A 288,358-nucleotide genomic window follows, 5' to 3' on the forward strand; every position below is an offset into this window, starting at 1 on the left:
AAACAAGATAGAAATAAATGAAGGTAAATACCATCTGAAATTATTTCAAATGAAATAGCAATACTTAGGGCCCGGTTACATGAGAGAAATCCAACCCAAATCGACGCTGAAAAACCTGCGCCGTTCGCAGGAGCTGCTTGAAATAACAAGTTCTATTCGTGCTGGCTTTACTCCTCGGACTAAAGATTGTAATTTGACTAGTGCTTTGGCCTGTATAGGACTTTCAACCTGGGTTAAAAAAAATTTTGTAATCAAATTAATGCAGTGAGTACACTAGAACACAGCATGCTTAGTGAAAGGGAGAGCAAAAATAAAGAGTGCCTCGAAGCACTCATTATTTTTGCTTTATTTAAAGCATGTTAAAAGCAAGTAAACATAATTTGAAAGACATTTTAATAAAGCAAAATGTGTTCACATGCACGCTTTAAATCGTGCTTTAAATTTATAGCTTGCTTTTAAAATTCTAGTGTGACCCCTCCCCATCTTTAAAATGTTATTGAAAAAAATTCGAAAGATTTAAGCACATTTTTATATTTTTTGACAGAAATTAAAAAAATTATTAATATTATTACTATTTACCCAGGGTAGCTTCTTCAGTTTTTATATGAACTGTTATCAACGAGGGTCCTGAGAAGGGGTCCTAGTGCATTTAAAGCTCCTATTTGAGCTACAGAAGTCGTGCAATCTGGAGAGACTTTAAAGGTAATGCCATAAGTAAAGAACAAATTATTGCTGTGCCTATTTCTATGCATTTTAGCAAAATTAAAGATACAGCGTTGTAAAATTAAAATTAAAATTTGGGAAAAGAAGAGGGGCCTTTTTAAAATTGAGAAGGTGAGAAGATTTAAGGAGAAATTTGTCAAAAATATACTTTTATAGGAGATTTAAGGAGTTTTGAGTAGACTTTTTTAACATGATAGAACTATTACCTTAAAACCAATTGCCAGAGTTGAATTGAACGCGAATAATTTCGAAACGGTTGGACTTAGGTCTGTTATGGCACAAGCCGGGATGTCAGCTACTAGGCTTTGACATAAAAGATGCTGCGTCATCAAACTAGGTTGTGCTGAACGACATACCTGAAATTTCGAAACATTGTTTAAATATTTACATAATACACAACGAACATAAAACTTTCTTAACTAAGTTAGTTTACACACCAGTTTTAAAACATGCGGTTAACAGCTGTTTTTCGATATCACGAGCTCTCACGGAACCTTAAAAAGCTCGACCTATATGAAGAGTTCAACTATTCGACGTTTGGTTAAACATTATTAAATGACACAGGTGGTTTTGTGAATCTTCTTTCTAAAAAGTTGGATGTAATACTTTCTCTGCCAATGTTACCATTTTCAGTGCAAAAATAAATTTGTTTTAAGGTGTTTTGTTTGTTTTCAAAGATCACAAGCAGGATTCAAGAAGTTTAAAGTCCAAAATCTCTTAAAACTCTGGGGAAGATTAAAGTATACAATCTTGAAAAAACGTTAACACACCAGAAGCAAGTCCAAGGAACCATTTCTTTCCAAATGCTTCGTTATGATGTTTATACCAAATAAAAAGTAATTTCCAGCACAGTCGATCTTTGTTTCGTCTCTTAAAGATGATACCAAACTGTCGATTTCAACTTCTTCACGATCCCACTTTTTCGCAATGTCTTTTAACATTCTATCAATTTCAGCTGGAGTTGCACTGGAATATTTCTTTTCAAGCTTTCTCTTTTTTGCAAGCAACTTTTGGTCACACAGTTTTTTACCTAAAACACTAAAATCATTTTTATTATAAAAATATGGAACAGGGGAAAATTCAGATTTCCTTTAACACACAATTGGTTCACATCCAACAAAATAATGGTAGAAGGATGTGGTCATAAAATTAAATCAGAAAAAAAATAATTTTGTTAATGAAAGATGAATTACAAACCTTTGAATCTCTTCAAGGATTAAATCATTGTGAAATTTCTGAATGGGAGGCCTGATTGAGACAAATAAGCAACAATAAAACATACGACAATATAAAACAAGAAAGTAAGAATCTGCCATGATGCATTAAAGTATAGGTGTGGCGCCACTCTTACCATTCTTGGTTGTAAGGTAGGAGAAAGGAAGGACCAAGCTGTGACTGCTGTTTCTGTTTCTTATTTTGTTGTTGTTGTTGTTGATGTTGCTTTATATTTTGTTGTTGTTGTTGTTTATTTTGTTGTTGTTGTTGTTGTTTATTTTGTTGTTGTTGTTTATTTTTCTTCCCACTATTTTGCAATTTCTTTTCTGCACGAATTCCACCAGAAGCGTGAAGAGCTCTGCTGTTCTTATACATCTGTACGTAAAAACATTCCTTATAATCACGAAACAATTAAGAAAAAACACTTCAACAAATAACACATGAAAAAAAAAACACAGACTTCAGTTGAAACCTACGCAAATACCTAATGGCTGTTTTAGAGTTGTTTTTCAAGGTATTATGGCTACCAAACACATTATAAAAACTGCATGTATGAGTGCTACTGAACAATATAATCTATTATCGCAATTGGAATTTTTTACTTCAGAAATTTCGCAGAATGTTAAAAAAACGCACTGTTTATTTTCAGGAAAGTTCACCTGTTATACCAATTAAAACTATGTTATACAAATTGAAATTATATATATAAATAATAAATATATTCATAAAGAGTCATCAATACATTTCACTAAAATGATCACAAATAGATAGGTACAAAAATCAGTCAGAATGTTTGCAAAACATGATAACATTTTTCTAGCAAAATTAATAAAGCTATTCGGTACTCCACATAATTTTAACGCTATTATTACAGTTGATGAAGAATGCGGTTGTGTTTTTCCAAAGAAAAAATCTGCAATTAAAACTTGCAATTCCACTGCCACAAATGCTGTCAGGAATAATTTTGGTAAAACAGATTTGGGTAATTGCTGACCTATTATGTACGCTAGAACAAAATCGAAATCCTTGACCACAACAAGATAAACAACCCATGCCAATAACGCGAATAAAATCTGACGATATTTCCTCATAAACCAACTTGGCTTTTGAGCTTCTAAGTCAACTTCATTATTTGGCTCAGCACCTATAACATTGGGTTTTTCCTGCGTAGTTGCATCCTTGGTGTCAACATCTAAGTATTCCTTAAATTTAGCATTGTCACTGTCTTCCTCAACAGTGTTTTCCTCCAATTTTTTAGTATCATCCTTTATAACACCATCATCATTAACATCAACTTCTTTCTCATCCACTTTACAAATTTCTACATCAATTGATGTTGTACTATCATCTTTTTCTTCTTCCTTACTTTTTCTTTTTAAACTTTCCAGCTTTTCTAACCTCTTTTGTGCATTTTGCAAAATTTTACGTTTTCTCGCTTCGCTACGTGCATCTGTCATATTTTAATAAACTAAAAATGGACATGAAAACCATGAAGAAAAAAATTTTAAACTGCACACATTTTTTTAAACTGAAAAAAATATACATTTATATATATCAACCTATATAAAATGACATGGCAGTCTAAAAAATGTTTTTTACATTCTTCACCAAGCCAAAGAACACAAAACAAGTTAAAGGTGGCAATAACCCTTTTAAAAATCGGAAATTTGTTTTTTTACATAATTAGTTACGAAAGGTTATTTTCAGACTATATATGGATATTTTTTCTGTAATAACACTTGCCACGATTTTATAGCTACAATACTATTATCTTTCACCAAAAATATTCAGCCTCAACAATTCCTCTTTAAACTAAAATTCATACATAGTTCTGCCGAATATAGTTTATGTCTATGCGCTTGCGAAACTGTGCAGAAAGAAATGACGTAATCATTAAAGAAAAACGTTAATGACAACAAAGATGGCACATTATGTAGAAATTTAATACGATCTTCATTATCTACGCGGCACAAGCTTTAACTTTCGATAGCATTTTCAATTTACTTTAAAATTTTGTGAGATTGTAAGAAGTTGGAGCTCATGGAAGCCGATTTTGCTGACTAAGCAATTTTGATGTTAAGTTAAAAATCAACTTATATGTATTAAGGCCTATATTTTAAGGAAATTAAAAAAATGGTATAAATAAAACACTGAGTAAATAATTCAGCTATTTGGACAGCTAAAAAAGGGTTACTGCCACCTTAATTAATACTTGTCTTAGCCAGGAGACTCAGCATAATTTTTCTTACTACCAGGAAATTGGTAGCTAAGGCGGGAAAAATTACACTGGGTCTCAAATGTTTTTACTGCACTCAGAATACTGGCCACGCTTTTTGATTGGTTATTTCTATTGTTCTTGGCTCACGTGGTCAATTTGGGAATCCTATGATTTGAATTTTAGGAATTTTCTATGATTTTTTTTGCATTTAAAATTTCGTTCGAGAGAAACTGAAGGTAATACTCTTAGGTAATACTTACATAGGTGAATATTTATCATAACACATCCGTATTTCATTCTCAACAGAGAATGCTTCACCCCGATCAGACCTCTGATCATGACGGGCCAGTTTAATGCATGTAAGTCATATTGAAGAAGAACTACTTTGTTCATCCCTAACATACTGCCAAGCAGTGAGCGGGATTCTATCCGCGGTCCCCAGAACTGGGAGCCACAGACGAACCCACTACACTACGTGCGGCAATATGTTAGTGATGAACTCGGATAGTTTATCCGGATATTGTGTATACATATAGGTGAATATTTATCATAGCACATCAGTATTTCATTCTCAACAGAAAATGATTCACCCGATTAGACCTCTGATCATGACGGGAAAGATAGAAAAGATAGAAAAACGGGAAAGAGAAGGGTTTGCTGAAATGTTTAACTACGTTAATTTTACCGACATGAGTTCTGAAACTCCAGCAATGTTTTAATAAGTCCACAAATTATGAAGGCAATTATTTGCTAATGTTTACAATGCTGAATTACAAGGACTGCCTTGAAGTAATGTCTTTTTTTATGAAATTTTACATGATGGAGTTTAGACTCCACAAATTTAGGCTATGACTAGTAAAGATTTAAATATTTAACATGTCAGAAATTAATAACTTTTATTACCTTTAAAAAAACATTAAAATTATTTTGCCATGGACAGAAAAAAAAAGACAATAAAAGGTTTTAATGGCATAGGTATGGTGATACCATCCCTTAATTAAGGATAGAAATAAAATTGGATCCGAATTTCCCCTTATTAACAAATCTTTGCTGTTTTTAAAATCACCAACTCAGGCCAACATTATCGCACACCACCAAGGTACAAAAAATTTTGCACCACCATTAATGGATTTTGTTTCACCAGTGACTTCTAGACTTTGTTACTAGATCATTTTTCATTGAATAATATAGATATTGTATGTCATGAACAAGAGAGTTTATTCTAGGCTACAATTTGACAGTTATACTGCTGTCATCGACGGACAAGGATCGTATATTATCTTTGGCTATTTATTAATTGAGAACATAATATAGAGGATCAATTCAAACTTTTATATGCATTGGTAAATATACATGCAGGCGACAGACGGTATAGCTTCTTTAATGTAAAGAGAGGTCTATTCTTGTGACAATGATGACGTGACAATGATCTTGAGGCCGATAAAACACTCACCTGAATTTTTATGTGGCTTGTAAAGAATAATGCTTCAAGAACATTTGACCAGTGTTTGTTTGACCCAAAATAATCCTATTGGTCAAAAACCAAGCCAAATGACCTTTTTTGTGCCAAAAGAATGATAATGGCCCAAAATGTATAGCTATCAAAGAAATATGAAAAACAATCAAAGCAAACTCGTTCCAAATGCTTCTCACACACAAAAAAAGCTAATTATATATATATATACACATATATTTGCTAAACGTTGAAACTTGATAGATAGCCCCTATGGTTTATTCTCCTCTAATATAAAAACACTTCCCTTCTATGACTCAAATTGTTCTCTTCTGTATTTTGACACTTCTCTTCAGCATTTTGACACTTCTCCTTCTGCATGTGACCTAAAACTTTTTACAAATAAATTAAAAAATCTGGTCCGTTATTTGGCACCCATGGTGTGTATTTTTATTTTTTTACTTTTCGGAAGAAAACTAACACCACGTATCTTATTTTACCATTGCTTTCTCAGGCCTATATCAATGAGAAAATAACACCCAAGCAATGAATCGCTCTTCCAAGGTTACAATAATTTAAACTGAGCGAGCAATCTGAATAAATAGAATAAGTTTATAAGCGTATGTTTTATCACAGTCTCTTTTATCTATTTCATTTTACCTTTTTTTATATATATTTTGGTTCTTTTTTACTGTAAGTAATAAGAAAGAACATTGATTTCCATGCAAGATGAATTGATATTGCTCAGCCAGAAAAACTTTTTTTGGAATTGGGGGAGCAATTAATGGCTCAGCTAGTTTCCTATATTTCTGAGAATTGGGCGAGCCTTTGCATAACCAAGAGCAACTGCTCTCCCCTTATTGATAGACTTGCTTTCTATATTGTAGCAGGTCCCAGCTATGAGGCATGAATTACACAATATGACAAATCAATTTAGCTCAGTACCACACAATAAATGGCAAAATGGCCATATGTATCATATATGCTAAATCCATATGCTAAAATAAGTTAAAAATTGTTCATTGTTATCCTATATACTAAATTGCTAGCAGTTTAAGATGCATGCGTTTTATGTGCCAATCATTAATGTTATGTATACTAAGTCATTAATTTCATCAGTTTATTTTTCCATTATATCATTGGTGAATAATTTCCATGTAATTAAAAAGGCGACATTCTGTGCTATATCGTTTCTTGCTACATATGTACTGCCGAGGTTTGTGACAATGTATTTTATTACCACTTAAGTACTTTTAGTGCAGTGTTTTGTTGAAACAAAACGAAATTAGGGGAACTAAGTTTGTTTTTCCGTTTATCAATTTCATATAAAAATTACTTTTCAGAGTATTTCTTTCTACATACGAAACAAAACCAATTCTATGCCTTTGGTAATTTTTTCAAAGTTTGGGAGCAGCATACAAAAATAATGAAAAATTGAATAATTTTAAAATATTTATATATATTATAAACACAAACTTTTACAAGAAATGTTGGCTTTTACAGCCTCAATTTTCTTCGCAAACCAGTCAATCAACTTCTGTTGTCCATAAAACTTATATAAAACTGGTATATTTCCAGACCATATCCACCTCCACGATTAATCCCCTTTCCACAAACCTCAGCTGTAATAGAAGTGTTCGGGACTCTCCAGAACATAAAAAATATTCCGAATCTGAAGAGTATATATATTGATTTTGATGTTGAATCGTGTTTTAATTAAATTCGTATGAGTTTTAAATTAAATTCGTATGAGTTTAAAAAAATTTGTATGAGATAAGTTCGTATGAGTTTTAAATTAAATTCGTATGAGTTTAAAAAAAAATTAAATTTGTATGAGTTTTAAATTAAATTCGTATGAGTTAAATTCGTACGAGTTTAACAAAAAATTCGTATGAGATTTTAATTAGCTGCGTATGGTTTTTAAAAAAAGAAAATCGTTTGACATTGTATTAAATTCGTATATGAGCTTTAAAAAAAAATTCGTTTGAGTTTTTATAATTAGATGCGCATGATTTTTTTATAGGCGGTAGTTGTTTGTCTTTTGTTCTTATTAATTATCTTGCGAGTCTTGTAAGTCATTAACTTGCGCGTAATAAACAAAAGATTATTGAAGAAAAAATAGCTTATTATAACTGCGCGTAACTATTGTTAAATAGTCATCATCATCATCATCATTCTCGGCTTAACGTCCGTTTTCCATGCTAGCATGGGTTGGATGGTGTATATTAATGACCCTCTTCCAATCTGATCTAGACTGTGTTAGATCTAAACTCAACTTCCTCTCTATCAAGTCTGTCCTTATAACCTCCTGCCAAGTCTTTCTTGGTCTGCCTCTGGGCTTTGCCCCAGGAACTATCAAGCCTCTACACTTTCTTACCCAATTATCCTCCTCCATTCTTTCCAAGTGCCAAAGCCAATTCAATCTTCTTATCTGGATAACATCTTTAATTCTATGGAGACTTAGCCTGCTTCTTAGCTCATCTGAACTCTTTCTGTCTCTCAGAATGGCATTACACATCCACCTAACCATTCTCATATCATTCCTTTCTAAACGGTCAAGATCTTCCTGCTTCACTGCTTAAATAGTGTTAACATAACTATTCCCAATAGCATTATTGCAAATGTTATCAACTCTATCAATGTGACACGAACAGCCATTGTTTGATAGTTTTATAAAATAAAAGTTTTGCGTGGAAACTAAATAAACTAGCGAGAAGGCATTGTTGGTTGCGCGGGTTAAGCGATAGAAATTATTATATTTTAACAAAGATTGAAACTTTAATTTTGATAGAAAAGCTTTTTTAGATCGCGTTTTAAAAGTTTAAAAACGAAAAACGGCGATAGAAAAGCTTTTTTAGATCGCTTTTTAAAAGTTTAAAAGCGAAAAACAGTGATAGAAAAGCTTTTTTAGATCGCGTTTTAGAAGTTTAAGAACGAAAAATGGTGATAGGAATGTTTTTTATATCGCATTTTAAAAGTTTTAAAAACGAAAAACCGCTATAGAAAAGCTTTTTTAGATCGCTTTTTAAAAGTTTAAAAACGAAAAACGGCTAAAGAAATGTTTTTTTTAGATCGCATTTTAAAAGTTTTAAAATGAAAAACGGCGATATAAATGTTATTTAGATCGCATTTTAAAAGTTTAAAAACGAAAAAACGCTATAGAAAAGCTTTTTTAGGTCGCATTTTAAAAGTTTAAAAACGAAAAACGGCGATAGAAAAGATTTTTTAGATTGCATTTTAAAAGTTTAAAAACAAAAAACGGCGATAAGAAAAGCTTTTTTAGATCGCTTTTTAAAAGTTTAAAAACGAAAAACGGCGATAGAAAAGCTTTTTTAGATCGCTTTTTAAAAGTTTAAAAACGAAAAATGGCGATAGAAAAGCTTTTTTAGATCGCATTTTAAAGGTTTAAAAACGAAAAACGGCGATAGAAAAGCTTTTTTAGATCGCTTTTGAAAAGTTTAAAAACGAAAAACGGCGATAGAAAAGCTTTTTTAGATCGCATTTTAAAAGTTTAAAAACGAAAAACCGCGATAGAAATGTTTTTTTAGATCGCATTTTAAAAGTTTAAAAACGAAATATAATTCGTATGAAAATTCGTATAAATAAAAGAGTATAATTCGTATGAAAATTTGTATAAAAGATAATATAATTTGTATGACAATTCGTATGAAAATCGTATAAAAGAGAATATAATTTGTATGACAATTCGTATGAAAATCGTATAAAATTCGTACTAGATTTTTTTAAAATTGTATAACTATTTAACACTATACGAATTGTATACGATTTTTATACGAATTAAGAGCAATTAAATTCGTATATATTCGTATAAAATATCATACGAAATTTGTAGACGACCCCTTAAAGAGATCACGACGCATGAAGCGCTGACTATGATTGTTAGATTCTTAAAAAAATTTTTATTACGTTCAATTTAGTTGTTTTCTTTTTTTTCGTGCCTAAGTCCAACACGGTACCGGCTTATTTTTTTAAGTTACACATTTCGTACACAAATTTGCATTTTCTTCAAATTTTGAGCTTACATTGCAAAACTTTCCAAAAGGCGGCCTTTATATAATTATCGGACACTTTGTTCATGCACCAAACAGTGTCTGCTAATTAGAGAGAATACTGTATATGGAATATCAGTCACCGGCATAAGAAAAATCAGAAATGCCAGTCATTTAATGTTGGGAAAATCGATGGTCGGCACAACATAGTACAGATTAATACTGCAGACACGGCTTATTGTTTTTTAGGAAAACAAAATAATAATGAATGACCAGCCTGGTTGAAATTTTATATTCCTTTAAGAAAGTGTATTGAAAAAAAATAAGAGTGTTAACTAATATATAGCTAGCTAGCCAGCAACACATAAATATTTTGGTGGGTTTGGAGAAGTATTTTTCCTTCCTTTCTTTCCTTCTCTTCCAAACACTTTGGAAGAAAAGTGTTTGAAACAGAAGGAAAGATTTCCAAGGAGAGCAAAGAAGTGTTTTTATAGGAAGAGAAATGAGCGATAGGGGGCCATCATAACTTTGACACCAACTATAGTTGAAATTTAATAATCATAACATAAATATACGAACGAAGACATCTACCCCAACCATTCTTCTTCCATGCCCTTTCGATTGGTAAAAACAGTGTTTTATTTATCTTAGGCGAGGCAAATGACTTTAAAGACATTTGCTTGCTTCTGTAGACTAATCCCTGCACTGCAATTACTTTCGCAACTTGGATACCATTATTTCTTAAGGCTCACTATTCATTATACAAATTCAGGGCTAAAAAAAAGATTCACTTGCCATTAATTTTTAAGTTGTTACTGTGAAAACACAGCCTTATCCAAGTACACGGACCAAATTCGGCTAAGCAGTGGTTTAAGGTCTCACAACAAAAGTTGACAACAAAATGGCTGTGCTTATAAACAAAGTGAGCAATCACAGTCAGTCTCCAAATCACAAAAAGCCCTAAAGCACTCAGTCACAGGACAAAGATCACTTCATTTAACAATGCATTATCAATTTATTTTATTTTGATAGAAAAATAGTAATAAAATAACAGTAGAATTGGAAAGAAATTTTCCTAAAATAACTTTCTTTTTCATAGCTAGCAGCTAGCCAGCTAGCTATAGTTAGCTAACTATAGCTAATATAAAATATATGTAGCTAGGTAGCTGGCTCACTAGTATTTATTTAGACTTTATAGTAAAATATCAATCAATCCGTTGCTGGAATACAATTAATAACCAACACAGTGATAAAAAGCTGTCATCACTATCCAAAAACCAGTGCAAAAAAATAATTACAAATCAATTGTTAAGTAAATACTTATAAGGAATATATATAAACTAATAATTCATTTGCTACACTTAAATTTAAATTTAAGTTTAATTAGTTATTCATTTTTTGTATATATATATAGCTATATTTTTTTATTTAATTTTGTTTAATTTTTGTTTATCTTATTTCATTTATTGATTTTTTGTTTGTTTTTCTTGTGTTTTTTTTGTTTGTTTTGTCTTTGTCTTCTAATTTATTTCTACCACGTATATATATATATGTCTATCTTATTTTTTTGTTGACAGGGGGGCTAGTTCTTGATTAGATTTATCTATATGACTAGCTCTCCTGTTAGGTTAGATTATTGCATTATTTATACTCTAGACAATTTATTTCTTTTTAAAAAAGTTTATTTTTTGTAATCTAACTTAACAAATAAATGTATTTACTTACTTACTTACTACTTAAAGGAATGCAATATTTTTAGAAAGCAAGCTATAGCTAGCAATATTAATAAACATAAACAATATGAAAATATGCTTTTTGTAACCTTTAATGTTTCGATTCTTCATTGGCAACAATATGAGCATGCAAAGTCAAGGAAACAGACTACAAAAGTCAAGAAAAAATGAAGTATTTGCTGCAAATTAGTGACACTTTTTAAAAGAAGAAATTTCAGCGCCTTTATTCTTCTAAAAAATCTATATGTAAATCTATATCTATATTTAATTAGTTATTTTACCCCATCATGTAGAGAATGTTTAAAATGTACAACAATCTGCAAAACATTGGCAAGTTTGGGAAACATAACAAAAACCTTTTAACTGTGGCATTAAGGTCAAGGTATAGGTGCTGATTCTCACATGACATTTTTTCATAAGTATTTCATTCTTTTCGTTTTTCTCTATTATATCTTTCATCATCTGCTTTAACTTTCGACGAAGTATATTCTCTGCTACACCAATCATCACAAACTCATATTCTGCAAGCCAATATTGTGAACAGGTTTGGCTGCTTATTTTAATAACTCTACAGTTTTGTCAATAAAAAAAAGGCTAGATTACTGTTTGTCAATGAAGAAAAGGCTAGATGTGTGATAATTCGTACACCTAAAATAGCTTTTATGGTGTTTAGGTGTGTGAAACTCTAAAATTAGTCTGTGTACAAAGAATAAAATTTTGCTCATGTGATAATATCGGTTTTACGCATGCAATAAGACCTAAAAACAGCACACCAAAATTTGTTTTAATGTGTGTGATGATAATTTTCAAGCAACCTACTGCACCTATTACCCTTTTACAGTACCGTTTTAACGGTGTAACCTTTCACAATACCTTTTTGACAGTTTTCAGGTTAATCCATTAATTTTCTAGAGTAACGTTTAAATAGTTTTTAAACTAACTACTGTGCCATCATAGCATTCTACAGCACGGAAAGAGAAATTGCTCTTCAAAACTTCTAGAAACACTTGATGAAGTGCATGCTTTAGCTACTGTTGTTATCTATGCCAAATAATCTTCCAACGACTAATTGTCATTGATGAGTTATATGGGACTCCATATCATACCTGTACAAACGTCACTTATTGTGCTTGATGCACTGTTTCTTTTACAACAACATTGATGAAAGCATTTGCTTAAGACTTCGTGAAGAAGAAATAACATGTGAAACATCAAGATGAATGTTTCCTGTTAAAACTGTTAGTTTTAGAGGACAAAAATGCGAAATACAATGCCTAAAGAACTAAAAAAGATTGACAGCTATCCTGAATTGCATAGTAGCAAAATCAGCACCTATTTTTCCCAATATATATATATAACTTATAATTGATATTTTTTATATTTCTGAACTTTTTTACTTCAGGCCTAACAAAAAGGGGAGAGAGATCGCTCGTGCTCACGCAAAGACTTGCCTAACTCTAATAATAATAATAATAATAATAATAATAATAAATATTTAAAGTGGCTAGCCCAGAAAATCACAATAACCTATAGTTAGTGGATTGTTTCCACTGGGGGCCACTAGAACAAAAAAGAAACAAAAAATGATAAACCTTAAACCTTAGACTGCCTCAAGAAGTGAGAAACTAGCTGAGTCATAAATTGCTCCCCTAATTTCACAAAATTTTGTCTGGCTGTGCTGTATCATTTTATCTCACATGGAAATCAATGTTTGTTATCTTTTATCATCATTTGCATTTAAAAAAAACTTGGATATATAAAAAAGACAAGATAAAATAGACAAAAAAGATTTTGTAATAAAATAAGCGTTTATAAACTTATTCTATTTAATCAGATTGCTTGCCCAGTCTAACTTATTGTAACCTTGGAGAAGCGATCTATTGCTCGGGTGTTATTTTCTCATTCATAGGCTTGTTACTTGTATATTTTTATTGTTTCTTTTATTTTACCTTCATAGCTTATATTTTTATATTCATATATTCCATCATTTGCTTTTTATTATTATTCTGTAACTAGTCCAGAGCTATACATTTTTTAGTTAATTTTTATTATTTTGTTGTGGGTCCACATCAGTTTTAAGATGCTAATTTAAATTTTAACCTGCATTACTGAATAAATGAGGAGTAAAGTATCTATATGCGTTTAACCTTCAAAAGTTATGAAGGGAACACAGCTTTAATTTTGAAGCATTTCAAGGTCTTTTCAACTGCATTTTTAAAATATTTCGAGGCTATATGTCACTTGCTGGTTTTTGCCAACACCATAACACAGTCGTTACTCTGCCTGCTCTGCCCTAAAATTCTGAACTTTTTTTCAACCTTGCGATAGCATAGGTCATTGTACCACACTGTTTTTACAATCTACAGAAATGTTAAAGAACAAAGAAATGATAAACTCTAGATTGACTTTATAGTATATATAATATTGACTAATTATATACAAAGAAATTATACAAAAATTTACAAATCTCAACTTTAATGACATCATTAGCATAAATCAGCCCCTGCCATCAGGGGTTTTTGATAGCATAATATGTGTGTACATCTTTTTCACCTTCTATAGGTATAGGTTGGTTGCCTATAGGTTGTTTTAAAAAACAAATATATTATAGTGGAAAAATGTAATTGTGCAATTAAATTTAAAAAAAAATTCATGTAAAAATACCCTAAACACTCCAAAATTTATAATTCGCGAATTTGGGTGCCAAAAAACTATGTTTATATTTTTTGTTTCAGCATTTAACAACTTCATAATTATACATGACTTACAAACAAAAACATGTCCATCGACAAGGTTTATTGCTATGTAATTTGATATGGAATCTGATGAAAGACTGAGGTGGATAGAGACACACGTGATATCTTCATTAAAACCAACTGCTGAAGAATTAAAGCAACTGTTTGGACATGAACATTCAAGGTATATACACAATGCTTATATCTGGATTGTTGTTAAAAACATGAGTTGTTTCTACCAAATGCTCTATCTCTATGTGTACAAACAAAAAAGAGAATGTGTTGATAATTCTAGACATAACAGCCTGTTTATCATAAAGGATGTGTGCCTTTCTAACTGTTTTTTATCAATTTTAAACAACTTTTACATTGTACTTTGTTTCATTGTTCATTTTGTTTCTTTATTTTTACGAAATTCTACCTGTCTTAACACTGTTAGCATTTGTGCCAGAAATTTATGAGTGCCAACGTGAAAGCCTGCTAGAATAACGTCTTAAATTTTTTTTTAAAAATAATTAGTTTGTTTACAAAATGTCTTATTTAGTTGACACCACATTAAACTATCTGATGTTGGAAAACGACCAAAATACTATTGTATACAGATTCACCATCACAATTTGCTAAAAGAATATTAAAACTTGAATGTATCGTTTTTGCAAAAAAGTTGTGCACTGTTTAAATTGTAAAAGAAAATGCATTAAGCAGAAAAAAATTAAAGAAATATCTGTTAGCTTTCAAGTAAAACTGGGGTAAAAGCACAATTGAATATCACCAGTTCAGGCCTGGTCGTGAAAATTTACCCCAGTGAGCGCTAAATCGCTCACGTAAATTAATCTCTGTGAGCCATCCACGTGCGATCACAAAAGCCTGTGCAAATTAGTTTGCGTGAGTGGTCAATGAAACAAAAAGTTACGACATGCACATGCTTGATCTGTAAAATAAAACTAAAAATAATCCAGTTGTCGCTGATCAAAAATATCAACAAAAATACTCGATCGAGAGCCCCTAAAATTAGAATTTTTTTACGTTGGCAATAAAACGATTTGAGATTCATTTCAACTCATTTGCATCGGTATTGTGTCGGCAATATTTTTTTGTAGTGAAATTGTTCAGCTGGCAATATCTTTCGTCATTCACCTTTTATTAGGGCTAGACCTCTCATAAATTCGATGCACTGATCTCCTAAGACGATGACAAATGAAAATGGAGTGCAAGTCTTATTGACATACCTTCTGGATGGTGAACTTCGTTAGGTTAATAGTTCACTGCCAACTGTCTTTTTATGTTTCTAGATGAACTTATTAGGTTAGGGCATCATTAGGTTGTATATCGCATAAGTCGCCAGTGACATGCTTCGAAAATGCTTGTCACCATCACACTTTAACATGAAGCAAAACTGTACAGGAGACTCAATTGTTAGAGTCTTCGCAGAACATCTCTTCTCACAAAACCGAGGACAGGGCTGCCTTATTGCCTGCTGTTTCGTGTGGAAAGAACTTCTTGACTTCTTTTTAATACAATATACAATTTTTTCGATTATTATTACGAATCGAAATATTTGTGTTTGCCGTTTCAGAGTGAAGGGTCTCCTTAAGAGACAAGAGAGGAGTTGAACGTCCTCCACCATACCTTAGTTTAAAGGGGCCATTGTGGAAGTTCCATGAAATGCCACATAGTGATGGTGTCACTTTAAAAAACACCTAGTTCGGTCTGTGAACGGTTGGCGCTAGGAAGGGCATCCAGCTGTAAAACAATGCCAAAACTCTCTATTAATGGCTGTAAGAATAGTTGATCAGACAAACTGCGTAAAAGGGGCTGGAACTCTAAGGAGTGAATTTGTCGCGCAGAAGGACAGATGTCAGGTGTGAGCATCGTCAGACCGTTACCCAGCTATCACATCACAAGGTAGATAACACTAGGTTGAGGATGGCTAGTGTAAATGTTGGTACTCTGAGAGGTAGAGCAGGTGAAGTAGTTGAAATGTTAGAACGTAGATCTGTTGATATGTGTTGTGTTCAGGAGGTTAGGTGGAGAGGAGCTTCAGTGAGATTTGTGGAAGGTAGGAGGGCAAGGTATAAGCTCTTTTGGATTGGTAATAGTGATGGATATGGAGGAGTTAGCATATTTGTTGCAGAGAAGTGGGTAGAAAAAGTAATAGATGTTATGCGTGTTAATAGTCGTATTATAGTGATAAAGTTTTTGATAGGTAATAGGATTGTCACTTTTCTGTTGGTGTATGCTCCACAGTGTGGACTCAGTGAGGAAGATAAAGATAAGTTTTATGATGAGTTAATAGCAGTCACATCAAAGTTTGGAGACACTGAACTTGTCATGGTGGGCGGCAACTTTAATGGTCATGTTGGGAAGTCATCTGAAGGTTATAGAGGTGTGCATGGAGGCTATGGGAGCAGAAATAAGGAAGGGGAGAGATTGCTTGAGTTTGGAATGGCAACGGACATGGTGGTTTGCAACACATCATTCAGTAAGAGACAGAGTAGGCTGATAACATATGAGTCAGGTGGTTGTAAGACACAGACGTGAAAGTTATATCGGGGGAAGAGTGTGTTTCCCAGCATAGGTTGCTGGTTTGTGATATTATCTTGAAGAGTGTCAAAGAAGCCAAGGGAAAGTACAGGCCCCGTCGAAAAGTCTGGAAGCTGAAGGAAGAGATTGTAGCAAGACAATTTAGTGCAAAAGTTCAGCAGTTAGCCCACAATGGTCAATGTGATAGTGGCAATGTTGAGAGTACTTGGACTACTTTGAAGAATTGTCTTCTAGAAGCTTCTGATGATACCTGTGGGTGGAAGAAAGGACCAGCTAGACATTGACAGACCTGGTGGTGGAATAATGAGGTTGACCAGTGTATAAAGGAAAAGAGGAAACTTTGGAAAGAGTGGAAGTCAGGTGGTAGTAAAAATATTTACTTAGAAGCTAAGCATTGCGCTCGTACAGCAGTGTATAAGGCAAAATCAGAAGCAGAGAGAAACAGATTTGCAGATGTGTTAAGAAGGGAAGACCAGCGCAATGAGGTATTCAAGATAGCAAAGCAAATGAAGAAGACTAATCAAGATGTTGTAGGTGAGAAGTGTATATGTAATGATGAAAGTGTTTTGGCTAGCACAGAGGAAGAGAAAAGGGTAGCTTGGAAGAATCATTATCAGAGGTTGCTTAACACTGAGTTTGATTGGGACGAGGATAATTTGTCTGATGATGATGTTGTAGAAGGGCCAGCTATGCAGATCAAGACAGAGTGGGTAGTGGAGGCTATTAGGAAATTGAAGATTAGCAAGGCTGCAGGAGTATCAGGTATTGTTGCAGAGATGGTAAAAGCATCTGGGTATATTGGAGTTGAGCTTATTACAAGTCTTGCTAATCAGATTATAAAGGATGGTGCTATTCCGAGTGAGTAGCAGTCGAGTGTAATAGTGAATTGTTTCAAGGGCAAGGGTGATGCATTAGAAAGAGGTCACTATAGAGGTTTGAAGTTGGTTGATCAAGTAATGAAAGTTATTGAAAGAGTGATTGATAAGTTACTTAGAGAATGCAATTTGGTTTTGTTCCAGGGCGTGGCACTACATATGCAATATTTTTACTCAGACAGCTTCAGGAAAAGTATTTAGGAAAGATAAAGAATCTCTATTTTGCCTTTGTAGATTTAGAGAAAGCTTTCGATAGAGTGCCACGTAAAGTTATTTGGTGGGCTATGAAAAAATTAGGTGTGGATTAGTGGCTAGTTACGATGGTACAGTCTATGTACAGAAATGCTAGAAGTCGTGTCAGGATTAATGATTCACTTAGTGATGAATTTAGTGTAAATGTTGGTGTACATCAGGGTTCTGTACTTTGTCCTTTGTTGTTTATTCTACTCTTAGAAGCGCTGTCGATGGAGTTCAGAACAGGTTGTCCATGGGAGTTATTGTATGCAGATGATTTGGTTCTCATAGCAGAGTCGATGGAAGAATTAGTTAAAAAGTTTGAGAAGTGGAAGAAAGGACTAGAAGAGAAAGGGCTAAAGGTAAACACAGCAAAGTCTAAAGTCATGATTAGTAGCATTGCAGCCAAGTGTGACCTTGTAGTTGGAAAGTGGCCTTGTGGAGTTTGCAGGAAAGGGGTTGGTAGTAACTCAATTTTTTGTCAGACTTGCAAGCATTGGGTACATAAGAAGTGCAGTAGTATTAGTGGAAGGTTAAGAGCTGACATACAGTTTGTATGCAAGCGTTGCAAAGGTGAGATTATAGAGAATGAAGTATTTCCAGCTTTAATGATGTACAACAGTGGCTTGTTAGAGATAGTTGAGAACTTCTGTTACTTAGGTGATATGTTGGGCAGTGAAGGGGGTGTTGGAAGAAGTGTTACTTGCAGGATAGGTTCTGCTTGGAAAAAGTTCAGAGAGTTACTTCCTTTGTTGACTAGCAGAGTCCTGTCAATTGAGGTAAAAGGTAGGTTGTATGAGGCCTGTGTAAGAAGTGTTATGTTGTACGGTAGTGAGACATGGGCAGTGAAGCAGGAAGATCTTGACCGTTTAGAAAGGAGTGATATGAGAATGGTTAGGTGGATGTGTAACGCCAGTCTGAGAGACAGAAAGAGTTCAGATGAGCTAAGAAGCAGGCTAAGTCTCCTTAGAATTAAAGATGTTATCCAGATAAGAAGATTGAATTGGCTGGGGCACGTGGAAAGAATGGAGGAGGATAATTGGGTAAGAAAGTGTAGAGACTTGATAGTTCCTGGGGCAAAGCCCAGAGGCAGACCGAGAAAGACTTGGCAGGAGGTTATAAGAACAGACTTGATACAGAGGAAGTTGAGTTTAGATCTAACACAGTCTAGATCAGATTGGAAGAGGGTCATTAATATACCCTGTCCAACCCATGCTAGCATGGAAAACGGACGTTAAGCCGAGAATGATGATGATGTCGCCTGACCGGGTCAGTAACATAGCGAGGGTTGAATTTTTTTTTTCGGTCACCGTTACAAAAAAAAATTTCGTTCTGCAGATGCAGGAATGCCAGGCTTAAAACGAAACCCAATAAAAATGAATTTTGTAAAACGTATTAACCACAAGTGCAAAGTTGAACGCGATGATGTGTTGCCAGATTTGCTATATTTTTAAAACTTTATTCAACATGTTTTTTCTTTGGTATACATCACAAGAACATTCGTCCGAAAGCTGTATTAAGGTACAGGGCACCTAACCTCTCCCATGTTCTGGTTATATTTAACTTGCATGGGTGCGCACTCTTCTCACAGTATTCTCTGTGACGATGAAAGTTGTACTGACTTGTCGCATGGTTCCAAATGGTCTTCTGTCTTTCGTTTGAGTCTCAGTGTAATGCACCAGCCAAGCATAAGAGTGTCAGCTTGAAGGAAAGGAGCCAACCTTAATATTCTCTTTACCTCATGTTCTTCATAATAACACAATCGTTCTTCATAAGCTTTGTGTTTTTGGTGGCGCTTATTTAGTAGATTCTCTTAAAATGTAAAAAAAAAGATCGTAGGATCTCTAGAAAATTTTGGTAAATAGTCTCCTACGTGAGCGATAAATCGCTCACGTAAACCTCTTTGCGCGTGTGTGGGCGTGTGCGTGTGCGATCGCACGCGTCTCCTGACCAGGCCTGCAGTTACACAGTTTGTAAAACATAATTTTTAAAAAACAAAACCTGCCTGTGTAACCTGTCTATATGTGTCAAAATCTGTCACAGTTTTGCAGCCCAACTGCTTTTTAAACTAAATAACTATAATTGTAGATGGCAGAATTATTTCAGTTTTTTTGTCTATTCCTATACTAACCTTGCATTTCTATTGAAACAAATTAACAAATCTATGAAAATGCTTCATAAGAAACTTTTGTTTTATTTTTTAAGATTTTACTTTCTATATTATTCTATATTATATTCGGAAATACTGATGTCAACCTCTTTCGCAGGCGACAATACCCAATAAGGTTTATTTCTATTTTTATAAAATTTAACTTATAGACTTATAAACTTATAGAATATAAATATTCTTAAGTTTTATGGAGATAGTGTAATTTCACTATATGATGTCATGTAACAACCTTATGGCTAAATAAAGAACCTTATTTTGTTTGCACACTAATTTAATCGTATTCTATTGTTATTATTGTGTGTGATAATAATAAAATATGATGAAGTCTTTTGTTTTTACATGTAATGTATAAAAAAGCTGTTGTTTAAAAGTGCTAATTGCCATTAAGGGTATTAAAATTATTCATTTTAATGATACATTTATACAACATCCTTCGCATTGGAATGCAATTGTAGTTTGGGACCTGGATCGTGATGCCAGGCAGTAAGATTAAACAATAACAGGCGGGACAGATACATGTGCAGATACAAAAATAGTAATAACCCCAGCGTGTGCACTTAAATGGTATGAGGCACTCACAATGACATGTACATCGGGCTGCACTCTGTTGTGAGTGTCTCCCACAGCATATCTCGTTATTCTCTTCATCATAATGCACTTGAATGGTTATGACACACTCACAATGACATATATATCTTGGCCGCACTGCAATTGTGAGTGTCTTCCACAGCATTACATCCTCATATCTCATTATTCTCTTATAAATTAATAATATCTGTCCAAATTTTTGGCTGACTTAGGAAGCATATCCCCAAATTGTCCCAAATTAGCACAAGCATAACACAGGAAAATCTAGGTGAGAAAAATGTTTCCATAGAATACACAACGATCTATATACAAAGAGAGCAGCTCAACTACAAAATGTTAAGAAAAACTATACGAAACGTATATCCCACAACTTATGGAAATTATTTAGGTTAGCCATGTTAGGACACCAATGCTTATGCACTCCATCTGAAAGATGTATATATCGCTGGTAACAATCACGGGACTGGAAAGGGTCAGTCTTGGAACTTTTAATTGTCATGTTAAGGGTACCATTACATGAAGAGAAGCAAAAATCAGATGGAGATGGGCTGTTTTAATTGGACAAACATACTCTGATACTCGTAAAAGGCCAAAATATGCAAACAGCATTAGAAATTTCCTCATAGGTTTCAGAAGGTACAGCTGTTAAAATTGCAATAAGCACTTTGTGGATTAATTTGAATGAGGAAAATGTTAATGTTAAATATATCAAATTACACCAAACATACTAGAGAAGCTCTCACATTCCATAGCCTTGTGATCTTATTAAAATTGGCAATATTGGTACACCAGTTTTCTAAAACCTTGTGACTAATAAGTGAATATATCTGCTAATAACAGTCACTAGACCAACCTTATCACTGCATTTTAGGAATACATTAAGTGTGGCACTGACATATTTCTGAGTCACAAATTCACCACTTTGCAGAACAAACCAGAGAACAAGGAACCAAACCTCAAAATGAAAAGTAATGAGCAAATGCATTTATGGGACAAATGCGTCCACAAATCTTTGCTAACGGATCTGATGGCCAGCTCAAAGTGGATCGGTTTTTAAACTTTTGTTGTTTATGCAAGGAATGTTATTGTCCTTTAAAGGGAACCCAAGATATAAAATAATGTTGGCTTATATTATAGAGCTTAAAAAGTTAGCTAACAAGTCTTTTAAATTTTTTTAGAAGCTCTTCTCGCTCTCAAGATATTCACATTTAAAGATTTTCAGATTTAATTATGCTGCATGAATTATGATGTCACATTTCAGTAATAGCAAATTTGACATTTTCTTTCATCAGTAAATTTAGACCTGTTAGGTGTGTGCATTCAAACTTTATCAATGCATAGATATTATAAAGGTTAATTGATTAACATAATTTTTTTTACTAAAATAAGACTTGTTTGCTATTATGGGCTATTATGTGGCGCAGGTTATGTGATAAGTTTTACATTTTCTGTCATTTGTTTTGAAATTTAAAGTTTATACATTTAATGAAGAAAATAGTATATACCAACAGGATAAAATGCGTACATTAATATAACTGCATAACCGATCCTATATCTACGTAATCTTACTTCAACTACATGATTAATTTTTTTCACATAGTGAAATTGCTGTAACTTTCTTTTGCTTGCCAATGCTAATATTACGAGCTCTCTCTGAAACACAATTCTGGAAATCATTATTCTTTTGTGTTGAATGTAATTCTAATCTATTTATATCTTTGCAATCACATTGTGCACATTGAAATAAAATGGTAATAGAGCAATATAGCAGGTATCATTTTTAGGTTTAATTGACATGTATTTCACAACCTAGTGCCCAGGACATAATTATTAATTCTTGCTAAAAATATTGAAAAATGTTAAAGTTGAAGTATAGATGATAATATATTTTTTTATCTTTGCTACCTTCAAGCAACAGGTGGCCACTGAAAATATGAAAAAAAAATATAAAATACAATAAATGAGACACTTGCAACTATCTCCTCCTCGTTGCCGCCATTCATTTTATCATCCACGCTGTGATTCCTGGAAATAATGGATCACAAAATTATATAAACATTAGAAAAGAACGTTCCGTACATCGCTGTTACAGACAATACGTGATAATTATTATGTTGTTTATTTTTATGCCAAAAAACTGAAATATACATAAAAAACAGAGATTTTACTTTAGGTTTATAACCTGATAGCGTGTTTTTTTTATTTGTTTGTTTAATCACAGGAAGAAAGAGTTATTATTGGCTGAAACTAATGTCTACAAATAAAAAGAAAATAGCATTGTCTGATTCAGTACTGTCGACATTAGCAGAAGATCGACTTGTTCAAATTAATTTTAAATTCATTATTATTTTGGCAATCGGAGAAAAGGAAGTTTTGACTGAGAGAGTTGCTAGTTCAGACATTCGGTTCTCGTGTTTGGGGTTCACAAGTTTAAACGTCCCCCACTTGTTTCCAGCATGAAAAAAAAATGACACAGAATACACGCACATGTTTATAAAATGATTAGCGTAAATAAAAATACGCTGAAATTTTTTCTAACACAATGCGGGTTATGCAAAGGTGCGGGTAAGTAAAACACATTTAATGAAATTTTATGCGGGTTATAGGAATGTGCCGGCTATCTGATAGCATCTAGTTTATAACTCCCTAAAAAAGCTGAACTGCGGGTTATACGATGTGCGGGTTCCGGAAAATACGGTAGCCTTATCGTAGTTAGGAAATTGACTATCCCCCTAAAACGAAAAAATCCCTGTTAGATGAGCTGGAGTAATTGGTAAGCGAAGTACAGGTATGTGGTGGAAACTTCCTTTATATTTTACTGTTGTTTACAAAGCAAAACTTGAAATGGACAATGTACAAGTATGTATATAGGCTTGTCCTAATAAGCAGGGAATCTTAGAGGTTTAATACCTAATGATCAAACAGGCAGGTAGGCGAGGCAAGCCTCCCTTCCTGTATTGGTCAATATTATTTCAAGTAAAGTTCCCTTATATGCCATCCTAAGAACATTAGTAAGTACGAGGCAACAGAGACATTACTGCAGTCACCACAATTCACATGAGCTTATTGTTCATTTAACTCCATTTAAAAATAGTCATTTTGATTGCTCTTTTATAACAAAATGAAGCAATTTTTTTAAGCATTGTATGGTCATTTTCTCATCATTTTAGAATGAAATACGGCAATTTTTTAAGCTTTCCAGGATAAGCGAAGAAGTTATACATTTTTAATGCTTCAATTAGCTATCTGAACACATGTTTGTGAAGTATATATCAATAATGTTTGTAGAAGTCATTTTTCACTATTACTAGAAGCAAGAGGAAAAAACCATTTGACCTGTATTCTGCAGCCAGTAGGATGCAAAGATTTTACTTTGATGGACATGTAAGTCGAGTAACCCGCATAGAAAATCCCTTTGGTGCACTTTACACAAAGTCCACATTATGGAACAATCTGATCCACTACCCACTCACATCGAAGAATTAGCGCAGTTTCAGATTTTGGATGTAGCCAAATAAGATTTGATAGCCTAAGTATGCTGTGAACAATGACAAGTAACTCCAACAAGTTCGGAGTGTGTGTTACTTGAATAGAAATTGTTATCACATATATAGATCCGGATGCGCATGATAAAGGGACTGAATGTTAAAAGTAAATTAATTATTTCTTCAACAAGTATTTAATTTTTGGCTTTGTTGGCAAAATAAAACTTTGAAATATTCTGTATTATTATTTTATGATTTTTTAAAAATATAGATCCAACCCATGGAATAAATTATTAGGTTGTCTTTGCCTTACGAACTGGAAACTGTCTGTTCATTAACAACTATTTATACTGAGAATTTTGGTTAAGCCCTGATATATTTTTATATGTGTTTAAAGTATAACAATTTATACCTTATATTCTTTGTGTGTTCATATAGTATTGATAAATACAACAGGATATATAAATATCTCACATATACATATTTTATATGCCTCTGTTGTTATATAATACTCTTTCTATTGTGTACAGGTCTACCTTTCTGCAGTTTTTTTTGAATGAAGAAAAGTCAGCTGTGTTTGTTTTTAAATCAAATGAAGATGATCAAACATTGTATGCAAGTTTTGATGCACCCGAGGTTGTTGGTACAAAATTTATTGTATTCTTGCGCGTATGTGGAAGTGGGAAGATAACCCGTGATAATTATGCTCGCAGTTTGTTCTACATGGATTGGAGCACTAATTCTGTTGAGCAGTTTGAAGTGTTAACACGATGTATCTTTCTACCAATGATATGTATAGAAGAAAAAGGCGTTGTAAGCTGTGACAAAATTTTGGATTTGCTGCATCGGTTAATGGCTTCCACGCAAGTAATGGTAGGAAAAGATAAGGTAAGTCATGGGTAGGAGGTGTAAGAGCTGAAACTTTGATTTGTTTTTTATTTCGCATGATTAGGAACCAGTTGAATTTTAATACCTTTTCAGGAGATTTTATTTTCAATAAGTTTTAACAACGAAATTCACACTATGAGATAGTCATTACTGTATCGTTTTACTGTGAAGCCTAATGATGAGTACGCAGTTTATGGTGTACCTTTATTGATCTACGTACATGATAAGGTAAAAGAAAATGATTGCATACCTTAAAATGAGGAGCCTGCATATCATTGACACCTATCTTTTTTAATAACACAATGCTTAAATAGCCAATCAACAACTGAAGACTTTTTTTAAAGATCTTACATTCTTTAAGGGGAAGAAAAACCTATTTACGATACAAATAATTTTGGCTTGGTCCTGATGTTTAATCACAGACTAATTTTTCTTGTCTATGATGGATGTTTTATATTTTTACTCTGGAATTATATTATAGAGCTTACAAAGTCTTTTTAATTTATTTAAAAAAGAGCTCGATACATTCACATTTAAAGAATTTCAGATTTAATTATGCTACATAAATTATAATGTCATAATTAAGGGATAGCAAATTTTAACATTTTCTGTCATCAGTAATTTTAGACCTGTTTAGGGATGTATATTTAAACTTCGTCAATGATATTATAAAGGTGAATTGATTAACATAATTTTTCTTGCCAAAAAATGACACATGTTTTTTAGTCCCAGGTCCTCTTTTTTTCCAGTGCCCCAATAACTTGGAATCTGCCACTTGGTTCACAATAAAATTTTCTGAGTAAGCTTGCATAGGCCCTATATGTTTACTCATGAAATTGGAAATAAATGTACTGAGTAATCTGGTCATTATAATTATGATGAAATTATATATATCACCTATTCCATATCTACTCTTAGGGTGTTGTTACATTAGCTTTACCATCAATGGATGTACTAAGTGAAGTAGCTTGTTACGGCCATCGCCGTTTAACTGTGGTTCATATCCTTGAAACTGTATTGATTGGTTGGATAAAGCAAATTAAAGTATAGTATCTTTGTTTAATATATGCATTTGGAAGCAGCATGGTATATTGCAGTTATCACATCTTTAATTAAGACTTTTGATTAAATTGTGACTTCCCTTTCCTGCTGATTTTTTTTTATATATTGAACATATTGATTTCCTATTTTTTAAACATTTTTGGAAGAAAGTGAAAATCTTTGCCATAAATTTTTAGTGTTGATTCTTGAAGGTCAGGAAATCTGGTATAGTAACTTTTATTATTTTTGAAGTGAACTTTCTAGGCTTACATGCATTTGTATTCATCTTGCAATAAGGTAGGCCAAGTGTGTCATCTGTGTCATTTTAAAAAAAAGATGATGGCCAAAAAAAAATTAGGAAAAGAAACAAAAATGATTGACAATCATTCTAATTATTTTTGATCAATCTGATCGATTTTTCTCCACTGTGGTCATTTTTTCATCAATCTAGTCAATTTTTATCAATTTTTATCAATCTAATCATTATTTCATCCATCTGATCATTTTTTTTTTCAACCTGTTATTATGGTCGAACGTGGAATAAGCATGCTGTACTAAGGTTATGCAGTCATAATGTATTTGGCTGGAATGTTAATAAACATTGAAATTTACAACCAAGGCTACACTGGATAGGCTTTTGTCAAATTTTTTGTTGTAAGATAATACTTATGGACATTCTGCAAAATTTATCCAACAGTTTACCTATTTCTTAGTGCAAAGCGTTTTTTTGATCAGAAACCAAGCAAATGGCCTAGTAGCCTACGTTTCTGTCTGGAAAAACAGTTGCCATGGAAACATTTTTTTTCAGAAAATTAAAGTGAAATAAGAGTTATGATAAGTTACAATATATAAAGGTTTAACAAGGTTTAACTATAAGTTATGGAAAACAGCACAATTAGGGTTAATAAAAAAGGGATTTATATTTTTTAAAAATTTAGGATCACCTTTTTTTAGTTGAGATTTGCTTGTATCTAAGAAACAAGTAATAAACAGTTACAATTTACAATAAAAGTTAACATTTGTTTTTCAAAAACATATAAGAAAAAGCATGACATTAAAGCTGCACATAATTTCAAGTTCTAAAAAAAGTTTATTAATTTTTATCGGTAAACAAGCTGCGTGGTGCTAGGTGTCTTAAAATTTCCCAGTTCTTAACGCTTGGTGTCTTATACAGTGCTTTCTTCAGTTCTCCACAAAATATTTCTGTAAACAACCCAAAGATAAATATTATGAAGTATTTTAATGGTAACAGTAGGACTAAATTAAATTTAGCTATGCAAATATAAGTTTTAATTATTGTCTCGTGAATATAGAAACTTGTGTAGAAATCAGTTGCATAAATTTCAGAAAATTTCTTATGCTCTTGCTTTAAACCTGCATTTTGTTTATCTTTTATTATTCTTCCACAACTTAAAGATACAAAGGATTAAATATTAGGCAGATGAAAACAGTGCTATCCGTGCATTGGTAAAATACTGCCAGATTGGGAGCACTACTTGATTTACAGTTATCATAACTGTGAACTGCGAACGAATCCACTTTACTACATATTGTTACATAATTTGCAAAAACATTTGGGCAGACTTAAACTTTTGTTTATTATTCTTGTACATTATAGACTGCATTGAAAGTTGATATACAGCACTACCTGAAAAAGATTCATGGTAACCTTCCAGAACCCTTAGCTGAAATTGAGGTAACAGACACAACAAAGTCAATAAAAGTGTATTGTATCTGCTATTTTGTGTGTACATTTTAACACTTTTATTAAATTGTGCGGAGATAGACAAAATGCATTAATAAACTTTGTACCCATGTAAAAAAGCATATTTAATGAGCTACGTGTGTGGATTTTGGAATTAAGCTACCATTTTGAACAGACAGGTAATAGCTATTATAAAGATTACCAATAGAAAAGTTCATTGGGTCATGTTCACACATCCTTTAAATTCCATGGTGATGCACCTGTCCGAACAAAGTTGATGAATATATCACATTTGCTATTCTGTGTGACTGTGGCACAAATCTTTTCTTGCGTACTGACTATTTTTTCTGTCTATGAGAAATCAGAACGTTCAGCCATCCCATACATACCTTAAGGAAATTAATTCTTGCAAATTTTTCAATTTTGTGAAAATTAGTTTCCCGCAAAAATGATTTATAGAAACTTGCTATCCACAAATTTGCAAAAATTAATGCCCACAAAATTTGTTTTTTTTCCCCGTTTAAAAAACCATACTTAGAACTACATAAAATATATGTAATGTGAATGCCAATTTCAGTTGTGTTTTTTTCTATACCCTCTAAATAAAAGCCCTTAAAAAATGGGTGTAAATTAAGAAACAAAATGTCATCAAATTATTTTTTCGTAAAATGTGCCAAATTTAATTATCGCAAAATATTAAGACTTGTGAACTGTGAAAATTATATGTTCCTGTTAAAATTAATTATTGCAAACATTACTCTGAGGTACATCAGACATAAAAATTTTACCTGTTGTACGTATTCTGGACATTACTTTTTTGTGCATCTTCAGCATGAATCCACCTGTGTGACAGCGAACAAAAAATCATGTATCTTTGAGTAATGATTAACTGTGTTTTTTATTAGTTTTGGAGAGGCAGAGCTTCAATGATTGAAAATATTAATGCACAGTTATCCTCATCTCAGATAGTTGATGTTTTAACTGCACTTGAAGATGCTGGAAGCAGTTATGCTAGATCGTTCCATGCTATTAAAAAAGAAATTTATAAGGCAAGATTATTTTATCATCTACAATGATACCTTCAAAATTTTTGATACAATTTTTTAAGCTATATTTGGTTCGAACTATTTTGTATTTCAATTCATGACTTTGACTTTGCTGCGACTAAAAAGCAATTCTAAATTGGAAATTTGGGTCCTTTTAATAAAATAAAGTAGTCGTCAAGCGTAAAATATGAGCCCTAGCTACAACATTGGCTGATAGTGATAGACGACCTATTCACAGAACAGTTAGCAAAGTCAATCTGGCAAAATATAGCTAGCCCAATTTTAAAAGTTAGGTGGGCTTAACACTTTGATTAAACTTCGAAATTGTTATATTTTTAGGCAGAGGAAGAAGTACTGCATAATCTTATTTACCTTGGTACATTGGAAAAATATTTCGAAACTATGACAGTGTCATGTGACTCTGACGAACTGACATTGTGTTTCAAACCAATGATGCATACATTGCTTCTTATATGGACATATTCTAGGTAAGAGTATTTTGATGTTGGAGTAGGAAATTCACATCCACATAATTTTATCAAGGATTTATTTTTGTATTTTTATTCTTAGATTTTACCATGCTCCTGTCAATATTAAGCGTATGCTAACTATGATATCAAACCAAGTTGTTGCAAAAGCGAAGTTCATTATGGGTGATATTTTCATTGAGGATATTGAGGTATTTTTTTGTTTTTGGATAATACGACTGTACTAACTTATTTGTACTAATTTTAATAAAACAAAAGAAAGATCTGTTTCATGCGTATTAATTTTTGACGTATTTACAACAAAAACATGTTTCACATGTATTAATTTTTGTGCAAGACTATACTCCCTCACAAACAACAAATAGCTATGTCCTTCTTGACCAGAGTTGAGAGGAAGTGAGATAATGGTTTCATTAACCTTGCATTTCTAAACAATGTGCAGTGACTTTACATTTTTATTTTTTTTATTCAATGACAATCATACCAACCAATGTTAAACTGAATAACATTTTAGAGTAACAAGTATCTAAAAGAATCATTAAGGATTTGTGCAGCATTTCGTGGAACATATCTTGACACAAAAGATCAAGCTGATGCAATTAACAGATTAAAAGTTGAAGAGCAAGCTGAATTCAGGTAATTTAAAACACTTCACTATGGCCAAGAGCAAAGAAACTGCTTATAACCTATAAAGTTTAATTTTAATTTTTTATCAAATGCCTTATTCTTCACAAAAATGACATTAAAATTCTTTTAGTGATGACCAAGTTGGTGTTGTTTGGCACAGCTCAGTGTATCGCAATGCTCGGACACAAAGAGGTGTTGGCCTTTTCACCAAGCCTAAACATACTGGTATGGTAGAATTGGAAGGACGATGGGAGAACTCCCCATGGCCTGTTCGAACAAGCAAAGTGTTCGCCATTTTAAATTCATTTATGGAAAGATGCAATGATGTAATAGAGTTGGTTGCAGCTACACAACAGTTTGACAAAATTAAAATGGCGACCGATAATAAAGGTGCTGGTGATGTTAACACAAATGAACAAATTATTGAAACCTGCGACATGTTTAGCCAAGCCTTAAATGTTTTTAACAAAAATGTCAAGGTAAAGAAAGTGTCTTGGGAAATTTGTAAGCTCATCAAAGTACCTTCATTTTTATTGTTTTGTCCCTATGGTAAAACCATCATTATTGTTATAGGATGTCTTTGAGTTTGGAAAGCATCAGCAGTTTGAGTGCTCATTTTTTCATTTTCGATCTGTTGTTCAGGTAAGCTTTATACTCAGTTCTATTTAATTATTGAGCTCTTCCCTGTGGACATAATGGGATAACTTTCTGGCTACTAATGTTTTTTTTACAGAATTTGGAAATCCAGCTTGGTTCTATATTGTCAGAAAGCTTGAAGTATGGTTGGGATACTTTGTCAAAACTTCGATTGCTTGATGTGTTTGAAGATATTACTAAAAGAGAACTTATTCAGGTTTTTGTGATCTTTTTTTTTTGCATTTGTTTCATTCTAAATTTATGTTTAATTTGTGGCACAGCACGTAAACAAAAAATTGGCCACTTGAGTTTTTAGTGTTGCTTTCTGTTACCTGCAACACTTTCTTTGCCACTCAAGATTTGTTTCGTTACAAGTAACAATAAATTAAATCAAGTGGGTTTTTACATTTTGTTACAGGTAATAAACAGAAATTTAACAACAAAATGTTGTTTTGTGTTTTGTGTTAAATTATCTTCTTGTTGCCACTTGTGGTAAAAAGTTTGATGCAAACACTTTGCATGTGCAAAATATGCAAAGCAGTATGATAAACTAGTTAATAAGGCCTATGGAAAAATGCACTTACACAAGAAATAAATAAAAAAGATTTGTCAATTTAATTTTGATGATGTGAGCAATGACACGTCCATACACGAAGAAATTTTTCTCAGAATTTCTTATTAGTCTCTACCTGTATTATGTACAGCTTGAAAAGCTGATCAAAAAAATGTATAGGATTACCCGGTTTTGATTACTGGTTAAGCAGTCTTTGTTGACTTCAGCAAAGTCTGGTCAAAGTCCAATAAAAAATATTTTTTTAAGCTGCCTCTATTGTATAGATCTTGAAATGCTGATCAAGAAAATGTATTAAATCAGGTACTTTTGACCGATGCTTAAAGAGATATTGGAGTTAAATGGTTTTTTAATGCCATCATCAACCTAACTGTTTCGAAATGGATGGGTTGATGCAGCTTTTGGTCCCAGGCAGTTCCAAGTTACGCACACAGGAGACAATATCAGTTATTTTCTCCTGTTTCCAAGTTGTTTGGCCCTTAAGTAATAAGTGCATTGTAATGGCTTTTTTAATTCAAATTAAGCATTGATGTTAAATTGATGTTATTGACATCATGACGTTTAATTTGTTAATCACCATTAAAATATGTATTTTTCGGCAACTTCAAAAAAAGCTAAGCACATCCACTATGTCTGTCACAGACTTAGCATATTATTATATAAGGTATATACCATGTTGTAATAAAAATTAGCTATTGAACCAATGTGGCAGCATTAAAATTATCAATAATTAACAAAAATAAATGTGTTACTATTGCCTGAAAAATTGATCTAATTGTGTATTATCACAAACCAGATAAGAACTGATGTTCTTATCTGGTCAAACTGACTCTGATTTTTTAAATTAGAGAGTTCTATTTAGTCTCTTTTATGTTACTTGATCTTAAGTTATATGTTTCTTTGTACTCTACAACATTAATAACAACTTCTCCATCTCTCACTATAAGCTAGTAGTAATGCATAAAGTTTACACGTGAGACAGAATTACTTCAGATAGCAAAGAACCAACTACCATACAATACAATGCCAAATGTTGTTTTGTTTTTGAATAAATAAATAAATCTTAACCCTAATTAAACAGCGTCAAGAAGTATTTAGAGATATTTCATCAAAAGGAATTGTGCTATAATACTATAATATGTAATTATTATGTTATTTCTTGTTCACAACTTTCTTTATTAAACGACCTAAGACAACCTACCTAAGACAACAACAATTCCCCTCAAAAAATGGCAGACACAGGTGAAAAAACCACAACACAGGCTCTATTTACAAAGAAAATAAAATAAAATAAAAACTGTTTTATTGTAGAAGAACTACTTTGCTCATCACTAACATACTGCCTGGCAGTGAGCAGAAATCGATCTGCGGTCCCCAGAATATTTATCATAGCACATCCGTATTTCATTCTCAACAGAGAATACTTCACCGCGATCAGACCTCTATCATGACGGGCGAGTATAATGCGTAGAAGAACTACTTTGTTCATCACTAACTTACTGCCTTGCAGTGAGTGGGATTCGACCAGGGGTCCCCAGAACTGGGAGCCGCAGATGAACCCACTACACTCTGTGCGGAAATATGTTAGTGATGAACTCAGATAGTCTATCCGGATGGTGTGTATACATAGGTGAATATTTATCATAGCACATCCATATTTCATTCTCAACAGCTGGGGCTCAGCAAAAAGTGTAGTTTCAGCTTATTGAACAAAAATATCACAAAATGCTCTAATGTTTACTGTTTAGAAAGTCTTACAAAGCACTTTGTCACAATTTGTTGTTGATGTAATGCAACAAGTAAAGGCAACAGAAGAACTGTTTTTAAAAGGAGTTACCATCACATCCAGTCATTTGCATCTACCACCTCTTACCAATAAGCTATTATGGCTGCGCTCTCTGAACAAACGGATAGAGGTTTGTAGTGTTTGACTAATGTTTGTTTAAGAAAGCTTTGTTGAAAAGAAAAAAAGGTGTAAGCTAATAATTTCGTATAGGACACTGTAATGTTTTGCTCATTCTTTTTCAAGGCCATTGCCACTAATGTCTCTCCACATTCCCTATCATAAATGAGTGTTTTCTAATTAAGATAAAGCAACACCAACATATGCTACCATTATTTTTAGAAAATATTTTTAATCCTTTTGTGTAATGTTGATTTGTGTGTAATCATCATTCATCATTCTCGGCTTAACGTCTGTTTTCCAAGCTAGCATGGGTTGGACGGGGTATATTAATGACCCTCTTCCAATCTGATCTAGACTGTGTTAGATCTAAACTCAACTTCCTCTGCATCAAGTCTGTCCTTATAACCTCCTGCCAAATCTTTCTCGGTCTGCCTCTGGGCTTTGCCCCAGGAACTATCAAGTCTCTAAATTTGGATAAATTCAAATTGAGCTGCTTAATGGTCACTGAGAATGCTAATTATATCCTTTTATATTGGCACACGTTACCATCAGTGAAATCAAAAAATATGCATGTGTTTGAAAAGCATATTTAGAATAAAATTGACCCCCAAATCACTAAAGATCTGATTAGTATTGGCAAGCATCAAAATGACCCAGATTTTTCTATGTGTCAATCTGTCTTACTGGTATACCAAAAAGAGTTTATAAAAGTAGCGTTCTGATACATCATGAATAGGCTGAGTTTAGGATAATAGATTTGTATGGTACAGTTAGGGGTGAAATTGTTTAATGTGAGAAGTTAATAGGTATACATAATAAATAATTTTCATAATTTTCATTTATAGCAATTGGTGAAACTACTGAATTTAGTTGCTCCCATGTGCTTCAAGGGTGAGCTTGGTTGGAAGTTAAAAGATTCTTTTCATGTACTTTCTAAGGATCTGAAAAGGTAACTCTCCACCATCAGTATTTTAAAAACACTAAAAGATTTATTTAGACGATTACTACGGACCAATGTTGGTGAGCGTTATGACAGTGATGTATTGTTTATAGGGATGAACGTGATGCTATTGTTGCTTGGCTAAAGGAATTTCACATTGGTATCTTGGATAAGCTAAATGAACCTATACTTGTAAGAATGCATACTTCGACATTAGTCACGTTTTAGTCACGTTTTAGTCACGTTTGCATTATTCTGCATACTAATTTATCACCCAGTTTGGCAATCAAGGTGCAAAGATTTCAGGATCTGTTGGAGAGTTTTATGACCAACAGAGAAACATATTTTTATAAAAAAACAAATTTTTTTGCATTGCAAGATGTCATAATCCTGAACCTAATGATCCCTTCGTGAAACTTTATATATCAGAATATGTTTATGTTTAAACATATTATTGCATTATAACCGCGTTCATAGCTTAAGGTATAGTATAAGACCAAATATTCATGTGACATTTAATCTGTTTTTAGGTTTATGGTTTAAGTAACATTGAAGTAAACTTAGATGACAAACTTTTAAAGCAACTAAAGGAAATACATTACTTGATTTCTCCACCACTTAATGTTGACATTTCAGACGAAATCATGCAGAAAGTGAAATATGTTGATGTAACAGCTATCCGCTCTCATTCCATGAGATTGAGTACTGCATTGTGTCAGTATATTACTGTCCTGAATAAGTTGAAAGACATTGAGAGACCCCTTGTTAATGATAAATTGATCAGAGCTGAGGAGGTTAGTTTATGAAGCTGGTTAATCTATCATTTCTGTAAATATATCTGATGTGGATAACGAATTGATGATTATCAATTTCTTTGTAATTTAGTATCTCTAAAAAAAGCTAAAACTTTTAACTAAAATATATCTTTCTTATCACATCACCAGAATGTTTAGGGAAATGCTGTACTTATAATAGCAGAAATGTTATTTGTAATATAGTTTATGATTTTCTGATGGGAAAATATGCCAAACAAGTTTCAAATAATAGACCCCTTTATTGTAATGTTTATCAGCCTTGAAGTATTTCACGCTAATACATGGCTTCACTAATGCCAAGAAAATTTGATTTTCTGATTTACGTGATAACCGTGAAAACATAATGCGGAGCGCATTTTTCGAACATTTTTAATCCAAGTATTATCACTTCTTTTCAACTAACTATTGTTTATCACAACACCTACATCATTTTATCAAACTCTTTGATAGTAATTACACTAAAATAATTAGTTGTAATTGCCAATAAAAATCCTCCTATGTTGAAAAAATTAATTTTAATTATTTTGAAGGCGTCAGTTTATTCCTAAATTTATTTGACATTTTTGGTAAAAGTTATAACCACGTAGTCTAATTTTTTAAACAATGAGTAAACGTTTTTTCTGAAGTGGAAGGTAACATTCTTTGGTTTAGAAGAAATAATTCAAAATTTTGTCATTATGCTTGTACTCTTATACTGTGTTTGAGTCCAAAGTTTTCTTTGCGTTTTTCCATTTTTAAGTTTTTTTTTATCCGTGTTTATTTTATTTCTTTGCAGCTACTGAAAGAAGGGTTAAACAAGTTAACCTGGAAAGATATTAGAGTTTGTGATTACGTGGAAAATGTTGTTCATTTACTGTGTTATGATCTTTACCAAACTGTGCAATGTGTCCAAGAAAATTTTCACAGCATTTCAGTGATTGTAAATACCTGGACAGCAAGAGTGCTGGAATTGCAATATGCCGAGCAGCTAGTATTTCCACACAAAGTTGAGGAATTGAACAAACTAAAAGTGTAAGTTTATTTTTAAAATCATATCTAGCTTGTGTTTTTTTATAACCCTAGTTCATTGAGTCCTGGAGAAATCCTACAAAAATAAAATTTTGATGAATCAGCAATTTTTGAATCAGCTATTTTTATTTAAAAATTGTGAGCTTGTGATCAAAATAGTGATGATTATGTGGTTTTGATCAGTGGTTATGAATATTTGCTTTTTGTAAAAATTGTTTATTGTGTAGACCTTGAATAAGGGTCATGTGTTTTGATGAACTGCTCGGAAGATGTTAGGGTTTAAAGACATCATTAACCTGAATTGGTTTAGGGAACTAATGTAGTCTCAGTGGCCTCTAGCTGCCAACATGGTGTTATGGTGACTGACCTCACAACCCTAAAATATTGACATTGAACAACTTTATTGATGCAATTACGTAATTTTAAAAATGGTTAATTTGTCATTCAGTAGCAAATGAGACGTATGTAACTATTACACAGCAATGTCCAGGATGTCTCTTATACGATTCGATATAATCGCTTAATGTTTACTATAGAAGAAAATTACTCATTTTTTCTTATTGTTAAGGACTTGTTAACCCATTGGGCTGCTTAGCTCATTGCACCTATTTTTTACTGTCATAGTACTGGCATTGTAAGCATACCATGAAGTTTAATGTCTGTGTAATTTTTATGTAAAATGCATAAACTTTTTACTTTATTTAATTTTTGTTGAGTAGAAGTAAACTTAACAATCATTTTGTTCCCAAGACACGCTATAGTGCTCTTTAAACACTGCTAATAAAATTTTTTTGTCACAATCAAATTGGGAAGAGTTACAAGAAAGAAATTTCGACCAAATTTTCGATCTTAGATCAGTACAAAATTTATACTTATTTTTTATTTAAGGTATGAAGCAGATGATATCAACGTAAAAATAGTATCTGGTCACAAAAAAATACATACGCTACTTTCTCAAACCTTTGAGGCTTTGCATATCAGTAGATCTTCTCCACAATGGCTTGCATATCTTCAACATGTTAATAGTATTGTTCTAAATGGTGTGCAAGAATCAGTCATAACGTCATTGCAAAATTTGTTCAACAATATGGTAGTAAAAAGCCTGAAGGTAAAATGTTACATAATCTAGTCGCTTAATTTAAAGGAATAAAAACATCCTAAGTGCTTTAGGCTATGGTGCAATGCTCCTGTAAAAAGGAAATATAAATACTGCTTTCATGACCTGTTTGTTTTAGCTTCTTTTTTGATAACGCATATCCAATATTATTTTTGTTACTTATATGATGTTTATTTCAATTTCACAAGTAAGGTGCAAAGAGTTTAGGATTTGGCGGAGAGTTTTATGAACAACAGTAAATCATTGAAGTCTTTTGAGGGTCCTGTAAAATAACAATCAAACAAATAAACAAACAAACAAAAAACTAAAAAGCAAGAACAAAAAAAATAGTTTTTGGTAACAGTTGGTATAAATTCTAAGAATAATCTTTGCTAATTAATTATCGATATAAGTTAATGTTAAGTTCTTAAAATATTTTAAAAATACTGAGAAAATTTTTCTCTTGTCTCGATTTACTAGAACGACGGAGATGTTTTACCTTTGGTTCAGTTGGATGTTCACCTAATTGGATCAATCATATATTTTTCACCACCTGTTGACCGTGCTTTTGCTACGCTCTCTTTGGCAGAATATGTTGAACAGTGGTTGGATGGTATATTGGCAAGGCTAAAATTGATAAAGTTTAATGATCAGGTACTAACAGTGTTTGTATTTTTTGAAACATTTTGAAAACTGGTAATCAATTATCAATAACAATTATTAGAATTCTGATTATAAAGGATACCACATTTGAAAAAAAATCTATTAATCATTGTTGACATGAAGTAAATGAATAAGAAAGGCTGCACTTTCTCAATACGCCATTCATATGTGTAAAAGAAAAATTAATAATTTGTTGTGCGCTGCAAAAATATGTTATGCCAGCCTACAGTACCCCTTAAATGTATCTTGGTATCCAATAGCTTCCTTACGAGGCTTAAACATAGATTATGGGGTACCATTACATTTGTAGCACTGCAGCGTAATGATAGAACACTAAGCTGGCCTGACATCATAGGTGTAATCAAACATTCTGTGTGTTGTACATAAGCTATGCAATGTTGTATTTTTTTCTGAGGATGTAGCTAATATGCTTTTTTCATTATTTCATTAGGAGAATCTAAAAGATTTGCACAGTAGGGAAATCGACGTTATGTTACATCATATAAAAGAACTTGTTAATGAAGCTACTGCTGAATGCAAGGTTAGTAACAAATTTATGCTAAAGGGTATTAAAAAACATTTAAGGAAATTGTATTTACTTTCAATATTATTTTTGTTATAAAAAAATGGACCAATAAAGCCTTATGATCTTGACTTGTTTATTTTCCTGAGCCCATGTAAAAGATGAAAGATTAATGTAATGGCTTTAAGGTATAATATGGAGGATATAAAAAATAGACACAAAGCTGTCAATCAATGAGAATGTATAATTCTCTTAATTGATTTATGATTTCAAATTGTCACAGAAAACGTTGGATTAAACATTAACATTTCTCCACATAATGCAGTCAAACATTTTCCCAGTTCATTTTTAAATTATGAATTGTGTCCTGAGAAAGTTTTATCCCCTTACTAAGAACTTTTAGAGCTTCAGGCTGAAGTGTGCAGATTATCTTTTACTTTCACTGCACAGAATAAATATTCCTGACATTTTATGTTGTGAGCTATTGCAATTAACCACTGAATAAATTTAACATTGGTTTGAGTAACAAGATTTTGCCTGTAAAAAATCAACCACTAGCATTTTGGCTCCTAGACAAGGCTAAGTATTGTAATATAGCTGATAAACTTCATTTGTAACAACTAAAAAGCTGTCCTTTGTAAAACTTTGTCTTTGTTTTATGATAGTTTCTTTAGTTAATACTCAACACAAATGACATTGCAAGTACAAAGTGGTGTTGTTTTTTAATTGTTAGAATTTATAAATTAAAAAAGAAAAAACAATTTAAGACCTGAAACACTACAATGCACTTGTTCTTCAATTAACTTGAAGTTATCATTAAACTTAATAGTGATAACACCCATTTGTTTACACTCAAGTGAGTTCATTAAAACTAAAAGTGAAAGCATGACCTCATGCAGTGTTGTTGGGTGTGATAGAGTGTAATGTTTTCTTTGTAAACCTTTTTTTTAGAATTTAACCAACATTTTTAAAGATTACGCCTTTCTGTGGACGCAAGATGTTAATCATACATTCAGAGAATTTCTTAAAGGTAACATCTCTAACCGACCTTACTACCAGTCAAATGCAGAAGATACAAGGTCACAAGCATCTGCAATGTCAGCATCAAGATCACGGCTTGATTTCAAAGATAATTGGTAAATCATTTAGCTATTATGATTTGCACACTTTCACACTATTTGGCCCACAATAGGCTATTGTGGGCCAAAACTTTTGCAAAGAATGAAAAGAAAAGTGCTGAGGAAAATAAATATGTGCTTTTAATTCTTTGTGATACACAATGATCATTTGCAACTGAACTTATCAAAAAAATAGCAGAATTGTTTCGAGCGATGACATTGTGGTTACCACAAACGTTTTTGATATTTATGTTTTCATTTTTTTAATTGTTTGTACTACCTATTTCTATATAATGGTTGTTGCAACAGAATAACTATTACCAAGGAATTAATGACAAGTGGCCCACAGTACTCCCAGTCTACAGCTGCAGATGTTTTTTTTGCCAAATACAACTTTTTTTGTGAACTGACTTCATATTTTCAATTCAATTCCTACCATGTAAAACAACTATTCTAAAAAAAATATGTCAGTATAAACAAATTTAGGATGTTTTAGAAGTAACAAATATATTCAGGTTCTAATTTTAAGTGTGTTCAGGATATTTTAGGTATAGCTACCCTGCCGTGTTACTATAGAAGAGCACGGATGATTAATCAAGGATTATTTGTATGTAGTTCAGGTACCTCATCAGTTGCTACCATGGGTGTAATGGGCTTTGGTGAAACGAAGTTTTTGAAAACGCCCAATGCAGAAGACGGTTGCCCAAATTTGGATGATTTTGATAAGGAAATAGAAGTGTTTCAAGTAAACAATTTATTCATGTTTCTTTTTTTATGTCTTGTCTAATTGTTTAACTCAAGTGTTAATTTTCTTTAAGAAGATATAATGAAATGCTAGCTTCTAATGGATAGTTATTTTTACACCACAGACATATAATTTTGAAGTAATTGGGATCATCTCAGGAATTGGGTTATTGTCTTGCACAAAATATATTTGCTAGGCCAAAACATTTAAAAAGAAATCAATCTTCGAGAATCATGGACGAGATATTTGTTGACAGAGATTGTTGACAAATTTTAACAAGTGATACTTGTGAAATATCAACCCATCGAATGTCATAACAGATGTAGGACTTTGAAGCATAGCATATTTGGTTATATTTGAAGTCTTTAATAAAGTTGATTGTTGCTGATGTCAGCATGGCCCTTTTCTCTAAATCCCAAGGCCTTTCCCAAGCCTTAATGTGGGTTGTTCCATGAACCTATATCTTTAACTACAGGGATTTAGGTGCGTGTATCTATCCTACATGCCTGAAAAAGAGTTTCTTCTGAAGCTACGAAGTTTTACCCAATTTATGCTTACATTTGTTTTAAAGAATAGCCAAGACTGTAAACTGTCTGATTGTTGATACAGTTATGATACAGTATTTTTGTCTGCATAGTTCAAACTTTGGTATTTTACATTATAGAGAGCCAAACATGAACTGTCATCAGCCAAATTGACACACGATTTGCGATGGATACGTATAAATTTTCAACCAATTATTGAAACAATTCAAACATACGCCTCAAAGTGGATGTATACTTACACCAAATATCTTGCAGACCAGGTGATTAGTATTGACACAATTCTTTTGTTTGGGGTTTGCTAATTTCTAGACTGCATTTTAATTTGCTCGTTAATTTCACTCAATAGGTTCAAGAAACACTTAACTCATTGGATGTATTTCTCAAAAGAATCGGGCCTGATGTTGAAGCAATAACTGGCAAAGAACAAGACATACATTCTTTTATGAAGCTAATGAGGATATTTAATGAGGTTGTTGTTTAAAGTGTTTCCCTAAAACTTTTTTTCAGGTTTCTTTACTTTTGTTATGCAGTCAATTTCATCAATTTTGTCAATTTACAGTTTCGTCAATTTGCAACAGATTTCGTCATTTACAGTCAATTTCGTCATTTGCTATCAATTTGACCAGTTACAGTCAATTTACAATCAAGTACATTTTTACTTTTAGGTGAGCAAACAACAGGTGGAAATTGACAACAAATTTATTGCCATGAAACGTACCATCAATTTACTTGAGAAATATGGACAAACTCTGCCAGAAAAAACTCAACACTTTTATAACGCTGCACCTGGCAGGTATCTTTATTTTTTATTTCATAATTTTACATATAAATCTTCTTTGAAACGGTAAATTAGAAAATGAGAAATTTGTATTATGTTCTAGATGGGACAATCTTAAGATGAAAGTAAATCAGGCTAAGCAAGTGTTGGGGCCAAAAATACAAGCTGAAGAAAGCAGTGTTATAAAGGTTTTTTTACTGTTAATACTTTTTATTGTCTTATAATTAAGAACTTCCCAACAAATATTTCAATCATATTTGGAATCTTGGAAATCTTCTATTCCATATCCTTTTTTAGTTTTGTTGACAAATCTTTTCTTATTTTCTAAGTATTCCTTTTTTCATTAAGTAAACTACCAGAGTAATAATTAGAGTACACAATATCCAAAGTTCGGTTAAAAACTGATTGTTTAAAGTAGTTAAATGCTGTGCAGTAAAATAATGAAAATGACACAGCCGGAGCAATTCTCTAAAATAATGAAAAATTTAGCAATTAAATGAAGGTTTTGCATAATACTACACATAAAATCATGTTTTAAAGAGTCCAAATTAGAATAATTCCATGGAAAAATTATGGCCTGAAAAAAAGATTTTAGATTAAAAACATATAGTATTAGTTGCATACTTGAGCCAATTTTTCAGTAGCTATATCATTTTCCAAACATTTATTCACATTAAGTTGTCGAAATCAAGCAAATAGAGAAAAAAAGAGATGTGTATTTCTGATAACCACGATAAAATATAATTGGCTCAGCAGAGCATGATATACATCATATTCGAAGTGCCATATTCAATTTTCAGAGTGCGAAATATTAAAAAGCTTTTCATATTGGCTAGATTACTATATAAAAACCAACAAAGTCTTGTGTTATTTCATTCATTTATGTAAAAGATTAGTGTATGGAATAGCTTAAAATGATGATAACACTACGTGACAATCAGGTAAACACAGAAGCATGAAACACTCATTAAGTTCAAAACAACTTCTCAAAGCAAAACTATTTTGTAACACTCAACATATCATCAAACTCCAAACTTAAGGGATCAACCAAAGAAAATAAATATAACTTGCTTTAGAAATTGTCAGTTGTTAGTTTATAGTTCCAAATTGTCACAAGAAATGTTAAATTTAATTATAAAACGCTCCTTGAATAGTGCTGCATGTCTACATATCGTTTTAGTTTTAAAAAATTAAATGTACTTTTTTTTTGAGTTTCTGAACAATGCTCGTGGATGTTATATGTTTCAAAAAACATTTTATGCGAATAATATTTTTGCTAGCAATAAATTAGTTATCGCACATACCTTGTCCAATATGTTGTATCTTTCTCGTTCTTCAACTTTTGCAGGTGTTTCGCTCCCCTAAAGGCATGTGAATTAATTCTTCTGCAAAAGTAGAAGAACTCAAAATTAGATGCCATATTGGACATGGCACCATGGCATGATTCGTACATATAGTTTAATTTTCTGTTTCCTTGTGTTTTAGGTATTGACAGACTTTAAAGAACAGTGTGCTAACATTCAGTCCGAAATGGAAGATTCTCAAGTGTATAACCGCTCTATTGTAGTATCTGCCGCTTACACACTTATTCATCAATTTCAGAGTGAAATTCATCTTCTTGAGTCTGAAGCCCAGGTGGACATTGTTTCTTTTTGACACATGCATTGATTTAAAAAACTTATTTTTTTATAAGAAGAATAAAGTTTTATCAGGTCTTGTTATAAAATTGCGAAGTTTTTCCACAGGATTCCCTTCCCCTATTCATTGTAAAGTGGTGCTGTTTTAAAGACATAATTTGTGACTGAAAGGCGTGGAAAAACATAATGAGCTGGAATTTTTGGACAGGATTGTTATTTTGTTTTAACACAACTTTTATTTTTGCTTATGTCAGGATTTGATTGAATTGCAAGAGTTGTTGGAAAAGAACATTGTGGATTTCAATATCATCAACAGGTTAAAATGTTTACATAATTCACTTAGTAATAGAGATCTATTATATTAATATACAATTCTCCGTCTGCCTGCCTACCTGCCTGTCGGCTTCTCTGTCTGTGACAGGTAAAACGGATATGTGTTTTTTTTTGAAATTGCTGAAAATTTCAATTTAGGGTCATTGATAATGCTGTTTGAGTATCAACGCGTATTTCACATATTCACAAAGAAATTCAAGCATTCACAAAATTTCACATTTTAAAATAAAATAAAAAAAATTCTCACAAAATATACCAAAGTCAGCTATTTGCACAAACTTATCTGAGATCGGAAGATCTTTATCCCTCCTTGTATGAGAGTACTTCTACAATAGCGATGATGTTTAATATTGCAGCTATTTTTGCACCTTTTTCCAATACAAATTCTTAAATTATTAAGAAAAGATCAAACGTAGTGCTAAAGTATGTCTTTAATGATTACTTCTTTACTTTCAATTCCCAAATCTTATTTCACTTATACTTTTGTGTAAAAAAAATTACAAAAATAAATCTGTTAGTGTGATAAAATGAGGAAGGTAATATTTTTCCGAAGTTAAATAAAAAAAATGTATGATAATATTATTTGTAGCATTATTTCTTTTGTTTTTAGTATGTTTGATGAATTATTATGTCTACGTCAAGTTTGGGATGCTTGCAGGTAAGTCCCTGTTGCATTAACGGTAATGTCGTTCGATAATGTTGTTTAAAAATAGCTCTCTATTCTATTAAAAATGGTAAATGAGAAACTGTATGAACATTTTTTTGCCTTTAACATTTTTTTTTCATTTAGATTAATTAGAGACCAACAGATGGAATGGAAACGCCATCGTTGGCATAAGATTAAGACAAAGTTATTAAAACGTGGTTTAGATGCTCAATATGATATCATAAGGAGACTTCCTGATAAAGCACATGGTTGGGATGTCACATTAAGTTTAATCGAAATGATAAATGAGTTATATGTAAGTGCTAGTATAGATTTTTGTTTAAAGGATAACATAATGCAATACTTAGAAGAAATTATGTTTTCAGATATTTAAAAAAAAAGATGAATTTAAAAATGCATGTCTTAAACACGTCATCTGTATAAGCTATCTGCATATGTCCCTAGCATGTGGGTTTTTTTCGCAGCTCCCAGTTCTAAAATCAAATTTGTTTGGTACAAGGCAGTATGCTAGGGATACGCAATGTAGATCCTTTTTGTAATTATTGTGTGTCATTTTACAACGTTAAATTGTAAAAAATTTTTGCAGTAAATTACATGCATAATTGAATTACTTGAAACTGTGAAAAAGCTGGTAGGATCTTCTACATGTTAATTCTCATTTATTTCAGTCCTGTATTTCAATAATGGAAGATTTCAGTAAAGTATCACTTCGGCCTTGTTATTGGAAGCAGTTCATTCGGTTAATGGCAGGTGCAATTAATATCACCCATGATAATTTGATAAAAATGAACTTAAAGAATCTAGCAGAACTAGGATTGCATCATAATGCGGAAGAAGTTCACACAGTCATAAAGAAATCTTTGGAAGATGTTAGCATTGAAAATAAGTTGAAGTTGTATGAGGAGATCTGGTTAAGCAAGGTGTTTGAAATTAAAAAACACACCCGCTTGGTTTCTGACTCAGTGAAAAAGAATTCGTTAACTGTAAGTGCGATGCATTTGTAGGTGAACATTTATGATAAAATCATTGACAGTTGACTGCATGTAATTCCTCACCAATTTTTAGGGTAGTGAATTTGGTGGTGTAACAGAGCCTGAGCTTGGGTTTTCGGTGCAGGGGTACACACCTACAGCAAAGAATACCAGACAGTCTCGATTGTATTCAAGGGCAAGTGTGACACAAACACCGGATGTTGATGGAGTGAGAAGATTTAATTTTCTTATTGTTCAACAAGCTGCCTATACTGTTTAATTTAGTCACAAGCTTATGTCTTCTACTGCAGTATTTTTGATTGTTTCTCTGTATATTTTCTATTTTTCCATGTTGTTATTAACGTGTTTCAGGATCCTACAAAGTTTTTGATATCAAATGTTGAACTAATCTTGGAAGAGTTGCATTCACATCAAGTAAGTTGCTTTTATACCAGTCTCGTACCATACAGGATTAGCCTTTAAGCCAAGCACTTGTAGGACAAATTCTAAAACCTGCACAAAATAAACTCTAACTTTTCCCATATCCTTTTACTTTTAAAAATGGTTTGATATTCAGTTTTGCAATAATTTGAAGAAAGGATACTTAGTATTGACATATATGGATGCAGGTTGTTAGGTAAACTTCAGATGCAAGATTTTAACTTGGTGACTAATTGTTTTAAGCTGTAGCTACCCTTCTTAATAGATTCTGGCGGAAAATATAATAATTAAAAAAAGAAGCTTTTATTTCATGGGTTACATAAAGTTCTAGAATAAACCGTTGAAAAAGGAGGAAGTAACAACCAAAGAGTGTAGTCTCAGATTTGTTGGAATAATTTCGCGTGCTACATGTAAACATACAATGTAAAAATAGCCACTGCAGCTGAATCAAGTCTGTACTACAAACAGGCCAGGGTCATGCTGATGATCCTACTAAAAGACTGACAGAACTATTTTAAAATGGGAAATTACCTTATTACACGAAAAAAATTATTACAGGAACAAATAAATTAGTTATGAGAAACTAATCAATTTATTTCGTTGTCCATATGTACAAGCTGAAAATTTGCCCTTAGATGCACTGCCGCATTGCTCAGTCCTGCACATTATAAGACTAATTTGTTATTGCTGTTGTTATTGTTATTTTTGTTGTTGAAAATCGTTTTTGTTAACACTTGCTGATCCTTGTTGTTTATTTGTGTTGTATTTTTTTAGATGTCATTGGAAAGCATGCTAAAAACATCTTCTGCCACTTCTTTTATGGATGACATTATCAAATGGCAAAAGACCTTGCAGCAAGTTGAAGTGTTTATTAATATGTTGATTGAAATACAAGAAAAATGGGTTGATCTTGATGACGTAAGTCGATATGTTTCAATATGCTATTATGGCATGACGTTCAGTGCCATACTTGGTTGTGTTTCGTAATCCATGACGGTATAGATGCCTAAATTAATTTTTTATTATTTGTTTGAACTCAAAATTTTAGTAATATAAACAGCAATAAAAATTTGTTCTATAAATTTTAGATCTTAATTTCGAGGTCAACAATATTTTTTACATTTTCACATTTGGGCAACACAACGTTGTTAAAGAGGGAATTAGCCCAAAAATCATTTTTTGATATTTGATCCAACTATAATCATCAAATTATTTTATTTTGTTTCTGAACGTTGTATTTTCTAGCTTTTTTTTTGCCTCAGAAATGCTCTTTCTTATACGAACCATATTTTGTATCGATAGTGTGGGGACCAAACAACAATAATGACGTAACTGTATTAAAAACAAAAAATATGAGGCTTGCATTGTAACTAGCATACTGGAATAATCTTTTTCTGTCATATTTTTTTAACTAAGGGAATTAACTAATTTTCAGAAAAAAAAATTTTGAAAGTAAAATTGAATTTTCACCAGGATAAATTTCTTAAGAAAAGAATTCAATGATCAGTTTTTTCTCAATTTAATTATTAAATAAAAAGGGTTAGGGAAAAAAATCCCTTTTATCAAGCAAATAAATTTTTTAATGTTTCAACACTGTACCTTCCTCCATGTATATGTACATTGTGTGGAATCACAACTTTAAGATAAAGCATGTTACTGTGATGTGTTATAGATATACAATTCTGCAGAGATGAGAATATCTTGTCCTCGTGAGAGTGCAATATTCGCATTATCGAGTCGTGATTTTGATGTTGTTATAAAATCAGTAGAGAAAAACCCTAATATACTTCAAGTTGTTTCTACTTCTAGTAAGTGACTTACAGGATTAATACTATCAAGCATTGTATTATTGTGTTGAAAAATAATATAACCAAAAACAATAAAGTTCCTACCTCTCTGCTCAAAATAAGTGTAATTTTTCAAAATATTTTTTCTTTATTGATCGTATAGGATGGTTTTAATAAGCTTCTTATTATGGCACCATCTGGATCTTTAAAATTTTGACTTTTTTTATTTCTTTAGACATATTCCAAAATCTTGAAAGAATCACTATGATGTTAAGTCAATGTCAGTTAACGACTGCTCGTTATCTGGAGAAAAGGCGTTTTAAAAATCCAAAGCTTCTTTTACTGTCCACACAAGAAGCATACTCCATTATTTGCAAGGGTTTGTTATTTATGTTTTACCTAAATCTTGTCAAAGTTTAATAAGCCGGGTACATAGTACAATTTCGGCAAATCGTGTTATGTAAAATTAATTGTGGCATGCAAGAAGACAGGAAACAAAAGCCGTTTCCAGTTTAATCAGTATAATACTTTCAATAAAAAGGAGACAATGTTGAAACTAAAAGTTTTATTTAGACTTTCAAAAAGATGAAGGTCTTAAGGGATGTTATAGGCCTAAGTATAAAAATATTACTTCTAGTTCGACATCTTAATAGGCACTGTCCATTCCCCCCTTTTCTTGCGTTTTTTCATTTTTTTTCTACTTTTTATTGCTGTAGCTGTTACAAAAAGCGCTAATATATCCTCATCATCTGACATTTTTTATCGAAAACAGAAAGAAAGTACACAACTAGTCCTATCATGTATACAAAAAACATACTATTAAAAAACGAGTACGTCATTTCATATTCGACAAACCCCACTGTGTATCTATTCCTTTAACCTTACGCATCCACTGCTTTTACGGTACAGGGAAGATAATGGAGTTTCTTAATTTTATTTTGACAATGGGATGATGCTTTCAAAATGTTGTTGTAATCATGTACGGATGTTTTATTAGCAGTGTCAGACATAATTACATAGTATTTTTACTATGAAAATAGTGGTAATGTACTAATACTTCGGACTCTGTCATAATTCTTGTATGTTCAATATTAGTTTATTGTTGTTTAAGACTGGTTATATTATTTGAAAAAGTCAATCTATTAGGGAATGTAACATTAAGTAAGATATTATGACTTTTTTAAGAAGCCATATGAATGAAAACATTTTTTGGAACTGTTGTTTGACTGTTAGCTCTATTATGTTGACATTAAATCGCTGATTGAAACTATTGTATAGGATTTCGTTTCTTTCTATCATAGACCACATATAAGAATTCTTTTTTGAATCTTATTGTCCTTTTTCCTGTTTTTGAGTTTACCTTCAAATATCAAAGTAATGTATAGGGTAAACCTGTTTTTTTATGACATCGGTAATATATTGGTTTCAAAATGAGTGGATTATCCACACTTTAAACTGGCCAATTTTAGTCAAAAGTGGACGTCAATTATTCCTCCCCCTGTCAAGTAATTTGATGTTAAAGTTATAAGTACAGTGCAGAAGATATACTATATTGTTTTCGTCATAAATCAGATATATTGTCGTAAGGAAATGGTATTATAATACCAAGAGACAAAATCTATAATTTTAAAAATTTTTGTTGTGAAGTTAACTAAACTTGGCAAAAACTATATTTACTGAGTCAAAATAGTATTTGTCTATGATCATCATAAATATTCAGTCGCGTAGTTGTGATAAATAAATATTTTATTGAAAACCATCAAAATTGTGGAGATTGAATAGTGCATTACTTAACCCCTGGGTGGCCCACAAGAAGCCTGTTCAAAACCAACCTGGCAATCCTAGCTAATTCACCTACACCTGCCTGTATAAGAACTACATAGACATGGATCTCAGTTCCCTCGTCCTTCGTTGTTAGTAGCAAGGACTCACAAAGTCAAACGAGCTATTTAGTATTTAGCTAACTTAGAAGTGAATGCTGACAGCGCCAGGATGACAAAAGTGTGTTTACAGATGGAACTGACATTATAATTTGATTTTAATATAAAGTTTTTGTTACTGTCAATATTATAATGCTCACAGTTACTAACTAGGAAGTAAACAAAAGAAATGCAATATTTTAAGTGTTGTGGGTTAGGATTGTACAAACCAGTTGTTTTTTTAAAGTGCAGCAATGTAAATATGGATTGGGGAAATCCCAATGAACCATAATAAAAAAGACTGGGACATGATTCACACTAGATACAACAGAATAGAAAAAAGTCTTTGTGAGCAAATTGTGACGTTACTGGTCATTAAAGATCTTTTTTTCTTACTATTTTAATGTAATTATATGAAAAGTTTCTTTGTTATCTTACTTATATAGTATTTATTATTGTATTTTCATTTTTCTTTTCGAATTTATCTTGCAGGTTATGATCCAAATCTGTTGTCACAACACCTGCATAAACTTTTTAACAACATCAATTCACTAAAGACTGACATTTCTGAAGATGGTTTGTTGTATCACATCACTGGTTTTTACAGCAGTTTTGGAGAATTTATTCCCCTGCAAAAGGTTTGCTCTATATACTTTTTTGTAACTCTGGGGCTTTAAAACAGAATTACTATTGTAGGCTTTCATTCGATTAAGAAAAAAACGTAAAGAAATCTAAGTTAAAAAATACAAGTTCTTTCCTATGAAGAGATGTGGAAAGGTATAAAGATTTTTTTGCTTTGGTTATAGTTACCAAATTTAATATTTAATAAAATATGAATTAATGCTGTTAAATTTGTCCTGTAAAAAAGTTGGATCAAAGTAAATTATAGAATTATAATGAGTGCAATTAGTCAGAATGGAAAAAAGCGTTTTTGTGGGTTTTGGGTTGGGGTCCAGGGAAATGTAGAAAAAGGTTGTTTTGGTGTTCTAATGTATAACTCAGTAAAAAAGAAAACACTCAGAGGAACTTTTGTGAAACTTTTCAATGTAAAATGCGTATTATATTTAAGAAAGTAATTTTCAGTATGAAGAAATATTCACATTTAATGTTACAGCTTTTTTCTTCATTCTGTGAGCAAGAAGTTTCTCAAATCAAGTCCTAGCCAAATATTGACAGAAAAATTATTATATTCAACAATTTCAGAGTCTTTTAAGAATATACGGTTTTGTAAATAGCTGGTTTTGGTATATCTCGCTTGAAAGATTTTATTCCCTTAAAATTTTTTCTGGAAAGGTAGTTTGTCTAATATCCCTTCAATAAATGCATTTGATTCATGTTCTTCCTGTTATCTTTTTTAAGATGAGAGAGAAACAGACAAATTCTTTAAGCCTGACTACTTAAAAAACGAATATGCAAGTTGTAGTGATTAAGCATGCACAAAAATGCATAGTTTAGCAAGTGTCACTCATGGAATTTATCCCACAAATGTTTTGACCTTCAAAGATTGCACATGTAATATCTTTTTACCTTTATTTCAGCCAATTGTATGTGAGAATGGTATTGAAAACTGGCTATCGGAGTTGGACACTGGCATCAAATTATGTAACCAGTTAAATCTATCAACATTGTTAAACGCAACATTAACTGATCATCTGGAGTCACTGCATAGAAACAAGATCAACCAAGATACTGTTTTCTCCAGTTCAACTGAAAAGAATCAAAGACGTGCATCTAAAGAACACGAGCAATCTGTTGATCCTGATGTATCCAGCCCAATTCAAAAGAAAGATCCAGCTGCATCTAAATCTGACGTGTTTACATATATGCTAGGCACATTACTTCCTCTTCCTGATAACTGGAATTTTAATGAATCTAGCGATGCTATTATGCTTAGTATGAAAGTCACTATATCCAGCCTTCTTAATAATTACTTCCAATCATACATTAATGGAAACGAGTCATCATTAAGCTCATGCTGTGAGAAACTTAATGCAATTATTGTATCTCTAAGCGACTTCTTACTTGCTCAAACCACTATTAAACTACAGAAGAAGAATGCTGAAATGAAAAACTGTGCAGATGATATTCCATTAAATCTCGAAAGTTTGGATATTTCCTTATCTCCAGTTGAAAGTGAATATAAAGAAACGGATAGTACACTGGAGAGAACCGAAACAGAAAACGTAAACTTAGACGTTTATCAAATTCACATTATAAAAAGTCTCATTCAATATTTTTCTAATGAGCGTAACTTTATTAAGAACTTGATCCATGTGGTCTTCCTTGATTTGGAAGGGGACATGAGAATCCCTTTCGAATGGTCCATACACCCATTTTATAAATTCAATAACACTTCATGCATGCTTGACGTGGAGTTAGGTGATACGTCTTGGAATTATGAATTTGAATTTCAAAGTGTCTCTCATTGCCACACAGAGTTGGAGAATGAAAAGAGCTTGTATTGGCTAGCAAGCGGGGTAAAGCATTACGAAGGAGGCTTTTTAGTGTCAAAACAGGTATGATAATGTTGACTTTTGTTACGTATGATTTAAGCATATGTTTCTATGAATACCTTAAGTACAAGAGTATATCACTGAGTCGAATCAAGAAAACATATAAATCAGCAAAATATAGGATGCATATTTTCTGAGTTATTGTTGCTGTTTTGCTCATATGTACTTTTTGATATCATGACTAATAATTTGATATCATGACTAATAATAATAATTAATTATGTAAAATCCAGTAACTATAAGTGGAAGGGCATTTAGTTTTGTTTGACTAATTCAATGCCTGGCATGCCAGCTACTTTCAATGGTAGAAACCAATTCTTAATATTGCTTAAGTGATTTTTTGTGATGTGTAATGATACATGAATTGGTCAAAACAAACGTTTTATTACTACTAAGCTCCATATCTTTATTCTATTTTATCTTTATTTTTTATAATAGAGATCTGAAGGTGAGGAGTTGTTAAAAACTCTAGCAAGCATCACTGGACGAACCCTATTCAGTTGTTTTTGCACATCAGATCTGACCAGTGATGTTATCTGTGATACCTTCAAAGGAATTGCCAGCTCAGGTATAATGGTAAAAGAAAAGTCTATTTAAAAAAATGGCTTTGCAATATATTTATTTACATCCAAGTGCAAAGTGTGTTAGGACTGGATTCTCAAGTGTTTTTAACATTTTAAAGGAATCCTGAGATAAAAATCAATGTTCGGCTTATATTATAGAACTCTGAAAGTGTTTTTTATCATGACTTTTTAAACTTTATTAGAAGCCTTAATTGTTACAAAAATTTTCACTTATAAAAAATTTCAGGCTTAATCTGGCAGCTTAAATTGTGATGTTATGTTTAAGGAATAGAAAATTTTGAGATCTTTTGTTATCTGTAATTTTGAAATTGCTTAGAGATATGCATTCAATTTTTTCGATGTATAGATAGTATAAAAGTGAAGTGATGAGCATAACAAATGTGCCAAAATTCCACTTAATTTCTTGCCAAAGAACAAAAAAATTGGGATCTGCACATCAGTTTGCAATAGAATTTTTGTGTGTAAGCTTTTGAGGCCGCTATATGCATATAAATAAAATTAGGTTGCATTAGATTTGCAAGCAAAAATTTAGAAGGTCTGAAATAGGGAAAAAATTGAATAACTTTTTTAAATAATTACTCGGCATCTGTAGTACTTATAATAGCAATTTCAACATTTGCTATTCTTTCGCGTGACGCAGCCTAATTAGATTTAACGTTTAAATAAAAATTGGAAAGAAAAGAGCTTCCTAAAAAACAAAAGACATGTTAAACATCTAGTGAGCTACAAGTAGTACAACATCATTGTTTTTACCTCAGAACCTTAACTTAGAATGTAGCGCAATGTAGATACAGTAAACTGCTTTTGTTGTCAACATTTTTTTTTTGCCACAGTAGAGACGATGTGATAATTTTCATTTAGGTTGTTGGTTTTGCTTTAAAAACATAGAGAACCTTGCACCATTAGCTTTATCTACATTATCAGTGTGTATTAAGACTATCCACCATGCACTCACTAATAAACAAACATCCATCACCATCAAGCAAGATGAAATTACTATGAATCCAGAAGCTATGGTTTTTGGCTTTTCTAGTTATGAAACGTACTCGGATATTCCTAAATGTATAAGTGAGCACTTTCGAATTGTGACATACGTATCGCCTAATCCCAAACATATTATTGAAGTTGGATTGTATAATTCTGGTATGGTGCTTTCAAGGTTGCTAGCTGAAAATATTGCCATGTTTTTGTCTACCATCTCCCAGATTTTCCCCTGTTTTTCAATGGGATTTGGTGTTGCAAGGTTGAATTCATTAATCGCATTAATTTACAAGTTTTACATCAAATCTCTGGCGAACAAGGATGGACAAAAAATTGCCAAAGAGTTGTCAACAGTGATAGAAGTTGGTGATGATAAAAGCAATGGTTTGCCCATTTTTAGCGTGGATTGTGAAAGTGAGAATAATCGCATGAGTCCAGAAGGAATAAAAAGTAAAATATTCTATTTCTGTTTATATTGCATTGTGTTTCACATGGACATAATTATTGTTGTTACCTCCTCTCTACATCTGACCGTCCTTTGTTTTTATTCTACAATTTTGCACAATTAGCTCGCTTTGCTCTCTGTAAACGAAAGGCTATTTAAAATAATTTCTAAAAGTAACTTACCCATTTAAATGTTCTAGCAATTTTTCGCTTGGTTTCAACATTTTTAATTCACAATTAATTTTTAGGTGATGGAAAGAAACAAGCAGAACAAGACACTGCTTCTGAAGATAAAGAAGGGATTGAAAGAAATATACAATTAAAATCCATTATACTTGGTCTCCATCAAAGTTTTGCTCCAACATTAAATGAAAATGATGTTGGCATAATTGAAAATCTTTTAGCCGATGCATTTCCTCAGACTGACGTACAAGAGATGCTAGAAAATAATATAAAATGCAAACAATCTTGCATAGTACAAGTAGATGTTGACAGTGAGAATTTTGATGAAAAAGAGGGAAAAGGTTAAGTCATGTTTTTTTTGTCTCATTACCCAAAAATCATCGCTAATAAGCAGCCAAATCAATTAGCAAAAAATATACTGGTAACTTTCTTTTGATTTTTGCTTCATTCAAATCTACATTTGTGGGAGCATGGTGACAACAAAGATATGGTGTCATGTAACTTTCTTGCATGCTACAGGCAACATAGATCACGATATGTTAATGGCATAGCAAGATGTTACCTTTAATTGGCAAGGTTGAAATTGTAGCCCAAGTATTTCTATAACATACTTAATACTATTGTTTTACTGGCAGTTAAAATACTACAGGATCAAGTAACTTGTATTTTTTATTGTTTATTTAGCAATTGGCACAATCAACAAGGCTATTGAATTGCTAGCTCGAATTGAAAATTGGAGTGAGTTACGTGCTAGCATTGTGGAGGACATGGTGGAAATGATATCTTCTGACAAAGTGGTGTGTAAATTGTGATAAATGTATCCTATCTAGCTATATACCACCCCGTCTAATTTTGTTTTCTAAATTTCAAATTGCAGGTTACGATTTCCAGTATGATTGACTACTGGGCTTGGGAATGCATATCGTCCTGTTTGGAAGCTTTTAAGAAGTTAAACAATCAGACTAAAGTTCATATTATTTGTCCTCCCGCTATGAAACATGGGCAATTATTTGGTCAGTTTGATGCCTCAGGGTTAGTCGACAATTTTTCTTTCCTATTTTGGAATTTAAATCAGTGTGATAGTGGTTTCAGTCTGTATTTCAGGTGGAAAGGATGGCTAATTAGGAAGATTTTCCCCTGTTTAGAATAAGGGGGAAACTATCCCCCTGCATTGTGAGGGTGTGGCCTATATAAGGTTGCATCCTGGTATCAGTGATCTTTAAGGGATGATTAAAAAAAGAATGTCAAAATTCTGCCTGTTCTTATTTTTAAATCTTTTATCTAGTAAATGGAGTGATGGTGTTCTCACAACTTCAATTTTATCTGCAAAGAAAGAACTTTCACATCCACACTTTTTTGTCATAGATGGAAAGGTATCGTCTTTCACTGCTTGAGTTAAAAATTATTTTTCATAAAAATAAAGAGACATAACATGTTACCTCGTTCAAGGAAGCTGTGATAATTTGTGTTGAATTGTTTAGCTTTCCAATGAAGAAAGTGTTATATTTGAAGGATTGATATCTCAAGAAGGTACTTTGTTGTTGTTGTTGTTGTTGTTGTTGTTGTTGTTGTTGTTGTTATTGTTTTAGAGACTTTCCACAGAACAGAACAAGAAATTCAGTGATATTAAGGAAAGTCAGCAAAATTTCTTCTCTTACCAGAGGCCTAGCATTTTGTGTTCACAATTAAAAAAAGTCAAAAAATATAAAAAGAATTCTTTCTAGAAACCTGTTCATAGTTTATTCCTTTACGTGCAAACACTACATTTTCGACAGGTCCATTTTATTTTCAGGTTGCTTTTCTTTGCAAAATGGAAGCTGTATAAAGATTCCTGAAAAAATGAAATTTATTTGGAAGGTGAAGCTAGCTGTATTTTCATTTAAATTTGCAGTGCGACAACTATTATTATTTGAGTAAAATAAATCGCTCGTCAATATTTTTTATAAAACATGTTATGTGACAGTGGTATTATTGATTTAAAAACATTGAACGTTAACTGTGTATTTCATCTACTCAAAACCTAAAACTTTTTTAAACCTTTCACTTCATGTTTTTACTTCCCAGTACTGTACCTTCAAAAACATTTTTTGTAGGTTGGATCTCTTTCTAAGAGTAAATTTTTTTTCAAAACATCGGTAGTAATGTTAGACAGACAACAATGTTTATGGCAACAGCTTCTAAAATCGTGGTTCCAAAAGAAAAATGCAGATGTACGAAATCATTTGTATGAATGGTTCACACAGTATGCAACCAAAAGTTTGGAATATTTAAACTCAAACACTGCAACAAGATCTGACAGTGAAAATGTTGAGTATCAGATAGTTGAAACGATGTTGAAAATATTTGACGTATGTTTAATTTGATGGGTTTTTTTCGAAAAAAATGAGGAAACTAGTTTTCCTTTCTGCTACTTTGAGAATGCATTAGAAACAAAATAAATTTACTGTTTTAGAGTATCACAGGTCATGTTCAAATTACTTCTGATTATGATAATTATGCCAATTATGCAGCTTTTTGGGCTTTTAATAATGCAATGCGACCTGCTAACAGAGAAGAGTTTTCAAAATGGTGGCGAGAGAGTTGGGAAGCTGATATATGTTTTCCTGATTCAAGCGAGGTAATTTTGTATGTTTTTGTGTGTTTGTTTATTTTCCATGGAAATAAACAATGTTTCTACTCTTGTTTTCACATTGTAGTAATAGATGCCAATTTCACCTTTTAAAACGTGATAATATCTCCCTTAGGTCAGCAATTTTGTTGTACACCCAAATACTCATTTATTTGTCAACCTAAATGGTGGTCAATATTCTTGTGTAAATCCGACTTCAAATTTGTATTTTACGAATAAGAGCAAGGTATGTTTTGTTGCATTACTTTCATAATCGTAATTTAAGTCGGTGAATGATATAATTCTGTTGGTTTGAAAATAACTTGTTTTTTTTAAAAAAATCGTCTTAAAATCTCTACAGTTGAATGCAAGCATATATTAATAACGTATAATAACAAATATTTTTTGTGTGATAGTTAAAGCGTTACTAATAGCATAGTAAGAACAGTATGCGTAGCTCTCTGTTTACATTGGAGACATTTTTTTAACAATTCCGTTTTACATCAAACAAATCTAGAATGTCTTGTTTTACTTAAGACAAAGTGTTTCTACTAAAATACTGTCTTGAATCATTTTCTATACAACACAGGAAAACGTTTACTAAAAACTGCAACATAATAAAAAAACATAAAATTAGACAAGTACTGTATCTCCTTTACTTTAGTCAATCTTATACCTTGCCAATGCAATGATTCGTTCTTCAATATCCTTCACACTTAATGGAATAGAAGGTTGTGGAAAGTCTACTTTGCTACGTGAAGGATTATTGAACCAAGACACTAATGACTTTGATGTGGTTACTATCACTGCAAATGAATTTCTTACAAGCTCTGCTTTGTGGGAGAGGTTAAACGAGGAGTTCAAATGGAAGCATTCTTGTTATTACCAGCCTATTGAAAAGAAAAAACTTATTTGCTTGATTGAAGATATTCAACAATGTCAGGTAACTTAACGTAACCTTAGCTTTGTTTACCTGTTTTACTTTGTTTGATTAATTTTTCTATTTTTTTATCTTATCTTTTTGCTGTTTTTTATCACCTAGCGTTATGATTGTGTTACATGTGACTTAACTTGTAATGTTTCCTTTTTTATGAAAAAACACCCTGCGTTTCCCCTTTTTTAACCATTAGTAATGCTGACATCTGGGGAAAGAATTTTGATGAATGTATTGTTTTTTATTTTGTTACTGTAACAACGTTACAATGTTACCATTCACCTTATAGGAAGACATTGCCAGTAATATTCCAGCATGTGAGTTAATTTATCAGTTAATCAGACACAGTGGTGCGTACAACCCTTCTAAGAAACAATGGCAACAGCTAGATGGTATTAGCTTCATAATAACATACAACCATCAAAGAGGAGGTTACTATCCCTCTGTTACAAGATTGATAACTAACATTCCCAGTATATGGATGCCATATCCCAGGTATGGTTTGATATGTAGTTTTGTTTTCATTGTATGCATTTTCTTCTACCTGAACATTTTGATTTGAGCATTCGTTGCAGTTTGTAATGAGCTAATATTACAAACTGCGGTAAGTGTGACATCAGTAAGTAGAGCGTTGTCAATTTTCAAGAGTTTTCGTCTTTTTTTTGTACAAAAATCCATTTTGTTGTTGTTATATAGCACGAAATGCAGCTAAATATTTTACTTTTTTTAAATGTATATAGTTCTGAAGAGAGAGAAAAGATGTTCGTCTCTTTGTTGTCCTTGCATTTCATTGGTACTGACGATCAACAGTTACTCATCTCCAGAGACGAATCATTAAAGAGTGATATGAGGAAGCAAAAGGAACGTGCAACGATTTTACAGGAGTTGTTGACAAACATAGTTCGATGTACTGTTGAGTTGCAAGACAAAATGAAAGAAATGTTCTTACCTGTTCCAGAACGCTTCCATTATGTTTTTAACATAAAGGCGCTGACAAAAATTTTCAAGTAAGTTGTGGATTGAACCCTTAAAGCAAATCTTTGAAGTTTTAAAATACCGTAATACATTGTTTCAATATATTTTGTAGAACGTAACCTAACTTTACTTAGGTGTTTAAAACTGCTACTTAATAAGAAATACAAATGTTTTTAGAACATTTAAAGTTATATTTTTTCTCCTTAGGTCTGTGTGTGTTTGTGTTCCAGCTGACTCTAGCAGTGACATCATTCTAAAGGGGTGGTATCATGAGTTATATTGGACATACTTTCAATCTTCTAATGCTGATGTGGACCGTGAAAGGTGGTCAAAGAATTTTAGGATTGTTTTGCAAAAAAAAATGAATCAGCAACAGGTATGATTTCTGTCACATCTACAACATTTCAAAATGTTTTTATAAATTAGCTAAGTTAACACGCAGCTGTTGAATTTATAAAAAAAGGAATGCATAATTGTTTTTTAGAATTTCCACCTAAGATATTTCTACAGAGCTTCACAATATTTCAAAAATATTGGATTGCTGCAACCGATTTACTATTTTTTTAATTTTTTTGGGACACGCCTCATAGTGTTACTTTACAAAAGTTTTTAACTTGTATTTATACTATACTGGGGAGTAATTCACCAGGGCGGGAGGCTTTTCGTCAGGGGCAATTTGCGTGAAAGCGTTTGGTTTTTATTTTATTCTAAAGTAAAAGTTCAAATTATTTTTATTGTCTCCTAACAGAAATTAAACCCAACCAAAAGAATTACATTATCTAACTAATACCAAATGATTTGTTAGCAGAAATTTAGGTTTACTGCAAGAAAATGTAGAATGTAAAACGCCTTAATTTACTTTCAATTTTTTATATTTATTATTTACAGATGGATGTCATCGGAAGTGTTATTCCAATATTCACCAACCTGAGTATTGCTGAAAATGCTGACAGACAATCTACTAACATATCACGAGGGCAGTGGCATTGTCATTATCATATACCAAAGGTAGTTAAATGACTGTTACTGTATTTATAACATTCATAGGCTATTTATGTAAACCTCACTTTTTCATATATTTCACTTGTTGTTGTTGTAGAAAATTACTAATGGAAGTGTCCTGCATGCTCTTGAGAAACACCGTGTCATAAATTACATTGTAACATTGTATTGTCAACTCTTCATAGAGATTTCACACAGTGCCTTATAAGTTGTGAAGGGTGTCTTCTAAAAAAATGTCCTTGAATAAAGTGTCTTGCAGATTTCTTATGAAAATAAAAGAAAGGTGTTATCAGGGCTCAAAGATCCTTAATAGTATTGAGTTCGTGCTTTCAGTAAACTTTATATGTTCACTTTGTCAAAACTTTGTTTTTAATGCAGTATTTGAAATGTATTAGTTTGTTTTTGATTTATTTTGTTTTTTCTTGGTAAAAAAAAAAAAATGATATTAAATGACAAAAAACAGAAATTTGGGCTGTCACTATCATGTCATGCTTTTTGGGCCAATTTAAACTATGCACAAATTGGTGACATTGATACAAATGATATAGATGTCAGAAAGTCAAATTGTAATGTCAATATTATATGTTTGTTCATCTCATATTTTTTGTGTAAAACAATGTAGTATTTATTGTTGCGCAGGTCTTGTCTGAACTTTTTTAAATAAAATAAGTCGCATATGCTTGTCTCACATGCTTGGCAATGAACTGCGATTGAACTACAAGGAAATTTAGCATCTGAATTATTTTTTTACACATAGCTTCAACAATTTCTAAACACCAACATCATGGAATTCAACAAAGATAATGAAAAGATCAAACTCCATTATTATGAGGTATGCATGTTCTAACCAAAATAAGCTGGATTATCTCAATCGTGTTGTTTTCATGAGTTTCTTAAGGAAAGAAATACATGCGAAAGAAAGACATTTTAAATAAGAAATGCAGAATAAAAATTTTCCTCGAACTGCCATTGCAGACACTCTCAACCATATTTTTGGTTTGATTTACACTCTGTAACTGTAAGTCTGTATTGTTAAAATTACGTAAGACAACAGCTATTGAGAAGAACCAATTCACCTCTCTTTTATCCCACACTGCTTAAAAATTTTTCGCATTATTTGAGTTCCGCTTCGAATACTTTTATTTAATTAAATACTACCCTTCATAATATTATTTCTTACTTCAGTGCTAATATTCCTGTGCAGAACTGTAAAAATTGAAAAGATAGCAGGACTAATGGAGATTCAATTAATTTTTTTATAATACTGATAAATCTAAATGCCTGGAAAAATTCCATAGCAGCAATGGAATTTTTCCAGTGATAAGTTGTACCCATTTTACTTCCTGCATCTACTGCAACTGACTTTTCACTGTTTTAGGAAACTACCAGATTGATATTTCGATTACTTCAACTCATCCAGTCACCATTTTCTGTCGGTCACGCCCTGATTGTCAGCGAAGGATTTTCTGGTCTCGTACCTGTTGTTATGAAACAAGTATGTCAGTTGGGAGTGAATGAACTTGTCACTATTAATGCATCAGATATTGTGTATGATGAGAAGTATTCACTGGATCGATTTAAAGACGACATGGCTCGAGTGTTCATTAACTGTGGTGTTAAAGTAAGTGTTGTTTAGCCTTGTACCGTGTTTTCATGTGCATTTTGCTTCATCTGTAAAATACCGACTTGTGATGTTTCGTGGTATACTGTTTATAGCTAGCTGGTACAATTTTGTTAAGGAAGGTATGCTTAGAATAACAATTTTGAGTTTAAAATCAACCTTATTTTTTTTTAATCTCGTCAAAGGAATTTTTCAGATAACATTATTTGACTTGCTTTATTTTATTCTTTTGTAAGCGTTCATAGTAAATATATAGTTCTATATAATTACTAGAAAAAAAAACTACTTCAATGACATACGCTGATAATAGTATGTTAGAAATCCTCTTCAAAATTGACATGAGCAAGGGAAAAGTTTTTCTTACACAACAGTACTCTCGTTGGCCGTCCGCACAAGGATAAAAGTTAAAGGGTCATATTTTGGTTAGTTAGAAGGACCCATCATTGTGGCGTCACACTCTCCTGAACAAATTTTTGAAAGATCACTTTTTTAGCAAGCCAAAATTGAACTTTCCCTCCACGTTTCACGTAACTTTTAAAGCTACCTAAATTGTTTGTTTTTAAGCATTTGAGTTATTACTTTAATTTTCAATAAAAATTTGAAAAAGTATTTCTTTTTGACAAATTTTATGACAATATTGATGATAATCTAATTTGACTTTTGAATTTTAAAAGTCTTTAAAATTCGCCAACAATATGTTTCTGTTTTAAATGCAATGTTAATTATATATTATGTTAATTATTTCTTAATATTTAAATTCATTCCGTTTCTTATTTTCTAGAACAGCAAGATAACTCTTCTTATCACTGAACTGGACATGTTCGAAGATGCTGTGATCGCTATAGTGGAAGAATTTCTTCAGTTGGGAACATTGTTCCATATCTTCAAAGATGACGAGAAGAGGATTATAGTTAATGCTGTTCGAACGTCAGGAGAGGAAAAGAAAGCCAAGTTAAATACAACTGAAGTATGGGATGTGTTTATGCAGTAAGTCTATGTTTGTACGAGGAGGTCTTTTTGGTTTTAGTAAGATTTTGATTATGCAATAATAATTTCGTACTTTTAGCCAAATTCTGAGTATATTCCAAACACATGCTTTAATGCAAAAGCATTTTTTCTAAAGATTAATTGCGTGTGAGAGAATCCTACAGGGCGCTTTCAAAGTCCATAGGGCGTGCTAGTAACCTGTAGGGTGTTCTGAAAACCAAGAGGGTTTTAAGCTTTACATCTACGAAACACTTACTAAAAATGACTTGATTTGTAGAAATGTGCGAAGAAACCTGCATGTTGTGCTTTCCCTGTCATCAATGGGTGAAAAATTTCAAAAAATGGCATATCAACACCCCACCTTGGTGTCATGTATGTCGGTAATCTGTGTGAAGCATTGGTCCAAGCAAGAACTTGTTTGCTGTGCACGTTTTCTTATGAAAGGTATGTGATGCGACGCCTTGTTGTTATTTTGGTCCATGAGGTTGCTGTGTCCACCCATTTGTGTAATGAAAATAAAGGGGCAATAGATAACCCAAAGTTCCCAAGCTAGTTAAACCCGTGAATCCTTTGCAACAGAGGTTTCAAATAAATGTTTTATTTTGACTTCTTTTGTAAGAAAAACTCCCACACAAATTATTGCGTCTACTAAATACTGTTGTGGAGTTAAAAGACTGACATAAATATTTTGTGACGTGTTTTTATGTGTTGATAGTTCGATTTAAGTGACTTAGATTTAGACCAGAGAAAGATTTGGATTCTGTATGCTATGAGAAAAGGAAACCACGTTGGAAATTTAACAGTAATTCTTTTGTGGAAACTTGGTCCTTCCAAATTGCTTCCACTTTTTCTTGTTCATTAATAAATCAGAATGGGTAAAAATTGATGATATTACACCAATCACACAATCCTGACTATTTAATAAAAGTTGAACAACTGATCAAAAAATCTACCATCTTTCTTTCAGATTTCTCAGCCTTAAGTGAAGCTGAGCAAGACAACTTATCGCATTTATTTGCATCATTGCACACAGCTTTACAACATGCCGATTCTGATGTCAGATTGTCTGGAACGTATGGAAATATCACCAACAAGAACTTTGAACTTATGATAGAAAGGTGATTTTTGTTGCTTCTTTTCACTGCTGTGGTCACATGACTATTGTTGTTTATTTAGTTTTCATATTGGTGTGTGCATATTTTTTGTGTTCTCAAACACGAATAGGTTACATACTCGTACTTTGCACGTATATTTTATTAACTTGCTAGGAAACCGTGGCTTTCAAATTTTAGTCTTAACCTTCTTTATTTTGGTTTCTGAGTAAAGTAAGATTCTACACACAAATTTTATTGGCTTTTATCATAAGGGATTTAAAGGTTTTCGAAAATAACCTGCGAGGACTGCGCTCAATTGGTACTGATTTGTAATTGCAATTTTGAACTGTCCTGCAAACACCTTGAAAAATAGATTTCTTATTTTAAAGCACTAAAGTGTCCAGTTTAAAAATTATTGAGTTCTCCTGGTCTTTGTATCAATTACTGCATATAACAGAAAGCGTGCTAAGAGGCTTACAAAACTGTTTTTCTGTGACCATTTTACATGGCATTCCTCTTATTAGGTTTTGTTTACACTATGGCAAAAGAAAGAAAGAGTTAGAAGAAAAGAAAGCTGATCTAAAGCAAGTATTGAACACTTCCCAATCATCCATGAATAGCATTGCTCAACTAAAAAAGAAGCTTGAACACGAAAAACATGTTTTTGAACAAAAGCAGAAGGTAGCCAATTTTGCTGACATTTCTTTATGTTTTTCACTTGTTTTTTAGTTTTGTTTTTATTATCATACAGTGATATGTTTAATGATTTACGACGTTCACTCAGCGTTAGCTTCTCTATGTTTGATTGTATTTTAGGGGAACAATACCTTGCTTACCCAGATTGGTCAGGTAAGATTTCACTTGTATTATAACTCTTTGCAACATTCTCATGGCTTTCGACACAGCAAGACAAGAAGGAGGGGCTTATTTTTGTGACGCAAAAGGCCTACTCTGCACTTCAAATTTTAAAATCCACGTTCTAAAATAAACTCGTGTTAAGTAAGTCGTGTTAAGTAACTTTGACGTGTTTATATTACAATTTCTCCAGTCTTGTCACTTTAATAGTTTTAATAGTCAAAAAAGTGAAAAAAATGTACTTCCTTTTCTTTTTCTTTTTCACAAGTTTTGACAGCAGTATAAATGAAAATATTGACAATAACACACATCATAGCATACATAATTTATTCCTTTTAACCATTGAGAGTTGAGTATATAATGATACCTAATTATTTAAAAAAGTGGAGGGTCATGACCCCGTCCCTCATCCTCAGTGCAAACAGCTCTGATGTCCTATGGTTGGTTTTTCCCTTTGTTTCTAACTACTATTGAATTACTTTACCTTAGGATCGAGCAATAACTGAAGAGCAGGTTCGTTTGGTGGAGAAGACAAAACAAAAAATTAGAAAATTGGAAAATGTAATAACTCCAATGTCTTGTTTGTTCTTACCACGCTAAATCACCCAGAGAAGTTTATTACTCAGAACATGTTTTCTACTCGTTAACATTGGACGTTGCTATTTTTTAGCTTGTGCCAACATATGAAGAATCCCACAAACGTGCAGTGTTTAAAGCTGCTGCAGTTGTGAAGGAGACCAAGAATGTTCTCGCTCAACTCGATGACAAGGGGTTGTCGGATCTGCGGTCGTTGCAAACACCCGATAGCGAGTTAGAAGACTTGCTTGCTGCCGTCATTATCATCGGTGAGAGGAATAAGAATTTCTTACGGTTGCCAAATACTACTCGTATTTGGTTTCGTAAGAGCTAGGGAAATACTGAACGTTTTCGTGGAACAGAAAAAGTTAAAAAGAAGGTCTCATTTTGTAGTACTTAAAACACAGTAATGTAAGAGAGTAAAATCAACATCAAATATCACTTCTGGAGTTTCGTATTTCAAACTTTTTACAATGGCCGTTAAAGTGAAGATAAGTGAATTATGTCTAATGTAATTTGTGATCTATGTTTTATTGACAAAAAAAGTCAAGCTAAGTCAAACAAAGGAAATTATGTGCGCCGGAAATCAGTGGAATTGTAGAGTTTTAAATGTGATTTTTTTGCAGAAAACTGGATAGCGCACTCCTTTTTTTCTTATTTTTATTCTTCCCTCCAAACTAAACTCACAACTTTTACAATCTTGATGAAGTCACGCTAATGTTTTTATTTTACTCTTCTTCAGTAAAATCACCAACAAGCGACTTAACATGGAATCGTGGTGCAAAGAGGATCATGGCGAACTTGGAACGGTTAGTGTGTATTTATTGTTGTTGTTGTGGTGATCATTGGTGTTGCTTTTTGTTAGTGGTGTGGTGGTGTTAGTTTTCGTCGTGGTTGTCGTCTTCGTCGTGGTTGTCGTCTTCTTCCTGGTTGTCGTCTTTGTCGTGGTTGTCGTTGCTTTTTGTTATTGTCGTCGGCATTTTTGTCGTTGTTTTTTGTCGTCTTCAGTGTTGTCCTTGTTTTAAAGGTTGTAGCAACAGAATCTAGGGCCCATTATTTCTTTGCTAGATGATGAGTTTTTTTAATGCTTTTCTTTAAATTTTTCGAAGTTAAAAAGAAGCCCTTTTATGAGACAAAGAGCGTCTTATAAAAGTGAGCATATTTCTATCTAAAACATGGCGAACAACATTTTTTTACCTCGTAGTGTATCAACCTCGGCGTAGTAGTCGATAAATCTGAGAAATTTTTTTTAGTCTTAGAATTATTTCACGCCAAAAATCCACGTTCATCAAATATAAAAGTAATAAAAATAAAATTATTTTTATTAAGGGCTCTTGTTAGTAATGCGGGCAGGGTTTAAAAGAGTGGACCTTTAATCAAATGATTATAAAATGGATTTTTATATTTCACCCTTCTATCTAAATGTAGCTTTAAAGAAGAAATCTCTGTGTTTGATGAAAGCGAGCTTCCTGAATCGACGTTAGAAGTACTACGAACATATATCAACAGACCTCACTTTGCTTCTGGTTATTTGGAAAATAAAACACACAATTCAGTCGTTGGTTCGCTTGTGTCTTACGTACATGGTGTCGTGAGGTAAATTTAATATAAAACTTTGAAATGTGTGAACTATTTGCTTTAAATGTGACGAGGAAAGGGTATTTTTAATTTCTGAACAACAGCAAGAACTATGCGAGAACTATGGAACTATCACAATACTAGGTCTATGTCTGGCCCTTTTGTAATAACTGGCTGGTAATGGCGTAATCTGTTTATTATTGCAAGGTCTCCGGTTTCATCCTAATCCGGCGCACTTTGTATTGTTTATGTTCAGTCTCTAATTGTTCCGGTCGTGTAGCTATTAAACAAGTTGCATTGACATATTGCGACAGGGAAGGACAATTATAAACCTTTAAAAAATTGAGAAGTAAAAAGAGAGGGCGGTGTCATAAATGAATATTTTGAGACCTACCGGGTGTCTTTCTTTTAGCTGTACTTTTTTTTTAGGTTTCAGTTTTAAACTTTATTTTAGGTATAATTACATCATGCAGTCGCGCGTCAAACCTCTTCATGCGAAAGTCATCGAAACTGCAGAACGATTAGCGGAAGTAAAGATGAAAATATCAACTATGGAAGAAAAACGAAAAGTAAGATATGTCTCTTAATTTAGTTCAAAACATTTTGGTCTTTGTTTCGCACGGATGTATGTATGTTTACCTATGTCGATTTGACCGTATATTTCTTTTAAAATGACGTCACAGGGATAGTACTGACTTAGGCCGGCTTTTAATAAGTACAGTACAAAGGCAGGTGAAATTTTTTTACCCCCCTTAATGTGTGTTTATACACCTCAGGAATATTAGGGCGTGTGCATGTGGGAGCACACATATTTTTGTTTGGTAGCTTATTCGAGCAAAAATCAGCAAGTGGTGAAGTCCTGAACGCGACAAATAAACAGTGAAATATTCCACCGCTATGAACTGCTTTTACTTTCCTGCCAATCGAATCTTTCGAAGTAAAATCTGAACATACAAATCCCTTATGCTTTTGGATCCGTATCTAAAAAAAAAACAAAAAAAACTTGACCACGATGGGACTCGAACCCACAATCTTCCGATTCGAAGTCGGACGCCTTATCCGTTGGGCCACGCGGCCGTAAAATGAACTGTGTAATTATTGGTAAACATAATTACGTATCATTATTTCGTAATAAATATAAGCTAGTTTCCACAGCTACAATATTGTACATTTTACAAGAAGGATATAAATTGTTCGCACGTTAGTTTTTATAGTGCTTATAACTTCACAGAAAAAAAGACGTACCCGTGTTCTTTTTAAAGAAACCATTGAATTCTCTAGCACTGGTAGTTTCTTTCTAATTTTTTGGCAATTTTAGTACTGAAAGTTTCATCTTTACATATATCGAATGAGATTGGCATCGATTTCCCTCTACGTTATTTAATCACTAATTAATTTAATATTTCATGGAAATTGCTTTTATTAGTTTCGTAATTAATTGAAGCCTAAGAAATCCAGGAATAAAAGTTTCTTATTTTATTCTAGTTCCTAATAAACAAGTTTTTTTTTAAAAAAGTACGTGAACACGCTTTTTTAAGAGAATATCAAAATTCTGACCAATAAACAATAGACGGATATTCTTATAAAGTATGTTCTTATAAAAGAAAAGGCGTGCATTGAATGCTGTAAAATGGATTTAATAAGAATCTGCCACCAGTTTCTTCAAATCAAATTAATTTGATTAAATAATGTGCTTTGAAGTCACAATAATATTGTACGTCGTGGTTACATCTGTACAATATCTTGAACAAATGTTGTACAATTGTGTGAAATATATATAAAAGTGGAAAGTACCCATAACGTGATGAAAATATTACCAAACGAAAATTATTTTTATAACATCAGCTCCAAAAATCACGCCTTGTACGATCTTCATGCTCGCAAAATTAAAAGAGAATTGATGTGATATCGATAAAAAAAAGTTAATTACACTTTATTTTGAATCTTATTTTTGCTCTGAGCATTAAGTACCTTATATTTTTAGCCTACCATATTTCTTTAAGCCTCTTGTTTCTTAAACTCGTGTTTCTTAAAAAAGAACATGTAGTAGCAGTTTTGTGAATATATGTTTAGTTTGCCAAAAATACACAATAAATTTCAAAGATGTCATCCAATAAGAACAACCCATCCATAAGTCGCATATTAACGAACTCTCTTCTAATGTTAGGATTTAAACAAACGTTTGAAAACACTGGCTGCGAAGTACGAAGAAGCTTCAGTTGAGAAATGCAAACAACGTGACAATGTGGAGAACTTGACGGAATTGTTAGAGAAAGCAGTACAATTTCAGCTGGTTAGTCTCTTTGTTGAGATAAAGTAGTAATGATACACATGTGCATAGTCTGGAGTTTCTAAGTTGTCACTAAACCGCAGTCACGTGAATTCTCTCTTACTTATATATGTTTTTTATTTTCTCAGGTTGTTAAGGATTTGATAGCCAACTGGGAATCTCTTCTCGCCTGCATTGAAAACGAAGAAGTCTTGTTACCAAGCAACGTCGTTCTGGCTGCTGCGTTCAGTGTTTACATGCCTCCGTACAAACTCAGCTTTCGTAAACATATGCTGATGAATGTATGGCCTAAATGTTTGGCTGAGCAAGGCATGAATGCTTTTAGGGGCTCTAAAAGCGACATATCTTTTTTACTGGTTGTGTCTTCGTTTGGAAGTAATACAGAAAAGGAAGAAAGTAGCGACTCTTCTGCGCATGACTCGTATCAAAATCACTTGTTCGTATTGGTCAGATATTTGATTGGAGAAGAACTCTCTCGTCATTGGTTAACAATGAACTTGAACGTGGATGACATTGAGAATTTGGCTATGATAAAGTCTCCAATTCAACAGGCGTTGCTTGTCACCGACCCCTTAAATCGTTTTAGTGGATTGATTTCACATATTAAACATGAGACACAAGATGTTGTGGAATTGGATATGCAGCAAAGGTATTTTTTTCGCTTAGAGAATAAAGATATATTTTCAGGTCATGAAATTAGTTTTTGAGGCGATGGTCAACGGTTATTACAATTCCAGTGTGACCCTTTTATAAATCTTGATATCCGTTCTAAAGATTTTATGTGGTTGCTTAAGAATGAAGAGGTATTTTATCATAATTAAGTATTAATAAGTGTCACCGTTTTTAAATTGAAATTTGTGCGTATCCTATTATTTACTGGTCAACTACATCTACAGAAGAGATTTTAATTAACGTTATCTGTAAACTCGTGTAAGATTTCTTATTTTTTGAGTATAAGCTGCCCTTGTTTCTAGAAGTTTTAAAGATTTAGTTTTAGTACTCGGTTCCTTATAAACGGGTTTAATGCAAAAAAAGTCAATGGAACTGAAGTAAAAACATCATTTTGAAAAATAGCTGGTAACTTTACACTAAATTCTTTCTTCTAAATTTGCAGTATCTAGAAAATTTAACCATTGAATTTCACCACATCGGCTTAAAACGTTTGTTTAAAGTATCAACTCTATGCGGTTAACAGGTAAAAAAACCTCTCAAATCTCCTTAACAGCCGCATAGAAAATTAATAGTTATTAATTTTTTTAACTTAAATACAGCATGGCGACCTTTACCGCGTTTTTATCACCCTTACTACATTAAAGCTGACTGTCTAATTTACGTTGCATTAGAGAACACATGACGAAATTATGTTTTTTTTAGAGACAACACGTTTATTCAAAGCATTGAGAAAGCTGTACACTCAGGCTCGTTGCTGGTGATCAGAAATCTAGATGACAGAATAGATCATTTGTTTCACTCTTTGATATACTCACTTTGTGAGATTCAGAACGGTAAGGTTCTCTACTGTGAGTGGGTTGCTCTTTTGTTTATTGTGAAAGTTTGCAAAATAAAACCATGTTCACATGTGCAAGAATAAAAACATTAGTTTCCACAACTTAGGTTGCGTTAAACCTTCTATCTTCCAAGTTTGAACACAGTGCTATATTTAAAACAGACCTCCCTGGACTGTAATTACCAATTAGCTAACGAAATCCGACTAGCTAAAACTAGCATAGTTATCTGAATCAAATTTAACAACAAATAAATAATTGTGAAAGTATCATGATATGAGTCTGTTTTGTTGTTGATTTTTGTTTGTTTATGTCTGTTGAAGTGAAAAATGATTGCCACTTCTCTTGCTGTCTTTATCGGCCAAATCTAAGAACAATGAAAGATAAGTTTCAGTTTACTTACAAAGATAATTTACTTTTACGTTAGTCTTTTAATTTTTATTTTATTTTTTTCTTCTGTTTTTATTATTTTGGACAATGAAATAACCTATGTCCGTGCGACCGTCCAACCGTTACCAGTTTTTATCAGAATTGAATCATTAGTTTTTTCTGACACCAAGATAAAAAAATAACAATTAATTGACCTTTAAATGGAGAATTTTTTTCCGGCCCAATAATGGCAAATTGCTTGGTCAAATTGAGTCAAAACGGTTCAAGAATACGGATTCTCGAACTTTTCTGAGGATTGGATTATTTTTTTTCTGATGTTTTAAATCCAGGTAGGTCGATTAAAGTTCCGGCTTATTGTTGTTACTTTTTTTGTCTTTGAAGGTAAAAACAGTGTCAAGTTCAACGGACATCGACTTGAACAGCATCCAAACTTTAAATTAATTTTAATCTCACGTTTATCATCTCCAAATATTCCTGTTGAGTTTGCGTCATTATGTACTTGTGTTAACTTTGCACCAAATCAAGATAGTGTGCAGAACGAATTGAAATGGAGAACTTACTCCTTCTTGCGTCCAGAGTTGATTTCGTGTAAACAAGAGCTTTATTATAACGCTTGTGTATGTATGAAACGTATACATCACATTGATGAAGCAATGTTAAAAGTGATCAAAGGAGAAACAGATTTGCAACAACTGTGGACCAGCAATTCAAGTTTAGATGAGCTATCAAAACAAAGAAAAACGGTAATTTTTTCTTGCACACTCCTGCACCATTGTAGGAGTGTGTGGGGATATTATGACTATGTAAACACGTGAACATAATTCTACTGATGATTCAAAGTTAGGAGAGCAACGCTAAGATAGATTAAGCCAGCTGTTATCTTGTTTTTACAGTAGTAATTTTCCTGTTATTAATTTCAAATTTGGTTTACTAGTTCTGTCTTCTAATGTTATGTACTTTCAAAACATCTGTGTACATAACTGTTAAACCGTGGACAGATAGCCTACCTTTAACCGCTTACTGTTTTGGCGCCAAAAACTTACGTTGCAATATTCACAAATGAGCCATGCTAGTAAATTTGTCCAGTTAATTCGTCTTAAAGAGTATTCTTCAATATCTTATAGATAAGAACTTCCAAAACTTTGTGACCCATTTGTTCGCCGAATGTGTTGCCGATTATTCTAACCGACTTTGTAAACGTTTTCCTGACCGACTCTTTTACCGATTTTTTCTTAACCGACTTTTTTACTAATATTTTTCGACCGACTTCGTTACCGATTATATTTAATACTAACTGTTTCTTCCCTGCTATTTGCGATCATAATAAACTCAGAAAAAGGTCTTTTATTCAGCTTTTATTAACCGATAAAAAAGAAGTTTTGTCCCCTCTACTACTCATTTCGTCAGCGTCTAAAGCGACCAAATTTTGTGCTACTGACGAATTTTTTTATTTCTTTTAAGGTTTTTTTCTCTTGATGATAAGATCTGACATTACATTCTCTGTTTAGTATTCCGCTAAATTACAAGAGGTTGACAACCAGTTCATTCAGTTGATACAGTATTTTAAAATCAACGATCACACAACAAAACAATGCACCGTACTTTTTAAAATCATGCATAATATGAAGGCAGTACAACCCCACTATCGTTTCTCTTGCGAACACTTTTTCAAGATGTTTAATCACTTCTTTCGAAAGTATTATGAAAGAATTTCACGTGAAGAGAGAATCTATCAGCCCAATGATTCTGTTATGATTAGAATAGAAGAAATGAAAGATGGTAAGTCTACCACTCTGTATTTATTGTCAAAATCTTTCGCGCACAGTAAAGTTCGTGATTTCGCTTTTTTAATATTAAATTGCGAAATTAAATTTACACAAAATTCTAACATCGAACCATTAAGTAAAAAAAGCAGATTTTTACACATGCACAAATGTTTGAAAGCGTTTGACATTGAAGTAGCACCTCACAGGGATGGCGGCTGTGAGTGCGGGGGTCAATAATTTGGTAAAACATTATTTTTCTACATTTGTGTTTCAAAATTGCTTTAAAAAATCATTTAAGAGTTATTGCTTTGCCAATAGCAAACGTGGCATATGGTATTACTGCATACTCTAAAACAACTGATTTTTGCAGATATAACATTGTCTCATTCGCATACTCCCTCTGAATGAACATTTTAAACTCAGTTGATCTGCATGACTAACAAAGCTTGCATTATTACTTCTGTCTCTTAAACAACTTAGTTTTTACTGATATCGCCTACTTCGCGCAGTCCTCAATCTGTTAGTCTCTTTCGTATAATCGCTCTTAATAAGCTGTTTGAACGAGTTTGATCTGTGTATATTTTTTTCAGTACAACCACCTTTACATGACATCACTGAAGAAGAAGTTACCACTGCAATGAAGACCTTTTATCGTATGTTTCTCAGATTAATGAAAAGGTATACAATGTTTCTGTCTTGTGCAAAATCTCTATTTAATATGAAAGTTGATTTAATATTAAAGAAAGTATATTGGAGCAGGGATGTAATAGGTGACGCATTGTGGTGGAAGTGTTGCGCAATGTGAACAGTTTTTTCTTCATTAAGAGAGGCTGCTAAATCAAGCACGTACGTTAATGAAACGGTTGATTGTCGTACCACTCTCCTGTTTCTAGTAATATTTACATTTTTTGAATCATTGCAGGTCATTGTCACCAATTGATTATGAAGTATTTTCACTGGTGTACATGCTGTGTAATGAATTATATGACAGCGCTGAAATGGATTCTGAATTTATTCGAATTTTGTTTGAAGGTAAGTCTTTATCGTTTGTTTTGTTTTTTTGTTCGTTTGTTTTTATGTCGTGTTGTGTTATTCTTCTTTGCTTGTTCGTTTGCTCGTTCGTTCGTTCGTTCGTTCGTTCGTTCGTTCGTTCGTTCGTTCGTTCGTTCGTTCGTTCGTTCGTTCGTTTGTTTGCTTTCTCTAATTTCCTCATCAAACTTTGTCTAGGCTTTTTTATCTATTGGCAAAATTTTATCAATTCATGTTTTTCCATTATTATTATTTTTGTTAATTTTATTCATTTGGTTCTCTTTAATGGTTATTTTATCTTGCTTCCGCTGCGCAAGAAGCTGCAAATCGATCGAGTATTCTTTCCTTTTTTATTTTTTCATTAATTATCTAAATCTTGTTAGTTTTAGCAGTCATTGAAAACTGCATATTGGAGATACTGTATTTTCTCTAATAAGCGCCGGAGGCATATTTAAGAATTACAAGATTTAGACTAGTTAAAAAATTTGTATTAGAAAAAAATGGAAAGTTCTGTCTGGATTTGAAAGGGGCGTTTATTAGAAGAGGGCACTTATAGAGAAACTACGGTTTTGCTTTTTGCTGAAGATCGTCTGTACTTCTCATTGCATGTTCTTTAGATGTGAAAATTAATCGAACGAAACATAACGAAGACATTATCAAACCTGATTGGTTACCTCAGGATCGTTTCAACCATTTCTTGAACATGGTGCAAGAGTACCCAGCACTTGAGAAGGTGAAAAGCGTTCTGGAGACGCAACCAAGCCTTCTGAAGTACTGGTACGACAAACCGTTACCTGAGAAATCATTACCACCGCAACCAACTGGTGCAGCATCTTCAGATCCGCAACATCTACGCTTTTTGATTGTGAAGGCCTTACGTCCTGATCGTTTGTATTATGCCTTGAAGTCGTTTGTCTCAGAATGTTGTAGTGAAGTCTTGTCGATGCAAAATGATGACGTCAGTGAGATATTGAAGTCTTTGGAGGGTTGTAGACCTGTGTTGGTATTGCAAGACACAAATCATGCTTGTGCAGTAGATGTTATAAAAAAGTTTTCAAAAGTTAGTATTTTTTCGTACCATTCTTATTTTTACTTATAGAGGAGTTTTTTTTTACACGGAATAATATAGATGCTCCTTGAGTTTCCCTATATTAGCCTTATTTAAATGGTGCTTGAACTTCTTGCACTTGTGACAAACGTTTTTTAACCTAACTTAAGGACAAAAACTTTTGCGGGGAAAAACTATCGGGATTTGAAAGTGAACAGAAATTTGATTTTTGCGACATAAATTTTTGCGATTTTATTAACTTTTTTGGACTTTTTTTTTTCTTCAATAATTATGACCACCCCTGGATTTTTTGTATGGAATTTTTACCGTATTAATAGGTGCGGGTTTACATCGAAAAAAATGACCTTGGAAACGTTATTTTTTTTTAATAAAATGATATTGCGATTTCATGCAAAACCGCAATGATTTATGTTCGCAGTAATTTATGCTACAATAATTTATGTTTGCAGCAATTTATGCCACAATAATATATGTTTGCAGTAATTTATGTTACAATAATTTATGTTCGCAGTAATTTATGCCACAATAATATATGTTTGCAGTAATTTATGCTACAATAATTTATTTTCGCAGTAATTTATGCCACAATAATTTATGTTCGCAGTAATTTATGCCACAATAATTTATGTTCGCGCCAATTTGCAATTGATGATAACCCTAATGGTCCACCTGGAATAAATCATTTACAATACGAAATTGTCACAATTGTTTTGTTTTTAATATTTTTTTTTTTTACTATTTTGGACATCGGGCTAATGGAACTCTCAATAAATAGAAAAAAAAAAACAATTTATGCTCAAAATTATTGAGGGCACTAAAATCATGGCAATTATGCTAATTATGTACACTTAACATTAACTAGGGTCAAAGCGTCCAGGTTCATTGTGTTCGAGTGAGTTCAGAGTTCGATGAAGTAATAGATGATGTTTTAACCTCCATTGTTCAAAACGATGAACACCTCATCATCGAAAATATGCATTTAGCTACTAGAGAAGTAGTACAGAAAATCTGCAAACGTTTGATGCGGCTTCAAATGCAACAGCAATGTATGTGATTTTTTATATTTTTTTTATTAAAAGCCTTATAACTAATTCATGTGCGTACTGAAATGTACAGAGAAATACGACGACTATATAGCTATCCTTCTTTTTTCAGTTCTGAGGGGACATTAATGTCCTATTTTATAAACATGCTGAGATTCCTTAAACATTAGGCATATCAAAAACCTATTTTGAGGCTAGATAAATTAAAAATTGAATGTTTTCATAAAATAAATTAATGATATTTTTTTTGTACAGAACAAACATGAAAAGAGAAATGTTAAAAAAAATGTCTCTTTTTAAAACAAAATGGATCTGGCATATGAGAAATGTTTGCTACCTTATCATTCTTTTCAATAAACTACATTATGCAAGTTATATGTGAAAAACGAAAAAAAGAATGAATGACAAAAAAATATTTAGCAATGAAAATAGTCATAAAAATAGATAAATGCTTATAGAGTAAGTGAAAATTGTAGTAACTTCTTTTTTGCAATTTCAAAATCAAAAGATGCCGAATTTGTATGTTTTGTTCCTGTGGTAGAAAATAATTATGATGTCCTTAATACGACCCTTTTCCCATAAATCAGTGCAAGAACAATAAGGGATACTTCTTTTTTAAGGCCAGTACCTAATATCTCGATATTTCATGTTTAAGCTTCTTCTTGGCGTGTTTTCTTTGTGACTGATAATTGCGAGAATTTGGACGAGCCGAATCTGCGTTTTTGTCATGTCCTGTCATTATCCGCCATTTTGAATAAAAGCACGGACGATGATCTCACGTGGAGTTTGATCTTGCAGAATAACGTTTTTCACTCTTTACAGGTAACACAGTAACTTCCTAATGATTTACATTTTTCATTATAATCACACTTTAAAGAATTGCAATATTATCCAGGTGATAAGAAATGGTGTTTCGTCAATACTTCAAAATAAATCTCTCCAAATGAGAACTTTGATCTTCTGCATATGTGTTTTTCATGCCTACATCAAATCGTATTACGACACCTGTGCTATCATCACCTGCGATCAAGTGCTACGAGATGCAATCCAGTTCATTCTTACTGAAACAGAAACGAAGAAAATTGACAATGTTTTGGTGCATGACATTCTACGAATGATATGTGAGGTATGTTACACGTGTAAGAACCTGCCAATCAAAATGTTATAAGCTAATCAATAGCGAATTAAAAGTATCAAAAAACAAAACGTCTTCAAGGCGCAAGCCAAAGGGAAACACATCGCAAAGAGAAATTGGCAGTATCCGTTAATCTTCATTTTTATTCGTTAATCTTTATTTTTATCCGTTAATCTTCATTTTTATCCGTTAATCTTCATTTTTAATCTTCATTTTTATCCGTTAATCTTCATTTTTAATCTTCATTTTTATCTGTTAATCTTCATTTTTTTAGAATATTTATGTGGCAACAACAATTTCTTCCAACAGTTTAAAACTCGTCGCTATGGATATTGTATACAAACCAACAATCTCTCACAAATCTGTCATATGTGTCGGTGACGTGTCCATTCCTGTTCCTCCTGCTAATGTTGCGACAGAGAACTATGCACAGTGGATAAAAGATAAGTTTGATAGTATGAAAAAAAGTCGTGAATATTCTGGTACAAAGTCTGCTTATTTAAGAGGTGTAAACACAAAAAGGTTAGTCTTTCGTATTTTGCTGGTGGTGGGGGTGGTGGGCGGCAGTGGGTGGTGGCGGTGGCGGTGTTACTGCTGTTTGTTCATGTTTTTTTATGTGATTTTTTTGTTTGTAAGCCTGTTGGTATTTTCTTTATATCCAACGGTTTTTCGTCATTGATAATTTTTTTCCTCATTTTTTGATTTCGTCATGTGTTTTAGATCGGCAAACTTTCTGAGAAAAGCACAAAATGTGATGCGTGCTATTAGTAACGAAAACAAACAAAATATTGAACCATATGAACTTAACGTGACATTGTTACATGAAAACATCAGAATATGTATGGAACACATGCCGAAATTGATTGAGTTGAAGAAACCTGACCCTGAAGATGGCCAGATTAAACTTATTTCGGTGATTTTTGCCAAGGTATGTGTCGATGTCTTTCAATTTCTCAAAGGAGATTAATAATGATAGCCGTAATTAATAATAAACAATATATTTTTCTAGGAGTGTCAAATCTTTAATGAAAACCTCTTGATGATTCGCAAATGTTTGTTTTCACTGGAAAATAACATCTGCGGAGGTGTGGTTGCTATTCCCGATGTATATCGCAAAGAAGCTAAAGCATTATCGAATAAACATGTTCCTCCGCAGTGGATACGCAGTGATATTGAAAAAAATGATTACCCAATAAGTGATTGGCTACAAGGTAGGAATGAAGAGTCTCACAGATCCGTTAATCTTAAATTGCGATTATAAAGTAACTTTATTTTTACCCTGCGCTAGTGTTAGAGGACAGGGTGACGTAATACGCAAAAGACTGCTTTCAGCCTTATTTCGTGATATACCCTTCGTGCTTAAACAGACTTCAACTGCTTATACCTGTATTGTGTATGTGTTTGTTCAATAAGTAACCATTTTGTTTTTGCAGAGCTGGCTCTCACTTCATCTCATCTCTCGGAAGTTTGCAGCAATATCAAAGCTTATTTCACGACCAAGCAAAACATATACAAAATAAAACCGATAAATTTTAGCTGTCTCTCAGATGCAAATTTAATATTTACATTAATGAAGCACATAAAAGCGACCGAATTATCGTCTGCGAATGAGGTTTGGGTTTTCTCTTTTTCTTTGAGAAACCATTTGGACGAATGATTTATCGATTTTAAAAATTTTCCTGTCTAGATATTTTTGGATTGTTGTCTTGCTCATCCAAATGGTGCGCAGCCTATCAGTTTAGAATATGTTGAACCTTCCACTGTTGTTATGGCGACAGACAGCCTTTACCTGCAAGGTGCTTCGATCGTCACTCAGGACTCTGCATATATTTTGGATGAATACAGGTAAAACATAAGAATTTTTTTGTCAATTTTCAGAAGCTTGGGGAAAAATAATTTGTCAGGGAATAAAATACTTTGAAGAAATTACTCTTTGGGGGAAACTTTTGCAAAAATATAACTTTGGTCACTTTTTACCAAAACAATTTTTAGATTTTTTTCTCCAGATTTTTGTTTAGTAATAAGGTGGTTAAACTCTTTTTAAGAGAATCCATAATGTTGACAGATAATTTTTCGTACAATTTTCTTTTTTACGCTTTCTCGACATCTTTCTACGCAGAAACACCGTTGAAGATATACAGAAAATGCCGCTCGTGTACATCTGGCCTGTCAATAAACGAAGTGATAAACTAGTTTACGATTGCCCCGTTTATACTGACAAGGTAATTTTAATTGACGGAATCTATATTATCGGGAGCATTACGGCCCTTTTATCAAAGCAAAACCTTATTTACTATTATTTTTTTTAGTCGCGTAAAAAGTTCATTATTCGTCTTCCAATTGCTGTGAAGAAAATACCCAGTGAATGGTTGTATTCTAATCCATGTCTGTTGTTAAAACCATGAGTTTTTTAAATCTGTTTTAAAATTGTTCAGACATGTTTGTTAGACAAGGAACGATATACGCCTTTCCTAGTGTGGTTGATGTTCAAAACGCCCAAAAGGGCGTAACCATAGTTCTTTTACTTTTTGTTGTTTGCTTACTAGAGAACGTGATCCGCCCAGTAGAAATTATTAAGAATTGTAAACGCGGAATTATAAGGAAAGGTATATTTCTCTTTCTGTTGTGTAACCATAATTCGATATATTGTTAATAGAGTTCAAGAATGTATTTTTATATTATATATATATTTTCAGTTGAAAGATCTAATGTATTCTTATTAAATATTTCTGCTTAAACAAGTTGTAAAAAATGAAACTAATCAAGTTAAATATATATTTTTTTTATCGCAAGATTAGGTACCTTGTCAGGGAGTAAAGAGAATTGAGATATTAGTTCCTACCGAATAAATAAAAATTAATACTAACGAAAAATGCAATATGTTTAATTTTTTGCTTTCTTCAGGGCGTGTAATTTTGTCACAGTTTGAATGTTCGTAGATTTTTTTATTTATTAATTATTTCGCACGTTTAGCAAACTTAGCAAACAAATAGTTGGTCACGTTAATTTTTTTTCTTTTTGCGGTAATTTTCTAGCGCTAGAGTACACCTTTTTTAAAAAGAATATTTTGCCGGGCGCGCTATTTTCCATTTTGAAGGTTATTTATTTTTAATCTATCTTTACATAAAAGATTTAAATGATTATAGGGGTTAAAAAATGAAGTGTTTAAATTGTGACCTTGTTTTCAGGACTGTTTGTCTTTCTAAAGTGAGACGGCGATATAAACAGTCCTGGGGACGAGGTTAAAATTCTTGAAGCATGTTTATTTATTGATGACGCTGCATTGCTTCGGACTCGGATTTTCATTTTGCAGAATTACATTACAATGGCTTCGTTTTCAGTTAGCGGTTTTTGAAGTATATAATGGCTACCTCCGGATATCGTTTACCGTGTGTGTATTGTGTTGAGGGAACCTCTTTTCCAAGTAGTGAGGCCCTAAAGAAACATTTAGTGAGTTCGCACGAAAGTTTGATTAGTAGATCAAAGTCTCTTGCGTCACGCCATGGTAAGGATTCTTTTGCCTCGATTGTTATTCATCTCGGTGTAGTTAGTAACTATCAACCATACAAATTTTGTTATAGTCAAATCTTCGAGTGGTATTTCCTTACCAGATGCCAGCGTTAAACTTAAAAGTGACACCTTTTTACCTCAATCAAGTGCTGATTCAGCATTTATTGACAAAAGCTATTCGAGTGGCGTGTTTGGATCTGAACAAAAAAGCCGAGCTTCCATGGACAATACCGTCCCTGCAATCTCATCCATGAAGATGAAGCTTTTACTTGATAGAATACAGAGGAAGGACGAAACCATAGAAAATTTGCTTAACGAGAATGAACGTTTAAAAACTGAGAGTAGAACAAAAGACGAAGAGCAGAATCGAGTTCGACAGAAATGGAAAGCACAAGCCGAAGATATGTTGAGAATTCTTAAAACCGAACAACGCGAGTTGGTTGCTCAAAACCAATTGTTGGAAAGACAACTCCGTGATAGTCAGGAAGAAAAAAATAAACTTCGCGATGAAAATGATAAAATTACTAAAGAACACGCAAATTTGCAGCTTATCGTGACTAAAAACAAACGTATTAACGAACAACACGCAGACCGTGTATCAATACGAAAAGAAAGCGATTTTACCGTAAGAGAATTGTCATTCCAGGTTGAAACACTCAAATCTGAGAAAGCATCATTGCAAGCGGTGTTATCAAGCAAGGAAAACGCTATTAAGATGCTTCAGACAAAACAGGAAGAACTTGTTGCTGATTTGCGAATAGAAAGAAACAAAAACAGCGATTTGAACAGAGAGAGGGTTTCTCTTAAAGGTATAGTTATATATAAGCAAGACGTAAGCCTTTCGATGGCCCTAAATTAAAAAAACGTTCTGTACTTCATGCACCTGGATTTAAGCCGGATTTCCACTGGACGAAAAGTTAGCGCTTGTTTTTCGCCTCTTTTTTCGCGCTAAGAATCGCTTTTTAATTTCCACATATAACAAAAACGCGCGTCAAAGAGAAATGTACACAAGTAAATATGGATGGTAACATGTCAAGATGGCTAGTACAATCAAACAACAATTTGCTATAACTGCTCTTTTTAACGTTGGGTTAGGGTTAGGGTTTAACGCTGCCGAAGATTGAACATAAACAAATAGTCATTTTGGGTTCGGAAAATATATATGAATCTGTTTGAGCTCTAATACCCGAGATTGTAATCTTGTTTATTTACCGAACAAGATGTGTTTTAAGTTTTACAAATATCAATCATTTGGCGTTGTTTGTATTAAGTCAAGCGGCGATTCTAATATTTTGTTCTGTTACTTTAGGACAGCTAGCCTTGCTTGAAGCTACCTACATTCAGTCAGAATCTGACGTGGAAATGCAGAAAGAGAGTGTAACAAATCTATCATCTAAACTCAATCGCTTGGAGATAAACAAATCAGATTTAGACAAACAAGTATGGTCGTACACTCAAACGATCAAATCTCTTCAAAACGATGTCGAATGCTTGAAAACAGAAAAGCGAAAGATGATCGAGAAGCTTGAAAAGACAGACAGTGTGTTGAGCAAACTTTCCGTCCGTGTATCTTCGCCACCGCAGGGAAAACATGCACCTCGTACTATTAACGGGACAGGGTCTAGTTATAAACACGAGGAATCGAAGCAAAGTTTTGAGCAATTATTACACGCTGTAAAGCAACTCGCTTCGAAGAATGAACACTCGTCGCATGAAGAAGTAACTCGACTGACGAGTCAACTGCAGGACGTAAATATGAAGTTAGTTGACGAAAAGTCTAACGCTCTTGAACTGAAAAGAAGAGTGGTAGAACTTGAATCGTACCTGGAGCAGACCGGAGACGTCGAAGAATTAGTGAAGAAGCAGTTTACTGACTTGCAACTGCTTCGAAGTAAACACCAGATATGTCTAAGAAAAGACAAAATACGGAAACAACTTAAAGCTGATAAAAGAAGGTTGAAGCGGAAGTATGACAACGTTGTGAAAGAAGTTCAACTTTTAACCGTGCTCTATAACTCAGCCAAAGAAGAACTCTCTCACAAGGACCAGGTTCTAAATGATTTGAACGCAGAACGGAAAAATTATCAAGACTCTCATCAACACGCGCGTGAGGATCTAAACGAGTTGCAGAAGGAAATCTTGCAAAAAGAAGTAGCCGTGGAGAAGTACAAGCGGGAGAGTTGTTATTTGTTAGAGAAACTAAATACAAGTACGGAGGAGGTTAGCACGTTGAAAGATAAAAATGAGAGTTTGGAAATAAAACTGGAGGATTTTAACGATCTAAAACTTGTTAAAGATGGCATGAGAGAATTAATAGACACTTTATCGCAAATTCGTAATGAGACGAAGGGCAGCGCAGAAAACAATACAGCTGGCGTTGAATCATTGGTTAAGCGAAACATCGAATTAACCAATGAAATTGCAACTTCCCATCGTAAGATCTACAATGGAGAACGCCTGGTTGAATCGCTAAAACAGAACATTGAAGAACTTGAGAATGTTAAAGCTACTAACGAAGCTGAAATCGAACGATTACTTTGTGAGTTAGATCGATTCAAGGAAAATGCACCGCGGTCACCTACAGAATACGATTCCATCATTGAGAATTTAATACTTGAAAAAGAAATCTTATCTTCGCGTGTTCTGATATTAGAAGGGATTCGTGAAGAAATGGAATTTCTAAGAGAAGAAAAAGAAAAGTTACGTGAAGAAAACGAAGAACAAAAAAGAAAAATGGCTGAATTTTTACAAAACGCGTCCCGTTTCACAGTACCAGATATCGGAAACGAAGAAACTGTACTCATTCAAAAATATGATAGTGATGCCAGCGAAGGTGACTTTCTGGAAAGTGTTAAAACGTTAGATCACTTGGATGAAGAAGACAAAGTGCGACTGAAAGAAATTCTTTCAATGCCTGACTTCCAAGACTTCTTGTCTCGAAGTAGTATGGTCATTGATCCAAACGACTCAGATGATGCAACGGACACCCCAAAGCCCGATAATCTGAATTCGGACTGTTTTGAAGAAGTAGAACACGTAGTCAACTATATAACTGGTACCGATGCTGAACAGGACTTAGCAGAGGCGGACTCTGCGGAGCCGGACTCTGCGGAGCGTGTGCAAAAAAACTACACAAAGAGTGCCGAAGATAGAAAACGATGCGCTGCGGTCGATAATACAGTTGAGCAAAAAAGTTTGGATAAAATTTTCACAGAATCTAAAATTATCCGCGATGATGTCGCATTGCAAAACCAAACAAAGCTAAATGCTGATACCAGTAAGATATTGCAAGAATTTAACAGAGTCTTAAAAGCTTCCAGTACAGATTCCTCGCCAAGAAGTGGTCATGGTAACAGTCCTAGCAAAACAAAGCAAGTTCAGTTCTCTAATCACGTAGTAAAATTTCTGCAGCCCGAAAACAAAAGAGGTGGCAATGTTGGCCAACCTTTCGATGATACATCGTTTTATCGTAGTTACTTCCAGGAAGCGTTAGGAATAACTTATCCCATGTTGACCCGCTTAGACGATGAAGACATTGAGAGAGATCTTGACGATGCTTCGTGCAGTTCAAATGCATCTCTCGGACAAAGTCCTACTCAAGGGGAAAACTGCTCCGAGGAACAAACTAACTCTGCTAATAGCGCCATCTTTAACACATCAAGGTATTTAAATTTGTCAGTTGCTTTAATTGGACAAAATTTTGCGAATTTTGCGATTTTTAGCCGTTTTTGGTCTTTCAAATTTTTCTTTCAAATTGCAAAATTTTATTCACTAAAAGTTTTTAAAAAAAATTCTGGATTTGAGTAAATTTAAATAAAATAATAAAGCGATAAATTGAAAAGCTTATTGTAAAACACTAGTCGTGAAAATTTATCTTACGGAAACGTTCTAATTTGCGAATTCGCGACCGTTTCTCCGATTAAATAGTCATCCGTAACAGTAGAGGTGATTTATATTTGATGTGGTTAACCTCACTAATTACGACAACTTTGCCACAAAGACGGTTCTAGAATGTTTAAAGTTCCCATTTGAGCCTCAAAAACCTTTAAAATTTCTGCTTGACTAGTCAGCGGCCTTGCGTGTGGATCGTTACTACGACATCATGGACACGGGTCTATCGGCTAACGCATCTGCACCATGACCGCTTATCAGTAGCCAATAAAATTTAATTCTGGCTGGCGTACAGTACCAGTGCTCAAACTACTTAGCGAAAGACACGTTTTTTAAATTTAAAATAAAAACTTTATTCGCTAAAATGAAACGTTGAGATTAAGTGTAATTACTACCGCAAACGAAATGTTTGGATGGTTTGACTATATAATAACGCAAGCTCATAATACTTCTATAACAGAATAGTTACATCAAGCCAACGGTTACTTACATTTAATCTCCAGGAGTACCCTCAGAGGATTCCATGGATATGTTGTTATTATTTTTCCATCACTTTTAGCACGTTACTGAACAGTAAACCAACACATGATGCTTCTCAAGATATTTTTATTTCTCCAAATGCCTCAAAGACTAAAAGGAGTGGAATCTTGAGTCCTCTTCTTGGAACAAGAACCAGTATGGAATTATTCAAATCACTATCAGAACCTTCAGCGTTCACCGTTCAACAACCGCAACGCTTCTGCAGCGACAATACGTTTGATAGAAGGAATAAGAGAGTAGGAGTGCTACCGCTGATATGTGAGCTTGAGAACGAGGAAAACACAGCAATGGTGAACACGTTTACGCACAGAGAAAAGGCTGCGGATGCATTAAATATTTTAAGATCATTCATCAGTAAAGCCGATGAAGCAACTCAAGGTAACGCTGCAAGGGCTTTTGAAGCACAAGATGCAACGTGCGATGATGATGTTGCTGACCAAACTAGTGAAAGAACAATGTCCAGTGACCATCTAAAAAACAGCAGCAGCTTAGGTATTTCAGTGGATGACGACAATCTTTTTCAGGATGGAGACATCAACGTAACGGACAATGCATTTCCAATTGAAAAATCTCATCTCCAACGTGCAGAGAATGATCAATTCAAAGCCAGCACACCGAGTGTACCGATGCATAGACCGGTATCTTTTGATTTCTCTGATGGCAGCTTGAATAACCTGGATTTATTTTATCAGAAAGTAGAAGATACATGACTTCTTATTTCTTGTAGTGATATACTGTAAAAGATTTTATTGCTCCCGTTTTGTGCGTGGCGCGCTTGATTCAAATTTTACATCCATTTCGTAATTATTAAGAGCGGTTACTATAAATGACCGATTAAACGCCGAGGTCTTTATGTCGAGATTTTACCCTGAGTGTTTTTTTTTGAAGAGACGTACATTTGGCCCTTTAATGCCTGAATGTTTTCTAAATTTTGAATATTAGGGAAATTGTTAACAGCTGCCTTAAACAGAGCCATTTAACTACCTATAAAGTGGTAGTTTCGAGCAGAAAAAAAAATGTGCACAATATATTTTTCGCGAAAGATTTTTTTGTTTTTTGAGATTTCAACCTGGACATTCATTTGTGCAAACATGGGCCTGTGTATTCGGTCATTTACTGTAATCTTAGCTTTGTATTGCTTTTACGTTATATGAATACCTGGACGACTTCAAATAATATTCTTACTAATTCCTCTCACCTTATTGGTAAAAAAAAAGTTGGCAAAAAAATTAGTCGGCAAAAGTATTAGTCACTTGGACAAAATTTAGTTACTTTTGCCGACTTAATTTTTGAATTTAGTCACTTTTTGCCGACCAATTTCTAGACCAAAATGATCAACAAAGTTGAGATTTTGAAGGGTTTTTTAAACAACAACAACAGTAACAAAAATGTTTATAGGTTTTTCCTGTTTCCTTCACCGGAAATGTTGATAAAATAGTATGAAAATAAAGAGTAATTGGATAAACTGATAAAAATTAGCAACCAAGGAAGAAAAAACGGCAAAAAAAATTCGTCTGTAAAAAATCATCAAAAAGTGGTGTTTTTGCAAGGGTCGAAAAAAAAAAGTCACCAAAAACTTTTGGTGAGTAATAAAAAAGTCGGCAAGAAATATTAGTCACCTAGCCAAAATTTCACTTTTTGCCGACTTTTTTTACCGATATTTACCTTAATGCCATTAATTTTCGTGCGTCTTTTATTTTCACGCAGGAAAGGTGCGCGAAAATAAAAGGCGCGCGAAAATTAATGGCATTAAGGTATATAACTGACTTTTACCGACCAATGCTTGTTATAGTAAATAGTATGTGAAATAAATAGACTGTATTTCTTGTTCTGTTTTTCCGATTCTAGTTAAGTTGTGTGTTGTTTAGCGCAATGCCATGCTGACGTAAGCCGAAAGAGAAACAAACATTAACGTTTTTTTCTTGAATTTCAATTATCAGCACTTAAGTAAGATAATTTTTTACGGCTATATTAATATGTTTGCAACTAAATTTACAGGACCATTTCCCTTGGCAGCATGGGACAACAAATTTAGATTTGGTATACTTTTTGTAGTAGCAATGTATATATTGAGTAGTTTCTTTTCGCCATAGTAAATGCATATTAAAACGACATGTTTAATATATGTGTATGTTATTAAATTAAATTAAAACGAAGCTTTGTAAGTATACTTACATCATCAGGTATAAAACTTAAAAACATGTGCTTATATATATACAAAAATTACATAATTAAAACATCGTCTAGGGAACAACCCCGTCCCGCATCATACAAGATGCCCTTGGGACGAGTTTGGACAGGAAATTAACGAAAACGTGCACAAACTTGCCAGAAGCAAATCTTTTGGTTCCTTTCATGGTATTTTTGTAATTCCCGACCACGGCCGTGAACAGGATATTCTTCCTATGCATTTAATGCAGAGTTCGATTTTCAGTTTTTGCTCTTGGTATGTGGCCAGTTAGCTATTAAAAGTCACATTTTTATTCTGACATTTCATCCTCGTTCCCAGGGTCTCTTAACCCTTAAGGCGTTATAGTGCGCTAAAAAATTAATCAAAAAGGCAAAATACCCTGGAAATGAGTTTGCTGAAATTTAAATTATTTAAAAACTTTAATTCAAATGAGATTATCAAACGGAAGGATCTATTTGGTTTGAAATAATTTTTCTTAGGCACTTAAAACGTTTCTAGCACACAACCATTAAATATGTTTTTTATGCATGTGTGGCTTTAAAAAAAGCCGTATTGTTTTCAAAAGAATCATCTACTTGGAACTTGTGTATTTGGTCACAGCCTTTGTTCCCTCGCTCACTGCATGCTTTGCAAGTTCACCAGGAAGCAACAAACGAACTGAAGTTTGCACTTCACGGGAAGCGATGGTTTGTTTCTTGTTGTGATGAGCAAGTCTCGACGCCTCGCCAGCCAATCTTTCGAAGATATCATTGACAAAGGAATTCATGATATTCATGGCTTTACTTGAAATTCCAACATCAGGGTGGACTTGTTTCAAAACTTTGTAAATATAGATACCATAACTTTCTCTTCGGCTTCTTCGTCTCTTTGCTGCATTTTTCTTTGCACCCTTTCTCACACCTCCTTTCTTGGCTGCCATGCCTTTCCCTTTCTTTGGGCTTCCCCTTTTCGGACTAGCAGATCTGGATGTCTTCTTTGGACTCCCTTTTTCTGGACTTCCTTTTTTTGGGCTTGCCATTCTTGAACTTTAATAAATGGCTAGCTATCTCAACCTTCCAACTGATCGCAAGTTATAATAATGTTTTCGTGTGTTTAGAATTTATAGAATTTTGTGAGGATCGAAATTTACCGCCATTTCAAAATCGAATGTTGGTGTCTAATAAGAAAATTCCGAACCTACTTGCTTCCAAGTACGTCCTGGCAGCAAACTTTATCAGCAAAAAAAGTAATTAAAAAAATCGTCCTGTCCACGGAAACAATGCACGGCTTTTGTTTTCTAAATCCTGTTATTGCTTTTCACGACTCAAATATTTCCGCTTTTATCTGTTCCATCTATTTCATGAGAAACGACTCAAATATTCCCGCCTTTTTCCTGTAGTTTATTTTTATAAGCCGACTCAAATATTCCCGCCTTTTTCTGTGACATCGATTTTGAGCACGGATCGAAATTTCCCGCACTTTTTCTGTGACATTAATTTCATGAAAAAGGCTCGAGAATTCCCGCCTTTTCCTGTATGATCTTTATTTAAAAACGGCTCGAAAATTCCCGCCTTATCTTGGAAAATTTAATTTTTTCCAATGGAGTATTTTTACAATTGGAAGTTTTTGTTTACAAATTTGTTGACATGGCAAGCGATAAAACCCTAAAGAGAAAAGCTATAACGAACAAGAGGGTTCAAAAGAAGCCAAGAAAAAGAAAGGAAAGTTACAGCACTTATATTTATAAAATTTTGAAACAAGTGCATCCTGATGTTGGCATGTCAAACGAATCGATGAAAATCATGAATTCGTTTGTATTGGATGTATTTGATCGCATAGCTGGCGAAGCACATAAGTTAGCGGCTGACAACAATAGTCAAACTGTATCTGCTAAAGAAATACAAACAGCTGTCACATTATTGCTACCTGGAGAACTCGCAAGGCATGCTGTGAGTGAAGGTTCAAAGGCAGTTAGCAAATACAAAATGTCAAAGTAAATTATTTAAATGTTTAACAAAAAGGCTTTATTAAAAGCCACAAATTTTTAAAAAACTTGAAGAAGGCTTTTTTAGTCATAGTTTTGCATTAGCATACGATCAAATTTAGCGCAAGGGTTGGAAGTGCTTTTATGTCAGCCCTGTTTTCATTGCTTGTTAGCTGAATTTTTATTTTTGGGACAAACCTCGTTCCCAAGGTATTTTCTTTTTGACTAACTTAACAGCGGCGAATTGTTGGCCAAGTGGTCCTGGAAACGAAGATATCTCTGGGAACGAGCTGGAAGGTACAACTTCTCGAATTTATTTTCTTTGAGGATGGCGCTGCATTTGTTAACGATTCTACTGGATAATAAAATAGATTCAAGATATCTCTGCCACTTTTTAATCTGATAGATCTTAGAAGTATCACTGCTTATTTTAAGGGTAAACTTTTTAGCTCTTTTTGCGATTTTTTTGTTGATTTTTCTACTAGTATTTTTTCTTGTTTTTATCATTATTTGAGTTAGCAGTCTTGTGATTAATATCTTGCACATGTGATATATTTCATTATTTCCCAAAGTTGGCTTAAGATGGATTTATTTAACAAGGCGCTTTATTAATTAAAAAAATCTTTGCAACTGCCTAAAAAAATTAATTCCATAGAACGAACGGTCATGTCAGTCATAAAAAACGACTTTGTGTACCGACGACGTACTAGGAAGCACCTAGGTACGAAATTTCTCCCATTGGGATACCCACATTCGAATATAAATTGGCGGTAAATTTCGATCCATGCAACCTTCTATAAATTCAGAATACACAAAAAGATTTTCATAATTTGCGATCAGTTGAAAGATTGAATACCTATCTAATTATTAAAGTTCAAGAATGGTAAGTCCAAGAAAAGCCAGTCCAAGAAAAGGGAGTCCAAAGAAAGGAAGTCCAAAGAAGACATCCAGAGCTGCTAGTCCGAAAAGGGGAAGCCCAAAGAAAAGGAAAGGCATGGCAGCCAAGAAAGGAGGTGTGAGAAAGGGTGCGAAAAAGAATACAGCAAAGAGACGAAGAAGCCGAAGAGAAAGTTATGGTATCTATATTTACAAAGTTTTGAAACAGGTCCACCCTGATATTGGAATTTCAAGTAAAGCTATGAATATCATGAATTCCTTTGTCAATGATATCTTCGAAAGATTGGCTGGCGAGGCGTCGAGACTTGCTCATCACAACAAGAAACAAACCATCGCTTCCCGTGAAGTGCAAACTTCAGTACGTTTGTTGCTTCCTGGTGAACTTGCAAAGCATGCAGTGAGCGAGGGAACAAAGGCTGTGACCAAATACACAAGTTCCAAGTAGATGATTCTTTTGAAAACAAAACGGCTTTTTTTAAAGCCACACATTTTCTAAAAATATTATGAGGCGTTAAAGCAGTGGAAAACTATTTTTACTATCGTGACCTTCCAGGGTATTTTTTGCCTTTTCGATAGTTCTCTCAAACAGGAATACTTCGCTCCCCTTGTTTAATTGTTTGACACAAATAGAAAAAATTATCGTCTGAGTGGTTCACTCAACTAATGGACAGCTGATATTGTCAACGTGTGTTAAGAAACTTATTGTCAAAATGAACCCGTTCTTAAAATAAACATATTTTCTGATTCACCATTGTGCTCAACCTCGTCCCCAGGTCTATTTTACGTCGGTGATCTGTCACGTCAGAATAAAATAAGCGTAGAAAAACACTGGAGGGGAGGTTGGCTTGTGCCTCGTTTATTATCTGAAATAAGATAAGTCCACTTATATGAGCCCTTTTTACTATCTTTTTTGCTTATTCTGAACTCTTTACTCAAATTTGTTATCTTAAATCGAAAAAATATTTCCGTGAATTCTTTTATCCCCGCCCAAAATACTGGGGTCAATCACACCCATATGCATTTCACCGTCGGTTTCCGCACCTATTATTTCAGCCAATATAGATTGTACTTTTTGATGCTTTTACCAAGCGCCAAATAAACGCCCTTTGCGAAAGGTTTATTAAAAGGGAAGATTACAATAGCGCTTTAAAACACTCTAGGTGTTTACTTAGGAAAAAGTATTAAAAATAAGAGAAAAAAAACGCCCTATTCTTAAGGTGGGGGCAAACCAGTTCAACTTTTCATACATTTTATCATGTTGAATGAAATTTGGATAAAAAATGCATGTTGGATGAAACAAAATTTTAGGTTTATGGGACTGCTTTTGAAAACATTCGAACGATAGAGTTCATTCATTCCTGAAGAAAAAAATGGCGGACGGAAGGAATTCTGCAGAGCTGCTTATGTTGCTAATTCGATTCAGACGATGAAAAACTAACTCCCAGAAAAAAAGTGTGAATAAAGAGGGAGGGAACAAAGTGGATATTTTAGTAATATCATTAAAGAATTAAAGATCGAAGACAGATTCGGATTTAGGGAAATATTCGAATGGATGTGGGGGATCTCGATTTCCTCCTTAATGAAGTATCCCATCTGATATCACCTGGCGAGATGAGCAACTGTGTTGGCCACAGATCAATCATGGCAGAAGAAAGACTCGCCCTTACTCTTCGTTTTCTTGCGACAGGAGAATCGTTTCAATCACTTCACTTTCAGTTCAGAATTTCTTTGAATGCAGTATCCTATATAATAAAAGGCTGTTCCAAGGCTTTGGTTGATAAATTGGTCCCAAAATTTCTTCAACTACCATCCTCTGGCTTGAAATTTCCGAGAAGTTTGAGACTAGGTAGAACTATCCTCATGCTTTAGTTGCAACAGATTGATTATATGTTGGATGAAAAGTACCACCAAACCAATCCAACGTGAAAATTCACGTAACTCAGATAGAGAATTCCTTTGATCTCGCCGAAAATGTTGGATGAAATGTTTGATGACGGCGATTAAACTTTGTCCAACATCGTCCAACACGATTTCTTTCTTCTTTTCTAAAAATTTCAATTTTTTCAAAATTTTGAAGTGACTCAAACCAGTCCAACATTTCATCCAACACTTCAAAAATTGCACGTTGGATGAAATGAAATGTTGGAATGGTTTGCCTCCACCTTTATAAGCGGATTAACCACGTTGCATGGCATTGAATTGACAATTTTAGATAAGCCAAAAATTAATCCCACACGGCTGTTTCAGCTAGCGAGATTTCGGAAACTCAGACTGCGCATGTCAAAAAAAAATTTAAAATAAGGACTGGGGCGAGTTGCGCTTAAAAGTAAACAAATTTTAGGGTAGCTAGCACCAGGTTTAATAGGCATTTTAATCACATAAACCAACTTAAGGACTGGAAACTAAGTGGTTTAAATAAAATATAGTCCTATACCAATAAGATTAATTCAAATACAAAGCTATTCGCTTGTTGCCTAGCTAAAACAAAACAAAAACTTTCAACCTCCATTTTGAAGACTGTGGACACCATGCCAACTTAAAGCAAAATATTTTCAGATACGAAGTTATCCCACAGATAATTTTTATAAAAATCATTCCAAGATAGTTACGAGATACGAATAAAAAAAGAACTGTAGGTGTATCAGTACATTACGAATTGATATTGTATCAAACATTAGGTACTTTTTTTTCAAAATTTTTGTTAAAGTTCAAGATGGCTACTGGGGATTTACACCTAGCTCGGTTGAACAAGCTGTGTCGAATATGTGGAAACACTCTGCCTGGACGATCACATATTGTCCAAGAGCACATAAAGAACTTGGACAGTATTTTCAGAGCTGATTTTTATTCTGATCGGGCAGGCATTCACCCAAAAAAATTCTGTCACTCGTGCTTTGCTACAATAAGTAATGTCCTAAAACGTGACTCAGCTACCGCTATTGTGCCTGTTAAATGGTATACACATAAAGACACCGAGTGCAAAACATGCATATTAAGTGCACAAAAAAAGAGAGGTGGCAAACCTATGAAAAGAAGGGGCGGTGGTAACCCAACACACAAAGCTGTGGATTCCGCAGAAAAAACTTGGACACCCCTAGAACTTAATAAAATTTACAGAAAAACCTCTGAACTTTTTGACTATAGTGGAAACGTTCTCTCAGACATAAATATCAGTGAAGGCAACTGGGAACATCTGATTTGTGCTTTGTGTAGCAATATTTTAAAAAGGCCATTAATGATAAACCAATGTAACCACGTGTTTTGTGCCTTGTGTTTAACAAATTGGTTGGAAAATTCAAATAGATGTCCCACCTGCAGCATCCCAACAACACCCGGGGATGTCTCGCCTGGTTTGTGCATTTCCAGGATTTTAAACACACGAGTTGTCAAGGGAACATGTGGTTGTTCATTTAAACTGCTGTCTGCACAATCGCACACATGCTCTCCAGCATTGTCATTTACAACACTAGAGATGATGCAGTTGAGCCCTTCCAAGCCTGTACCGAAAAAGGTAGAAGAATGCATTGCTCATGTGGTTGGAATAAAAATGCAGCAGTCAAACTTGCCGAATAAAACTGTCCAATTGCCCAGTGGAAGTTCACAAGTAAGATTACTTATGTATGGAGTGGACTCAGTAAAAGTGATTTGACATTGACTTTTTTTAACAAGCAACTGATTTTCAAACGGCTGATAAAGCAAAAAATTTTGATCTTAGCAATTTTAAGGCTGAAATCAAAACTGAAAATAAGTTGCTTTTGTATATGTCTATATATGTGCATACCTAGGTTATCATTTTTTTACAATTCCAGTGAAATGTTTCTTATACACATTTTTTATACAAAAAACAAGCCATAATAAGAACAAGACAAATTTTAAAATGTTCAGAGTAAATAATTAAAAATAATAATAAATATAAGTAAGTGGCTAGAGGGGTCACAGAATATAGGAAGTTTTGGGGGTCAATAAAAACCATTCTATATATTAGGAGATTTACTAAAATTTTGATGTGCCCACCCTAAATGCTAAGGCGTCTACATCGTTAAGTGATCTTATATAAAAAATGTGTATAACTACTTTATACAAAAATACAAAACTATGCTATGTTATATTAAAAATAATGTACACATAATTGTCTGTAACAATATGATAATTTTAATAGTAATATTACATTTTACATAAAACAAATTAATAACATATGTTCCATATTTTAGCCATTGACAATAACACCCATTAGAATTCCTCGCAAGTCTTCTGATGAAACATGTGAAAGGAATGTGCGGAAAAGAGCAAATACAGCCAAGGAGTTAATCCATCTGATGTCTGGTGAAGAAACCCAATCTGTCACAAAACAGACCACAGCACTGCTAAAGTCTATGGAAGAAAGTGACAGAAATACTATCATTAAAAATTTGGGTACAGAAGTCATTATTCCAGCCAATCACATCACAGCAATGAAATCAAATTTAAACATGCCATGGAATCAACTACGTGAAATATCACGTTGGTTGAAAACATTCAACATAAAAATTGAATCAGAAAAAAAAGCAAGAAGTGTCGCTGCTGAATGGGTAGGCCAAGGACTGAGAGTTGAGCTGGCTCCTCTCACCAAATTATCAGTTGGAAACAGGGTATCCGTTATACCTAGGCCCTGGGGGTATCTGTATAATGTAGTTGGCCACATTCTGTATCAACTCAAAAAGCTAGAATGTCACAATTTACTTGTAAAACATAGTTTCATTCCTGACAATGAGATCCATGTTAAAATTGGTGGAGACCATGGAGGAAATAGTTTTAAAATGGCATATCAAATAGGCAATGTTCTAAACCCAAACAAGAAGGAAAACACAATAATGTTTAGCATTTTTGAAGGTAACAAACATTAATGCAATATATTACAAATATGAAAAAAAAAAAATTAAAACTGGAATTTCCAAAATTCTATGCATGTGATGTCTAATTGTGATCTAAAGTAGAAATGATCTAAGTGATCTAAAGTAGAAATCAAAACATTTTTTATATTTTTTTTTTAAATTAGGGAAAGACACAAGAACAAACTTAAGAGTCTGCCTTGAACGGTTTCGACCACAAATAAAAATGCTGCAACAAGTCAAATATAAAGAGTCGATATTCCGTGTATTTATGTATGGCGACTACGAATTTCTGTGTGCAATGTATGGTATAACTGGTGCAAATGGTAAATATTAATTACTTAAGATCTGGGGCAAGTTGCTAGTTGATAATCAAAATTAATTAATTTTTGACCACAAATAAAAATGCTGCAACAAGTCAAATATAAAGAGTCGATATTCCGTGTATTTATGTATGGCGACTACGAATTTCTGTGTGCAATGTATGGTATAACTGGTGCAAATGGTAAATATTAATTACTTAAGATCTGGGGCAAGTTGCTAGTTGATAATCAAAATTAATTAATTTTTACAGAACTTTTTTTGCAACTTCATAAAGTTCCTGTAGTTTAACAATGGGTTTTTACTACGCAGATATGGGAAATGCATAGTTAAAAATGGTTTATTTTTAAAAGTTTCTAATAAAATATGTATACTTTAACATTTGTGTTTAGGGCGTCACAGCTGTTTGTTTTGCAACATTACCTCAAAACTAATGAACATCCCAGTGTTTACTCGCAAGAAATTTAAGAAAAGGTCACTGGCGACACTTGAAGAAAATTTAGCAGATTTCCGTGAAAGTGGTGGGAGCCCTAAAAATGCGAAAGAATTTTATAATGTCATTGACAACATATTTTTTGACATACCTATTGATCAAGTATACATCATATTTTTATGCTTTTCCACTGCAAGTTGATTTAATAATCCCAAAATAAAATCTATATAAACACCTAATTTTAGGTCTGTATTCCTGGTCTTCATATTTCCTTGGGTGTATATCAAAAGATGTTTAAAATGTTTGAGTCTTCTTGCCAAGACTATGATGTAAAAATAGCTCTGCTGTTGGCAACAGAAGACAATGAACTGGATTCAGATTATGGTGACTACATCGAAGTCCTTAAAGAAACAAATGACTTGCAGCAAAAGCTGGAAGATGAAAAAGCCAAATTAGCAAACCAGCAAGATCAGTTAAACTGGCTTGTAATATCTGGTGGCTTACAACGAAATATACTGACGTACGAGAAAAGTATAATAAAAACTGAGAAGAAAATCACAGAATTAGAATTAGAAATCTCAACCTTGGGAAACAACAAAAGAATTTTAGTGGGTATGATCATTTTTATTACCTAAGTAATTTTTTGTGATATTCGCAAATGTTTTTTTGTCTGGAAATTCCAAGAAATTTAATTCCCGAAAAAAAACTTTCCAAAATTATAATTTTCATTCTGATCTTATGATGCAAGCCTTATATTCTCTCCAATCTAAAGCTATGTTTAATAGTTTGTTCATCTTATTTTAGGTGTTGGTCCTTGTGCTTCTTCAATAGATAAAACGCTGCAAAAAATGGGTGTTGAACGTCAGGCCTACCATGGCCAAAGTTTTATCGGCAACCATGTACATAAATTGCTAAAGGTTTGTTAATACTAACAATAATGTAGCAATTTAAAAATAACATATTTAAAGAAAATTAAAAAAACAATCTTGCTCTTATAGAAAGAAAACATCCAAAATTTAACATCCAGCATTAAAGAGATTGTTGCAGCACAAAAGCATGATGACCAGCTTATTCACAGTGTGAATTTAGAAATGGATAAGTACGACATGTTATTTACTTACTTTGCAGAAGTTCATAACATTTACAATTCGGCAAAATATCTGTCATGTGAGGAAATACTGGCTTTAGGTGAGAAACTTGTTCCTTTTTTTAATAATAAATAAGTTTTTTTTAAAATTTCATGTGCCAAAAACAAAACAAAAAGAAAGAATAATATACATATAGTACATAATTCTAGAAATTTCAATTAATAAATTCATGATGCATCTGCGAACTAACTGGCCAAAAGTTAATATTTCACCAAAACTGCATATGCTTGAAGATCATGTCACTGAGTTCATAGCAAAATGGAATGTTGGATTTGGGTTTTATGGCGAACAAGGTAAACAGCCACTTAAATTTGTAACCTGGTAACACCAAAATTTGTGTTTTTTACCAAAATGTGTTATTTTTCAGAAAATGTGTAGCTAGCTAGCTTAAATGTCAAATTATAACATTTTTAAGGTGGAGAAAGCTTGCATCATGAAATCAACAGGATGTCGAGCAGGTACAGCTGCATCAAAAACCCAGTCGAGCGGTTACGAAATACATTAAAGCAACATTTTGTTAATGTAAATCCTGAATCGAGCCAATTAAAACCAAAAATTAAAAAAAGAAAAATTGCACATATCTTTAACTGCATATTAGCATTACTTTGCAAGCTCCTTTAGTCTTTGCATTATTGGTGGATCAGCTGGTCTAGAAAGAAAAAGAATTGAACAGTTAATTAGCTTACTACATGCATAGTTCATTTTTATTTGACTTTTTGTCGAGCTTACGTTAGTAGTGTATGAGACGCAGAAACCTTATTTAGAGTTACAGAATTGTTTATATAGAATGTTGTTTAGTGTTGTTATTCTGTGAAATATTAGCTTAGTAAACTACAACAGTTTTAATGCCTACAATAAATCATACAGTAGATTATGTCAAAGAGGGAGTTAAAATTTTCAGGTTTTACACTAACTTTTATTGCCAGAATTCAGCGCTCTAGCATTCTTTCAGAAGTACTGATACAGTTTTTTCGTTTTTATTACCTTGTAGATGAGCCTTTCAGCTTTCCAAAAATATATAATACACCAGCCACATAACTTCGCAACGTCCACAAAACCAAAAATTAGTTGGAACAAGTTGCCATGTTAATTTTAACAAAAAAAAGTATGCCTTCAAAACTGCCACAGTATTACTCCAACAGCATGCTTGTCACAAAGGTAAAAGAAAGATTTAGCTTCCAGCGTGTTGAAATGCTTTAAAAAACTAAATTAAATCCACTGAAATAGATTCTATCATGCAAAAGCGATTTCAAAAAGTTAGTTACTTATTTATCATGATTGTTTTTATTTGCGCCCGCCATCTTGCGCCTCAACGTGGCCGTAATTATTGACGCATGCGCAGTCTTAGTTTCCGCTCTGAAACAGCCGTGCCCACGCCAATATACGGGTCTTTGCGTGGGTCAAAATTCGAGGACCGATAGGTAGTTGTGCGAAAATTTAGAGGATTTCTGTATTGAATATCGGAATAGTTTATATAGAGAAGAAAAAGCAAACTTAAATTTAACAGAATCGATAAAAAATATATAGGGCCAAAAAATGGGCTTTGCTTGTATTTAATGAAGAAGAGGCGAACAAAAGACTATTTTGTGGCAACCAGAAAATAAATTTTAAGCGAGAGAAAAATATTTATTAATTTCTAAATCCTAAAATCTTTGAAGATAGCTATTATAATAACAAATAAATAACTATATTTCAGAACTAAGTATCCATATATCTTCATGGCAACGTCTTTACAGAATTTTCATGGCTGCATGGGGTGAAAATAAGTAGGTTTTGGGTGTACTTACCAATAAAAATCAAAAATAGGATCTTTGACTTGAGATAACCAAGAATATTTTACGTACTATAGTGCTAACAGCCTTTTATAACCTTTGGGTTTAAACTTCTTTGAAGTAAAGAAATATCTGTCATGACCAACAACAATGTTTTTTTCATGTTTGAGTCCCTTTTCTGCACCATACTATCAACTTTCAACGATAAAGTTTATGATGAGATGGCGCCAAATTTGAATAAATATACAGACCGGAAACATTCAATAACAAATGAAACGAATATGGCGGCTTCATTTTTATTCCGTGAATCTTTACTTTCTTTATCTTTCCTCGCAAATCTTTTTAGCAAGTTCAGTAGTATAAAAAAATGAAAATAATGTTCTTTTCACTTGTCCAACATTTTTGCTATTTTGATCTTCAGGTTCTTCTAATCACTTTGTGTACATTGACTCGTGACCATCACAAGAAAGAAAAAAATATCCCACTGTTTTTTAATTTAGCCACCCGTTTGGCAAATGTGTAAAAACACTCAATTATAAATAATTCAGCACTCACTAAGACGTAAACAAATTTGATTTATAGTTGGACTGTTTTATGGAGCAGACGACCAAGTAAGTCAGTCTGGTCTTTAAAATCAACACTTATCATTAAATTTCATTCAACAGCCGTGCCGCAACGCAGTTCGCCTCTTCTTTAAACCCGTATAGGCGAAAACCCGTAAAGGGACAAATTCTGTTGATCGTAAAGAACGGAAATTATATAAATATCAATATTTGTCAGCTGTATGTGTTAAAACGTTACAAAAATTAACAGCGTAAAAAATATCTATATATAAAAAATTTTAGACAATCAAAAAATCTTAAAAAATAAAAAAAGTAAGGCTGCTTATTTAGCCACGTTATTAAATATGTTGTCCACTCAGATTGACAGTAATATAATAGATTAAGGCAGAAATATGAAATATCGCAAATCTGGCATTTCACTGGCTGGAATATTTCACATATAACTTCGATGCTTTAGCACGTGACTCAGACATCCCCGCAAAACAAATGACGTTGCGTCACAAGCATGTTAATCAGATTCCAATGTTTCTCAGGTATGCAAATAAAGACAAGTGACAAAATCTTGTTCGTTCATACACCCGCCCTTTTCATAAGCAACTCAAAAAATTCGGCTCAAGGTTAAGGTTTTATTTTTTACATGCTAACTGTTGCATACTTAATACTTATCGACTATCTATTTGAAAAGAAAAATTCAATTTTGTTCTTGCTCCGTAAGTTACTGCACCAATAAAAACAAACGTGGAAATGATACTTAATGACGTTTTCTGTATGAAACTTTAAAAACATTTCTGGAAAACAACTGTTTTCCTTGTAATCCCTGTTTTTAACTTTTTTTCCCACTTCAGGCTGGGTTGTTACTTACAAGTTTCTTCGTCTTTTAAAACTCATGTTGCTTATAAAAAGAAGTGTGCATGCATAATTAGACTAATGTATAAAATGAAAAGATAAATTAAAATAAGATTTCAAGGTTATCGATCATAGTTTTAGATCATAGTTCTATCTCGTCCATTTGTGAATAATAAATAATAACATTATACCAGTCCAATACTTCCAGTTCATTTTCACCGCGAAGCTTCCATACCCTTCCTTCCTCTTGTATGATCAACATACACGCATCTTCGCTGTTCACACTCACAGGCAATCCGCGCAAATAAATCGCACCGGACAACTTCCCGTCCTCTTTTTTAGAATAATGCAAGTAACCAGCCGGCGTCACTTCGAAGTGTCGTCGATCCCACTTTGGGTTACGCTTCTTGCCTCCGCTGAGTTTTTCCAAGTAGCCGCTCTTCACTGGAAACGACAATTCATCGTCGCTTTCGAACCCTGACTTTTGTCGTTCTATTACAGTCGCTTTCTTCAGCGAATATACTCTCGTAAGTGTGTCGTCTTTTAGTTTGGTTGTGTGCGTTACAACTTCTTCATACGCGTCCTTTACAGGTGAAACCATGGGTAAAGATTGCCTTTTCTTGTCTACACTTGCCTGGGTCGTTGGGTCAGAAGAAACTGGGTGATTTTCGCTCAGCTCTTTAACGACTACATTTTCTTTCGAATTCTGCTCGGCGTGTGTTTTTAACTCGTGTTCTTTTCTGTTCGACATCCTTCTCTGTTTCTGTTCCACGCTCTCTACGGCCCTTTGAAGTTGCTTCATAAAATTCGACACGTTCATCATCCAAACTTGAAAGTCCGCAGTTGGACTTTCTCCAAATTTCTTTTTCAGCAACAGCGACATCTCTTTGGTGGTATGACAACACACCTCCAGTACACCAATCCGCATTAAATAGTTTTCTGCAAATTGCACAACGTTCTCCAGGAAGTCCCGACTCAGCATGCTTGACATCTCTTTGCTGACTTTAATCAGCTTCTCCACATCCTTTTTCATGATTTCAACTTCAGCGATCAATCCCTTCAAAGAGGCGTCAATCGGCGTCAGCAATCCAGGCATAACCTTGTAACACATCAAACATGCTTTGTCTGTCTCGTATAACTCTTCAGTTAGATACTGCAATAATGTATGTTTCTTATCCGCACTTCTCACTTCAACTAACTTCACAAGAGCGCTTAGTTTAAACCCGTACGCCCGACCACGATTGGTTCCACCGTTCATATAGTTACCTAACGATAACACGTATTCTAATAGTCTTACAAAATCTTTGTTATCGATTAGTGTTTTGCAGGCTTCCATCAGTTTTTTTATCGGTTCCTCGATGCCCGCTAATTCATCAGGTAGCTCGCGAACCGTTAGTAAAATATCCAATCTCTTGCCGAGTTGTGAAATGTGACATAATTTATGCATAAACTGGTCAACACTGGGCATGTCGTTTATATTTCCTTGAAATGACTTATACATCTCAATCTCCTCCGTTGTGGGTTGAAAACGTTTCAATGACGTGATTTGCTCAGATGACAACCCAGCGTCTTCATGGAGAACACTTAATTTGTCTTCAATATCGGAACTAGATAGCTTAAACCCGCTTAAAAATATGCCAAAGTTTTGTGCTTTTCTGGGATCCAACAATGTCTTTTGTACTGGTTTAATGTTCTTTTCAGGTTTTGAAACAATTTTTTCAGCGTTTGAACTCTCTGTTCCAGTATTGAATAATTTTTCCAGCTTGCTTGTGTCCAAATGCATCATCCTATCTTGAGCCTCCTTCCATATCGATGATGTTATTAAATTATCGGGAATCTTAGTCCAAAACAGAGGCTTCATTTTTAAATTGGGTATCACATCTTCCTTCGCTGGTAGGTGCAACGACATGGCACCCGTTCCTGGCAGTGGTGGAGGTGGAGGTACGGCACCTAGGGGTGGGGCGGGCGGTATATCATCGGTTTTGATTTCAACCACAGGAACATTTGTTAAAGTATGAACAGGGCTACTTGGACTGCTCCGCACGGTCGTTTTATCATTGGTAGGTTTTTGTTCGAATGTATGGGATTGATAGACCTTGTTAATGTTCTTTTCACTTGTCCAACATTTTTGCTATTTTGATCTTCAGGTTCTTCTAATCACTTTGTGTACATTGACTCGTGACCATCACAAGAAAGAAAAAAATATCCCACTGTTTTTTAATTTAGCCACCCGTTTGGCAAATGTGTAAAAACACTCAATTATAAATAATTCAGCACTCACTAAGACGTAAACAAATTTGATTTATAGTTGGACTGTTTTATGGAGCAGACGACCAAGTAAGTCAGTCTGGTCTTTAAAATCAACACTTATCATTAAATTTCATTCAACAGCCGTGCCGCAACGCAGTTCGCCTCTTCTTTAAACCCGTATAGGCGAAAACCCGTAAAGGGACAAATTCTGTTGATCGTAAAGAACGGAAATTATATAAATATCAATATTTGTCAGCTGTATGTGTTAAAACGTTACAAAAATTAACAGCGTAAAAAATATCTATATATAAAAAATTTTAGACAATCAAAAAATCTTAAAAAATAAAAAAAGTAAGGCTGCTTATTTAGCCACGTTATTAAATATGTTGTCCACTCAGATTGACAGTAATATAATAGATTAAGGCAGAAATATGAAATATCGCAAATCTGGCATTTCACTGGCTGGAATATTTCACATATAACTTCGATGCTTTAGCACGTGACTCAGACATCCCCGCAAAACAAATGACGTTGCGTCACAAGCATGTTAATCAGATTCCAATGTTTCTCAGGTATGCAAATAAAGACAAGTGACAAAATCTTGTTCGTTCATACACCCGCCCTTTTCATAAGCAACTCAAAAAATTCGGCTCAAGGTTAAGGTTTTATTTTTTACATGCTAACTGTTGCATACTTAATACTTATCGACTATCTATTTGAAAAGAAAAATTCAATTTTGTTCTTGCTCCGTAAGTTACTGCACCAATAAAAACAAACGTGGAAATGATACTTAATGACGTTTTCTGTATGAAACTTTAAAAACATTTCTGGAAAACAACTGTTTTCCTTGTAATCCCTGTTTTTAACTTTTTTTCCCACTTCAGGCTGGGTTGTTACTTACAAGTTTCTTCGTCTTTTAAAACTCATGTTGCTTATAAAAAGAAGTGTGCATGCATAATTAGACTAATGTATAAAATGAAAAGATAAATTAAAATAAGATTTCAAGGTTATCGATCATAGTTTTAGATCATAGTTCTATCTCGTCCATTTGTGAATAATAAATAATAACATTATACCAGTCCAATACTTCCAGTTCATTTTCACCGCGAAGCTTCCATACCCTTCCTTCCTCTTGTATGATCAACATACACGCATCTTCGCTGTTCACACTCACAGGCAATCCGCGCAAATAAATCGCACCGGACAACTTCCCGTCCTCTTTTTTAGAATAATGCAAGTAACCAGCCGGCGTCACTTCGAAGTGTCGTCGATCCCACTTTGGGTTACGCTTCTTGCCTCCGCTGAGTTTTTCCAAGTAGCCGCTCTTCACTGGAAACGACAATTCATCGTCGCTTTCGAACCCTGACTTTTGTCGTTCTATTACAGTCGCTTTCTTCAGCGAATATACTCTCGTAAGTGTGTCGTCTTTTAGTTTGGTTGTGTGCGTTACAACTTCTTCATACGCGTCCTTTACAGGTGAAACCATGGGTAAAGATTGCCTTTTCTTGTCTACACTTGCCTGGGTCGTTGGGTCAGAAGAAACTGGGTGATTTTCGCTCAGCTCTTTAACGACTACATTTTCTTTCGAATTCTGCTCGGCGTGTGTTTTTAACTCGTGTTCTTTTCTGTTCGACATCCTTCTCTGTTTCTGTTCCACGCTCTCTACGGCCCTTTGAAGTTGCTTCATAAAATTCGACACGTTCATCATCCAAACTTGAAAGTCCGCAGTTGGACTTTCTCCAAATTTCTTTTTCAGCAACAGCGACATCTCTTTGGTGGTATGACAACACACCTCCAGTACACCAATCCGCATTAAATAGTTTTCTGCAAATTGCACAACGTTCTCCAGGAAGTCCCGACTCAGCATGCTTGACATCTCTTTGCTGACTTTAATCAGCTTCTCCACATCCTTTTTCATGATTTCAACTTCAGCGATCAATCCCTTCAAAGAGGCGTCAATCGGCGTCAGCAATCCAGGCATAACCTTGTAACACATCAAACATGCTTTGTCTGTCTCGTATAACTCTTCAGTTAGATACTGCAATAATGTATGTTTCTTATCCGCACTTCTCACTTCAACTAACTTCACAAGAGCGCTTAGTTTAAACCCGTACGCCCGACCACGATTGGTTCCACCGTTCATATAGTTACCTAACGATAACACGTATTCTAATAGTCTTACAAAATCTTTGTTATCGATTAGTGTTTTGCAGGCTTCCATCAGTTTTTTTATCGGTTCCTCGATGCCCGCTAATTCATCAGGTAGCTCGCGAACCGTTAGTAAAATATCCAATCTCTTGCCGAGTTGTGAAATGTGACATAATTTATGCATAAACTGGTCAACACTGGGCATGTCGTTTATATTTCCTTGAAATGACTTATACATCTCAATCTCCTCCGTTGTGGGTTGAAAACGTTTCAATGACGTGATTTGCTCAGATGACAACCCAGCGTCTTCATGGAGAACACTTAATTTGTCTTCAATATCGGAACTAGATAGCTTAAACCCGCTTAAAAATATGCCAAAGTTTTGTGCTTTTCTGGGATCCAACAATGTCTTTTGTACTGGTTTAATGTTCTTTTCAGGTTTTGAAACAATTTTTTCAGCGTTTGAACTCTCTGTTCCAGTATTGAATAATTTTTCCAGCTTGCTTGTGTCCAAATGCATCATCCTATCTTGAGCCTCCTTCCATATCGATGATGTTATTAAATTATCGGGAATCTTAGTCCAAAACAGAGGCTTCATTTTTAAATTGGGTATCACATCTTCCTTCGCTGGTAGGTGCAACGACATGGCACCCGTTCCTGGCAGTGGTGGAGGTGGAGGTACGGCACCTAGGGGTGGGGCGGGCGGTATATCATCGGTTTTGATTTCAACCACAGGAACATTTGTTAAAGTATGAACAGGGCTACTTGGACTGCTCCGCACGGTCGTTTTATCATTGGTAGGTTTTTGTTCGAATGTATGGGATTGATAGACCTTGTTTCTACTCGGTGGTTTGCCGGCGTAAAGATCTAACTCTTCGTCTGTTAACTTAGGAGGTAACGGTGGAGCTTCTCTACTTTCTTCGTGGTAAAAATTTTGTAGATTATAGTAGGACCTGTCTTCTGTGTTCTTGCGAGGTTTGGAGACCGTAGCGTACTCTACCGACGTTTCGTAAAAATTCGTGGTTTGCGGAGGAGAGTATTGTGGATAAGATACAACTCCATTTTCTGCCGGTTCGCTCTCATTGTTCTCTTGGACGTAGGACAAATTTAGCATGTTGTAACCTTTATCCGGAGCACCTACATGATGTTTTGACTGCTTAGATGAAACCTCTTCCAAGTGCGAGTAATTATTCGAATCAAACGCATTACCCATTTCGTTACCAAACCGTTTATTGTAATAAGTATGGTCTGGAAAAGAAGTTGGTAATACAGGAGCTTGATCTGGTGTCTGATTGTGCTCTGCATGGCGGATTGTCCACGATAGCAACCCGGTTTGGATTTGGTCGTTTAAAGAGTGTACTATCTCCCTCACCTTCTTCACCTGTGTTGACGCGCGTATAGGTGCGTCGATGATGTTTAGAATAACACCTAGCTGTTCCAGCTCCTGGTTGAGTGAACGAACAACGTTTTTCAAGTAAGATTCTTGATCAAATGGTGACATGCTGGACGAAGCGTTGTCAAATTCACCCTTGTACGCTATTGGTTTCGCAGCTTCTTGAATGGCTAAGATCCAATCATCTCTTTCTTTCTCGACCGACTCGCTATGTCGATTTCCAGGTATGCGAAAAGTGTATTCTTTTTTGCCAATAATTAACAAAAATCCATTATCTTCAAGTTTTCTTATAAAAGTCCCACCAGTTAAGGAAATAATACTCAACGCAGCACCATCATTCGATTCGTCGCCCAACTTAAAGTACAATATTTCTCCGTTCGTAACACGAACATGGCGTTTCGCCCACATCAGAAACGCAGCTGTGCGACCTTTCTTTTCGAGTAGGCCTTCTTTGAGCACAGTCTTGCGTCGCACTGCGAAACTTTCACTGCGAATGGGCTGTCCGCTGTTTAATTGACCAACAATGGATAAAATCAATCGAGATATGCGATTCTTTTCTTCGAATGAACCTGCATCTATCTCAATCTCGGTGGCATCGTCAAACTGTATAAACAAACTGGTCGAATCATCCGCCGACTCCGCGTTTTTAATCGACGCAAATGAGTAACTTTTTTGCCTTTGACCCCTCTGAAGGAGAGAGAGGCAGTCCTCTTGACAGTCAATCTGCAAGACGCATTTCACGGATTTGTTATTTTTGCTGTATTTATACACGCCGAAGTTAAACACCTCTCCACTTTTTTTCGCACTGCCATCTCTCTCATCCAACATTTCGTAGGGTGCAGATGCGATTCCCAAACCGTAGGCTTTCTGCACAGCATTATCAACGGATAATTTACCTAAAAAACACGAAACTTACAAATATACAGAGAGCATAAAATTAAGGTTACATATTATACAGTCTTGTCAGTTTGGGAAAGGTTTGCCGGTTATATATAAGTAGCTATTCCTGCTAAATTAAGGACAGTCACAGCTTAAGTTTGCATTCAGAAAAATTGTGACTCAAGATTAGTTTATAATTATATTTTTAGATATGTATATTTTATAGAAATTCAGAACCAATCATGCTGATTTGCATAAAAAACGAAAAGAAGTCCAGACGCAGATTAGACTGAATAACGCGACCTAGTAAATATCCCGATGATTTCGGATTATTATCCGGAATACTGATACCGAAAACAACTTTCCTTCAGTCCGCGTTATTGACTAGTATATGTAAATATTTTATAAGGCGAATTTTATTAACCTATGTTGACCTAATCTGTGACAATACCCCTATTTTTATATGTTGCTTTTAAGCTCTATGAGAGTTTACTTCCATCAAACAAAAACTTTGCACCTGATAATCACGTTAATCCAATTTTCTTAAGCGGTTATGAAAAACGCTTGTAAGGTTAAGTGAAATTTCTTACTTTCTCTTTTTTCCCCCCAAAAAACGTAGAGTAAAAGCAAAGCAAATTCAGGTTAATCATAACGAGACTAATTTTGAGGTTCTTATAAATAAAAAAAACACTGAGCAACTGCTATTGGTTTCACATTCTTTTAATAACATATGGCTACCGAGGCCTAAAACTTTAGATCGTTATAAAAACATATAAGGCTTTACTAAGAAAAGCTGAAATACTCCTTTAATAAACTTCAAAAATGGCAAAAATAGGAGGAAAATTAAAAACAATTCATATATTAAGAACATGTTTAGGCTCTCTTTAATTTGAGTGTTCTTATGAAAAAGTGTGTTAGCCTTTGTCAAAAGGTACCCCCTGAATAAATGAATTTACACGTCATAATATTTTTCAGCTCATAGACTTCCCTAACACTGTTATTCAATGACACTTAAAAACGTTTAATTCATACACAGGGGTATATACTTTTCTGAAAATAATTATTAAATGCCTAATAGCTAGTGGTAGCTTTGACGTTTACGAAAATATTCGATCACAGCAAAACTTGATTTTACTCTGACTTTAGCTTCTTTTACTGTCCACAAAGTTCGTTTTAGCAAGAACTTCTGGTGCTCTGCCCACAGAATTGTAACTGTGTATGTTCTAAGCACCACCTGATTAGTTTATAAAGCACAGAAAATGCACCGATTTGAAGATTTAGAAAAAACACAGAAGAATTGCGAGAATTAATGTATTAATGTATTAATTTAAAAACCAAGAAAAATTTAATCCTATTTAAGATTTAAAACATACTTTCAAAAGCAACATCTTCATCTTAAACCTTCTCTGTAAGTCATCAACTTCTTATTTAGATGTTCTTGGCACCTAATTGAAAGGGCTGCTCATTTCTTCCTAAAGAGGGCACTTGTCTGGGCACAATTTGTTTTTAATCATTTTTATGTAATCAAAATCCAATAAAAGTTTTTTAATTAAATGCTATGGAAGACAACAAAACAAATAATCGTATATAATGGATTACATGTCCTTATAATCGATTACATGTTTTTTTGTAAAAGCAAGTGAAAATTCGAAACCAGACTGGGATATGCATATACGAAAAACATAATTAGGCATAAAGTATGTTTATATATTCGTTATGCTTTTTGAAAAAAACAAAATAAAAAAACGTTTCCTTGATGAAATGGTTCTGTTTTTTTTATATAAAAAGTATATGTAATTACACAAGACAAGTTCAGACAATGTAGTGGTGATGAGTTGTATTGTGTGTTATATGGAATTAAAAGTCTGTGTCTAATTAAAATACCAATAACACAAGAAAGAAGTCACATCAGAAGGATTAATTAAGGCTGGGCAATATGCTAAGCATATGCTTAAAAAATCACTTACTATCTGAGGCTAATACGCGTATAAAATAAATGCTTATAAAAACAATAACAAGTACGGATGTTTTGGCTAATTTTTTTATTATTAAATATATAGTTGCAAATTTGCTAACCAATGCCGGCCTACTTTATTAAAAAACATTAAAAAGCATTAAAAACAATCATCTTATCGGCTTAACGTCTATTTTCAACATAGATAGGTAGATAGATAAATGTGTGAGGTTATATGCTGTCTATAATTTCCAGGAGGGGCGATTTAGCTTAAGGAGTCCTATAGTTTTTAATGTTCATTTACCAGACAACTCTTCACAACATTTAAAAGCCCATGTGTCATCTCCCTAATTTCCCTCTCATTGCTTGGGTTTACTTGGGGCTACAGTAACATTCACTTTCCCATATTAAATCACTATCAAGGGGAATCAAACTCTGGTCTTCTGCACAGAGTGTGACTATATTATACAGAGTTATAATGACTAACCTATGGCACCACAATATTTTTAACAACATTCAAAAACATTTATTTGTTAACTACTGTCAAAATAAGAATACATATATATATATATATAAATACATATATACCTTCTTTTACCATGTTCATCAGCATAATCCTCTTGTCATCACCACGCTTCAAAGAAGTTCCTCGACTGTGAGTTGTTACAACCTCTGATAAAGAGGGAGGCTTCTTGCGTAGTGAGAATGTTTTCCATGACATTTTGCATACACTTGTTCACTTAAATTATATATATAGCTATATTTTTTTCTGAAGGAAGGAGACACAAGATATCATTAAAAGTTTTAAATCTATAGTTAGTGTGTAAATTTAATTCATATAATATATAATAAATTTTGTGCAATTTTTGCACAGAAATCAACATGCAGAAAAATTTACTTGTATATATAGGTTCTAAAAAAGTTTTCCAGATGCAAATATATTTTGTCAAACGCCCTATTTTTTCTTGTTAAAGAAGCTAAGTGCACTAAATTAAAATAAGATAAATACGTTTATTTGGCTGTTGCATGAAAATTACCAAAATTTGATGCTATTCTAGATTAACAATAAATGTAACAAAAATTTAAAACAAAAAAAAAAAAAAACAACATAAAGATTTGCAAATATATTGTAGTAACGGTATGTTTTAATAATGCGGTTTTTCTTGGGAAATTACACCAATTATATAAGTTAGATAAAGGAACACTGGAAAAATGGTGGGATGTAGCAAGAAGTTAGCCAACTGACCATGATTTAAGCAATTTAATTTACCATAATCATATCCTGATATAATCACGTCACATATACCATACATGCAAAGTAAGCAACAAGCATTTATAAAAAAAATTATATATTACAATGCCCACGCTTCTTCAATTAAATTCTATAGATTTGAGCACAAAACAAAGGTTTATACACTGTTAGTGACTCCATATATTTGTACAATAGAATATAATTTGCTTATATAAATAAGCTAGGGCGACTTTAGAACCCTAGCTAGCTATAGCTAGTTTTTCGAAAAAACCATAGTAAAAGCGTATTTTACTGTATATAAGTTAGCTAGCTATAATATAATTAGCTATCTATATATGTTATACACGAAATCTTAAACTATAAAATTAATTACAGAAAATCAACAAAACTAATCCAGCCTGTGAACCCCCACGCATATTCCACATGATTACATTTTTGTTTTGTTTTGATGCTTGTTCCGAGAAATTGTCAAAATCAGATCAATTACGCAACAAATTAACTACTTATGCCCTTATTGGGCCGAACCCATTCAATGTAGGGAGAATTTTATTTAACACTGAAAAGATTTTTAAAAATATTTGCTTAAAATTTGTGAAACCTTTTTTTTTTGAAAGTCATCATGACCAACCTTGCCTTCTAGACTTGTTTATTTTAGTTAAATTAACCGGAAAAACAAGGTTTAGTTGAAACATAAAAGCTATTTCAAATTGTACATATATGCACGGCAATGTAAAATTCGTTTACTACGAATAAACCGTTAATAATAATAAAAAAAATTAAATAAAAAAAAATAAAAACAAAAAAAATTAAAAAAACGAATTGTTAACAGTGAATTCTATGGCGAATTAGCTTTTTGACTTCCACGAGGAAAAAACATTTGACGAATTTAAAATACTTGATGTAAATTAACATTAGACTAAAGAAGTTATTTTGAATTTATTTTGATGTAATGTGTTTACCAAGAATTAACACTTGACACTCTCTAATGGTTGAAAGCTTGCAGCGAAATATTTTGCTAACTTTTCGGTGAGGTGAATGTATCAAAGTTAAATCATAACAAACGCTTGCCCAAGACATTTCTCCCATGCATTCACCGTCGTCCAATGTGCTACGTGAAAACCCGCCAAAAAAGAGGGAGACACCGTCCGCGAAAATTTCCCTTGGTGTCCTGACTAGGCCGAAAGTGTCAAGATTTGGCCATGAAAACCGGGAACTCGCCCGTTTTTTGTGTATAACATAACCGGGACAGGGACGTTTCACGTTTTTATTTTCAAAATGGCGGGTGTTGTTTTTGAAGACATATTTGATGTAAAGGATATTGACCCTGGTGGTAAAAAGTTTGATCGAGGTAATATCTTTTTCCTCATCTACAGACGGTTTTTTAAAGAGAAAGAGAAACTCACAATTGTTAGCACACGAAACGCGACGTAACCTGGCTAAAAGAAGTGTACACAATAATGTTCTGTTAGTAGTTCTGCATTTGATGACCAACCTTGCCTAGCTAGCAGATAGATAGATGTGCATATTTTGCATGGCTAGCCTCACAAATATCAAGGGATATAACCTGTCTATTATTTCCATTAGGAGGGGCCATGGCTTAGATGGAGAGTCCTGAGTATTTAATGCTCATTTTGAGCTATGATGCAGATTCAATTAGGGCCCATGCTCTACTAGACAACACCCGGCAACATCCAACATCCCCCAATTTCCCTCACATGGCTTGGGTTAACCCGGAGCTAAGGTAACATTCACTCGCCCATGTTAAATCGCTGTCAAGAAGAGGAATCGAACCCCAGTCTCCCGCACACAGAGTACAAGAGCTATAACCACTAATTTACGGTGCCACATTCAGTCCAGGCTACTAGCTCAAAATGGAATCAACTTCCTGATTGAGCAATACTTTCCGTTTGGGAAGTTTTTAATTGTCTTATCTGGAAGTAAGTTCTCCATTTGGGAGGTTTCATTAATTTGAGAATATCAAACTTCTCACAATCTGGAATTTATGCTATTGTTGACTAAACTTCCCTATTTAGTGCTGTGTTTTTCCTGCGCGCAGACACCATAAAACATTATGTAATACTATCCCCAAAAGATGCATGCACAAGAATGGAGGTAACGAAAACATTAGTGTTGTAAAAAAAGGCTAGCACAGCGAAAAAGAGAGAGATCGACTGCTTGCTGTGCTATAGGGTGCATGAGCATCCAATACTTCTTGGAATAATGGAAAAAGACTGAATGTTCAATTCATGAGGGTTTATGTCATCATTTGTGTTTGTGTAAAGCACTGTTCACTAAGGCAAATGTTATGGTTTAAATAATAGTTAAAAGATTGCTTTCTCAGATGTCTACTTTGCGTAATCCGTTTCCGAAAATTACTTTGCTAAACAAGAATGAAAATGACAACAAATATTGAGCATAGATGCAGTGTTTGAAGTGGTACTTTGAATGTATGTTTTATTTGTGTGAATGTTAAAATAAAATTGTGTCAGTACAGCATGGTTAAAACATATATATTGTGAATATAATTCCCCCCACATTTTTATTGTGGATTTTGTTGGTTTTGAACGTTTTCCTTTGTGTCTGCTTGATTAGTTTACATTTTTACCTCAAAATACATTACCTTAAAAAAATTCAATGTGCAGGTGAAAAGCAGGACTTTTGGGTAGCATAAGATCTGAGAGAAACTATATTATTATATATACCCGTATATTATAATACCCATATACGTCTGTCCTTATGTCTATCACACAAAATTGTAGCTTAGCTGCGCAAGTAGCGAGACGCGCGCAATGCGGTATGAAAAGGACGGGCAATTCTTTTATGGATGGATTTCTTTGAATACTGTGGTCTCATCATTATTCTCATCATTCTCGGCTTAATGTCTGTTTTCCATGCTAGCATGGGTTGGACGGGGTATATTAATCTGATCTAGACTGTGTTAGATCTTAACTCAACTTCCTCTAAGTCTGTCCTTATAACCTCCTGCCAAGTCTTTCTCTGTCTGCCTCTGGGCTTTGCCCCAGGAACTATCAAGTCTCTACACTTTTTTACCCAATTATACCCCTCCATTCTTTCCAAGTGCCCCAGCCAATTCAATCTTCTTATCTGGATAACATCTTTAATTCTATGGATACTTACCCTGCTTCTTAGCTCATCTAAACTCTTTATGTCTCTCAGACTGGTGTTACACATCCACCTAACCATTCTCATATCATTCCTTTCTAAACGGTCAAGATCTTCCAGCTTCACTGCCCATATCTCACTACCGTACAACATAACACTTCTTACACAGGCCTCATACAACCTACCTTTTAACTCAATTGACAAGACTCTGCTAGTCAACAAAGGAAGAAACTCTCTGAACTTTTCCAAGCAGAACCTATCCTGCAAGTAACACTTCTTCCATCACCCCCTTCACTGCCCAACATATCACCTAAGTAACAGAAATTTTCAACTATCTCTAACGAACCACTGTTGTACATCATTGAAGCTGAAATATACTTCATTCTCTATAATCTCACCTTTGTAACGCTTCCATACAAACTGGATGTCAGCTCTTAACCTTTAACCAATACTACTGCATTTCTTATGTACCCAATGCTTGCAAGTCTGACAAAAAATTGAGTTACTACTAACCCCTTTCCTGCAAACTCCGCAAGGCCACTTTCCAACTACAAGGTCACACTTGCTGCAATACTACTAATCATGATTTTAGACTTTGCTGTGTTCACCCTTAGCTCTTTCTCTTCTAGTCCTTTCTTCCACTTCTCAAACTTTTCAACTAATTTTTCCATCAACTCTGCGAACCTAGATGTACACCAACATTTACACTAAATTCATCACTAAGTGAATTGTAATCCTGACACGCTTCTAGAATTGCTGTACATAGACTGCACCATCGTAACTAGCCACTCATCCACACCTATAGATTCTTTCTCTTTCCTAAATACTTTTCCTGAAGCTGTCTGAGTAAAAATATTGCCAAAATAATGCCACGCCCTGGAACAAAACCAAATTGCATCTTATCTATATGAATTCTTTCTCGAAGTAACAGTATCAATCACTCTTTCAATAACTTTTATTACTTGATCAACCAACTTCAAACCTTTATAGTGACCTTTCTAATGCATCACTCTTGCCCTTAAAACAATTCACTATTACACTTGACTGCCACTCACACGGAATAGCACCATCCTTTGTAATCTGATTAGCAAGACTTGTAATAAGCTCAACTCCAATATATCCAGATGTTTTTACCATCTCTGCAACAATACCTAATACTCCTGCAGCCTTGCCAATCTTCAATTTCCTAATAGCCTCCACTACCCATTCTGTCTTGATCTGCATAGCTGGCCCTTCTACAACATCATCATCAGACAAATTATCCTCATCACAATCAAACTTAGTGTTAAGCAACCTCTGATAATAATTCTTCCAAGCTACCCTTTTCTCTTCCTCTGTGCTAGCCAAAACACCTTCATCATTACGTATACACTTCTCACCTACAACATCTTGAGTAGTCTTCTTCATTTGCTTTGCTATCTTGAATACCTCATTGTGCTGGTCTTACCTCCTTAACACAGCTGCAAATCTGTTTCTCTATGCTTCTGATTTTGTCTTATACACTGCTGTATGAGCACGACGCTTAGCTTCTAAGTAAATATTTTTACTACCACCTGACTTCCACTCTTTCCAAAGTTTCCTCTTTTCCTTTATACACTGCTCAACCTCACTATTCCACCACCAGGTCTGTCTATGGCTAGCTGGTCCTTTCGTCCACCCACAGGTATCATCAGAAGCTTCTAGAAGGCAATTCGTCTGTTGTTTATATTTTTTACCTAAAAAATGCTTGTGCATGTGCAAAAAACCACAAACTTTTTAATTTTTGTAAACATTGGCAAGTCAATTTTTAACAAATAACGTAAAATTTAAACAAATATATACATTTTTATACCAATTTAGCAAACGTGATAGTTTAGCGCTTTTGCAGAATAAATTGAATAACTCACTGTTTTTGTTAAGACAACGTATAGATTGTGTGTAACTAAACTTTAAAAGTAAGACTTTCACTACCCTAGATTGTCAAATTCTAACCTCCTTGAGCCTTTTTTTACATCTAGAGAGCGTTAATAACTTCCTTATTTGTTGTTTTTCTCTAAATGTTCAGGGGAAGCAACATAATGGCTTGAAATTTCGATTGTTTTCTCATGTCTAGTGCTTCTTGTAAAAACACAAAAAGGAAGCATGGAGGAGAGGAGAATGCAAAACAATATTTACTGGTGACAAGGTACTTAAAACAACACAAAACATACACACGACTATTGGGTCTGTAAATTTACCACAAGATTAGGAACATTTCAGGATATGATACAATTCTCTCCAACTTTGAAGTGATATTGACACTGACATTTTGGAACTGTATATAAACACACTCCATCAAGCAGATGTATATATATATAATTTACCAAGCTAGATTTTGTCTGTAGAAAAAAAAGAAGCAAGATATGCCGGACAAACAATAATCTAGTTGGATACTGTTTTTTAATCTTTTTGTTACTTGCCTCATAAATTGGGTATGAAATAAATGTCCTTAGATGTGTCAAAATGAAGCCTGACCCGGTTGACAACCCTTGCAAAGAAAACTTGGTAAATCACCAGAGGTCTTTTATGTATGACTTTTAATTTGCTATCAGTCTACTACCCAGCTGAAGAAGGTTAAAAACGTATGACAGAAAAAAAGAATATTCTCTTGAATAAGTATTTTTCAAAAAAGTATGTTTGTTGGCCTGTGTAAGAAGTGTTATTTTCATAATAAACTTAACAAATAAATCTTAGAAGTCTTCAGCTGAAACTATGTTTTAGTTCATTCCCTTTACTTACTCTTAAATGCTTAGGAGTCATGCATGTCCAAGTTGGTATGATATGGCCCACATAGCGTAAGATTTAGTCACTTACGAATAATTGAGTACACACTACTGTTAGGCATTTTATCTTACATTTTTTGTGATAAACTTTTTAATGCATCATCTTCCATTATTGTTTCAATAAGCAAAGCAAATTACTATGGGCACCTAGTATTTTATGCAGACCCATAAACCAACCCTTCGTTACATATGCAAGGGGCTTAAAAATAGTATTAATTACACATTATATTTTGCCTAAACTAGTGTTATTATACCTCCACTTGCGAAATTTTACCCTTTAAATCTCACACTTAAGATTTACTCTTTTGTGCTTAGTTGTAGCGCTATTTTCTGATTTTTTTGCCCCAAAATCATGTTACAATGAACCCTCTCTGTTTGCCAAAAATCTGAAATAAAACCACCCCTCACTATATTATTAACCCCCCCCCCCCCCCCCCCACCTTGCATTCCCCTTCCTTTTAAGATTCTTTCAACCACAATTCAAGTAAATCAAAAACTACTCTTTCAAAAGTAGTGTTGGAACAAAATATGAAAAAAATGCATCATCAGCACTTACAGTACTAGAAAATATATATATATAAAGGTTAAAAACAAAATTGATTTGAGTTAAGTTAAAATAACTATGTCATTGGTTATAACGGAGTAGCAAATGCACTTGTTGGATATTTTTACTTCCTTATTTTTTCTTTCTGTTTATATTTTTTAAAGTTTATTGTGCTACGTTTCACAACTGTGGTATTATATACTTTTAGTCTCTCGATTACATTGTGAAAGTGAAAGTTTTAAAATGGATCTAATATTAGACGTCAACACGCAGTTATATCCAGTGGACCTTGGTGAGAAATTCCGTCTCGTTCTTGCGACGACGCTAAAAGAGGACGGCACACCAGACGACGGTGAATACAACCCGGTCGACACAGGCCCATCAAGAGCAGACCAATTTGAATACGTGATGCATGGTAAAGTTTACAGAATTGACGCAGAGAATGCTGGAAGTGATCACCATAGCAACAGGCTGTAAGTATATTCTTATGGAACACATATTTCATCTTTTTTTTTTTTTGTTTCATCATTTTGGGCGCGATTCTTACGTATTTCGACCACGGTGGTTTAACATGAGAGTTAAAAATGAAGCGGGAGAGGATTTTTTTTCAAATAGTTTGGTTCTTTGGCTACCTTATTCGTAATTTTAGCGATTGCAGAGAATGATTTTAAGGAATGTATTTAATTTAGTTTGACAATACAGGGAAAATTAAGTTTGGCAGAGCTGATTTTTTTTGTGAATTTTTAACCCATAAGCTGCAAATAACACCGAATTTTATTTAGCTGTATGAGATAAATACTTCTAAGACCTAATAGCAATTATATTATTTGATTCGTTAGGACAAACCTATAGCCAGAGTATCTTTGCATTAAAAAGTCTCGTGGCTAGTTCTTCAGAACTGCACTCTTCTCGTCGTTCTGATATCAAATATAAAAAAGATGATATGCGCTGGAAACGAGATTGCGGATTTCCATGATAGTATATTATTTCTGTTATTAGCATTCGGCTTGTCGTCATTAGGTTTTAGGTTCACGTCCCCACTCCAGCGCGCTCTTAATATAGTTTTGTCAGCCATTTGGTGCCATTTACTCACCGCTAACGGGCTTGTATAGCAGGCAAGAAAATTAAAGCAATGCCTTACGTATCTATGGCGGTAATGTAACATAGTCACCGTCGGAGAGGAAGAAGAGCTAACAGTTGATGGAATCCCCAACGTTTAAACTTCCCTATACTTTCTGTTATTGTTTTTAGATCTGCGTATGTTTCATATGGTGGTCTTCTTATGCGTCTACAAGGAGACGCCAACAATCTGCATGGCATGGAAATCGATCAATACGTGTACCTACTAATGAAGAAGATAGCATTTTAATTTTGGTTGTTACCATAGCAATGAGCTTGAAGTAGGTCTCGTTTTGAGATCCGATCCGATAACCATCTGCAGGCCGTAAAAAATTTCTGCGATGGTAATACTGTTGTAAAGAAAAGAGAGACAAACGACAGATTGGACATGTCTGCTATACGCTTTGTATTTAGGTTTCTTTGTAAATTCGTTATTAAAACCTATCTGCATGATTAAGGAGATACTTCACAGTTATCATGACTAAGTACTCCTTTTATAAAAAACATTAATATAAATTTCCTTTAACCATATTCAGTTTGGGGTCTGAGTGACCCGCTAAAAAGATGGGGGAAGGAGGGGTGAGAAAAAAATTTAAAATTTTGTTTTTGTTACACGTGTTACATTTACCAAAAACAACAAATATATTAGCCTATATTTTCATGTATGGTCACGAGGTTATTGCAGACGTGTGCAAATTTATTTGAAAGTTGAAAGTCGCGAGAAAGTAAATCTCACAGAAAAAAAAACTAGTCAAAATAAAGTCAAATAAGTTAATTTCAATTTTATTTAAAAACGCAAACCACAAAAATTTACTAATGCGATATTTTCCCAGATATTATTCTGGATTTTTGCCTTCTCAAATACCTAAACAGTATTACCGTAAATCGGTTTGCAAATGACAGAAACAAAAAGGTGGGCAGGTTTAACTCAAATATTTTTCAGAGACTGTATGACTGAATTAACTTACTCGTGCACCCGATTCAGCACACGCAGAGCTGCACAGTTTCGACCGTACTGGCCCTTGCAATGTTCTGTGTATTCTTGACCAACCCTTTAGGATCTTTAAAAATGCCAATATATATTATTGAAATTATTAACCCAGAATAGCCTCTTCAGTTCCTATTGGTACTGCTATCAACAAGGGTCCTAGCAATGGAGTCTTAGTGCATTTAAAGCTCCCATTTTAGCTACGAAAGTCGTGCAAGTACAGCAATCGCTCAGCTAGACAACCACCTAAGCTATCAATCCTATTTTCATGCTGAGCGCTAAGCAAAAAGGATAGATTCACACTTTTATAGTCTCTGGCATGACTTGGCCGGGGCTTGAACCCAAGACTTGCACTGGAAATGAACGCTCTACCAGAATTGGAATTTTTGAGTCTTCCCTGTCTTAGAAATTAGAAAATGAATATGTCTCCAGATGCGCCCATTTTCTCTTTCGCCACAACAACTTGTTCTGAGGACGTGGTTGGACAAGCCTGGATATATGTTTATTTTCCATTCACATATAAAATTAAGTTCGCACATACATGAAGTTTCACTGAAGTTCGGAGTTTCTCTTTATAATGTTTGCAAATTCTACACACAACGAATCGCTAATGCAGGTATTTTTTACTACAAACTAAGTATAACGATTTAATGTTTCATCACCTTCATGTCTTCTTCCTCGCCTGCATTTTTAGATTTTTAGACTTTCATTAACAAATTTAAGTAAAATCAGACAAGTCAATCGCATTTCTGTGTACTTTGGCTTTGCGGGAAACATCACGTTCAAGAGAGAGTAGAGGATGCAAAAAATTAAAGAGAGGACTCCTTATTTCAGAAGAAACAAACAGAAAAAAACAAATAGAAGAACATTCGCGACTTGAAAATTAACTGTTTATTCTCGTTCCTAGAGTTCTTTAAGATTAAAACCGAGTTTATCTTAAAGAGCTCACGGGTCGAGAATGGCGAAGTACCATAGTACCCAAACCTTGAAACGAAACGAGTAACACTGATGAAATATATATAACGTTTATACAACAACAATGTCGTCCATTGTTGAGAATTACATGCACCATTACACAATGTTGTCTAAATAATACACAGAAAACAGGAGATGCTTTACGAACGCTGTGGACGTACCAATCACAACAAGAACATTTTGGTCAGTAGGGTCTATTATAAGAAGAAACATATAAAAGCTAAACTAGTGTAAATGCTTTTATGTTCCCCACTGTTTGAAGTGCTTAGCGCTTCTATGGTCCTACCACATTTAGTTGAGGTTTAACAATTAAATAGTGAACCTATGCGGTACAGGGAGGTTACGCTGTTGAACTTAAGCCATAAAATTGGGCCATAAGTATCTATGGAGCCACATCTCGTCGGAACAAACATAATTCCCGCCGGAGCACGTGTAATTTTGCGAGAAAAAACTTTTGCAATTATTTTATTGACAATGTTTTAAAGAGTTCAAAGCTGAAGGAAGCGGAACTTTCCTTCATTAGAATATTTCATTGTCACAAAAGAGACCAATGCTTGCCTATGATGGACCACTGATATTTAAAAATTTTGCTAATACTTTTTTTGCACAAATAAGTTGTTGGAGAATAGTACACCAAGAGGATTCTTCCAACCTCGTCTTTAGAACTCTTTTTCTCTTTCTGACAATCTCAGACGGCGAGAAGAAAAAAGAGCCCTGGGAACGAGGTTGGGATTCTCCAAGAGTGAACAAATATCCTCTTTCAAAAACCGGCTATATTCCCGCAACTTAATTTGTTCCTTTTTGTTGTATGAATGAACATGGAAGAGAAAAAGATTACTCTTGTAATTATCCAAACTTGTGTTCATTTTGCCTCTTTACATCATAAGAAACCCACGCTCATTCAAACGAATAGAGCTGATGACGAAGTTGATATAAGAAGCGTTGGGATTGATTGATGTTGGCACCGTCTGGTTAGACCTAGTGATAAGATCTTTGTAAATCGGAAAAAATAACTGATTTCTAAGTTTGACGTATGTATTGTAGTTCATACAATAATTGCCACCCATTTTCTTTATCAGACGATGAAAATAAGTAAATACACAAATCACTTATTCGGTGATACTTCGTATCAATTCGGTGATTACTGGCGCGGCTTATAATTGTGCATGTCTCTTGATTTGGTTCGAAAAAAATATCAAAAAAATAGAAGGGTATGTCTGGGTGGAAAGATGGGTGTGGTGGTTCATTTTTATTCCTCAACAACCATTAAAACCATTCTACTTCCTTGCTATTTTTTGTAAGGATTCGGTTCAACAAATTTAGTACCAGACCATTCAAAATTTATAAAATTTTTGTCCGGGCAATACGATAATTTGTCATCATTCAGTTTGCCCTTCTATTTTATATATGCATAAGAAACTCAATTGTCTTCTCAACAAAGGGTAGTTTTCTACAACTGTTAGAATTTCGATATTGGCCAAAAGTGCATCACATTTCTTTAGTCATTATAAAGCTTGGCTAAATGATAGGCGTTTAGTCTCGCATATTCACGCCTTGAAGTACAGTGGAATCCCTCTAAAGCGGACACCATTGGTGCAAAAAAAAGTGTCCGCTTTAGAGGGATGTCCGCTTTATAGGAAGTTGACCAAAAAATTAGTTTTAGACCTAATGTTGACCAAAAAAGCTTTTTTTGTAGTACTGGCGGGTATCATGGGGTGACTTGCAACACTAGGGTAGACGGCAACATCAATAGATTTAGCTTATCGAGCAAAGAACCCAAGTTGGCTGTGTAAAGTAAGTTTAGCAGCTCAAATTTGTCGGTGTTGCAACCAACCTTTAAGTGTTGCTAAGGTTATAAACTAAGAAACCAAGTTATATTACGAAGATATATTTCATTTATCTTATAGGTCTTTCAATACACGTTTTTCTCCCTATTTGAAATAATCTTTGATTGAGGATTGTTTTCTATTTTGAAGCTGAAGTTCCTCAATCTTTTTCCTAATGGTTGACAACATTTCTTGGCATGTATCATCAAAAATAGTAGATCGCTTAATTGTATCAAGCATAGTGATTAGCTCGGTGAAACCAAGCATTTCTTCTTCAACCACGTCTTCACTCTCATCATCATCCTCGGAAATCTCTTCGACCTGACATGCCATCTCTGGATTTTCAATTGCGTTAATGCTAGCTTCTCGGATTTGATGTCGCCAATTTATTTCTAATTCGTTAATTCTTGGCTCCGAAGCTGGAACATCGGCGTCAAAATCGATGTATTCTGCAGCAGACATATCTTCAGTTAATTCCTTCACCAGAGCTTCAAATTCCAAGTCATCTTCTTGATCTTCCATCAATTCACTTTCTCCTTGAACTACGCCACATTTCTCGAAACAATTTTTGATGGTCAAGTTGGTTACTTCTTTCCACGCATCTTGAACCCATTGAATAGCCATAAGTATGTCTACGCTCTTGATAATTTCAGTTGCAGATTTATTCTTCTGGATCCTTGCAAGCACGTATTTGACCAGTCTTTTTCTGTACTTCACCTTGAAGTTTTGGATGATCCCCGCATCGAGTGGTTGAAGCCTTGAAGTTGTGTTCTTCGGTAAGAAAATGATTTTGATTTGTGAAAACTGGCCTATCATTGACTCCGGATGACAGGTGGCGTTGTCCAGAAAAAGAATAACTTTTCTGTCCTCAAATAAAAGTTTTCTGTTAAAACGTGCCAGTACAGTTTCCATTACTTGAGATGTCATCCAAGATTTAGGATTTGAAAAGTAGTGAACGTTAGCTGGACGCGATGGATCTTTCAATTTTTTAAAACAACGCGGGACTTTACTCTTCCAGATAACAACAGGCTGGTCGATCTTTTCCCCAGCTGCATTTACAAAAAAGCGACAGTTAATCTAAGCTTTGACTTTTTCCCACCTTTTGCTTGTTTTCCTTTTTCCACTAACCCTTTGGCCGGTAGAGCTTTAAAAAAACAGCCACACTCGTCCATGTTCCAAATATTTTCTAGTGAATAACCTTCAACCAATTCTTTGATCCTCTCCATCCAGGAAGTAACCGTTTCTGTAGAAACGTCACCAGCTTCACCAACAATACGACGTTCTTTGACGGAATATGTTGTTTTCCAACGATCCAACCAACCGTCAGAGGCGGAGAAATTATCAAAATCGCTGTTCTGAAGTTTTTCCTTAATTTCCAACGCCTCCTCTTTAAGCATTACACCATTAGGGTAGATGTTAGAAGCGCAACATCTTTTGTACCATTCGAATAAGATCTCATTTATCTTGTGATACTTGCCATGGCGGTTACGTTTTTTTGTTTTCTCACGAAAAATTTCATGTTGTTCACGAATTTTCTTTTCGTCTCTTAAAATATTTGCTGCGGCTGTCTTTCCAATCTTGTAAATGTCTGCTAGTTTTCTACATCCAAGTTCTGGATTTTTTTTGGCGAAATCCAAAAACTTGATCTTATCATCTAATGATAAAGTTTTCTTCGCTAGTTTACCAGCAAGCTGCTGCTTCGACATTGCCATGTTGAATGTGCATTAGAAATTCAAAATTCGAAATTCTTTCCAGTTTAAAATTTTACGCTGCAATGTTTTCACGATTCGAATGCTATTTTAAAGTTAAAGAAGCTGAAAAGAACACAGATATGTCGAACGTTCAACTAAATGAGATGCTTCTCAAAAACATTGACCAACAGATTGAGATTATCCTTATAAAACAGAAAGAATATCGCTTCGACTCGTTTATCCGTGGATACCATGCTTACATGGACATATGGAGCCCAAAAGTCGGAGAAGAGAATTTTTGTTTAAAAGCGGAAGAAGATAACGAACATGACAAGTTTGCTGTAGCTGTTACAGATGACGATAAAGTAGTTGGGCACGTCCCTAAAAACCTTAGCAAACTATTCAACAAATTCATGTCGCTTCCTAACTGTACCATCGGATGTAAAGTGACTGGGAAGCGAGTGAACCGTGGTGCTGGCTACGGACTAGAAATTCCTGCCCAGTACCAATTAATTGGTGTTGAAAAGGCAGTTGAGTGGGCCGAGAAAAATATAAGGAAAGTGTTGGACTCGGTAAATAACAAAACTCAAAGATGTACTAAGTAAAATGGTTTAAATTTTAAGAAAAAGTGACATTTCATCTCGTTATTTTTCCATTGTCCGCTTTATAGGGAGTGTTTATAAGGGAAACTGTCATTTGGTGCAAAGATTTTTGTCCGCTTTATAGAGTGTCCGCTTTATAATCGTCCGCTTTATAGAGATTTTTTTATGAGAGTTTGACCTAAATTCTGCCGGTGCAAAAATTTTTGTCCGCTTTAGAGGGCTGTCCGCTTTATAGGGTGTCCGCTTTAGGGGGATTCCACTGTACAATAAAAGTCAGAGGATACAGTAATGTAAACAAAGAAAACATGTTCAATTTGCGTTTCGCAGTCTAGAACAAATAAAATTAGGTGCTTGGGACGGTTAAAATTTGTTCAATGTTAACAAAATAAATGTTCTCTGCTCCTGAACTAACTCTGGACACAAAATATGGAATGGATACTGTTCTGATGTGTTGTCGAACACATCAGTCTCCATTCTTACACGCGATTAGACGCCTATTGAACACCAAGCTTAAATATACGTACTGAAAAACTGGCTGATGTCATATTTGTAAATACATCAGCTTGTTTGTGTTCTAAAATGTGTACGTTACGAAACAACCCAATTCACGATTTGGAGAAACCTCAAATGTTTGAAAAAGGGACATTGTGGTGTCAGTAACAATTGCAAATATTAGTTTAAAATGTTCACGGACGTGCATTATCTAAGATTTTGCCAGGCAATGAACAAAAGTGTAACTAGGGTGAGTTTATGCTTTGTCAACTACAAATGAATCACTCGCTGCAGTCTGTTGAAAACTGTTGCTTACATATCCACGATTGAAGGGATACATGAGAATGGAAACATTTTTAAGAAAGAAGGGATACAGAGAGGATATACATTTACCAGAGAATGGATACATATTCACCAGAGAATAGATATATATTCACCAGAAATTGGATACATATTCACCAGAGAAGGGATACATATTCAGCAGAGAAGAGATACATATTAAGCAAAGAAAGGATACATATTCACAAGGGAAGGGCTGCATACTCACGAGAGAAGGGATACATATTAAACAGAGAAGTGATACATATTACCTGAGAAGAGATACATATTCACCAAAGAATGGATACATATTAAACAGAGAAATGGTGCATATTTAGCACATAAGTGATACGTATTTACGAGAAAACGGACACATACTCCCCAGAGAAGGAATACAGTGTGTGTTAAATTTCTCCATGGATCTAAAGTTTAAAATTTTAAATCGTCAAATATATTTTTACTATTATTCACACTTTTGGCAAATACAACTCAGGAAATTCAGACAGCCTTTTCTTAGAAACATGCATAAAGTGCTGTTGAGATAACCTACAAATACCATGGGACAGAGGTTGTCTGTAGATAAAAATTATTTCTTCCACACACGACAACTAATTATGTTACTCAATAAGTAATAAGACAATAGCCGACCAACTTTATTAATTCATAAAATGTAAACATTATAATATATAAACCCCTAACCTTAATTACGTTCAGCTTGATGACAACAATTTAATAGATTCCGATATGGTTCAAAATAAATGAAAATCACGTGTTTTCTCTATAATCACTGATAACAGGGGCCTTCGATTTTCATGGAGGAGGTTGATGTAGAATCTAAGTGAAGTTGTTGCCATGCCAACAAAGCAGTTTGTTACATGACCATACAAAACAGACAGACTTGATGACAAATTAAATTACAACATGATGTTCCGTTCTCTTAATACCGTGCAAAGTTGATGTAGATTAAATTAATCTCGTTAAGATCGTGAAATAATAGTTTATTTTAAGAATTTCGAATCTGCACTTTTTCCTCTGAATTTTTTCAGCCCTCCAGCCCTCCAGCCCCCCAGCCCTCCAACCCTTCAGCTATTTGATATGTTTTATACATATTGTGTTCTTGACCTAGGAAAAACGACAGAATATAAGTAATCCAGGTTATAGACATAACATATTATTGTTTGTTGCCTGATGTCAAAGCCTCTAGCGATTATTTGACGGCTAAAGACCGCTTCGGCGTTGACATAAATGTTAAAAACGAAAGAACCCCTGGTTACGAAGTTGCGTAACAGATTAGATATTGTCAACTGGTCTCTTATAAGAACAAAATAGAAAATAAGAAGAATCTTTTTGACAAGCTCTATTTGTTAAACAATGTTTTCTTCTGTATGTAAATTAAATAATAAGAGATTGATGCAACTTTCCCCTTACTAGAATCTATTTTACTAACCGGGTTTACAGAGCTGTAAAGGCAAAACAGTCTGGGAACTAAGTTGATGTTAAAGCATTCCAGAGTGTTTTGACAGTACATAATTTTTTAATCGACTGATGAAGTATCTTCCATCGTTGACTTTACTTTCAACTAGATCTGATTATCTTGCCAAAGCAGACTAGTTATCTAGATAGAGATTACAAAATCCATCACAAGAATTTTCAACCTTGCATTAAAAGGACTACGAAACAGAAGGTTACGCACCCCTTTTATGACTTACACGAAAGTCATCGCTACGTCAATAGAAGAATTATAAAACTAACAAAAAAACCCAGCCGGGCTGTTCTTCTTTTTTTGCCATGAAATGCTTTCTATAAATTGGTCAATAATTTTAGAAAGAGTTATCTCTGAAGAAACGTTTATGAATTTTATTAAACTCCGAAATATGTATTCCTAACAAAAATTCACTGGGAAAAGAATCAGAAACAAATTATCGCGATGCGTAACCGTCGCTGCGCGCTTGTGCGTCCGAGTAGCCCACTGGAAACAAAATTACGAGCTTAACTTCAATATGGCAGCATTCCAGGCAAATTCTTTGGTCGAAATCATCTAATTACGTCAAAATTATTTTAAATTATGGAGCGAATAGCACCAAATAACTTCCTTATATAGGGCAATGTCGGAAACCGTTTATGCCCGCTACTTTCCGACGTGTTAAAGATCCAAGCAGACTTTTGTCGTAATATTAGTTTGCAGAAAATTAAATGAACACTGCGCTGGAGGGTATATAAATTACAAATCTTGTATACACGCTAAAAACAACTTTAAAAGAACGCGGGTCTCAAATTTTGCCAAAAAATAAGAACAAAATAAGAACGGCTTCAGGCTTTAATATTTTTTAAAACGAAAAACAATTCGAGTCTAAATTTTGGCATAAAATAAGAACAATCCAGGTCATTATTTCTTTCGCAATCTTCTAACTAACGATATTGTTTTAGCTTGTAATTTTTTTTTTCTTGCAATTAGTATGCATGAAAATGCTTACATTGACTCGATGGATCATTAATACAATTCTAGTAGCTTTATTAGCCACAAAATCACACATTTTTTTCATATCAGCACATTAATTGCTGGGAAATTCAAGAACAAAAAATTCATAAATAAGAACACGATGAAGGCTATATTCCGGAGTTGTGTTTTTATTATTAAGAACAAAATAAGAACAAATCAGTCTATAAAAGTCTCGAAAAATAAAAAGCTAGCCTCAGGTCGGATTTTACCAGTTTTTTGGAAAACAACGTGTCTCCCTCCCTTGTTCCTTGCTTTCTTTTTACCACAGACAAAACAAAATTATGCAATTACAGTCAGGGGTTTGGAAACAAAGTGGTGATTTTTCTTTCACATCATTAATCTAACAAGATCGATAACTTTTAATGTGATTTCTTAAGATAAAATCTTTAAAATGTGTCACTCAGCCTCTCCTGAACGCGTTCACAGATCTCATTGTGTGGAAAAAATATCGATATGAAGACATCGCGGAGGAAGCTCTTTAGTCGTCTCAGTAAAGAAAAGTTTAATCTTATGAAGAGAGTTTGACAACAAGGCATATTCGTTTATTCTGTTTGTATAACATTTCTGTATTGTGTGTTATTAAAAACTTGTGATATACTGTCCTCTTTTGTTGTATTGATAATATTTGTAATCTATAGACAGGCAGATAGATGGTAATTTGACACAGATATTCAACGAATCAATAACAACGCTATATACACTGACTCACGTAACCATCTAGTAATTTGAGTCTATACAAGATTTTACAAATACGTTTCTTATATGAGACCAAGCAAACGATCACCTAGTAAAAGTTTTCTAAATTCTTAGGTTATTTTATTATAAAAAGTTTCTCAACAAGTTTCTTAATTTTGTCAGTATACAAGAAGGGTATTCAATCAACAAATATATACAAAGAAAATAGAAATAAGGTCTATTTTGCTATACATCATTTAAAATATGTTTCGGTAAAATCGGGAATTCCGTTTATTAGGATAACCCACTTTATCTTTGTCCAATTTTTTGTTATCCCTAAATGCTAATACCTGAATGCTAATCGAATGGCATTGGTTGACTGCCACCAGTCAGTTTCTTATAAAGTGGTTTCTTATACAGAAAAACGTGCATATGATGTCCAATGTTTTCTAAGAAACAGGAAGTTCAGCTTCAGTCTGAGGTTTCTCAATTTTTATAATTTTTATAACTTTAGGTTCAAATACTATTCGCAAAATGTTAAAATTAATTTTGCGAAAATTTTTGTTAAAAGATAATTTTTCATGCTTGTTGTGCAAAAGCCTCGATGTTCTTATATGCTTTGTACTTCTTTAAAAATATAGCGTGTGTCGGATAATAAATAAGGTCTTAATTTGGGTGCGAAGTGAAGAAAAAGGCTACATGGCCTCGCGCAGTATCTTAGCTTGGTGAAAAAACAATTTTCGTTCTAAAAATAAGACCACAATTATTGGATCAAATAAATTTCATTTACAAAACCAGTTTTTTACAAACAAGGTTTTGTTTTTCCGAAAAACTTTCATGTTTTAGGAATAAGACCATGTTAATCTTTCTCTGTCATGCACGCTGATTTCTACAACAAAATGAAGACCTCGATGAAGAAGTTTGACAACTAAACATCGGAAAGAAAAATATTTATTTATAATCCTAGGGAAAATAAAATAGTCTCCAAGGCTTAGAACAATATCTGAGATTATTTTCGGTCACATAAGTACTTTCAACTCTCCATCGCACGTAAGTTAGCGCTAAAATGATCCTATAGATGTAAGAAAGTCAGCCGCGGTGGTGGTCGTTAATATGGTATTTTGAGTCTTGTGTGTCGGAACTTAAAAAGAAAAGTTTTAATTTCTTTAATATTGATTTATTTAAAAATAAAACAATTTATTCTGAAGTTTTCCTTCGTAAGGAACGCAGGATCAGTTCTTTCCGTTTTTCTGGAAAGAAGCTAATGCCAGCAGTTGGAAGCAGTTAATATTCAAAAAGAACAAAAGTTATCAAATTTTGCCGCTTAAATTCATGGTAGACTTCCGTTTTTTTTTATTTACTTATTGCGGAAGTTATCCACGCTAGAAAATAAATAGCCGACAGGATGAACAGCACCGTGCCGACACTGTCAACCATTCTGCCGAATGTTACCAACACAACGACGACAGCTATGCCAAAAGAAAACAAATTTGACTGGCGCGATATTATAATTATTATCGCCTTATGTATAATTCTTGTGATAGGAGTACTTGGGAATTGTCTGGTTTGCCTTTTGTTTCGAACGAGCAGAAAAACAAAACTAGGCACGATGGAAAGCCTTATATTTTTGTTAGCCATAGTGGATTTAATCGCGAGTATTATCAACCCCTCGCTGTATATTTACTGGCAAGTGACGTTTAACAAAAAATGGCATTTCGGTGTCGTGGCATGTAAGATTTTACCGACTATAGCAAAGGCGACAGTTTCTGTCTCGCTTGGTATTATTTTGATCATCACAGTAGATCGTTGTGTAATTATAGTTCGACCGTTTCATCCGCAACCCCGAAAATCAGTCATTTATGTCGGCGTTCTTCTTATAGTGGTGATATCACTTATCAAGGAGTTGCCAAATATTGTTTACTTGGAAGATGTACCAGGAGTAACCTGCGTAGTCCCCGACGCGAGCAACCCGAAGTTTGTTTATCCGTTGGTAATAATGAACATATTGCGGGATCTTGTGTTCTTAACAGTGTTTGTAATCACCTCGTTTTTGATCTACAATGAATTGTATAACAAGGAGCATTTAGCTGCGTTAAAAGCTCAAAAAGATATCAAAAAAACGAAAGAAGTTGTAGTTATGCTCATCACAATGGCCGTCGTATTTATCATTCTCGTTTTCCCTCGTGACATACTACATACAGCATACGCCATTTCGTGGCTCTCTCCTCCGGGGATCCCATACACAAAATTCGTACGCGATATTAACGCCATTTTGAAAATTTTACATATGTGCAACAGTGTGTGTAATGTATTCATTTATGCGGGATTGCACGGTCGATTTCGAAGAGAATTGATAAATTTCGTCAAAAAGCTTTTCTGCCGTGTTGCTGAACGACGTAAAATGACGCTATATTCTGAAACGTCGGCATCATATGACGATCAGTACAGTGCATACTCAAACAAAAACATCAATTACGTATGCCCTCCAACACAGTGGGAGGAAAACCATAACTACAGACGCACAGTCACCAATGTAACAACAATGTCGGACATAACCGACCTATCACTTTTGTATCCGATTGATATGGATGAAGAGAAATTCCACCAACTTTTTGAGACAGACATGTAAAGATTTGTAGGCTTCATTTATTTTTTGAGAAGGTGGAAGCAAAACTCCCAGAATTATACAGCTTACACGTGATATTGTCTAATTTCGCATAAATTGTGACACTCATTCATGGTGTTTCTTTTCTTATTATCATATATTTCACACGTAAATTAACTATATGTTATCAACGAAGGAGAAGAATTAATGTATTATACTTCGAAATGTAGATATGACACCATACACCCTTTATTGTGGAGATCTTTCCTTTCTATACCCTTCCTTGCCGCTGGTTGCTGTTTAAGCGCTCTTTTTTATGTAGTTACAAAATGGTAGAGTTTTTAGAATTTTCATTGGTTGTTGGATAAGATGTTCGCTGCAAACGTCCCAGAAGCGTTTAAAGATTCTCACGCTCAAGTACATGCTGTAGAGTATACGTTGTGTATTTTTAAAATATGACCAAAAAATTAAGTTTTTATACCGCGCGGCTAGTGAATGCAAGATTTTAAATGTTAGCTAATATTTTCTTTCGTAGCTTCATCTTAACTTTAACATCTAGAAAATGTGCATCGGTAGAGAAGTTTTGTTGTCGAAAAAGAGAACAAAAAAAGTTAAACAGTTAAAATTCTGCTTTTTTTGTTTTGTTTTTAAATGCAAAAGCAAATCTTCTGTAACCCTAATATATCAGGCTCTTTTTCCTTTGTGTAACCCTGAAAAAAGGAGTTTAATGACGTCATAGGTATCAGAAATAAATCTTCACGTGATTTTTGGTAGCTATCTGGTTTCAAGCTAAAAAAGTAATTTTAATGACGTCATTAAGGCCAAAAGTGACGCCTATCTGCAAGAAAATTTCTTATTTTGACGATAAAAGATGTCATTAGGCTTGGAATATAATTAGAATATGGCATTTAAAGGCAATTATTGACGTCATTAGGATCAGGAAAATGACACCACTTGTTTGAATCAACATTTCCTTTAAACCTTGTCTCTAGGCAAGATTTAAATATGCCTTTTAATGATGTACGCTGTATAATGATATAATGTAATTGCCAAATAACTTTACAAGGCTGTACAAATCGGAAGAAGCGTTAGATCTAGGGGACTGAATCAGTGGCTACAACTACGTTATAACTCAAAAAAAAACATCAACTTGGGAAATCTTCCATTCTGTTGAAATATGTGAAATATTTTAATCACACGAACATACCGATGAAAATAAGTAAAAATTAATTAATTAGAATAGATAATTAATCTTGCATAATAAAATTTTATTAATCTCATGTTTTCATCATGCACTGTATACAAAACGTTTTCCCCCCAACATGATACTGCAGACTGTCCCTGAAAGAGTGTCCCTTCGCGATAGGCTCTTAGCAAACCGGTAGAGGGATGGGAAATAAGAAGGGAGGCCTCTTCCTAAGAATTCAAAAAATAAAAATGGAATGTTATTCTCCTTTTAATAACAACGTTAGGGTTTTGTAGTGCCGTTTGTTTTGTAAAATTTTCTACCCCTTGGGGATAAACTAACTTCTTGGATAGTCCTATATCATTGCTCCTTCCTTCCTCTCACTCTCTTTTCCGGTAAAATTTTTAGGACTGAGCACAAATTAAAGTTGTACTCCTTTGCAAACCGAAGTTAATAAGGTTTTTGGATGGCAAAGATTAACTTGTATAAGCCAGAGAATGACAAGCAAAGTTCGTATTAAATCACGAAATCTTTAAATCCATTCGTTTATATCACAACTTTTAAATTACTTTTCAAAAAACCCTGATGTGTTCCTCTTTTTCTTACCTGGTAAAACCTCGCCATGAAAACGAGATTATAGAATTGTTAGCCGGTGTTTTTGTTTTATTTATTGGCTATTTTACACGTAAGAGTTAAAACGGAATAAACATACGTGAAAAATTTAGCGCTAACAAGTTATGTCAATAAATAACGAATTTTTGTGAAGAAAAAAAACAGCATATAGTCATCTTTAAAAAAAAAACAAGACAAAAAATTGATTTAAGCGATCAGAGTAAGGATTTGAAATTTCCATTAGAATTTACATTGAATCGAAAACAGTAACAGTATAATCAAAAAAGGTAAGTTAATATTCCATCTATACATATTTACACTTGGTAGGGGGTCATATGAACAGACAAAGCTTTTTAGAGCTTCCCCACAGTCTTTGTTTGACTTTTAACTACTTCACTGATACAAGATTACATCGCATAAGCTCTTCTAATCTACCCGTAAAGTCTTTTGGCGCTCGTTTCGCTTGCTTTAACACAAACAAGAAGTCGGATCAAATTTTATCCACTAGATGGCTGGTATAATTTAATCAGTGCTTAACGTGTTAACGTTGTTTGAATAACGTTGGCACAGCTAACACTCACAAGTTCTCAAGCAGGAAAAGGAATGTAATACAGTCGACACTCGTTATCTCGAACTTTTACCATGTCGAATTACTATGTCCATTATATATTATATTACTATGTCGAATATTTTTACCCAGTTCCTTAAAACTTTTTAGCAAATCTAGGCTAAAAAACGTTTACTATCTCGAACTTTCACTATATCGAAATTTTTTACTCCGTGCCTTGAACTTTTCAAACAACTCTAGGCTAAAAAACGCTTGTTATCTCGAACTCCGTGATATTGAACTTTTATTATCTCGAATTGTTTTTTGCCACTACCTTGGGAGTTACAGATAACGAGTATCGACTGTATTTGTAATTTAATTTGTAAAGTAAGTAAGTAAGTAAGTATTGGGAATTTTTAACGTCCTTGGGGAATCCATCCTAACGGTTGGCTCCTCCTCCCTTCCGACTGTAACTATGTTACATTACCGCCAGAGATACGTATAGCAATGCATTATATTAGCAGTAGAGCTGCTTCTATATGCCTACACAGATTACACTATTGCCCTCATGATTTGTGGTCCGAGATCAGGGTGAACCATTATCAGACGTGCCTTAATAAATTAAAATTAAGAATATACCCATTTTTCGGATAAGCGATTTCCGAGTCTTACCAATTGTGTACTGCATGTAATTTAATTGTGGCTTGCAGTTCTGGGAACCGCGGATCAAATCTCTCCACTTCCAGGCTGCATGTGTTAACAGAGTATCTATTTTATGTGCCAAAAATATATCTATTACTAACAGAAATTTAAAATAGAAATGCAAAATTTCTCTCGTTCTTACACAAAAAATAATTATGGTAATGTACTCCGTTTGTATTATACCACAATTGTGCCATGTTTTATGTTGTCAGATGGCACTTTACACCCTCCATACTTTTAAGGCCTCAAAAGCTTATACCAAATAGAGTTATAGAGGGTTAATAAGCCTGTGGTGGTGAGAGGATTTTCTGTTTTTATTTCATCTGTTCTCCGTCAAAAAAAAAATCGTTATGTGCTAGAGAATCTTTCTATCTTATATTTGATTTTGTTGTTGTTTACACAGCCGTTTTTCTTTTACACAAATGTGTTTTTGTTTTCTAACATGAACGTTGGTATGTAAATCGCGACAAAATATAAATATATGAAATAAAAATGACAATTAAGTAAACTATAGCATTGACTAATATAGAATATCTTGATTATCTTAAAATTGATTTTTAATTTCTTTATCATAATTTTACTGATGCTCGGGTGGAACCACGGAAGATATGGGCTTGTTCTAGAGCACTACATAAGTGAATGGGTGGAGGCGGGTTTAGAAGGAATAAACAGGGCGTTGGAAAATGTCTTAGAAAGTGGGAGAGTAAGAGAAGGTACGAGGGGGCGTTGATTGGAAAATAAAAAGCATGGATTTTTCGAATTACATAACATGTTAATGCAATGCATTATTGTTTCACCCTTGTTCCCAGGGCTAATTGCCTATGATAATGAAAAAATATATTTCCCAGTCTTTTTTCACATCAAAAAAGCAAAAAACGCTACAAACGGGGGTGAATCTTTAGCCTGTCCTGAATTCCATCCACACGGATTTTGCAGACTAAGTGAATATAAGAAATTAAAGGTATCCATAAATGCATTTTTTAACTGTCCACAGTGCTACCAAAGGAGATTCTTTAGCCTAATCAAGTGAGAGAAATTATGGAGAAACGGGGGTCCTTTTTATATAAATATCCTGAATATCATTTTCCATCTAAATTTCTTCACTAGGTATATGTTTCACGAAAGCAAACTAAATCCAAAATGGTAGCCAGCCCCAACGTGACAGACTTTAAAGACGGATCATATGCATATCCTACAGAGCATATAACTAACTTTGACACTAAAGATATATTACTGGTATTTTCGTTCTGTTTTATATTCACAGTTGGTGTAGCGGGAAACTCTCTAGTTATTTATTTATTGAAGTTTAAAAATTCAAGAGCGTTAACAACGACGGAAACTCTGATTTACTACCTTGCCGTCGCCGATCTAATGTCTAGCATATTCAACCCGATCATGTTCATATACTGGACACTTACTTTTCATAAAGCGTGGCATTTCGCGGAAATCGGTTGCAAAATATTACCAAGTGCCACAAGAGTTACTGTCAGTTTTTCTATTGGCATCATTCTAATCATTACACTTGACCGGTGCCGTTTAATTTGTCAACCTTTTGAGAAACAGCTGAAAAGCTTTCAACTACACGTAGCCGTAATCCTTGCGTTAATTTTGTCCATCGTATTTGAATTACCTTATCCGATTTATCAGGAAATTGATCCAAAAAGTACGTGCCAAGTTCCCGATTCGGCAATACCGGGATTTGCCTATCCAATAGTGACGATATACATTTTAAGAGATACTTTTTTCATCGGAATCTTTTCGGTTACCGTGTTTTTTATACGAAGAGGTTTATACGACAGCGAAAAAATACACACTTTGCAACAACAGTCAGAACTTTATAAGCTCAAAAGAGTTGTCATTATGTTAATTACCATGGCAACTATTTTCACGCTTTTAGTCTTCCCGCGTGATATTTTACACGTGACATTTATCATATCTTGGCTCTCTCCTCCTGGACTGCCTTACACGAAAGCTTTTCTAGACACAAACAGTTTCTTGAAGTTCCTTCATATGTGCAACTGTATATGCAATCCGTTTATCTATGCAAGATTACATGGAAAATTTCGAAGAAGGCTAGTTCGTATGGTTAGGAGATTGCTTCAAAGAGAAGATTACGACACTATAGCAGAAGAGAGAACTTTTATATCCTTTGATTTTGTCCAATCAATGTACCCTAAATCACGTGACACAAAGATGTCTCCTAGTGGACCAATTCAATTTCGGTTAACCAGAATGAGTGCTAATTTAGCGAAAAAGAAATGTTGCCACAGAAAAGGCGGCAAAATAATGAGAACAGTTAGTTACTACGCAAACTGTAATGAGAAAGTTACGTCGATATAAACAAGCTAGTTTTTGGTGCTTAGTTCCATTAGCGCTTATCTGACGGCTTTTGGAGAGTTGCCTGTTTTAATCATTGAGCAAAACAGATTTATTGTTGTCTTAGGCAAAATCTAGATAAGCCATCATCAATCATTTTAGCTCAAAGGAACGAGAATGCTCACATCGAGATGACTTTAAGATGTCAAGTTATGGGTAAAAAAATCAATAAAGTAATGTATCATTTGAAAGTACTTGTAAATATATTATATCTTTATGCACACTGGAAAGGGCTAGAGAAAATGAGAATAGTTGTTATTTTAAAAAAATAAATACTTAAAGTACAGTATTACCATTTTCTTTTTTGTTAGCTATTTAATTTCTGGTAGATTATTTTGTGCAGCAAAAAAATGCTTTTTATAGTATCCTCTAATACTACGCGATATTTAGAGAGTTTTTACCGGTGCAACTGCGTTTTGTCTGTTAATAGATCTTTTTCGTATCCATTTTCGTTCCGCGAAATATACACACCAAAATGTCAAATAACATGACAACGGGATTAGTTTACTGTTAGTTGGTTGGAAATATGGAGCAATTCTAGTCTTTACTACCAGAAAAAATAACTGCAAAATGTCTGGAAGACCATGTAACTGTTTTAAAAAAGGATACCTTCTGTTTATGAAAAGAAAACATCTGGTAGATACTGTGGCATTGTAAACAGTTTAACCCCCTCTGTGGCCGAAGTAACGTCCACAGAGTAAGATAGTAACACCTACGGCATAATCAAGGCTTAGTGTGCAAACGTCACATAACGTCAAGACCTCAGAAAACACCCAGACTACATTTACTCAGCTTCAAGATCACTTTGTTTTAAGCACTGTTAAATACAAACACTAAATTAAAAAAAAGTATGTAAAACTTAAATCGTTTCAGTTTTGCTTCAATGCCTCAATTTATTCAAGGCTATTAAGAATATCCTAGTAAAAGAAGTAAACAGAAAAATCTTGTTAATAACAGAGCTGCTTACTGATATGTAAGGCAAAAATTAGGTATGCTCATAACTAATATCGCTTTTGTGTTATTCTGCATTTTTGCATGTATATTTCGCGAAACCAAATGGATATAGAAATAGGTCTATTAGAGGTGTCTGTTTTTTGGATTTTCAATAATTCGAGAACCGACTGTAAATATGTTTTGTGTCATCTTCTCTCTTACTTAGTCATATATTAACCATGCGATTTTTGTCGGTTTGGTTAAAAATTATTTATCAGTAATATTTTACTTAAAACAAAGTTTGTATTTAGTGTAAAATTTAACAGCTCCACCGCAGAAGCATTAAACACGGCTAAACATATCTCATTTCTTAAAAATCTAGATGCTTGACAAAAACAAAAACAAACAAACAGATTGTTAAGACCCTGCAGCTATTGGAACCTTTTACTGTAAGACGCACAGTATTCAAAATGTTTCCGATGATGCTAGGGACGATTATGAGATATTTCAGATGTTGAGTAGTTTGCTTTCGTTAAATACTTCTTTGGAAACTTTTATTGTAGTTTTCCTGGCATTCATTATAGAGTTCAACCTTAATTGGCTGTTTTTGAGAATTATGCTGTTACTTAGTGATGGTGATATCGAAAGTAATCTAGGTCCAACATACAACTTTGTTAAGTCTGTTCAAGGAATTTTCAACCAGGCCAATATAAAATATGGTAACAGTGCTGGAACTCAATGTGTCACAAATGCGTTATATGCCAAAGTATGGTCAGTTATTTCCAATGCCTTTTTGTGGACCCCTTAGGATTTGGACTACATATTAGATAATGGTGACAATTTCTATAAGTCGTTGAGTGTTCCTGGTGCTATTGCATTTGATGAACTACCTAACTCCATTACGATTGAGGGCGTCAACTTGCATGTGATGCTTTTGGATAGCATACACGGTGAACTAACATTGACTCCAAACAATTTTTTGAAATTCACAGAAGGCCAACAGGGAATAATGTTCATGACAGATGGTTTTACCACATCAATTCTATATAATAAATCACACTTCCTCCTTTTTGATTCTCATATCCGAAAGAGTGACGATTTTTTCACTGCAAATGGTAATTCACTGTTACTGATATCAAAATGATTTCTGATGTTGAAAACTATGCCAAGGATGTTTATTTGTGTCAGTAGAACAAAATTTCCCTATACTACGAAATACAACCTGTAAAAGTTGACTTGACTGAATTGTAGTCAGTAGAGATTTCTACATCTATTCATGCAAAAAGAGGTGTGAAAAATATGTAGCTCGGGCAGAAAAAATAAAAGCAACGAAAGAGAGAACTATGCAGCTCAGCATGAAAAAATAAATTAAAACGAAAAGAGCTCTATGTAGCTGATCGCAAAAATATTATACCAAAACAGAAGGAACACTATGCAGGTAAGCATGAAAATATCTAATTCAAGCATAAAGAGTTCTATGTAGCTGATCACGAAAATAATAAATTGAAACAGAAAGAGTACTATGCTATTAATGCTGATAACATCAATTTCAAGAGAAAAGTGAAGTATAAAATTGAATGAGATAATGTACTGATAATGTCATGTCAATAATAATGAGAAAATAAAGGAGCAATCTTGCAAAAGGTATCAAAAAATATAATTGCTAGTAATGCCAGTGATAGACAAATACTCAAGTTCAAAAATATTATTGAGGAAGGCCCATATTATATTTGTGTTGCATGTAACAGATGCTTATACAAACGATCTGTTTCAAAGTTTAGGGAAGAAAATTATACAATATGGCTTTTTTGATTTAAATTTTCCTTAGCTACAAGCTATGATAGACAATATTATGTTTGTCAAACTTGTCATAAGAAATTAAAATCTAAGAAACCACAAATACCATGCCAGTCTGTATCAAATGAGCTTCAGATTTTCGATTTTCCTCTAAGCTTCCCTCCTCTAAGAAAAATTAAACAAGTTTTGATTGCACAGAGATTGTTGTTTGAAAAAGTTGCAATAATGCCAAAAGGGCAATGTCCAAAACTCAAAGGAGCTATCTGTAATGTTCCTGTGAAAAATACTGATATATGTGATGTCCTCCCAAGACCGGCTGACAGCAATGGATTGATTCTAATAAAACTAAAGAGATAACTGATGTACAATGGTCAGGTTTATTTTGAACCTGTACGACCACAGGTCTTGAGTGATGTGTTGGAGTACCTTAAACTGAATAACCCTCTGTATCAGATCACTTTAATTGATTTGAATGGAATACCACTTGAGTTATTAAATTTTAATGAAAATGCTCAGCTTGAAATACTTGTAGATAATGGATCGGAAAATGCACAAGAAGGGTATGAAGAGGAGGAAGAAAATCAATTAGATCAGTATAGAGCAGCCGCTAATGAAAATTCCACACACAGTTGATGCTGATATGTTGGTTGTGGCTCCAGGTGAAGGAAAAAAACCATTATCCATCATCAGTGATAAAAATTGTGAAGAACTGGCACATCCTCACCTGTTTCCTACTGGTAAATTTGGTTATAATGTGGAACGTCTTACAAAGCTGAGTCCTACTAAGTGTTTTAACCAGTGTTTACTTAATTATTCGCAAAGATTTACATCTAATGCTGACTATATATTTTATGCCCATCATGTTATTCAGCAACTTAATTTAAAAAGCAGTATAAATATTTCCATGAAAAAATTATGTGGTAATAATGTAACTGCTGGTATTTTCACTGCAAATTTCAAGGAAACTCTAAAGTCTTTCAGAGCTAATGAAAAAGCTTTTAACTTTATGAATACTATCAAAGGTACACCTGCTTACTAGAAAAACATTTTTCATGAAGTTTTAGCTATGGCAAAACAATTAGGAACATCAACATTTTTTTAACATTGTCCTGTGCTGACCTGCGTTGGAACGAACTTGTGTTCATATTATTAAAACTCGATGCTTATTAATCTCACAAAAGATGATTTTGAGAATATGGACTACATGGAGCGGTGTAGAATTTTGAACATGAACCCTGTTTTGGTAAGACGAAATTTTCAATACCGAGTGGAATTTTTTTTCAAAGAGATCGTTCTCGATGGACCACGTGGTAAAGTTAAGTATAATGTGATTCTTGTAGCATTTAAAGTTAGAGGTAGTCCCCATGGTCATGTATTTTTATGGATTGTTGATGCACCAGTATTAACAAAAAAACAAAACAAGGAGGAATACATCAGCTTTGTTGATAATATTATAAGAGCAGATCTTCCAGACTCTGAGACAGAACCAGAGTTATTTCGTGCTTTAAAATGTTCCTGATTCATTCCCATTCTAAAACTTGTTAAAAATATAAGAAGAGTGTATGTTGGTTTAATTTTGAACATTTTTTCACAGATGAAACAATAGTAGCTGAACCTTTTAGTGATAAAATGTCTCTGCGTGCAGGGAAGATATATTGTCAAAGAGAGAAGAAATACTGAGCAAAGTCAAAGATTATATAAATTGCAACCTTTTTTGTAAGAAAAGAAATATCATTGATCCTCAAAGTGAGAATTTTGAACCTCCAGAAAGCATACCTGGTACACTGGAAATTTTAGACATTTCAGAGAGTGAATACTATAACGCCCTTTCTATATCATCAGATTCGAATTTCCAAGTTCATTTACGGCGCCCTCCCAATTCGTGTTTTGTGAATAGCTATTTTTTTCAGAGGGAATTCTTGCATGGCAAGCAAACATCGACTTGCAGCCGGTTTTTAATCACTATGAAGCAATAACATACATGTGTAAGTATCTTTCCAAATCATAAGATGAATGTTCGCGTGCAATGAAGCAAGCATTGTCAGAGGCACGTGAAAATAGCGACAACAAATATGAACAAATGATTAAAATTACAAACGCATTTTCAAATCATAGGGAAAACTCTGTGCAAGAAGCAGTGTATCATTTAATGCCTGAATTGCGGGTTCGAAAAACATTTCCTAAAGTAATCTGTGGAAATAGTAATTTACCAGAAGACGGTTTAGAATGTGCGAAAGTAAGACAGAACTTAAAGACCTACCTGATGGCAGTGTTGATATATTTAAAACAACCATGCTTGATCGATATTTAATCAGACCTGATACTTCTTTCAAAAGTGGTAAATATGCTGCTTTGGATAAAATGTGCTATGCAGAATTTTTAGTATTTTTTTATTTAGACACCATGACAACCAACCTTTAACTTTGAATGATGAGTCCATGGCAATTAATCACATTATTTCTACGTATCCATCACCGATACCTTTCATGAATTCTAAACAAAAACTTAAGTGTCGTAAGGTTTGTGCTTGTTGTTTTTATACTGTCCTTTTCGTTTTGAATCTAATTTACTTGATGATACTTACACGAAGAAGCTTAACCATGCAGGAGTTTTAAATATGGTCAATGTTAACAAACAAAAGTTAGAACCATATAGTGAGATTGTTGACAAAGCGTTTGCAACCTTTAGAGCTGACATGGACACTAATCAAGATCCATATGCACAACAGGAAAATGAAGAAGTTGACTTTTTTAGCATCAAAGGAGCAAGATGACACAGAAAATGGAACTGAACCAACTTGTTCCAACTTATCGTCTCTACCTAGAAACAGTATTGTTGTGGCATCAGACCAGGAGATTAATATAGATATCAGATCTTTTAACGCTAAGCAACTTGAAGTATTTGAAACAGTGTTCACTTGGGCTGGAAAATTTATAAAAAATCGTAACTGCATTTCACCTACTGATGTTAAACCTCTGTCTATATTTTTAACTGGTGAAGGTGAATGTGGAAAGTCATATTTAATCAAAACTATTTACAAGTCTGTCACAAAATTAATAATATACAAAGGTAAAAATGTAGAACAGCAAAGACTCTGTCTTGTAGCTCCAACAGGTGTTGCTGCTGTGAGCATTGGAGGTACAATGTACATTCATGTTTTGGAATTCATGGGAATTATTATGTCCCCCTTAGGTATAAAATGCAAACTTATTTACGAAAAAAATTAGCAGAGGTGTGTCTTATCATAATTGATAAAATTTCGATAGTTCAAATATACTTCTTGTCAATAACCACCAAAGACTAATAGAAATATTTGGAGGAACAAGTCGGATTCCCTTTGCTGGAAAAAGCATGATAGTATGTGGTAATCTTTATCAACTTCCCCCTGTCATGGGAAAGCGTGTTTGCTCAAATATGATGAATTTCTTGTAAGCATATTAAAGTTATGACATAACTTCAAGTTAGCTGAACTTACAAAAGTTATGCGACAGAAAAGCGATGATGTTTTCATTGATTTTTTAAACAATATAAGAACTGCAAATCTCACACCAAAGGATGAAAACCTTTTGAAATCCAGGTTTATCAGTACGAATGATCACAACTATTCTGTTGATGCCCTTCATTTATTTGCAGAAAATGCGCCTGTTCCGAAACGTGTAAATGGTACTTTGTGTAAAATAAATGCTATTGATGAAATACCAAATGATGTACCATCTCATATTATTGATGAAGCTTTGAATAGGAAACAAACTGATACTGGTGGTCTTACGAGACAATTGGTTCTTAAAATTGGTGCCCAGGTCATACTAACTACAAACCTATGAATATTGATGATGGATTATTCAACGGGTGTATATGGACTAATTATGTTCCAAAAATAAATGTGAAATTTGAAAATGCTCAAACTGGTGTTTTTAAAATATCAAAAGAGAACTACGCAAAGCTGCACCAAGTTGTTCCAATTGGAAGGACTGATACTGATATTTATGTGGTAAAAAGAAACCTGTCATCACCAGTTATCAAAAGAACTCAGTTTGCACTTAAGCTTTCTTGAGCTTGCACTGTTCATGAAGTTCAAGGTTTAAGTTTACTCAATGCTGTTATTAGTTTTGATTTATTCAGGTCAAGTCAATTCAATCCAGGCCAAATGTATGTTGCTGTGAGTTGTGTCACATCTTTAGCTTGATTGTATTTAGTGTATATCGTGGAGAAGAATTTTTATAAAATGTAAGAAATAATTTTTCCTACGAAGTGGTTGATGTCGTTATAAATAAACCCTATTATCATGCACCTCGCGCGGAACAGAATATTTTTGGATATTCGTGCAGTCGTTAGCTGAGAGTCGAATATCTCAGGAGATATCCGATATCGAATATGTGCTCGAGATATTCGATAGTTTCTTCGGCATTTTATATTTCCTTTACACATATAGTTTCTTTGAAAAATTACATGGAAGTCAATGAGATGGAGAGTTAAAACTAATTAAAAATAAAAAAATTATCAAACAAAGGATGTATCATATCGCACTCCATCTTTTATTGTTCTCGATAGTAGTACACAAAGGATAAGCAATCAGATGGAGAGCTGAAAATAACTGAAGCGCGAACGTTTTAAAACAACAAGAAACAAGAACAACAAAAAAGACAAAAACAAAAACAAAACAAATTAAAATAAAATAAAATAAAATATTGAGAGGTTCTTCGCTTTAGAAAATGAATGGTGCATGATAAAACAGATATTCAGCGCGGTAAAATCGAATATCGTAATTATTAAGTCTCGCTTAGTTTATGTTGGACTCCACTGTGCGTCGTCGAATATCACAAGCTCGACTGAATAATTACGGATATCCGACTTTACCTTGTTGAATATCTGCTTAGGGTACACAAAATTAAATTAATGTTTACAAGTTGCCGTTTGAAATATATTCGATTCTTAAATTCGAAAACACTGCATTGTTATCATGCACGGCACGTTTGGGCAATGGGAGGGTTGCTGTATGCAATAGACTAAATAGCTAGTTTGGTATGATGCATTAGAAAATGTACGTTGTGGAAATTTTTCAATAACCTTTTTTGTGTGACTTAACGATTTTTTGTAATAGGTGGCATACTCTTTTCCCTGGTGTACTTCTGGCATGGTAGAGCAAGTACATAGTTTTAGCAGATTTATCCTTTTACATAACCGTTGTTAGACACCTTCGATTGTGTTAGAACTACCGCATTTTTATTTTTATTTATTTTTATTTTGTTGTTGGACGTGCTTATTTTTTGGATGTTTTGTTTCAACGGTTACAGATATAGAATAATGCAAATTGTGACTTATAAAAATTCAAGTGTTCTATGTTTTTATTTTGCACTCGTCATATAGACTCGGAGATTCAGTAGATTCTTTCACGGTACTTCGGCTATATATATGTATTTAATATCGAAGAGTCACTTTTGACATATTTTAGTGGGAAAAGACCTTTAAACGTTGCATGGCGGATTGCTAGAGAAAGATGAAAAATAAATATATCTCCTGGAGAACATCTCCTCTAAAAAGCTGCTTGTTAGTTCGGCTTAGCTTGTGAGTGGAAATAAAGAAGCTAGCTGGATATCACTCATGTGACGATTTTACTCAGAAACGCTTATCATATCAGGACAATACCTGACAAAAATGGCCGTAGTTTTCTCGCTGAAAACGCCATCATGAAAGCAAACTTTTTCGTCAGTATATTCTGCTTTTATGATAAGGGGGTAACACGAGGACAATAAAAGGAAGTAGCAATACAAACTACCAACGTCCCGTATGAAAGAAATAGCCTTTTTACCGTAAATGTACCGTTATTTATTATTTTTATTACTTTTAAATAAATAAAATTAGACACCAAATCTATGTACCATATCTATGTGATTTTTAGTCAACATAATATTTCTTAGAAATGTGATGGATAATTTTATTATCTCACTGACTGTGTTCTCTTCAAATCTTAACACAGCCACCTTGTCACCAAAATCTTTATAAATATAAACTCGAACATTGACTTTCAACATTGGGTTTAGTACCCAAGAAGTAAGAAAATAAGTTCAACTTAAATCCTCGATATATATTGCTAGCTAGCTAGCTAGCTACAATTCTGCAGGGAAAGGAAAAACAGAAATATGGTACTGGCTTTATCACTATCCACTTAACGTGATACATCGACAACATTATTTGCTATTTTTGTTTACAAAAAACCCCGCGCGGGACAGAAAGAAATTTTTGCAAGACACTTAACGCGCAAAAATTATTTTTAGTCATTATCATAATAAATTACAAGCAATCATGTGACCAGCCTGTGCCTGGGCCTTTTTGCCGCTACTAAATAAATCGAAAAGGCAGAATACCTTGGGAACGATGTTGGCAAATCAGTTAATCTATCTTGTCTTAGCAATTGACAACCACATTCTCTTCTAAACGCCTTCAACATCAACTATACCCTCCAGCCCACGTTTATCACACTAAGGGAGATTTGTTATTTTTTTTCTTTTTTACGTGAGTTAGTCAAACAAGAAGAACAAAGTATGTGTGCATATGAGCTTTGTATTGTGATTAAAAATATATATATATATATTTTTAAACTTTAATTACAGGTGGTAAATTAACTAGTAGTTTTCTAACATCCTGAATATTTACGTTCCACTTTGATCTAATTAACGCGACATTTCAAAATTTGAGTTAATTGTTTGCCTCCTTAACTTCATAGGAAGCGTGGATAAAGAAGAAATCAGTACTTCTAGTGTTTCAACTTTCTATCAAAAGCAGTTTTAGTGGTACTTCTAAAGACTACAGTGGTCTGTGATTCTACCCTTCTTGCTCTTGAACCATAAACAAACGTATCAAACACTGCATTTGTCAAGGTAATGAAGTATATCCATGGATCAATATAGCTCTGCTGAAATGCAGAATTGCTGTATATAAGTACATAGATATTCTTTAAACCTCCAGGCAAGTAACATAAGATATAAACAAGAAGAATTTGCAACGCGATCTTGGCTGGTTTCTTATTTTTTGCTGCATGTTTGCTTGGACATACGTGAAGATACCTTTGAACGGTTAAATGACAAAACAGCATAAGAATAAACACTAGCACACCCCAAACTGTGGTTACAACTTTGTAAATACCATATAGAGATGGAAAAATGTAGTAAAAGAATAACGGACTGAATATCCATAATACCCAGAATATAATCAACAAATAAACAAGCACTTTGTTAACGGGTTTTGTTTTGTATAAAAACGGTTTCATGACGGCCACACACAAAGCCGCAGTGATGAATCCAATTGTTGTAATTGCCAATGTAGCACATACGTACCCGGTTATCAACCGGATCCTTAGCATCGTGCAATTTGGAATTCCTTTATGATAACCTGTCAGAATAACTGCATATATAGGTAACGACACTATACCTGTTATTAAATCACATAAAGAAAGCATTACATACAAATCATTTGTCACTCGTTTTGAACTCTTCGAAAATTTTACAGACCATATAAATATACTGTTTATTGTCATTATAAAGAATATACATATCAAGCTTGCCCAACATGAAACGATCAGATTCACTTTAGCGCTACTTGTTGACAACATTTCATATTTTGTAGAGGAACATCTGATAACACCACTACAGTTAGGATCCATGTTATACTAGCGAAATATATGTAGATTTGAGATATCAGGTTTTTAACTCATAATATGAACAGTATTGTCACAAAGGTAACATTACGCAACCCTCAAGTTATTATATACACATTAATTTTTCTTTTTATCATACTTAGCTATTTACATGTAAAGCTAATATTACTAGGAACTACACTAGCTAGCTATATGGTGCGTGAAGGGTGTTTTTTTTGAAACATCTGCTAAAATATAAGCGGAAATAAAAACGTGAAAGGGTGATATTGAATCGCATCAATTTATAATACTTTATATCTTGTTTGCTTGTATCCTAAATACACTTTAAAGGAACCTATTCACCCTTATTGATTAGCATATGGTTTTTCTTATATAATTTAAATTTCACAACAAATAATAGTACTCTAATTTTTTCAAATTTTTTGTTTTTTTTCCATCCGCCATATTTACCGGTTTTTTTGATCGAGTCGGCTAAATAGAACGCGTGAAATTAGATTTTATGAAATATCGGTCTCTATCGCATAAAAAGCCACTCTGGTCATAAAGAAACCCCACGATGATTGTTTTGTAAAATTATGTTGCAACTAAAAAGCTTTAGAAGTGATTTTAGTTTACTGGGAATTAGATCGAGATGATTACGAAATAACATTGCATTTTAGCAAAAAATTGTATTTTAATTGTACGAATTTTCACGAGATTTACATTAATTTACAGACATTGTCTGTATGCGTAAATAGAACAAAAATTTAATCCAGATTTTGTGCATGTTTGGGTAAATAAAGAACTCTTGTGGTTGTTGTTTAAACCAGCCAATTAAAGTCAAAGTCAAAAAGCCATAGGAATAAAGTATTTGCCAGCTGCATGTAGCAGTAAACTTTTGTAGAGTTCAAAAGATTGGGGTATTTTTTCAGACAGACAAAGATTTTTGACCAAGGTGGGAATTTTAAGGTGGATACTGCCAATAAAAGGTTTTTATAATCATATTTTAAATTAATTTGATGAGAAGCACCAACAAATATGCAAAATAACTGAAAATGTTGAGGGTCCGTTACACGTAGCAAAGTTTGCAATAGCAAATAACATACAAGTACTTCTGCAAGTACTTGTACAAGCAGTTGTGCAAGTTTTTATACTTGCACAAGTTTTGTCGATTTCAAATAAAAAAAACAAATGTAAGTTTTTGCGCGCTCATTTTGAAAATGGTTTGCGAACAAGAAGACGTTGTTTTAATTCTGGCGCTATCGCTGGCAGTAAAAGTAAAGACAAGTCGGTGCAAAAAAAGAAAGCAACGCAAACGTTTTTGGGTGCGACCATGGTTATTAGACAGACAAACGAAAGGGGCTTGCAATAGCATCCTTAGTGAATTAAGATTACAAGACACTGAACATTTCCGTTATTATCTTCGAATGAATACGGAAACATTTGTTGTAAGTAATTTTTTTTGTTGATCAAAGATTTTGTAGGACTGTGGTAGCGCATCTCACATAATAAGTCTCTTTTCTTTTAGGAACTACTGGAGAAAGTACGCCCATGCATCACCAAACAAACTACCTCTTGTCGGAAACCGATATCAGCAGAGGAGAAACTGTCAGTAACATTGCGATTTCTGGCTACTGGAGAGTCATGTCAAAGTCTGATGTACCAATTTCGCATGTCGGATAAAACCATTTCCCTTTTCGTACCTATAGTTGCCAGGGCGATTTATCGAGTTCTTAAGAAAGATTATTTACGTTTGCCACAAACGGAGGAAGAGTGGAAAGCGCTTTCAGATAAAATAAACTTGAAGTGGCAGTTTCCCAATTGCATAGGAGCTCTCGATGGAAAACATATTCCTATAAAGTTACCGCCGAACACTGGATCTACATTTTACAGCTATAAAGGATTCTATAGTATAGTTCTATTGGCACTTGTCGATAGTGAATACAAATTTATCTACGTAGACGCTGGATGCCAAGGCCGTATTAGCGATGGTGGAGTTTTAAGAAATACAGAGTTATATCATTTATTGAGCAATGATAGGTTAGCCCTTCCACCTCCGAAGCAACTTCCACTGAGTGAAGATCCAGCGTGGGATTAGCTTGATTTGCCAGAAATACCTTACGTTATCGTTGGGGATGACGCATTCGCATTATCAAAAAATTTAATGAAGCCTTTTTCCAAAAACACGCTTTGTGATGCCGAACGAATTTTCAATTACCGGCTTTCAAGGTTTCGAAGAGTAAGTGAAAACGCTTTTGGTATTTTATCTGCTAGATTTAGAATCATCAACAGCACAATTAACCTTTCTCCGAGTAAAACCACGAGCCTCGTTATGGCCATCGTAGCGCTACACAATATGCTGATGACGAAGTCTAAAGACTCGTACGCACCAGTTGGTCTTGTCGACCAAGAAGATTTACTGACGAATCGAATCGTTCCTGGTCAATGGAGGGGAATGGCTGATGTCTCAAATGACTTACAAACTTGCGCACAGAGAAAAGCTAGTTCAAATGCAAAAGAAATACGTGATGTCTTTAAAGATTATTTCATGGGCTCAGGTCAAGTATCTTGGCAATGGAATATGCTTGTATAATTGTCTTAAATCTTTACAGAAAACACTACGGGTAGCTAGCTACAAAAGTTTGTATAAATACAACAAAACCGTTTTTTATATAAAGTCTATACCATAAGTGAAAGTTAATTGTTGTTGTAATTACTGTTGTAAACCTGGAAACCGTAGTAGTTGAAACGCGATGGAAGTGAGATATCGGAATCTTCTGAGTTACTAGGTGATAATTCTTGGCTGATAGCATTTGTTGTTCTCCCAGTTTGAATTCTCTCAGGACCGCGGAAAGTACCAGTTTGGTGGCCTCCATTGTAGTTGAAGGGTGACGAAGTTGAAGGAACGGTCGTCAGTTGTTTATTCTGAAACCTTGCGTCAAACAGAAGCTGTTGTATTTGAAGTTTACACTTTTCTCGGGTGTACATATTTTCTATATCAAGCAAATTCTTGGAAATCATTTTACCAAACAATTGTTCTTGGGTTTCGCTTTCATTATGACTCAGGTTTAGGTTTGCTACTGCGGAAGACGTCTGACGAGGCTCATCCAATCGCTCTAACGCTTTTAATATAACTCTGTCCGCAACAGATACATCTTGATCTTTTTTGACATTAGATGACTTTTTTCGTTTATGGTTGAGCGCCGGCGTAGGAGTTTCACCATTCGGATCTTCGTCCACATTAATGTCGGATTCGGTGGCGCGAGGAGTAATATAATCAGATAAGAAGCTATCCATCTCCCCATAAAAAGGCCATTGGGGAGTGAAAACCTCATCCGAACCTGCTCCACTTTTCTTTGAAGCTTAAACTTTCTGTTTTAATTGACCGTAATACGATCTCAAACCGACCATTTTCTTTTGTATGTCTTTGACTGGCATTGCCAATTCGTTTGAAATCAACTCCAGCGCTATATTCCTTCTTCTTGCATTATGATACTCTGCGCGGTTTGAGTTAAAAAGGCACTCGTGTAGTTGCCACTCTGCAATTGAAAGTGAAAACTGGTGGTGTTTTCCATACAGCCTGGTTTAGCTTTTGACACAATCTTTTTGAGTTTTGTGTTAACATTCTTTTTCAACTGAGGACTCTATATAGTGCACCGTTTTGTGACAGTTTCTTAGTTTGTTTCCCTGTTTTTCTCGATATAGTCTTTCTCTCTTTTTGTCTCTCATTTTATTCCGTACAAATATACATAATCTTCACATTACATATTTACTTTTTATCTATTGTATATAACCATTCTAAATGAATATTAATATTTTTAACATTTTATTTTCAGGACGCATATTTATAACAGTGTTTTATATACTGACATGCAAATCCTGTATAAACATTCGTTAAATAAATAAATAAATAAATTAGTTGTCCCACCATATTATCTGTCCAAATATCAACTTTCTTTTTTTTATTTATTTATTTATTTATTTATTTATTTATTTATTTATTTATTTATTTATTTATTTATTTATTTATTTATTTATTTATTTATTTATTTATTTATTTATTTATTTATTTATTTATTTATTTATTTATTTATTTATTTATTTATTTATTTATTTATTTATTTATTTATTTATTTATTTATTTATTTATTTATAGCCGAATATCTCAAAGATAACGAATTAGTAATAAATCTCAGAAAAGGAAAGACCGAGTCAATGGTATTTGGAACTCACAAACGACTCTCGATGTAATCACGACAAATGAATTTATATTACAATGACGTTCCAATATCTTCAACTACACATTATAAGTATCTTGGTACTGTTTTGGATCCATCTTTGAACATGAACGAAAACTTCAACACGATTTACAAAAGAGCTTCGAACAAGCTACGTTTGTTAAGTTCACTCAAAATGGGTCTTACTGCGGATGCTGTTAGAAAGATCTACACAGCTATTATTTTACCAGGATTATCCTATTGCAGTAACGTTCAGCTCAAATTCAGTGATACTCAAATAAAGAGACTCGAATCCATTGACAATCGTGCTAGAATTCTGACTCAACAAAATGTTCCTGAGATCAGAAAAGAAATTGAAAAACGAGCTGTGCTGTTTGTTAAAAAATGTTTGGATGGTAATGTCTGTGATAACTTTCAAGACTACTTCATTGTGAAGCGTCATCAAAGAACAACAAGAAACAACGGTTTTCTTTTATTTATACCTAAAGTGAAATTAGAATTTGCAAAGGGAAGCTTCAATGGGTGTGAGTTTATTCAACTCTTTACCCATTGGAATTAGGCAATGTGAAATTTTTGAGGAATTTAAAGCTTTGTGTCAAGCACATTTTGTTTGATAAGTGTATTTGTGAGTGTGTTTTCCATACAGCCTGGTTTAGCTTGTGACACAATCTTTTTGAGTTTTGTGTTAACATTCTTTTTCAACTGAGGACTCTATATAGTGCACCGTTTTGTGACAGTTTCTTAGTTTGTTTCCCTGTTTTTCTCGATATAGTCTTTCTCTCTTTTTGTCTCTCATTTTATTCCGTACAAATATACATAATCTTCACATTACATATTTACTTTTTATCTATTGTATATAACCATTCTAAATGAATATTAATATTTTTAACATTTTATTTTCAGGACGCATATTTATAACAGTGTTTTATATACTGACATGCAAATCCTGTATAAACATTCGTTAAATAAATAAATAAATAAATTAGTTGTCCCACCATATTATCTGTCCAAATATCAACTTTCTTTTTTTTATTTATCGCCTTCATCTTCAACGAAATATTTTCATACACGCCACAAAACTATTCACACCACACTTTAGTTTTTTATTTTCATCAATTCCATATCCTATTGGCTCATTTATAATAAAAACAACAATGAAAACAAAAGCTAAAAATCATTGATCGGTTAACATTCCGAACTTGATCGCAACCTATTGTTTATTTGCTATAGCAAACGTCGATTTTTTTAAATCATTTTAAAAAAATCAGAACTTGCACAAGTTCTTGTACAAGCCCATGCGCAGTGCATAATACCAGCTGTTACACATAATATTGTATTGCACAAGTACTTGCACAAGTACTTGTATGTTATTTGCTATTGCAAATTTTGCTACGTGTAACGGACCCTTTATGTATACTGAAATGCACATACCATGAAAGTAATAGAAAAACCAAGCGATAAGTAATAACCACTGCAGATATTACCTTTTTACTAATTTTGTAGAATGACTGGAGCTGCACTAACTTTTGTTCAACACACGCCATAAGATGCTCACCGCTCTGGACAATGTACATTTTTTAACCAAGTTCATTTATCCAGGTGGCAGTTATGTCAACTTTTGTTTCGTCTATTAAAAGACAGGTAAAGAAATAAGTAAAAATATAATGTGCTAAAAGAAAACACGTGTTTTTCTTTTTGCACAGGGTTCGCGGCGCGAAATTCAATGTGAGAGGGGCTAAGGAAAGTTACAAAAATAAAGCGCTCATAGCACTTAGGCGACGAAGAGTATTTTTTCTTTTTGAGACTCGTAAAACTTTACCTTTTTTAATTTGACATATTCTTTATTTAAAACAATTACGGCGCCGCAACTCATGTCTTTTAAATAAATAGTTTACCTGCGTCTTGATGATATTGTACATGGTCTTTTTTCGGTTATCTAATGCAGCCTGTCCCAGGGTCTTAGCCGTCAAGTAAGCGCTAGCGGGTCTGGCATAGGCAACAAACCCTGGGGATGAGGTTGTCCTTTAAAGGAGACAAAAACACTTATACGAAAAACAATCGTAAACGTCCATTGGTGACAGGAAATAGAACATTCTGTGTTACACCATTATTTGCCACACTCTCAAATATAGAAGAAATTTCACTGTAGCGAATTTTCTCATTTTTTGACCCATGATTGGCTGAATATTCAGAGACGTTTTCTAAAAACTGTGCACAAGTCTCGAGCCATCTTGAACTTTTTGACTTTCACAGCATTGCTGCCAGGATCGTGTGCGGTGTGTAAAGTAAGTTGATTATTAATCGTTTTATATATTCTACTGTCTGTTATTTGAAGTTCTGCTTGGCATTCATATATCACTGTTGCCGCGAACATCCCTTCGAACATATCTTTTGTCATACTTTGGTAAAAATTGGCAGCAAAATAGTCTGGACTTCCTCTCTGCTGCGGAAACATCCCAGCAAACACGCGACGTTGCAACAACGTTGCAGCAACGTTGTTTTTAAAGTTGCAACGTCGCCTAACCAAAAAACAACGTTGCAGCAACATCGGAAATATAACGTCGCAGTTGCAACTTTAACCTAACGTTGCTGCAACGTTAGGTTTTGGTAGAGATTGCAACGTAATATCACGACCAAAATCTAACGTTGCTGCAACGTTGTTTTTTGGTAGTCTTTGCAACGTAATATTACGACCAAAACTTAACGTTGCAGCAACGTTAAGTTTTTTGGTAGTGATTGCAACGTAATATCACGACCAAAACTTAACGTTGCAGCAACGTTAAGTTTTTTGGTAGTGATTGCAACGTAATATTACGACCAAAGCTTAACGTTGCTGTATAGTGGTTGTGGAAATTACTTGCGAAAATTTTATTTATGGAGATATGTCTGAAGACACAGATATCTATATCACAGGTCCGTAGCAGGGTACGCTTTTTTTGGCACAGTATGATGCATTCTGTTAGTTGTTTCTGAGACGCCAGACAAAATCTTGAGACTTAACTTCCTTGATTTCTTCTTAAAAATGCATTCTCTGCATAAGTTTTCTCTCAATTAATTATCAACTAAAAAGTTTGGCAGCCGGGTCCCGAGGACCCCTACGCGTGAAAAAAAGGAAATGGCATCGGCATTGAAGTACGTCCCAAACCAGAATAATGAGATTAGACGAAATGCGAAAAGTGCAGAACATTTTATACCGAAAAGCTTTTGCTTTATTTTGACTTGTTTGTTTTTACTTTTTTAACCCATCAATTTTCATTGCGAATCATACCAACAAGTTTAACTTCCATTTGTACATTTATATGTATTCTTTTTTTGTCATGACAAAAAAACAGACAGACAGACAGACAGACAGACAGACAGACAGACAGACAGACAGACAGACAGACAGACAGACAGACAGACAGACAGACAGACAGACAGACAGACAGACAGACAGACAGCCAGACAGACAGACAGACAGACAGACAGACAGACAGACAGACAGACAGACAGACAGACAGACAGACAGACAGACAGACAGACAGACAGACAGACAGACAGACAGACAGACAGACAGACAGACAGACAGACAGACAGACAGACAGACAGACAGACAGACAGACAGACAGACAGACAGACAGACAGACAGACAGACAGACAGACAGACAGACAGACAGACAGACAGACAGACAGACAGACAGACAGACAGACAGACAGACAGACAGACAGACAGACAGACAGACAGGCAGACAGACAGACAGACAGACAGACAGACAGACAGACAGACACACAGACAGAAAGACAGACAGACAGACAGACAGACAGACAGACAGACAGACAGACAGACAGACAGACAGACAGACAGACAGACAGACAGACACACAGACAGACACACAGACAGACACACAGACAGACACACAGACAGACACACAGACAGACAGACAGACAGACAGACAGACAGACAGACAGGCAGACAGACAGACAGACAGACAGACAGACAGACAGACAGACAGACAGACAGACAGACAGACAGACAGACAGACAGACAGACAGACAGACAGACATTAAATTGAATTGAATTGAATAAATTTTAAAAAAATTTGTATTTGTATACTAAAACCTAATTTATGCAGATAATATGTATCTTATCTACAAATCGTAATCATGACAAATGTGCGCTTTAATTCCTTATACAAACAACTGTAATAAACGAAGCAATATATATTTGTTGTTTCGCTTGACTCTAACCCTTTAATGTTAATGTTTTAAAGATTACGACTTCTTAAATCAACTGTATGTAAAAAAGTATTTTAAGTCAGATATTTTATATTTATTACTGAAAGCCTTAACTGGATGTAAAGAGAAGTAAATTATGGTAATTTTGCTATAATTTTACCAAGTTGGACTCTCTTGACAGCCGCTCGCCGTTGGAGCAATTAGATTTTTAGTATACAAAGAACTGCAAAGATGTTAATGTTAGAAAAAACGGTAATTAATCCCTTAACTGTCACTTTTTTATCTATTATTCGAACATGTAGAAATCAAAGTATCACAAGCAAATCCAACCGTAGAGACTTTGATTCTGTTGAACATGTTTTGTTTCTGTTGTACTGTATTCTATTGTAATTATAGATAAGTACTAATTATTTCGCTTTCTTTGTTCAACTTGTACAATAATGTTCGTTTCCATCTTTTGAATCAGTTCGTTTATTTTTCTCTGATTAGGCCTACTATTTGTTTGCGAACAGTTTTGTTATATTTCCTAAAACAAAGTAGTAATATAGGAAAATTTTTGTATTATTGAAAAATGTTTCATGGTATGGCTATATATTTCTGTCAACTCTACCTACGTTCTTCAATGTTTTCACCGTAAGGTAGTGAGTAGCCCCTTACAACAGTTTCAAGCACACACATGTTAAAATCCCAAATAAAAGTTCCGTTAAAACCATTTTTTCTGACATATTGTGTGACACCGGTGATAATTATGTAACTATTGATGGGAAAGCATCTTCAGGTCCAATTATTCATGCAATAGACAATTTTGACAATGATAATACAGCCTTGGGTATTGGTGGAAGTCACGATACGGTATTTTTTCTGTTCCAGAATTCGCATCCAGAAAGCAAAAGACGTTCCATTAGTATCATTTGCCACTAAAATCACAAGCAATAACAAAGGAACTCCAATGTCAAACACATTTGGAGATCTTGCACACTTGGAAAAAGAAGTACAATTCCAGAAAACTTTATTCCTTCTGAGGATATTCAAAAATCTGACATTCCAAAGAAAATTAATTTGTAATTCGGGCAGCTTCACGTATTTCAACTTTGGGTCAGAAATTATCAGCAGTTCCATCTTACACGGCTACAAAAAGCCTGCTCAAACCGAAACCAAATTTATGCCAGGATGTGCGTTTACACCGGTTATTCTCCGCGTGCATGAAAAGGGCGTTCTAAAACATGAAACCTGGAGTATGTACCACTGTGGCGCAACAAAGGATTTTATCGCATGGCAAAAGAACTGCACCTTTTAAAACCTGTTGAGTTTAACAACATTTATATTGAACTTGGTGGATTTTATATGAAAAAGGATATCTGATTTTCTTCTAATTATCGATTGTATGCCTTTTATGTTTATATTACAACACCTTAACCTTTCATTCTAGGTTTCAACTTCTTGTTATGGTCAGTACCTACAACAGTATGGCATAGACATCATTTTTAAAAAATGCGTAGTTTTTGGTGCGGGTGTTGTATTTGTCCTGAGTGGTAAGAAAAATTTTTTTTATACTTGAAGCTACAAGGTAGCAACTAATTAAGAGGAAAACGGAGAATAGCTCTTGTCGCTGAATCCATTCAGCAATTTATGTTAGAAGAGTTCGTAAAGAAAAATAAGGAAACGCAATTTCAAGAATTTTTACAAGAAACCCACAAGTTGCAATATGTGATCTCAGGGAATTGGGCAAAAAAAGCTAGATGCATTAACTCAATTTGATTATTTCATGGAAAAAAGCAGTGCCCGTCATTTCCATTTTCAACACCTGTCACTAAACAGGATCAAGAGACTGCATCGGATATCATTGCACATGTAAAAGAGAGAATTCAATATTTGAAGTAAATATTTAAATTAAATATTTAGAAAAAAGTTTTTATTTCTTTTCTTTGTTTTTTGGGTGTATAGTTGAGCTTTTGTGTACCTTATCTATTTGCTTGAATTCTTGATTCCTTTTTTTAACTACTCAATTAATTCTCTGTAAATGGGAAAGGGGGGTGGCGGGATCCATTGAAAAACATTTGTATATATATATGTATATATATTTGTAAATATTGTACTTATTTTTGAATAGGTATCCTCTGTAAATATTTTTATATAATGATAAGGTATATAATAATAGCCGTCGTCTGTTCGAAAATGATGTTACGGAAACACGAATATCAAATGCGATATATTTTTATTCACTTTGTTGCGACGGGTAAAGGACGGGCGAACCCGTGGACTTTTCCAACGACTAGTCTATATTGTAATACCCGTATACGTCTGTCTGTCTGTGACTTTTGCAAAGTGGATTATATTCTTCATGATAATCTATATAATAATACGCCAGTTCTGTTTATTTGTCTGTCTGTGACTTTTGCAAAGTGGATTAAATTACTTTGATAAATTCTATAAAACATTGCCAATAAATTTGTTCTGTAAATTAGCAAACTTTGACGTTAAAGCATTATTGACGTCAAAGGAAAGTATATTAAGATTAGTAAAGCCATTGTATTGCACTTTTAAATTTAAGGCTAAATAACTTGGAAACGGGTGGAATTAACTTACGTCATCTCCTGCGTGGGTAACTAGGGCATACCTGAGACTAATTTGGGTAAGTTTTCCAAACCTGGGTCACCGAATCCGTTTCGGAATGGACGTCATCAAAACCTTTTAAACCCTAATATCTCTGCATCCGTTTGTCAAAAGTACACGATCATATAAATTTTCTTGATCAGCGTTTCAAGATCTATACGATGAAGGCAACAGGTATACAAATTTTTTTAAAAAAAATTTCGGACAGGGCCATTGCTTTTAAACGCTTATATCTCATTAACCGCTTATCAAAACCACATAACCATATACACTTTCTTTGACCAGCAGTTTAAGCTCTACACAGTAAAGGCAACGTAAAAAAAATTTTCCAAGAAAAAATGTCTCTTGACAGATCCTTGCTGACGTCATCAAAATTTAAATAACGTTTCTTTTTTACTGTTATCCTGTCGAAGTGGATTTTTCCACGGGCCTTATCGACTAGTCTATATAATAATACGCCACTTCCGTGTCTCTTCCGTGTCACAAGCAAAGTGGATGTCTTCATTTTCCTTTGATGTTGCCGAAAAATGCATGTCTAATATGGTAAATATTCAGACGTTACGGCGCGACGTAAATAACACTACTTTAACGTCAATATCTTATATTAAATTAGTGAAGCCATTACAGTGCACCTAAAACATCCAAATAACTTGGAAACGAGGTGGTGACGTCAATGATTTTTCACCGCATGGGTAACTAGGTACCACCTAGGAGCAAATTGGGTAACTTTCGCAAACCTGGGTCCCCAAATCCGTTTCGGAATGGACGGGTTAATGACGTCATTAAAAAACCATTAAATCCTTATATCTCTGTAATCGTTTGTCAAAAGTACATCATCCTATACATTTTCTTGATCAGTGTTTCAAGATCTTCACGATGAAGGCGACAGGTATACGAATCTCTTTAAAAATTTTTGGGGTTTTGACGGGCCATTGCTGGACGTCAGCAAAATTTTTAAAACCTTATATCTCCTGAGGCGTTCGTCGAAAACATATGATCCTATACATTATTTTGATCAGCGTTTTAACCTCTACACATTACAGGCAACGAATAAACTAAACTTCACGAAATTTTTGTACCTGCACTGCTGACGTCAGCAAAACATCCAAAACAAATTTATTTTTATTGACCTCTCTCTCTCTATAATAAAACACGGAGAGTGTGTCTGTATGTGACAGGCAAAGTTGATGTGTTCATTTTCCTTTAATGTTGCCGAAAAAGTTATGTATAATATGGTAAATTTTCTGATGTTACGGTGCGACGTCAATAACACTACTTTAACATCAATATCCTGTATTAAATAATGAAGCCATTACAGTGCACTTAAAATTTTGAGGCCAAATAACTTGGAAACCAGGTGGTGACTTCAATAATTTTTCACCGCGTGGGTAACTAGGGACCAACTAGGACCAATTTGGGTAATTTTGCCAAACCTAGTTCCCCCGAATCCAAATCTAAAACAACCTATTTTTTATTGTCCTTCTGCCTTAAATAGATTTCTCCACGGGCCTTATCGGCTAGTCTATATAATAATGCGCTTGCGTGAGTGACCATGTCAGTCCACGACACGCAAAGTACGGGTCGCTTTCTTATGACGTGGCGTTACGCTAAAATTTACTTAGTTAAAAAAAACGCGAATCAGGGGGTTACTTTTTAAACATTTAGTTCTGTTTTTCATTATTTTTAGAAAGAACTCTCTTTTCTATTTAATTAAAACTAAATTATTTTTTTAAAGTTCTTATTTGATATTTTTTGTTTAGTTTTAAACTTTTCCCCCGGGTTACTATGTGCACGCCGTATCTAAGGGACACAAGTTGTCATCAACTGTAATAAGAAAACCGAAGCAAAGAAGGCTGTCTTTTTTTCAAAGTAATCCTGAAAAAATGTTATTTCAAACAATGTTTACTCATCATGAGGTTAGATTAAAGCTTTTTTGTTTCTTCTTTATTTTCAATTTTTGTGTTCTGGGACCGAGGTTGCTTCCTTCTTAAAAAGCTATTGAATTCGAATGATATTTCGAATCTAAAATGCAAAAAAACAAAACTGGTGGTTTTGTTTTTGAGAGAGTATAAAAAGTTTATGTTGTTGTCAGAAATGTTTTTTTTTTAAAAAGAAGAAAAACGTACGATGATATAACGTTAAAAAGAGAGCTGATTGGAAATGTATCAGACAATTGTAGCCAGCTATAGATTTTCAATTTGTTTTCTTTTGTGATGAAGCAAAGTTTAGTATTCAAAGTAAAACACTAATTGAACTTTCATCGATAAAACGCTAGCAAACTGACGAGAAAGGGAAAAAAAGCAGGTGTGTTGTTTAGTAGATAAATGAATTTGGGTGTATAACGATTATTTAGCCTTTTTTTTTAGATCTAAATATTCCTAAAGTTTGTTGTTGTGTCTTCAGCCAGAAAATATATTTTTTAAGCACATATTTCGCAAGAATATACTCTGAAAAATGAGTCAGAAGCTTAGAAAATCTTAAGAATATGTCTAAGCTTGATAGTTTGTTTGAAATGAATGACGCACAAAATTGATTAGAAGTTTAGTTTTTTTAACGAACTGGACTTTTCGAACCAATGGGCCGTTACATGTAGTAGAAATTGCCATTATCTAGATATAGTAACTTATAGCATGCCTTATTTTATCAAGGCATTATATAATTTCAGGCCATAGTCATTCTAAGAAATAGTTCATAACATCGAGGCTGAAACTAAAACACAATATTCTTATAAAAACTATTCTTATAATTTACATAAACCGTAAGAAATATTTTTTCCGTTGTTAAGGCCCGTTTCCACTCTGGGAAATTTTCCGTGGACAGGAAAAATTTCCACGGAATTTTTTCTACCGACATTTCCACACACGGGAAAATCAGAAAACGAAATCGAAAATAAAAATGGCTGCAATAAATAGACGCTTCCTTTTACTAATTTTGCTGCGAAGAAGATTATCTAGAGCAAGGCAAAGCAAGCGATGTTGGGTTCGTAAAATATTTCCCAAACGTACTACTTTCAAAGGTGAATATCATGTGCTCATTCAAGAAATGAAATTGTTTGACCATGAGTACTTTTTTAAACAATTTCGCATGTCACCAACCCGGTTTGAGCATTTGTTGTCACTGATTGCTCCAATTATTACGAAATGTTCATTGCGCAGGGAGGCAATTAGTCTGTCAGAAAGACTTTGTTTAACATTACGCTATCTAGTGACTGGTGATTCTCAAGTATCCATTGAAAGTAGTTATCGCGTAAGTCCGACATCAATTACTCGCATAGTTGCAGAAACGTGCGAAGCTCTTTGGACGATGTTATTGAGAGAAGACTACTTGAAATGTCCTACAACGAGTGAAGAGTGGAAAAAAATATCCCAAAAGTTCGAAGAATTATGAAACTTTTCAAACTGCGTAGGTGCAATTGATGGTAAACACGTTATGATGGAAGCACCTGCATCATCTGGCTCTACTTTTTTTAATTATAAAAAGCATCACAGCATAATGCCACTTACGAATTTGCGCTAGTGGACGTAGGTCAGTCAGGACGGAATAGCGATGGAGGAGTGTTTTTAAATAGTGACCTTGGAACGGCAATAAACGATCAAACGTTGGGCATTCCTAATGCAAGAATACTTCGTGGAACTCAAGAGAATTTCCCATATGTTTTTGTGGGCGATGAAGCATTTCCCCTCAAGCGATTTATGATGAAACCATATGCTAGAAGCAATCTTAATAGCAAAAAAAAATATGTAACTACCGCTTTTCTCGAGCACGGAGGGTTATAGAGAATTGTTTTGGAATATGCGCTTCAAGATTTCGAATCTTCCGTCGACCAATAATAAGAAAAATAGAGACTGTTGTGAAAATAACAAAAGCTGTGGTGGCTCTCCATAATTATTTAATGAAACACGAATCGGCTAGTTATTGCCCCCAGGTTACCCTGATGTAGAGGCCACAAATGGTATAACACCTGGAGAATGGCGAAGTGAAACAACAGATTGTAATGGCTTATTACCTATCGCTAACCAAGGTTCTAATAATTTTAGTAGGTCAGCAGCACAGATACGAGATCAATTTTGCACATACTTTAATTCTCCGGCTGGTTCATTAAGTTGGCAATGGGATATAGTAAATACAACTGCAGATATGTGATAACTTTGTAATATATACATAATAAGTCTATATTGTATATGATGTAACTTATTCTTCCTCTGTTAAGTTTTAAAACAGTTCACTTATCTTCATTTTCGCATATTGTTGTTTTCGGTTCGATAACTCCTTCAAAGTATGTACAAAACTAAGTAAAAACGAAGTTTCAGAATCATTTTCAGCTTTTGAAGGAGCAACTTCCTTATTGTTGTCATCACTTAATGCTTTTATTAACAAAGCATCAACACTCATTTGTAAATCTGCTTTTCTTTTGGCAGATTTCCTTCTTAATGGCTCCACGTTCTCCTGCAAATCATCGTCAACAGTTTGACTTTCAATAGGTATGGGTACATTTGATGCAGTTTTTCGAAGCAGTGAAACGTCTTTCAGGAAATCCAGCTCAGCAAAAAAATTGCAAGTGGGCAGCTTTTTGTTGCCTGCCCCTGAACGTGTCATCTTCTCTCTTCGTTGAAGCTTGGAGGAAAGAATACGGAAGGAGAAACAACTCTTTTAATTCTATTGAAACACTGCGTGAGGTTCTAGCAGGTGTCTGTATAGAAACTTAATTTGAAATTTTGGCGGTTGTGTGACTAAATTATTCGTGAATAACAATTCGCAACTATGATTGGTTATAAAAACAATTAGATAATTTGATGATGAATTTGATAATATTATCAAAACAAGAAGCCATATTGAAATCGGTAAAATTTCTTTTGTTTTTATGTTACCATAATTAGCGAGGAAGCACTTGCTCGACATTTATGTAAACAAAATGAAAAAGTTTATATCTCGTTTTAAAACGACGTTCTGTTATAAGAAGTTATTTCTTTAGTTAGAATAAACATTAATCCAGCACACATCTTGTCGCACTCGTCCGGCGCATATCTATCTATATTGTTTTTCATGATCAAAGTGGTATACTCAAGCTTGCAAAAATAGGTTAATATCATGGTTAAACGCTTATTTCCAAACGTATTGTTGAAGTTTTTAACAGCAATGTTTACCGACTTATATTAGGCACACTTTCCACACAATAATCACGTGCCTTCAGCGTGTTACAGTCAGATTTCAATAGAAAAAGGTTAGCCCCTATTAAAGGAGAATATGGAATTTGATCAATTTTTTGCGAAAAAGACTCGGTCGAGCACCTCACGCACTGATTCTTTTGAAATTAGAAACAATAGAAAATTCAATACATTAAAAAGTCAAATCAGGAATGGTATATGAGAGATTCAGTGAATTCTTTCACGGGAATTCGGCTAGTATTTATATAATAAGGAAATATTTTTTCATTACTATGATTTCACTTTTTTTAAATAAGTTATTGGATATACAAATACATCTTGCATTTTATGAGCTTCTATTTTTTGTGTAGCTCAAAACTTTTAACTCTTAAGAGACAATATTATCGAAACTTTTTATATATTATACTTTCTATATTAATTTAATGCACTTTTTGTTTGTCACTTCATTTATTTTAACCCTATTCGGCCAAGGAGGAAAGGGGGCGGGCGGATCTCGCCCCACCTGATGGTTTATTTTTAATAACTCCTTATTGCTATGTTATATGGCTACGAAACTTACTGAGTTTGAATATTTATCTATAAGACACCTGCATGCCAAATATTTAGGTCCCATACTTTTCAGAGGCCTTGATATTGGCCATTACTCGAAACTACCCCTAAAAATCTCTATGATATCCTTATAACGGGGAAAGTTTAATAACTCCTGTTACGATTATTTTTAGAACTTGAAACTTGCAAATTTGGATACGTGAATAATACGATTTCCCGATATTGTCGGATTTTACCCGAAAATCGAAAAAACCCCGGATTTTCGGGCAATTTTTGGCACTTTTATGCGATCCACGTAAAAACCGGAAAATATGTTAAATAACTTTTATCTAACTTTCAGAAACTTTAAGCAGAATGTACAAATTCGCTCTGGAAACAAAAGTAATTAAATTTTAACCAGATAGTGGCATGTATTTGTTTTCTCAACTCATACAACAGCAATAATGTTTACTTCATTTAACGTGCACACATATTTTCAAAACTACCCATTCTCAATGTCTGCTATCTACCTTAAAGTTGAATCATGTACTTTCGCATTTAATTTCTGCACCTGTTTATGTGATTGACGCCGCAAGGTTTTCGACTCGTAATGTCAACTTTTAGATGTATTTGTTTTTCTTCCACGTATAATGTCTCTCGTTCTTCATGGTTAGTTATTGCAAATTTTTTAGCCATTATGGATTGTCTCAATTTATTGAACATTTTCTGTTTATTTCTTTACGGTTTTTTGTGTTGTGTGATATAGTGCAATGTTGTGAAATTTGTAGATGTGCCTTAGGTGGTGAAAAAAATGTTCTGTTGAAAAAAGCGAGGAGCTGCAACTAGATATGGTGATTAATATGATGACTAAAAAGAATGTTTATATCACAAGATCTGATAAACAATGAAATGATTTCATGTTTACGCTTTTTTTTTCATAATACCATATCAAATTAGTACCATTCACTGAATAATTTTCTTCGTTTTTAGTGCACATGTGCACTTTTGGGGAGATCACATTTGGGAACAAGTACGCTAACTTTACGATAACAAAAAGTTTATTTAAAAGTTTTTTTTCGTCTTGTAAAGTTTAACACTGGTAAACAAGCAGAATTCTTCCACATTGCATTCCGTTCATCATTCGGAGAAGAAAAACACGGAGTATATATCCCTACTTGCTTTACGTACCAATAGTATTCTACAACTGTTGAATCCGCATATAACTTCGACTGGTATAATTTAAATACCATCGCATTATAAAAACACTTACAGTGCTTTCTCGTTACTCAAGACTGATAACACAGCTGTATGTCAAAATATATTGCGAATAATTGTTTCACAGCCATTTGCCACACAGAAAACTGGAATAATATACATTTGTTTGCTGCCGCCTAACTAAACAGTATTGACTCCCAACTTGCAACCTATTTCACCAATCTCGAAGAACACATTCTCAAGAACATTGATTGAACCAACTGCACAATGACATTTTTACGAAAACTCTATTTTCTAATCGTTAATAAAACAACTGTAGTCAATTATTTCTTATCGTTTGTGCATTGTTACATGGTTAGATATTACGACCACCTGCTAATTCGTGTATTGACCTGTTCTCTTTGCTCACGACCACCTTCGCGCGTATTTTTTCCGCGCAAGTTTTGAATAGTCTCTCTTATTATTGTGTTCACCGCTTTAGGCTACTTAAACTAGTGACCCCTCGCATTTCCCAAAAAGTAACGCGTTGGTTTTTTCTATCCTGTATCTCTCTTGCACTGCATGAAACATTTTGCAAGTTCAGGATAATAATTTGAAATGACAGAACAATATTGTAGAAGCTCTGTACACAATGATCTTCAATATGCCCCTTTGAACGTCATGTTTAGAGACTACCTCCGCTGTTTGGTACGGCCTATCAACTTTTTCCCGTATTATATGGGAGGTCTGGCACTATCCCAATTTTTATTGATAACCAGACCTCTACATTAGCGTAACATGAATCGTCGGTCCCCGAACAAGATGATTTAAAAACAAGTTTTCAAAACCCTTTGAAGTCGTATGAAAAAAATATCGAAATACATAAATTGACTCCTGTCTAACAAATATTTCATAGAAAAATGTTGGGTCAGGTTAGCAGGAAAGTTTTCCTTAACACGTGCCTCGTTTACCTCTAGCGATTGAAGAGGGCGTTTTGCCGAGAGATCACTGACCCCCAACTTCCAAACTTCCAATTTTCTCGTCTTGCTTCACACGAAGAGATCCTGCAATATTAATAGAATGTATCGAAAAGTCATTTTTTATAAGTAGGCTAGGTCTAAAAAGTTTGGCAGGGATACCCTATACAAACCGCGCTTCTATTTAACACTGGGTGATGCAACAATGAGAATAACGCGTAAATTCTTGATCAAATTTGGCCGAATCAACTTTTGTGGTCGGTGATGTTTTTAGAATTTTATGGCTCAAAAAGCAAAAAAATTGTAAAATTAGTGAAGATACCACAAGTTATTATCCAGCGTTGAGGTTTGAAGTCCAATTTTCATCCAATGGCATATAACTTCTAGCCATTATATTCGACTCAGCCACTGCTAAGCAATAGACTTGTATGTCAACGACTTATTTTTCTTTTAAAACAATGTAAACAACCATATTATATTAAAAAGAAGCATCTCTAAGTATTTGTACTGTTTATATACAGACTTTTATCAGCTTATGCTCCAAAAAATACCCACTGTTATTGTCTCTTTCATTTTCAGGGGGGGGGGGTCTTTTTCTTTTTTTCTCTGGTATGGAGTCTAAAAGGTGAGCTGGTGAGCTTTTTTTGTATTGCTTATGCACAGCCATAGACTTCTATTAGCTCAGTTAGCATGTTCTTTGTGAAGTACCTACGTGCACTCGGATCTTCAAATTTGGATTCTTTCCGTGTACACTGAGGAGGAGAGATTAAATAATTAAAATAGGGATTAAAACGGTTTCTCGACAAAATGGTAGGAAATAAAAACATGTGTTTTCTTTTTTCAAGGAACCACTCATAAAAACATAAAATACTTTATACACTGACAGAGGCAGCCCTGGATAGGTTTTTGGCAGATCATCAAAAACACCATATAGCTTTTCAACGTTGATTTTTGTTTTTAAAAGAAAAAACGCATCGCATCTCTTACCAGATCTACTACTCTGTTTACGTGTTGCACGCATTTTTTTAGGAATTCATGTTGGAAAAGAGCAGATAGAACTAGTTGCAAGAATTTTATGATGCAGCGTCACAGGAGGTCTCTCTTTTGACGCTTGAAAATACCCTCCAGGGGGGTTGTTTTGCCTTTCAATTTGCATGTATGATATACAAATTTATTCTTGACAAGGATTTGAATTTGAAAATCACACTTTGTATTTACGACATTCCATTTGGGGGATACTAGCAATGTTGTTCTGCATTTTTTTGTCTATCGAATGAATTTACACCGGTCAAATGAATGAACTTTCCATACCCATACTGCCCTTGTTTTGCTTAGTCACCAGGCTATGTACCAATAGTGCCGTTTTCCCAATCAATCGGCACCGTATTAATGGAAACAGCATATTCCGTTGTATAATGAAGCAAGTCAAAAGTGATGAATGGGAATTCAGAATATCGTAGTGTCTTAATCTTTACAACGGTTAATCGTCATAATGGAAACAGAGTCTAATGCTCAAAAAATCCAATTATGCGTGACGTAGGTTGCTTTGATGTTGTGTCTAAAACAATGGACATGCGCACGCATGCACACAGGCAAGAAATGTAAAGAGCAGACCGCAAGGATCATAGAAATCAAGTTGAAAAAGCAACTTACTTTTTGAAATAATTAAAACCTGATCGTAAAAGAAAAAAAATCTAGTCGGAAATAGTATTTCAACTGCTTTTAAATTCTTTATCCCTTAAATCAATAAATTAAAGGAAATAGTTAATTTCCTTTAATTGGTCCTTCTTTTATTACTTGTAGAGATGCTCGCACGTATACATTTGTATACGTGCGAGCATCTCTACTTCTCAGCTATGCCAGAAAATAAGTACTCCTGGCGGGGACTAGCTTGCATAGGAAGAGTTTCATTATCGTGGTAAAACCTAATCTAAAAGTTAGTTATTGATTTGGCTGTAGCTGTTAGAGACAAACACAAACAGTTGTAGAAAATATCTGCGTTCACAGGTACGCCCATATTTCATAGCTCTACATGGTATCTTATAACATATTTCATAGCTCAACATAGTATGTTATACATATTTCATAGCTCAACATAGTATGTTATACATATTTCATAGCCCAACATAGTATGTTATACATATTTCATAGCTCAACATAGTATGTTATACATATTTCATAGCTCAACATAGTATGTTATACATATTTCATAGCCCAACATAGTATGTTATACATATTTCATAGCTGAACTGTCTTTTGGGTGTCAATTTTAATAGAAAATTATCATACAGTGGAAAACAGTGGAAAAAAGACTTTTTAAGAAGAAAAGTTTGACAAATGTCAAGAGAATGAGAGTTTTCGCGCAAAAGAAAATTCGCAAAAAATCTCATATGAAGAGCGTAAATATAAGTGCGAGTTTTTATTTTAGCGATAATGAGCGTCCTTACTTTAATGAGTTTTACTTTATGGAACTTGCCCATGTTTTACGAAGAGATCAGGAATTTTAAATAAACGCATTTCTTTATATAAAAAAAATTGCATGCTAATTCTTATATAATTCGTACGAATAACATACGAAGAACATAACATAATAATTTTAATAATATTGTCCCTTTCCAATTATTGTTATCTATTCAATTTTTCAAATTTTCAACAATCTGAATTTCCAAGTTTAATTAAATTCCATGGAAATATATAACCGAGTGTTAACGAATTAGATTGCATTTTTAATTAATATCTTTCCCCTTTCTGAGGTATGTCATGCTTTTATTTTGCATTAAGAAGCATGCACACTCATTTTGGTAGACAGGAAATAGAAAACAACAGACTACAGGAGTCTAGTAAATCTGTTAAAAAACAAAACATTCTCTCAAAGCGTACCCCCACTTAAAAGCAAGTTGATTTCATATGAAAGATCTTAAAAGGTTTCCCTAGAATCTTTTTATTTCATTGAATAATATTGATTGTTCTTATCGCTTTAAAGAAAAAACAAACAACTGACTGCTGTTATTATCAACATAACCTAAGTCTGGCTTACATTTGCGTCGCAAGTACAAACGCACGCAGACATACTGTATCAGAAGACTATTATAATTATATTTAGCTTATCTATATTAGCTATAACGTGTTATATACCTTATTAGACAAAACTTCGTCGGACAATATTGTTCGTTGGGCCAAATTTTCGTCACCTCTAGGAAGTTTTCGCCACTTTTCGTCGGACGAAAATCTGGTCTATTTTCGATTTTCCCTTCTAAAAGGCATAACGTTTTTTCAAAGGTTTTGTACCTTAAGGCAAAAAGTTAAAAATGTAATTAAAGATTTTTTTAACCCAGTAGATGATTTTAAAGTTGGAGAGTCAGAAACAGTACTTCTTGGTAATACTACGCTGTCTGTTATTGCACCAGAAGAAGCTATGACACCCTGTCATTGTTAATGGATGAAGAATGTGACGAATTTCACCCACTTCTCTTTCCAACTCGGAAGTGAAATGAGTGAAAGTGAAATCATTTATTGAAAAGGATGAAGGTTTTAACTTTCTGAATACAGTAAAAAGGGGAGCCCGGCTTACTGAAAAAAGTTCCTCTTCGCGGTTTTAGCTATGGTTAAACAGCTAGGTTTGTCCCATTCTTCATGACATTAGGTTGTGCAGTTTTAAGGCGGTATGAACTTGTTTCAGTAATTTCTAAGCTTATAGGTAAAAATCTTTCTAAAAAAAGTATCGATATAGTGAGCGATTTTAAGCTGTGCAATTATTTAAATTTTAATCCAGTGTTGGTTGCTGGAAATCCTTAATATAGAAGTGAAACATTATTCATAGAAAAGAAAGAAAACGTAAAGTTAATTCGTGTTGAGTTCAAGTTCGTGGTCGTCCTCATATTCATTCCTTTTTGAGTAAAACAATTGTTGACGAATATATTGAATTTATTGATTCCACATTTAAAGCATTTTTTCACATAGCAATACGAACCCTGACCTTCATAAAATGGTAACTACAGATCAAATTCATTTTCATTCTAAGTCATGCCGAAAGTATAAAAACCAAAATGGAGATACCATTTTGGATGTGACCTCACTATTATCGCTAGTCCATTAATGAAATATCAGTAGAAAGAAAAAGTTCTTAAAAAGCGAAAGTTTTTACTTAGTCTGGTTAGGAAGTACATTGATAAAAAAATAGATCCTCGGAAAAGATGCATCTTAAATCATTTGGATGATAATTACAAAGATGTACCAACAATAAAAGAGATTCTTTAAGGTGGTTTGCCACCAAATAATGTCTAAATTTCAAGAATTGTCTTTTACCAGTTTTCTGGCAGCAAATTCACCTTAGAATACCGTGGCAAGTAGTTCTTATGACAAGTTTCGGTTTTTATTGCGCAATCTCGCACTTTCTTCAACCAACCGCAAATATAAGTGCATACAAATGCCCATAGCAAACAATTTCGCATTTTTATACAATTTCTTCTGTGGATGCAGACATTAATATTACCTAGTGCTTAACTGAAACAGATTTTTAAATTGAAGTTTTGTTTTTCAGTTATCTTGTCTAGTTTTGCCCTGTTTTAGCCTTTTTTCCGTCCAAGAAATACCGCATCAGTTGTCTGGGCGACGAGTCAGCCTTACGATAATGCGTTTCACTCAATCACTACACGTGACTCTTGAGAAACATACGCGGTGAAAAGACGCTTCAAGTAGCGTATCTTATTCAGTTATTTGGTTTAACATCGAGCAGTAAAATGTCATATTTTCTTCCTATTTTACCTAGCAACGGGTAACTATGCCAACCAATTAACTAAATTTTGGACTTAATTTTGTCGTACTGTCGCATACTATGATATCCTTATCAATTAATTTTAGAAAAGACAATCCTCTGCGATATAGGTTATTTGGTGGTGAGCCATCTTAAGAATTAGGGATTTGTCAAGATAATTATTATAATACCCTTTCTATCTCTGATGACAGTGACTTCCACATTCATATAAGGCGTCCTTTAAATGAAGAAGAATTAAGTGCTTGGAGAGCAAATATAAATTTGAAGCCTGATTTTAATCATTATAAGGCTGTTACATACATGTGTGCATATTGTATCAAAATCTGAACATGAAACATCTAAGGCTACGAATCTTTCCGTTTAAACAAATCAGACAAGAACAAAATAAGGGCAAAAGCCTACGTTAATGAAAGAGAATGTTCAGTTTAGAAAACTCTTTATATTCCAATGCCTGTTAGTTTTGGCTTAGAAAAACCAGGTGTGATTTTTATCAACAGTAATTTTTCCTGAGAATAAAAGCAAACATGATATATCGTTACAGACCAAATGCTATAATTTTAAGTGTTGAATATAGAATTATAGACAACGTCTGTTATGTTGAATTTATTGCAAAATATTATTACATGCAAAAAGTATCCTTAATGGTAACCAACCAAATGTTTTACAGAATGGATTATTTGAGAGTGAGAATGCCTGCAGTAACAACCAAGTATTATTCTTTTGATAAACTCAAAAGATAAATTGAAGGGGCCAGAATTCCATTCTTCTTGCTTTCTGTATTACGAAATTATATCAAACTTAAGAAATTATTTCTAAAAGTGATCCCAAACACTACAGTTTGGAAGAAATGGTATTTGTCTTTACCGCCTCCAAACTTTGCATGATATAATATCTTAAGGACTGTTTATGCGAGAAAGGGCTAGCCGGCAAACAGGCTAGATTATAATAGCTAACCTCGATATCAGTATGAATTATGTCATAACAACAAAGTGCGGGTTTTTTTTTGTTTGAAATAAGATGGCCCCTGACAACATCAAAAATATAATCAGTTGTAAAGCTGAACAGTGTTACGGAAACTCTAGATAGAAAATAGAAATAGATCAAAAATAGGAAACTTCTAGAGCTTCACCTGCAGAAAAGAAAGTGACTATTGCTTTATATTACTTGATATATACTGGCTCCCTCGGTATGACAGCGAATAGTTTTGTCGTCGCAATCTGTACGCCTTCTGCAGTTAGCAATTCAGTTTGTGAAGCTATATCGAAATACCTTGGACCAAAGTACATATTTCTTCCAAAAAATCAATACGGAATGCGACAAAAAATTTCTGAGTTTGAAAGTAAGTCTGGTATAACTTTAAGTGCGTTGATGGAACTCATGTCCCAATTCGTCGTCTTGTGAGTTAACTCACAGGACTATTTCTGCTATTAAAACGATTTCTCTCTTAATATCCAGGCTGTTTGTGATTACAGAGTCAATTTTATGAATCTTGAGTGCATGTGGCCAGGTAATGTTTACAATGCTAAAGTACTTACAAATTCTTCCATCAATATTAAACTCAGAAATGCAAGCTCTTCAAATGCCAACACAAGAAGAAGTGAGGATCCCTAACTATGTTTGGTAATCCTGCCTATTCTTTAGTTTCTTTTTGCATAAAAGAATATGAACGCTGTTTAATGCAGAGTTAACCTTCAACAATTTGCTTAGATCAGCACGAAACCCTATTGAGTGTTTCTTTGGCCGCCTTAAAGCTAGGCGAGCTATTTTAATAAGAAAAGTTGATCTGAAATTTGAAACAATTCCTACAGTTATTTACGCCTTTTTTGTCTTGCATCATAACATATGCGAATACAATGACACTTAAGTTGATGATAAATTGGTAAAATGCATATAGATGTCGTGTTTTTTACCGATCAAGTAATATCTTTGAAATTCCTTGTATAATGAAATCGCTATTTGATGATGTGGCATCAAAAGTTAAAATTTACAATACTAGTGTTGTCAGAATTTTTGATTCTCTGAAGAATTTTTTTAGCCCTGAAAGATAACATGTGGTGAAGACCTTAGCATGCTGATGTCAGCATGCTGAGGTCTTCACCGTCCCTCACTAAAACAATAGACATAACCACGTGATCTGAAGCAAGCATTAGAAGATTTAAAATAGCTGCATGCTGCAATTAAACACGAGACATAACAGCGAGAAAAAAACGAAGAAGAAAGATATTTCCAGCCTTAAAGTTTAAAAACATTTAATTATGTAGTTAACCAGTGTAGTTGTACATTGTTTGGTTATAGAGAAAAAGTTTTCATTTTCCTCAAAAAATGGAACTAGCCTGTTTGGTCTTGGCTCATATGCATCTACCATTTTGCCTTTTTCTTAAGGGGAATTGTTGTTGTCATAAGTAACATATGATTCAAATAATTGTGGACATTCCACAGAAAAGCAGCTGAGTCATTTTTTAACTTACTTCATACGTCACACATATCTTTAAAGTGACTCTTATACATATAGATTTATGTCACTTTTAGGAAATCACAACGGATGCACAAGGAGAAACAAGATGACGTCTAGCTCAACAAAGTTAAAACAGACGCCGTTTCTGCTTTCAGTATTCGTCGCAACAACTCTTATTTTCTTTCTCAACGTAAGTGTCAAAAATGTGGTACCCACGACACAAAACCGAGACAAAATTGCCTTTCGTAAAAAACTTCAGGACTGTACAAACCTTAAGAATCACTGGGGGTAGGAAAATAGTACAGAAATGACCGTTCCTTTGTTTGGATGTAACAATGATGACGATACAAATGACATGATAAGCTACATTAAACCGAAATGCAACCGTAAAGGCTATTTATATTCTTGTAATCACAAGGGTATAACATATTATCTACCGCCTGTTACTTTAAAAACAAAATTAACATCGAGGAATTGCAGTTTTCAAATTTATCAACCCCAACATAAACATATATTTACTAAAAACAAGCTTTGGATACATTTGGAAGGTGATTCTGTGATGCGAGACAACTACTACGATTACAAAGAGTATTTTACTAGTACCTACAAAACACGAGTTAAAATCCCTCATTCCCAAAGCTTTACTGTAAACGGAACTTTAATATCATTTTCTTACAACCCATCGGGATCCGGCAACTGCAGCAAGCTTCGAACTTGGCGTGATTATGCAGAAAAATTCGGCCGAGACTACCCAAATGTGTGGGTATACAACATGGGCCTGCATGATTTATACTTGCTCGGGGTAACGCCTTCAACATATGTGGCAAAGTTAAAATGCTTAAACAAAATGGTACATCAGAAAACACTAGCTATTTTCAAATTCACAACACCAAGCGCGAAGAACCACACCACACCAAAACAGGGTCATAGAATTGTCGAAACAACGAATTGATATGGCAACATCTTGATACGCGCGTTTGGAAGGTTTTGGATACATTCTCGATGTTGTATGAAAGAAGAAACGAACTTACCACAGACGGTGTTCATTACACAGGACTTGGAAGTAAATGGATATCTACAGTGATACTTGATACCGTGCAAAAGTACTTAGATTTAAGATAAACATTTAAAAGAAAAAAAACGCATCAATTTGAGCATTAGTTATCAGATTGTGTTACTTTATTAAGTCCAGAAGCATTTGCAGGCCAAATCCTTAGCTACTGTATTTCGCGAAGAGAAACTTTCGCGAAATGATTTATATTTATTTTTTCTATTTATATATTTAATGGTATTTGCATTGGGTTTTCATAAACTTTCGCCGAACCACTAAAAAACAAAAAAATTTAAATCTTAAGAATTGAACCTCAAAACGTAATCTATTGTTCTCAAAGCATATAACTGAAACTCTTTATGTTTTCGCGATCGTTAATTTTCGCGAATCGATGCTCTTAATTTGCAACATTACACATTCGCCAGTTTAGCCAAAGCTTCTGTAACAACACCTTTAAAAAAAGCGGTGTTTTCAAACATCATTTACAGCATCAGTAAATTGGTTAATGTATAAATTTTCAACTTCATCCGACATTGGAAAGTGCTGTTTTGGTGGCATCATTGTTTCGGTCAAAGCCTTCTTAATTTGCGACTTGTACTAATAAGCCTCATATTCGAGCAAAGGTTAATTAGTAAAAAATTAAAAAAAAACTGTTGTAGCAGGTTGTTTGTTTGATGTATGAATTTGAAAATTTCACGATTTATCAATTTTTATGTTAGGATTACGAAAATTACATTCATTTTCTTTTAAAAAGCTGAGAAAGAGCTGCGGCACATCAAAGAAAATAAATTCGGGAAAGATGTATATTGCCTTTGATTGATTTCTAAATGTATAAATATACAATCATGTTATTTAGGCCGCTGTTTACTTAAAGAAATTCAAGCACTTTAGTTATGTGTATTTTACTGAATTGGTTGGCTAGCAAGCATTGGGTTGCAAAACTTGTAGCTAGGGGAAACTTGAAAATTGGTAAATGATTTACCCACCTGACCATAGCACTTAGTTGGTTCTATAAGGTGCAAATACTGCTACATCATACGTCATTCTAGGTGCCTTACTGAAAGTAGCTAGGCAAAAATTTAACTTCATATTAACATTTACATTTTTTATTCATTTTTGCTCAACTTTACAATTCTCATTTACTGTAAGTTCATATCTGTGTCTGTGTTACTGCTTTAATATAATGACCAAGATTTTGCTGTACGAATCCCAAAGTTGCTTTTTTATTATTTTTTTGCACAAAGTTCATTTAAACAATAGTTAACTGAAACTGAATTTTATATGGTGAACTCACTGCTTGCAGTTATATTGTGTGAAAAAGTCTCCAAAAAAGTATTTACTTTAGATGTCTTTTTTGCTTTTACATTTTGTGGCCTTAACATTTCAAAAAAGCCGTCCATTACTCATAAATTCTGCTTTTTCTTTTCTTAATGACATGTTTATAAAACGCCTTACAGCCTTTTTATTTTTTACTCAACAAGCTCACATTTTATTGCACACACAGATATACAAAAACAAGATGTTGTTTTTGTTTAAAACATAAATAATACAAAAAGTTTATCAAAAGCACTATGCTGGTTTGAAAATTGAAGTCGACAAGTCCACATGTGATCTGTTTTGTCGATTCAATGTATCACTGTAACTTAGTAGTTTAGAAAAATTGGTATACGACTTTACCAACAGCAAAGTATTGCTACCGTAACAGAATAAAATGTTTGAGGAATAATTATATATTTGAGGAAATTATTTTGGGGATTTTAGACTAAAATTAGTTCCATAAAATCGCACTTTTTAGAGCTCATAGAAATTCTGCTTCTGTTCACAAAACGATTTTTAATTGATATATACATCTATTTATTGTTATCATTCTGCTTGGAAAATATTTAAAATACCAACAATTTAGAAATGAAATGCCTAAATATACCCCACCAAATCATGTCTTTCACACGCTGCTGCATCTCATTCTTAAAAACAGTTTTTTCAAATTTATGACATCATTTTATCACCAAATTAAAGGAACGTCCATGGGTACAAGAATGGCCCCACCTTACGCAAATCTATTTATGGCAGTACTTGAAGGCCTAATCATAGCTGATTTTCCCGGTTTTATTGAATTCTGGAAGCGCTTTATAGATGACATTTTTTTCATATTTACGGGAACTGAACTACAATTAAAACAATTATTCACACACATGAACAAAATTCACCCTTCCATAAAATTTACTTTTGAGTATTCAAAATCAGATATTCCCTTTCTTGACACACGCATATATATTGACCAGTCTCGCAAATTACAAACAACCCTATTCCGCAAACCTACTGATAGAATGATGCTTTTACACTACTCCTCTGAACACCCTCATCATGTTAAGGCTAGCATCGTATATACCCAGGCATTGAGATATTGCACAATCATATCCAATGATCAAAATTTAGAAAAGGAATTATATACTCTTGCACGCACATTCCTGGCTAGAGGATACCCCCTAAATCTCTTAATTGATAAATTTTCAAAGGCTCTGAATTTTTTGAGAAATGAACTCCTCGAACCCGTCATGCACACACACGTAGAAGAAATCACACCACTCATAACTCCATTTTCCCCTGTTGGTATGGCGCAAAGTAGAATTATTCACAAACATTGGTCAGTTATCGAAAAAAATGAGACTTTAAAATCGATCTGGCCGTCCCGCCCCTTAACTGCATACACACGGGGCAAAAGCCTAAGAGACACTTTGGTTAAATCGGCTCAAAAACCTTTGTAATTATATAAAAATGATTTTTTTTCTGTCTACATATATATATTTTAGGTAAAACATTATTGTGGTTTTCTTCAACAGCCTTGTCGTCCCTAAGTCAAAGGTCCTATTAAGCAATTATATTTTAGGGGACAAAACTCCTTCTCAAAAGGGCCAAAAATTCTCGAATTAATCATTTTTTGTCTTTTAATAAAACGGATCGAAAACTCCCGCCTTTTTGCAATCGGATCGAAAATTCCCGCTTTATGCTTCCTTTTGCGTCCGACAATTATCCAGACAGATCGAAAAACCCCGCCTTTTTGCAATCGGATCGAAAATTCCCGCCATTTTCGGATCAAAAATTCCCGCTCTATGCTTCCTTTTGCGTCCGACAATTATTCAGACATAAGGATCGAAATTTCCCGCTCCCAGATTCGAACATTCTTGTTTACATCAAAGTCCGCAACCACCGCCGTTTAATCGAATAACGCGTTCGAAAAAATTTTTTTTGGGGGCCTAGACACAACCAAAATATTATTGACATTATCTTCGAGATTCTCCAACTGTAAACATTGCTACCAACATATTTTATTTATCTTCAGTAAGTATGTTCAATTTGCATATAGCTAATGCGCACATCGCGACCGTTATTTTTCAATCTGGTCTAAGTACACACTTCTTTCTAAGAAAAACGAACGGGGACTTCTGTAATCGCAAGGAGTTTGCTCGGACACTTCCCTGTCGGGCAGGTGAAACATGTTTCACAGAAACAGGGAAGAAGCGGTACCTGCTCCTGATGAAGGCCGTTTTGGCAAGCTGATCATTCTCGTTGTTTTGACAGTCCGCTCCGTTCGGTTTTCTTCCGTTCTGTTTCATTCCATTATTCGTCTCAGCATTATTATTAAAAAATTTTTTTGCGCAGATAATGTCGCTGAACGCAACATACGCCGGTGAAGGAGATATAAAAAAGACAGAAATTTTCTTCAGCAATCTTAACAATAGCAATATCCAACAAATACGCGGCGAAATTTATAAGTCTATAAATGGTGACAGCTTTTTCCCAATACACACATGGCCTTTAGATATGCAGTTATTGTTCACTAACCTCCCTCTATCCGATTCAGATACATTTAAATTAATTTTATTTATGTTTGGAAATGGTTACCCCCCACAAATTTGCATACAACATATTTTATGTAGCCACTTTAACAAAAACGCTATGAAAACGATAAAACGCATCCACCAAATTAGATGGATTACAACCAATTTGGAACACAAATTAAACACATGGTATTATTTTGACATATTTGAAAACAAAATGCTCTCTTTGAGTGGGATACCCAGGGGATCGTTATAAAACTATTTCACATGCACCTCCCTTTTGGTCTCCCCTCCCCCCCCCCCCCTCCCCTTTTTAACCCCGACAAAATTAATGATAAAGTGTTGTTCGCTATTTTTTGCTTTAAAATTTTAGTCTTTAATCATGGACTGCGAGCAACTCAGTACTGGCGTTCCAGAAGACTTTGACATGTTTGCTCCCCCAGAAGACTCCCCTACCTTCGTGTACCAAAGACACCTCGAAAAAGAAAAAAAACAAAGCTTGGACTTGCTCCTAAAAGAAAAATTAAAAAAACAGAAATCGAGAACTTTGGGCCATGCATAAATATCATCCCCACCATTTCCCTTACAGAAAACCGAACTACCCACTGGAAGCAGATATGTCAACATACAGCCACCTCCCTTCACCATATTCTTCTGGAACAAGTCAATGAAAACATCACGCACATACAATCTAAATTAAACCAAATTGAATTACAATTACAGTACATACATATACCTACACCCATACCAGACAACGTAACGTGCGCCAACCCTCTCCAGGTAAGTCAGGTAAGTATCCCTCTACACCTCTGTTTCCACCTGTGACCACAAACAAGAAAAATCCAATAACTAAAAGAACTACACTCCTCCCAAAAGAAGAAATTCCAAATCAAACGCAGCGACCAGTACCACTCATGAATCTCAAAATCCGACCACCTAAATTATACTACAAAAACACCAACTCCAATTCCAATCGAAAAAACACCAAATCCAATGACCACCATAAAAATTAAAGAAAACCAAAACAAAACAATTCAACAGCATCAGAAAGCACAATAAAATACAGGGATTATCGCTATTTTTAGTGATATATCTCTCACACACATGCACCTCCCCACTGCCATGGTAAGCCCGTACAAAATTATTTTTCCAAATAAATTTAAATCAACAAATTATGCTATTTTTTAATTTCAACGAAGTCCAAATTTGAACAATCTCTGTACCCAACCATATACAAAATATTTTGAGAACAAGCACGCTCGCAACATGCACTAGTTGCACTATCGCTTGCTATAATTACCAATTTTATCCAAGCTTCTAGGCAAGAGGCTGCGGAGCGATATGCGTGACAAGATTAAAGCCACCGTCTTGCAGTAGTCACAAATTTCTTACCTCAAGTTTCTGGGGCATCGCGGGAATAAATGGTAAAGGGACGCGCGATAAATTCTTATAGACTGGCAAAGGTTGTAGCTTTTTCACCACGGACTTCTAGGCTACAACCTGTTGGGGCAAAATGCGGCTTATGACTTAATATAAGCGTTATTTAATTTTGCCGATTTACCATAACCACAATTGCTCGCGAAGGGCTGCATGGGAGGGTAAGACGCGTATCGGATTGCGGACGCGTATTGGTGCATTGACGTATAACCGCTGTTCGGCACTGACGCGGTTCATCAGGGTGCGGGGTTAATTGTCCTGTCGTTATCCTTTTTTTTGGGGGGGGGGGGTGAAGGGGCGCAGGGGGCACGTGTGACTAGACTTATGGGTTAAAGGGGAAAGTTATAGAAATACGGACTAAAGTTTGGAAAAATGGGACACCGCTTGGCACTGGAGCCGTCTATGCGAATACAGGGGTGTTTGTTCTGTCGTTTTATCTTTTTGTGGGAACGAGGGGGCGCGCGGGGCACGCGTGACTTCTATCATAGGTTGGAGGGGCAAGTTAGAGTATCATTTCTTTTTTCGTCACAATTTAGCCTAAATAGAAATTGGGTTGCACTGGGTGGAATGAGCGTGTTGCTGAAAGTTAAAAACACATACACTTATTTACCTACAGGCACTATTTCCGCAACTTTTAAACTATAAATACCAACAGCAAAGTATTGCTACCGTAAAAGAATAAAATGTTTGAGGAATAATTATATATTTGAGGAAATTATTTTGGGGATTTTAGACTAAAATTAGTTCCATAAAATCGCACTTTTTAGAGCTCATAGAAATTCTGCTTCTGTTCACAAAACGATTTTTAATTGATATATACATCTATTTATTGTTATCATTCTGCTTGGAAAATATTTAAAATACCAAACTAGCTAACTATGAAGATTAATTCAGTATTCTCATAAGAGCATCCTATATCACAAAAAGATAACAGCAAAAAGATAATCTTTGCAACTAAATTTTTTATTTACTGGCATAATTTTAGGCTTATCTGACCTTTTTCTGATGTTAGAATAGCTTTTAAAATATGCTGTCAAAAACGGCTTATCGGCGTCTCTGAAAAGGGCTAAATTCTGAAACTCAAAGTAAAATGATAATAGAACTATTTTTTGGCTCAATTTCATCAAACCAATCTAAAACCATATCATACCAAATCTCAAGCCAATATTTTAATTTTTACTGAAGCTATGGGACGCTATATATACTATATACACGGTTTATACTTTTTTTGTTATTTTTTTATGTTCATTGCCTTGTAATTAGTATTAAAACTCTGAGATAATATATCACAGTGTTGAGCTGTTCAATATCTACCACTATCTTCAGTGCATCCTAGATTTACCAAAAGCCAGATTGAGCAGTGTGACTTAAAATTTGATTGAGTTCGACTTTCTGAAATTTCTTTATAGTGTGCTAACCCTATTCGGTCCAGGGTGTGAGGGGGGGGGGGGGGGGGGGGGCGGATTCCCCAAAATGTTGTCATTTTTTATTTTTTTGTTTATCTAGTTAACATTTATAGGATCCCTTTAACATCATCTTTGCTATTAAAAGTTTTTTCAGTAACAGGATGCTTGGGGGACCTAAACCAATTTCTTCACGCATTTTTTTTTTTTTTTTTGATTATAAAAGCTGAGCATTTGCAAACAGCGGCAACCATTTTGGGGCAATCCTTGATTTTACAAAACTGTGTCCAGCAAGTTTGGATATATAGCCTAGACGTTTGTATTGTTCCCCTTTTAACTTCCGTCCCACATGCCCATATTATTGAATTAGCAATTTTAATTATGTTCTCGTTAAATTTTCGAGAATCCACGAAAAAATCACTTTTTGCTTCTCAAACAAGTAATGATTTCATCCTGTAAAAAGGTTGTTCTTGCTGTAAGTTTGTTTACAAACCCTTCTGGGGCAACAACAAGTTCAACTTTATTGTCTCCTGTATTTGACTGCAACAGAGTATTAAATATATAAAGATGGTGTTTGGAAAATGGTTGCCAACCTTGTCCTGGAAACTTGTCCCATGCAATATAAATCTTGTTAAACTTTCCCTTGTATGTGCTAATGTAATTGTTGATTAGCTGTAAACAAGACACATCGCCGCATTGATCTTTTAGAGCAAAGTTTTCTTTGCAGCAGGGAGCATTGTAAGAAAACAAATACCAATTTGGATTCTTCCCTTTGTTTGCTATAAACTCGTTTACCCTGTCCTCAAGTTGTGGCAGTAACAAATCTTCAATGTGGTTTTTTGTGGGTCCACCACGAACAGAGGCCAAATAATTATTTCCTTCAATTATTTTATCCCCTGGAAATTCTGCAGGAAGCAGCGGGTCTAGTGTAAGGGAATGCGTATCAGATAGATAAAATACAGCGATTTGTCGAGCACCTTTGGAACTTTTAGGGGGGGGGGGGGTGATTGCCCGTCATCGTCATCGTCATCATCATCATCCTCGTTATCATCGTTATTTGCATCGTTTTCAGTGGCAAGAGGTGTATCGCTAATCTCTTGAAAAAGATTTTGAATGGCATCACCCTTAACTGGAGTGTGATTTTGCAACATAAATAGGATTCCAAACAAAACAATACTGATGTTCGTCATCTTTTTTGACTCCTAAAAAAGTACAAAATAGAACAATTTCTTATCAAATAATTTCTTACTGTGTGTATGAGAGTTGCACTGAAACTTCAATCTCGTTCCCAGAGATTCTATTACGTATGCTTGTGCAAAATAATATCAGAAGGCGAAAAAGAAATCCTGGAAACAAGATTGACGGAAACGTCCACTTTTAAAAAGACCATGCTGCAAACGGAATTCCGAAACTCCTTAGAACACACAACACCTGCGCAGGCAAATTAAAACGTGAAAAATTACCTATAAAATAATTTTTAAGGAAATTTTGCTTCTGTAATAATGGCGATCTTTCTCTCCGAAAAGATCTAGTTCAGCGGATGCGAGAAATATATAAACAAATAATGTATACCATATTAAAAAGCAAACGCGGTTCAGCACTTTTGCAGACTTATTGAATAACCCACTGTTTTTGTAAAGAACATGTTTGTTCAAGCGTTCTATTCTTTTTCGAATAAAAATAGATTATAGATCAAAAGTGAAAGTTAAAACTATTTTCTTGCACTGACATGAGACAATGTTGATTGTGTATAACTACCTAATTTGCTGTGAGGAGTACAGTGCGTTGATAAAGAACATTGTGTGGACAGAAATTATCCAAGGCGTGCTTTTGTAGGTCTAGGGGTAGCAACATTTTGGTTGAAATTTCGCTTGTCCTTTTCAGTGCTTTTCGTAAAATAAGAACGCAAGAAAAAAGAGGTCACAAGTAGAAAAGAACGCAAAATAATAATATATACTGGTGACAAGGCACTGCAAGCAACACGGAATATATACCCATCATTTTTAAAAGAACACGAGCCTCTGTTTCTTTTTTCGATAGAACAAAATATAAAAAACCTCATCACTTATAAAAACTGAAAAAAGGCTAAATATTGCCAAGATAGGAATATTCCAGATAGGAATTTTCTCACGGCGCTGCTAATAAACACACCCTATATATAGATAAGAAAGAAATAAGGCTGAATTTTAAAGTTATGCAACGTCTTTCCAGCGTCCATTGTCTCTTTTTTATATCGGGAAGTCCAGACGAGAATCTCTCTGTGCGGATGTAAAAATAGAGACAACAGGTGTGAGACAAAAGGCGCTGGGGACGAGTTTGTTGGAGCATCAAACTCGTCCCCAGCGCCTTTTGTCTCTCTTTTTTTTAATGAACGGCGACAGTAAAGAAAGAGACAAAAGGCGCTGGGGACGAGTTTGTTGTTCTTACTACTAAGCTAAAGATGCTCTGGAAATAAAATAACCAACCGTAAAGCAGATTTTACCAACCTCGATCCCAGGGCTTTTTTTCTCTCACTGTCTTTTTGTCAAAAAGGTAAAAAGCCCTGGGATTGAGGTTGAGATTTTACTGGTTCTTATATAAAGTGTGTGATTACTTTTAAGAATATTATGGCTCAAAGTTTAGGGTGTATTATATAACAAAAGGTTTTAATCTATAGAATATGCTGCAAACGTAACAGAAACTTTCATGTTTTTTTAAAAACTATTAATCTATATTTCTTTGCCACCTTCTAATTTTATGAAGGACTTTTTTGTAACTTAAAATACTGCAAAAAAATATTTATAAAAAAAATTACTCACAAAAAGATATATCTTGTCTGTGCTTCTCGCGGTTTTATGTATACTTAAGTGTTAATTTTTCTGTGAAGCAATTATATACCAATTTTTTTGCAAATATTTTCATTTTGTTTCCGAGTTGCTCATTCAGATGCAGCAAAGTGAAATTTTAAATTATAATTATTATTAACATTTATCATTACCATCACGTTCTTACTTAAGTTGGATTTACACTCAAAACAAAACAGATCGGAACAAAACAAGAATAATACTTTAAATTAAACAATAATACTTTAATTTGATTGGCTATTGTGTTCATAAGTCTTCTGTTTTAATAAAAACTTTCTGATACCATCCGCAAAAAAAGTTAAAATTATTTTAACTTTCAATTTGGATTAGCACTGAAAATTAATCAATAAATCAGATTCCAGAAATCACAACATTCCGATCCGATTTATTCTTGAGTGTAAGACAAGCTTTATACATACTTGCGTATTTCTTTTTCTTACGTGATATTTATACATATTTGTCTGTTTAACCATATCCAAAAATGTTGTTTATAAATTGCCAATAATTACAAATTTTTACTAAAATAATCTACTCTAATTACTTTTTTTTGTGAAACATTTTTTTGGCCTAAATGCTTCAAGTCGTAGTGTGACAAGATTCAAAACACTTAGTAAGTCAGCATCACCTATTGTTTCACAAAAGTTGTTCGAATCATCTACAATAGATAAGGCTGCTTGACTTGACTTCATTTTTAATTCTAGTCGTTCAATATCATCCTCGATTTCTCCTGGTGTTTCTATCTCGTCATCACCTTCGATCGCGCAACAATTTGCTGCTTCTCTCAGGTTCTCCTTCCAGTTCGTGGAATGTATATCGACTGTGCCTACTGATGTCACTGCATCTTCGTCTTGATTTAAGTAGGAGTCGACTGTGGAATCAGAAGATATTTCCGAGATTAAACTTGTGAATTCACCAAAAATGTCATCATCTGTGACTCAAGAGTAGCTTCAATGAAACCTCGCTTAGAAAAACCTAACACCTATTTAAATATCGTACTTTTAGTATTTTTTCATTTTTTTCTGTATCTGTCTTTTAATTTTTTCTAATTTTCAAACTTCATTTCACTGCCTGGATCTACCATATTATGTACTGGTACTGGAAAGAAAGTAAATCGTGGGGCTGGCTTAGGACTTTAAATACCCGTAACATATCAAGCAAGGGGACATGTGAACGCGTTAAAGTGGATAGAGAAAGTTACGAAAAAGATCCTTTCACATGCTACTGACCTCGGTAGAAAATTTCAAACATATATATTATGAAGAAATATACCTATTGTAAATAAAAAAAAACAATTGTTTTTATTTTTCCTTTCATTTGCTTGCATGAAGATTTTCATTGACCGTTAATAGAGCTGAAATTAGACATTGGGACAATTGAAAGTGACCGTTTGGCCGTTGCTTGGAGGTGACCGATGTATGGAGGGTTTTCTATAAGAGTTAGACCATAAATTCGGCAGTGATTTTCTTCTCTGGTCGCTTATTAGGAGGTGACCAATGTATGGAGTTGACCGTTAATGGAGGTTCCACTGTATATGAATTCTCCTCTAGAAATTGTCTATTACAACATTTTTTAAGACTTTTTATATGAAACCATGCAGGTGTAAGCCTCCATGATTTGAAACTGACACATTAGTTAGGTTTGACACTTAAGCGGTTTGATTGGCTAATATCAACCTCGTCCCCAGGACCTCTTTTCGCCTTTTTGATTTCGGAGACCAAAAAAGCGAAGAGAGGTCCAGGGGACGAGGTTGGGCTAATATAAAAGTTTACACAAAATGATATACCTTACATGTTTTTTTAAAGGGATAACGCTTAAAAGCGGGGAACTTTTTAGTCATATACTGAGTATATTGGTCAGCCTTGGTGACTCCTTCTGAAGTTTGTTTTTTTCTTATCTCATTGGTATTTTAATTAGACAGTTTAAGGTTTAGTTAAAACCACTACACTATCTGAATTTGGCTTGTCTAGTTTTACCGTTAGCTTTATGCTTGTATTTTTTAAACTAAAATCAAGAACATCTTGCCCATAATAAGGCAACGTTTAATTGTTCTCCTATATATAAGCATAACGAAGCATAGTCTAAGCCTGATTGTATTTTTTGCATGAGCTTATCCCAGCTTGATATCGAATTTCCACTTATAACCAAACATGTACAGGGTAGAATCGTCCGGGAAATAGCACAAAATGTTCTAATAATATTTTCCCCTAATTAGGATAACGGATTGCCCTGATAACTTTACGAAAATTGGAATCTCGTTCACGGTACTTCTTGAGATCGTAAACAACTCTGGATCCTTCTTGTCCCATGATGGATTCTGATTGTTCTGCTTTTTCATAACTTTTTTTTTTTGCGAATGATTATATTAAGCATTTTAACATAATCCATAATGATGGTGGAGACACGAAGAATGGGAGTATTCAGCGTTGAAAGTATCTTACTTGGTATTATTTTTCAAACATATGGCCAATATTTTAACACAGATCAAAACAAATTCCCCTATGAATATGTTCATAAATGTTATGCTTACAAAAGTATATATAAAGACACTGGAAATGTCTGAAAACATGTAGCTACTAATAATCCTTGGAAGTTAGGCCTATTTAGCTGTAAGTTCAAGAAATAATAGTTCCTTTCAATTTTCTTGCCTGGATTTGTACATGGGTTCCACTGGAATTTTGTTTACAAGTAGCTATATAAATTATGTTTATATAGCTATCTAGCATAATTTTCAGAGGATTCTGTGATTTTAATAATAAGCTATTTTTGACAAAATCTTTATGAGGCGGACAATTTTCTTTTCACCGTTGATGCCCGCTTTAAAGAGATTCCACTGAAAGAAAAAAAAACTCTGCTACTTTCTATACCAAAGGACTCCATAACAACCTTTAAGCCAATAACAGTTTGTCTAATTAAGTTATTGCACTAAGATTCACAAAGTGGAACCAGCAGTTAGGGGGAAAAGCTGCTTATCCGTACTTTATGTAGCTGGCTATTTAATATTTATTCGTTTAGCTAAAGGAACCGATATTTGTTGTTAAACAAGGCGCATATTCTCGCATAATAACATTTTTTAATAATTCTATCCTTGAGTAATAAACCCCAACCAAGACAATGTTTAAAGCTTTTGAAAATATATGTAATAAAGAAAATGATAATAATAAAAACAAAACATGTCGTACTTATATCCTCTGCGGTATTTAATAATGCAACATCAAGAAATTGGGGAGCCAATCAAATTCCAACTTCAGTGAACCAGTACCAGAGCTATTTCTTTCGCACCAACTCGCATATCAGAGAACGAAAAGGAAGGTCTGGGGACGAGATTGCTTTTCTCATATTTACGAGAAACAATATGGAGCCGAATTAAAAAAAAAGAGGCATAAATAAATGTAATAAAATTAGCGCCATGCTTGTTTTTTGGTCAGCAAACTCTTTTCTTTTAAAATAATATTCAATTCTTGAGCAATCAAGGCTTATTTGGTCTAAATGATATCCTCTATAAGAAGTAAGCATGTAGGCTTTTATTTGAAGTGTGTCTGCGCATACACAACAATCGCTCAACTGGACAATCACCTAACATATTAATTTCAAACATATATATTATGAAGAAATATACCTATTGTAAATAAAAAAAAACAATTGTTTTTATTTTTCCTTTCATTTGCTTGCATGAAGATTTTCATTGACCGTTAATAGAGCTGAAATTAGACATTGGGACAATTGACCGTTTGGCCGTTGCTTGGAGGTGACCGATGTATGGAGGGTTTTCTATAAGAGTTAGACCATAAATTCGGCAGTGATTTTCTTCTCTGGTCGCTTATTAGGAGGTGACCAATGTATGGAGTTGACCGTTAATGGAGGTTCCACTGTATATGAATTCTCCTCTAGAAATTGTCTATTACAACATTTTTTAAGACTTTTTATATGAAACCATGCAGGTGTAAGCCTCCATGATTTGAAACTGACACATTAGTTAGGTTTGACACTTAAGCGGTTTGATTGGCTAATATCAACCTCGTCCCCAGGACCTCTTTTCGCCTTTTTGATTTCGGAGACCAAAAAAGCGAAGAGAGGTCCAGGGGACGAGGTTGGGCTAATATAAAAGTTTACACAAAATGATATACCTTACATGTTTTTTTAAAGGGATAACGCTTAAAAGCGGGGAACTTTTTAGTCATATACTGAGTATATTGGTCAGCCTTGGTGACTCCTTCTGAAGTTTGTTTTTTTCTTATCTCATTGGTATTTTAATTAGACAGTTTAAGGTTTAGTTAAAACCACTACACTATCTGAATTTGGCTTGTCTAGTTTTACCGTTAGCTTTATGCTTGTATTTTTTAAACTAAAATCAAGAACATCTTGCCCATAATAAGGCAACGTTTAATTGTTCTCCTATATATAAGCATAACGAAGCATAGTCTAAGCCTGATTGTATTTTTTGCATGAGCTTATCCCAGCTTGATATCGAATTTCCACTTATAACCAAACATGTACAGGGTAGAATCGTCCGGGAAATAGCACAAAATGTTCTAATAATATTTTCCCCTAATTAGGATAACGGATTGCCCTGATAACTTTACGAAAATTGGAATCTCGTTCACGGTACTTCTTGAGATCGTAAACAACTCTGGATCCTTCTTGTCCCATGATGGATTCTGATTGTTCTGCTTTTTCATAACTTTTTTTTTTTGCGAATGATTATATTAAGCATTTTAACATAATCCATAATGATGGTGGAGACACGAAGAATGGGAGTATTCAGCGTTGAAAGTATCTTACTTGGTATTATTTTTCAAACATATGGCCAATATTTTAACACAGATCAAAACAAATTCCCCTATGAATATGTTCATAAATGTTATGCTTACAAAAGTATATATAAAGACACTGGAAATGTCTGAAAACATGTAGCTACTAATAATCCTTGGAAGTTAGGCCTATTTAGCTGTAAGTTCAAGAAATAATAGTTCCTTTCAATTTTCTTGCCTGGATTTGTACATGGGTTCCACTGGAATTTTGTTTACAAGTAGCTATATAAATTATGTTTATATAGCTATCTAGCATAATTTTCAGAGGATTCTGTGATTTTAATAATAAGCTATTTTTGACAAAATCTTTATGAGGCGGACAATTTTCTTTTCACCGTTGATGCCCGCTTTAAAGAGATTCCACTGAAAGAAAAAAAAACTCTGCTACTTTCTATACCAAAGGACTCCATAACAACCTTTAAGCCAATAACAGTTTGTCTAATTAAGTTATTGCACTAAGATTCACAAAGTGGAACCAGCAGTTAGGGGGAAAAGCTGCTTATCCGTACTTTATGTAGCTGGCTATTTAATATTTATTCGTTTAGCTAAAGGAACCGATATTTGTTGTTAAACAAGGCGCATATTCTCGCATAATAACATTTTTTAATAATTCTATCCTTGAGTAATAAACCCCAACCAAGACAATGTTTAAAGCTTTTGAAAATATATGTAATAAAGAAAATGATAATAATAAAAACAAAACATGTCGTACTTATATCCTCTGCGGTATTTAATAATGCAACATCAAGAAATTGGGGAGCCAATCAAATTCCAACTTCAGTGAACCAGTACCAGAGCTATTTCTTTCGCACCAACTCGCATATCAGAGAACGAAAAGGAAGGTCTGGGGACGAGATTGCTTTTCTCATATTTACGAGAAACAATATGGAGCCGAATTAAAAAAAAAGAGGCATAAATAAATGTAATAAAATTAGCGCCATGCTTGTTTTTTGGTCAGCAAACTCTTTTCTTTTAAAATAATATTCAATTCTTGAGCAATCAAGGCTTATTTGGTCTAAATGATATCCTCTATAAGAAGTAAGCATGTAGGCTTTTATTTGAAGTGTGTCTGCGCATACACAACAATCGCTCAACTGGACAATCACCTAACATATTAATCATATAAACATGCTGAACGCTTAGCAACAAGGATTGATTTCTGCACTGGAAACTGGAAACAAATGCTCTGCCACAGGGCTACCAGACACCATTCTATACTATTTTTATATATTGTTTTGATTTTAAGCTACCATGGCTTATCATAAAATGGGATATTAAAAATAAGTTAATTTCTTATGATATACCACTTCAAACAACTTCTAGATTGTGATTGGACCAAAACAAGCAATCAAGCATAAGAATGCTTGATTGCAGTACGCATTGTGTATTCTTATTTTATTATCTTTGATAAAGATAGACAACTAAACTACAATTAAGACCTAATCACAGTTTACTTTTACGCATGCAGTTTTGTTAAGATGTAAAGGCAAGTTATCGACATGACTGGAAAGCGTTCAACGTTTTATTGTTTGGTATTCGCAGTTTTGCACTACATATGTTGCGACGGTAGGCCGCTAACTTTGTTTGACCTTTTTATTGCATACTTTTTAACAGATTTCCATTTTTAAAATTTCGAAAGTTGTTCAGTATCAGGACAATCCCCCTGAATAATCACCCCTTGACAATTTCTGCCTTATCAAACTCCCCCCTGAGTAATACCTCCCCCTCTGGATAACTCCCACATAGAAAAATTCTCCCAGGATAATTTCCTCGGACAATTCCCACCTAGGATATCTGCCGTTGGATAATTTTTCTTCTTTTTTTACCATTTTCATACAACAGCGGTTTATTTTCTACATTTTAAAACAGTTTTCTTGGAGATTCCAGCTCGTAGATAAATCCACGGGTTCGCGGGCCCATTAACTACCGCATTTGATATTTGTTATATCATGTGTCCGTATCACAACTACAGAATTGTGCAGAGAATGGCAAGGGGTACAATTAATAGTCGTTAGATAGACTGTGGAAAAATTCAAAGGAATTAACTCCCTCTCGTTACTAGCAGAGCAGTTACCATTTTAGGTTTAGAGGGAAAGTCAGGTATTACAATATAGTAAATAGTTTGTGCAAATATTTACGGGTCATTAGTCGTACATATTCTGGTCTCCATTTTTTTCGATTCGTGCCATATCACAGGTATCGCTATTTCGTGTACGCTTAACACAAAGTTGAAAATCGTCTACTATTTTGAACAATGGTCATAATAAAGGAGATTATAGATTAAATAGATTATACATATTTTGATTGTGTTATATGTTAGCCAATTAATATTTTTATTAATATTTCCTGTATTCCCATGGTTATATAGTTTCTCAACCTCGTCTCCAGGGTTCTTTTTTTCTTTCCGATAATCTTGGATGGCTCTGAGATTGTCAAAATCGAAAAAGAGCATTGAGGACGAGGTTGATGGTGGAACACAAGTGGGACGGCAAATTAAATTATTTTCACGGTAAATTACAGTTAATACGGCAATTTAAACATTCATTGCAGCAGAGTAAAATTTATTGTAATAGTTTTGGCAAAGATAGATATATTGCGCCAGTTAACACCAATTTAGGCCAACCATGAACTGCCCAAGGGATGTCTGTGATATTCCTTTTTTGGACATATCATTCAAAATCAACACATGTCGAAATTTCGCCTAAAACATCCAACGTAAAACAAAAAAAAGGATGTCAAAACATATAATGATGATGGATAACTAAGGGAGGGTAGGTTGCCATCTAGAAGAGGATTCTGATAGTGAGTTTTGTACAATCGCTGAACTTCATGCTAAAATTGTTGAGTTAGGTGAAGATTCCCATTGTCACTATAAAACATCCTTAAAAGGAAAACTGTTTGAACACTATGAAGATCATTCTGTGCACAGCAACCTTAAATGTACAACGTTACTTACTTATAAAAACTAGCCTGACTTATCATGGATAAATTTAGAAAAATTAAATCACAAAATCCATGTGACGTGATCATTGCAGCAGCAAAAATTATTAAAGCTAACATGGGAACCGCCTTGCAATAAAAAAAATATCCTCTAATTGGCAAATTAGACGAGGTAGAATATCACTAAAAATCTCGCTTAAATTCCTCATGTGTTTGGTAGCGTCACCCTAAAAACAAGTGAGAATCAGTCAATCCATAACACAATGTCCGAGACCACCGTCATTGATTGCTTCAATCCCATTTTGCATTGGCGTGGACACAGACAAACCTTTCGCTACAAGGTGACTCGTCAATTACTTGTCAAAATTCGGATTTTTTATAACTTCTGACGGGGTGAAGCAGTCAGCATAAGGGAAAATCAGCCCGAAGGGCAGCAGAGCCCGTTTACACAATTGGTAGGACACAAAGTTGACTACAACATTAGCACGCTGGCAGGAAAAGCCACATTTCATGGCATGGGCATTATTTTCATCTACAAACAAAGTCGAGGAATCTTGCTAAAGTTATTAAAAGGTTGAGGCATAAAGAATTCGCTGGTTTTGCAGACAGACTGACAGACGTGGATTGCTGCAAAATTTAGGCGTAGTAGCAATTACTTTTAGCTATTATTATGTTACAAATATTTTTATTTTAATTTAGTTCCTATCACTGATATTTTTCGATGTGATTTCGAAGATGATGTTTGTGGTTTTACCTCTTCACCACCAAATTTATTTCAACGCAACAGAGGTGGGACACCTTCAAATTTGACAGGACCCACAGCTGCACCAGGTGAGATTATTAAGTTTGGAGGTTTTTTATAAACATGTGGTAAAATCATTTTCTTTTTTGTACCGATTGTTTCCCTGAAAAGAAAAATAATTTTTGTGTGAAGCTACAATAAAAGTTAGCAAAAGTCGCACAGTTTTAGCACTGAATGACATAGCCGACAAAAATTATGCCCAATTAAGAAATTCGCTATCACTTCTTAGCATATCGTTTAACCCTATTCCCTATCGTTTAACCCTATGTCCAAATTGAATGAAACTTAGCACACTTATAGTACACAAAAGGAACAAAAAGGAACAAAAAGGAACAAAATGGTCGCAAAATTTTTTTACTTGCGTCAGCACATTTTCTGTGACGTCATCAAAAGCTTCAGATTTGTTCAAAATGCCACTATCTGCTTAAAATTCAATTACTTTAGTTCTAGAGCGAATTTTTACATTCTGTTTGAAGTTTCAGAAAGCCAAATAAAAGTTATTTAACATATATTTCGGTTTTTACATAGATCGCATGAAAAATTGCCAAATATTGCCCGAAAATCCGTTTTTCCGATTTCCGGGTGAAATCTGAAAATACCGGGAAATCGGATTAATCACGTGACTAAGACATGGCAAATAATTCTTCTTGATAAAACAAAGTTGTGTTGTAAGTTTCAAGTTCTAAACATAATCCTAGCAAGAGTTATTATGTTTAAGGGGTTCATGGAGATTTTTAGGGGTAGTTAGGGGTAGTGCAAATAGCGGATTAGTAGTACAAGAAAGATACAACGTTGATGTAAAACGAAGTCGAAGTTTCCACAGCAAGGAATTGGTGAAGTGAAAAAAGCAGTATTTAAATGTGAAATACAAAATCTATAAAATAGACATAGATTTGAAACTTCAAGCTGATAAATTGTCAAAACTAAGACTAAAGGTTTTGGTTAATAACTGTTTTGAAGTTTCGATTGCATGTTGTTTATTAAGGTGCTGTTTTAAGATAAATTTTACCTTAGAGGGTGATTATTACGTTTTTTACGAAGCTTCTGAGTCAGAAAATACAGCCATATTTGAAAGCAAAATTATTGATGCCAGAAATGGGTGGCGAAATTTTAGCATTTCTTTCTGGCTGCATGCGTATGGAATACACCTTGGCGGCTTAGGTAAGAGAAAATTAGTAGTTTTTATCTAAAGACATGAAAATTATCTTAAGTTTTTTTGCCTTATTTTGTTCTTATAATCTATTTCAAAATCTCAGCATTGCGTGGTTTACATCAAATTTAAGCGACATTTTATTGCTAAAAATAGCCTTAAAATTAATAGTAGTATCACTGCTCAGTGATCTATATGAACGAATGTAGTTGTGTTATTTGTTGGTCATTAATAACACCTATTTTTTACGCATTAGATTTACTAATCGTGTCTGCAACACAGGAAGTGTTGGAAACGTTTAACATCACTGCACCATCATCTGAAAAGTGGAAAACTGTGACAAAGTTTTTTAACCCAACGAAGGGTAATGGAAACGGCTTGTTTAAGGTTTGTCGAAAAAGAAATTTTCATTTAGACATTTTATATTTGGCAGCTATGTAGTTTATACATATTTTTGCGTCCTTTAATACAGCTTTGCATTTCAACAAACACAGACAGGTCTGTTAATAAAGGCGGGGTTAAAACTAGGATTAACGTGTTAGGTACTACCTATTAACTAACATCAGACATTTTGTGTGTCCATATCACGAACATAGTACTCGCGCTCAAACATAAAGACGAAGTCTATTATTACAAACATTATAGAAAGTGCAACAAAAGTTTTTATAACTGATTTTTTCGCAGGTCCGCTTTATGGTAACAAGAAAAGGTTACAGTGCTGATTTTGCGTTGGATTCTTTATGGATTGGAGCTTACATGGACTACTATCCAGGTATACCAGAAACAATTTCTAGAAAATAAGTGCGATCCTGTGTTAAGGCTATACTTGTTCTATCAACAATATTAACCCTATTCGGTCCGGGGTATTTCGAACATATTATGACCGCGGGTGGATTCCACCCCCCCCCCCCCCCCCCGTCATAATTTGTGATAGGACAAAATGGCAGCAATAATTTTTTGCTTATGTCAGCACCTTTTTCTGTGCCTTCATCGAAAGCTTTAAATTTGTCTAATTTACTACTATGTTGTTAAATTATCTGCTCTATATTTATTTCAGTTACTTGTACTGCAACTAAATGCGCACCGAATTCTGTATGTCAGCAAAGTTTTGATTTTGTTGGTTGCACATGCAACGCTGGATTTGTTGGCAACGGATTTGAATCATTTAACGTGGCTACTGGCTGCAATGGTAATTTGAAACTAAAATTGTGCGACCATGTGTTGTGTTTATATTCCAATGAAATATCCATATGATTTGTGTCAATTAAAGCTGTTTCTTAATATAAAGAAGCTATCGAAAGCTTTTTTCAATAATGACCGTAGTTATGTTTCGAAAAATTAACATTTTATCTTTATAAGGTAATCATGGGTTTGTGTTTTCTTGCACTTTGATTGGGTAATCTACACATACATAAGCAAATATATCCCCCCTCCCCCCTTCCCCCCTTTCCAGCCCCTTCTGCCGCTAATTACCATTGCGTTATACACTTCAATAGATAATGAATTATATTTGTCAAAAAGGAAATTTAATTTCAAATTCAGGAAATTCAAAAATACCTCTGTAACTTTACCTTTAGCACATGGAAACTGTTCAACAAATCCTTGTGACGTAAATGCCATCTGTTCATTAGCAATCTGTTCATGCAAGCCAGGTTTTGTTGGTAATGGAGTAAAAAGATCAATAAAGGGAGGAACCCGTTGTTTGGGTGAATATTGTAGCAATTTTTTTTAGTTTATTCTGTACTAATCCTGACTTAATCACGTTGTAGTACGAGTTTTTATATTTTGTAGATCTGAACGAATGCGTCACTTTAGATGTTTGTGGAACAAACGAAATATGTATCAATACTCCAGGTGGATATAAATGTGTATGCAAGCCTTATTTCCACAAACCAGTTGCAGAAGGTGCCACCTGTATAGGTAATGTTTTGTTCGTAGAAAACAAAAGGATATAAGGGTAGATATGAGCGCACAGCTTCTAGAATCTGCTATGATCATTAACGACCTTATCCGCTACAGTTGCAAAGAAATCAAGAAAACTAACAGCTATAAATACTACAATTCAAATGGTAAAAAATCAAAGATGAAAATGTCAATATTAACGACAGTTGAAACAACAACGACAAAATTAGCGATAAAAATCAAACTGCTCTGCATGTCGTAGGAAAAGAATAAATTGGGGTATCGAACGTTTCCAAACATGAACTATCTATGTCTGAAAAAGTTCTTTTAAAAAACAGGTGTATGCAAAAGTTTTAAGAACACTTCATCAATTTATCACAAGCAATTAACTTTAGCAATTAATGGATGTATAATTATAATTCTACTTTAGAGAATACCTTCACAGACGCTCTAAACACAAATCTAAACACAAACAAACCATCAAAAGAAATTTCATCATCTGTGACCACCAAAAAATCCACACAGACAAAGAAAAAAATGACAGCTCCATTATATAAACCTAGCGATACTGAAAAGAGTTCAAAAACCGATTTGACGATAATGTATATCATAGTTGCATCTATTGGAGGAATATTGATTGTGATTGCTTTAGTGGCTGTGTGTATATACCGGGAAAAGTCAGGGTATGTGGCGTGCCAAAATTAAATTGAAATACTATTTTTCTGTTTGCAAATATTCTTTATAACTAATGTAGTGCTTGGTAATGAACTTGGTTTCAATTTTGAAAATGTTATCACTTATCTTCAAGCGTTGCAATTGAATCATTAAAATGGTATGTCATAAATAAGCGAGTTTATTCTAGGCTATGTTTCGACAGCTACAGCTGTCATTGACAGACATTGATCGAAATCATCTTTGTCACTCAATAGTTGAGGAGGCATTTAAAGGATCGAAATTAGTCAATCAGATCAAAGCAATTAAAGTAACCTTGATGGAAACAAAATATTGATTAAAATCTATCCTTTTCCTAAAAATTCGCTTTTTCCGTTACATTTGTGTCGAATTAATTTGCTCTGTTTTGAAATAATTGCTTTTCAACTATACTTCTGGAAGTTGATAGGAAATACTATTGATACGAGTATTTCTGTCTATACTATTTATGGTTTCTTCCACCTTTTTCGCTGTTTAACCGGACTCACGGTGTATGTTTTATTTATTATTCTATAACATGATTACGCTTCCAGTTATGGCTCGCAATCTTATTTTTGTCTGTATCAGCGTCGTGTACAGATCTTTTGTCCTCCCGCACACTTTGAAACATTTATTTCACCGACATCATAATCCTTAAATAGGATTTCATAGACACTACTTATTTTGTGTTTCCGATGCGACAGTATACTACGTAGCGTGTTTTGAGATTGAAACACTGGCTTTATTTTATGATTTTGTTTAACCGTTTCTTGTTTCTGGTATATGGCATGGCATATAAAGTATAGCTACTGGTTCATCTTTTGCATCCTTCTATTCCTGATTTTTTTTTCAACCCTTTAATGGTTCGTCTCGAGTAATTGTTTGCAAGTAGAGCGTTGCTTATGTGTCCTTACTCATTCTTTCGTTCTTTTTCTTTACTGACTCCATTGACTGCTCTGTCCAATAATAAGGACACTACACTTTCTTTGCAGGACATTTAGTGATTAGATGTGTAGTTGAAATATTGGTCGGTGTGAGTTGGTTTACGGTATACTAATACTGAAAAATGGCCACCGTTGCGGGAATAATTTTTTCGTGAAACGCGTTTAGATGTGCTCTTTAAATAATCTCCAAACCCTAAGAGCGTGATCTGCAGTTGATAAAGCTGCAGTCTGATGTGCCCGCATATCTTTTTCAGCTACCACATAGGAAGTTGGGCCATCAATAGCCACACTGTCAGCTTGTGTTTAGAAGTTTTTGTGAGTACTACCAACAAGGTTAGGACAAAAAAGGACAAAAAAATGAGACTGCATCCCATAGCCGGAAGAATGATTAAATGATTTTGTTTTAAATTTTCCGAAATATATAATAATATCGTGTAGAGTAGATAATGTCGTGAAAATTACCCTTTTTGTGACTAATTTTTTCTCTATTACTCTTGGTTAGATCGGATTTTTAACACCTCTCTCTCTTTTTCCCACAGACATTGCTACATGGTATAACGTTAAGGTTGATGCTTATTTATCTATATTTATCAAAATTCTTTCTTTAGTTTTAGGGAGAAAAACAAACATATATCCAAAGAAGAATCTAATATTTACACTTCAGGAAACGAAAATACCTCTCTATCAAAATCTCCTCCTAGTATACCAGTAAAACAAGAACCAAATGTGATTATCCCGCTCGAAAGTCCAGTTCACAGCAACGGCTGCAATTATGGTAAGCCATCTTCAGTGATATTATATTGTTTAAACGCAGAGAGACTGTACCAAGACACATTATAAGCCATCTTATGAACTTATCTAACTAGAAAACTGTCAAAGTGTAGTTAAAGGCATTTGCTAAAAAAAGGAGAACATTTATCTGCTATGAAGTGTCAGCCATTTTTTCATTGTTATAAACAGTATAACTAAAGCTTTAATTTTTCTACAGAGAGTTCTATCGAAGGCGTATTACAGTATATTCTCGTTAAGTGGGACATTTAAGGGACGAAGGGAAATTGTACTACTTAGCATGTATCCTACTTAGGGGCTATTTTTTTCATACCTGAGATTCTAATCTGTATGCTGCAACTGCTCCAAGTGCTCTGGTGACCAAAAAACAGCTCCGACATTTTATTGTTCTGTAAAAATATGGCTTATATTTCTGCATAATTACGAAACCACGGCTCTTTGCAAACAATAATGACTGTTTTAAAAACAAAAGTGCTGACAGCCATAGAGTCAAAATTCTAACTTTAGGGAGGAACGTTTTTTTGCAAGGGCGTTTAAAAGGATTGGGGCGTTATCAAAGCATTACTCTACGTCTGCATAATATTGATTAGATCTTACACAAATTTGTTTTTCAGAGTCCGAAGGATATTACACAGAAATGATCGATGGCACGGACTTCCCAAATTATACGCAACCAAATGTAACAGAGAGTTACGAAGTCAATAATATTGATCTGAAGGTAGGTCTCTTTAAGCGGGTTCACACTTCATTCCTCGTAGTCTCACGAATAAGCGACCATGAATCTGCACATGCGCAATGTTTATTTTCTAGCATACTATGTAACCACGGCAAATAAAAACTGATTAATCAGATTTCTAAATCCAATTTTAAAACGAGGTTTGGAACTTTAAAATGAAAAACAAAGTTGAAAGAAAAGTTCTTGTTTTGAAAATTTTTTGTGTGTAATGTTTAATATAAACATTGAATGTATTTATCTTATCTTTATGTGCAGTTTTATTTTTCCCGCTAATGTGTGAACTGCATTCTTTCATTTTTGTATTCTCCCTATTCGAAAAACTACAACAAATGACTGTGAACCCACCTTTACACGGTAAAAAGGGTTAACACTTTCCACTTTTCTATACATTTCACATCTTATATTATTTTTCAGCTATAGCAATTCAAATTTCGAATCGGCAATGAAACAAACTGGCAAATTAACAAATGTCGAAATTGCTTAGAACAGTAAAGACATGCACATGCGTTTTTGTTATCATGGACATTACAATAGACTCTATAACTCGAACACACACAAGGGATCACACAACCTCGATCCCGTCGATGAAGTTGACTCCGTAGTAACGGTTTTGGGGACTAAAAGACCCTTGGGATGAGATTGGGATTAAGAATCATTCGAGCTATAGAGCGTATAAATAATAGAAAATTACTCAATTTTTTTGTAAATTTTATAGCCAATCTAGCATGGTACTAAGTTGTTATATTCTTTGCCTTGTATAATTTGTTCTCCACAGCACAGAGTTTAAAAAACGTATATCGAAAATGTATATTTGATAAATACAGTGCACCGCAATGGAGTCGTTCGACTGCATTTAAATCATAAGTCACATGTTTTAATTTCAAGATAACCCACAACCTCATCCCCAGGGCATTTGGTATCTTTTCTAACATCAGACGGCGATGCCCCGGTAATAGAAAAAAGGCAACAGGCGCTGGGGACAAGGTTGGATAACCCACTGTTGTTGATTTGGAATTGAAATTGTGTAAAGCTCTTACACATATCATAATGTTCTATTTTTTAAGAGTAAATACTCTATGAGACAAACATAAATATATTTTAGAAGAACTACTTTGTTCATCACTAGCATACTGTCTGGCAGTAAGGGGGATTCTATCCGCTGTCCCCAGAACTGGGATCCGCAGACAAACCCACTACACTACGTGCCGCAATATGTTAGTGATGAACTCAGATAGTTTATCCGGATGGTGTGTATACATAGGTTAATATTTATCATAGCACATCCGTGTTTCATTCTCAACAGAGAATGCTTCACCCCGATCAGACCTCTGATCATGACGGGCGAGTATAATGCGTGTAAGTGATATTGTAGAAGAACGACTTTGTTCTTTTACCATTCATCAAAGTCAGGTTTTAATGTTTTTGTAACAAAATCTTTATAGCAAATTGTTGGATGGAAACCAATCTACACTGCTCCTAGTCACGTTTAAGTGAGCATCGTTACCTGGGTATATACAATGCTACAAACAAAGATATTACACAATGATATTCAATGACCAAAATTTAGAATATAAAAATGTGTACTTTTGCATGCATCTTCTTGGCAAGAAGATACCACCCCCTCCCCCCCCCCCCCCAACACTACATTACATAATTAGGAAATTTTGAACTCCTCGAAACCGTCACACACGTAGGAGAAATCACGCTATTCATTACCTTTCACCTTTTGGGTAAATCGGGCCAAAAACCTTTGTAAATTACATTTGAAAATTTTATTTGGCTGATTATATATTTTTCTAGGAAAAAACATTATTGTGGTGTTGTTCCTTCACAAACTTTGACCGTGTCTGAAAAAAATCCGGCCTTGAAACAGATCGAAAATTCCCGCCTCAAAATCAAACGAGCTTTTTCGTCTTAAAAAATAAAGGGATCGAAAATTCCCGCCTTTTCGCACCGGATCGAATATTCCCGCCCGTTTTATTAGGCGTATACATAGACGTCCGCATCCCTATCAAGATACTATAACTTATTTCGTCAATATTCAGTAAGTACATTCAAATTTGCATGTAGCTAGGCGTTCATTTCAATGTTGTCTAAACTAAGTACATTTTTTAAAAAAAACCAACAGGGTTTTCTGTAATTCCAGGGAGTTTGCTCAGGCATTTCCCTGTTGGGCAAGTAGAACATGTTTCACAGAAACAGGGAAAAAACGAAACTTTAATTTCTTCGTAGATAATGTCGCTATATACAGGCCAATAAAGGAAATAAACAGAATTTTTTTGGAAAAAGTAGCCTTATCCTCCACAACTAGTGCAAAATAAATGAAAAAGTGTTGTTCGCTATTTAGAGAAGAAAAAGAAAAACAACTTGGACTTGCTACTTAAAAGAAAAACTCAAAAAAATGGAAATCGAGTATTTTGGTCCATGCATAAACATCATGCCTACCATTTCCCTTTATGAAAAACTGCATCAACCACTGAAGCATATATCAACACACGACCACCTTTCTTCATCGCATTTTTCCACACGTCAACGAAAACATTACGCATATACAATCAAATTAAATTAAATGGAAATACCACTACAATACATACATATACGCACACTCATACTAAACGACATAACGTGCGGCCAAACCCTCACCAGGTAAACCAGGTAAGCACATTCTTTACACCTCTGTATTCTCCATACATCACCACCAACAACAACCAAAACACAAGAACTATACACTCCTCCCTAAAGAAGAAATTCCGAACCAAACGCCTCAACCAAAACCACTTATGGATCTAAAAATCAGACCACTGAAATTTAATTTCAAGAAATACACCCAATCCAATAACCACAACTCCTATATATATATACCAATCAAAGAAATCCTCGAGTACGAATCCGAATAAACCAATACAGATATCAAACAAATATGTAAGAAAATATATAAGAATTGTTGCTATTTTTAACAATGTCACACAACCTTCCCACTACAATGATAGCCCTTACAAAAAATGTACCTTATATAAGATTTCAGGGATTTTTTTATGGGTTTGTGAGTCTACTAAAATTGTGTCTATATAATCATGTATATCTTTTTTCCTCCTTACAGACTCTGACATACGTTCAATCCGAATCACGTTTTATTTTGTATGGCTACACCTACTAAAGCGATATTGGATGAAGGGATACTCAGCCCGTGTAGCCAACTAAAGCCATCTATATTTTGGAATAAATTATAAGATGTTAATCATTGAATGCGGGTTGTATAAACTGCAAAAATATATAGGTGTTTTTATTGTATATATATACTAATGCTGTGATATATACTGAATATATACTACTTATATATACTGCTAAAATATCTCCGCAAACTGCGTAAACAACATTAAGTTTTATGATTTTTTATCCGGTCATAATAGGCTGTTAAGATTACCCAACCTCGTACCCATTTTTCACAGCTTTTTAATTGCTTTTATTGCATACAAACGTTGTCTTTCAATCGCTGTTGCTATTAGGCCATGTAAATAGCATTAAATTTTAAAATTTCTGCTTCGCGCCAATACAACAACTCGTTAAACTTCACCAATGTTTCCTATTAGCCACATGAAAAGTTTATTTGGTATCAATATTCAATATTTTGTAGATCATGAAACATTTTTATTTTCATAGATTTTAAAGAGGAAAAATTCATTCAAACATAAAAATGAATAATTTAGTGTTTGTTATGATGCTATACAGATTTCACTGTAAACGATATTTTTGGAACATATGAATATTGTTTTCAACCAGAGAGCATGTAAAACTAATTCTTATTACGTTGTGAGTTTTATTTTCATGCAATGATGAATTTGCCACTGGTATTTTTCATTTCGATGACCTTTAACCTTTATAAAGCGCACATTTTGAGACTACCTGAATGTGGGAAATATGACGCAATGTGGACAGTCCTTTACGAAGGTCAAAAATTAATTGGCGCTGTACACACTGTCTCATCTAATCTCACTTTACGCCAGTGCCTGAGAAAATGTATGCTGTACTGGAGGTGCAAGAGCATCAGTGTTCACAGCGAAGAAAAACTTTGCATGATACATGATAGTCGAAATGGAGAAAACGGAACATCACTAGAGACTGTAACGGGTTGGGTTCACATGGAAACTGACCCGCTCGGAAAAAACGTGAGTAAACTTCCACTCTAAAGGTGGATTTCCACTTAAACTATTTTCTCGCCCGCGCGTGTATAAATATGATGAAACGATTTGAGCATGCGCAATAGTTAATAACACAAATAATTAGCGCATCTTTTTACGGCGTGTCATCGGTCGTAAACAATTATACTATTTCTGCGGTCATTAAAAGCTTACAAAAAGCGGCAAGCTATATAAGTACATTTTTAGTTAGCCTTTAACCCGTGGAAAAATCCTCAGGTTCGCACGGTCAGCGTAATGAATTACTCTGCGGGGCGTCTAAATAAAGCTTTTTACTGTTGTTATATTTTTTACTGTTGATTTCGTATAGCTTGGTCCCACTTGCAACGAACGAAGCCCCTGTGGTGGAGGGCAGCAATGTAAAGACACGTGCACAGACAAAGGATACACATGCTTTTGTAGAGGTATGCCTCTTTTTAAATTTTAGGGAGCCGTTATTACGGAGCGCAAATCAATCAAAAATGCCCCAGGAACAAAGTTAAATTTCCACTGTTCCCTGTTAATTGATATGCTGCTAACAATATTCATCATGCATTGTCCCCGACAAGCATAAAAAAGAAAATTAATTTTCTAAACTTTTGGGTGGGTGAGCTGGGTGATACATTTACTAAGAAACCTTAAAGTCATGTGATGGTGGACTTCAAAGTAACAACAGATAAATAAATAATTTCGACTTATGTCAATTTTATTTATTCAGATACTTGGATATTACAGGCAACGGGTATGTGTGTTTCTGGTCAGGATGGTGTGTTTGGAGAGTTTTCCCTGACACAGAGTGGTGTTCTCGTGGATTTAAAACTGCAACACGTTGGTATAAGCACATTACAATGTTTTCCAACTGCTGCAGCTACCAATTGGGGATGCGGACTACGCTTAAACAATATTGGTGTTGTTGTTACTGACGGTAAAAACAACATAATAATTCCTGATCAAGCATTAATTGACAGCATGGGAGAATATAAATTAACAGGATTTCATGGTAACTCTGATCATATTGTATATAGCGACTATTCTAAAACGGTAGTCAGTGGACAAAAGATGAGATTATGGTACGCGCAGGATCTTCTTAAAAGAGGTGAGTTTGATAACTCTGGAACGTCCTGTGCAGACGTGTATGCAAAATTTTGTTAATTAGTGAAGACTAACTGCTAAATGATGTCGCATCAAGAAGTAGAAATCATTCAGATTTTTATACTTTACAGAATTTGTTACCACTAAAAGTAGCTTATTTAGGTGCTTACATATATACTCTATTCGCATCAATAAACTTTTTTAAGGAATAGCCAGAATCATAGGGCATTGTTTTTACATTCTTTGAGAGCATAATGTATATCTTCTTCCTCACGGATTTCCTGTATTTTATGAATTACCTCACTAGTACTTGCCTAAAATTGCACATCTATCTTTCTCGTCCCCAGAGCTCTTTTTTTATCTCAAAGGGACGAGAATGTACATCTACGACTTTGGGATGCATTTTCCGGTAAATCACAAGTTTTACTTTTTATATACAATTTTTGCACAGTGGCTAGCAGCGTTCTGCGCTGTGCTAAAAATATTCTTGTAAATAATATTTGCATGTACATTAAGAAAAAGTAATAAATCAAAGAAACGCAAATATCAGACATTTTAATTCTCGTATGTTAATTCGAACCTTTATGATAGAGGGTTTGTTTTGGTTAACTCTATTCAGAGCGGCGGATGGGAAAAATATCTTAGCTGTCGTACTTTTGTTATTCACATTAGCTTCGAATTTTTTATAGCTGATTTTTAAAATATTTTTGCATCAATTTCACAAGCATGTGGTATGCCACGCCCACTTTTGAAAGCTATCTCTTTAATAACAGCCGTATTCTGTTTGTGCGCGAGAAAAAATCTTGTCACAAAATAAATAGGACGGGCGAACCTGTGGATCTATCCGCGGGATACCGACTAGTCTCTTTAGTAAAAACCGTATTTCGTCCGTCATTTTTATACGCACCACATAATAAACATGTTTAGCTGGACAGGAACACATTGTTTTTGTTTTTACTAGATTTTTTTTTAATCAAACCACATACAAGCTAGATTTCTTTCCAATCAAAAAACAAACTCTAAATCAACAAAAATCAGTAGTTTTGGTACAATACATATATTCCTGCCATAAAACGTTTATACATAAACAACAACTTACAAAGATTTAAAAGCTAATCCTACTAAAATTAGTTTTTTCGACATTTTATATGGTCCTTTCACAAAAATTTGAGCCTCCTAGCCTCTTCAAAGAAGATTTTTTTTTTCCAAAACGCTTAGGAAATATTATTTAAAAGTGCTAAGTTATCCGGTACACAAACTTTAATTTTTGATTTATGAAAGTTTATCCAAAAAATTTAGCTTCCAAATTTAAAGCTATGAGCTCTTTCGTTTACTGTGAATGATTAAAAAAGGGTCTAGGGGCATATTTAACCCTATTTTTACCAAACCATTTTGCCCCAAACCTCCAAAACCCATTTTAATGAGTGATTAAATCTATTTTTCGCGTAAAATAATTTTTCGCGTTTAACTTATAAAGTATTTCGGGTGGGATAATTTTTTGGGATGTATTTTTTTTCAATTTAACTTACGCGAATCGGCTTCCTACAATCGGGGTCACAATATGTTGGGACAAGACAACGAATTTCGAAGTTCGACACCACAAGTAATTGCGTAGGCTCATTCTATAAATGTTCGGATCTTAGGTTATTTGGTAAATACAAAATTCTTAAAATGTGCTATTTGTTGCTGACGTCAGCAAGGTCATTAATCACGAATTCCGGGTCCTTCGTGGTCCCCGATGTGAATTATGTCGGTGTGCGGGCGTGCTAAAGAATGTGACTAGCAACTTTTCAACACTCTCTGCTTGGCTTGCTTGTGTGCAAAGGTAGCACCTTGCAGCCTGCCGGCTTCCGAGTATTGACTATTTGACTCTTTTGTCCATATTTGGATAATGAGTAAAAAACTGCCGTAGTCTCAATATTTTTGTCCACGATTGTAGGCTATTTCGCGTAGGATAAACTTTTGCGAATCTGCCTGTCAGTCTTCTTTGCGGGTATTTACTTTCGCAAAAAGGCTTAAAAACGCTGAATTTTCTGGACATGTAACTTTGTCAAAATTGACATGCAGTAAGAGTAAATAAGAAAGACTACGAGAGATTACGAAGGACTAAGCACTTATAAGCGTGTATCGTCGGTCAGCTGTAGACACAAATTTACAAATATGTTCATAGAAGTGCTCCTTAACTGAATCAAAAGCAAGGATTTGTCAGAGTATAGTATTCGATAAAGGCAAATATTGTATTTCAACCTAACCTTGTCCCCAGGACTTGTTAGGCTTTTATATTTGGACGGCCGGAAGAAACCGTCCAAATAAAAAAGCTTGTGGTAGAGCCTTCGCTACCAGTGCGGAAGAACTTGGGTTTAAACCCTCGGCCGAGAGATTTCTGTGCTTGCGCGATCTTCTTTTTTCAAAAGGGAGCCTTAAATGCATCAGTACCTCCTTTGCAGGACCCTAGTTAATAGCAGTACCACCAATAAGGGGAACTAAAAAGGCTATCGTGGATAAATAATAACAATGATCTATATTATAATGCCTGTAACGTCTGTCTGTCTGTAACGCAAAATGGTAGCTTAGCTGCGCAAGTAGCGAGACGCACGCAATGCGTTAAAAAAGGACGGGCGAACCCGTGGATTTTTTCACGGGCAAGCGACTAGTAATAAATAATACATTTGATTGAGTTGCCAATTTATTAAATACCCCACACCCTACTTCCCCTTTTTTAGAATACCACCCCACCCCCTTGCCTTCCACTGTGGAGAAGTTCCCGTCCTTAAATCATTTATGAAAATAACCCCTTAATGGGTCTATCGCGTACTTACGGCAAGCGGTTGTTGCGCTAGCACGATTTTCGTAGCCCACATAAAGAGCTTTAAATGCGCTGGGACTCTATCCTAGGGATGGGTAATGTGCTTAGTATATCCTTAAAAAACTGCAATATATAAGGCTAAATATTCTTAAAGTAATATGCTTATCAAAAATATGTAATAACCATTTTATAAAAAAAATTTAGTCGTACAAATTTGATTTAATCGACTAAAATTAGGTCATTGGTTTTGCTTCAAATGTCTTTTTATCCTTTACTCTCAGTATGTTTAATCATTTTTTTAAGGTGAGGCGATTTATTATGATTTAATGACACAAAAATCTCCATAATAATAGCAAATTCTGTCTGTCAGCGTGCCAGAAAAATGTCGTGCTACGGAAACACAAAATGCGATATTATAAGGACAGGCAAACACGTGGATTTATCCACGAAAAAACGAGCACTGTAATAACTTGTTGATTTTGATTTTTTTTAAATTCTAATTACATTAAAAAAATGTACACAGTTGTTTCAAAACGTTAAAAAAGTTTGTATCAATAAAAAAATATCAGAGATATATGAATATCGGTATCAATATTTTCCATAAATCTCGTCACACGATACTAACCAATTAGAACGTTCCGAAATGAAAATGCTAGTTGCGTGCAAACAATTGTCATTTATTATACTCTCCTCCGTTGATATTTAAAACTATAGTTCTACATGCTCTTCAGTGTCAAATTCATCAAAATCATTCCTCGCGTTTGCCTTCTTAGTATTGTATTTCTCTTTATCGTGAAAATCACCAAAAGTGGAGGATTGTGATGGAGGTGAGAATTGTGGTGAAGAAGCGCCTGATGGATTTATTCGGTTTTGAATGATCTGAAAGAGCTCCTCCCCTTGTGGTATACGTCCAGTTTTTAATTTAGACCATACTTTGGTGCCTATAAAGGAAACAGTTTATTATCGCGTATACTTTAATAGATTACTTGCCGTTGTTTACAAAGTTCAAGGAACATTGCAGATTTTTTTACATGGGCGCGCATTCTTAACGGTAAGGATGAGGTAGAATGGCTGTTATTTAAAGTTATATAGAAGTTTTAAAAGGCAATTAAAATGATTTCCTTTAACTTTTTCGAAAAAGATTTAATTAAATGCTGTGGTCTGTTGTTTACATTTTCTATGTACAGCGATGAGTGCATATGTTCATTGTTCTCAGCATAAAAGACGTAACGTCACACGCTTTTGTGTACTATGTAAGTATTTTTGCATCTATGGGAGTAATATGAACACAGAAAATAGACAATTCTTAATTCCGTGAAAACGAGGATGATTGTTTATTTTTAATGCTACAAATATTACAAATCCCATACAATTAGTATAACTTCACAAAGTTGCAAATTCAAATGTAACTGTATTTAAACCTTAGGTAACCGTTATGATTGGCAATATGCAAACCTCGAAAAAGGAGAGAAAGTAACTTTCTTTATTGACAATCAAAATATATACAGTTGTACTAGTTGAATGGCTCCCGAAAATGCCCATTTGATAAATATTATAGAAAATAAATCTTTAATGACGCTAGAAGAATGAACGCATTCCCTTAGGGTGATACACAGTTAGTGTATTATTATAACAGACTGGTTGTTGTATTATTCGAATTGCTGTAAACTTTTACAGACATGACCTACCATTAAGTTCGATTTCAAAAGCACCAGTCTGAAGTAATGCACCTTCGATGGTATTTGACAAAAAGAAAACAGACAAACAGGATACAATCTAAAATGAAATAAAACTATATACATTGCTGACCCCATAGGAAACACAACAGTAATGAACTATCTATTTACTGATACATGTTTGTTAGGAACAGTTTATTTTAACAAATTAATATTTTGAAAATTACACCAGCCGAAACATGAACCAATCTGTTTACTTATCTAGACAAGGAAAAAACAACTTAATAACACACCTTGTTTTCTTGTGACCATGTGTATGCTGATGGAGGAGGTACATTCAAAGTTTGCCATAAACTGGCTTTCTCACCAAAAACAATTGTAGCCAAGGTTATCCATTTTGCAAAATTCATAACTGATGCAATCATTGAATTCACTCTGGGTGGAGGGTAATTAGAACCGTATATTGCGATTTGAGGATATCGCTGCCTAATAGCAGTAGCGTATTCCTCAAATACGCGGTTGTACCCTCATCCAATGCTAAAAATAAGATTTATTTTTATGTAACTTTTCAAAATCTAAACATAATGTGGCAGAGATAAATATTCTTTACTGGTATTTTTTATTATTCTTTATGTAGTCAGTATGAAAATTTAGTGTTTTAACATTAACCCTAAAAGTTTCCCTCCCGCCTTAATGGTAATATTTGAAGCAGCCATGAGGTATATATTGGGCAGGTTGGAGTATATATTGTAACAGTTTTAATTAAAAAATAGGCTTTTAGGCAGGCATATGGATTGTTTATCAAAAAGGAGAAACGTAAAATGTTGGTGAAGTAACGTGCACGTGGAATATTCCAGAGGCTTTTTTAGATATTCTTCAGGTAATTAACCTCAGACTTTTCTTTTTTAAAGAAAAAAAAGGACAATAATAAAGGAATGATAAATTTGAGATAGTAAACATAGCTAAATGCAGGCAAAAAAATGAACTTTTACATGCGGTGGTAAACATACCTGCACACACCCATAACTCCCTTCAGCCTAAGACACCCACGGCTTAGAACTATATAAACTAAAAATCTTGAACTAAACGGTTGTTCTTTAATACGGCTGCTCTGCTACGGCCAAAAAGCGGACAAAAATAAAATGGCTTCCCTAATTTTTAAAATTTTGTATTTTTATTAATTTTTAAGTTATTGGAGCTTTTTTTCGTATTATTTTAATTTTACCGAAATAAAAAGTATTGGAATGATCTACTTTTCTTTTTTATAAATATATAAATATGTTACATGTGTGTTAACCCTAGTGAGAAAAACTTGGGACAGTCGTAGAATGTCTTAGTACAAACTCATTCAAGGTCAAAAAAAATTTGATGACGTCATTATATTATTACCCTTATGCCTCTGTTCGTCTGTCTGTCACGCAAAATGGTAGCTTAGCTGCGCAAGTAGCGGGACGCATGCAATGCGTTATTAAAAAAAAGGCGAACCCATGGATTTTTCTACGCGCTAACAACTAGTACATATATAAAATCTTCTGGTCCTGATAATACAAAAATTCTGACTCCAGGAAATTTTTTCACCGGAATCTATAATAAAAGTTAGGAAATATCACCAAAAGTCACCCAATTAAAATTGCCGCCCCCGGCCAGCAATAAATAACTATAAGCAATAAGTTATTTTATTCCAGTATATACTTAATCTAACCTGTGGATCATAAAAAAGGTGTTTTCTTAACTTCATTCTAAATATACTGTGGAAGACACTCATCTACACAATAATTTTTAAAACATTTTGAGACATTTTGGCCTATATTTACTAATTTCGGACAGGTGTCTTTTTAAAGAATATAAAAATCTTATTTCGTTCCTTGAGAGATCCTGTTTATACTGAGAAGGTATATGGAACTACTTTTTTGTAAGAAGAGAAAAAACCTCAACAATCTCCCTGTTTAAAGATCTGATGTCTGGATCACGGGATACTATAAGGCCACTATCAAAAATATGTTACATTTGCATTCTTAAGACCCTGTAAAAATGAGCCAGTTGGTTGGGTGTATTTTTAGATTGGAGAAAGTATATCTATTCCAAGGGTGAAAAAATAGTATAGCGCCACTCCACATCATTTGCAGACCCTTTGTTGCCACCCTGTAAACTGCCAGTAGCCACAGGAGTAGTCTAAAGGAATTAATTTTTACAGACTGACAAACAAGACTTTTACAAACAAGAGGGTGCCGATAAGCCGCAAACGCCCGCATATATACGGGCGAGCTCGGGCGACTTTTCAAATAAAATTGGCGGTTGTCCCCCGAAACCGCCCGCACTTTCCCGAACTCACCCGGAACATTCCCGAAATGCAGTTCCTTGTAACAAACCATGCGGACGATGGTTGGGAAGAAGGCGCTTGATGAGAAAGGAGTTAATAAAGTTTATATATAAGTTATTTATAAAGTAAACTTCTTCAAAAACCATCAAAAACAGTTCTTCTAAGAACTTCGCTACGACATAGTAAGTTTATTTTAATTTTTATAGTTTTTTTGAATCATATATTAGTGTCTGTTTTTTTTTCCTTTTGGGCATTGTTCGGGTCTATGCGGGTTTTTTCGGGCGAATACTTGAATTTTTTTCAAAACGCCGAACTCGCCCGAAAACGCCCGCACTTTTTACGGCATATGCGGCTTATCGGCACCCTCGTTGGCAAACACGAAACACAAAAGAAAAGTTATTTTTAATTTTTAATTAATTATAGTGCACATTGGTATAATATGTATTTCAACCCAACTATTTGAGACAAATTTTCTCTTTTTCCTGTGTTTAAAAGTTGGGGTAATCGAAATTTTGTGACCTTCTATAGCTATAGCTATTGTGTTTGGATTGGAAAAAAATTCCCAGTTTTTTCCGACCTACCGACTTGGATTTTTATTACCAAAAGTGAGGCGGTCAGAGGAGGCGACATAACATATTTTTGATGGAGGTATAATAGCTATAGCTAGGCTAGTTTTTCAAATATATAAATGAAAAATACATTGCAACATACCATATAAGAAATTTTACATACGGCCCAGCCGAAATATCAGGTTTGGGCATTCCTGTATCTTCTTCCTCACTGCTGGTGCCCTTAAAGCTTAACAGCACATCTCTTGCTGTGAAAAGACCACCGATAATCAAGGCTACTGCAAAAATAGCGAACTGATTCGCCATTTTGTACGATGTTTGAAGACAAACAGAAACGCTTCTCGTGCGACTACGTTATGTCTGGTTGCACTGGCAATGGCTTCTCATCATAATGGCAGCGACACGGTGACAAAGCAACCTCGTGTCCACGTATTAAAAAATTGTTTTCTTCTTTGTTACTATTTTTTGTCATCATAGTTGTTGTAACAATTATAACTATTTCCCATGTTTTGTTTTCAAAGGTAGGCTCACGCTCAAATCATTTACAGAAAACTAGGGAACTAGAGCGATATTACTTCTACACTTCATCATAATTAAACAATGTGAATAAGAGTAAATTAGTTACCACGCCACTCAAAAAAACGTTAAAGGACTGAATCAATTGCCAGTTTCTTTATAAAGGCTGTTATGACAAAGACGTATTTTGAAAATAAAGCTTTTTATGTTTCAAGAGTTTTTCCCTCATTTTTCTTCAGGGTCTTGTGGACCCTGAGCCGTTATTACGGAGTGGCCAACAACTTTTCGCCGCTATTAACTTCATTAACAACAAGGCAAAAAACGCCCTGGGAACGAGGCTGCGAATAATGGTCATCACGTCAAAAGTGTAAACGCGAATACCAATTAAGAAAGATTAGTTTCGTTACAAATAAATCCGCAAAAAGGAGCACGTTTTAACAATATGAACACAAGAATTTAATAATTGTAGCCATATTTGAAAACCTCGTGCAAAACCCAGCAGCTTTTTACTTCAATGGTCGCCTGGAACAGGTGTGTGTTTTAACATAACATAACTCTGCGTGGGGCAAGAAATATGTCAACCTCGCTCCCAGCGCCTGTTGTTCCTTTTCTTTTAATCGGAACGAACATCGCCGGCCCAATGTCAGAAAAAATACAAGATACCCTGGGGACTATGTATATTATTTATGATTAATACGACACCAAAATTTATTTAGTTTTGCATTACAGTGGAGATTCGTGTGTACTGTTTCCTCGTAGCAAAAATCCATTGTTTGAAGCTTTGAAGACCGTGTGTACACTCCATCCAATTTTTAAGAGCGTACACTTGATTCGAGAACAATGTAATTTTTTGAAGTTATTGTTTCGGTTTGTCTGTTCAACATTCATATTATTGTTAAAGGTTTATCGTTTCTTCAACATGACAGTTAGTAGGCGACGTTTCCGGAAGATGATGGGAGAAGAAGGATCTCCCTCAAACGTCGTCCACAAAACTATTATTATTGTTCAAGAAATGGTAAACCTTCAACATTAATATAATTTTTTTGCCTGACACTTCTCCAACAACAGATATTTAAATAAACCGCATTTAATATAAACAGGAAATTGAGAGTAATTTGCTGCTGAAAATTATATCCCTCCCCACCTGATAAAAGAAGTACTGGAGATGAAGATGGGTGGCCGTTATATAGCTTTGTGATATCATACATGAATGGACCACATGAGTTTCGTAGAGCCAAGTGAAAGAATAACGCACTCCCCAGCGGAAAATATGAAACAAGAAGCAAATTATAATGTATCAAATCACAAATGATAGTGCCAAATTTAAAATTTCAGGACAAATTAAAATATATTGCGAAAGAATGCTAAACAGGACTCAATGTTCTTCTTTTTCACGATTAATATCCTCTGAGGAGAAGAACATTTTTTTCCCGGTGACGGTGCTTTCGAAAACATTCCCAAAATGCATCGTAGCTTTATACAGAAACTTTTCAAAACATTGAAGAACATCGTAATTCGCACCGTGCCGTGTTTCCAAGTAAAGTAAATGATCAACTGCCTATATTTGTAAATAGTTATCACTGGCGTATATCTTACTACTACATTGTGTAGCTACTCTGAAAGTAATATACTTCTCCCATCTTTCTCCCTGTTAGATTTATGATAAGGAGCACTCTAGCTAGCTGGTTGAGCTAGCTAGAACTAGATAGCGTGTACTCTCCTTCAAAATTTCTTTCACGTCATTAATGCATAGTTAATGATTGATGTTATATGGTTGGCTAGATTTCCTACTTTGATGGGAAGCATTGTGTGGGGGGCCGTCGACAAACAGTACACGCTATCTAGTTTGTGGCGCCGTAGATTAGTGGTTATAGCTCTCGTACTCTGTGCAGGAGACCGGGGTTCGATTCCTCTTGACGGCGATTCAACATGGGCGAGTGAATGTTACCATAGCCCCGGGTTAACCCAAGCAATGTGAGGGAAATTGGGAAGATGGCACACTGTGTGGGCCGTTGGATGTTGCTGGGAGTTGTCTAGTAGAGCGCGGGCTCTAATTGGGTCTGCGTAGCTCAAAATGAGCATTAAATACTCTAGGACTCTCCATCTACGCCATGGCCCCTCCTGGAAATAATAGACAGGGTATATCCCTCGATATTTGTGAGGCTAGCCATGTAAAATATGCACATCTATCTATCTATCAGTTTTCGTCTCCGTTATAGAATTTCCCTCCCTCCGCGCTTTACGGAACAATTTTTGTGGAGACTTATACGAACACGAGATACATTTTTTAACAACCAATTCTAGATTATGGTGGATTTTTACTGTGGAAACATTTTCTAATTTGTTGAATTTTTTTCATTTTCCCTAAAAAAACAAAAAAGGTGAGAAAGTGAAATTCGTCTCCATTTTTATATTTTTAACGGATGATGCATTACCCCCTCCCCCCCTAACGGCCAATTTGCCGTTAACAGAGACGAAAAATGTTTGTCGACGGCCCCTAAGCAAAGAAAGCCTTGGGATGAAGTGTAAATGTATTTTTGAGTATTTTTGGCTGATTTGGATAAGAGTGATTGAACTTTGATTATTTAATTTTTTTGCAATATTTTGAACCTACCTAATGGACTCTTGTAACTAATTTTACTACGATATAAGAAGCTGCCGACTTGCAGAAAGTTATTTTTTTATTTATAGGCTTGATCAGAGGAACTGAATTCTAGTTTCCTTGAAGAAATCTTAGTAACTAGGCTAGCCCTTAGCCATTGTTAAATTAACACCAGCAACAAAGTTTCTGTTTTTTTCATGGAAGAAATATAAAAACGAAAGTCACATGTGTGACTAACTTCTGCATGATTTTTGTTTAAGAAATAAAATAAATAAATTAAACTTCGTGAAAAACGCATTAGATTTTATTTTACTACCCACTTAGGTACTTTGAAATACTTTTTTATGCTAATCGCTAGCGCGACTAAGTTTATATAAAGTATAACATAATTCTTTAAACCACAAACTAAAAATTAGGTTTTTATTCTGATGTCATGTGAACAGGAAGTAGGTTTATGGTCTTTTAAATCCTGGAGATTCATCAATGGTAGATGTGATTCATTAATGGTAAATGTGATTCATGTAATGGAAAATCCAGACTAATTGTATTTTTTTTAACAATGAATTAATTTTTTGAATTATAAACAAAAAACATTTAGAAAAAAATATAATTTAATCAACATCTTGTATGTTGGTTATTGATCATGACATGGAAGCCTAAACGAAAAAACTAAACGTTTCAAAATCTGTAAATAAAAGAGCAGTTTTATTCGCTATCTGCTTTGAAGCACCGTTAAATAAGCACCAGTAAGAAAGTTCCTTATTTTTTCATGAAATATAAAATTTAAAAGCCACATGTGCATCTAACATCTGTTAAATTGTTAAAAAAAATAAATTAAACTATCTGCACAACTTTTTAGAATTTATTTTACTACTCACTTGGGAATTTTTGTTGGTTTGAAAACAATACATTTTTTACTCTAATACAGTACTGGAAAAACTGTTAAAATGCGATCATAAAAAGCTTTTCTATTGCCGCATTTTGTTCTTAAACTGTTAAAATGTGATCATAAAAAGCTTTTCTATCGCCGTTCTTAGTTCTTAAATTTTTAAAATGTGATCTAAAAAGAAAGATTAACACTAGCTGTATACCCTAGATTGTTATGCATGAGTTAAAAAAATATAACACAAACGAAGTATAATTACATTTAAACATCCGCGATCATTGTTGAATACACTCTTATTTTTAAAATACTTCTGTTATAAGAAAGTGTTAATGGCCTCGATAGCTTTGAGAATGATATCGAGGCAGATGCATCGCCAAGCCCTCTCGATACAATTTGAAAGTAAAAAAACTTCTATCGTGGATCGAGAATACCGTCGCGATACGCGAAGCGCGATGTTAAACAACATTTTTCCAGTACTGTAGTATAATATAATTTTAAAACTAACATTTTTTTCTTTTTCTTTTTTTTATTTATTCTTTAGAACTTAAAGTTTGAGCAAAGTTTTTTTTGTGACGTGATGTGAACTTTGTAGGTTTGTGAGCTTATGCTTACTTATGTTACTTATGTTAACTTTTAAAGTTGTAGCTTCACGCCTGTCGTGGACGACCAATGTCAGTCACAGTCACTTCTTCCTCTTCTTCTACTCCATCTCTAAAGAGAGGAGGATGAGGATTAGATTGAACTACAGTGACTATACTGTTTTCTTAGGCTTCTTTTGTCCCGGTGATCGGAGGTTCATCTGGGAGAGTTTTGAGAAACTTGTCGAGGGCTGTTTTAAACTTTAAAACTGGACATGAAGTGATGCTTCTGAGAGACTTGGGCAGGGTGTTGAAGGTTCTTGGAGCTTGATAATGGAAGCTGTTGTGTAGTTTAGCGAAGCTTGTGGAATTGTTCAGCACCGATGGTAGTTGAAAAAGACGGCCTTTTCTTTGTGTTGCATGGGTTTGCATGGGTGGGTGAAGGTTTGGGACAATGCCTTCAGCTATTTTCCAACTGTATATGGCGTGATAGCGTTCATGTTGTCGTTGTAACGAGTACAATTTGAGCCGTTTAAGTGTGTTGTTGTAAGTCATTCTGCGTACACAGTTGATCTTTTTCAGGTAGCTCCATTGCAGAGCTTCTAGTACCTGGAGTCTAGGGGTGACAAGGGATTTCTATAGTGGTAGAATCCAGCTTGTATATAAGTTGTTTTGTATTTTCTACGATTTTATTTATATGCGATTTGAAGGTAGCATCATCTGTCATTAGTATCCCAAGATCTTCGCTTTGTGTTTTTGGTTGGATTTGTGTTGATGCTGTTGTTTTGTACTTTGACTTTGACTTCAGATCTAGGTCTTTCCTTACTGCAGGAGTTCAAACTTTGTATTGTTGAACATCATGTTGTTTTGTTTAGTCCATTTATAGACTGAGTTTAGGTCTGCTTGCATTTTTTCAATGTCACTTTCAGAGCTAACCTTCATTGTAAGTCTTGTATCATTTGCAAAGCTTGAGAGTGATGCGTCCTTTACAGAAAGGTCAATATCCTCCATAAGAATTAGGAAGATGAGCGGTCCAAGCACACTTCCTTGTGGTACGCAAGAGATGGCTTTTGTGGTGCGTGAGTGGTGATTGTTTACACCGTTTACGCATTCCTAGAGATTCGTCAAAAAACATTAATATGGTAGATGTGACACACATGTTAAAATATGTTTTGGATTAATGGATATGTTCAGACTAGTTTTATTTGTTAACAATAAATTAAATTACATTTGGAACTACTAGCTAGAAACATTTATAAGAAATATACCTGATTTATAGAACTAATTTTTAGTTTTTATGGCGTGCAATAAATGCACGTCTGAGGTATTTTATGGATGCTTTTGTTAAATAAAATTATGGCAAATTATAACGTTTATGTGCGTGTGCGATTGCATGCTATTCCTGGTGATGCCTGGTTTCATAAGTCTGCAAATAAGCGTGACTTTCAACTACTGGTGTGTAATGTACCAAAATTTTTGTATTAAATTTTCTAACAACTGGTTAATTTTATACATGTAATTTCATGCAATGTACCATTTAGATTAAATCTGTTTAAAAAATACTATTGAAATGAATTGATACAAAGTGATATGAGGTGACAGAACAGAAAATGGAAACATTGGAGGAAATCGATTTAGCTAACCTTAGAGTAAGTTTTCTTTTATATGTTTCTTTTTTTACTGATTCTTTTCACCTCTTCAATAACCTTATTATACCTGGGCATGCGGTGCCACCAGCCTGATAGACTAGGCATAACATTGGTCCAGTATGTTACTGAGTGCTGAAATTTTGTTACTTTTTTTAACTTTTATTGGAGATTGAGATAAAAGTTTTTTTGGGAAAACACTCTGCAGGGGGTATTTCAAGGATAGGAATAAATTTTGTTGACTTTTGAAAAGAGCTAACATTATTTTAAGAATGTTGTAATATGTTGTGTTTGTTATATAAAAATATATTATGCAGGTTTCTCACCAGGTGGTTACGAAGAGATTGCTAAAAGGATTTGCAGAAATGACGTCTTTTCTGAATCCCAATTACATCATTATATTCATTTCTTTACTTCAAATCTTAAAGTGCAATATTCTTAGCAAGTTGACACAACCTTCGATATTTGGATTTGTTATTTTTCTCTGAACAAACCCACTACGAGTGATTGTCCAATCGGCATATTATTTCTTTAATAACAACCCAAAGTATGTAGGCATTTTAATAGGAAAGGCCAAATTGAGTAAGTTTGAGTAAGTTTAGAACCTTTTATAAAATTATATAGCCTGTTCTAAAGGTGTTAAAGTTGTTAAAAATGTTCAAATGTGTTTTTCTCTGGCTTGATTTTGCAGAGGAGTTGATGGATATATCAGGTTTGTTTAACAAAAGTAAGAAAGCTGTAAGAAAAAGAATTACAGGATTGTTTTTCTGACACCTGGGGATAAAATATTGCTATCACATTTTTTTATTATTTGTTTATTCTGAAGTTGTTGTCCCTAGAACTCAAAAGAATGTTTTAGGACATAAATTTGATTACTTCGGTTCCCAGTATTTTTGTTTTTTTTAGCATTTTTTCTTCATTGTGTCAAAACAAAAAAATACAAGAAATATATATACAATATAACAAACTACATTTATATACTTGACTTTTTAAGTGGTGCTTTTCTACTTTTATGAAAATAAACAATTTTGTAGGGAATTTCATGGTGATTATAACTTTAATACTAAAAGCTCTACAGTATACATACTTTAATCAGAGAAATTTTAGCGAAACTTAATTTAGTGTTTTAGCGCGTTTTTGCCATTTTCGCTAAATTAATCTCGCGAAAACATGTCGACAAATTGCTTAAATTAATCCACGCTACATTTTCAAAAACGTGATTCGCTAAAGTAAATCCAGTTTGTTTTTTTGGATTTTTTTTACGATTTTTGCAAAAACTAATAGGGGAGCGTGTTAAGGCAAATATATAGTTTAAATTTTCAATTTTTTTTTCTTTTCTAAGAAATATGTGTTTTTACAGTCAGTCTATGTAAGCTATTGTTAAAAACGAAAAATATTACACAATTCAGTCTAAAACTATTACATTTTCTTCCCGTTTTTTCTTCTTTTCGGGTTTGTTTGAATCCCCGATCAAGAAAAAAAATGTCCTTGTGTCCATTGATTTCGTTGTTTTTTTGTCTTTACTGGTTTGCTGTTCACCATGGCGCTTTTGCGATTTGAAATCTCTGCTGATTCCAGTACCACATTGTCACCAAGTATTGAACCAAGAATCACCGGAGGGTTCGGTTCAGTGTACAAGGTATTGATCAGATCCAATAACGATCTAGGAGCTGACCACACTTTTTTGTTTTCGCCATCGTCATCTTGAATCGCTTGAGATTTCCAAACCGCCTTGAACTAATGGTGACCTTTGGTTGTTCGGTAGTTTTCAGAAGTTAAGACTGCCGTCATTCTTGCACCTCTGTCCAACAAGAATTTTGTAACTCTCGATATAACAAAAGATAAAAATCTTGAACAACGTCTCGCAACACTTTCAAATTTTTTAAACACTATTGTTTAAAGTATGACGTCATTCAAAATGTTATTTTTGATTGATATGAGCACAAAGAAATGTTTCACAGAATGACCTCACTCTAAAGGAAACCATATAATTTAAAAGTTGTCGGCTTTCAGGAAAAAGTTTGTGCATTAAATATTTTTCTTAAAATATAGCACTTGCTAAAATTAATCCATGCAAAATTTTCAAAAATAGCTATTCGCTAAAATTAATCCACGCGAAATTTACTGAAATGGCTATTCGCTAAAAAAAATCCAAAAAATATTAAGATTTTTCAGACTCGCTAATATGCGCTAAAATTAATCTCGCTAAACTTTCTCCGATTAAAGTACAAAGTATAAATGCAAGCCAAGTTAAACCATCAAACATCAAGGATCTTATTGGTTCTATGACATCAATATAATTAGACTTTAACAGAATAATAATCTATTAAATGCATTAAAAGCATTGTACAAGTAAAAACTTGATATTTATATTTTTTATTATATTTTGGAAAATTAGGAACCTGCTGCTTACTTTGACCTGATTGAAGTTGTTGGAAATGGGACGTACGGTCAAGTGTATAAAGGTCGTCACAGAAGGACAGGGCAACTGGCAGCCATTAAAATAATGAGCGTGACTGAAGATGAAGAAGAAGAAATTAAGTTGGAAATCAATGTTCTGAGAAATCACTCCACACATAAGAACATTGCAAAATACTATGGTGCATTTATTAAGAAAGGAGCACCAAATGCACAAGAAGATCAGCTATGGGTAAGTATTTTCTCATCATTTTTTTCTGTCTTAATCCTATCTTTTTGTGTCTGATTAGTCAAATCATAGATAAATAAAAGGACATAAAAAGTCTCATTGTTCAGAAGGGAAGAGGGTTGTTCCGAGTTGCCTAAAATAGCCACCCAATAATTATGACATTTCATTTTATTATCGTTTGATCAATTCTTTTCATATGCATTTCATTGTAACAGGATTTTGCTTGAAGCAAGTTCTTTAAGGTGTTCTGGACCATTTTAAGACCTAAAATTTCTTATGTAAAAAATAAAAATGTAAAAGTTATAGCTATTGAATAATACAGATACATAATCCTAAATGCAACTTGTGATTTTTTTTGTTTTTGTTTCTTGTTGTTTTTGTTGTTTTTGTTGTTTTTGTTGTTTTTGTTGTTTTTAGTGTTTTCTTATTATTCGTTTTCGATTTTATTATTTACGAATATGTTGTAAAAATTAATAACAATCTCCCAATTAATTATAATTTTTTTACATTGGCATGAAGCAACCATCACTACTCACAGTTAATTCACTCTCTAAATTATAAATACAAAATCTTCTTTGCTTTCTAGTTGGTCATGGAATTTTGTGGTGCCGGCTCTGTAACAGATCTTGTCAAAGGTATAATTTCTTAATTGTGTTTTGTCCATGTAGAGCAGTGATAATGCAATGAATTTTTTTTGACAGTATTTTGATAAAGCGTTCATTTTATATGTAAATTTAAAATGAAAATTTAATACGAACTTGCAGATACAAATACAGTTCCACTGATAGTTTGTTCGTGCTTGCAGGAGTTGTTATGACAATGTAATTTTTGCCATAGCAACAAAAGCCAGATCACTGAAAGAAGACTGGATTGGTTATATCTGTAGAGAAGTTTTAAATGTAATGCTTTCTTTTTTTATACTTCTGCTTTGTAATTCCTCTTCTTATGATTTAGGCATTATCTTGTTGTTTTTATTTTACAAAATGTTCTTATTTTCTTTTTGCTACTGTCTCTCTTCATATGCATTTGTGGTAAGGCTGTACAGTGAATTAACCAGTTGTCAATGCCACCATAAATTTTGTCTTGTCTCTGTATCATAAGACGTTACAATCTTCATGGGTATCATACACTTTTAGTGAGAATTTTCCTACGCATAGTGTAAGAATACACTTCTGTGTTTCAATCATTTTTTAATCTATGATATCTAAAGTTGAGTAACAAGGCAAATAATGTTTGTTTTTATAGGGGGTGAATCATTTGCATAACAAGCATGTTATTCACAGAGATATCAAAGGACAAAATATATTACTGACTGAAAATGCAGAAGTTAAATTAGGTTAGTTGTTCAAAATCTAAATCAAAAGCCGTATAAATTTTGTTGTGTTCCATAGCAAATGTAGCGAAGTCAATATTGAGTATATAAACACATTTTTTCAAAGAAAATCATACTTTTTAGATTAATTGTTTACTGTTGTGTTTTTCTAAAATGCCTTGTAAAATTTGAAATTATGTTTGAACTCGTCCTTTTCTAACAAAATGTATACATACTTTATTTTCTGTATGGGAAAGAAAAGAGGAATACAATGTTATATGCACAAAAGATATAATCCCTATTTTTGAAATATTTCTCAGGAGTTATGGTGGCACAACTTTAGGGCAGTTTTAGTATTCTGCATATTTTTGTGACCTGTCAACAAAAACTAAATATGATACTTTTTGATGTATTTATACCTGGACAATCAGTAGAATTAAGGCATTATATAACACCTAGATGAAAACATCACCTATGCTATGTTTTTTTTCAGTTGATTTTGGTGTTAGCGCGCAACTTGATCGAACAGTGGGAAGAAGGAATACGTTTATTGGTACTCCGTATTGGTAAGAAAGTGTTTCATGTTGGAGCAAATCAAACTTCTACATTTGCTGCATGCAATATTTGATTTTTTACCTCAAATTTTAGGATGGCCCCAGAAGTGATAGTCTGTGATGAACAGCCAGATGCTACCTACGATAATAGAGTATTAATTTTATTCTAATTATTTTTTTTTCTTCGAATTATGATTAAGCCTCTACGTAGCTCCTAATAAGACTTTTGAAAAGGGCTGCATCTTAAATTGCAAAGTATTCCTTCGCCGTTTCAGGATTTGGAAACATTAGCACTCACAATTTAATTAGTGCCGGGATTAATTACATGTTGCTGACAGCAGTAATGTGAAAAAAAAATTATTTTTTTTCATATAATTTATATGATTTCATATTAATATTATTTCATATAATTTAGTTGTGGTCTATCTACTTTGTTCTACCTTTTGTTTGTCTCCGCTAATAACTATTTCCAACTTTAGTGTGACATGTGGTCAGTTGGAATAACAGCAATTGAAATGGCTGAAGCTCAACCACGTAATTCTTATTTTTTGGCTGATAAACCCACATATCTTTCAGTCTGATGTAAATTTCACACCATCTATCTTTTTTTTAATAGCACTGTGCGACATGCACCCAATGAGAGCACTTTTTCTCATTCCGCGAAGTGAACCACCTAAATTAAAGTCTAGAAAATCATGGTAAGTGTATAATACAAACCCTTTGTTGTTTTCTTTCTTTTTTTTTGTCATTTCTCAAGTGTTCTTATGAAACAGTTAATCTTTATTTTTTAAATATGTCATAGGTCAAAAAAATTCAGAGATTTTGTTACGGTATGTTTGATCAAGGATTATCTTCAAAGACCAACTGCAGAGCAGTTACTTCAGGTTAGATTTATGTTGTGATAAATTGTTTATTGAGAATTTAATTTTTAAAGTGTAGTATATATTTTTGTCTTTTATCCTTTAGCATGATTTCATACGTGGTTCTCGTGGGGCTGCAGATCGTAAAATCCGCATTGAAATCAAAGATTTTATCGACCGAGCTCGTCGTAGAAGAGGATTGAGTGAAAATGATGAAGATTACAATGAAGGAGACGAGTACGACTTACAAAAAATCCTCACTGAGGAAACTGAGGGTGATACGCTTATCGATGAAGCCCCTGGTGCAACACTTCGAAGAAATTTGACTATTATGCAGGGTGCGGAACCATCGCCTGTTGGTAAGATTATTTTTTTTGTTCTATTTTTCTAATGAACTTTCCCCGCATTATAGTTGCTTTTTTCTTCTGTTCTTGTTTAGACAAAGATTTTCCACAAAATGTTTTCGATGTTGACGAAGGACAAAGCACTATCAGACGTTCATATGTAAGAATTTCATAAACATTGCTGTGTAGTTTATTTTATACCTCGAATAATTAATGTAACTTTTAATGTTGTATTCAAAACTTCTGGTACAAAAAGTGTCAGTAAACCCCCTGTTGATATTGTGATTTCTGCTCCTTTGATTGTTTTATTATGCAATATAAGGGGCGTTACTTACAGTAGCTTTAAAAGACTGATGAAAAAGTCTATAGCAAGGTCGTAATGCATAAATCAGGGCATATGTTGTTCGATATTTAGGGTGAAGATACTCCACCACACCGCACACCATCTCCTTCAATTAGCCAAACTGGAAGTGATTTAGTTCCTGATGTTGCTTCCATAAAGAGTGGCAACAAATCAGAAAGTGAAAGTGAAGGAGAGTATGAAGAAGCGACACTCCAACGTGGAGGTGGAAGGTAGATGGAAACTAATACGGGTTTCGTGTTGTAATCTGTGCCATCTTTGTTGTACTAATATTTTTTAAATTAGAATTCTTGGATTGGATGGCCATTCGAATTTGCTAATCTGTTAGATAAGCTCTTCTGTTTCCGAAAAGAAATATTTGTTTGTCCATAAGTGTCCTGAATTTTCCGTGTGTTACATGATTTAGAATGTGTTTTGTATGTGTAAAAGTCTTGTGTGTAGCCCAGTCAGAAAAAACAGATATAATAGGGTAAGTGTGATTCATATTCATAAAATTTGTGTTTTAGTCAACCATACGAACACTTTGAGACACTCAACAGACTGGTTATGGATTTGGAAAGTAGGTCTTAACTTTATCACTGCATTTTTTTATGATTTTTGGAAAGATTAATTGCATTAAGCAGAATAGTGAGAATAGCAGCTCTTATGGTTTTTATTCTTCTGTTTAGCTCACAGTCTTGGTCAAGGGAGCATGAAGAGATTAATTGATGAGAGATCGGAAACTTCACAGACCAGTTTAGAACTTATAACAACGGGTCCACTACCTGATGTGCTGCCGCCACAAGAACCATACAAAAAACCTAGTAGCGTAAGTTTGACCTGTGTCGTGCAAAAACAAACAAACAACATATTTTCTGTTCAACATTGTTAATTTTGGTTTCCTTTTTTCAAAAAGGATTATGTCTTCCTTAATTGCTACATTCCATGCCAAACATTAGGGGTATGCGTTTAGAACTAATAATGTCTTTTTGATAGACCCTGAACTTGAATAATAGCAACAATTTTTAGAACCATTATGAAAAAAAAAAATGCCGATAAATTCATAAATTTATGTTTTTTCTAATACATTATTGCATTAATAATTATTATTCTTTGATATCTTAGAAAACTTCTGTAGAAGATACTAGACCGCCAGCGAGTAGCATTGCTGAACCTCCAAAAGCAACTGGAAGGAGAGCTGTTGCATCTGAATGTAATGTCAACGTTACTCCCGAAAGAACTCTCCAACACAGAGAGGATAACGATGTATGTTACACATATCACATTGAGCCACTTTTTTTTTCAACTTTAAATGTTTCATAATTTATTATATTACATGATTGCTATTTTTCTAATTCTTCGCAAATTACCACCAGACGTGATAGAGTATGTATGAAACACCATTTTGCACTCCTCCTATGTTGATTTTTTTCAATTGTTATTTTTTAGCTTCCAGAGATTAGAAAGTATCGTCATAAATTCCGCTCTGAAATCTTGTGTGGTGCATTATGGGGTATGTATGTCGAATGGATGTTCTCCCTGGTTATACTTGTGATTTAGCACTGTACTTATATTATGTGTCTTGCTGTTATACAGGTGTGAACCTTTTGGTTGGTACTGAGAATGGTTTATACTTGCTAGATCGAAGTGGAAATGGAAAAGGTAGGAACTCTTGTTACCGTTACTAAATTATTTCTCACATTGCTTCTCAACTCCGTTTTTTCAAGCGAGGACGGCATTACGTCATTTACCTATTTAAAATATGTAGCTCAATTTTTCTTTCAGTGTTTCCTCTCATAACACGACGACGTTTCAAACAAATCGACGTTCTGGAAACTTTAAACGTACTTGTAACAGTTAGTGGTGAGTATGTTGTTGTTTGATGTTTTCATCGTAAAATTCTCACCTATATGACGCTATGAACTGTTATACCAAATGTACGTTGCATGTAGAGATTATGAACGTTTTTCCGACGGAATTCTCATAAAATATGGACCCACACTTTATGCCTTAAAAGTGCTTCTCGGTATAAGCCATTATCATTACTTCGCCATTATTTCATACTTTGTGGGTTAGCAGTTGAAAATACCTATAATCTCATTGGATGCTTTTCATAAAGATGTTGAAACGTTCTTTGTTATTTTTAGGGAAATATGATAAACTAAGAATATATTATTTATCTTGGCTAAAAACGAAAATTGTAAAAGGCGAAGAAGTAGGTTCCTTCTTGTGTTCGTTCGTGTGTTCGTTCGTGTATTTCTGTTTGTTGTTCTTGTTTGTTCGTTTTTATTTGTTTGTTTCTGTTCGTTTGTTTGTTCCGAGGATTTCTCGGTGTCTATCCCTTTTTACTGAATGCATTCTACTAATACGGCACTCTTAATTATTAGGCTGAGAAGTTAAAAAATCGTGACTACACAACAGTTGGTGACTTCGACGGTTGTACACACTATAAATTAGGTACGTGAACAAAATTCTTTATTTAACCATTGCATTGCTTTATTTATTTCTAACGATTCATTTCATTTCTTTTAGTAAACTTTCATCGCATCAAATTCTTAGCCATTGCTGTTGGTAATGCAATAGAGGTGTATGCTTGGGCACCTAAACCTTATCATAAATTCATGGCTTTTAAGGTAAGGAAAAATGATAACAGTTTTACGGACTGAAATAGAAACACGATTTTGAGTGTAGATTTTCACTAACGCTACCTTGACAGTTGCGTTACTTAGTTTTGACACAAATTTAAATTAGCGAAAAATTCTCTTACTGCCAAAATGTCTTGGTAGTGACGTGGTTACGTGGTAACCTTCAATGTGCTCGCCGTTGGCTTGTTGATATTGTAAACACGTAGTATAAAAATTTTTATATACATTTTATATCATTTAGTCCTTCCGCAATCTCTTTCAAAAACCGTTAATGGTCAACATGGCAATACAAACAGACAGTAGTAAACTGCGAGTGATCTACGCTTCAGAGTCTGGTAACTAAACTTAAATATCGCAGTGAATTTCTTGTTAACATTAAACCTGTGTACCAGGATAGGATGGATAAACTACCAAAACTGTTTAGATAATCTGAAATCAATTCTCTTTTTTGTTACTCAAAATGTGCAACTTGATCTTGCATGAAATGTCTACTTAGAAGGCGGTTTAGAAACCTTTTAAATTTATCTCTTTTAGCAGATCGAAAAAGTTTTGAAAACATATTTTTTAGGTTTCTATGGTGTTGATCTGGACTCTGCTACAGTATACGATATCTACGTTCCACGCAACGGAGACTTCATAAACGCACACGCCATTGTACCTCTTCCAAGTAGCAATGGAAGAGTTATATTGCTTTGTTATGACGGTTTGTGAATTATATTTTTGTTTAGTTGCTACAGGCTAAAAAGCTGTTGTGGCTTATGCTAAATTGGCTTTATATATAGTGACCTGAGTATAGGTTTAAATACAAATCCTTAGGACCAGTCTGCACAATTTCCGGAATTAAGTTTTTTGGAAACAAATGTAATTTTTTTGGTGAAACCCTACCCACTCTGCTCACCTATAACGTAGTAACACCCCTTGCTTACTATTGATACCTTGTTTTCTAGACGAGGGTGCGTACTTCAGTACATCTGGTCGACAAGTTAAAGATGCGACGATACGTTGGGGTGAACCACCCTATTCTGTTGGTATGTAGCTTCCACATTCGCCGTGAATTTCACCTTATCAATTTTCTATCGTATAGCTAATTATGTAATGTTTATTTATAGCTCATGTTGGCAGTGGTCAGATAATGGGATGGGGTGAGAAAGCTATTGAAGTAAGGAGTCTGGAAACAGGTTTACTGGATGGCGTTTTTACTCACAAAAGGGCGCAGCAATTCCGATTTTTATGCGAAAGAAACGAGAAGGTAAAATCATGTCTAATGTTGAATTTGTTCTCGTTGTGTTGTCATGTTACAGACGTCTCGATTTGAAGTAGGGTATAACAGTTGATCCACGCCTATTGTAACTAATAATAATGCGTAGGAGCAGAGAATAGCAAGGTTCGCTTAACTGGGATGACCGTTGTTAATGTAAATGGAAAAGTCTTTTTTTTCGTTTGTATTTTGCAGTGTAAACAATTGGAATATTAAGGTTACCCTCATGACATTAGAATTTGAGGGTCATTTGCATTATGGGATGTAAGGGTGTTTATACGAAACTGAGCTAGCTCGGTTAACTAAGCTGGATCGGTTGCTCTATTAAACTTTTATTGAAAATAAAACGTGCTTATGGGAAGCGAGCCACCCAGTCTGTCAAGATCTCAGTTGAATTTGCCGGATGATTTTTCCCCATGTAAACACATTCTACTAAACCTGCCCACCTAGGCGGGATGGCGTTTCATGTCCATGTAACCAGTTTAATGTTTTTATTGTTCAAAGCCCACAGCCAGCAAACTAATTTGCATTTATATTTAAGGTGTTCTTCGCCTCCACTGGTGCAGCTGGCGGACAAATCTACCACATGACGCTGAGCAGTACTTTTAAAAATTTTAAATAACTTTACTCGTCTACATCCTCTCTGTACACCGACTTCCTATTCATACTTCACCACTACCATGTCTAAAAGAGATAATAATATGCATGCACTTTGTTATAATATGAGCATGCGCGTTCAAAGAAGAATTGGTTTTTTTATTTGCAAAGTTATTGTATAGTTTGTTTCAAGTCAGGAGGTTTTTTTTTAACAAAGCTGTTTCCTGCATCTTGTGTGGAATTGATTTCTTTTTCGCTGATTATTTGAACGATCTAAATTCTCGCTTCATTGCTTCACATGTTTTCGAATAACTTGATGTTACTGTAGATGCTGTAAATGACCGGTTAGATGCCCCGTGCCTATTTTTAAAATTTTGAATTGTACCCTGGGTTTTTTTTCACGCAATAACAATTATTTGAAAAGGGCGTTTATTTGAGAAATTGTATGATGAGAATTGCCCTGATGTTCTTTTTTATCTTTTTTATGAACAATGAAATTTAATGTGTTGCAAAAATTTTCTACTAAGATAAATAGGAGAAAAGTGAATGTTTTCATCATTTTAAACTTTATTTTCGATCCACCCTTTCAAATAAAATCCCATGCTTTTAGTATACACTGATCGTTTATTGAGCATGGGCGATGTTTAAAAGGCGGGCGTATGATCAATCATTTACGGTTGATAAACAGCTTGAAGATCAATTAATGCGATAGTTTTACCAATTGTCTTCACATTGAAAAATTGAAGTTACTTTTAAATCTGCACCATTTTTTCTTGTTATATTATAAATATATTTTTTAGTATTTATTTCTACGTTTTAGTTTTCTTTTAACTAATTTGAAATTAAAATATAAAATTAAAAAAAAATTAAAGTCAACGAATCTTAAAGACCCTGTGGAGGAGTGCAAATTTCGTTTCATCCAATCTTCTACGTGAGTGTCTTAATCTGAGTTTTATCAACGTGATATTTACTTGCTTTCAATATATAAACTCGAAAAAAATGTTTTTAATTTTAAAGAATTATGTTGTTTTTTGCGTAAATTTTTTGGCGAAAGAATTTTGTAGATTTTTGTGTTGTTTTTAATTTGTGTAATACAACGTCGAAGTAACGTATTTTAATGACGCGCGAATATATATTATAACTGTTGTTGAACATGTCTCGTACGTTTTGTAGGTTGTGAAATATTTCAGGTTACCTTAAGAGAGAGGAGTAAACAATGTTTTCGTCGATGTGCGAAATTTTTTTCTCGCATGGAGAATAAATGATCTGCTGTCATACTTCTGTGCCTCATGTTTACTTTCCTGTATACCTGAAGAAAAGTGTTCCGATAAGATAATTTTTCAGGCCATTTTTTAGGCAAAATACACCTTTTCCGAATTTTCAATATAATAATTATGACGTCATCCAAAATTTTATAATGGTTCTGTGCTCTTCAAATAAGAATATTCAGATAGAATATTAAATTATCATGACAAAAATTAAGTTTTTAGAGCAATATAATATTCTGGTTGGATTATATATAGATTGAAAGAAAATAATTATTTTGAAAATGAGGCTATTCTTAGGAAGCTCGGTTATATGAAGGGTTTATCCGTAACTTTCGGCTCGGAATTTAAGCACTTAGCGAATAAAAATATTTTTACGAAATTAGGTAATTTGTTCTACCATTTGCTAAGGAACTTAGGGATATGAATCATTTTTAGTATTAACTTCTTTAATTGAGTTTTGCATAATTAGGAAATTCGGGAAAGGTCTATTACGAGATTTCTCATCACAGAATGTCCGTAGGTGTAACTAATTAGTTAAGGTAAAAAATGTTCTGAAATTTCCAAATTGTTTAAGATGATTGTTAATGTTAAAAATTTTCATTGCAAACTATTTTGTGTTTTGCTGAATTTACTTCTAAGTTATTCGCGACGCAGATGTCTAACCACTTGATTCACTGTTGTTGCTACCATCGCAACAGCTTCACGATACTAGTAAAGTAGGTGAGTATATGGAAAGCTTAACGTCCTTATGTATTCCATCCCAGGTTGGCAATTCCTCTTCTCCGACTATGGATATTTTACCTTAAGGTATTAATTTCGAGTCTTTGATTTTGCGAAATTTAGATTTTCATTCCTGTTCAAAGTTAACGCGGCTAAGCAAGGTTGTTTTCAAAAATGCATTTAATTAATCCGAATTTAAGAATATGCAATATCCCACAAAGCCAAAATTACGGCAACATATTCGAATCCGGCAGTCTCTTCTGTTACAAGGGCGGAGATCGAAATAAAGTTTTCGTTCGTTTGGAAACACAATGTTAGAAATTTTGGAAGTAAAGTGTTTTGCTGTTAATTTTCCACTTTGATCAAAGTATGAAGATGATACAAAAGCTAATTTAAAAAAGATCGCTGAAAAAGGTACATAATGTTTATGTGAATTTTAACCCCAGCAGTATTTTTTGTCTTCAAGCAACCTCGAACTCAGGGCCTGTAGCGTTTTTTATGAGGGGATGAAAATCAAAAATCGCTACAGACCCTGGCTTCGACGTCGGTCTTGAAGGGGTTTTTATGCCTTTTAAGAAATGGTATCAATTGAGAAACAAAGGTCATTAAATCTTATTCTTGCGAACTTTGCGAAATTTGATTCCCAAGAGATATTAAGACTTACCAGCTTCGCGAAAATTATATTTTATCTTTAAATAATTTCTCGCGAAAATTAATTCCCAAGGTACATTACCACTAGAGATACATAGCATTTCTCTAAATTGCTTGCTTGGGCTGTCATATAGTCCAGTTTACGTTCGGCAGATGGCTCCGAATGGAACCGCGAACATTGTATTTATTGTCCTGTATAGAGTTCAGGAAATAAATAAAGTTATTTTCGGGTGAGCGAAGCAAATTAAAAAATGACTACATTTGAACTGCGCTGAAGTGGGGACTCAATCCTGAAACCTCATGATTACACGTCGAACGCGCTACCACTACATCTCCATTCATTGCGTTCACCATATGGTGTAACTGACTGGGTTAAACCTATGGGAAGGAAACCACCACATGCACACGTATATTCATTCAATATTAGTTTGTATAAATTTTATAAACATATTTACAATTTTATTTACAACATTTTAAAAATATAAAGCCTATTACACACTACTGACTCAAATATGCCTAGCACCAACAGAGGACTATTTTCTCGATATTAACAATTTTCTCATCGTAATGTTCTGTCAGAAGTGTGTAACAGGTATTGCTTTTAACAAAATTAAATCTGAATCGTCGTAGGTGAAAACACAAAACAAAATGACGGACATATTTATCTCAAGGAATGTTTTCGTCACAAAATTATTTAATTAATCTTCACGCATTAATTTTATTCTATCCTTGATTCAAGATAGGTAAAGTCAGGACGAGGTAGAATAAATTAGCTTGGGACGATTCTACAAAATTTCTTGCAATTTTCGCAATAAAATAGCCTCTGTACAGTTAAATTTGTTCTAGCAATCGTTGTCACAAGCAACGTCTTGAAAGTAAGCGTATCCAACAAATACAAAATACAGTAAAACAAATGATATACCTAAACGCTTCGTTAGTCTAAATCGATTCACTACAAATACGATTAACGATAACGATAATATAATCAGTAAAATGAAACCAAATTTCACATGAGGAATGATAAGAATTTCTCCTTTGTCAAATTTTTCCTAAAAAAAGGATGTTAGAAAGTTATTAAAAGTTGTATAAAAACAATTTCGAAATAATTTTTTGTCTTGTTAGTTTTAGTCTTGAGGAGATAGAGGTTTACCTCAAAGAAGTCTGAGGACGACATTGTTTTAAGATTTAAAACTGACATGGGAACGTCAATGCACAAACTAAAAGCGGATCGATGTTACATAAACAGCTTTTTGATTTAAGACTTGGACTGAAATGTTTGGTAAGGTGTTCTCCAATTTTGTTGTTGTCCATTGCGAGGGAGGCCACGGACAACAACATTGAATATTGTAATGGAATGCGTTTTGATTGATGTTTTATATCGCAGACACTCCAAAGATATACATTGCATAAAAAACAATGTTGGTTAATACGTTGTTACATTTTTCATGCTAAAAATTTGCGCCAATGAAATTAATTTTACCTGTTCTTCGGGTGATGTGAGCACAACAGGTTTAAAATCCCGAATCAAAGAATTGATAACGAAAGGAAACCCAAGTCCAAGGTCAATGTCAAACACATTGGATCCGATTGCATTTGAAACCGCCATATCTCCATAACCATCGCGTGCAACCAAGATGGAACTAAGTGCATCCTGTAGTGATAAAAAAACATTAACTAAAAAGTCGGAGATAAAAAAAGTGTTGTCACCCTCGTTCCAAGGGATTTTTGCTTTTTTGATAAATCCTTGGGGACAAGGATGAAAACGTTATTCGACGTAAAATAAAGCTTCGTCGTAGGAGTATATAGATCCAATAAAAATTTTAGGTAATATAACATAACTTACAGGAATACTCGTTCCAATGGCCACCACAACCAGTCCCATCGTAAACTTATCAATACCCAAAATGCACCCTGCTCTGCCGACGAGAGTAACCATAGCGAAACTCAGAGTAGCTATCCACGATATTGACATGAGAAATGAAAACAAGTAATATTTTTTTGTTTCCGGCGTCGAGCAGTTTGGAATAGTCCATGTAAACAAGATCACGAAAGGAAAGGAAACAACAAACAAAATCCAGCTAAGAATCAGCCGGAGTATGCTAAAACATCCAGACCCATGCTTGGATGGGATGTCTGCTTGAACCGGGGGTAGACATGGACAAACCACCACTTCATTGACTTCGTCGTACTCGGATTCAGCGTTGCAAGACTGTTGTGTGTCGGCAACATGAGGCAAATGACTGAAGGCTGCAGGTAAACTTACTTGAGAGCGTCTAACTACATCTTCGTGTGACTATAAAGTAAAAAATATTGCCTTGCTGATTTAAACCGCATTAAAAGGTAAGGTTAGTTCGTGTTATGTTCCAACATGCAGGATACATGACAAACTTACCCCCTACCCTTTCTCTATAATAACAAAATGAGCAAGTCTGGTAAGTTTTAATGGAGGGGGGTTGGGTTCTAGAAGATGGCTATAATTTACCGGGATAAAAAAAAACGATTACTACTTCACCTGTGTTAAAAAACAAAATCGAAAATTTTTCTTACCAAGTATCCTTTACTAACTCGTGAAAATCTTCTTAGCTTATCGGTACCGTCGTTTTCGCCATCTTCTGCAGCATTATTCTACACACAATATACCAAAACATAAATATGTTTTTACGGTTATTAAATGTAGTTACAGAAACTATGCCTGTCTTTAGAACATAATACGCAATATTTAAAAATATGGTATTCTTATCGCTAGGATCAAATGAAATAAACGACCCTGACAAAATAAACATGGATATAAAAAGGCTTCAAACTCGTTTTGATAGCCGTTTTTCTATGATAACCATCTTTTATGACAGAATTTATCAACTTACAGTGGGACTTGCTGTGTTTGTATTTTCAGGTTCACATGACTTATTTGACTCAACTGGAGCGATTTTCTTTTTTGAGCTATAACCAAAACATAGATCAAATATCAACACATTTTATAGTAGAGCTGCAAACGTACAGAATATTATATTAGTTTGTAGCCGTGTAACTTTTAAACAAAAGCCTCTGAACTAACAGTATAACATCGATTAAGCACCCAGGTGCTCATAAAAGTTTTCAGGGTTTAGATTGGGTGCAACAAAGAAGGAGGTGGGTGCGGAGGGTAATTAACATTATTTTACGCAGACAACTTCATATCTTCATAAATTGCTCAGTTGGTATCACGTAGCAGACACTGTAAATGACCAGTATTGAACGTCCATATTTATGTCATACAGGGATTACGTGTTTTGTTACTTACGTACAGGACTCCAAAAAATCCATCAATTTCGGATTAAACTTCATGATAATGATGTAAACAACATAATTGACCAGCATAATCACACTTTCGTACAACTCGAATTTTCCATCCCAGGCGAAAACAATAAAAAACGCGATTGACATGGCGTAGAACGTAGCGTCCCTAGATAGCGGTCTCCAATCCAGCTTTAGGCTCTAAAATTAAGTGAAAAGTATATACGATTTTCTCAAATAAATTTTACGTGACTTTTTGGGGTTAAAATTTGGTGACATTTCTTCAATTTTAGTCAGTTTCAGGGTAGTCAAAAATTTGTTTATGACGTCACGTCTGTTGTCTCATGGTTAACAGGTGGTTAGAAAAAAAATAAACGATTAATTCTTTTTCTTTAAATACCTTATTAGCCCCTTTAAAAGTTATGTTTTTGCCTTTTTATTGCTTCTTTCATGTAATTTTATAGCGTTTTTAACCGTTTTTTCTTATCCCAAAGTTTATTTTCATTCATTTCAGCCTTTTATCGGACATATCGGACATAAATATCAATTGAGGTCAACTTGAACTAAATAACATCATCCAATTTGTTTTTATTTTGATTTGTGCTTACAAACATTTGTGCAAAGTTCTGTGGCAATATCGTCACTTTCTGGAAACATACTTTTTAAGCCCCGCTTCCCTCTTCTTCGTCATACGGAGCTCCCCAAAAGCCGACCTGAATAGGGATAAAGATTGGATATCGTACTTATAATTACTTTTGATCTAAAAGATATTGAATGAACTTTCTTTTCCTGGCCTCCCGATATTCTTCTATTTTAATCATTTAAAAGAGAAAGAAAGAAAATTCAAAGAAAAAAATCACGAATAAAATTTCCAATGACTCATATGCAAACGATATGATTAAGTTGAATTTAACTAATATAGTAGGACATTTACGTCTCGTCTATATGTTTGTGTCGAGGGAAATACTATTTACCTGTCCGGCGAAAGCGGCTGACAATGCGCAAATTCCAAGCAGGTTAAAAACAGCACTCCTAAGAAAAACATGGAAGGAAAATTGATATAAAAATATATATATGCGTTGGTGTTGTTTTTGTTTCGAGACAACGTATTATTTTATGACTCTCAGCCCTGTGGGACTATGAGGATGAAAATACACTTTAAAATCTTCGTCAGAATGAAAATTTTTGGGCGTTTTTTTAAATAAAACTCTGGGTGAAAACTACAGAAAGGAACGGAAATAAACTTAGATTTTTATGTTCTTTTACGCATAGGCTCTTGCATATAGTTTTTAAAACAAAGTGGCACCTCCTGACAGGTGTGAAAATCCAACCATACCTAGTTAACGTTGCACATTGCAAGGCTCTCCTTTGCTTTTAGCTACTGCCATTGTTTTATGGTTCAAACCGAGTGTAGCAAGTTAAAACTACCACTGAATTTTTGGATATTTTTTAGTTCTAAAGCTAGTTAGCTCTAATTATAAAATAGACATAATCCAGTGAGATTCTAACATTAGTTATGGTGGAATACATCATTATCCCCAGGGTCTCTTGGCCCCTAAGCCGTAATACGGAGTTGTTCAGAAAGGCAAAGTGCCCTGGGAACGAGATTGGGTGGGATATTTAAATTTTCTAAAACTTCGCATTACTTTATATAAGGAGAGGCAGACAACATCTTATATTAATAATAACTAATATTCACGATGGATTGATGCGTCACATTAACCCTAACGTGACGATGGACACAACAGCTTAGCGTGTGGCTTTAAAAAAATCATAACGGTCATAATAGTGGTCCATTCTGTGTTTCTCTTTCAGCAACTAACCGCTGCGATATGTTGACTTATGCGGTTAACATATAAAATTGAAAAAATAATTCCAGTCCATTTGACCCCCATGGCCACATGGCCATTTCAGTATCGGTGATTCCCAATCTGATTTCGTTGTAATTAACTTCAGTAAAATATTGAAATAACTTAAATAATGACTTTTTTGACGGTTTTGATAAAATGTGGAAAAACACAGCTCTTGAATTCCAAAATTTAGCTGTTTTTTAAGACAATTAAAAACAGATTTTGGAATATCAATGGTGACAAAGATACGTGTGCAAAAAAAGAAACTAAATTTTTCTACTTCAAATAAGTCAGATTGAAATAAAATGTGTTATCCTGGTCCAGACAAATTTGAAATGTGCTGGTATAGTACGTTACTGACATATTCAACTTAAAAGTATATTGGTCGCTTTGTCGAAAAAATAGTTGGCCAATGATACGTATTCTTATACCCACCTTTAAAAACAGAAACAATACATTTAACACCTCGGAGAATATAGCTTAATGCGTTACTACAATGAAACCTCGCTGTAGAAGACATTCTTTATAGCGGGCACCTGTCTACAATGTACATAATTCTAAGGAACTCATTAAATGACGGTCAAACTCGCAAGACATCGTTTTGAGGTCCCAATTTTCTTAAACTCTGAAGACTGACCTCTCTATGGTGGACACGTCCGAAAAAGAGGCGTATAAAACAATTTTTGTAAGAAGTAAATCTATGTATTACTTAACATTGTTACAAGTTCAAAATATTAAATTAGCTGCGCTAAGCAAAATCTGAAAGTTTTTTGTGAAGTCTGGTTTTGTTTTATTTTTTTAAATGAATAAAATATAGCATATTCACATATTTATTGTATTTAGGTGTCTTCTCCTAAACTTGGCTTCTTAGCACACTGTTATCGATTTTACTATACCCTAACACCCCAGAGCAGGTTTTTAAAGCAATATAAGTCAATTTGGGAAGAACCTCTATGTATCAGCACCACTCTATATGGCGGACACTTTTGTGAGATCCTGATGGTGTCCGCTATAAAGGAATTTTACTGTCTGTCTTTGCTATTTACCCCGAATAGTAGGAAAAAGAACAAAGTAAACACAATTCGGAGATGGGAAAAGGGTGCAAGTATTGTTATGATAAACTTGAGTTTTTATGCAACAAAGTTTAACCGTTTTGTGGAAACTTATTTGACAGAAGAATTCACGGCACGCCAAATAACAATTTACTTATAGTGTTCCACCTAACATGTAAAAATGAATCTTCCAGCTGTAACATTTTTCCACTGACAAGTTAGAATATATAGAAATGTCAGATATGCAAACTTTTGTATAACATGTATGTTAACAAACACATCTTTTTTCATATTTCACATAGGTGGAGCTCACAAACTCACTCGTGATGGTCTTTCTATTAAATCTTTTATTGAAAAACCAACATAGGTATTTTAAAGTAGCTAGGATAGCATACACACAAACATAGCAATCGGCAATCATGTAACTGGTTTAACTGCAGGGGTGGGTGCTTACGGTTTTCACAATTAATAAAAAGAACATTACCCGACTATGGTGCCAACACCGACATCGCTTTCTACAGCAACTCCAGCTATAGAGGTGAAGAGCTCAGGCGCTGATGACCCAGCTGCCATAAACGTTGCACCTGCTACATCTTCTGAAAGGTCCAATTTTTCACTGATAGCTTCCAGGGAGGGCACAAAAAAGTCGTCACATATTATTGCCAGGGCTATGAGGTAAGAAAGAATTTTTACTACCATTGGCAGCTGCTTAAGATTTCATCTTCTATTCAATTTTATTGTTGTAAAGAAAGCGAGCCACCACACATTTCAAGGCCAGAGCATAGGGCTTACCATCATAACTTTATTTGTATTGGGTTGTTAGTTATAAAACTTGTTATGAATGATGTCAGTCAAATGTCAATTAAAAATCATGCCTTAAATGATGACAGTGCGTCAGCATTTTAAATGAAATTACAGTTTTTAAAGTTTCATTATTTTCATACCTATTTTTTTGTCAATATTTTCTTAAAACTATTCAACTTAGATATTATTTTTATACTTCTTGGAAAATTCCAGAAAAAATTTGATTCGCTTTTTTAAATTTTGATTTTCAAAATTCTTATAAGAACAAGCTTATTCGATTATTTTCGTAACAAAAAAAAAGTTAATAAAGCTGATACCCTGTAACACATCTAGAAAGAAAACGGAAGTGGTAAAATTACCCCCTTCTCCCAAAATTTTTTGAAGTATTTTTTATGAAGTTGAATTTTGGTGCGTAGCTTCGGTGCCACTGGTACTCTTTGGTAAGCGAGATCATTTCCACTCACTCAAACATGTCTGTCTGTATCAGTTGCTACGGCAGGACGAGTTCCCGACGAGTGGTGGCTAATTTGTATCGGCAAGTAACACAGGGGATCAGACCTGGTGCATAAATGCGTGTTAGTAGCAAGGGGCGTAAAATAGTTGAACTATTTAGAGCGTACGAAACACAAATATGGAGTTCAATGAAGAAAATCAGTATATATATCAAGAAATTTGGAAAATATGAATGCACTAGTCCTTTGGGCGTCGTTGGACGTCCAACCTAAGTCCCTTTGTAAAAGAACAAAGTAATACCGAACTCGGAATTACTAAGAACAATTATTTTAAATACTTTTTTCGTCTTGCTAAGATAGACGTAGCTATAAATAACGACTTCTGTTCGAACTTGAGAAAAGGGAGGAAAATGTCATTAAAAACAGCATCAATTTAGGCAGTTACACTCAATGAAATCCCTGATCACAGATGAATATAAGAAAACCCACATACCTACAAATACAATCAAAATCAAAACAACATATAACGCTACCCAAGCGTAAGCTTCAGCTGGTGAACTCCAACTTTCTGAATGAGAGTAGTTTCTTTTATGACCAATTTCAAAGTCGCATCTCTCCCATTCAACAGTACTCAACAAGTGTCTGCCAGTAGGCCTTGATACTCCTACACGTAAAAAGAAAATGAAAAGTTTACCGAGGTTGTGTTAGTTACTTTTAGAGCAGAAAGTTTCGCGGGAAGAAAGTTTCGCAAGAAAAAAAAAGCGGGAAATTTATGGTATAAACCTACACAAGAGACCTTGCTCCTTTTTACAGAAGAAAAAGCAGAAAAGATAGGTTAATTTTAGATGCATTTCTAGATTTTTAGATTCTTATAAGCAAACCTAAATTCAACAAAACAGGCTAAATCGCCTTTATGTGTACTTGAAACAGATTTCCGGTCACCATGACGTTCAGGAGAGGGGAGGAGTTGGAATTTGTGAAATTTATCACGATTTAAGGTGCAAGAGATTAAAGACAGGGGTGTCTATTTGACAGGAACAAAAAATTAGTAGCAAAAACTTTTGCAAATCGAGAAAAAAAATTTGCAAATTTTTTGACTTGGAATGTTTCTAAAACATAAACTTTCTCGAGAAGAGACAAAAATCGTGAAAATCTTTCTGCGCTTAAAAGTTTTTTATTTCGTGCGTTTTACTGCTGATAAACATTAAGACAACATTAACCCTATTTGGTATGGGGGGGCATAAAAACGTCCTGTCAATGTCACTTTGTCCTTTATTGACAGGTGGTCATATAAACTTTTTTATTGTAGTGCTAAAAATAAATGTTTTATAAACTAACCAGTTGTATGAATATGTGATTATGCATGTGATACTGACATAAAGTCATCATACAATATTGACATAAACTTTGTGTAATTTTCAGACCGGAATATTGGTAATTTACAGACCGGAATATTTCTTTTCTCCTATTTTTTATATCTATCTTCATATGGTGACGTCATAGGTCATTTTGTCGCATGTCAATCCAATTTGCCTTGTTTGACTACTTACTGACATGAATGCGCATTGATATACCAAGTTTTATTCCATGACAGCTACTAACACCAAGGTTCTCAAATATCTATTTTTTTAAACAAATTTAAATTCTGATCGATTTCCATTTTCTCCCTAGAGAAATTCTTTGGTAACACCTGTAAATGTTTCTAATAATGACTTACATTCTTATATTAAGTTTTTTAATGACTAGTACTGCAAATATTTTTTAAAAAGATAAAAAAAAAACGATAATTTCCAAAAAAGACATATTTTCGCCAACCATTGTTTCATTATGACGTCATCACTTCCTGTGATGACATGTCAACCAAAATATTTTGTCATTAATTAAGTCACAACATATTGATGCTTCATTGTGCCAAGTTCCGTCACTTAAAACCAAACAGAACAAAAGTTACAGCCCGTGGGCACTTTATGCCCCCCTCCCATACTTACAAGGGTCAAAAAAGCCCATACCAAAAAGGTGTACCTTCCAGAACTTTTTTTTTACTTCTTTTTCGCTTTTCTACTTAATAAAAAATAGGATAATCCTGTGTGTTTAACCATTTTTTAACGAACGGTATCACCATTAGGCCTCTCGTGGGAGAACAATAACACAAATTTCACCACATAAAATGCAATAAATACACTGCTTTGCTTCTTACGTGAATTATATAAAATAAATTAAAGTCTATTTACATAGTCCAGTAGGTCAAATTCTCTTTTTCTCCTTTCAGACTCACATATTTATCCTCACAATTATAATCAGCATTCACATCTTTCAGTTTCGTTCCTCTCAGATATCGATATCAAAAAAATAAGTGTCAAACCTCCAGATTATTACTCTTAATTGGAAAGAGAGAGACTTACCTTTTAATGACGGAGTAAAAAAGATGTTGATACCAGCAAACTGCAGTATGATCAAGATAACCAGAGCGATGCAACAAAATCGACGAATTAAAGTCGGTATACCTCTGCGACGACACTGAATCATCTTTAGGGTAAAATAAAGAAGTTAAGAAATAGGAAAATCATTGTAAACTTTAAATTTCTCAAACTTTTTTCACGTTTTAACGAAATATCACAACATTCCACGAAGTTCATAAAAAACGAATTGTGAGTTTTTTTCCTCGCCTTGTTCACGAGCATTATGCATTTGAGATGTGATTAAAAAGTTTTTATAAAAAAAACAAAAGGAAGCTGTCTAAGGAATTTTCGCAATTTTCTCGCGCTATGGAATGAACAAAAGTGGCCATTTTATTTAAATTTCTTTCTCGCCACCTCTCTTTATTTTATAGTTAACGTCGCGAAAAAAGCCTTAACAGCTTCACAAGTGGGCAGCACTTAAGTGGCGGTTGGTGTTGCCGCGATTTTTCTTTCCTTTCTATTTTGTTGAATCACAATAAACTAGAGCGAGTTGTTGTTATTTTGACGTCATGTTTTTCTAGTAACCATGACAACTGCGTAACGACCATAAATTCAATAATTCCCAACTTGTATAAGCATATGCTTATAATTTTTTAAATTAGTTGTTGCAACTATTCTGAAGATAGTACACGAGGTTGAAGTTAAGGAAATTGTCCCAATTATTTCTTGTAAGTTCTTCGGTTGTTTAGCAACTTTTTGCAGCGCAAATTTTGTTTGGTTTTGTTGCTTGAAATTCAATATAAATACATTTCCACTCTAACCATGAAGATATTAGAGGTGATAGAGGTATCTCTATTTCTACATCCATGCTCTAACTGTGAGGAAACTATGATTCTGGAAATACGAAATTTCTTTTAGGAAAACTCAACAAAGATCGCGCTTTTAGGAGCTCCTGAGCCCTCTATATACCTTTTAAACTTAAAGAACTATGGATATGAAATAATGCTTGTGCGCAGCTCATAATAAGATAAATAAAATTTATCACAACTTTTTGATGACGATATTAATTTAACAATGATGTCATCATTTTTCAAAATTCTTGATTGTTTTTGTAACATTTTCTCCAACATTTTGAAGGGCAGAAAAGTTAGTAAAAACAATAAAGATTAAGATATGGGATATGCACAAAATCACATTACTTACATTAGAAAAGAATTATTATTTAACAATTGCAAGTCTTTTTGGAAACTTAGATTTTTTAGTCAAATGGGCCTAAAAAATTTGCTGTTGCTATGTTTAAAATTTCTAATTAGTTTTTAGGAAAAGTTGCTAAATTTTAATACTTCAATTCTTTTCACTAATTAAAAGCTATTTAAAAAAAATCTTGATTTAGGAAAACTGAAAAAGGTTGGCCGGTTATCATTTTCTCTCTCTTTTCTCTATATTTTATTTACCAGTCTCTAGCTAGCTAGCTAGCTAGCTATACATACTCTGCTTATTGCTTCCGTGTCACAAGATAGAACTATTTCCGATGATCTTTAGACGACTTTCTCATCACAAAAAATTCAATACACCCTTACTTCGTTCGTTCTGAAGATTTTCTTCTGTTGAGCCTTGAGCAAACTTTTAAAGGCATCCATGAAGTGTATTTGCCCGATTTTCAATGTTAAATGATTTTAAAATATATCGCGAGAGTAACGCACGCAGTAATAACCAACATCATAATAGCATAAAAACCCCAAAAAAACTAAGCAAAAACGGAAGTGATAGTGCAGTATGTTACAGTTAAAAAGATACCTTGAATTTATCTGTGCTAAACCATTTCCGGAAGAGCTGTCCATCTTGAAAGTTTTCAGTTATTATACAGATACTCTTCCATTGCGGAAATATTGTGTTCGAGTATTTTGAAGTCATTGCACTGCGGTATAACAACAACTTCTCTGTGCAACTTACAAATCGTCCATTTAAATTCTATTCAAATTTCTATTGAAAGCAATGTCCTTTGAAAGTATGCGAGATGCAATGAATTAAATTGATGACAGTCGGTCCGAATTGTCAATTCACAATTCGTTTTGAAACAATCAAACTAACTTCCTGCGGGCAAATTTAAAGATGAGTTCGTTTTCTTTGAATACGGCACCCGTGATTTTAATACCTCTAAAGAAGATGTATCTCCTGCAAGGACGGGCCGGAACGTTTCGCCTTGGATTGATTAATATTAAGTGACAGGCGATAGAAGTTGACTGAACGTTTTTTGCGGTTAAATATCATTTTGATGCAAAGGAAGAACACATTCGAAATTTCGTTCGAACATTTCGGCGGTCAAATACCAGTCAACACAAACATTAGTCAACATTTATGATTACAATTTTGGTCGCACATCAAAAGCAGATACAGTTTCTGTTTTAAAGGATAACATACATCGGCCCAAGCCTTATGATTTTTAATAATTTGTCAAATATGAGCTTAAATATTAAGTGATACTTAACTATCCGAAAAATATTTGTAAAAGAGGCAGGAAACATGAAAAACAAAAATTCTCTTAAACAACTTGAACAACAATAACTTCTTGCAAGAAAAAAGAACTTATCAGATTATATATTAAACGACGCACTCTTCAACCATGTCGATGTCATTCTCTCCCATAAAATCCTCCGTATCATCATCAAAGATGATATAATAATATTTTTTAAGATGATCGTTGTTGTAATTGATCTTTCAAGTGTGCCGCCCATTTTCGTATAAAACGGTCTCGTTACATCGAATTGTGGAAAAATACACATTTAAAATTCAATAAAAAACGATATTTTAAATAAGCATGAATTTTACAACCAGACATAGAGAGGGACATTGTAGAAAACAGCAGTTAATTTACAAATAACATTAAAATATTCAAATTTACATCGTATCATTTATATATTCTTATAAATTTCGATTTTGAGAAAGTGTAATATTGAAAAGTTCAATATAAAAAGGTCACATATCATATTAGAATGAAGAAGAATCAAAATTAAGGCTCTTTGCCCACGCAAAACTTGTTAACAGACGAAATCAAAAACGCACAAATACCGGTCTCAGACTGTTCTTATTTCATGTCCTTGCAGGCTTAAGAAGCAAATACCTTTCACCTTAGCTTAGGTTTGTTTTAAAACAAGAACAAAGCAGCAGATTGCATGATCGTAAAGAAAACAAAAGATATAATACATCTTTACAGATCAAAGAACCAAAAAGTTTTCTTGCTCGTATGCCGGCACATTCATATCACCGTCTTCTTTTTGCGTCACTAAATCCTTTTTGCAGTTTAAAATGGCTGACAAATCCTAAAAAGGAAAATGACTTGCAATAAAAAAGGACAGATAGACGACGTAAAAAAATTCCAGCGTAATGCCGACCTTTTTTTTTACAGCTTGGAAATAGTAATAGTGTTTTCACAAGTAAAAGGTGCATAAGAAACTTAGTAAATCCAAGATTTAGCTAAGAAAGTTTTAAACTAAAAAAATTTAGCCGAATTCTTACAAAAATATAAAAATTAGCGTCATGGTGATTTCCAGAAAATATATATTTGTCAACAAATCAATTTTTTGCAGGAATTTAAATTAAGACACACGTTGCTCAAAATCAAGACTCATTTTTTCCATTTTTTGATGGTCCATTTTCAAAAGTGTTTTAAATACGAAGGGTTTTACAAGATTGTTATTCAAGCTTTAAAGTAATTTCACAATTCTAATTCACCCACATATTCAAATATTATTATTTTAATCATTACTATTATTATTACTAATGAACCAGGATAGTCTCTTCAGTTCCTAATGATACTATAATCAATGAGGGTCCTTCGATGGGAACGGTACTGCATTTAAAGCTCCTATTTGAGCTATGGAAGGCGTGCAAGAACGGCAGCTGCTCAACTAGACAACCGCCTAAGGGTATTAATCCTCTTCTTTCGCTAAGCGTTATAAGCAGAAAAAATTGATTCACAGTTTTAGTCTAAGACGGACCCACGACCTTCACTGGAGGCGAACGCTCTACCACAAGGCTACTTAAAGACCGCAAGAAAAAAGTTTAACTTACGCTCCACATCTTCATTTGACGCATGCTCGGTCCATGACTTTCACGCACGTACTTTTGTTGTTCACGAAGAGCCTGAAAATAAGTCAATCAAGACATGGAAGTGAGTAGAATCAACAAATATTATAGAGATAAACATATAGCATATAAAAACTCGCTTACTTTGCCTTGATTCTCCTGTTCATGTATTTTTTGCGTGTATTGATCTCTATAAAAATAGTTAAAATAACTGTCAAAATTCGTACTTGTTAACAACTAAAACAACAAGTCCATGAATTTTTTTTTTTCGGACAAACCTGAGTGATTTCTTTCCACCATCTGTAGACACGTATAATTTAATTTCGTTCTCAATACGTCGCTGTTGAACCTCCAGTATCTAAAAAGTTTTAAAAGCGAGCGCATAAGTTTAACAATATAACGAATTCCTACCCTAGAGTTTAGGATTTCCAGATATCGCGTAGTTGTTTTGTCTAGATAATTAGGTGGGACGCAAGGTTTTGATTATGAAAAAGGAAATATTTTAGATACGAATTTTTTAGTTATCGAGCGGGTTAATTTTGCGTATATTAACTTTCGTTAAAATTTCTTCAACATAACATGCACTACAGGGTAAATTTGCCTTAAGCCAATACTCCATCATAAAAAAAAAGATTTTGGATTTTTGCTAGGAAATAAATATAGAGCTGTGATTTATTTATTTTCCTATTTATAGTCACTTTTAAAGTATTTAAAATTAAAAAAAAATTAATTTAAATCGACCAAGTGAAAAAATTAAAATTGTATGATACAGTACAAGAAAATCTAAATAGTGGAATAAATAATATTTTGCACGAGCAATCTTTGTTCTCTCTATCCTCCCAACTTCTTTTAGATGGGAAGAGACCGAAAAAACAAAATTTTAACATCAGACATGACGAGGAAGAAAAAAACTATACTTGACTTCAGATACACGCTTTCTTTTATATAAGAAACACAAAATTTGCATTCAGCCTCAATGTTTCATAATTTTTTGTATTGTCAGCATAGTAATGTTTCTTAAATGTTCCTTAAATTTTGTGGAATTTGAGGCTCAGTTTCTTATATAAATGTTTCTTATATATAAAAGCTCGTAGGACGAGGGCAACTAACGTCTCGTCATTTCTTAGAAAAATAAAACTGAAATGAAACTTATCTTCTGAAAAATAAGTACTTAAAATAAATCATTTTTTCCTTGCAAAAATAAGTCCAGCATAAGGCCTCACTACGGGTCAGTGGACATACATATACTTGTTAAAAATAGAACTTCATACCTCAATCATAGCTTGAATGTAATGGTATCTACTATTTTCTTGCAGAACTTCTTCACGTAATGCCTTCACATCCTAAATATAAAGTTGATTACTTTTATGAAAAATAGTTTCATAATTGAGTCCTATATGTGAAATCAAAAAAAAAAAAAATTGTTATGCTCTCTTGTGTTAGACTATATTGATAAATAATTTAAAAAGGATTAATAAACAACAGTATTTTGGTTAAAAAACATTTTTATGTATATTATGCAAATTCATTCGTACGTTCAATTATTTTCCCATAAGCGTGTTTGATAATAAAGATTTTAACTTTTAAAGCGTAAATTTAAAACGCGCGATATAAAGCTAGCACGAATTATTGACCCGGCTGTGCGAATTTTGGCATAATTAAGGCATATAAAAATATCACCAAATACAGCATTCTAATTGCATTTGATTTATGATTGCAGCAAGTAAAAAATTTAAAAATCGCCAACAAGAATAGGGGAAACCCTTGGCGATCAATAAACATCATTTAATAGAAAATTTCAATAATTTAGTATGACAAAAAAAAAAAAATTACTTTCGCAGATAAGTCCAGCAGGTTTTTTCTGGCGAGAATTTGGTTCGTACTTAAAATTTGTTTTACCAACGTGTAATAAAATCAATAGAATGTTGCACATACCTGGTCTAATTTAGACATGTTACTTTCTAACCCAGCAGCTGTAGTGTCGTAAATACCTTTTCTTTCCTCATACTCAACAGTTAACTCCTGAAAAAGTACATTGTACTCTTGTTTGAGAACGAGACGAGGTAATCACAATATAGACAAGGGTTGGAATTGAAACTAAAAAGAAAGTTTACCTGACACTGTTGTCTTAAAGGTCTCAATTCTTTAATTATGGGAGCTAACGAACTTTTTTTCTCGGCTATCGTGTTTGTTAATTGGACAACCTGTATTTTAATATAAAAACAACACATTAATATACTGTTACTAGTTTTTACAAGAAATAATTTATCGGATAAATAAAAAAAACATATTTTAACCTCTAACAAGGTTCGCCTGATTGATAAAAGCCCATCAAGTAATCGGTTAGAACTAGCAACATTTCAACGCTCTTGATACATGTAACATTCAACAAAAATAGGCATGTTCACAAAGTTCCCGCTTCTATCATTTTAGAATACTTTTAACCAATCAAATATAGTAATTAAGTTTAAAATTAATGGTTAAACGATTTGCATGATTTAAATGATTGAAATCAACATGAAATTGATCACAAGGAAAAGCAAAATTTAATACAAAACATCTTATTAAGTGATGAATATGGATAAGCAACCACCCATGAAAGAAAACATTGTTTACCAGTTGAGACATTTCCTCCAGTGTTTTGCCTTTTTGTTCGTCCAATTCACTCTTCATTGCAGAGACTTTTTCCAATTCTTCTTGGGTAGCATGGAATCCGGATACGCCATGCTTACTTTCCAAATTCGACTAAAATTGGATAAACGAGCAAAATTATTAAGAGCAAAATATTAACTGAGCAAGAAGTTGTAATTTATTTATAAAGCTACAATCTTGGTCATTTAATGCTGAGGCAAGACAGATAATTTTAAAGTTCGTCACCACATGTAAATTCATAAGCTAAATTTATACCAGATTTACACATTTTCAACATGTCAAAATTCACTTGTCAATAATAGTGAGGACTTGGGTTGCTGACGCCTGCATGGCCTTTTCCACGAACGTGGATTATTTCGTTGTGAGCGCGTGCTTTTGTCCAAGATTGTAGATCACGCAATAAATATATAATGTAAAACAATTCTTCAACAGCGTTGCCACAGACACTATATGGGTAGAGTCCTCAGTTAAATGTCTAATTTACTAAGCATCTCTCCACAAATGGAATCACAAATAAACTACTGCTCTTTGACTCAAAAATATGAATACAAAATCATCTTTCAAACAATTTTCAAAGCAATATAAATAGATAAGTTGATAATTGTTCTTACTAAAAAGGCTTGTGTTTGTTGATCGCGCGCAATCAAGATCTCGTTTGTTCGACTCAATACACCAACTTCAGCTTGCAGCTCTGAAAGCTAATCAAAAACAATAAAGAAGTTAACAAGTACAACAGAAATGTTTGAAAAAATAAACCGTTCGACCATTTCAATAACATCTATATATCAAGTTACCTCTTGTCTCTTCTTCTTATAAACTGTGCTTTTACCGCGAAGTTTGTTAACATAACGTTTGAACTGAAAAAAAACAATGAGTGAATTAAGCATGGTTTAAGAGTCGTACATAGTTCGTAAGAAAGTCAGCCGTCATTCCGCTTTGAGAAATCATCTCCTTTGCCCCTGTTTAGGCAGTTCCACGGTTTTATTAATAAAAGAATGTTTCAACCTTAAAAAATTTACAACTCATGAAGTTTAATTAATAGTGCTCTGTCATAGATAGTCCAAAGTCAAAGCACAGCATCCCTTTTAAATACGAACAAAACTTCTCCTAATTCCATTCCTTTTAGGTTTTACTATCCAGAGGTTACATCAAATCCGATAACCAACAGAAAACCTACATCGTCGCCTTTTAAGATTTGAACATCCTCAGTATCTTGAAGTTGATCCTTTCGACTTTTTAGATCACTTTCAGCATTATGGAACTAAATAAAAAAGAGGGTTAATGATGCACGACAATATTTTTGAAATTCTCGATATAAGAAGTTTGTTTCTGCTATTTCTATGTAAGAGTTGGCAATTTAATCTTCCCTGTGTTTTAGCAGATTTCTTAAATTAGACCCAAGAAGGTTCTAATACACCTTTCCCAAGACTTATTCTTTTGATGTGCCGCAACTTTTTCTGTTGAGTTTTATGAAAAACGGACAAAAGATTTGAATTCTTTATCAAAAATGTTATAAACAAAGAAAATTTCGAAACAATGCAGCAAGTAAACAACCTGCTATTCTAATTTAAAGATTTGTGGCATGTCTAACCTCTTTTTAAAAACGCTGCGGGACATGGTAACTTGAGCATTAAGAAGACTTTAACTGTGATATATATCTCCTCAAAATAGCACTTATTGTTGGCGTATCAAGATAAACTTTTACACATAAATTAAACAAACTATGCTGAATTCAAATATGGTATTCATATTTTACGAGTTTATAAAAAGTATGACTCATGGTCTCGGGAAAGCTGTATTGTTGCTGACATCAGCATGGCATTTTCTATATGATATAGATCTTTTAATGTTACCATGTTAGGCAATTAGGAGATTTTATAATGCAAAACATTTTTCAAAAATTACCATTTTTAAAGCGAAGAAATGTTTTGAGGTTTTTTGCACACGAAGAAAACAACTGTTTCAAGCAAAATATATTTAAAGACACAAATATAAAAAATTTTTGAAGACTTTATAATGCATGAACTTTCGTGAATATTGTACAAGAATGTTTTGATATTCAGTTCTAAAAATCAGTTTTTGTTTAACAAGTGTTCTTGCTCATTATCTGTCAGCGACTCAGTCGCAGTTCAATCTCAAATTCCAATTGACAGACATACACAAGCATTTTGTCAATCTTAAGTTGACTTATGATGCTTAAACTATCCCTAGTACCACATGATAAAAATTGCATACCTCATCCATAGTCTCTTGCAAATCCTCTGCAGCTGAATTTTTCTTGTTTGCAATAACAGCAGCCTAAATCGAGAAAGTAAAATGCAAACATCTTAAATTTCTTAAATTGTTTCTGCAGTTGGAGCAGATTGTGACATGTGCCAATGTATTATTGATCATGTGACCAAGATGTTAATCATGCAAGTAACATTTTGATCACGTGGTTAACGTAACGTTAATCACGTAGTTAATATAATTTCCACGCACTTGCTGTCTAAACACAGAGAGCTTGTCATCCATAGGATCATTTCGAACCATTCTCTTTTCTACCAGTTCGTTGATTTCAGAAGACAACTCCTTGATCTAAACAAAAACAAATTTAATAAGCAAATGTGATTAACATGACTGCATTCTTTAACTATATATGAATATACCTTGCGGTTTAATACGTCTAATTCGTTCTGTCCCATAGCAGGCTCGTCAGCAACACGTTGTAGTGTATCGAAATACTTTTTCTTGCCTTCAAGTTCCTAAAGGAATAAATAAATCATATTTTTTAGTCAAAATTTTACTTAACTTTAGGAAATTATACTTTCCGCTTTCATCTAAAGACCTGGCATGGTACATTAACCTACCTTTGGGATTTTGTCTTGGGTTAAAAAAGAATTCACTTGATTCTCTTCCTCCAACCTCTTGATTAAGCCTGTTAAAAATTGCACAAGAATAAAAATCAAATTATTAAAAGAACTGTGTCTGCGAGATTAGCAGGTATCAACATTAAGGAATTATATTTCCATTTTCATTTGTACTAAAAATAGGAAAAAAAATCAAATGTCTATAAAGAAGAATAAAATCAAAACAACGGTTTTAAATATTTAAAGGTACAAACCATCTGCTGTAATGCCGATACCAGCAGCACGAAGGTCTTTCACCTGGATCTGCATACGGTTGATTTTTTGCTCAGCATGGTTAATCTGAAAAAAGAAGGATGAACAGTTTAAACGTAGAAGACATGTAAAAAGTTATAAGGTGCAACGGTTGATAAAATCAAACCATTCCCTTATTGGTGTTATCATCTTTAGACTGGTAAGAAATTTAAAGCAATATAGTAAAGAATTTAGAAAAATAAATGTAAAAACATACATGATTTCTTTGTGTCTGTAACTGACTAGCAAGATTTGCTTCTTTTTCACGTTCCCTTCGCAGCTGTCTTGCAGCAAAAATTAACTTGTCGTTATTAGGGACAGCATCGACCTGAAAAATATTTTTAGCAAAATTTAAACGTTTCTGCATATTAGGAAATTCTAGGTTCTTATAATATGTAATTACCCGTTTTTTGACTCTTTCAACTCTCTTTCTTAGCTGTTCTTGTTCGTCCTCCATGGACAGGATATCCTACATAAAACGAGTTTAAAAAGATAAAAACAGAAGTCACTTGTCCAGCTTTTTTATTTACTTCGTATTTACCTTTTTTATTTCAGCTGCGGATAGACCTGAATCTTTCAATTGGCCTGACTCTTTGTGAAGTTCTTTAAACTGCTCTATCAGATCAATATACTAAGAAGTAAAAAGAAGAATTATCAGAAACAAAAAACAAACAAACAAACAAGCAAACAAACAAATACCAACTAAAAATCAGGCTTGTGCATTATCTCGTAAAGACTTCCCTTATAGTAAGCAATAACATTTGGTCCGTATAACTATAACGTTATAATTTACATAATTATTTAGGTGAAATAAATTTTATATTGTGTTTAAAATAGTTGTATAGCACTGTTATATTAAATACACACCTTCACCTAAAATATCAATGCTAACCGTTTTAGTTATTAATAGCATTGGTGGAAAAACTAAGCAATAGTATGCTACGGAGATTATGCATGTTTATCTGAAAAATCCTTATAAAAACTATGAAAATAAACAAGGAAATCGATTTCTTCCCTTCCTTAACTCTAACCCTAAACATTTACATTCAATATTTTGACAATCACAAATTGCTAAATGAACTGTATCTTGACTTTATTCTGTAACTTGTCGACGCAGAGGTATCATAAGCAGTATAGACATGAGAAACCCATTGTAATGTGTGATGTCCTACCATTGCATGTGTTTCGCTGACTTCATTATCTAGTACCATGTCCTGTGGGATATCTAATTTTACTAAGTAGCGAGCAAGATAAGCACGTTTCTTTAACTCTTCTGAGTGTTCCAGCAACCATTGAAGAATTGGATATATTACTGGTTTGTCTCCCTGTACAATTCCTTGCCGAAAGGCACTCCTAAAAAATAAAAGAGAGTCAAGAAAAGAAATATTTGGATGTATTGAACTAGCAAGCAAAAGATGTTCTGAATTGGATGATCATATCTTGCAACTGATATCTATAAAATGCTGGCTACTGTGTGTAGGCAACAAAGAAATATTTCAGCAAATTAAAATCTGTTATAAGACAATATTTGAAAAACAGAATTATTTTAAGCCTTTCTAATTCACGAAGACGGTCAGCAATTGTCGAAGTACATGCCAACATGGTAAAGCTTCAAATTAGGTTGGTTGATGCAAGTTCACCTTGGCAGTTAGTTGCCAACGTGAAAAAAATTGAATTAGAAAGTTAAATGTCTAATGCATTTGTAATATTATACAGGTAAAAAACGTCTTGCTTAGAATTCAATTAAGTTTCACTCAATAGAAATTTGCCTTCATAAAATAAAATTTTTGGCAGTTTACTAGTCCAAAAAAAATTTTGTGTTCGGAAAATTTGGCGAAATATTCCTCATTTTTTGCTAATAATTAGTTCGCAGCAGCCTATAATTTGAGATGTTTTCACAAAATATCTAATGCATGTACTTACACATTACCACCTTCTGTTTTCGGCTTGTACTTCATTATTTTTAAGAAGTTTAACATTCGAACAACACGTTGCTCTGGATCCTCTTCACGCAAGTCTGAAGCTTGCTAAAATATAGATTTTACTAGTTTAATTTCTCATAAAACAATTCAGTTGTTTAGGAAAGCAAACAATTACAGATACTTATTTTGATTATGTCACTAATGACCTGGAACAACAGATCACAAACACAAAAAATGTTTTAAAATACTGTTGACAACAACGCTTCTATGAGTAGCAAATGTACAGGATCTTTTGCTTTTTATGAACTGTTTATTGGGATTTAAAAGTCTTTTGATGAAGCCATCACACCGTCTGTTCTGAAAAAGGTGGATCATCCCAGCTTTAGGCAATTGGATTTGTTTTGGTCCCTAGTGGTCCATGATTGCCAACAATACAATGACGTCAGTTATTTCCACCTGCTTCCAAGTTATTTAGCCTCAAACTTAAAAGTGCAATGTAATGCAATGGCTTCGCTATTCTAATTTAATGCATTAATGTAAGTGTAAAGGGCATTCACGTTGTGACAAAGGTCAATAAAGTTAACAAATAACACTAATCTTTTTTAGGGACTTCATTCGAAAATGAACACAATATTACTGTAGGAGATTATATTAGAATTATTCACTTTATTACCATTCTTTGCCCATGACAGCATATTTAGTACCTATTGGCACCAATATCAATAAGGATCATGCAAAGGGTCCCTAAAATCCACAGCTATGAAAAACTTAAAGCACATCAATTGATTAACTAGATAGCCACTACGACACCAATCCTATTCTTGTGTCAGAAAGGATCGATTAACACTTTTATAGTCTCTGGCATAACTCTGCAAAGAACTGAACACACAACCTTCTGCATTAAAAGCGATTGCTCTACAACAAGGCCTCAAGTCACAAGGTCACAAGGCTAGTAGTAAATCACATGAAGCAAGAACACTGAGCTCTTGATAAGCAAATGGGAACGAAAAATATATGCTTCTAATTAATTATACCTGTGGATTAATATCAGTGATGACATCATTAAGCACTTGTAGCAGTTGAAGTGGTTGTAGAGAATCAAAACTAGAAAAAAATTGAACAAAATATAGAGAGAGGTTACACATGACAGTAAATTAAATCAACAAAATTAAAGAAATTGTCGCACCTAAACAACTTTAAGAGAAGTGAGATAAAAATAAAAAGAAGAAAACATACAAAATTTAAATATCTTAAAACCAAGTTTTTGTTCTTGAGATATTTTAGATACATATACAGATATGTGAAATTATGAAAAATGAATCTATGCAGTTTTGTTTGTTATAATCTTACAGTGAGGAATTCGCTACACAGGAAAGTGTAGCGAATTCCGACAAAATGAGTATCACTTGAAAAAAATTAATTTTAGCTACGTGTATTCAAATTTATTATGAATTTTTTCTTGTGTTATTTTTGTATCAAAACATCATCAAAACATCAGGTGCTTCGGTTAATTTTCTAAATTTGAAAACAAAAATTCAAATAAATATGTGCAATAAAGTACTGAAAGTGATTTTGTGGTAAGTGGTTTTGTGATAGCAAAAGAAAAAAAAAACAGTCTCAAAGTTTTTCTCTGTTTTTTCTTTTTACCACGTTGAGAATTATTTTTTCTGCTCTGATGTTATTCTACTGGAATTTGGTTTTCTTCATCACCTGAATTTTCACAAGTCCTTGTGAATATGTACGGCGTGTCACGTCACAAATGAACAAAATATGTACGAACCAAGTTGGCTTTTGTTTAATAATGCCAGCAACCGTTAATGTAATTATTCTTTTTTGAGGACTAAGTTTTCGTTAGTTCTCCTTTAAAATCGCTTATTTAATTTTCTATTAGTATGAACATTTATATATCAAAGTTTCTCTGAGAAAATTCCTGCATAACTAAATGCCACTATTCATGCAAGGTGGCTGAAAAAATAATGCCTTAATCAGGCCTATCAATAAGAAAATAACACCCAAGCAATACATCTCGCTCCCACAAGGTTACAATAACTTAAACTGGGCGAGCAATCTGAATAAATAGAATAAGTTTATAAACGCATGTTTTATCACAAGTCTTTTTTATTTATTTTATTTTATCTTTTTTTATATATTTTGGTTCTTTTTTACTGTAAATAATAAGAAAGAACATTGATTTCCATGCAAGATGAATATTGATATTGCTCAGCCAGAAAAACTTTTTTTGGAATTGGGGGAGAAATTAATGGCTCAGCTATAGTTTCTTATTTCTCAAAATTGGGCGAGCCTTTGCGTGAGCAAGAGCAATTGCTCTCCTCTTATCAATAGGTCTGCTTAATACATGCAAATTTTCAAAAAGGGAATTGTATATGATTATTTTGACAGCTAATTAACCGCGAAAAAACCATTTTAACCATTGAATGTTTAAATTTTTAAAAGAAATTTTTTTTAAAGTTTAAGGGCTTTTACAATTCTCCTTTTACAACGCTTAAACTCACCATGGCTTTAATTTCAATGTAGAAAATTTTTTACACTTCACTCTGAAATTAAGATAAACCCTGTACAAAAATGTTTGCAGATATTTTTGTTTAGCGTATGTATGTTTTAAATTTGTTTGAAAAGTTTTTTGTTTTATTTTAGCTATTCCCATAATTTTAAAAACAAAAACAAAAAATGTTTGTTTTATTGCCATTTTTATTTTCCACCAGTGATGCAAAAAATTGATCCAAATACTTAAAAATCATTCTTTACATGACTGTTCTATGGAAGCATTGGAAACCCTGAAAGTGAAATTATGAGATGAGGAAAATGAGACTTTGAAAGGAGTGAAAGTAAAGCGGTAGTAAACTATGTTTAATAAGTGTTGCATCTGTGCAGCATCTAATAGAATAAAATTAGGAGCTGATTTGCAAAGGTCTACGTTACCAACTTTTGTCATTTGTAGGGAACAGTACTTTCTTCCTTCACCCTAATTTTACCTAAGGGCATTTTCTCCCCAGCTACACAAAAATTCATTCAGAATTGCAGTTCTATCCTTAGATTTTTCTCAGGGTAATGATTTTATAATGATATCGTTACTACTAATAACAAACATGGCAGCATTAACTTAGCGCTATAGTGGAGCTTTGCAAACAAGATTTCTTTTATATTATTATAAGTGCTCCACCACTTTTCAGATGGTACCTTTTCAGCAAATTTTTCTCCCTTTTACTCTGCAAAGCAACAATCAATGGATGGAGTGTTGGCGAAGATCAGACGTTTTTCTTCTGTTGCCGATATTAGAGTGGTGACAATAATAGGGTAGTATACGCTATATATTAATGAAGTCAAGTGCAGACTGACCTTGTGGAGTCTGCAGGAAAGGGGTTAGCAGTAATTCAATTTTTTTAGCTCACAAGTAAGCATTCAGTACTTAAAAAGTAGTACATGTATAAAAGTTGTTTTCAAATCCAAATTCTTCATTTAACAGACAAAATATAGGCTAGCTAACACCCTGGTTCTACATTCTCCATTAGAAAAAACAAAATTAATTAAAGCTTGACCTCCTGCAAAGTTATAATTTCATATAAAAGAGTTTAGGAAAAGTTGTCTAGCAATTGATATATATATATATATATTCTATTCATCAGTTCTTAAGACTTCCCACTCTAAGTATATACACTAGTAATAACTGAGATTCTGTGTGTCATTCAGTTTTACACTTCAAATATATTGCTCCCTCAATTCCAAAAAAAGTTTTTCTGGCTGAGCAATATCAATTCATCTCACATGGAAATCAATGAGTTCTCTTTTATTATTTACAGTAAAAAGAACCAAAATATAAAATTATAAAGATAAAATAAAAAAGAGAAAAAGACTTTGTGATAAAATATGCATTTTGAAAATTATTCAATTTATTCAGATTGCTCACCCAGTTTAAATTATTGTAACCTTGGGTTACAATAATTATCATAACAAGAGGTTGTGTTAAAATGATATGTGCTGTACAGATTTAAGCTAATAGAACTTACCTGATCAAGTTCAAACTTTTATTAAATGGTTGTTTATTGAGTTTATCAACTATAAATTTTAATTGCTCTCCCATCTTTATAATATATATATATATATCACTCTAAAATTAACAAAAAATTAACAACACTTCAAAACACTGAACATTTTGTTACCCTTTAGCATATTTTTTGTAGATGGATAACTTTCTTTTCATTGACATACATTCATATAAAGCCGTAATGATACTTTTGTGCGAAGAAACAGATTTGAAAAAGACCTTACTTCACCTATATAGTGCCTGCCACGCATATGCTAAAGCCCAGAGAGCTTGCTGTGAAAATTGTAAACATTCATAAAGGTCTATGCTTTGGCCACCCTAAAAAATATAATTAGTTAGCATCAACCAACCGTCAAGTCGGGGAGTCGGTAAATTTGTAAAAAATAAACCAAACAGTCCACAAACAATCTTCGACACGCAACAAAATCCACCATTTACGTTTTCAGCGGTTCTCTGAATTATGGTTGTTACTTCCGAATATTATTTTGAAAGGAGACTGCGCTGCGCTACTTAGTGCTATATTTTCCTGCTTCGCATTTATACGGCAATGCAAGCGAAAACCATGGGAACAACGTTGACTGACAAAAATCGAACTTGAAACGGAGGCTAAAAATAGCTGACGTACATTTAAAACGAATAACAAAATATGGCTGCGAAATATAGTAATTTTGTAACTTTTTAGGAAAAATTTTTACCTGACCGACCGACTCACTTTTGTAATCAGAAATGACGCTAACCAAACATATTTTCGGCGGTGGCCTTATGCTGGACAAGGAAGTCCCTTTAACATAATCGTAGGTACTGAAAGCTTCTTTTTGGGAGACACTAAAAATACATGAGTTCAGTTTCTGCTAACCATTGTTTAAATAAATCTTTCTTTTGTTACAACGCTCTTATTGAGAATTAAAGATTAAGAAGGCTCTGACCATGAAGAAAAGTGATTATTTTTTTTGTTAAATATTTTGAAAGAAAAAGTTTAATATATATATATATATATACAATTCCTTCACATATGTATGTTTTAAGTAGGGTTACTGGCAATAAAACACAAATTTCATGCCATGAGAATTATTATTAGCTATATATATACTTCAGAAAATGAGAAATATTCATCATGCCCATGGTCAAAGCCTTATTAAATTCACTCCGTTTACTTCCTGTTTTTAATACAGAAAATAAGCGATCAACTTAAACTGTGAAGAGGTGTATTGAGTGACGAAACAAATTAGAGAAGTTTGGACTTAAACAGAGGTTACTATATAGTTCTCAAAAGAAAACAAAAAATGACGTCAAAGTTGTTTTGAAGCTTCAATGATATTGGTGGATCAATTTTTTTATTTTTGTCCTGACTTCCTAAAAAAAGGTTATTAGTTGTCCTGACTTCCTAAAAAGGTTATTAGTTTTGCAGCTAAAGCTAGCTCGTTTATAGGTAGTTTTAGATAGATTAAATATTTAGTTTTTTGTTGTGTTTCAAGCTTAGCTACCTTGGCTAGATCATCAGCAGACGAACAAGTTGGAAAACTACTACACAATTTGTTATCTGCTAAAAAATGTAGCTAAAGACAATTGCAAACCAAGTATTATTTCAAGCATTTATCAAGCTAGCTACTTACACATAAACACAATCAAACGAGATTTTCTTCATTTGGCTTTTTCTCCGAAAGCAAAACACTGGAAGATATAAATACGGGGGTACAAAAAAAATAATGAACCCCTGTTTAAAAAGATGTTAACACTTTCATCTATTTGAACATGTGGAATTAGCTAGAAATCAATTTTTAAAATTTCTTTCTTTATATTAAAAAATATTTAAACAGACAAAAAATATTTTTTTATAAATATATATATATGGAATGACACCCGAATTAAAATTTGTTGTGCCAACATAAAAGATGGTAGCACAGCAGAGTGCAAAAACGCATATATATTTTGCCGGGCGTTAAAAAGTGGAAAACAGCCTCACGGATCCCCACATTCTCGACCCCAGAGCTCTTTAATCAGTTCTGGGGACGAGAAAGAGATCTACATACTTGTTTTCTTATAAAAAACAATTTATAAGAAACTGAATAGCCTCCTTAAAGAAATTAAGAAACTTTTACTAGTTTATAAAAATATAAAAGTAAGTGCAAAACTATAAAAAACGTTTTCCATATATGCCTCTCATCAATCACCATAAAAGCAATTACACTTTACAGGTTAGACGAACCGTGTCGAGACGTATCAATAGCGCAGCGCCGTGTGAAAGGCAAAAAGCCATGGTGACAAGGTTGAGGAAAGACACTAATTTAAATGATAAATAAAATGGTATTAATATTTAATCATTCTTAGTATGTATCTATGTTGATGGAAGTCTCTTTGTTGTGTCAATTTTTTCTTAGACGCCATCAAGGAACTTGGCGAAGAAACTTTTTCTAGTTAAATGACCTCGGAATTTAATTGTTGACCTGGTTTCTTACAAAAAATATCTATTATATGGCATTTTTATCTTTTCATCTCACCATGAAGATGATTCTAAGCAACTATTTAATCTAAGCAATTGATCATTCTACGAAGTCATAAATTCGATCATTTGTTGATGTCAAATATCTCCAAGAACACCTGTTTAAAAAATAGACACAAATTTCAGCTGAATAATTATTTGCACAACGTGGGTACGCCTTCTTTACAATGACAGCTCAATACCTCAATTTCTATCCGGGGGTGACAAAAAATCAATTTTATTTTGTAATGTCATCTCATAAAAAAAAGACAACTGGCGCTGGGAACGAGGTTGGATCATCTTATGACTATTCTGCCTAAAGTGTTTCCCGTTAACAACTTGAAAGTTTAAATTTTTTTGTTACGAAGGATTTTAAGTCTTGTATGCACTGCTTTTCATAAAAATTACTTAAACAAGAATGTCATTCGAGATGGAATATTTTCGTGATTTACCAAAGACTAATTTTTAGGAATAAGAACTATGTGGGTTTTTTCGCAAACATTAATTTTCATGAACAAGAACAATACACCAGGGTGTTTTTTGTACCTATGTTATTAATTAATTGAAACAGTTGTAACTAACTGTAAATAGAAGAAGAACAGCATCAACCTCGGTCCCAGTCCCTCGAACAATGATAGTGCATTGGGGTCGAGTTCAAGAATCTTCCCCTCCCGAACGGAAGAAAAAGAGAGAATCAACAAACACGGGTGAAGTAAACAATACCGTAGTTATAATAGAAGCGTTGATGAAAGTTTTTACTATCTTTCGTCACTTGGTGCACATTAAACAGCAATTATGAAGCTTGCTCTTGTTCTTATCGCTCTTTTCATCGGTTTGTTAGAAGCACATACTTTACAAAAACGTGGTGTAAGTTTATTATCTTTATCTCATTTAAATTAATACAGAGATGTTTTGTTTCCGTTTATCACTCGGTACCTACTCGCATGTTTACCTACCGGTCAGAATATGTTGCGACAAGGTAGTTAATTTTGAAGTAACTACTATTACTGTATTGGATTTGCACACTTCGTACTTTTTAAACGCCGCGGTGATATGTTTAAACCTCAATCGCGCCTCCAGGGCTTCTTTTTTTTGCTTCCTGATAAAAAAATGACTCCATCATGGGGGATTCCTCTGTCGTGCGGAAGTGCTAATTCTTTTCACATTTTCCTGACAAATACAAAAAACAACTATTTTTTTGGTGAATTTTGGTATTTCGCGCTGGCTGAAATCCGCGTCATGAACAATCAACAAGTGCGAGTAGTGCACGTGAATTTTACAACGAGAACGTCGGCGTGAGATTATTGCACGAGAAACGATTACTTTTATTGTAATCGCCCCTTAGTCCAGGAAAAACCACCGTACTCTATAATAGTCGAAGTAATGGTTCTTATTCTATTTTCGGTTGGGAAAAACTTTAAAATTGCTACTCAATGACAACGTAACCAATTACTAACATAATTCCTTATTTCACAATGTTTAGACAGAATAATAAATATTGAACTATCGTTGATTGTTGCGTCATTCTTTGTCTTCAAGGTTTATTTTGGGAGACTGTTTTATTGATTAGGTTGCTTCTTGCTTTCGTTGAGGTCGACATAATATGTAAAATAAAGAAAACAATTGTTAAGTACGTCTTTTTTATAAAGTTAACGATAACAGCTTGTTGCAAGAAAGAAAAAATAGTATGGAACTGTTGAATATATATTAGACGCGCTTCTAACAACACATGCGCATAATTTACGCACTGGTGCAGAATTTGAAATAAAACTTTGTTTCCCGAAATTTTCAAAATCGGGAAACATCGTAAGATGCGAATAGCAAATTTAAAACGCTCTACGCTTGGCATACGCGAGTGTAAACATAACAATTTTTACCCTTTTGTAAATATTACAAAAACGTTGCCTCTGCCACAATTATGTCATCCAAAATTGTATTCACAAAAGATTTTAAGATTTTCTACATTATCTCTAGGTAGCAAGACCACACCTAATATAACTTTTCGCCATATATAAAATGCATGATTTTACTTCAAATCTTTTAATTTACTTATTTATTTAGTTATGTTGGTCGAACAGTGACTGTGGACCAAATGAATGCTGTAGCGGGCTCGGTGGACTTCGCGCTTGTATGAGTTACGTTGGCGAGAATGGCTTGTGCAGAATCAGAGTGAGTGAAATAATGTACAAAGAACATACGGAATAGGAATCTTCCTTTTTGATTCCTTTGTTTATAATTTTTTACCATGCAAGAGGATGAAGACACGACTTTATAATTCTTTTCAAAATAAGCTCAACTTTGAAATGATATTTAGAAACTTCGGCCTTTTGGTGCATAAATTTTAAATTCTCAATAGTATTCGACTATCAGTGTCCTTCGATACTAAACCAGACTGCACAAATAAAATCTTAATTTATACGACACTAAAACTCCCCCCCCCCCCCCCCCCGTCTCCTTAAAAAAATTGTGAGTGTATGCTAGGGCCTTGAGGTCTGATGGAACATTTAGTTTAAATTACCCCCTAGAAATAAATTTAGACTTGAATAATATTTACATTCTAAAGCCAAATCTTCACATAACTACAGTTCTTTTCCCAGCCTCTCTATTCAACCCTAAGAACCACTGCGACCAGTTTCTTTTTACCAAATTATTTTCTCATGTTTAGACAAGACTGAGTTGTGGTTGTGAACCTGGTTTGACGTGTGTTAAGACAGAAAGTATCCTCGGTGTTGACGTCAAAAGATGTAAAGACCTCACCCCAGGAAGTGGATATTTCTAAATAAAAATTTTAAAAAAAATTATGCGTCATGGAACTATTTGTTGTTTGTTTTTTTGTTTTTCTTTGACAAAACAGCGTGTAGCATTTCTACAGCTACTACGACAAAGAGTTAATTATTTTCTTTTCGTGTTTGGCAAACTTCCTTATTCGTTTTGTGATGGCGAAAAAAAAGTTTAAAATTAGCGCTTCACGCTATTTTTTGTTCGGACTGAGCTATTCTCTTTAAATTCAAAAAAGGTAACAGAGAGCATTCTTAAAAAGACTTTATTCCTTCAAATATTTTATCTATTAGGTGTAGACATCGAACGGTCTGCACTAGGAGATATTACGTTTGTAGTTAATACAGTCAAGCCGAGCAAGCTTACTAAAAATACTAGAACGATTTGAGCTACCAATGCGAAATCTTGCTAAATATTTTTGCATATATTTTCATAGAATCTGCATTATGTACTTTTTAAATCTTCCTGATTTTAATATGGTGTAAAATAAATGAGAAAGATCCTGGACACTAATTCTTGAACTTTTTTGAGAATGGCTCAGAAACTGAGATAAAAAATAAATAAGTAAATAATACGAAGTTTTAAAATGTCCTTTGCGTTTCCTTACGGCCTTTTCTTCCTCCTTTCTGACTGTAACCATGTTATTTCACCGGTAGAGATACGTGTACAATTCTTAGTCAGGGAAAAATTAAACGATCTCAAACGATTTTTCTGTGGTCAGAACACGGACCACACTTTTTAATTGGTCACGTAGTCAATCTTCTGTTTTAAGCGTGATTGGTCTCACTCACCCAAACAAACTTAATTAATTCTTAAATTATTTAAGAGTGTAAGATGTGACCGCGCAGACTTTGTGCTCATAAGTTAATTTAACACTTAGAAGTACAAGGGAAAAGAAGGCAGCTTATAACTTTAAAAATATTACCATCTGTTCAGTCATTCATTGACATTAAATAATATAGATATGTTCATGTCATGAATAAGCGAGTTTATTCTAGGCTACGTTTCGACAGCTACAGCTATAATATAGCTACAGTCGTCGATGACACCTGTAGCTATATCATAGCTATGTTTACCTATATATTTAAAAGATTGTTTTAGGGGGAATTAGACAGGTCAGCATTTTGAAAAAAGAACTGATTGGGCAAGGCACTAAATTGAAGAAAGCGCGCTCTCACTATAATTTAAAAGTTGTTTTATCTCACTGTATTTTAAAAGTTGTTTCATCTCACAATATTTGAAAAGTTGTTTCATCTCACTATATTTGAAAAGTTGTTTCATCTCACTATATTTTAAAAGTTGTTTCATCTCACTGTATTTTAAAAGTTGTTTCATCTCACTATATTTTAAGAGTTGTTTCATCTCACTATATTTTAAAAGTTGTTTCATCTCACAATAATTTAAAAGTTGTTTCATCTCACCGTATTTTAAAAGTTGTTTCATCTCACTATATTTTAAAAGTTGTTTCATCTCACTATATTTTAAAAGTTGTTTCATCTCACTGTATTTTAAAAGTTGTTTCATCTCACTGTATTTGAAAAGTTGTTTCATCTCACTATATTTGAAAAGTTGTTTCATCTCACTATATTTTAAAAGTTGTTTCATCTCACTATATTTTAAGAGTTGTTTCATCTCACTATATTTTAAAAGTTGTTTCATCTCACAATAATTTAAAAGTTGTTTCATCTCACCGTATTTTAAAAGTTGTTTCATCTCACTATATTTTAAAAGTTGTTTCATCTCACTATATTTTAAAAGTTGTTTCATCTCACTGTATTTTAAAAGTTGTTTCATCTCACTGTATTTGAAAAGTTGTTTCATCTCACTATATTTGAAAAGTTGTTTCATCTCACTATATTTTAAAAGTTGTTTCATCTCACTGTATTTTAAAAGTTGTTTCATCTCACTATATTTTAAGAGTTGTTTCATCTCACTATATTTTAAAAGTTGTTTCATCTCACTATATTTTAAAGTTGTTTCATCTCACTGTATTTTAAAAGTTGTTTCATCTCACTATATTTTAAGAGTTGTTTCATCTCACTATATTTTAAAAGTTGTTTCATCTCACAATAATTTAAAAGTTGTTTCATCTCACCGTATTTTAAAAGTTGTTTCATCTCACTATATTTTAAAAGTTGTTTCATCTCACCGTATTTTAAAAGTTGTTTCATCTCACTATATTTTGAAAGTTGTTTCATCTCACTATATTTTAAAAGTTGTTTCATCTCACAATATTTGAAAAGTTGTTTCATCTCACAATATTTGAAAAGTTGTTTCATCTCACTATAATTTAAAAGTTGTTTCATCTCACTATATTTGAAAAGTTGTTTCATCTCACTTTATTTTGAAAGTTGTTTCATCTCACTATATTTTAAAAGTTGTTTCATCTCACTATATTTTAAAAGTTGTTTCATCTCACTGTATTTTAAAAGTTGTTTCATCTCACTGTATTTGAAAAGTTGTTTCATCTCACTATATTTGAAAAGTTGTTTCATCTCACTATATTTTAAAAGTTGTTTCATCTCACAATAGTTTAAAAGTTGTTTCATCTCACTATATTTTGAAAGTTGTTTTATCTCACTATATTTGAAAACTTACTCCCTCTCACAGTTCTTGTAGATATATGTCTTATTACTAATGCTAAAATATTAATGATTGCTCAAATAAACTTTGTCACTCTTCTATGAAGCTTTCGCAAATATATCTTTACTTTACTCATGTTTGAATAGTGGATTTTCAGCAAATCTTTCTCCAATGTCAAGGTAATCTCACATTAACTTATTTGGAACAGAAAAGAAGTAAGTTAAGTATCTATTGAATGACAACAATTAAAGTGCTGGACAACGAAATCGTATGTGGTTACTTTGATGTTTGACTCAATCTAAGTCGTCAAATAAGCCGTGATCTGTTTATAATTGCTAGCCCATGGTGATTATTAATTTTATCATGTTTGGGTACCACCTGGTTGATTATTGCCAATTAGTTGACTGTTGTCATGACAATATGATTAGGTTATTTTTAACCTCCAAAATAAGGAAAAATTATAGTTGCGGTTCCACTTGAGTTAGATGCACTTTTTATGATTGAGCAAAATCTTTGTAGGATATAAAACATATTGCGAAATGACGTATTGTTTTGATGTCGAGAGAAAATATTATGCGCATACAATTACACAGACAAAAATATAAACAGCATATAACTGCAATCAAAGAATTCAATTCAATAGAAATGATTAGCTCAGATTGTTTCGTAGATATAGCTGGAGCACCGAATAAACAGGAAGATGGTGGAAGAAACCAGGGATTGGCAGATGTATTGAAAATTTGGTGGGATTGGACTTATAAAGGGGAGAAAACCTAGATATTCCGAGAAAGGCTTTGTGGTGGTATTAATTAATTTTATCCTTACACATACTTCCATAGGAAAGAGACAACGGTGATTTTTCAGTTTTCTTTATGTTTGAAAAAAAGGCTTTCGTCCCCGACATGAACGTGATATCTCCTTAGCGGTATGGAAATAAATGGACGATGGGGTTTGTATGTAGGATTGATTCAATTTTTGTCACGCAAGTCAATCATTCGAGAGTTCGTTTCGTTGCTTGAAGAAGATTGACAAAAATACCACAAACTAACTCATACCAATCAATAATTCAACCACACATCTAATCATTAAATGTTCTCAATGAAAGTGTAGCATCTTTATTACTGGACAGAGTAGTCAATATAGTCAGTTGGGAAAATGACCAAAAGACTAAAATAAAGCCAGTGTTTCAATCTAAAAACACGATACGTAGTATACTTTCTAGACAATCAATGTAACTTAAGATGTCTAGAGAATCAAATTAAGCCTATGAAATCCCGTAAAAATATTGCGGTGTTTATGTCGGTGAAACAATGCAATAAGTCAAACAACAGGTGCACATGCGCGAAAGGGCCGTACGGAATGCACTAAAGGTCTTCAAAAATCTGTTTTTAGAAATAAAATATTATTACACAGGATATTCAGTAAACGATTTTAACATTCCAAAAACATTACTAGTGACCATTGGATACTCACTATCTTATCGTAGACCATTGTTATAGAACACAATGTTAGAAGAAGCCAAAAAAATCTATTTGCTTGTTGACGCATTTTAAGAAAACCACAAAATATTTCTTGTTGATCAATGATCTAGATTATTTGCGATATTTTTAGTATTACAATCTTGTAATTTTTTAAAACTGTATAGGAATTGTAAATACTTTTTCTTTACATTATTCTCACCTCTCTCTTTAATTCATCTAACTATAATTGGGGCTTGATGATAAGACAAAATATGTATTCTACTTGCTCCACTCATTACTTGATTGTAAAACCGAAAAATATATGTAAATTTTTTTATTCTGACGAAATAGATCCATACATACAAACGAATGCAGACAATAATAAGATAACGAACCATAACTAATTAATTAAACAATAACGACGGATTAATTTCAACGTTCACATTGGAAAAAGGAAAAAGCTTATTCGCCAATTTTTTTCTCGACATTACAGTTTTTCCCTCTAGCACAACTTTATTGACGCAAACAAAGTTAACCCAGGGTAAAAATAAATGAGCCCTGGGACAAGAATTGTTAAATTAAAAAATTAAAAAAAAAACACACGCTGTGAGAAATTATAATACAAATTACCCTTATCTCTTGAAACAATTATAATTAATTACACCCTTCTGCACGGGGCTTTGTGCAGTGCATTGCTACATACCCCCCGCATAACAAGATTGTTGAGCTGAGATGGAGCACACAAAAGTTTATTACAATCTGAGTTTTTGATTCAAAAGCAAGAGTTGGTTGAATAGAAAGTATGTAAAGTTTTCTTAGTTAGTTTGTCTTACATATTCTATATTTATTTATTCATATATTCTATTTTTATTTAACTTTTGATTATGGTTTACTTTGTGGTTTAATTTGTTTTAATAACGACAAAAGTACATAGTATAGAAATTGCTTTTCGCGATATTATAATTTCAAGAAGATAATATTTCGAGTTGGATATCTAGTTGGGGAAAATACCCTTCACTTTTGTGCATGATTATTTTTCCCATTAAATAGAGTCGTCGTCTAACTATTTTTGCGATATTTTAAAGTCGTCTCACGCAAAATAGCTAATATTTATCGAATTTGTTGCGACAGGAATTCCCGCGGATTTTTTCACGGACTTAGAATCATTTCCTGTAGTAATGGCCTATTCTCGTCCCCAGAGCTCTTCAAGAATAAAACAGGTTTATCTCAAAGAGCTCTGGGATCGAGAATTGTATTAGGGAGTTAGAATGGGCGCGCAGCTCTATGTTAGACACCCACGGAAGTATTTCATTACTTGTTGTCTCAACGGGTAATCATTATTTTTTTCCCATACTTTAACTTTTTAAATAATCTGTGACACAAAAAATCCTGGTTTTTTCTTCATGTCGTATAATGCTTTTTAAAAATTCACTACGCAATGCATTATGGTACATTTAAAATAATGCATTGTGAAGTGTTTTTTTAGTTAGAATTGAAAGGGTGAAGGCACGTAGGTGTAGTTTTATTCAAATTTGCTGTTTCATAACAACAGGGATTTATGGTTCCAGGTCGACCGTTAAGTTACCATAGAATTGAGAAGCTTGTTTTTAATAACACGTAGAAACCCGAAAAGAAAATTAAACATAAAATGTCAACCAGTCAAAGTGATTTTAATCATACATCTGATATTTCGTTTACTGTTAGCTGGAGATAAGGGCACCATGAGAGAGTTTATAAAAAATACTATAATGGAATAAAACAAGTAAGTCCTGTTTAAACTCTGTAATTAAAATTGATCGGTGACTTGGGAAGACCATATTGACACTTCAATTTTCGATCTAACAAGTTTAATTGCCGGTGATTGCATTTGACTAATTAAATATTTGCAGTTTATTACTAGTTAAATTTTTAAAAGGGCTTTCCTAGGGTCATTAAGTTCTTACCAGTCATTATCGGTTTTATAAAAGTATTCCCTACGGAAATTATAATTATTGCTCTTTAGAAGCTTGCCGTAAGAAAAAGTTATTACTACCAGATGTTTCATTAATGGCCACATTAGTTTGAATAGAATTTAAAAACGGTTCGAGTCAGGCGTTTATTTTTTCTTCCTTCTATTCCCAGGGCTTCTTAGTGGCAATTGTTCTAGTGATAAGATTTATAGATTATACGTTACATTACTGACCAGAATTTGAAAACTTGATAAAGAATGTTACATAAAAACTTTCCTCACATCAGTACTGCGATGTAAAAGTAGTTTTTGCCCCTTTTTTTTAAAGAAAACGAATAGTAAAAGATCTATGATGATTTTAGAAACTTCTTTTGACGTAGTTAATTTACCAAAAAAAATTTTTGAAGCTTATTGCACTTTACCCCATTGATATCGCCCCATTTTTATCGCCCAATTGATATCGCCCCCATGATATTGCATTTTACTCCTATACACGGTGAAAATCCTAATATTTCATAAATGCACGATAACAAAAAACGTATCATGATAAAATTATGAAATTAGACTTTGCACGCTTTGGTAAAAAAAGTGTATTTTATTAGCCATCAATTCAGTAAGTGTAGCAGTTAAGATGATTAAAGCGATCTGTGTGAAGCTCTTGTTATAGTAATTAACGTGTAAGCATAAATTAATTCAAATTAGTGAACAAAAAGTACTAATAATTATATTGAACCTCTTCCCCGAACCAATGTTTCTGATACAATCTTCAAAATTATTGATAATTTTTTTAGCATCCACTTTTCCCGAAGCAATGTTACATTTGCACATTGAGTGAGTTAACACTTGGTACGAATTAATCCAGCCAACGGAAACAACATTAAAATTGAGAAAAGGGGCATTCTGTGAGCTGTTTCAGTGATCTTGACTCTGCTAGTGATCTTGACTCTGCTGTTTGCCTATTGACTATTCTCGTCAGATTTATGTCAAAGAGCTTATGGGTCGAGAATACGTATAGCATAAAATTTCTATCAGAATGTTTAGGTGAGTTGCAGCGTGACGTTATGTTTTGATTTTGCATTGAGAACAATGAAGATGCGCGCGCATATACACAAGCAAGAAATATAAACAACAGACTACAACGATTAAAGTTATAAGGTGAAAAATTAGTAAAGTCTGTTATTAAACAGAGACGATAATGTTGGAAAAACTAATTTTAGTGCATTTTCAGTCTAGTATTCCTAAAAATCTATAATAAATCAACGTAAATAGACTATGTGATCCTTCTTTTCTTGCCTGTCAGGATGCGCGCACATTTACAGAATTTTGCAAACATTCGCTTCTAAAAAGTCTGAATTTAGCTAGAGTCATAAAAGGACGTTAACATTGTTCAAAACTTCTACAACTTTTTAACAATGTACAGCCCTCCCCCAAATACTGAAAAAATTTTAATGCATAAACAAAACAACTCCCTTGACGATAGAAAATTACAAATTTAATACTCGCGCCAATAAACTCCAGATATTTCACGAGTTGTTACTGTCAAATAATTATTGAATTCTACAGATAAAAATCTGTTCCAAGTCAACTTCCTCTGGGATAAAGAAGATGACGTCACATATAATTATAGAATAATAAATTTAAGGAGATATCTATATGATTTATTGTTCTAGATCAGTCTAGCTAATTTATTCGTGTGCTTCCTTTCAAATTGTTTTTGCATCAATGAGCGTCAGTAGTGCATGGTATTGTTTTTAGTTCATTGTATCGCTAATTCGTCTAACAACATTAATATCAGGACATTAACTCGTGATGCATGTGTTATAAAAAGATTCTATTATATGGTTTTGTTCTTTGGATTCTCTGTAGTTCGTGGTTGGTATTTTGTTTTGACTGTTTACTGTTTTTAAACTTTTTCTTATTTAACTATTTTTATTTATTAATACTTTTCTGTCTAATATTGATCAGTTTTGTTGTTGTTTATTATTTTTCGTTGTCAGGTATTCTCAAAACTTTCTTTGAGATGAGGAAGTCCTGGAGACCAAACTGGTAAACATGGCACATTTTAGAAATTTTCGCATAAAAAATGTTTTCCCATGTTTTAATATGTATTCTAAAATTTGTTTTTTATAGTAGGCTGTATATAATATTTTAAAAAGGTCGATGGCGCGTGGATAATAATCCACAGGTTCGCGCATCCTTAAAATAATACAACTTTTGTTTCTGTAGCATGACGCTTCTTACAGACAGATATATAGAATACGATTATTATTAATATAGAGACCTGTGGATAACTCAACAGGTTTGCCCTTCCTTTTTATACAGCGTTTATTATGCTATGCTACTGCGGTACCATTTTACACAGAGACAGACAAAATAAGACTTTTTTCATAAAGGCTAGCCAGGAGACGCGGCATTAAAACGCCAAGTTAAGACAGAAGTAATCAAGCGTCGAGCGCTTAAGGGCAGGTAGACCATGTTGCATATCCAGGTTTTAACTGAAGTAATAACAAAAGGTTACAGGTTATTTTGTTATAGCAAAGAAAGTTTTTTGTTCTTGCTGAATAAGTTGCGTGAAAATTTAAAAGTCAACTGTGACACCAGTCAGATCTTAAAATTGGTATGTTGAATATTTCTACATGGCCAAAAAACGTAAAGCATGTTGTCATGGCTAGAACTTCAGACCTTACTCATCAAAGAAGTGAAATAAAAATTACCTAGTGTCTTTCAACGTAATAATTCTATTATATTTAGTATATAGTATAGTACAATAAAATATAATAAAATAAATCGAACCCTTGTTTTAAAGAGTTATTATGATGAATGAATGACTTGATATAGCAATTAATAATTTGTGAACGCCACGCTAAATAAATATCTTTAAAGGAAAAAACACATATCTTGAAGTTCTGTTACACATAATTTCTTCTCACGCATAATTTCTTGGCACCAACCTCGTTCCAGGGTTTTTACGATTCATATTGTGCAACGCAACCGTGTGTGCGAGAATTAGGAGGTTGTATGTAAATACATCTACAAAAAATTTCATGATTATTAAGGGATCCTGGAAATGAGGTTAAACGCTTTTTAATTCCACTGTTCGGAATATTTGTTTCACACACAGTCAAAAAATACAGAATATCTTTAGAAAATAGTAAAAAGAAAGAGCAAATTAACGCCCCCTCAAGGGCGGGGGCTTATCGTAATCTAAACAATTTGGAAAGTCGTAATGTTCTCACGAAAAAACATTTTGCGTCCCCACAATAATGTTATTATATTGTATATTTTTTGATTTAGAGCTTAAGAAAAAAAATTGACCAAGATTCAAATAACTTACCGAGATCCAGTAACTTCACAAAAATGGTTGCTACGCTAGCTGTGATTGCTATTGTAATATTGGGAGCGGCGGCGGCTGGTGTCATCTCACTTGATCTGTACTTGATATCCAAAGATGACGGTTACTTGAAAAAGAATGACGACCTGGACGACCAAACGCGCATTCTTTTGGCGAGATCATTCTCCCCTTATATATAAACAAACTGGAAATGGCGAAACAATAAGTTGAAAAAAAAATTTAAAGTAATTATCTTACTAAACATTTTTTATGTAGATTTTAGATTCACTTTGTATATTAGGCGATTTGCAGTGTCCATTACCTTCCTCTTTATAAAATCGAAGCGTTGTTATGCATTCTGTCGCGATTGTAGCACACGCTAATTTTATATACATTTTCGATAATCTGTCTATCGATACATAATTCCTAAGTTTGTTAAAAAAAATATTTTGAGACACAACCATTTTTTTTTATAACATCCGCTGTAAATATATTATACAATATTTTACGTCTGTTGTATTAAAAAATTTTAAGGCATGAAATGACTCGATTATTTGGAGACTCACTTGCCTTCATGCACCATTTTGTTTTGTAACTTAAAACAATTTTAAAAAAGTTTTTTTTTTCTTATCCTACCAGAATTAATTCTTACATTAATCGAGATATGATGACAACTGACAGTATAGAAAATTTGAATTTGGATATTCTCATAACAAAAGCGTTTAGTGATAACTGTGTTTTGTGGTTTTGTCTTAATTACAGGGTCGATGATTTTGGCGATTTGGAGATTAGTGTGCATTAAAATCAAATTAGATTAAGTCCTAAAGCAAGTCTATTTTCTTGATGAAATTAAGATACAGAAAAACAATTAAAACTGCTATGCCAATATATAAGAAACATCATCTTTGCAGCCAGGTTTTAAATCAAATATTGTCACCAACCTCATCCCAGGATTCTTTTTCTTTGTCTGATTGATAATCTAGGACAGGTTAATATTGCCATCATTTATTACAGACCGGGTGAAGTGGTGAGATAACAAACAACGACACAAAGATACTGAAAAAAATTCATAAAAACTACAATCTAAATTTGGGGGGCTGGTGTGTTTCACAATATATATTATGAGGAAATTACAGCTTAAATTAAAATTAGACTAATCTTTTATCTGTGTTTGAATGATTGACATTTGCAAGCAACAAAGTGAAAATTTAGAAAATACATGAAAGATGATTGCAGTCTACAGGCGCGTAGATCGATATGATTATATTAGGAAAAATAATAATGTATAAGTACGAGTTAGTGACTAGTGAATAAACCGTCTTTTGTATAGCGTCTTTCATATATCGCAGTTCGTGTTTATCGCTACTGTAGTACCATTTTGCGCAGTGATAGACAGACAGACGACGGCTATTATTATAGACTAGTCGTTGCCCGTGGAAAAATCCACAGGTTCGCCCGTCCTTTATATTTACCCGTCGCCACAAAGTGGATAAAAATATATCGCATTTGATATTCGTGTTTCCGTAACATCATTTTCTAACTTTGCGGGGGGTCCGCGCAGAGACAGACAGACGACGGCTATTATTATAGAGATACAGAAGTTCATCCTAGTGATAAATCCTGCCCTAATCACGCAGTACAATGGAATAACTATCTAATATCTTCCCTATGTCTTAATTTTGGTCAATTTCATTTATTTTTAACCAATTTTTTCTTGTATTTTAATTTTTTTAATCTTGGACAAATTTCCCGTCATTTTGCGATAATTAACTTGAAAGTATCAGGTATGGATCAATGTGCGAAGAGAGATTAACTGTACAAACATTTAGTTGAAATGAAAAAAAATAAGATAAATACAATAAGATCTATTAGCACTACGGTTCTCAATATGCAGCTGAAGATTACCACTGGTTTATTAGGTAAGACAGGGCCGTCAACACAGCAATAAACAAAGGGGACATATGTCATTGACGTAGGAAAACTCGCCACGGTTGGGACTGACCCATCTCGAAATTTAACCTACTATAAAACCCAAAGAAATACTCTTTCCCCTTTATTTATGTACCTTTGAAGTGTCTTTTGGTATGGGCTTTTTTAACCCTTGTAAGTATGAGGGGGATGGGGGGGCATAAAGTGCCCGCGGGCTGTAACTTTTGTTCAGTTTAGTTTTAAGTGACAACACTTGGCACAGAGAAGCATCAATATGTTGTGACTTAATTAGTGACAAAATATTTTGGTTGACATGTCATACCAGGAGGTGATGACGTCATAATGAGACAATGGTTGAAGAAAATATGTCTTTTTTGAAAATCCTATTTTTTTAATTTTTTTTTAAACTATTTACAGTACTAGTCATTAAAAAAGTAATATAAGAATGTAAGATATTATTGGGAACATTAACAGGTGGTATAAAGACAAAGGATTTCTCTAAGGAGAAAATGGAAATCGATCAGAATTTTAAATCTTCAAAATTTTCTTTTTGAAAAATCCATATTTGAGAAACTTAGTGTTAGTAAGTAGCTGTTATGGAATAAAACTGGGTATATCTATTAGCACTTATGTCAGTAGCTATTTAATCAAGACAATTTCGATTTACATATGACAAATGACCATGACGTTATCATATGACAAAAGAAATAGAGACTTAAGAAAATACAAGCATTCCGGTCTGCAAATTACACAGTATGCATGTCAATATTATATAATGATTTTTGTCACTATCGCATACATAATCACATTGTCATACGACTGGTTAGCTTAAGAGACATTATTTTTTAGCACGACAGCAAAAAAATTGATATGACTACCTGTCAATAAAGGACAAAGTGACATTGACAGGACAATTTTTGGAATTTTTTTATTTTATATTTTTCGAAAGTCCAATAAAAGGAAAATTCACTTAATTATTTTTCCCAGTATTTAAAAAGTTATTACACTTTGACAAAACCGCGGGCATTTTATAGACAAAAAAAATCCGAAAGTTTTTCCGTCCGAAAATTTACGTCTGTATCTACCCTCCTACAATCCTGGACAAAAATATTGAGACAAAGACCGTTTTTTCTTCATTTTTTAAATATGGACAAAATTTTCAAACAGTCAATGCCCTGCAGTTGGCAGGATTCAAAGTCACTGCTTTTGCACACACGTAGGCCAGGCAGACAGCATTGAAAAGTTGTAGTCACCATCTCTAGCATGCTTGCTCACCAAAATAATCCACGTCGGGGCCCAAGAAGGCCCCAAAATTCGTGAAAAATGGCCATGCTGGCGTCATCAACAAGTAGCACATTTTAGAAATTTGGACTTTACCAAATAACCTAAGTCCTCTCTGAACCTTGACAAGTTCATAATGTGTGAATTAATTACAAAATTAGTTGGGATGTGGAACTTCAAAATTAGCTGTCTTGAGTCAACATATTACGACCAGGATTGTAGCTTAAACATATCATATAGACATTTCCGATATGCTCAACCTGATTTTTAACAAGACTTTTGTGCAACTTTTGTATTATCTGCCTTTTCAATAAATAAAGAAAGTCTCTCGTAATACCATTTAGAAAATGTCATTGTTCCACGGCTTTTAAGGCAGATTAACTTTGAAATACGCTCCTATGCTGTTGTTTTAGTACTAAGTGCAGTATTGAGCGGTATCAGGATCTATTGTAGCAGTACGAAAAATCTTGTTGTTATTTATGGTAGCCTTATGGTAAAGCGTTTGCTTATAGTGCAGGAGGTCTTGGATTCAAATACCGACCGAGTAATGCCTGAGACTATAAAGAATGAATCTATCCCTTTTGCTTAGCGCTCAGCATGAAAATAGGATTGACATCTCAGGCGTTTGTCTAGTTGAGTGATTGCTGTACTTGCACGACTTTCGTAGCTCGGAGCTTTAAATGCACTAGGGCTTCCTTCGTAGGATTAATTAATTATTATAATTATTAATATTTTCAATAATAGTTGTGAACAGAATTCTTTTGTTAAAGGAGATAGAGAAACCTCTTTGTTTCACAATTTGTGGTCATATTCTGTGTTCAGTTAGTTTCCCAGTGACATCTATAACGAGAAACAACCTCGTGCCCAGGGGCTTTTTTCCTAAACTCTGGGGACAAGCATGCAACTAAAGATAGCGATAACTTATTTAACAACTTTATTGACCTAAAATTTTATAAAACCGAATTATTTTTTGCATTTCAGAAGTGTCCGCTAAGGCGAGGTGGGGTAATTCTCCGTCTCCTTTATTAAAGTCTCTATATCTAATTTTTGTTCCATATAGAAAATGAATCTTGAAAGATCACTCTGAATTTGCAAGTCCAGTCCAGTCCTGTCAATTCTTTTGGTTGTTGTTCTGAGCAATATGCTATCAATCGATATAAGTATTAAACACTTCCATAAAAAGCGTTGTTGGCGTAGGTTTTTTTATGTCGAGCACCACAAATATGGTGACTTCTACTCCAAATGATTCTAGTAAATGTGTGCACGAATCACAAAAGTTAATTTTGCTTTACTGGGCCTGAATATAAATACTAAAATAATGATATACCTTTTTCTACCCTAAATGAGTAAAAAAAGGGGGAACAACTCGACACCGCTTTTGAATTATTTTTTTTAAATTTTTCGGTCCTTTTTTTACGCCGGCCCTTATTACCCCGACCTTAATTCCGCCACCTTCAAAAAATTAACACTAGTTTAGGGCCAGTGTTAAAAGGGCAGAAAAGGTATAATGGGCATATTGTGCAACCGCACTATTCCAAATAGCCAAAGAATTACTGTGTTCCTAGAAAAATTCGCAACAACACGTAAAAAGTATTTAAAGTAAGCGACAAACTAACACCTTGAACCCCTCCAAGCTCACCACTTATAGAGAAAAAGTTAGTTTGGAAACGTTTTAATAAAGTTAATATACCACAGACAGGGCTAGGAGCACCATTTCAACACGTTTTTTAGAGGTTAAACACCAATATGTGAAGGAATTAGAAATTAGAAAAGAAACAACAGAAAGTTACACATTTTTGCATTTTTCCGTATGACACAAATAATTCTTTGTAAGAAAACCACCAAGAAACTGGACTGGGCTATCGAGTCAAACTAACACAAGGTAAAATTTGTCTAATAAAATGCTTTACTCGTGCCCATACTATGTTTTATAAAAGCCGTTAATGTGAAGGCTTTCTATCCTGCAGCGTTAGAAATTAAAATTGAATAAATTATCCAATAATGCTCCGATCCATTTGATCTCGTACCCGATCCATCCGATCTCGTACCCGTTTTTTTTTTTGTTTTGTTTTCTTTTACTTAAGGCTTAGCAAGTGGCCGGAAGTTTTTAAATTACCCAATTTAGGCATAATAAAATATCTTAGATTAATGATTTAACGCATAGCTTTAAACCTGTCTCGTGTAATCAAGTTAGTTAGTCTAGTTAACCAATCTTTATTTGAATATATCGAATTCAGTTTCTCTTAAACGGAAGCTTAGACAAGCAAAGTTATGTCAGAGCAAATCCCAAAAGTTCAAATTCACAGATGAAGACAAATTAATTTAGCAGAGAAAACCCCGAATTAAAATCAAGCTATGAGCACAAAGCCAGCGTGGTCACTATCCTCTATAATAGCATAAGAAAAATAATTATATTTGTTCGGGTGAGTTAGGCCATTTGCGCTCAAAACAAAAGTATTCCCGATAATAACCACGCCAGTAAACAACAACAGGAGTAACCAATAAAAACACAGTACGTATTCTGACTGCAAAAAATTCCTTTGTGACCCAGCGTAATCTCTTCCACCTTAACTTTTCTGATTTCCCGTTGTTAAAAAAAAATGATGATGGGTCTCCCGTGTAGTGTTGGTATATTTGTGATTCGGTTAGCTGCTGTTTCCCCCCTTGTAAACTACTAATTAAAGCTTGTCGTGAAGAGCATATGTTCTATTACCGAAATGTCTGTTAAATCTGAAAAAAAGTGTAGCTTGCCCTCATTTTTAAGTGAACGAAAGATCATACCAAAACACACCAAAAAAGTATTAGGGAAGATTAAAGGTGTGACAAACAAAAATCTATTTTAGGGGTAGCCACAAAATAGATATTAAACGAGAGAAGAAACAAAAACTGAAAAATGTATCACAATATAACGGATAAATGACTGTGTGTGTGTTTTATTATAATTATCTCCAGGTTTTGTTGCATATGTCAAACTTGGCAGTGTTTTCTTGATGTCAAAAAGCCAAAAGCCCCTGGGGACAAGGTTGTGTGTTTCATAGCTAAATATTCATGGCTAGGTATTTCAAAATAAGATTTTAGTTAAACTTAGATACAGTAAACAATAGCTAATTTGTAGCGCAAGCATTGCTCTTTGATCCGTCAAATCCATGGGGAGGGGCAAAATGTCTGGGAAAATTATGACGAAGGAGACAATATTTGTTAGCACTCTGGAGGAAAATTTAGATACAAAAATTTAAAATACGTTATCCTGTCATATATTTGAGAACCTGCGAAAAGTCTGAAACTGTGGAATATAAATTTGGAATAAGAAAATCTCTTACAAACAATTTAAATATTTGAAATTACTTGAGAAAAGCAGGAACTTTGAAAATGCTAATATTTAAAATAAGAGAAGATTTTTGTCTGACATCTGTTAGCCACCGAAACTCAGCGAGACAACAGACGTTACGTCACACCAATTTCTTTTAACTGTTCTGAAGATAACTAAAAAAAATGTCACCAAATGTGACCATTTTTCAACCCCTAAACGGTATTCTTCAAATGTTATTACAAAAAATAGCAAAAGGTTTCTTTTTTAAATCATTCTCTTAGAAAAACGTCTATAGAGGAAACTTGTTAGAACAGACACAATGGGAACATTTCCTTTAAAAATCACCTCTCTAGCTATAGACATCATTTTATCGGTAAATAAAAAGACACGAAAAATAAATTACTTGTGTTTTTGTGACACATTTGTCTACTTTCACATCAATGCATCGATCAAGTTTATCAACAAGTAACCCTAACAGGTGTACAAGGCTTTCACGCGTTTCATCCTCATTTCAAAAGCACTTCAAGCCCTGGGAACGAGGTTGCAGGTATTAAAGTAAAGGGAGCAATTTGTACGAGTTTGATAAGGTCATTACGCATAGCTAATGACGCGAAAAATATTAGGATTACATCTATAAGTATGTTGTGTCCGAAAAAGTCCGAACCTCCATATAGAGGGACATCTGGTTATAGCGCACACTTTCAAGGACCGTGTTATGAGGTGGTGGCTAGAGCCAGGCTGGACTCTGTAGTTTGGGCAGAATTTTGACCAAAGAAGATTTTCAAGCTTTACTTTACAAGGATAACAAAAACAACTTATTATGAAAAAAAAAATTAAAACACAAAGTATTCTTTGATTGACGACAGCAATCTCGTCCCCAAAGCTTCTTTTCAATTTCTGGATATTCTACATATTAGAAAGCGAAACGGAAGCCCTGGGAACGAGATTGTTTCGACAGGTAAAGATTTTTAATCTTTCTTATAATTGTTGACAACAAACAAACAAAGTTAAACATATAAAAATTATTTGATAATGTAAATAAAAAAGTTGTAAAACGTATATGAAAATTTCATTATAATCGAATAAAAAAATATTAAATATTTTTTCGACGATATTCTATTTTTATATGGTCCGATATAAAGGGAGCGTTTATAGTATGAAATTTCATTTCGTGCAAATAATTGTCCGTCTTATTGAGTGTCCACTTTATGACTGTCCGTTTTAAAGAGACTTTTTTATAAGAGTTTAAATAGCCTAATAAAGATTTATCCGTTCCAAGTACCACATCTGTCGTGATTCCACTCCATGTAGTTTATAAACACCTAGATATATGTATATAAGGACCAACCTCGATCCCAGGGCCTGTAGCGTTTTTGATACGAGGATGAAAAAACGCTACAGGCCCTGGGATCGAGGTTGTATAAGGACCTGAGAGGATGATAGCTGTTTCACGGGGTGCTTCTTTTTATTTTCTTGAAATATAAATAAGGCTGGTTAAAAGTTATGGATAGGGCTGGTATATTTGCCGCGCTTAAGGCAATGAATTTCAACAAAAACTAAAGTCAACCCGTCAATCATTTTAAGATTAGGCACTAGGTTGCCGGATGAAACACAGCTAATTTTATTGGCTGTTAATTAATTACTGCATAAATTATGTGTTTTAAAATTTTCAGGGGTAACAGCGTTAGAGTGTGATGCTGATAAATATAAAAATTCGTGTTAAATTAGTTTATTCTCACTTCGTAAAGGATCAATATTGAACTTTATAACAAAATAAGGAAGCAGAAGTATTATGAAGGTCCGTATACGACCAAACCTTTTCGATCCAGTAAAAAGTTGCAAATCCCCCAGAATGGCATAAATTAGGCAGCTTTCTGTATCTGCTACTACTGCGCATGCACAAACGAACAAAAATCAAATTCAACATGGCGGGTAAACACGGAGACGACGGATTTCACGAAACGATTTTGCATGGCGATTCTCATGTGATGGTTCTTTCAAACATATAGAACCATTGGTTAAAGAAGCAAAGGTTAGCTGATTTAAAGTTCTGGGAGCCTTAAGATTATTTACCAGTGCCCCTTTTTATGGATGTTTTAACGAAGTATTTGTTTAGCTAGGTAGCTAGCTAGCTAGCTAGCTACTGAAATTTTTTGATCAAATCTGTTTCAAACTCTGTAGCTGTGCTTAAGGAGATATAATTTTTAGTTTTCTTTATTTTTTTTAAAAATTTTTAGCCTTTTTTTAATTTTAAAGCATGTTCTAGCTATAGCTGTGTAGCTAGCTTATCTATGACTTGTTTGGTGGCTTTCAAAATTTTATAGTTTGTTCTAACATTGGGCAGAAGAAAATTTGATCTATGTCTCCAGTCATAGACATATTCAAATGCAGACAGCAGAAAAAATTAATTCAAATTTTGTACATTTAGGTAGCTAGAGGGAAATTTACGCATGTCTGTTTGTCTATACGGCACAGTTATAGCTAGTTTGGTGATTAAAAATCAGTGCCCAACACAAAGTGTTGGAGTTTTAGTATTTCTATATTACTAAGTACATGGCTACAGAAATTCGAAATTTTTGAAGTTACTTACTTTGACAGTAATAAGATGCTGATAATAAATAACTAACAAAACAGAAATTTTTAGCTACACAAAAAAACTCTGTTGTAAATACAATATAACATTGGCAAAAAATTGCTGATGCAAACAAATTCAAAGTTAAATTTCTCTCGACCTTAACTAAGCTAGCTAACAATCCATCAGGTGCTGGAACTTCAAACTATGCCTTTTTTTCCTTTTAATGTTCTCTATATCAGACAGATTTTTCCCCTTGTATAAATCAGTGGTCTATAATAAAATTCACAGCATATTTTAAATTATATGGCGAAACCTAAAAATAATATATAGCTAATAAGGCTGATACGTTCACAGCTTAGGGGCTGTTAAAAAGTACTACCTGCTATTAACTTCCAATATCCAAGTTGAAAAATCATCTTTCAAATAAAAAAACCTGATAAATAATAATATATAATACAGCTTAAATATGTTTCTGTTACTATCATTGCTATAAACACTATTGTTTTTACATTCAGTTGTATATCATTAATAATATTTCATTGCTATATAGTCACAAGTAAAAGCAAAAAAAAAGAGTAAAAGCAAACCAATTTAATAGACTTGCACAAGTTCGGGAAGCCCTAGTCTTTTAGCTAAATCATTTTTGTCCATTTTTAGGCATGTGGTTTAAAAAATATATATGATAAACTAGTCTGTCGCGGAAAGCTTGCAAATAATTTTTGTGCATCTGAACAGGTCTGACTTTTATTCAGGTGGAGAAATTGTATGATTATGTAAGACATATAGTAGTTTAGTAGACTCTAAATTTGGCATCCCTAAAGTCTTAATACTAGTCGGTGGCCCATGGAAAATCCATGGCTTGCCTGTTTTTTATACATTTTGCGTGACAGACAGACAGACGTATACAGTATTATAATATAGATGTTTCAACATATTTTTTCATTATTATTTACCTATCATTTTTAAGATTCAAGATGGAAATAAAGAAGAGTAACTATGTACTGCACCAGCTAAAAAATTTAAGGGAAAAATAAAAATATCTAGTTGTGCTTAAATTGTTAATTATACATATTGTGAAAATAAACCGTGCTTAATGTCTTGACAATCTCTCCACAACACTTTCTATATTGTGATTTTTTTTAAATTTTTGAGCCTTGGTTCTTGTCAAACTAGATAGATAGATAGATAGATGTGCATATTTTACATGGCTAGCCTCACAAATATTGAGGGGTATACCCTGTCTATTATTTTCCGGAGGGGCCATGGCTTAGATGGGGAGTCCTAGAGTATTTAATGATCACTTTTAGCTATGCAGACCCAATTAGGGGCCACGCTCTACTAGACAACTTCCTGCAACACCCAACGGCCCACACAGTGTGCCATCTCCCCAATTTCCCGTACATGGCTTGGGTTAACCCGGGGCTATGGAAACATTCACTCGCCCATACTGAATTGCCACCAAGGGAAATCGAACCCTGGACTTCCGCACAAAGTGCGAGAGTTATAACCACTAAACTACAACGCCATAAACCACAGTCGCTGCAATGACAGTGTTGATTTTAATTTTTCTAATTGGTAACTTACTAAGTGATACGATATAAGTCTGTGGGAATGTACACAATTGCATTCTGAATGAACGAAGAGAGGGAATGCTAAATATAAATAGAATGCAAGAGTAATTTTATTTATCATGTGTTAAAGTAAATATCTTTTACAGGGGGGGGACTTTATGTACGCTATCAGATGTCAACAAAGTATGTACTAACTAAGTGGGCTTTTGCTTAATAATGATAGTGACATTATTGTAATTATCAATTTTTGGTGACAAAATTTGGGCAAAAAAATAAAACACTTTGCCATGTTTTTAAGGTATGTAACGTAATTATATTTTTTTAAACTAACAATTTTTGGAATCCATAGAATTTTATTTACAGATTTACTTTTTGAAGATGAACATATATATGTCAATTGTTCAATTGAATTGTTAAAGAGAAATTTACAATATCTAATGACAATTTTTTTATCTTATAACAACATGGTGAGAAAAACTATTTCTATTTGTTTGGTAAAAAAACTATGGCATGATACTATTTTAAATCCTTGAATGACTTTTGCAAAGCTAAACACACACAGACGTGTATGTGGTATACATCACAAATTGATAACATTTTTCAGCAAAAGCAGAAGATAACTGTTCAATTCAGGGCTTGAAAATAAGTGACGGAAGTTTAATTTTTCATTGTTATTGTTTTCCTTATGCTCAAAACAAATGACAATAAATGACACACATTTAAAAAAAAGAAAATCCCAATACTCTGTAACTTCTCTTCTCTTAACAAAAGTACGCAATCACATATATACATACCTAACCTTACTTTACTTGTGCGTTTTAATTTTGTTCTTTAAATTACGTTTTCTACACTCTGTCTAAAACACTATACTTGAGATCATTTTTTCTTTTGTGTTGAAATTTATTATAATCTATTTATATCTTTGCAATCACATTGGAAATATTGAAATGATTTTCTTCTGGGAGCAGAGCAGTATCGCAGGTATTCTTTAGATGTTATTGAAAAAACATTAAAGCACAAGAAACTATATCTTCCCCATCACTCCCACTCATTTTATTATACACATGATTGCACAAGATAAAAATGGTTAATAAACTTATAAAAGCATAAGAAAAGAATCTCATTCTTATTTTGTTTTTGTTTTTATACCAAGAAAACTTTACATATGAAAGATCAGATAATTATTAATGGCATGTCTTTCTTTCTTTTTTTCTTTCTTTGTTTTTATTTATTTATTTTTATTTATTAAGTTTTTCATCTTTATTATTAGAATACTTATTGTGATCTATTTAAATTAAAAGAATAAGCAAATTTGTAAAATTTTTTTAATTACATACATGAAAAAGTTTCAGCATGAGTCTCAGGGCCAGTTGTTCTTACATTGGATTTCAAGACTATCTGTTCACATGATATTATACGTCAGACATATGTATAACTTCAGTCTTTAAAATGTTTCGCCATTTATCAGGTTGTTTTGAATAGTTTCATTCATGATTCCTTTGCTCTTCCTCTTTTCTTCTCTCACTCTGGTCCATTTGTTTGGTCTTTCCACATGTCCAAACCATTGCATGTAGTTAACTCTCAGAACGGTGTGAAAAAATTTGTAACTACTTAAGAAACAAACAGTAGTTGTGAGAAATAAATCACTGAAAGTGTTGCATGGTGTCTAAAAATGACAACGCTGATGAAAAGCATTACTTTATGTAATCAAATTCCGTTATTGTCTTTTAACTTATTTAATTTTTTCCAAAAAGACACTTATAGCAGTGCTTAAAATAATGTTTTTAAACCTAACAATTATAAGATTGTTTATTTTAGAATCTGGCAATCATGCTTTCATAAAAAATGTGATGACCAAGCACCCCGGTGGTGGTAAACATGTATTCTCTTACTTTAGAACTCTCCCTTTGGATCTTACTGGTTCTTCAGATTTTTTTATATTTATCTATATAAGATATATGTAATAATTAACTTTTTTTTTCGATTTTTGTTTTACCATTGAAGGTGACCTTAATGCAGGCTGTCGCACATTTTTGCTAATTTAGAGGGCTGATGTTAGTTTGTGATATTTTTCTAAACATTCTAAGCCAAGTTAAATTTAAAAGCTTTACTTACTCCTACTTCAAGTTTAACATTTGTTTTCTACATTAACAAAGCTTGATTGTTGATCATGTTTATGGCCTGGCTGGATTGCAAATCGGTCTTGGGAAATATCAATTTTTTTATATTTTCTAACCGTCTTTTTCATGTTCCTACTTTTGGAAATTTGCCAGGCACTTCAAAAATGTCTGAATGTTCTTTGGCCAATAATTTTTTCATACTGAATTAGTCCATACTGTCAGAGTAGGCGGGTTTGCAGAATACCGACAACAGATTAGCCCCAGACAACTGAGAATCTCACTCTTTGGAACCCTTCCAGATGACTTTATTAATTATACCTACTTCAGCATTGCATTGTTGTTTCTTTTGATTGCCACAAGTCTTCCATATTAACTGGCCAGGTTTCACTTGTGTACAAAAGTTGTATATGTGTCTATGAACCTCCAGAGATAGACCTCCAGTTATTAGAATGGGAAGTAGTTCCCTAAAAAATTTCCGTACTTAGTGTACTTGAGCAGTGTCACAACAACCCCCAGACCATTCCTTGAGACGAGTGCGATCGCACGCGCACACACCCGCACACTGGTAAAAAGATTTACGAGTGCTTTTTATCGCACTCGTGAAATTTTTCTTTTTCTAAAATATTATAAAGCAATGAAAAAGGCTATTACACTGATTACATAACATTCATTTCTTCGTGATGGATTTGTTTAAAAAGTATAGAGAACATTAAATTTGGCCCCTTTCCTTCATGCTGACACTCTTATGCTTGGCTAGTGCATTACACTGAGACTTGAACGAAAGACGGAAGACCATTTGGAACCATGCCACGAGTCAGTCCGACCTTCATTGTCACAGAGAATACTGCGAGAAGAGTGCCCACTCATGCAAGTTAAATATAACCAGAACATGGGAGAGGTTAGGTGTCCTGTACCTTAATACAGCTTTCGGACGAATGTTCTCGTGATTTAATACCAAAGAAAAAACATGTTGAATAGAATATAAAAAATCTTTTTAAAAGGGGAAAGAGAAATCAAAAATGTCTAGAAGCATATTTAATGCCAAAAACATATAGCGACTCTGCCAACACATCATCGCGTTTAACGTTGTTTCAGCCTTGCACTTGTGTTTAATACGTTTTACCATGGTTTTACAAAATTCATTTCTTTACAGCTTAATTAACATATAACGTTTAAACGAATAACGTTTATAACGAATATTTGCAAGTGTGAATCACACTTGCAAATATTCACATCGCACTTGTAAATTTTGCTTACAAGTGCGATTTTTTGCACACCATAGCACTCGTAATTTTTTTAGTGGGTGCTTTTTGTAGCTCTGGCATAGTTTCATTCAAGAAATGGCCTGCCAGACTGACCAATTACATCTCTAAGGTAGCAAAAAAAACTCTACAGTTTACAGTTATACATCGCCAAGTTTAGGAAAGCATCTGGGGGACCTAGCAGGAGGCGGAATATTGCCACTGCATTCAAAGCATATGTCTATTTTTCTAATGATGTACTAATTTTCCTCTGTTACCTAGTTAATGTATTTTGTCTCAAAACTGACCTACCAAACCCAGTCAAAGATTTGTTTATTGCTGTTACAATCCTTTTCCCTGTCAAAGCTAGAACGTTGAAATGATTTGAAATCTTTGATCAATGTTACAAGGATTTTGGTGTCAGAAGAACTGTTTCAGGCATCTGGAAGAGAACATATAAATTAGAATTTTTTCACTGGACTCCACCATTGGCCGTTCTAAGGAGAACTCAGGAAATTCCCAATTGAGGCGGCTTTAATAGTTTGTGTTTAACTTTCGGTATATTCTGAAAAAATGCATTTTTTTCATAACTTTTCTAATATTTTTAGAAGTTATGGCCACAGGCGACATGGACCCTGCCCCAATGACAAGAGAGGAAGCAAAGAGGATACTTCGTAGGCTGGGTAAGTGTTCTGGTGATGCTAATGCATTGTAAAAGACAAAAACTTTTATAATAATATATGTTTTTTTTTATAGAACTTGATGCTTATTCTGCAATTGTAACAGCGTTCCGAGCACAGGGTGATGTTGACAAGTATGCATGAATTCTTTTTTAATGCTCACTGAATAAAATTACAGGCCAACAACATATCAAATCTACTGTCTTATATAAAGAACTTTTTATACAGGTTTTATATATACAGGTCCTCATAATTTTAGCTATATATTTCCAAGCAATAATATAACATGATAAAAGTAGAGTAGCTTTTGGTTTTTGTGATTATTTTTCAAACATGACATTTAATCATTTCCTATCAATTTAGATCAAAGAAATCAATCTTGAATGAACTATCAAACCACCTGAGGTATATTTCTTCACCATCAACCCCAGGCTCTTCACTTGAAGTTGCGTTAAAATATTTCTGATATGCCATGCTTTCTACATTTTTATAAATTTTATCAGCGAATCTGCTTGCTTAATCTAGGGATTGATGTCCAAAAAAGTAATCTATCCTATATACAAAACTGTTAAGTTTCATTGTTTTTCTTTTTTTTAACATTAATTTGCCCTGAGAGTTTGCTGTTGTGCAATATCTGTTAATTTTTATAGTCTCCTCAGTGTGGTGGTAAATGATAATTAAGTTATGCCAATATCAAAGCAATTCTAAAACATATCAGACCATTTTGTGAAACGTGTGCAGTCCCACACGCACCTCCCCCCCCACACACACACACGCAGATTTGTTTAGGCATGCAATTATTTGCACACCTACTGATAATCTTGTGAAATGGCCTGACATATGTTAAAAATAGTCCCATATTGGTACATTTTGTGCTTGCACCTGTCAATTTTTTTATATATATATATCAAACTTTTCATTCTGACATAACAAACATGGTGCATACAAACCCTCTTTGTAATTGCAGGGTTTGAATTAACAGATTGCAATTCACAATTTGCAAATCAAATTGCCATCTTTGTAAATCCCATCTTTTCATCAATTGTTTGTACATCTTATTACAACAGTATAACCATTAGCAAGGGATCAATGACCTACCCCAATTTACTGAATTGACTGATTTTTAATTCGAACCCCATGCTCCAAAAATCTATTTTTTCTTTTTTCAGTATTTCTACAGAGCGTCACAGAGCTGAAGTCCGAAGAGTGGTAAATGATGACAGATTAAATGCTGTTGCTGAGTGGTGAGGTTTTTTATGAATGTTTGTGCTCATTTGCTGGGTTAATTATGTAGCAGTGAAAAATAGGGTCCTGCACATCCTTCAATGTTTAAAAAATTTTATGTTGTTATTATGTTTTAGCATGCATGGCACTGGGACCTCAGCAGAGTGGTCAATTGAGGGACGGCGGCTAGTTTCGTTAATGCCAAGACTGGTTCCACAAACTGTGTTTACAGCCAAGGCTAGTGCAGCAGCCAGTCAAGCTGTAGAGAGCAATCAAAAGCTACCGTTGAAAACAGGTAAGTGACTATCTTTTCTTTTGACATGCCAGGTTAAAAATTTTAGTTATTTAAAAATTTTGATGTTTTTGTTTGCAGAAATTGAAGTCTTGCCACTACCAACGAAGCCGAAGACTTTACCACCTAAACCTGATCGCCATGATGGAAAGGATGAGAAAACAAAAATTAATCTATTGAATGGTAATGTTTATCGAATGTTTGCAAGTTTAGTACCACATTCATTTCCAAATCTTTTACAAAAAAGATTTTTAAGTTTTGTGATGGACAATATCCTGGCAAACTTGAATAGTTTTTTTTCACCTTTATTTTGTAGGACTTTAAGGCATTTCTATTGAATTAAGCAACATTTTTATCATAATTTTTAATTGAAGTTTGTAAATCTAGCAAGTTCTTTTATAAATGTGATTGCAAATGTTTTGGTTAGTTAAGAAAACTGTGGTTGCATTTATATATTATTTCATAGTAATTTAAAGGCACGCAATAAGGAAAATCATAAGATATAAGATTTCTGTGACTATAATGTCAGGAGACAAAACTTATAGGACATTTTCTTAAATATGTTTATGTTATAATACTGGTTGTGCATAGTAAGCCAAATGTAGCTGTGAGTAAAGATCACCATGTTTTTTTAATGTCGATTTTTTTATAATGCTCTTTTAGATAACTTGGCAAGTAAGCAAGACGATAAAACGAAAAAGAAAAAGAAACCCAACATCTTATACTCAAAACCATCACCAATAGCATTAAATAAAACTTTAACGAATCCGTTTAAACCATCGACAACTCCCTCTTCACTGAAACCTATGATTAAAAGCAATTCGTTGAAATATTCTGCTAGTTATTCCGTGTCGAGAGCAAGTACATCATTGTCATCGCCTGTCAAATACTCTCCTAAGCCGATCATTCTGCAGAGAAGTCCAACGAAAAGTCATCCAAACCTTTCCAGACCCCCAAGTATTCAGCTGCAGTCGCTTAGTTCATCGAACGTAAACACACCCTTGACTTCATTAAGTTCTGTTAGTGGTAGCAAGAGCGAGAGTTCACTTAATTTAATACAGTCACCTATGATTAAAGTTGTGAGTAACTCTTTACAAAACAACATCAACTCGACCTCTGCAATAAACACTTTACATAGTGGTAGTATAACACAAAAAATCAAATTTAAAACACCTTTACCCAAACCTAAAGTAAAGTCTACTAAATTCAAACCTATGGTGCCATTACAGAGGTCTGGACTTTTATCATCGTCATCACAGAACGCTGACAGCGTTGTACTTGGAAGCTCTTCATCGGTAACTGTTGCTCCCATGTCTCCAGGAAGGCCAGGCAGCACACAGGGTGTGTCAGTGAAAGTGGTACAGGTAGCAAAGTCTGGAGTATCATCCACTGTTTCTTCTTCTCTTCTGAGTAATAAACCAGTGGTGGTTGTATCAAGTAACAAGAATCCATCTCAAAGAGTGTTAGCATTTAGTACGGTTGCAAATTCAGTTAATCACCAAATCAAGATGTCGTCCACATCACTTGCATCATCTGTTACATCTAGTGTACCAAAGGGTGCACTCACCTCAAAGTCCATGCCTCTAGCAACAGGTTTCAAAATGATAGCTGTTACAACAGTTGTACCAGGTACGACTCAAGTGAAGACTGTTTATATTGCTACTCCAATCATGTCCCTAACAAAAACTGTATCACAAACTACAGCTACCTCAATAACAACGCCGGCCGCTCAGAGTGGAAAACATGTACCAAGTTCTCTTGCATCAAATCTGCAGTCTGTAGTTGCTCGTTCTATTAATGCTGCAGTGTTAAATCAAACTGGAAAGTCACTTAGCTTGCATAATCTTCCATCAACAGCCATCTCTACATCAGCGGCCTCTTTAGCACTGTCAGGAAAACCTTTAAATCTTATGTCAAGTGCGAAAGGACTGGGCAGTTTAAAAACAACACTCTCGGGGGGCTCTCAAAGTCTAAAGTTATTCACTGCTATTACTAAAAATCGAACTGCATTGAATGTTACAAATACAATGAAGACAGCACCGTTGTTGCCTAGCACAAGTTTGTTGTCGTCCAATGTCGGTCAACAACGTGTTGGGAATATTCAAATCAAAAGCACCGACATCCCGTCACAGCGAAACGATAAGCAGCAAGTCCTCAACGTCACGCATGAAGTACCTCCAAATATGCTCACAAATAACTTTTTAAACATTGGTAGTGCGACCACGAACAGCTTAAATGCAAACAATTCAGAACAGGTCGGTGATCCTGGCCTGCCAACAACGTTGACGTTGAATGTAAATAACTTTGATGAGGATGTTAGTAGTACGTTGAATTTGCTTAACGATAATAACATCACCACGGAACAAATAACAGCATCGGCTACTGCAGAAACAGATGATATGGCTTTTCTTAACGCTGGTGAGAAGTTTTTAGAACAGTTATCCGCCAAAATGACTGCCACCTCTCCTGACAGTCTTACAAAAACAGAAAGTTTCATCTTTCCAGCTAATCTCTCGATTGGCCTTGCGAACGAAGCTTTAAACCAAACGCACAGTGTTTACGAACTCTCGAATGAGCACGGGATAGAAACTCTTAGTGGTGTTCAGTTAAAACAGCCCGACGTGGTTACAAAGGATACCAATTACTTGATTAACCAAAAGACCCCGGGCCTTCACAACATTGGGTTGGTGACCCCGAAGTCGTCAAATACTTTAAGTAATAATATATCGCTAGTTAACGCCAGATTTAATTTAGCTGCTAGCAATCTGAACAATGGTACCTACCCTCAAGTGAAAGGTACTTCAAACACCCTCTCTTCGATGCCTGCTGTAAATAATCTATCCGTTTCCAAGTCCAGTTTTCAAAAAGCTGATATTAATCGAACTGTGTTGAATTATCCGAATATCACGAAAGTTGGCGGGAAAACAGATGTACTGAACATGCATAGTGATAACAGCTTAAACACTGTCGGTTTTATCAATGTTGGGAGTACGCTTACGATTGACAACACTCCTTCAAATATGGGGCTAAAATTGACATCCCCACAGTTGTCAAATAAACTACAAATGTCTATACCAGGCTCGTCCAAACTAAATATATCACCGGTTCTTGTCAATAATGTCAATTCTAACAGTAGTACGAACAATGAACTTTTTACTCAGATATCCAAAACACCTGTGAATAGCTTGATCCCTTTCTCAACTATAAATAGTCGGCACACAAATGTGTCGCCAATCGAACCCACAAGAGTTTCGATAGGAGCCAACTCACTTAACCAAACACTTAACGGACCAGAAGTCAACCAAAATATCGAAACTGTTAATGGTAAAAAGAGAAAGTTAAGCGAGACGAGTAAACATCCACCGCGCACGCAAGCCAGTTGGATTAGAGGCGCGGCAAAGTAAG

The 288,358-nt window shown here is 33.9% G+C and overlaps 22 protein-coding genes, 1 long non-coding RNA gene and 1 other non-coding gene across 26 annotated transcripts in view; 13 read left to right on the top strand and 11 right to left on the bottom strand.

The window, feature by feature from the left end:
• LOC130636484 (ribonuclease P protein subunit p38-like) overlaps positions 1–2,490 on the bottom strand; it is a 3,371-nt gene extending 881 nt beyond the window's left edge. The window contains exons 1-4 of the mRNA XM_057446221.1: positions 2,075–2,490; positions 1,921–1,971; positions 1,494–1,761; positions 930–1,079 (exon numbers count right to left, since the gene is read on the bottom strand). Of these exons, the coding sequence (XP_057302204.1) occupies positions 930–1,079; positions 1,494–1,761; positions 1,921–1,971; positions 2,075–2,313 (708 nt within the window). The 5' untranslated portion in view covers positions 2,314–2,490. The remainder of the gene's footprint in view (positions 1–929; positions 1,080–1,493; positions 1,762–1,920; positions 1,972–2,074) is intronic.
• A 145-nt stretch (positions 2,491–2,635) lies between these two features.
• On the bottom strand, positions 2,636–6,248 carry LOC130636486 (uncharacterized). The gene is made up of 2 exons (XM_057446222.1): positions 5,610–6,248; positions 2,636–3,406 (listed from the first exon to the last, which is right to left on the bottom strand). The coding sequence occupies exon 2, from the start codon at positions 3,393–3,395 to the stop codon at positions 2,661–2,663; it is 735 nt and encodes a 244-aa protein (XP_057302205.1). The 5' UTR covers positions 3,396–3,406; positions 5,610–6,248; the 3' UTR covers positions 2,636–2,660.
• A 7,819-nt stretch (positions 6,249–14,067) lies between these two features.
• LOC130636487 (uncharacterized) lies at positions 14,068–78,775 on the top strand. Of its 3 annotated transcripts, none has more exons than XM_057446223.1 (83): positions 14,068–14,271; positions 24,514–24,871; positions 25,790–25,915; positions 27,531–27,608; positions 28,523–28,666; positions 29,003–29,151; positions 29,234–29,342; positions 29,666–29,787; positions 29,909–30,257; positions 30,352–30,420; positions 30,512–30,631; positions 32,734–32,901; positions 33,737–33,840; positions 33,945–34,023; positions 34,362–34,625; positions 35,422–35,657; positions 36,543–36,762; positions 37,231–37,404; positions 37,865–37,954; positions 38,888–39,072; positions 39,670–39,799; positions 40,464–40,604; positions 40,691–40,813; positions 41,010–41,137; positions 41,226–41,310; positions 42,608–42,757; positions 43,014–43,075; positions 43,703–43,750; positions 43,883–44,054; positions 44,428–44,742; positions 44,825–44,959; positions 45,103–45,165; positions 45,946–46,089; positions 46,844–46,979; positions 47,194–47,337; positions 49,370–49,515; positions 50,416–51,393; positions 51,829–51,958; positions 52,836–53,405; positions 53,648–53,923; positions 54,267–54,379; positions 54,460–54,614; positions 54,868–54,955; positions 55,064–55,112; positions 55,375–55,439; positions 55,676–55,930; positions 56,035–56,199; positions 56,327–56,437; positions 56,855–57,133; positions 57,414–57,619; positions 57,865–58,131; positions 58,307–58,475; positions 58,988–59,107; positions 59,859–59,933; positions 60,480–60,722; positions 61,504–61,709; positions 61,987–62,153; positions 62,677–62,827; positions 63,328–63,484; positions 63,620–63,652; positions 64,148–64,219; positions 64,329–64,503; positions 64,977–65,043; positions 65,663–65,830; positions 66,267–66,381; positions 67,980–68,105; positions 68,231–68,751; positions 69,477–69,622; positions 70,379–70,740; positions 71,506–71,776; positions 72,354–72,441; positions 72,686–72,795; positions 73,410–73,852; positions 74,724–74,907; positions 75,560–75,726; positions 75,800–76,030; positions 76,314–76,561; positions 76,760–76,967; positions 77,049–77,250; positions 77,473–77,651; positions 77,727–77,884; positions 78,159–78,261; positions 78,349–78,775. In XM_057446223.1, the coding sequence occupies exons 1-83, from the start codon at positions 14,168–14,170 to the stop codon at positions 78,442–78,444; spliced, it is 14,838 nt and encodes a 4,945-aa protein (XP_057302206.1). In that variant the 5' UTR covers positions 14,068–14,167; the 3' UTR covers positions 78,445–78,775. The 3 variants fall into 3 exon arrangements, with proteins under 3 accessions (XP_057302206.1, XP_057302207.1, XP_057302208.1); XM_057446224.1 differs by having other exon boundaries at positions 69,477–69,607; XM_057446225.1 differs by lacking the exons at positions 30,352–30,420; positions 30,512–30,631; positions 32,734–32,901; positions 33,737–33,840; positions 33,945–34,023.
• Positions 66,817–66,889, bottom strand: Trnar-ucg (transfer RNA arginine (anticodon UCG)). Its single transcript has one exon. It is a non-coding gene; the product is annotated as a tRNA-Arg (tRNA).
• Positions 78,776–79,267: 492 nt separating the features above from the next.
• LOC130636488 (early endosome antigen 1-like) lies at positions 79,268–86,041 on the top strand. The gene is made up of 4 exons (XM_057446227.1): positions 79,268–79,544; positions 79,621–80,358; positions 80,859–83,211; positions 84,000–86,041. Exons 1-4 carry the CDS (start codon positions 79,403–79,405, stop codon positions 84,688–84,690), a joined length of 3,924 nt encoding a protein of 1,307 aa, XP_057302210.1. The 5' UTR covers positions 79,268–79,402; the 3' UTR covers positions 84,691–86,041.
• Positions 86,042–86,598: 557 nt separating this feature from the next.
• LOC130636489 (late histone H2B.L4-like) lies at positions 86,599–87,462 on the bottom strand. Its single transcript, XM_057446228.1, has one exon. It carries the CDS (start codon positions 87,187–87,189, stop codon positions 86,743–86,745), a length of 447 nt encoding a protein of 148 aa, XP_057302211.1. The 5' UTR covers positions 87,190–87,462; the 3' UTR covers positions 86,599–86,742.
• Positions 87,463–87,717: 255 nt separating this feature from the next.
• LOC130636490 (late histone H2B.L4-like) lies at positions 87,718–88,803 on the top strand. Its single transcript, XM_057446229.1, has one exon. It carries the CDS (start codon positions 87,797–87,799, stop codon positions 88,145–88,147), a length of 351 nt encoding a protein of 116 aa, XP_057302212.1. The 5' UTR covers positions 87,718–87,796; the 3' UTR covers positions 88,148–88,803.
• Positions 88,804–88,931: 128 nt separating this feature from the next.
• On the top strand, positions 88,932–89,491 carry LOC130636493 (late histone H2B.L4-like). The gene has a single exon (XM_057446232.1). The coding sequence runs from the start codon at positions 89,015–89,017 to the stop codon at positions 89,474–89,476; it is 462 nt and encodes a 153-aa protein (XP_057302215.1). The 5' UTR covers positions 88,932–89,014; the 3' UTR covers positions 89,477–89,491.
• A 4,805-nt stretch (positions 89,492–94,296) lies between these two features.
• Positions 94,297–96,431, top strand: LOC130636492 (uncharacterized). The gene is made up of 7 exons (XM_057446231.1): positions 94,297–94,404; positions 94,613–94,815; positions 94,899–95,265; positions 95,458–95,570; positions 95,652–95,841; positions 95,951–96,094; positions 96,217–96,431. The coding sequence occupies exons 1-7, from the start codon at positions 94,305–94,307 to the stop codon at positions 96,420–96,422; spliced, it is 1,323 nt and encodes a 440-aa protein (XP_057302214.1). The 5' UTR covers positions 94,297–94,304; the 3' UTR covers positions 96,423–96,431.
• Positions 96,432–98,339: 1,908 nt separating this feature from the next.
• LOC130636998 (uncharacterized) lies at positions 98,340–101,744 on the bottom strand. The gene is made up of 2 exons (XM_057446852.1): positions 101,709–101,744; positions 98,340–101,113 (listed from the first exon to the last, which is right to left on the bottom strand). The coding sequence occupies exons 1-2, from the start codon at positions 101,742–101,744 to the stop codon at positions 99,125–99,127; spliced, it is 2,025 nt and encodes a 674-aa protein (XP_057302835.1). The 3' UTR covers positions 98,340–99,124.
• On the bottom strand, positions 101,475–108,904 carry LOC130636491 (uncharacterized). The gene is made up of 2 exons (XM_057446230.1): positions 108,195–108,904; positions 101,475–105,669 (listed from the first exon to the last, which is right to left on the bottom strand). The coding sequence occupies exons 1-2, from the start codon at positions 108,325–108,327 to the stop codon at positions 102,260–102,262; spliced, it is 3,543 nt and encodes a 1,180-aa protein (XP_057302213.1). The 5' UTR covers positions 108,328–108,904; the 3' UTR covers positions 101,475–102,259.
• Positions 108,905–109,971: 1,067 nt separating this feature from the next.
• On the top strand, positions 109,972–116,926 carry LOC130636494 (DNA-directed RNA polymerases I, II, and III subunit RPABC3-like). Its single transcript, XM_057446234.1, has 3 exons — positions 109,972–110,206; positions 115,535–115,799; positions 116,578–116,926. The coding sequence occupies exons 1-3, from the start codon at positions 110,134–110,136 to the stop codon at positions 116,693–116,695; spliced, it is 456 nt and encodes a 151-aa protein (XP_057302217.1). The 5' UTR covers positions 109,972–110,133; the 3' UTR covers positions 116,696–116,926.
• Positions 116,927–120,339: 3,413 nt separating this feature from the next.
• On the bottom strand, positions 120,340–121,946 carry LOC130636999 (tigger transposable element-derived protein 4-like). Its single transcript, XM_057446853.1, has 2 exons — positions 121,334–121,946; positions 120,340–121,283 (listed from the first exon to the last, which is right to left on the bottom strand). The coding sequence occupies exons 1-2, from the start codon at positions 121,944–121,946 to the stop codon at positions 120,340–120,342; spliced, it is 1,557 nt and encodes a 518-aa protein (XP_057302836.1).
• Positions 121,947–127,642: 5,696 nt separating this feature from the next.
• LOC130635466 (neuromedin-U receptor 2-like) lies at positions 127,643–129,682 on the top strand. The gene has a single exon (XM_057444798.1). It carries the CDS (start codon positions 127,918–127,920, stop codon positions 129,139–129,141), a length of 1,224 nt encoding a protein of 407 aa, XP_057300781.1. The 5' UTR covers positions 127,643–127,917; the 3' UTR covers positions 129,142–129,682.
• Positions 129,683–130,895: 1,213 nt separating this feature from the next.
• On the top strand, positions 130,896–134,829 carry LOC130636495 (C5a anaphylatoxin chemotactic receptor 1-like). Its single transcript, XM_057446235.1, has 2 exons — positions 130,896–131,202; positions 133,272–134,829. The coding sequence occupies exon 2, from the start codon at positions 133,305–133,307 to the stop codon at positions 134,502–134,504; it is 1,200 nt and encodes a 399-aa protein (XP_057302218.1). The 5' UTR covers positions 130,896–131,202; positions 133,272–133,304; the 3' UTR covers positions 134,505–134,829.
• An 8,299-nt stretch (positions 134,830–143,128) lies between these two features.
• LOC130637000 (uncharacterized) lies at positions 143,129–144,930 on the bottom strand. The gene is made up of 2 exons (XM_057446854.1): positions 144,066–144,930; positions 143,129–143,265 (listed from the first exon to the last, which is right to left on the bottom strand). The coding sequence occupies exons 1-2, from the start codon at positions 144,928–144,930 to the stop codon at positions 143,129–143,131; spliced, it is 1,002 nt and encodes a 333-aa protein (XP_057302837.1).
• Positions 144,931–187,840: 42,910 nt separating this feature from the next.
• LOC130635467 (uncharacterized) lies at positions 187,841–197,251 on the top strand. Its single transcript, XM_057444799.1, has 12 exons — positions 187,841–188,009; positions 190,083–190,214; positions 191,200–191,346; positions 191,592–191,722; positions 192,020–192,107; positions 192,393–192,524; positions 192,913–193,041; positions 193,127–193,255; positions 193,668–193,920; positions 195,480–195,646; positions 196,275–196,378; positions 196,811–197,251. Exons 1-12 carry the CDS (start codon positions 187,943–187,945, stop codon positions 196,814–196,816), a joined length of 1,485 nt encoding a protein of 494 aa, XP_057300782.1. The 5' UTR covers positions 187,841–187,942; the 3' UTR covers positions 196,817–197,251.
• Positions 197,252–204,935: 7,684 nt separating this feature from the next.
• On the bottom strand, positions 204,936–209,399 carry LOC130636496 (selenoprotein T2-like). The gene is made up of 4 exons (XM_057446236.1): positions 209,177–209,399; positions 206,439–206,682; positions 206,158–206,245; positions 204,936–205,410 (listed from the first exon to the last, which is right to left on the bottom strand). Exons 2-4 carry the CDS (start codon positions 206,568–206,570, stop codon positions 205,178–205,180), a joined length of 453 nt encoding a protein of 150 aa, XP_057302219.1. The 5' UTR covers positions 206,571–206,682; positions 209,177–209,399; the 3' UTR covers positions 204,936–205,177.
• A 5,753-nt stretch (positions 209,400–215,152) lies between these two features.
• LOC130636498 (misshapen-like kinase 1) lies at positions 215,153–226,971 on the top strand. Its single transcript, XM_057446238.1, has 27 exons — positions 215,153–215,265; positions 217,661–217,912; positions 218,496–218,544; positions 218,747–218,808; positions 219,155–219,245; positions 219,715–219,787; positions 219,870–219,927; positions 220,255–220,309; positions 220,392–220,473; positions 220,578–220,659; positions 220,742–220,994; positions 221,075–221,139; positions 221,395–221,552; positions 221,847–221,899; positions 222,009–222,148; positions 222,445–222,585; positions 222,769–222,832; positions 222,916–222,981; positions 223,105–223,182; positions 223,467–223,534; positions 223,707–223,776; positions 223,852–223,952; positions 224,206–224,299; positions 224,533–224,667; positions 224,912–224,992; positions 225,074–225,213; positions 225,764–226,971. Exons 1-27 carry the CDS (start codon positions 215,227–215,229, stop codon positions 225,842–225,844), a joined length of 2,631 nt encoding a protein of 876 aa, XP_057302221.1. The 5' UTR covers positions 215,153–215,226; the 3' UTR covers positions 225,845–226,971.
• A 1,889-nt stretch (positions 226,972–228,860) lies between these two features.
• Positions 228,861–238,522, bottom strand: LOC130636500 (sodium/potassium/calcium exchanger 4-like). Its single transcript, XM_057446240.1, has 10 exons — positions 238,292–238,522; positions 236,383–236,553; positions 235,118–235,301; positions 232,706–232,763; positions 231,739–231,932; positions 231,323–231,398; positions 231,006–231,083; positions 230,302–230,751; positions 229,939–230,109; positions 228,861–229,507 (listed from the first exon to the last, which is right to left on the bottom strand). The coding sequence occupies exons 1-10, from the start codon at positions 238,413–238,415 to the stop codon at positions 229,301–229,303; spliced, it is 1,713 nt and encodes a 570-aa protein (XP_057302223.1). The 5' UTR covers positions 238,416–238,522; the 3' UTR covers positions 228,861–229,300.
• A 2,531-nt stretch (positions 238,523–241,053) lies between these two features.
• On the bottom strand, positions 241,054–254,417 carry LOC130636499 (intraflagellar transport protein 81 homolog). The gene is made up of 24 exons (XM_057446239.1): positions 254,376–254,417; positions 254,114–254,214; positions 251,123–251,192; positions 250,090–250,193; positions 249,339–249,519; positions 248,708–248,797; positions 248,570–248,635; positions 248,384–248,494; positions 248,130–248,214; positions 247,876–247,943; positions 247,675–247,770; positions 247,508–247,603; positions 247,262–247,324; positions 246,204–246,287; positions 245,821–245,883; positions 245,638–245,724; positions 244,991–245,119; positions 244,489–244,578; positions 244,310–244,396; positions 243,646–243,717; positions 242,653–242,732; positions 242,519–242,564; positions 242,360–242,431; positions 241,054–241,608 (listed from the first exon to the last, which is right to left on the bottom strand). The coding sequence occupies exons 1-24, from the start codon at positions 254,400–254,402 to the stop codon at positions 241,504–241,506; spliced, it is 2,073 nt and encodes a 690-aa protein (XP_057302222.1). The 5' UTR covers positions 254,403–254,417; the 3' UTR covers positions 241,054–241,503.
• Positions 254,418–257,329: 2,912 nt separating this feature from the next.
• LOC130636501 (U8-theraphotoxin-Hhn1c 3-like) lies at positions 257,330–259,443 on the top strand. Its single transcript, XM_057446242.1, has 3 exons — positions 257,330–257,497; positions 258,692–258,799; positions 259,296–259,443. Exons 1-3 carry the CDS (start codon positions 257,426–257,428, stop codon positions 259,407–259,409), a joined length of 294 nt encoding a protein of 97 aa, XP_057302225.1. The 5' UTR covers positions 257,330–257,425; the 3' UTR covers positions 259,410–259,443.
• Positions 259,444–262,463: 3,020 nt separating this feature from the next.
• Positions 262,464–269,365, top strand: LOC130636502 (uncharacterized). The gene is made up of 2 exons (XR_008982269.1): positions 262,464–264,251; positions 268,694–269,365. It is a non-coding gene; the product is annotated as an uncharacterized LOC130636502 (long non-coding RNA).
• Positions 269,366–277,129: 7,764 nt separating this feature from the next.
• Positions 277,130–288,358, top strand: part of LOC130636497 (BRCA2-interacting transcriptional repressor EMSY-like) — a 14,897-nt gene continuing 3,668 nt past the window's right edge. The window contains exons 1-8 of the mRNA XM_057446237.1: positions 277,130–277,282; positions 283,366–283,440; positions 283,514–283,571; positions 283,801–283,842; positions 284,607–284,681; positions 284,799–284,956; positions 285,035–285,136; positions 285,617–288,353. Of these exons, the coding sequence (XP_057302220.1) occupies positions 283,371–283,440; positions 283,514–283,571; positions 283,801–283,842; positions 284,607–284,681; positions 284,799–284,956; positions 285,035–285,136; positions 285,617–288,353 (3,242 nt within the window). The 5' untranslated portion in view covers positions 277,130–277,282; positions 283,366–283,370. The remainder of the gene's footprint in view (positions 277,283–283,365; positions 283,441–283,513; positions 283,572–283,800; positions 283,843–284,606; positions 284,682–284,798; positions 284,957–285,034; positions 285,137–285,616; positions 288,354–288,358) is intronic.

This window comes from Hydractinia symbiolongicarpus, chromosome 3, assembly GCF_029227915.1.
Source record: "Hydractinia symbiolongicarpus strain clone_291-10 chromosome 3, HSymV2.1, whole genome shotgun sequence".
In the NCBI taxonomy this organism is placed as follows: Eukaryota; Metazoa; Cnidaria; class Hydrozoa; order Anthoathecata; family Hydractiniidae; genus Hydractinia; species Hydractinia symbiolongicarpus.

What these genes read in the sequence shown, in the direction of transcription:
- LOC130636499 (XM_057446239.1), bottom strand. Translation starts at nt 254,402, where the DNA reads ATGCGTGGCAGGCACTATATAGGTGAA. An exon ending in TATCGGCATTACAGCAGATG is followed by an intron (nt 247,944 to 248,129) that starts GTTTGTACCTTT and finishes AATTTTTAACAG; the next exon opens with GCTTAATCAAGAGGTTGGAG. An exon ending in ACATGTCTAAATTAGACCAG is followed by an intron (nt 243,718 to 244,309) that starts GTATGTGCAACA and finishes CTTTATATTTAG; the next exon opens with GATGTGAAGGCATTACGTGA.
- LOC130635466 (XM_057444798.1), top strand. Translation starts at nt 127,918, where the DNA reads ATGAACAGCACCGTGCCGACACTGTCAACCATTCTGCCGAATGTTACC.
- LOC130636494 (XM_057446234.1), top strand. Translation starts at nt 110,134, where the DNA reads ATGGCGGGTGTTGTTTTTGAAGACATATTTGATGTAAAGGATATTGAC. An exon ending in TGGTAAAAAGTTTGATCGAG is followed by an intron (nt 110,207 to 115,534) that starts GTAATATCTTTT and finishes ATATACTTTTAG; the next exon opens with TCTCTCGATTACATTGTGAA. An exon ending in GATCACCATAGCAACAGGCT is followed by an intron (nt 115,800 to 116,577) that starts GTAAGTATATTC and finishes TATTGTTTTTAG; the next exon opens with ATCTGCGTATGTTTCATATG.
- LOC130635467 (XM_057444799.1), top strand. Translation starts at nt 187,943, where the DNA reads ATGACTGGAAAGCGTTCAACGTTTTATTGTTTGGTATTCGCAGTTTTG. An exon ending in AATACACCTTGGCGGCTTAG is followed by an intron (nt 191,347 to 191,591) that starts GTAAGAGAAAAT and finishes TTTACGCATTAG; the next exon opens with ATTTACTAATCGTGTCTGCA. An exon ending in CGTGGCTACTGGCTGCAATG is followed by an intron (nt 192,525 to 192,912) that starts GTAATTTGAAAC and finishes CTTTACCTTTAG; the next exon opens with CACATGGAAACTGTTCAACA.
- LOC130636493 (XM_057446232.1), top strand. Translation starts at nt 89,015, where the DNA reads ATGGTAAGTCCAAGAAAAGCCAGTCCAAGAAAAGGGAGTCCAAAGAAA.
- LOC130636490 (XM_057446229.1), top strand. Translation starts at nt 87,797, where the DNA reads ATGGCAAGCGATAAAACCCTAAAGAGAAAAGCTATAACGAACAAGAGG.
- LOC130636500 (XM_057446240.1), bottom strand. Translation starts at nt 238,415, where the DNA reads ATGATTCAGTGTCGTCGCAGAGGTATACCGACTTTAATTCGTCGATTT. An exon ending in CAGCCGCTTTCGCCGGACAG is followed by an intron (nt 231,933 to 232,705) that starts GTAAATAGTATT and finishes ACTTAATTTTAG; the next exon opens with AGCCTAAAGCTGGATTGGAG. An exon ending in GATTTTTTGGAGTCCTGTAC is followed by an intron (nt 231,399 to 231,738) that starts GTAAGTAACAAA and finishes TTTTGGTTATAG; the next exon opens with CTCAAAAAAGAAAATCGCTC.
- LOC130636489 (XM_057446228.1), bottom strand. Translation starts at nt 87,189, where the DNA reads ATGGCAAGCCCAAAAAAAGGAAGTCCAGAAAAAGGGAGTCCAAAGAAG.
- LOC130636496 (XM_057446236.1), bottom strand. Translation starts at nt 206,570, where the DNA reads ATGATTGCATCAGTTATGAATTTTGCAAAATGGATAACCTTGGCTACA. An exon ending in CATGGTCACAAGAAAACAAG is followed by an intron (nt 206,246 to 206,438) that starts GTGTGTTATTAA and finishes ATTTCATTTTAG; the next exon opens with ATTGTATCCTGTTTGTCTGT. An exon ending in TTTTGAAATCGAACTTAATG is followed by an intron (nt 205,411 to 206,157) that starts GTAGGTCATGTC and finishes TTTCCTTTATAG; the next exon opens with GCACCAAAGTATGGTCTAAA.
- LOC130636495 (XM_057446235.1), top strand. Translation starts at nt 133,305, where the DNA reads ATGGTAGCCAGCCCCAACGTGACAGACTTTAAAGACGGATCATATGCA.
- LOC130637000 (XM_057446854.1), bottom strand. Translation starts at nt 144,930, where the DNA reads ATGGATCCTAACTGTAGTGGTGTTATCAGATGTTCCTCTACAAAATAT. An exon ending in GACCACTGTAGTCTTTAGAA is followed by an intron (nt 143,266 to 144,065) that starts GTACCACTAAAA and finishes ATATTTATAAAG; the next exon opens with ATTTTGGTGACAAGGTGGCT.
- LOC130636498 (XM_057446238.1), top strand. Translation starts at nt 215,227, where the DNA reads ATGGAAACATTGGAGGAAATCGATTTAGCTAACCTTAGA. An exon ending in TATATTGCTTTGTTATGACG is followed by an intron (nt 224,668 to 224,911) that starts GTTTGTGAATTA and finishes CTTGTTTTCTAG; the next exon opens with ACGAGGGTGCGTACTTCAGT. An exon ending in TGAACCACCCTATTCTGTTG is followed by an intron (nt 224,993 to 225,073) that starts GTATGTAGCTTC and finishes GTTTATTTATAG; the next exon opens with CTCATGTTGGCAGTGGTCAG.
- LOC130636486 (XM_057446222.1), bottom strand. Translation starts at nt 3,395, where the DNA reads ATGACAGATGCACGTAGCGAAGCGAGAAAACGTAAAATTTTGCAAAAT.
- LOC130636487 (XM_057446223.1), top strand. Translation starts at nt 14,168, where the DNA reads ATGGAATCTGATGAAAGACTGAGGTGGATAGAGACACACGTGATATCT. An exon ending in AACCCTTAGCTGAAATTGAG is followed by an intron (nt 27,609 to 28,522) that starts GTAACAGACACA and finishes GTTTTTTATTAG; the next exon opens with TTTTGGAGAGGCAGAGCTTC. An exon ending in TTTTTGTCATAGATGGAAAG is followed by an intron (nt 54,956 to 55,063) that starts GTATCGTCTTTC and finishes TGAATTGTTTAG; the next exon opens with CTTTCCAATGAAGAAAGTGT.
- LOC130636492 (XM_057446231.1), top strand. Translation starts at nt 94,305, where the DNA reads ATGCTGCAACAAGTCAAATATAAAGAGTCGATATTCCGTGTATTTATG. An exon ending in TGGTATAACTGGTGCAAATG is followed by an intron (nt 94,405 to 94,612) that starts GTAAATATTAAT and finishes ATTTGTGTTTAG; the next exon opens with GGCGTCACAGCTGTTTGTTT. An exon ending in CAACAAAAGAATTTTAGTGG is followed by an intron (nt 95,266 to 95,457) that starts GTATGATCATTT and finishes ATCTTATTTTAG; the next exon opens with GTGTTGGTCCTTGTGCTTCT.
- LOC130636999 (XM_057446853.1), bottom strand. Translation starts at nt 121,946, where the DNA reads ATGGCAATGTCGAAGCAGCAGCTTGCTGGTAAACTAGCGAAGAAAACT. An exon ending in AAAAGGAAAACAAGCAAAAG is followed by an intron (nt 121,284 to 121,333) that starts GTGGGAAAAAGT and finishes TTGTAAATGCAG; the next exon opens with CTGGGGAAAAGATCGACCAG.
- LOC130636488 (XM_057446227.1), top strand. Translation starts at nt 79,403, where the DNA reads ATGGCTACCTCCGGATATCGTTTACCGTGTGTGTATTGTGTTGAGGGA. An exon ending in AGAGAGGGTTTCTCTTAAAG is followed by an intron (nt 80,359 to 80,858) that starts GTATAGTTATAT and finishes CTGTTACTTTAG; the next exon opens with GACAGCTAGCCTTGCTTGAA. An exon ending in GCCATCTTTAACACATCAAG is followed by an intron (nt 83,212 to 83,999) that starts GTATTTAAATTT and finishes CATCACTTTTAG; the next exon opens with CACGTTACTGAACAGTAAAC.
- LOC130636501 (XM_057446242.1), top strand. Translation starts at nt 257,426, where the DNA reads ATGAAGCTTGCTCTTGTTCTTATCGCTCTTTTCATCGGTTTGTTAGAA. An exon ending in ATACTTTACAAAAACGTGGT is followed by an intron (nt 257,498 to 258,691) that starts GTAAGTTTATTA and finishes TTATTTATTTAG; the next exon opens with TTATGTTGGTCGAACAGTGA. An exon ending in ATGGCTTGTGCAGAATCAGA is followed by an intron (nt 258,800 to 259,295) that starts GTGAGTGAAATA and finishes TCTCATGTTTAG; the next exon opens with ACAAGACTGAGTTGTGGTTG.
- LOC130636491 (XM_057446230.1), bottom strand. Translation starts at nt 108,327, where the DNA reads ATGTCATGGAAAACATTCTCACTACGCAAGAAGCCTCCCTCTTTATCA. An exon ending in GATGAACATGGTAAAAGAAG is followed by an intron (nt 105,670 to 108,194) that starts GTATATATGTAT and finishes CGTGTTTTTTAG; the next exon opens with GTAAATTATCCGTTGATAAT.
- LOC130636998 (XM_057446852.1), bottom strand. Translation starts at nt 101,744, where the DNA reads ATGTCTGAGTCACGTGCTAAAGCATCGAAGTTATAT. An exon ending in CTAAAGCATCGAAGTTATAT is followed by an intron (nt 101,114 to 101,708) that starts GTGAAATATTCC and finishes AGATCAAAATAG; the next exon opens with CAAAAATGTTGGACAAGTGA.